The following is a 288,358-nucleotide window of genomic DNA, read 5'->3' as shown; positions in this document are numbered from 1 at the left end:
TTACTAATAAATGGATAAATGATCGTGAAGTGTCATGTTTCTTAGAACTTATTACCTGACCCCAAACTGGCCAACTATTAAAATATAACAGTGGCTAAATTGGAATTAATTGCAAAAAAGTATCTGAACACCAACCAAGAGAACAATTTCCCAAAATTCACCACATTGTGCCCCAAGGCACAACAGGAAATCAAAATTTGACATAAGGCCAGCTTTAAAGCTTTCATCATTTTAATCTCCAAAGATTATTATTGCAACTTTAAGTAGCTTATGAGATTTACCTTCATAGGTCAGACCAAAAAGTCAGCAGCGATTTGGAGAAAGACCCTACCATTATGTTCAGTGACATTTTATATCGGCAGGAAGTAGCCATTTATGCAATTATTTTGTGTAATCCTTACATTCCTATTGGTATAAGCTAAAGAAAAGAAAATATATAAATATATATAAAGTGATCATGTTCCTTAGTGTGAAACTGGATGAAATGCTGTCTCACTGTGATCCCTTCTTTCCTCTAAAATGTAATTATGTTGCTGAAGTACCTACAACTAAGGGAAAATGAGAAAATAATTTTCTTGCGATGAACCAGGAAGCTTGAGATAGAAACATGTTCTCATTGTTTTCCCATTTTATTTCTCTGGGACTCAATTTCTACTGGAAATAGTGGCTATCTATAAAACCAATACAAAGACACAGCTACATTCCTTTAAAGACACTAGGAACTAAAGTGATACGCCTAAGTTCAAAATTGCTGTCCCTATTTCATTAATAGTTGTAGTGACCATTAATTTTTGTCTCTTTTCCTATTTGACTTTGACCTGCCAATAAAAAATTTTAACTCTTGAATGGAAAAAAAAAAGAAAGAAAAAGCACATTGCTGTTATATTCTCTTAGATTTCATTTATTAGCCTAAAAATCCAAAAAGCTAAATTATAGAAAAATCCATAGGACTGGTTAATCTAAACAAAGATTAAAATTTTTAGGACCTATAAATGATATAATTTACACATAGTACTTATATCATGTCTATCTAAAATACTAAAAAGTTTATAGTCCTTAAGGTATCAATCCACTTCACACAGGCCTTGCAAAATTCTGAGAAAAGACGCCAGCTGATTCTCAACTCTGTGATTGAGCGTAAGTGATTAAGAACATAGAGGGTGTATTAGTCAAGGATTTCTGGAGATAGAAAATCAATATGAGATTAGATATAGATATAGATTTATTTTGAGGAATTGACTCACACAGTTGTAAAAGCTGGCAAGTCTGAAATTTGCAGAGCAGACCAGCAGGCTGGAGACCCTGGCAGAGTTGATATTTCAGCTCAAGACCACAAGCTATCTGCCAGCTGAAGTCCCTCTTACTCTGGAAAACTCAATCTTTTTCTTTTAAGGCCTTCAACTGATTAGATGAGGCCTACATACATTTTCAAATTCTACTGATTTAAATGTTCACCTCATCTTTAAAAGACATTCACAGAGCCATCCAGACTGGTGTTTGACCAAATATGTGGGTTGACCATTGCCTACCTAGGTTGACAAATAAAACTAACCATCACAGGGAGCCTGGAAGACCTGATGAAATAAGCAGAAAATACATAGATGGCATACAGGTGTCATAAACCAAAGTAGGTTCTTTAATTAGATGTACAGAGAGCAACAAACAACAACAATGAAAAATTAATGACTCAGCTTAGTTAACAACTTAAGTGGTATTAATTAGACCAGTAGATCTTAAAGTGTGGTTCCCAGACCAAAAGCATTACCATCATAGGACCTTGTCTTGGGCCTCATCCCAGACCTCCTGAATAAGAAACTTGAGGGTGTGCCCCAGCAATCTGGGTTTTGACAAGCCCACTGGGTAATATTATTGCTAAAGTCAGAAAGCCAATGAATTAGACCATTGCATCACTACAGAATTCACACATTTCTATTTGTCTATTGCTTAATGTACCCAAACAGTATTTTCTCACCAACAATCATTTATAGAGTATCTACTATGTGCTGCGCTCTGTGCTATTATTAGCTTTGGGGGAGTAATACAGTGGTGGTGAGCAGAGAGAGGTGAGGCTGTCGAGAAAGATCTGGGCCAGTTTATCCCAGGTTTTATTTGCCATGTTAAGGTTTGTTTGTTTGTTTATGCTGACAACTTACTTGTAAAAATAGAAGTTCAATTACCAAGAAATAATTCTAATAGCACAGTGAAGTAGGATAACTGGGAAGTGATAGAAATGCCAGTTGGAAGAGGCATTGGGGAGCAAATAAATTAGTGCAGACAGGAAAGAAGAGGAAATGGGAATGATGATTGTAGAAATAGTCTCAGTAAGAATAAGTGATCAAACAGATAAGAGGTGTGAAGAAGAGAATAAAGGATGATGGTAATGTTCATCTTAGAAGCGTGGTAACATGTCCGCACACACACACATACACACATATACAATGCAAGAGAAAGACTAAACAAAGTGAAAGATGATTTAGATATGAATGGGGAACTTGGAAATGAAAGGTAAATACCTAAGAATAAGTAAGAGCTTTGGGATTCTTGGGTATACAGGTTAAAGACTTGGGAGCAGATAAAATTGCACAGCGTAGAGAATATAAATTGTGATTTTTCAACCAACCTGAGTAGGGCGGAGAGGGGCAGAGGCCATGACTTTCATCCGAAGTGTATTTGTTAAAGCATATTCCATACACCCGGTGCACACTAACACAGGGAAATTTGACAATATCCCAGGTGAGGAGACATGCAGATTCAGAGCATCGCTGCACCGGATAATGCACAAATTAAAGGAGAGGATGGACTCCTGCAGTAAAACAGAGAACAAGGAGGATCAAGGTGGAATCCTATAGAAGACCAACAACTCCGGGAAAGGAAAGGGAAGAGGAGCTAATAAAGGAGGCTTAGAAGAAGCTGCAAAGAAAAGGGAGGAGGTGCAGCACTGAACAATGGTAAGAAAGCCAAGAGAGGAAGTGCTTAAACCAGCGGAAGCATGAAGGCAGCAGCGTCCTGATGAGGAATACCCATCGCTGTTGCACGTCCCAGCTGCCCACAATCCCAACAGTCTCAAGGAGCTAGAAGAGGAGAAATCATTTTCGAGCCATTTAACTCCCCTCATTCTCACTTTTCCTCCCTGCACAATGAGGAAAGCAGACTCAAAGACCCCTCACCACAAGCTCCAAAATTCCAGGGCAGAGGTTCTGGAGATTAGGGAGAAAGAGGTTTGCAATGGGGTTCAGATTGCATTTTGAAGACGAACTCATGCAACATCAGTTCAGTTGCTTTGGGAAACTTTAAGAAATACAAGTCCTATAGTTGCTATCAGGTACACAGTTTCTCTTGTACAGTTTCTATCAGCATCTCCTCTGTGGTTTCCTGTCTCATGAAGTGCATGACACATTGTTTTACAAACACCTTGCAGGAGTCATCCCACCTCCTTGCAGGTATCTCCTGGGGCCCTTGGCTGCTTTCTCACGGAGGGGCCCGTCTGCTGCTACCTTTATGGACTCTGGGACACCACAGCTGCCCCAGCCTCTCCTGGGGACCACCTGTCTCTGTGATGGCCCCCACTGTACCTTCTGTGAGTACATCTCCTTAGACTGTCTTGCCCATGAAGAAGCAAATGTTAAAAAAAAAAAATGTACATCACAAAACTATTTTAGTTAAAGCTGAAATCCAAATACTATCATGATTTGACAATTTAGGACACAGAATTCATTATTTTAAGAGTGATAATTCTTTTTTTTTTTTTTTTTTTTTTTTGCTGTACGCGGGCCTCTCACTGCTGTGGCCTCTCCCGTTGCGGAGCACAGGCTCCGGACACACAGGCTCCGCGGCCATGGCTTGCGGGCCCAGCCGCTCCGCGGCATGTGGGATCTTCCGGGATCGGGGCACGAACCCGTGTCCCCTGCATCGGCAGGCGGACTCTCAACCACTGCGCCACCAGGGAAGCCCAAGAGTGATAATTCTTAATAGTTTTCCACAGAGCTGTGATAAACATCCACGAATAAAGCAGTCATTCTGAGCTAACTCTCAGTTAAGAATGATTTCTTTTACATTTTCTAATTTTCTTATAGCTTATTTTACTAATGCACTAATAATTTCCACTTTTCATATAATTTACAAAAATTGTTTTCCTTGATAGAATAATACTGAAAACAAGTGAGCCTCTGGTAACCAAAAAAAAAAAAAAAAAAATCTTATAGGGACTTATGGAACGATTCAAACATTCAAGGTACCAACACATACTCTTACACCTAACAGGAGTCATTTATATTTCATCACAAAAAGGGAAATACTTTGCTGACACCTCCAGGAGTGGTAATGAGATTAAGAAAGAGGTTTGTGAAGAGAATAAGGAACACTACTAAAACCCAGAAATTTCTCATTTTAATCAATGATTTTTAAATAGTAAACTAAGAAAAGATGTTGCTTCCAACCATACCATGACTGAGGCATATATGGTTGGACAGTTTGAGAATGGAGTAGAACAAAAGGAATTTGGACTATTCTGAAAAAGTATTCCTGGTTAAATCCTACATCCAGCTGTAGGTAAGGGAAAACAATTGCTCTGGGAGACAGATGAGTTGGCTGCTTTTAAAACAGAAGGTGATGAGGACCAAAGGCAGGCAAATCATGGAGGGAACATAATAATACGCGAATAACATTACCAAAATCATGGGCAATAAATAAGTCCTTAACTAAAAAAAAATTTTTAATTAAAAAAAAAACTTTAGAATTCAATTTTCAATATAAACTCCTTTTTGACAGCTTCAACATTTTTATTTTAATTTAATAAGAATCTTATGAAAAGTAAAGAAAAAGGGAATAGTTTAATAGAGGCAAGGTATGTTGTTCTTCTTGGAGTTCTGTAATATCATTTTTATTAGGCCCATGGTATAGAGACCAGGGTGTGTGTGTGTGTGTGTGTGTGTGTGTGTGTGTGTGTGTGTATACAATCTATATTTAGATATATAGAAATATACAATCTATATATCCAGGTAAATAGATGATAGATACACATACAAATTAGGTGCCAAATTGTAACAAAACCAACATACCAAATTTTAAGTACTACTTATTGAATGTTGGACCAACTTTCTGACCTGATGCAGATGAGAAAACATTAAATGGAAGATTAGATCTGTACAAAACATTAAGTTTGTAATTATACAGTCCTAAAATTTCAATCATTCCATGATTTAAATGACTAATACAAATATTCCATGGCACTTACAATCAAGCTACTTAAAATAAATCATTGTTTTATTTATAGCTATTCTCAGTATCTAAACCAGTGCCAAACTGTGGGAAAGAAGGAAATTATTTTCAAACATATAGAAGCATCTACTGGCAAAAACTGATAGAAGCAATTCTTAACTATTTATTGAAACAAGAACTTCTATACGCCATATTTTACTAAGTCACTAAGAGGCTATAAATTTAAGTGGTTTGTAAATATTTTTTCTAAATTTTATTTTTTTATTATAAATTTTCTTTCCTTCCTTGAGAGCATCCCAAATTAGTAAGGTTCTATACTTAATCATACTACAAATAAATAATGTTATTCTGTGTTCGGTCTTGGCACAGGGTCTGTGGTGGCATAAATATCATTATATCTAATTATCTTAATTTATGATTACTCAAAAATTTGTATCAGGGACACACAAAACAGAATGAAATAAAATGTGATCAGTGCTGACTTCTTATGCATGAAATATTCTGTATTAAATTATTCTCACGGGGGGTGACCTACATAGCAATTAAGAAATCTTTGCGCTATTAAGGAAACAGTTCTCTTTCATCATTGTTCAAGAACTTGGGGTTCTACATTTTAGGGACCTTCCAAACAGAATTTTTTTAGTTTAGTGGGAATATAAGTATAATCATAGAATCCTAAAAGGATAAATATATTTACATAAAAGAGAAAAGAATATACTCAATAACGAGATTAATATTTAGAATTAAAGTACAATTAAAACTGTATTTTTGCAGGCAATGAAATTTTTCTTCTAATATTCCTTTACACTATCAGTAGCACAAAACCTCATAATTTTCTTGGTCTTTATATTATATTATAGTTTAATATTGTAATATTATTTTTATATTATAATTTGTAATGAGAAGATATTATTCCAAAATGTAAGGTGTTCAAAATATACACCAGTACTCTCTGGCTAAATAAAACTAGTTATTGCTTCTACTGTGAAACTCACATAATACAATTTATTTTCTAAATTTTCTGAACCAAGTCTCTCATAAGAAACAAACATCTAGGATTACCATTAAACATGGATATGTTTTGAAAGAGGCTAATCTTACTTGAGTCAAATTAAATAGGGTTAGACATGAAAGTCCGAATGAATAGTCTATTTCCTGTTCCGTCTCAGCAGAGTAGCTGCCTAGAGCGGCTGTGAGTCTGCAGCTGTCATCTTCCTCAGCGCTTGACTGATGAAGGAATCTTTTGTTCTACTGATAAGTGATACATTGTGCACCGCTCAGGTGCCCAGAACAAAAAGTGTAGAGCACACAATGAGCCTCTCTCCAGCCAGTTTTAAGACGCATAAAAGGAAAACTAGCTTTACCTGAGATGTGTTTCTTTCAATGAAACTCTCCTTGCCCATTCTAAAGAAAAATATCATTCTGTCTGTTTTTAAAAGCTTGCTCTATAGTTTGCTCCTCCCTCGCCCCCCTCCTTCATTCTGGGACAAAAGCAACAGGAACAGAAGGTCTTTCTTACTAAAATGCTGAAGTTGGGTAAATTGCTGGCTTTTTGAAGGGGACTGCTGGAGTGATTATCTAAGATAAATTGTCTCAATGTGTCTAAACAATTAGAATCATTTAAATAACCATTGATTCTGTTTAGTTATCAATGTAGAAAGACGATTTTTAAACCTTTTCTATATGTTCTTAAATTCACCTAAAATGTTTTATCTTTACTCAACATTTCTAAATGGAAAAAAAGTGTATAGTATAAATAAATGTCATTTCATAAACATGAATTAGAATATATAAATAAATTATAGTGAATAAATTAAAACTTACAAGAATACTTTTAAAATCAGTGTATGATATATAATGTTTAATGAAATCTTGTCTTATATTTAAAGAAAATATTAGTATTTTTCTAGAGATATTGTCAAACGGAAGCCAAGCAGGATACTGTGAGGTCTTCTCCAATGACAAGACCTCTCTGTGTCCCCCGTGTTAGTTTTTTTTTTTTTTTTTTGCGGTACGCAGGCCTCTCACTGTTGTGGCCTCTCCCGTTGCAGAGCACAGGCTCCAGACGCGCAGGCTCAGTGGCCATGGCTCACAGGCCTAGCCGCTCGGCGGCATGTGGGATCTTCCCGGACTGGGGCACGAACTCGTGTCCCCTGCATCAGCAGGCTGTCTCTCAACCACTGTGCCACCAGGGAAGCCCCATATATACATTTTATACACAGCATAAATGTGTATAAAATGTTTATACATTTCATATATAAGTGCCTGGTGGGCAGAATTTGTATTTATTAACCTATAAATCTCAAGAGCCTAGAATAAAGCCTGGCAAACAGTGTATCATAAATATTTGCTTAATTAATTAATTAATTGGCAAGGAGATGGTAGATACAAATCTTTAAGTTATGCAGAAGATTCTATAATTTCTACTTAGTTAAATCTTGAATATTAGCATTGATTCTTTTTATTATTTTATTCTAAATATTAACCAAAATAAGTTAAATATTTCTTTGTTTGCATTTGATTCCAAGTTCTACAATAAATTAGCATATCATGGGCTAGGTTATATTTTTGGCATCATTTTCTGGAATTCATCCTTCTAGAGACCTAGAAAATTAAAGGAATTAGAATTCTAAAATGTTCAACACTTCTATTAGAGCTTACAAAATTTAAATAATGAACATATTAGTGCATCAACACATGAGATGACTACTTCCCTTTATTCACTTTTTGTAGCATTAAAAATGTCAAAAATCAAAAGGTTCTAATCTTACTGCATGTTGCCTTAAGTTTGGGCAATAGAGAAAGAAGAGAAACAAAAGCAATAGTTCTTCATATGTTTACTATCACGTTTTACTAGGACCATCAAGGTCAAATGCTTGTCAATGTCTTAAATTTAGATAACAAGTTGGGATTTTCTTAGACAAGTTTATTTCTTTTGGTAAAATCTGAAGGCCACAGCTGTCCTCCTGGGTCATTTGGAAGCTCTTAAGTGAACCTGGATGCACCACCTCTTTCAAATCTTTATCTCAAGTCATATACTTGGTAAAAGAAAGTGTATTGTATGATAAAATCCTGCTGTAACAAGGGAAAATCCAAAATCTATATTGAAGATCACATGTGAAGTTCATCTTTTGAAATAAAAACACTCCTTTCTGAACATCACAGCAAGCTCCCAATAAATGTGGGACTCAATATTAACATCTTACTAATGGGTAGATAAGAAAGAAAATGCTATTGTGAGAACATGCATACGTATATACATATATAAATACAGAGAGAGAGAGAGAGAGAGAGAGAGAGTCTGATTAAGGAAAAGAGGAAAACAGTAGAGTTTTTTTTCAGTCAACTTTTACTACATCATTGTTTTCCCTTACACTCCTACAATTATATACACCATTAAAATTCCATAATTCAGTGCTAAAAAACTCACCCTACAAAACAAAGAAGCTGAAAGAAGCATTTTCAAACATCTGTGAGAACTTAACCACCAGCTTGAGCCAGATTCTATTCCTTCTGTTCTATTTATTTTTGAATCCATCATCTTGGGATCATAGAAACACTGTTTTGTGTTGCTTAGTTTTTCTATCCATATATGTAGGAAACTGAACCATCCTAACCTGTATTGCTCATGTGGGAAAGACACCTATACAAATATGAAGAACAGCATCCTACTTTTCCTAAGAAACAGCTGCAAAGTCTGTAGACTGACAAACTGGCAGGTCATAAGTAACCACTTAATGCCTCTGTATTTCAGTTTCCTAGTCTGTAAAATAAAGAAGATACCAAATCACTCATGGTTTTGAGGATTGCAACATGAGATGCAACATGAAAACACACTTTATAAATTCTGAGGTATTATACAAATATTTTATACTCATACTATAATGAGACTTTATTAGTAGATATGATAGAATCTATCAGTCAAGTTTTCTTGAAGTATTCATACAGAAATGTTTTGCACTTATTTCAATGAACTATCATTACTGAAAAATGCATTTTAGAAGTCTTTTTTTATGAGTCTGATTATGATCCTCATGAGAATATTAATTTTGCTAGATCATAACAACAAGATGGCTTTACCAAATCTCTGATGGGTTTACCATCAACATTAATTCTCAAAATTTGAGGCATTCCCAATAGGTATATTTAGGCTTAAATTTAAGAATAGTTTACTTTCAAAGGAAGTGTTTAGATGGTGACAGCACTTATTCAAACATTGAGTTCTGGCTAGTTTTATTTATAAACAAGTCATGTTTTTATAATGTATTAAATATTTCATAATTTCTCTCTCCCCACCAAGAAAACCAGAGGAAATATATTCAAATCAAAATATAAGTTTTGCTTAAGAATTCTCTTCTATGTAGAAGACTACTCAGTAAGAACTACTCAATAAGATATTATTATATCAATAATAAATGATAATTTTTTATTCATTCAATCAAGCAGTCATTCAATAAGCATTTCTTGAGCCCTTACTGGGAATACCAAGTCTTGGCACTAAAGATGCACAAAGTATAGTGGAAGAGACACAGTAATGTCAGTGAAAGACTTGGAGAGAAAAAGCTAATAGAGAGAAGTTTACTGTAGAAGAAGGTAACTTTATAATAAATACTATTTATTAGCAGTTACATGGAAATCCTATTGTGGAAGCTTTTGAAAGAGAAAGCTTTTGAAACCCTTTAAACAAGAGTCTAGTAAACCTACAAACATTAAAGTTTAATTTTAAGCTCTAAGCTTTCCACCACGTGCTTAACCCACAGATGCTGAAAAGATTTCAACACACTTAGCTCAATGCTTGTTAGCCAATAAATAACCACTGAGTGCTAGACACTGTCTTAAGAAGTGGCGATAGTTTTAGACAAAACAGACACCAACCTTTCCTGTGTACCTAATGGTATAGCTGGAAAGACAAATTAAACAAACTATTTCAAAATAATTAAATCATTTAAACTGTGCAAAGTACTGGAAGAGAATACAAGATGCTCTGGAGGCATATAATGTAGAGAAATTATCGGATTTCAATATTCATCTGTTTTTATTTGAGAAAATACAGACTGTTTTGTTTTTAGGAAAATCAAGTGACCAAAATATAAATACGCTGCAAAGCCATCATGAAACCTGCATTGTTATATCTTGGGTAAAATAGCCACATACAGGCTATTTATGAATAGTTGTTTTAGGAAGGTAAATTTTGTTTAGCCCCTTCAACTTGTCACTTTTTCTCTTATTCGAAGTCTGATGGGTAACTTTCGAAATTCTGAACAGTTTGGGACTCCATGGGCTTTAACTAGTCTGATGTATTTCTAAGTGACTAACAAGTTATCCTTTGCTCTCTGTAGGAGTTCATCAAGTAGGAGGCAGGGATTAATCACTGGATTTCTATCTGGGTTCCACACTGAAACCAACTTATAAATTTTATCAATTTGAAAGTGAACCAAGGAAAATGTAAACTTTTGCCTCAAGATCATACCATAATGCTCTAGACAACCATAAATGTTACTATAAAAGAAAAGGTATTAGTTACATTTTAGGGGAAAAAAATTGAAATACACTAAAGATAAAACAAAGAGAAATACGTTAAAGAGAAAACTAAGAGTTTTAAAATAAGATTCTTAAAATGCAACAATTTTTAAAAGTCTCCAAAGTAATCAGAATGGTTGGGAGTTTTTGGTAAACACCACTACTTGGCAACAGGAGTCTATATTAGAGACAGTCTGTATTATGGGCAATCAATACTGTTTATTTATGTTCCTATCAGTTTTTAACATAAATGCTCTTTTAAAGATTTGGCTAAGTGCCAGATCACAGCATACCTATAACTATGCCTGCTTCTTTTTGAAACAAAAGTTTGAGAAATAAAGCAATTTATTTTTTCTCCTTTCCTTTTCCTTTTTTTTAAAAAAAATATTTATTTATTTATCTGGTTGTGCTAGGTCTTAGTTGCAGCAGGCGGGCTCCTAAGTTGCAGTTCATGGTCTCCTTTTCTTAATTGTATAAATAATATATGATTAATTCTCACTGTTAAAAATCAAACACATGGAGTTCTAGTTCCTACAGGAATATGACAGGAGCTTAATGCTTCATCTTCCCATTTTCTCTGCCTAAATAACATACACGTGAACATACAAAAATGTATTCAGATATCTTTAAGCTACATTTTTACAGATGAGGAGACAGAGACAACCACAGATGCCAAATAGTATTAAGTGTGAGCTAAATGCAATGGTTACTGTTTTAAGCTACTATGTTTTGGGATGGTTCGTTACATAGCAAAAGCTAATCACTATAGTTTAAAAAATAAATAAGGCATGGGGGAATAATGTAGAGCATGGTGACTACAATTAATGACACTGTACTGCATATTTGAAAGTTGCCAAGAGATATTAAAAGTTCTCAATAAGAAAAAAAATGTGTAACTATATGTGGTGACAGATACTAACTAGATTTATCATGGTGATCAGTTTGTAATATATACCAATACTGAATCATTGTGTTGTATGCTTGAAACTGATATGATATATATCAATTATACCTTGATAAAAAAATTTATTCCGGATGGATTATAGATCTAAAAGTAAACAGTAAATCACTAAAGCTTCTAGAACAGCATAGTCCTATAGACATGTTTGTGATCATGAAAATAGTCTGTATTTGCTGTGTCCAACAAGGTAGCTACTAAGCTACCTGTGGCTACTGAGCACTTGAGATGTGACCAGTATAATGGATAGACTGAGTTTTTAATTTAATGTAATCTAAATTCAATTAATTCAAGTTTAAATTTAGCTATATGTAGCTAGTCACTACGTAGAACTATTGGACATATAATATTGGACAGTGAAATTCTAAAAGAAAACAGAATAATTCTTATCTTCAGGAACTCTGGATAAGCAAAATCTATAGGAAACAAAAAAAAGTAGCCATATTGGAAAACATTGCCTAACTAGCCCACATAAAAATTAAGAATTTTATTTGTCAAAAGGCTTTTTTTGTGTGTGCGTGTGGTACGCGGGCCTCTCACTGCTGTGGCCTCTCCTGTTGCGGAGCACAGGCTCCGGACGCGCAGGCTCAGCGGCCATGGCTCACGGGCCCAGCTGCTCCACAGCATGTAGGATCCTCCCGGACCGGGGCACGAACCCGTATCCCCTGCATCGGCAGGCGGACTCTCAACCACTGCGCCACCAGGGAAGCCCCAAAAGGCATTATTAAGAATGCAAAGAGACAAGCTATAGTGTAAGAAAATATAATTAAAACACATGTACCTGATAGAGGACTCATATCCAGAATATATAAAGAAATCATTAAATTAGAAAGAAAAAATCCAAGAAAAAAAATTAGCCAATAACTTGAACAGTCACTGCAGAAAAGAAGATTTCCATAAGTCCAATAAACATATATCTGTCCTCATTAGACAGAGGTAAATTAAAATAAAACCACATTGAGATACCATTAAACATGCACTAGAATGGCTAAAACTAAAGAGTTATCAAGAATATGGAGCAACTGGAAATCTACATTGCTGATGGAAGTGTAAAGTGGTACAATTACTTTGGAAGTACAATTACTTTTAGCAGTATCTTGTAAAGCTTAAAATAAGCATACCTAATAACCCAGCAATTCTATTCCTAGGTAAATAGAAATGTGTACATATGTACATCAAGAAATGTGTACAAGCATGTTCACAGCAGCAATATTTTTAATAGCCAAAACTAGAATAGCCCAAATATTCAACAGTAGAATGAATAGTCACAAAATAAAATACTTATGTGTGTATACATATACATATGGATGAATCCCAAAATGTTGAGCAAAAGAAGCCACACAAATTAGAGTACATATTTTATTATTCTATTTGTGTGAAGTTTAAAAAGACGTGAGATAAAACTTTAGACATAATGTTAATTTAGGCATGGAAAAATTGCTCAATATTAAAACTAATAAATTATCTTAATAGAACTTATTTTATTTATGGCCTACAAAGGAAATCCTATGATCATCTCCATGGATAGTGAAAAGATACTTAATTCAACTTCATTCTTAAACGTAAAAACATTTAACAAAAAGGGATTCAGTGGTCACTTCCTTAATATGTGTGCTGATGGTCTCTGTTTGGCCCCTCTAGATTCACTTTTCCTTCATGTCCTGGCAGGCTCACTCATACGGTCTGAGTCATTGAAGACCACAAGTTTCTATTTGGGGTAAGCCAATTAGAGGAGATTGCAAGGTTAAAATTATTCTTTTTTTTTTTTTTAACACAGTTGTATTTTTTTTCTTTTTTGTTGTTGTCAGGTTTTGTTGTTTGTTTTGTTTTTAATTTTTATTGGAGTATAATTGATTTACAATGTTGTGTTAGTTTCAGGTGTACAGCAAAGTGAATGTAAAGCCAGATACTATAAAACAGAGGAAAACATAGGCAGAACCCTCTCTGACATAAATCTCAGCAAGTTCTCTTTTGATCCACCTTCTAGAGTAATGAAAATAAAAACAAAAATAAATAAATGGGACCTAATTAAACTTAAAAGCTTTTGCACAGCAAAGGAAACCATAAACAAAATGAAAGACAACCCTCAGAATGGTAGAAAATATTTGCAAATGAAACAACCGACAAGGGATTAATCTCCAAAATATACAAACAGCTCAGGCAGCTCAATATCAAAAAAACAAACAACCCAGTCAAAAAATGGACAGAAGATCTAAATAGACATTTCTCCAAAGAAGACATACAGATGGCCAAGAAGCACTTGAAAAGATTCTCTACATCACTAATTATTAGAGAAATTCACATCAAAACTACAATGAGGTATCACCTCACACAGGACAGAATGGCCATCATGGAAAAATCTACAAACAATAAATGCTGGAGAGGGTGTGGAGAAAAGGGAACCTTCCTACACTGTTGGTGGGAATGTAAATTGGTACAGCCACTATGGAGAACAGTACAGGGGTTCCCTAAAAAACTAAAAATAGAGCTACCATATGATCCAGCAATCCCACTCCTGGGCATATATCCAGAAGAAACCATAATTTGAAAAGATACATCCACCCCGATGTTCACTGCAGCACTATTTACAATAGCCAGGACACAGAAGCAACCTAAATGTCCATCAACAGAGGAATGGATAGAGGAGATGTGGTACATATATACAATGGAATACTACTCAGCCATAAAAAGGAATGAAATAATGCCATTTGCAGCAACATGGATGGACATAGAGATTGTCTTACTGAGTGAAGTAAGTCAGACAGAGAAAGACAAATATCAAATGATATCACTTATATGTGGAATCTAAAAAAGAGTACAAATGAACTTACCTACAAACAGAAATAGAGTCACAGATGTAGGAAAAAAAAACGTATGGTTCCCAGGAGGTAAGGTGGGGGAGGGATAAATTGGGAGATTGGGATTGACATATACACACACTACTATATATAAAATAGATAACTAATAAGGCACAGGCATATTAGGTATAGCACAGGCAACTCTACTCAATACTTTGTAATGGCCTATATGGGAAAAAAAAAATCTAAAAAAGAGTGTATATAAAGTGATCCTTTTCTGAAGGCTACAGTTTCTATCAGGAGGCTCTTGCCTGCAGCTCTCTGTTCCCAGAGCCTCGGATCCCTAGTGCCCCTTCAGTCCTAAGAAGGGCAATGCGGCCTCACCATGGTTAGTCCCAACATCACCATCCCTTTTTGGCTTCCTTAGTCCTGCCACTTTTTTTGTTTGTTTGTTTTGCGGTACGCGGGCCTCTCACTGTTGTGGCCTCTCCCGTGGTGGAGCACAGGCTCCGGACGCGCAGGCTCAACGGCCATGGCTCACGGGCCCAGCTGCTCCGCGGCATGTGGGATCTTCCCGGACCGGGGCACGAACCTGTGTCCCCTGCATCGGCAGGCGGACTCTCAACCGCAGTGCCACCAGGGAAGCCCAGTCCTGGCACTTTTTAATAAAAGGTTTCTCTTCATTAAGCTCTTAGTAATTACTTAGATTGTAATTGTAATTGTTGGGATATTGTAGTAAAATGAGAAATATATTCTTTGTGTCCAGTTCCGGGCACTAGGGCTTCTAAAGCCCTAGGAATTTCTTGGGTGGAGGGATGAGAGGAGCATATTTTGTTATGCATAAGAAGCCCCTTTTAACTAAACCTTAAGCCAAGGAGGTGATTCTTGGAGGATGGGGGCTGGTTGCCAGAAGAACCAACCACGTGATTAGAGGACTGACCTTCGCCCCACCCCCAGGGTGGAGTGAGGGGTGGAGGATCAAGTTAACCACCAATGGCCAGTGATTTAATCAACTGTGCCTACGTAATGGGACTTCCATAAAAACCCTAAATAACGGGGTTTGGAGAGCTTCCAAGTTGGTGAATGCATTCATGTGCCAGGAGGGTGACGCACTCCGGATTCCGTAAGGACGGAAGCTCCCACATGTGACGCCCTTCCAGACCTCACCTCGTTATGTACCTCTTCATCCTCTTCATTTGACTGTTTATTTGTAGCCTTTATAATACTGTCAGGGAGGAGGAAACTTTCACCTACCCGCCTAGGTTCTTCTGTCTGGTCTAAGAACTAAGTTGACATGAGATAAAGTAACAGAAGATAAACAAAAATTTAATCACGTGGATACATGGGAGAGACCCAGGAAAACTGAGTAACTCACCAAAATAGCTGAAATCCTCACCTTAAATACCATCTTCTGTTACTGAATCAGGTTCATTCGCCCAACGCCGCAAGCCAAACGCTGAGATGAGAAATTTGCAGCGAAAGGATTTGGGAAAAAGGATTTATTCACAAGGCGGCCAAGCAAGAAGAAGGGAGAACAAATCTCAAATCCACTTTCCCTGAAGGTATGGGACTTGGGACAAAGCTGAGCCTATTGGGAGCGTGGGGAAAGCTAAGTGGAGCTAAGAAAAAGGTGAGGCAATCATCATTCTGTGCAGGCGCAACTAAACGACTGGCTTCTTCCTCAGACCTGAGGAGGGGGTGGTGGAAACCCCTAATTTGTAGTCAGTTTGGACAGAAGTGTGGGTAACCTGGGACTCATTACTTACAAGTGGCATCTGAAGTTGAGGGCAGTCTTGTGGGACTGAGCCCTTAACCTGGGGATCTGTGCTAATTCCAGGTACTTACTGTCAGAATTGAATTAAATTGTAGGATAGCCAGTTGGTGTCTGCAGAGAAATGCAGAATTGCTTAGTGTGGAAAACACAGTCTGGTGTCAGAAATGTTATGATTAGAGAAACAATTTTCCTTTAACTGTTTACTGCAAGGATTCCAGCTGATTCGACATGATTCTAGGTAAGCCCAGCCCAAACACCAGCATCTTTCCTAATTAAGAAATGTTCTGGATGAATAAGAAAAGTATAGCCACTATCAACACTACTATTTAACCTTGTATTAAAGGTGTTCAGCTATATATTTATATGAGAAAAATAGCTGATGCTTAGAAGTTGGAAAGGAAAAGATAAAACTATATTGCAGATAATTCTACACTTTTAGAATATGTACAAGAGTATTCATTGTGGGCTGTCTGTAGACAAAAAGGCCTAGAAATAATCCAAGTGCCCAGCAAATATTGGACTGGTTAAATAAACTAAGGAACACTGTGGAATATTATGCAGTTGTTTAAAAGAAGGAAAAATGTATATGTACTGAAATGACAAGATCTCCATGATATACTAATGCAAAATAAAAGCAAAGTCAAGAACAAAACATAGGTAATAAATGGGGAAAATAACATAAATTTGTTTTTGCTCAATTTGTCATTAAGCATTCTTATGAGAAAAACAATATACTAATTTATTGCCTATAGGTTGCAGAAATGGGGTGCATGAAAAAGAAAGTGGGAGCTGATCTTCTTAAGTGTATACTTTTAATAGTGTTTTGATGTTTGAAACAAAAAAATGTATTACCTGCTCAAAAATTAAATTACATTTTAAAAATTAAAATAAAGTCAACAATATAAGAAAATAATGATAATTTCCTCCTTACATCCAATTCTAATTCTCAGAAATAAAGATTATAGTCTGATAACTATTGTTCCTGACCTTTTTCTAAGCGCTCACATATTGTGTTAGTTAGCCACGGATGCAATAATAGTGCCTAATAACCAACCTCAAACATCAAGTGACTTAGAACATTTCTTTTTATTGGTGGAGGGATTACGAGGCAGCTAGGGCAACTCTGTTTCAGGCCTTAGATCAGTTTAGGTTCATTCTAAGGGTTTGTCCTCTGGGACTATCAGCGATCAAGACTTGACTTTTCTCATGGCAGACAGCAAACATGCAAGAGATCAGGCAAAACCCCACAAGCACATTTAAAGCTTCTGCTTACATCGTGACCCCTAACATTCCATTAATCAAGACAAATTATATGGCTATGCAAGACACTGGGCAGAGATATATAGGCACGATTAACTATAGGAATTTCGTATATGACATGTCAGCATTTCATATAAAAAAGATGTTGACATTCAATTCTACTACGGAGATGGAGGGAAGAGTTGTGAAAAACAAAGTGATCTACCCTACTGTACATACATACATATATACATACCAGAACATATAGTTCTGGTTTGTTTGAATTGTTTGTATTCAAAACCAGCCTTCTAGATATATTGCCTTGAAACTCATTTTCTTCAAAACTTAGCAATGTTTTGAAGAGTTTTCCATGACAATACATATAATCTTACCTCAATATTCTAACTGCTGCCTAAGTTCCAAATGTAGCTATAATTTACCTATTCCTTCCTCCATTGATAGACGTCTAGTCTGTTTCCAGTTTTCACCATTGCAAACACTGATGCAATGAATATCTCTACATCTAAGTCTTTATGTATCAATACATGTGAAATTTATCTCACATTTACCTCTAAAATGTACACAGCAGGAATAAGGAATAATCTGATATCCTCTTTTGGAAGCAGCCTGTAACCACTTACCGTGTTCACTTACAGGGCCTGGAATAGAGAAAGTATCCAATAAAGGAATGATTTAATGTTCATGAATAGCTTAAACTCATAGAATCATAGAAAACAACTTAAAGATTGTTTCTCTTTTGCATTATTTATCACCTTCCGCCTTATACACCAGCACCAGTTTTACCACTAGATTTTGAGCTGCTTTATCTTATTTATTTTATCAAACAAGCAAATTTTCTTACATTTTTAAAAAATTGTTTTTCTGGAAAATCTTACTCCCAATCCCCTGTACTCAACCCTATTTTTCCTTTTATCCTTCTTTCACAGCTCTTGGCACCTTCTCCCATACTACAGAATTTATGTGTCTTTTATGTTGTTTACTATCCATTTCTCCCAATTTAAATGTAAGCTCCACAGAGTAGGCATTTTTTACATTTACAGTATTTACATTTACAATATTTTTAAAATAACTTGGTATGTCTCATAGGGAATAGGTAGTTAACTTTATCAGTATTCACTAAAACTTCCATGTTTGAATTAGGAAAAAGTAAATGATAGCTTCTATTTTGTGGAGAAATTGGCAGTTTAACAACAGGTTCACTAAAAAAACAACAGTATATAAATACTATCCATGGCATCATTTAAAAAAGAAACCCTATGATTCTATAAACAATAAAAATGTCTTCACTGACCTCAGGACCACAGATTTTATGACAGAGTCCTTATTTTTCATCTTAAATAAATTTAAAAATCTTTTTGAGCACTTTTTGTGGACTCCATAATATCATCTTTTTAATAAAATGGGGAACAATAATGTCATCAAATCAAGATTTACATCTGAGAGCAAACTGTTGTTAAGAAATTCCACCAAGGCTGTTCTAATTCCTTTTTTTTATGTTAACATTTTTAAAATTTTGTTTCTACTAAATAAATGATTCAGGTAAAGCCCTCAATAATAATAAATTTAAAATCCCACGATGTTAACTATTGAAGAGAAATCCTTATTTAGTGTAATTACTTTTAAAACAATACAGACACTTTCTAATTTACAAATTGCATGTTTAAAAATTTCTCCGTTACACATCATAGTTGGTATCTGAAAATCTACAAGTGAAATACTTTTAAATATATGTCACTTAAAATATTCAATCACTTTCTGATCAGAGGGATCATTAACATTGATATAATTATGATTAAATAAGAAGTTATTTATATTAATCAAATATCAATATTTAATGTTACTAATGAATATTAACATTAAATATTAAATAATGTTTAACAATATTTAATAATGTTAACAATTAAATTAATAATTAAATTTAATTAATATGATTATGATTAAAGAATTCTTAATAGAACATTTTCAGTATAGCTTATTTAATATAACTGCTCCTAATTTCCATCTTGTCAAAGCAATTCTTTAGCAGTACTCAAGTTTTTATATATATATATATACATATATATATATAATCTAACAGAGTGATAAATTAGTAGTGCTTTTTAAACAGAGATAATTGAATGGAATACTAGTAACCTACATGTCACCCAATATTACTCAGAGTAAATTCTTCATTAAGACAAAATAAATATGTATATTTCTCTCAGAATTGATTCAACTGGAAAATCTAAATTCAGGGGCAAATTCCTATTTGTTTTCCATAAATCAGGCTATGATGCCAGGAGAAAACAATATACTGAAAAACCTCACCTCCACATCCAAAGGCTCTGCCCCAATTTCTGGGCACTGTGCCACGTTTCCACTCACTCAAGTAGATGAGTCAGGGCTCCTGGGGCCTTACTCTGGAAAGATCTGCACAGAGACAGAGACAGAAACTATTCCTCTTCCGGAAGACCTCCTGGTTAATGTCCTGGTTTAATGTAAAAGGCAAGGTTCCTTCAGCCTGCGAATGAGGGCTCGGAGAAGAGAGCATCCTCGTTCCCTGTCATCATTTACTCCACCTGGGGCTGCTTCCTGGTGGACTCACCCCCCACTCTGCGTACCATTAGGTGACCATCCTAATTCACAGGTCAGAGGCTGCTTCCTCCTCTCAGTAAGAACAGTATCTGTCTCCCACATAAAAAGTCATTCAACAAAGTAGAGTTTACCTTCTGCTTTTCATTACCTAGGAAATAGGCCCCAAAATGTGTAAAAGGGCTGTGCCTGTTGTTGACCTTTCTGCCATATTCACCTCAGAACTCCTTCTTTTTCTTAAAAACCATAATTTGCAGAAAAATGTAGGATCTCTTATATGGATAGCAAAGCAAGACTGGCAAACTGCGTAAGAATTACCTAAGGGGCAAGGAGAAGTAGCTAATAATTCAACAAAATTCATTCAATTTCTGATGATCGATTAGCAATTTTATAATAAAATACTGAAAATGTGATAACTTATATTCACATGAGATTATTTCTTGAGTATGTGTGTGTGAACATGCATTCATGCACAGTTCACCCAGTACCTGTAACATCCCAGGTGCAATGATAGGGGTTTCTTTCAGGTTCTTATTTAATCCTCAGACAAACTCTCTGAAGCAGATATTATTATCCTCTTTTTGCAGGTGAGAAAACTGAGGTAGGAAAGTTGATATAACTTTCCCAGTGTTAACAGAGTCAAGAGCTTGGGCCACTATTCTCAGCCTGGCCTGATTCCAAAGCTTGTACTCTTGCTACACAATGATTTTTCCTCCCATACGCCAATCTTAAGATCCTGCATATCTTTTAAAACTCAGTTCAGGGAATTCCCTGGCAGTCCACTGGTTAGGACTCTGCACTTCCACCGCACAGGGCACAGGTTCGATACCTGGTCGGGGAACTGAGATCCCACAAGCCTCACGGCATGGCCAGAAAGAAAAAAAAAAAAAACCACTCAGTTCAAATTCTTTTAAAACATCTCTCAGAATCCCTCTCAATCAGAAGTGAACTCTTCCGTGTATCCACATAGCACTTTGGTTTGCTTGGCCATTAACAATATGGATAGTCGCCTGTGTTGTGTTAGTGCGGGTCATGTATGTTTCCACCTAATCAGTGGAGTGAGTTGCTTGAGAGTAGGATCCAAGACCCACCCTTGCATCACCGATACAGTTTAACACAGTGAACGCAAAGGTTCACGTTGAATTTAGTTGAATCACCATTGCCAACAAATAGAAGCACCTGAGTAGCCTTTTCCTAAAACAGAGAGGCTGGCTGTCTTCATGATGGGCATTTAGGTCCATCCTGCAAATCTGTAGGAGGCTGGTAGATATAAAAGAAACCCTACAATCTCACACATTCCCGTCTGTGGCAGTAAATTATGAGAATGCCAGAAACATGGTACACACATTTATAAACTCTAGGGACACTCCAAATCTATAAGTCCATAAAATCTAAAACTCACTTAATGAAACACTCAAATTTAAAAATTGAAGAATTGCAGTCTCACATAATAATAAAAGGTGTTATTTTAGATTTTGTCAATTGATTCTAAAGAAAGACTTCAGTTTTCTGCTCTAGAAAGTTTATTGTATTTTCAAAACTTCATTAAATCTGAAAAACGATTCTCCAAAAGGTCAAAAGGCAGAATCCACCTAATTGCTTCATGTGAACCTGTCCAAAAGAGACAGAACATTGAAAACAAGGTACTCAATTTAGGAGAGACTTTTCAGAATCTAATTTAGGCAATTTGCCTCTTTAACTTTATACATATATGCTATATAATATTGAACCTAGGGTGTTACTGCCACAACAATGCCTATTCTTAAATCCAATTCACTGAAAGAGATCAGAGATGATTTTAAAGAAACATTATTTTGTTTACATGACCACTTCTGGTAGTAAAATCCATGACTTTAGAATCAAATGGCCCAGGTCCAAATTTCAGCTTTGCTTCCTACTAACTGGGTGATCTTGAGGAAAGTTCTTGACCTGGTTAGGACTTTGCCTTCCAGAGCAGGGGGTGTGGGTTCGATCCCTGGTTATGGAGCTAAGATCCCACATGTCTTGCGGCCAAAAAACCAAAACATAAAACAGAAGCCATACTGTAACAAATTCAATAAAGACTTTAAAAAAATGGTCTACATCAAAAAAATCTTTAAAAAATAAATAAATACAACGGTGGTGATAATGAAAACCTACCTTATATGGTTGTTGTGAGGATCCAGATGATCCATGTGAAGTACCTAGAAAAGTAGCTGGGACACAGCATTTTAATTATTATTTGCTCTTACTAACAGTAGTAATAGTCTTACAGTTCTTGCTTTTATTATTATTTATTATTTTTATTATATTATTATATTTATTATTATCATCATTATGCAAGGTACTTAGCATAATACCTTGCTCATAGTAAGTACACAATTAATTTTAGTTTCTGGTGTTATTGTTATTATTATTATTAGCCAGCAATAATTACATCCCTTCATAATCCCAATGTATTTTAAAATTCGTTAAGTTTTAAACAATATTCTTAAACTATAATTCAAATATTAAGTAGGTCAATATCGGCAGCATTTCAACAATTTACACATTTACTTTATCTTATTATTATTATTTTTATACACACACCACCTGATGAAGTGGTGGTGTCCAAGTTAGACCCATCTGAGTAGAGTCTCCAAGTTAAACCTACTTGAATTCAAATCCTGGTTCTCCCACCACTAGCTGTGTGGCCCTGGGCGAGTTGCTTTACTACTTCTTCATCTGCAAGAAGGACAGAATGGTGACTAACGTGGTCGGACTACTGTGCACAATAATGAGATACTGCGTGTAAAATACGTGACACAAGGCCTGCTCAGAGATATGATGGAAGAAGAATTCAAAGGAGGTACCCTGTACGAGGTGATCTGTACCAGTGAAGCAGATTATAATGGTTGTCTTTCCTGATATCCAAGAAAAAAAAACTGGTTATCAGGAAGCTCCAGATCAGCAATAAAACTGTTATCTGGTTATTTCTGCTTTTTTTCTTAGGAGGCTCTCTGTCCTTGGAAGTCTAATTGAAGCAAGTCAGAACTACGGATGTTTTAAAAATAAGGGCTCATTACTCTAAAACTTCAGAAATCATGAGGACATAGAACTGGACAGCTAAGGATTTTGATTAGGTATTCAGGAAAGAGTCCTCCAGAACACCTCCTGACCTAGTATTTTTTACTATGTGAAAACACTGAGATATTCCCTATTACATTATTGTGAGTCTTTGAAATAAAACATTAGAAAATTGTCCACGTTTTGAACTACAAATTAAACAGTATACATAATGGTATCACGAGAAGAGAATCTAAATAAAGCAGGACTATATAGAGTGCCACGTATTTTAAATTTTATTTTTAATTTTTTCTTTCAGTTGTTATAAACAAGCCCCAAACCATCATTCTAGATAGAAAGTTGAGGCGATTAAAAGGTTCATATTTGTCACTCTCCACAAAGGCCTCATCATCCCACAGATCACCTCAAAGGGATGCAGCCTGGCGCCAGAGTGAAGGATTGGCAGCAGAGAGGACTTGGACTTCAGCCCACACACCCCTGCTCAACATGCTCGGGAGACCGTGCAGCTTCACAGATGTAGTCAGATGGTACATGGCAGTCAGTACCAGGCCAAATCGCCAAAGGGGCCAGAGTGTCACGTTTATGCAGGTCTCTGGGCCACATGGCACAGGCCCTACTGACAAATCCCTGTAAAGCCTTGAAAGTGGTGATGCTAACATTTCCAGAGACTCTGCAAAGGGTATGACCAGGGCTGCCTTACCAGTAGACACCTGTGACGAGGGAAGTTTCATTTAGAAATATGTATTTTACCACCTATTGTACCTTATTACTTCCTTTGGCTCTTGAAGGTTTCTTTCCTTTAAGGATCTTTATCAAGAGACCTTTCCATAGGGCTGCCCTGGTGGCGCAGTGGTTGAGAGTCTGCCTGCCGATGCAGGGGACACGGGTTCGTGACCCGGTCTGGGAGGATCCCACATGCCGCGGAGCGGCTGGGCCCGTGAGCCATGGCCGCTGAGCCTGCACGTCCGGAGCCTGTGCTCTGCAACGGGAGAGGCCACAACAGTGAGAGGACTACGCGTACCGCAAAAAAAAAAAAAAAAAAAGAGACCTTTCCATTAAAACTCTCAGTGCCCCAGGCTGCATCCCAGGATCTCTAAAGATGAGACTCAGGGATCAGTATTTTTCTCAGCTTTCAAAATGCAGACAAGGTTGAGATGATCTAAGCCCATCACTGTAATCTCGCCTTTCTGTGATTGATTTAGGAATTAGCACGGGACCCAATCCTTACCAAGGCATGAGAAGAAGTCTCTTGGAGGGCTGCTAGGAAAGCTTTCTTCACCTCTTGTAAAAAAGTAAATAAAGGGACTTCCCCGGCAGTCCAGTAGTTAAGACTCTGCGCTTCCACTGCAGGGGGACGCTGGTCCGATCCATGGTTGGGGAACTAAGATCCCACAAGCCACACGGCATGGCCAAAAATAAATAAAATAAATAAATAAATAAATAAGAATACAAGAGGTATTGTATGGTGGCGCAGTGGTTGAGAGTCCGCCTGCCTGCCGACGCAGGGGACACGGGTTCGTGCCCCGGTCTGGGAGGATCCCACATGCCGCGGAGCGGCTGGGCCCGTGAGCCATGGCCGCTAAGCCTGCGCGTCCGGAGCCTGTGCTCCGCAACGGGAGAGGCCACAAGTGAGAGGCCCGCGTGCCGCAAAAAAAAAAAAAAGAATACAAGAAAGAGTCCTCCTTCCTCAGAGCAGTATTGATCTGAATCTGCTGCTACCATCTTAAGACTGTGACAAAAATAGCTTAAAGGTGAAGGTGACTTTGAAGATCTAAAAGAAGTAGAAATAACTAGAGTCTTAGTTCCAGATAGATGGATGGATAGATAGATAGATAGATAGATACTTGAGAGGTCTCCTTCCAAAAAAATGTTTGTAACCAAGTAGTGATTAGTAAAAGGGCACTGAAAAGTACAAATAGCATTTACAATAGAGTATTTCCTGAACAGAAACTGGAGAGTGGGGCAAGCTACATGGCAAGTTGGGAATCAAAGATACCAAAGGATTACTGAGGAGTAGCAAAGAGTGTCATTGACAAACTGCCTTCTCCACATTTTGAACGTGTTATAAAACAGATTAAAGTGCTGTTGACTTGCACTTGCAAAAGAGAGGTTGCTAAGAATTAAAGAGAAAGTCCTGCAGAATTATATGAATTAAACTAGAAATGGTAAACATTTTTTACAAAACCATTATTATACAAACCGAAAAACACTAAAAATTTAGGTTAAATACTGTTTCTAAAATAACATTTCCCTTTTAAGTATACCTGTAAAGATCCTACTGTTTATATTCTTTTACATTAAGGAACTGTCAAAAATCCTTGCTTATGTGTCCACTATATGACTCATAATAAGAAAAACCATTTGAAATGTGATTTTATATAGTAAAGCAATCTATTCCCATGGAGGAAGCTCTGTCTTTCAACGTCTTTTGGCCACCCAAGAACATTTCAGCATCTCTGACTCTGAGAAAAGATTAGTAATACATAAAGTATTTATCAAAGCAAATCTCAATTTTCTTTAAGTAATTTTCCCTTTCATGGATGTAAACTGACTCTGAAGATTGAAAAAAAAAAAGACCCTAACTTCTTATTTCAAAATGTATAGTCAACTCATTAAATTTCTACCTATCAAGTTAAGATCAAGAAAGTGAATGTTAGTAGGTTAGTTAACTATCAACAATGTTGATTGGGCTCCAGTTTACAGACCCTGGTTTTCAAACAGGTAGTATCACATAAGAATGTTAACTGTGAAGGTGAAAACAAATCCCTATTCTCGGCTTTCTGCTTTTATTCTTCTTTTATTTTTTTATTCTTTGTTGGCTTTCCTTTATTCTTATTCTTTCTTTACCCCAGGTTGACCCCTGTCTGTCTCTTGGTCTGATTTCTCGATTTAGTGTCTCCCATCTCCTCTTTCTACTCTCCTTTTCAAGTTGCTTGGGTTTTTGTCTAAGACGCTCCTCTTTGAAGCCATCCTCTGCCTCTCAACTCCGCCTTTGTCACCGGTACTCCCCCACTCACCTCCCATTCTATCACTGCGTTCTCTCCTTACCTCCTCACCTTGGCACTCTAGGCCTACCAACGGGGATCTGTTGGAGAAACGTGTATCACCTAAAGACAGTGTCTCACCTTAACCTCGTCTTGACTATCAAAAAATAATAATAATTCAAGTGTGAGTAGAGGCAACTAACCTTGGATTTTTAGTAACCTCATGAAACAACCTTCTGAAAACGCAAACCTAATCACAGTCTCTTGTCTGTTATAGAACCAAATGCTTTTATAATGTGTCAAGAGATTTATCACTAATGCATAAACCTTCATAGGAGTGGGACTCCACTTACCACATTAGACTATTTAAATTGAGATTTAAAAAAATCCCTGGGGGCTACGTTTAAAGAGAAGGGAAAACAAAAACATCTCAATAATACAGTATAATTAAAAGATGAAAAGTTGAAATAATTACAGACCAGAAGCAGAAATGAGTTGAAATGAATTACCTTGGACTCTAGCTAGATGGCGCTAGAGCACGTGCGTGGTACAGTACCGTTACTGAATGGAAAGTACTAGTCAAACAGATGTTTCATATTTTTTAGGATATGGGACTCTGTTAGAAATTAAAGCAAATACCATAATTAGAATTTTTAAGAATCTAACTCTTCTGAGAGTGATATTCTGCATCTTTGAAAGGAAGGAGACATCCATTAATATGTATTATATACGTTCTTTGGCCCTGAAGTAGGACCATCAATATTCACATTCAGGATTTTCATCATTTTGAATTTTTTTAAGCCTTGCTCATTAATTAATAGTAGCAACATGTTCCATGTATTTGTGAAATTCTTCAGTAGAGATAACAGCTTTAAAAATCCCAAGGATCTTTGGGATTTATAGCTTTCTGCCAGAAGCTTCTCTTTGATCACAACTGGGAGGCACCCCAGCTGATTTCTCCAGAAAGATTTCCCTCCTTCCAAATTATACAATTTCAAATGTGGCAAATGCAAGGGCATAGTTTACGTCCTTTCCATTGCACCCATTTAGCCCAGTACTAACTATGCTTCGGCTGACTTTTTGTAACATGTCATTATTCAGTTTTAATTATTGATTTAATTTTATCAGGTACTTTGAAGTTTAAAGATAGGCCACTTTCATCAGCAAGCCCACTGAAAACGAGATTCCCTTATGCGACTCGCACCTCAGCTCATCTATATGAATTTAAAAATGCGTCACAGGCAAACTACTAAACAAAAGAAATGAACAGATTTTAGTTGTTTGTTGTATTTAGCATTAATATTTAACATTTTTATTTTTAATATTCTTATTTTTTCAGGAAAAAAATTTATTTTACTTCAGTATTTTTATTTTTTCAGAAAAAGGTTTTTAAGTTCTCACTTATAGAATGTGACATAGATAATTATCACTGTCTCCAATTTCTACTTGCAGAAACCAGGGAAGGATAATAGAATTATCATTTGTATTCAGTTTTTGAACATCTCTAGCCTATAAGTAATCTATATAGTAACTATTATATGAATAAATACACATATCAATGCTCACAGAGCACATGACTACTTCAGATTTACCTAAGAAGAACAGTAAAATTAAAATGTGTATCATTTGTAGTACAGACTTTCCAACTTTGTTTTTTAGAATCCAGTGGAACCCCCAGAAGTGCTGTTTAATCTAAAATGTCATCTTTAAGTTGCTGTTTTATCTTAGTCTTGTTGACTTATTTTAAAAGCTTCATGGGACTTCCCTGGTGGTGCAGTGGTTAAGAATCAGCCTGCCAATGCAGGGGACACGGGTTCGAGCCCTGGTCTGGGAAGATCCCACATGCCGCGGAGCAACTAAGCCCATGTGCCACAACTATTGAGCCTGCACTCTAGAGCCCGTGAGCCATAACTAATGAGCCCACATGCCGCAACTACTGAAGCCTGCGTGCACCTAGAGCCCGTGCTCTGCAACAAGAGAAGCTACCGCAATAAGAAGCCTGCACACCGCAATAAAGAGTAGCCCCCGCTCGCCACAACTAGAGAAAGCCTGCGCACAGCAACGAAGACCCAACGCAGCCAAAAGTAAATAAATAAATAAATTTATATTTTAAATAGAAGCTTCAAGTAGATACCCCACAGTGAAAGGGAAAAGAGAGTAAAACAAAATTTTCTTCTGAACCTTTCTTATGGGAATTACTTACAAACAGATATTGAGACTATGTACACCCCAAGCACCTAAGATTCCTGTACTTTATGGAAGTACTGATGGTCCAGCTGCATCCCACTCTGGTCCTGAGCATCCCCTCTGCTTCAACCTTTTCCTCACTCATTCATTTAGCATTTAGTGCGCATTCACTCTGAGCTAGGCACGGTGCTAGCAAGGAGGATCCAAAATGAACCATGAGCAGTCCCTCAAGATGTCTAGAAACACATTTTAAAGTGGTTAGGCACTTTAGGTTAGATACCCAAACAGATAAATAGAGTACAATGAGATGAATGCCAGGCTGGAGATATACAAAGTGTCTGAATAAGGACAAAAAAGAGTTCAAGATCGGTTTCTTGAAGGAGGCAATGCCTGACACAAGCCTTAACCAAAGACTAGGTGTCAACCAGTCAAAAAATACGGCCCCAACGAAACCTCATTTACCCATATGAGTCCAGAGAAGAGAATGGCAAATACCATAGGAAAAGAGAAGCATGACAAGAAAATAGCTCTATAATAAATTCCTCTCATGGCTTACACTAAACCACTTTAACATTCTAGAAGAGCAATCCCAGGCCTTGAACACAATCTGCCTGACAGATGGATAATATCCTCTATTTGTTTTATAACTTAGGCAAGTAAATCTGTGAGACTTCTATTCCTTCTCTGGAGAATAAGGAAATCATTACCTAGAAGACTGTTGTAAGGATCAAATGAGTTATTGCATGTACAACGATCTGGCACACTGTAAACATCTTTTGTCTACAGGCATCACTACCTAAATAATGCTGGATGTGGAGTTCAGAGAAGGAAAAAGTATTGGATCTGAAGGCAGAAAATGGTTTGTGTCCAACTCTACCAACTACTATACTCTGTAACCCTGATGGAATGATTTTAAAAGTACAATACATTAAATGATTAAATGAAGAGATTCAGCACTGTAAAGATGTCATTTCCTCCCAATTGTTTAAGCTGCAATTCAATTCTAAAACAAAATACCAGTGATTATTTCTGTGAGGTGCAAGTTAGGGAAGGGAGTGTGCCAAAGTAGTTTACTTCCAAGTTCATTTGGATGACTAAATGCACGGCATTTGCCAGTAATTTCTTTGCAAAGGTGAACGTATTTGCCTTACCAGATAATAATGTCACGTAGCTACAATAATCAGATTGTGTGCATTGGTGGAAAAAGTCAACAGAATGTGCTTGAAGGGATAGGGGAGTTAAGCACAAAAATAGACTTTATTCAATGATTCATTTTATGATAAAGGTGGGAGCACAGATCAGGGGAAAGAAGGTTTGTTCAAAAACAGGGGCTGGGACAGTGGGGTATCTCGTGTATCCTCATCAGCACTAAAGGCCACCTTAGAGCTTAATTATATCCCCATGGACCCCTTCCCTATCTTAAGTCAGTTAAGTCAGTTAAGTGACTTTTCTGAGCTACATTTAAACCATTAATAAAATCAGGATAGTAAGACCTCCTATGCCTACCTAGACAGGGTTATTATGAATATCAAGTCGGATAGTATGTATTACAGTGCTTAAATAAATAAAAGGGGCTTTACATATGACACAGATTTTTAAAAGACTGATCTTAATATTTTTATTAGGTGAAACATCAACAGTGAATGTGGGGTGTGTGTGTGTGTGTGTGTGTGTGTGTGTGTGTGAGTGAGAGAGAGAGAGAGAGAGAGAGAGAGAAATGTTGCTAGAAAAGTGAATAAGTGTGATCCCTTTTGCTCTAGAATCAAGGTCAAAATAAATGTAGCTTTAAAATGGAATGATTTTAAAAGTACAATACATTATTGAGAAAAGCTATTTGCATACTCTCTAATAAAGCACTTAATAAAGTCATATCATTAAAATAAAATGGCTCTTAAAATCAGTAAAGGAAAGGATAAATAGCACTATAAAAATGACCAAAATATTAGCCAGAATTTGACTAAAACAGAATACCCAAATGGCTAATTAAACTGTGAAAATTTGGTCCAATTTGTTAGAAATCAAAATGCAAATTAATATAAGAAACTTTTGGACTTGAGGACACAGGGTGGGGGAAGGGTAAGCCGGGACGAAGTGAGAGAGTGGCATGGACATATATACACATACGCATAGCACAGGGAGATCAGCTCAGTGCTTTGTGACCACCTAGAGGGGTGGGATAGGGAGGGTGGGAGGGAGACAAAGAGGGAGGAGATACGGGGATATAGGTATATGCATAGCCGATGCACTTTGTTATGCAGCAGAAACTAACACACCATTGTAAAGCAATTATACTCCAATAAAGATGTTAAATAATAATAAAAAGGAGTGGTAAAAATATATATATATATAAATAAATAAATAAGAAAATTTCTCTCTCAAATTGTTAAGTAAGAAAAATAATTATAATCCCAGTGTTGGCCAACATATAACAAGGAGATGACTCTTTTATACGTATCTGGTGAGAATAAGCATGAGTCTTTAAAATATTTTTTATCCAAGTAATTCACTTTCAGATTAATATGCTAAATAAGTTATCATGGACAAGCAATATATCTCTGTAGAATTCTTTTCACAGAATTACTTACCATCATAAAAACTGATAATAATGGAGTAGTTTATTAATTACAATGAATGTATACAATCACATATTACCATTAAAAATCTGGTTTCGAAGCATTAGTATAATGGAAAAGTATGGGGAAATTCAGGAAGCAAAATTATGTTTACATTATCCCAAGTCTAATATATATACATATATATATTTATTTCTTGGAAAAAAGACTTGAAGAGGAAACAGTGAATTATTACCAATTGTATCAGTTATCTATTGCTGTGTAACAAATTACTCCCAAATTTAGCAGCTTAAAACAACATGCATTTATTATTTCACCATCTCTACAAGTCAGGAATCCAGGCACAGCTTAGCTGGGACCTCTGCTTCAGTGTCTCAAAAAGTTTTAATCATGTTATCAGCCCTGAAGGCTGGATTAGGGAAGAATCCACTTTCAAGCTCACTTATATGGTTGTTGTCAGCATTCATTTCCCCAAGAGGTGCTGGACTGAGGGTTCCTTGCTGGCTATTGGCAGAAGCCACCCTCAGTTCCTTGCTATGTTGGCCTCTCCAATATGGCAGCTTACTTCATCAAAGCCAACAATGGAGAGTGTCTGCTAGCAAGTCAGAGATCACAATCTTTTGTTACTTAATCACAAAAGTGACATCTCCTCAATGTTACTGTATTCTATTAGTTAGAAGCAAGTTACTCAAGGGGAGGGAATTCACAAAATTAGGACTGTCTAGAGCTGGGGATCATCGAAGGCCATGTCAGAAGCTGTCTACACATCAGTGGATACCTCATTTCCTTTCTTATATGTCTCCATTTTTATAGATCTTATTATAAACATATATTTAATATATAAGAAAAATTGTTTGAAAGTAAATGTAATAAAGTGGCTAATCTGTTAAAGAGAGCAATTAGGAAAAATATAAGAAAAGTAATAAAACTGTGTCCTATGATGTGATAATTTAAAATATACTTATTTATACAGCTAGTCTTCAAGGCAGTTTAAAAATATTAAAGAAGAAAGGAAGGAAGGAAAGGAGAGAGGGAACAGGGGAGAAAATAAATGATCTAATTGCCAAACACTCGGTGAACAACTGGTTTAAAAGAATAAAAATTGTGTCATTACAGTAAAATACCTCTTTACATGAGAAATATTTAGCTATATAGAGAGATGTGAAAAGGCACAAAATTTAAATACCAAGTAAAAAACAAAATACAACATATACCATCATGTTGTAAACTAACAGCTATGTCTATATCATTATAACTAAGCTTCACTTACACACAGTGATGTGGTAAAGGGGAATTTTGTGATTTTGTTAATAGTTTTGCTTGTATTCCCTATTGAAAAATTGGTGAAGAAAATCCCGTTTAAAAAATAAAATAGTCTAGTTATACTTGACCAAAGCAGGAAGATGCAAATTATTTTCTCACCTCAGATTTCCCCCAAATAAATTTAAAAACCAATATGACCACTGTATAGAAATTTTCTCTTTTTCCCACAACTGTTACAAGATGAATGAAATTATACAAATCTAAGATGCTTTCCACTTAGACTGAAACATGTCCTTATGCTGTACAAAATCTCTTATGGGGAGAAAACAGAGCTGTCTGTGAAAAGAAAAGACCTGTGTTCTAGGCCAGACAGTTTATCTGATTAAGGAAAGAGAAGAAGGTTTACAGTCAAAGATTAATTCTCCAGCACCACACAGTAAGCTCTCCGAACAAGATCTGTGTCACTCCAAGCTTCATTCCTAACAGTTGAGCAGAGTTTTTCAATTCCTGGTGTTATTATTGATTCTTGGTTGCAGTTGTTCAGCCCAATATTTTGCAAAATGCTACCAACAAAGAACAAGTCAAAATATCTACTGCCAGCACCAGAAAGAATCAACAATAACAATATGAGTTGCTCTCATAACTGGAAGCTGATTTTAGTAAATGAAATAAAACTATAGATCTAAAAATAAATGTATACACCAACCTTAGTAACTTTTCTCTTCAAATACATATGAAAAACTGAATTCATACAAACAAAAATTTAATGCTCATGAAATAAGCTGATAGGAGGTATAATTTGCTAAAGAAAACAATAACTCCAAGAGGTGATACAGAATTATAAATAGTCTTATACTGGATACAAAGTTGGTCATCTCCATAGTGGATGAACAGGTATCAGAGAATCATTCTAAAATAAAGCTTCAGTTTTCTCTCTTGGGGGTAAAGAGCCAATATAATAGAAGTCAGAAATAGAATGCTGCTATGTGTTTCTTACCTATGAACATTATCTCCCGCCTACGAACACTAAAGATATTTAAGAAGTTAGAGTTCAAAGACCATAAAGAAAACAACTCCTATATTAGGACAATGCCAAAGAGTTATTTTATCTTTATCTCAGGAATAATATGCAAAGACTTTTTCTAATGTATAATGTTTCTCCTAACTTGCCTTTGTTCTGCTAGGCTTGTTTTGGGGTGGGAATTTTCTCTCTCTCTCTCCCCCACTTGGTTCAGCCGTGTCCCTGTTTCTCAAATAATTTGGCATTTGGACTCTGAATTCAAATGTACCTAGATTTGATTTGTTTCTTATACTTACTACCTGTAGGACCATAGATCAAATACTTAACTTAAGGTTAAAACATAAGCAATGATAGTGCCTTTTGCGTAAGAGTATTGTGGCAGAAGGCAGGTAAGTCATTTAGCATAATGCCTGACATATATTAAGGTACTAAATATTATTGTATAATGTTAACTTTTATTGATTTTATTACTTACCTTGATGCAATAAATAAGTTCCCATTGGCATGATTTTAGAGATAGTTTACCCTTATATCAGATTGTCTGCAGTTTCCAATATCTTTGCTTTAGATAAGTCTAGTCAAATCACTTAAATAGGTTAATTATTAAGAATTATTCAATAAAATGTTAACCAGGAAGAAAAAAACCTCTAGTAGATAAAAAAAAAGAAAGAGAAAGAAATGAAACCATACCACTAAAAAAGATAAATCACAAAGAAGAAAGGAAGAAAGAAACAAAATGGCAATAGTTAGTCCTTACCATCAGTAATCACTTTAAATGTAAATAGATTAAATTCTCCACTCAAAGAACACAGAGTGGCTGAACAGATAAGAAATCAAGATCCAACAATATGCTGCCTACAAGAGACTCTTTTTAGTTTTAGGAACATGCACAGACTGAAAGTGAAGGGATAGAAAAACATATTCATGCAAGTGGCAACTGAAAGAGAGCAGGAGTGCCCATACTTTTATCAGATAAAATAGACTTTCAGTCAAAACAGGTCACTAGAGACAAAGGAGGTCACTATACAATGATAAAGGAGTCAACTCATTGAGAGGCTGCAACAATTATAAATATACATTCACACAAAATTGGAGCATCTAAATATTTAAAGCCAATATTAACAGAACTGAAGAGAGAAATAGACAATACAGTAATAGTAGGAGAATTCAATAACCCACTTTCAACAATGGATAGCTCATCCAGACAGAAAATCAATAAGGAAAAATGGATCAGAATAACACTATACACCAAATAGACCTAACAGACATAACCAGGACATTCTTCTCAAAAACATGAAACATTCTCTAGGATAGATCATATGTTGAGGCACAAAGCAAATGTTAACAAAATTTTAAAGACTGATATCATGAATATATATTCTGACCACAATGTTATGAAACTAAAAATCAGTTGTAAGAAGACTACTAGAAACTGCACAAATATGTGGAAATTAGACAACATTCTCCTGAGCAAACAGTAGGTCACAGAAGAATCAAAAAGAAAGTCCAAAATATTCTGATACAAACAAAAATATTAACACAACATACCAAAATTTATGAGATGCAGCAAACGCAGTCTTAAAAGATAAGTTTATAGAGATAAATGTGTACATTAAAAGAAAGATCTCGGAGAGGGAGCTTCAAGATGGCGGAAGAGTAAGACAGAGATTACCTTCCTCCCCACAGATACATCAGAAATACATCTACATGTGGAACAAGTCCTACAGAACACTTACTGAACGCTGGCAGAAGACCTCAGACTCCCAAAATGCAAGAAACTCCCCCACGTACCTGGGTAGGGCAAAAGAAAAAAGAAAAAAACAGAGACAAAAGGATAGGGACGGGACCTGCACCAGTGGGAGGGAGCCGTGAAGGAGGAAAGGTTTCCACACACTAGAAGCCCCTTCGCGGGCGGAGACTGCGGGGGGCGGAGGGGGGAAGCTTCAGAGCCGCGGAGGAGAGCACAGCCACAGGGGTGCGGAGGGCAAAGCGGAGAGATTACCGCACAGAGGATCGGTGCCAACCGGCACTCACCAGCCTGAGAGGCTTGTCTGCTTGGCCGCCGGGGCGGGCGGGGCTGGGAGCTGAGGCTCGGGTTTCGGTCGGAGCGCAGGGAGAGGACTGGGGTTGGCGGCGTGAACACAGCCTGAAGGGGTTAGTGTGCCACGGCTGGCCTGGAGGAAGTCCGGGGAAAAGTCTGGAGCTGCTGAAGAGGCAAGAGACTTTTTCTAGCCTCTTTGTTTCCTGGTGCGAGAGGAGAGGGGATTCAGAGCACCGCTTAAGGGAGCTCCAGAGACGGGCGCGAGCCACAGCTAAAAGCGCGGACCCCAGAGACGGGCGTGGGACGCTGGGGCTGCTGCTGCCACCACCAAGAAGCCTGTGTGCGAACACAGGTCACTATCCCCACTTACCCTCCCGGGAGCTTCTGCAGCCCGCCACTGCCAGGGTCCTGTGATCCAGGGACAACTTCCCGGGGAGAACGCACGGTGCTCCTCGGGCTGGTGCAACATCAAGCCGGCTTCTGCCGCCGCAGGCTCGCCCCGCCTCTGTACCCCTCCGCCCCGTGGCCTGAGGGAGACAGAGCCCCCGAATCAGCTGCTCCTTTAACCCCGTCTTGTCTGAGCGAAGAACAGACACCCTCAGGCGACCAACATGCAGAGGTGGGACCAAATACAAAACTGAACCCCGGGAGGTATGCAAACAAAGAAGAGAAAGGGAAATCTCTTCCAGCAATCTCAGGAGCATTGGATTAAATCTCCACAATCAACTTGATGTACCCAGCTTCACTCAATGACCAGAAAGCTACAGTGCTGGACACACTATGACAAACAACTAGCAAGACAGGAACACAGCCCCATCCATTAGCAGAGAGGCTGCCTAAAATCATAATAAAGCCACAGACACCCCAAAACACACCACCAGACGTGGACCTGCCCACCAGAAAGACAAGATCCAGCCTCATCCACCAGAACACGGGCACTAGTTCCCTCCACCAAGAAGCCTACACAACCCACTGAACCAATCTTAGCCACTGGGGAGAGACACCAAAAACAACGAGAACTGCGAACCTGCAGCCTGTGAAAAGGTTGTGAAAACTTACTGTGTTACCCCAAACACAGTAAGTTAAGCAAAATGAGAACACAGAAAAACACACAGCAGATGAAGGAGCAAGGTAAAAATCCACCAGACCTAATAAATGAAGATGAAATAGGCAGTCTACCTGAAAAAGAATTCAAAATAATGATAGTAAACATGATCTAAAATCTTGGAAATAGAATAGACAAAATACAAGAAACGTTTAACAAGGACCTAGAAGAATTAAAGAGCAAACAAACAGTGATGAACAACACAATAAATGAAATTTAAAATTCTCTAGAAGGGATCAATAGCAGAATAACTGAGACAGAAGAACGGATAAGTGACCTGGAAGATAAAATAGTGGAAATAACTAGTGCAGAGCAGAATAAAGAAAAAAGAATGAAAAGAACTGAGGACAGTCTCAGAGACCTCTGGGACATTAAATGCACCAACATTCGAATTATAGGGGTCCCAGAAGAAGAAGAGAAAAAGGAAGGGACTGAGAAAATATTTGAAGAGATTATAGTTGAAAACTTCCCTAATATGGGAAAGGAAATAGTTAATCAAGTCCAGGAAGCACAGAAAGTCCCATGCAGGATAAATCCAAGGAGAAACATGCCAAGACACATATTAATCAAACTATCAAAAATTAAATACAAAGAAAACATATTAAAAGCAGCAAGGGATAAAAAACAAATAACACACAAGGGAATCCCCATAAGGTTAACAGCTGCTCTTTCAGCAGAAACTCTGCAAGCCAGAAGGGAGTGGCAAGACATATTTAAAGTGATGAAGGAGAAAAACCTACAACCAAGATTACTCTACCCAGCAAGGATCTCATTCAGATTTGATGGAGAAATTAAAACATTTACAGACAAGCAAAAGCTGAGAGAGTTCAGCACCACCAAACCAGCTTTACAACAAATGCTAAAGGAGCTTATCTAGGCAAGAAACACAAGAGAAGTAAAAGACCTACAATAACAAACCCAAAACAATTAAGAAAATGGTAATAGGAACATACATATCGATAATTACCTTAAATGTAAATGCACTAAATGCTCCCACCAAAAGACACAGACTGGCTGAATGGATACAAAAACAAGACCCGTATATATTCTGTCTACAAGAGACCCACTTCAGACCTAGGGACACATACAGACTGAAAGTGAGGGGATGGAAAAAAAATATTCCATGCAAATGGAAATCAAAAGAAAGCTGGAGTAGCAATTCTCATATCAGACAAAATAGACTTTACAATAAAGACTATTACAAGAGACAAAGAAGGACACTACATAATGATCAAGGGATCGATCCAAGAAGAAGATATAACAACTGTAAATATTTATGCACCCAACATAGGAGCACCTCAATACATAAGGCAAATACTAACAGCCATAAAAGGGGAAATCGACAGTAACACAATCATAGTAGGGGACTTTAACACTCCACATTCACCAATGGACAGATCATCCAAAATGAAAATAAATAAAGAAACACAAGCTTTAAGTGATACATTAAACAAGATGGACTTAATTGATATTTATAGGACATTCCATCCCAAAACAACAGAATACCCTTTCTTTTCAAGTGCTCATGAAACATTCTCCAGGATAGATCATATCTTGGGTCACAAATCAAGCCTTGGTAAATTTAAGAAAATTGGGGCCTCCCTGGTGGCGCAAGTGGTTGAGAGTCCGCCTGCCGATGCAGGGGATACGGGTTCGTGCCCCGGTCTGGGAGGATCCCATATGCCGCGGAGCGGCTGGGCCCGTGAGCCATGGCCGCTGAGCCTGCGCGTCCGGAGCCTGTGCTCCGCAACGGGGGAGGCCACAGCAGTGAGAGGCCCGCATACCGCAAAAAAAAAAAAAAAAAAAAGAAAATTGAAATTGTATCAAGTATCTTTTTCGACCACAATGTTATGAGACTAGATATCAATTACAGGAAAAGATCTGTAAAAAATACAAACACATGGAGGCTAAACAATACACTACTTAATAACCAAGTGATCAATGAAGAAATTAAAGAGGAAATCAAAAAATACCTAGAAACAAATGACAATGAAGACACGACAACCAAAAACCTATGGAATGCAGCAAAAGCAGTTCTAAGAGGGAAGTTTATAGCAATACAATCCTACCTTAAGAAACAGGAAACATCTCAAATAAACAACGTAACCTTGCAACTAAAGCAATTAGAGAAAGAAGAACAAAAAAACCCCAAAGTTACCAGAAGGAAAGAAATCATAAAGATCCGATCAGAAATAAATCAATGAAAAAGAAATGAAGGAAACAATAGCTAAGATCAATAAAACTAAAAGCTGGGGGCTTCCCTGGTGGCGCAGTGGTTGAGAGTCCGCCTGCCGAGGCAAGGGACACGGGTTCGTGCCCCGGTCCGGGAAGATCCCACATGCCGCGGAGCGGCTAGGCCTGTGAGCCATGGCCACTGAGCCTGCGCGTCTGGAGCCTGTGCTCTGCAATGGGAGAGGCCACAACAGTGAGAGGCCCGCATACCGCAAAAAATAAATAAATAAATAAAAATTAAAAGAAAAGCTGGTTCTTTGAGAAGATAAACAAAATTGATAAACCATTAGCCAGACCCATAAGAAAAAAAGGGAGAAGACTCAAATCAATAGAATTAGAAATGAAAAAGGACAAGTAACAACTGACACTGCAGAAATACAATGGATCATGAGAGATTACTACAAGCAACTCTATGCCAATAAAATGGACAACCTGGAAGAAATGGACAAATTCTTAGAAATGCACAACCTGCTGAGACCGAACCAGGAAGAAATAGAAAATATGGACAGACCAATTACAAGCACTGAAATTGAAACTGTGATAAAAAATCTTCCAACAAACAAAAGCCCAGGACCAGATGGCTTCACAGGTGAATTCTATCAAACATTTAGAGAAGAGCTAACACCTATCCTTCTCAAACTCTTCCAAAATATAGCAGAGGGAGGAACACTCCCAAACTTATTCTATGAGGCCACCATCATCACCCTGATACCCAAACCAGACAAAGATGTCACAAAGAAAGAAAACTACAGGCCAATATCACTGATGAAAATAGATGCAAAAATCCTCAACAAAATACTAGCAAACAGAATCCAACAGCACATTAAAAGGATCATACACCATGATCAAGTGGGGTTTATTCCAGGAATGCAAGGATTCTTCAAAATACGCAAATCAATCAACGTGATACACCATATTAACAAATTGAAGGAGAAAAACCATATGATCATCTCAATAGATGCAGAGAAAGCTTTTGACACAATTCAACACCCATTTATGATAAAAAACATGCAGAAAGTAGGCATAGAGGGAACTTTCCTCAACATAATAAAGGCCTTATATGACAAACCCACAGCCAACATCATCCTCAATGGTGAAAAACTGAAACCATTTCCACTAAGATCAGGAACAAGACAAGGTTGCCCACTCTCACCACTATTATTTAACATAGTTTTGGAAGTTTTAGCCACAGCAATCAGAGAAGAAAAATAAATAAAAGGAATCCAAATTGGAAAAGAAGAAGTAAAGCTGTCACTGTTTGCAGATGACATGATACTATACATAGAGAATCCTAAAGATGCTACCAGAAAACTACTAGCGTTAATCAATGAATTTGGTAAAGTATCAGGATACAAAATTAATGCACGGAAATCTCTGGCATTCCTATACACTAATGATGAAAAATATGAAAGTGAAATTAAGAAAACCCTCCCATTTACCACTGCAACAAAAAGAATAAAATATCTAGGAAAAAACCTACCGAAGGAGACAAAAGACCTGTATGCAGAAAATTATAAGACACTGATGAAAGAAATTAAAGATGATACAAATAGATGGAGAGATGTACCATGTTCTTGGATTGGAAGAATCAACATTGTGAAAATGACTCTACTACCCAAAGCAATCTACAGATTTAATGCAATCCCTATCAAACTGCCACTGGCATTTTTAACAGAACTAGAACAAAAAATTTCACTATTTGTATGGAAACACAAAAGACCTCGAATAGCCAAAGCAATCTTGAGAATGAAAAATGGAGCTGGAGGAATCAGGCTCCCTGACCTCAGACTATACTACAAAGCTACAGTAATCAAGACTCTTCAATAAGTGGTGCTGGGAAAACTGGACAGGTACATGTAAAAGTATGAAATTGGAACACTCCCTAACACCATAGACAAAAATAAACTCAAAATGGATTAAAGACCTAAATGTAAGGCCAGACACTATAAAACTCTTAGAGGAAAGCATAGGCAGAACACTCTATGACATAAATCACAGCAAGATCCTTTTGGACCCACCTCCTAGAGAAATGGAAATAAAAACAAAGATAAACAAATGGGACCTAATGAAACTTAAAAGCTTTTGCACAGCAAAGGAAACTGTAAACAAGACCAAAAGACAACCCTCAGAATGGGAGAAAATATTTGCAAATGAAGCAACTGACAAAGGATTAATCTCCAAAATTTACAAGCAGCTCATGCAGCTCAATATTGAAAGAACAAACAACCCAATCCAAAAATGGGCAGAAGACCTAAATAGACATTTCTCCAAAGAAGATATACAGATTGCTAACAAACACATGAAAGAATGCTCAATCATTAGAGAAATGCAAATCAAAACTACAATGAGATATCATCTCACACTGGTCAGAATGGCCATCATCAAAAAATCTAGAAACAATAAATGCTGGAGAGGGTGTGGAGAAAAGGGAACACTCTTGCACTGTTGGTGGGAATGTAAATTGATACAGCCACTATGGAAAACAGTATGGAGGTTCCTTAAAAAACTAAAAATAGAACTAGCATAAGACCCAGCAATCCCACTACTGGGCATATGCACTGAGAAAACCAGAATTCAAAAAGAGTCATGTACCAAAATGTTCATTGTAGCTCTATTTACAATAGCCAGGACACCTAAGTGTCCATCAACAGATGAATGGATAAAGAAGATGTGGCACATATATATAATGGAATACTACTCAGCCATAAAAAGAAATGAAATTGAGTTATTTGTAGTGAGGTGAATGGACCTAGAGTCTGTCATACAGAGTGAAGTAAGTCAGAAAGAGAAAAAGAAATACCATATGCTAACACATACATATGGAATCTAAGGAAAAAAAAAATGGTCATGAACAACCTAGGGCTAAGACGGGAATAAAAGACACAGACCTACTAGAGAATGGACTTGAGGATATGGGGCGGGGGAAGGGTAAGCTGGGACAAAGTGAGAGCGTGGCATGGACATATATACACTACCAAACGTAAAATAGATAGCTAGTGGGAAGCAGCCACAAAGCACAGGGAGATCAGCTTGGTGCTTTGTGACCACCTAGAGGGGTGGGATAGGGAGGGTGGGAGGGAGGGAGACACAAGAGGGAAGAGATATGGGAACATATGTATATGTATAAGTGATTCACTTTGTTATAAAGCAGAAACTAACACACCATTGTAAAGCAATTATACTCCAATAAAGGTGTTAAAAAAAAGAAAGATCTCAAATAAATAACCTAACTTTACACCTGAAAGAACTAGAAAGAAAATGAAAAATCTAAGCCCTAACTTAGCATAAGAAAATAATAAGGATTAAAGTATAAATAACTAAAATAGAAACTAGAAGACAATAGTAAAGATCAATGGAACTAAGAGTTGGGTTTTTTAACAGATAAAAAAATATATGTCAACCTTTAGCTAGGCTAACCAAGAAAAAAAGAGAGCTCAAATAAATACAATTATAAATGAAAGAGGAGACATTATAACTGATAACACAGAGATACAAAGGATCACAAGAGATTATTATGAACAATTATATACCAACAAATTGGATAACCTAAAAGAAGTGGATGAATTTCTAGAAGCATACAACCCACAAATCCTTTACAAAATCTTATGAAAAAAACTTAAGAGGGAAGAACATTTCAAGCTCATTTTACGAGGCCAGCATTATCCTGATATTAAAGCATGATAAGGACACTACAAGAAAAGAAAACTGCAGGTTAATACGCCTGATGAATATAAATGCAAAAATTCTTCAAAAAATACTAGCGAACCAAATCCAGTGCAATATCTGGGACATATTTCTACCTGAAAAAAGTACCTGTTGTTTATTCTGATATTCAAATTTAACTGGGAATCCTATATTTTGTCTGGCAACCATAGCTGGGAACTGCCTGAGGAGCTATGTATAACGTATCTCAGATAATCAGCCCAAAGATGTTACAGAGAAGAATATTTAGCACATGGCTCCCATCTCCATCCGTTAAAGTTTGTAGGGGTGGATTGGGGAAGCAAACAGGAGCAGAAAGCAAAAGATAAGCAATGCTGCTGAAGCCAGGAGCCCTCAAGCTACAGGTGCACACTGCTGGTTGCTGTAGCAACAGCTGCAGCAAAAATGTGGGCCAATGTGTTAGCCTATAAAAGATCTCTAACACGCCCTACATTAAAATTGCAATGAGAAATTTTCACATTTGGGGGGAGAAATATGCCCTAAAAATTGGTGCCACCATTGTTACCTCTCTCCATTCTAGTGACAGATGGAAAAAAACTTATTTTCTTTTTTATTGAAACCAGCATGTAGGAAACAGAATCATGAAACGACAGTAATGCGGACACGGCATTTCATCATGCTTTTAACCTCAGAAAAAGGTAAGCCAGGCTGTTCAACAAGGGCACACCGGGAAAAGCCACATAATTTCTGACAGTTTTTCTGAACAACTAACAAGATCACCATAAGCCACTGTTGGGAGATGGATGTCACATCGTACTGGATTTCATTGTGAAGCATTGTGACAAGCAAACGAGATTCTATCTGGACCACAGTAGAGGTAAATAAGAGCAGCCTGGATACTCTGCCTCTCCCAGTGTAGATCAGGCCATTCAAGGAAAGAGCTTCTAACCACTAAACAGGAATTCCAAAGGGAAGATGCCCCCTGAGCAAACCCTGAAGAGCAACTCCCACAGGAGTGAGCAGAGGGGAGCTTCTGCCTGTAGGAGCTGAAAGGTTTCCAAGGATGAATCTTCTCCAAACCAATGGAGACTTTCTCAGCACTAATGAAAAGTTCCAACGCACTGTTTCTTGATGGCTGAGAACTCAGTTTGAGATCCTCTTCTTTTGACCTTTGCCAAGAGCTTGTGATTTTTCCTATTTCCACTCAATTTCAAATTGTTAAAAACTCTCAGGAGAAAATAGCACAAGATTTCATGTTTTAAATTTGTGAACCGTCTGTATCTACTGACCCTTAAAATAATCCAGTATAAATCTCAGTTGAATTATTTGAAGAATTTTTATGTTGCAGCATTTTCTTATTGTAAGTACTTATGATCACCTAACCTGGGGGCTATGGGGAGGGAAGGAAGAGTATATCCAGTATTCCTAGAGACTAGATACATTTGCAACATTTGGCATTATATGCCCTCTCTTTTTATAATGTATCACAATAATGAATGATTTTGTAAATGATGACAGCAGGATGAATTTCAAAATGTTCTTCTAACCCCCTATACATTGGTACTCAAAACAGGTTGGTAGAAAAATCATTCCCACAGAAGTGACGTTCTCCCCATGGTGAAATTATATACAACATTATCATCCTGGCTGCTCTCAGTCTTTTATTTCCAAGATTTTGTTCACCTTTGAGTTCGTTTGTTCCTCTTTTCTCCAGTCAAGAGGTTATTTAGTCCATCTTTGTGGCCTCTGTTGGGTGTGCTCTTCACCTGAGTGGGTCTGTTTACACAGGTAGGTGCCTGTAAAGCACCGGGAAGGGTCTCCTTTTTTGAACTCTGCTATCAAAGTCAATAGGCCCCTGAGTTTACTCTGTATAGTTTACCATCTACATTGTTAGAAAACTTCCATGTAGAACTAAGCCCATTATCATATCACTTATGTGAGGAAGTTAGAAAGGTACAGAGAGTATTGAGGATCCAGATAAGAGGGGAAAAGTTTTCCACATAAGGAAGGAATGACCTGTTTAATGAATACTGTGTGCTAAACTTCCTTCCTCCAGATTGTCTGAAACTGGAAACCAACAGTCAGCACTATGCTACCACTGTTTCCTCATCCTAGAGAAATCACATTGAGTAGGCACTGAAATAAATTAAGGATTAGTTCCAATTTGAGGGGGTTTTCTAATTATTCTAAATTTTAGGTGTTTGTTGGACCAGAGGTCAGGGAGAAAGGCATGCCAGATGTCAGATTTTTTTCTATTTTTGTCTGTTGGAGCCCCAAAGGGAGAGCAGGAAATAAGACCAGTCCCACTCATGATCTTTATTTATTGAAAAGTAAAGATTATACTTTTGTGGTCTGCTGCTACACACATTGCCTCCTATCACTCCTAATCACCTAAGATCAAAGAAACATCATGGAGCAACTCCTTTAATCTTATAGGTGAGGAAACAGGAACTTCCCTACAGTTATAGGTTACTGGTGAAGCTAGGTCTAGTACCTGAATCCTGAACCTAAAGTCGACCCCAAGCCCCTTTAATTTCCTTCCACCTCCAGCCAGGATTTCTTTCTGTTGCATCATAACCATGTCACGTGCCACCTATGCTCCACCACCAATGGCAGAAAGGCTGGAATTCAAAAGAAACCCCTTCTGCCCTTTCAAGATCTAAAGGACCATTCAAGTACTCTAAGAATTTTTAGGTTTTCAAAATAAAGACATCTTTTGATCTTCTGAATAAGTGTGTTTTTCACAAATCAAACCCTAACTGTGGATCGACTGAGTTCAATGCACACTATGCTTCTGGGCCTGTTCCCAAAGGTAAGTTTTTTTTTGTTTTTTGTTTTTGCGGTACACCGGCCTCTCACTGTTGTGGCCTCTCCCGTTGCAGAGCACAGGCTCCGGACGCGCAGGCTCAGCAGCCATGGCTCACGGGCCCAGCCGCTCTGCAGCATGTGGGATCTTCCCGGACCGGGGCACGAACCTGCGTCCCCTGCATCGGCAGGCGGACTCTCAACCACTGCGCCACCAGGGAAGCCCCCAGGTTAGTTATTTTTATGTTGCTCTTCACGGGTTTCTTACAATATATATTGTATTCACATTTTTAAAGTCACATATTCATTTTTACAAAAGTAATGTTAGTTTGTTTTTCAGTCACACAATTTGACTTTCACGTGCTCATTTTTCTATGTGGTAGAAAACAGACTTAGCCAGTTCTGGCTAAATTCAGTCATCTCTTGTTAAACATAGTTCAGAAATTTTCCTGTCCAGTCTTTCTCCCTGATATAGTATATATTTTTATGATCACTACTTAGGGGCTTGACCCCAAATTGGAGGAGATATTTGGTCATCAAGCAGCTGGGATCACCCTAACACTTTTCACTCTTCTATCCTGGCCTCCATTGAGATGCCACCATACCTCTGTGGTGTCAGTCATTCAGCCCATTCACTTCTGGCTGTCGTCTTCTGTTAACATCATTTTATATAATAAAGCCCCTTTCAACTCCACAACTCTCTCTCCATCATCTAACGCCCACACTTTTTGCAAAAGTACGGGAAAAAGCTCCATGCCACTCTGGGACCAAAGGAAACTTGCTGCCTATTCAGCCCCACTCTACCTAGACAAGCCTGTCTGTCATTTCTCCTCTACTGTCACTGTACCTCAACAGGGTAGGAAATAACTCTGGGACCTTATCACTTTCATGGTTTCTGCCTGGGAAACAAGACCCAGGTCTCCTCTACCCTAGAAGCCCCGTGCCCAGCTGGGTTCTATCACTTTCCCCACCAAGGTTTCAGCCCTGCAAAAACAGAGCACAGGGCCTCAATTCAGAGACAACAACCTTGTCCCTCTCTGAGTTTTCTCTGGTTTGCCTTCATCCTGCTCTGCCCAGAGTTTTACCTCCAGGCTATTATAATACTCTTTTAGTCTTATCACTGTTGCAAGGACCTTGCCCTTGGAAGCTCAAATCTTGTTCCTCTCTATATTTCTTCTGTGGTTTCCCTTCCCTGTAGTAGGTATAATAGAAGAAAAAGTCTAAGAAGTAAACAAACAAAAAAACACAGAGTAAACAAAGGTATTTCTGTGGCAAAGCAACAAATCGGCTATTTCTTTTCAACCTCATCCCACCTCATGAGAAACCAAAAGGAGTTGAGAAGGATTTTATCAGATCATTTTCCTATTATTTCAAGTTTTAACTATGTCCCAAATTCTTAAGTTATTTTTCCAGATAAGGAGATCCACAACTTGGTCTGGATAATATAAACCAATTATGATTGTTATGATTGTCAATATGTAAAAGTGTGGTGTGTGTGTGTGTGTGTGTGTGTGTGTGTGTGTGTGTGTGTGTGTGTGTGTCTGTATCTTACTGCTAATCCAAGTTAGTCATGACAATTTAATCAGTGGAAAATGGCTGTTACAAAGGAAATATAGGAAAATATATGATGATTAACAACTTGAATTATTTTTGTGTCCAATCTTGATGACCTCCTTGGAATTCAGCTCTGGAAACTCTTTCTTAGCATACCCACCTTCTCTCCTTTACCTGATCCACACTCCTCTCTCCAGATTTCATATCTAAGGTCAGGGTCTGATTCTGCCTCTTGACTGTGGGTTAGCTGGTTCTGAATGGGAAAATTCCCTTTCTACCTACCAGTTTGTCATTGCTCAGTGCCCAAGTCAAACTGGCTGGCATAGATTCATAAACAAAGACATGGGGAGAGAGAAGTAGGAGACAGGAAATGGACTGGATCAGAAGGATTCAAAATAAGGCTACATATGGTAATATATAATGTTGAATACACTGAGTGAGATCAAATTATGGATGGCTTTGAAAACCATGTTTTGTTGTTTTGAGACATGATAGAGCAGGCAATGGGACCCATGGTAGGTTTATAGAAGAGAAGTGAAATGATCAAAATGATGTTTTAGGATAATCTGTTGAAAGATGAAGTGGAAAGAAAATTGTCTGGAGCCCAAGACTTAACTTTCCAGCTGAGTTTACCTGCTGGTGCTATTTCGCATTTGTCAAAATACTGCTTTGTGACTTGAAGCCGTGCTGCAGCAAAATTTTTTTGCTAGAAACTTGAACAAAAATTTCTCAATTCACCCATTATGGAGAACAATTTATAACAGAAAGATAGAAAATAATGTTAACAATCCTTCTTCACAGGAAAGACAAATCTGACATAAAAATAATCCATTTTTTGCCAATGTTTATCCCTTATACATGGGATGGTTATCCTGCTAGAAAAATAAGAAATCATTTTTATTTCATCTTCACTCTGTCAATTTACAAACACATTTATAGCTTCACCCATCCTAGCACTATGCTTCCTGTTATAACAAGGAAGCTGTTTCTTCTTCTACTTAAGATCAATCCCTCCACCAGTGTCCTGGGAGAGCCTGTTGACCTGAGAAATACGCTGCAATGTTGAGAGTCCATTTGAAGTCATTGTCAAAAATACATTGGGGAACCAACAAGCCTGTTGTATGACATTCTCCCAGAGGGCTGTACTGTTCAGATATAGGTGCAGAAGACATGGGTACAAGGTTCATCTTTGGTTGGGTTTTGCCAGACAGTTGAAACAAAATGTTAGAGGCGGAGGGGAATTTAATGTATGGAATGTGGCAGAGAGAAAAAAGACAAGGGCTTACGGATTAAAGAGGAAATGCAAAGACTGATGGATTGGAAAAAAATAGACAGTCCATGGACTGAAGATGCAGATGAGGTCAAAGAATGATCAGAGGTAGTGAATAACTTCACTAGGGAGAGAAGAGATTGTGAGACAGAATAGCGTATTTACATTAATGAGCCTATAGGTCAAGTTCTTTATTCTCCTATTCATGGGAGCCAGTGGCTCAGGTACAAAGGAAGAGATGGTGACTGGAGATGAAGAGGGCCCTAAACCGAGAAGCCACACTCTTAGCTGTTCCTTCCATGTGTCTACTAAAGCCAGGCAGGATGACGGCAAAGACTGAGATGGAAAGAAAGCCTGTGATACAGGTACCAAAGTTTTAAATGAAGAAGGGAAAGCGAACTAGAAGCACTATTTAAATATCCCAAAGCCTGCCTTTGGACCTGCTCACGTCCAAGCAATAAATTAAACTAGGAGACTGTTTTAATCTTTAACAAATGCCAAGTCTTCACACGTCCATAAGCTCTATACTATTTAGTCTAGGTATTTCCATACTCCAAAAAAAAAAAAACCACAAAAAAATAAAAAGAACTACCAAGGTGGAAATACAGAAACTTCTGTTTTTAAGAAGAGCTGGATCTACTAAATGGCTCACACTCTAAATAAGACTGTCCTTTTATAATTCCTCTAGAACAATCATTCTGTATTAATGTCAGTCACTTTAATGTCCTCACATCCAAAAGTGCTAGATATATTGTTTTCCTTAGAAGGGACTTTCTGCCTAAAAACCTAACTATTGAAGAGGAAAAAAAGTCAAGGAATATCCAAAAATCCTTAGTAAAACAGTACTGATATAGGCCAGGGATGGAATGAATGCAAACCTTGACTTAGTATCAATACTAATCATTGAGTAGGAGAAGAGGAAAGAGAGGAAAACCGAAGTTTCATCAAATACGAATGGGGTTTGTGATTAATTAAATGAAACGATGCTGATCCTACTGCTAAGAATATTGGGTATGTCCTCTTTAAATCCAATTCTAATCTAATACATTCTCCCCAATATATTTAAGGTTATCATGGAGCCTGTAGGACTCATGTATCTTATGGCTGAACTAGAGAAAAACAGTATTTTTAATTTGGGATAACTTAAGTGGTCAGAAGCAGAGGAGAGATTCCTTTGGAAATAGCCATTCCTAAGTATTATTATCTGACCAAACAAAACCTGATAAATTTAGACCAAATAACACAAAATATAAATGAACAGAAGGACTACAATCCTGGTCCCTAAATAGCACAACTCTTGGCTTTTGCCATAACTGATAAAATGTGTGGTCCAAACCTAAACAGTATCATGTTTCCTATTCATCAGATATTGACAAGTATTCCCTGATCTTTCTTTAAACAAAGGTTCCTTAATATTTTCTAAGTGTATAATTTACTTTCTGAAATTGTAATGGCCTTCTAGCTTGGTATAAATTTTTTCAGGCTTCCCGAATTATAGAGACTTGAGAAAATGAGCAATAGTTACTTGAACAAACCTGACTGAATATTGCAAAATGGTTTCAGGCTTTGCTGGACCAAAAGTTCCTAGAATTACTATGGCTTGAAATAGGAGATCAAAATATCAAAGCAAATGAAAGACTTCCAGTACACTGCTGTTGAGAACATAAATGACTGACCAGTTTGCAAAACTGTTGAAAGTTTCTTTAAAAAGAAATCTCCCATGTAGTCCAGGCATTTCATTCCTAAATATTTACCCAAGGGAAATAAAAACATATATTCATACAAAAACTTCTACACAAGTGTTCATAGAAGTTCCATTTGCAATAGCCCAAACTAGAAACAATCCAAATGTCCATCAACAGGTAAATAGATTAAAAAATTATGATATATATCCTTACAATGGAATACTACTTAGCCATAAAAAGGAATGAGCTATTGAAACACTCTACCACATGGATGTCTCTCGAAATAATAAAGCTGAGTGAAAGAAGTCAGATTTAAAAAGAGCACATATTGTTTGCTTCTGTGTATATAAACGTCTAGGAAAGGCAAACTAATGTAGGGGCATAAAAGAGAAGGAAAAAAGTGAGAGGGAGGGATTACCAAGGGGTCCAGGAAACTGTTGGCAGTGATGGATATGTTCATTAACTTGAATGTGAGTGAGGATTGTATGGGCATTTTTATATCAAACATGTTACATTATACACTTTAAATATGTGTTTTTATATGCTGATTACACTTCACTAAAGTTGTTTAAAAATAGAGATTTTGCAAAAAGTAGGCATACTATTAAAAATATTGCTACTTCTTATTAAAAGAAGAGGGTTTTATTAGTGTAAAGAAGGTAATAAAAATAATACATATCATAGAAACTTCATTTGGCTATTAAGCCCCAGAGCTCTATCTTCTGTACAATGACTTAAGCATGCATTAGTTACACTGGGAGAAAAATTTTACTTTACATCCTAACACTTCTCAATATTAATGGTTTAAATAACCAAAGGTGTCAGTAATTAAGACACTTGATTTCAAGGTGCTTCTTTTTATCTAACACTCATTTTAAATAATTTGAGATAATGTAAAAAGTGTTAAATTAGAAAGAATTAAAAATTGGACTTACATTATTGAAACCAAAAAGGATCATGTGGGGCTCCTGGGCACGGAAGCCTTTCAAACAATTGCTAATCAGGGAAGGGAGGGGACACAGAGTCAAGGGAGGAGCAGCCAAGAAACAATAGTGCAGCCTTGGGACAGGGTCCTGGTTCTGCCTCAAGGGATACACATAGCAATATCTTTGAGCTCTTTACAGAATTAAAATCCCCAACAAGTGGAAGATATTAGCATTCTTCATTCTGGAGAAGACCACCTAAGGCCAGATTAAAGGAACTAGAGAAGCTCATCAAGAGACTACCTGAGACCAGAGTAATGGAGTACAAGCCCTGCACACACCCTAATCCTTATCAGCAACCTTGCCCTTGAACCATTGCTATAAAACTCAACACCAAATCCTCCCAGGTTGGGACACACAGCTTTAAGGGGTATGAGCCTGCTGTGTCCCCCTTTGCCTGGCAAAGCAATAAAGCTCTTCTTTTCTACTTCACCCAAAATTCTGTCTGATTCGATTCAGCACCAGGGTACAGAGGCCAAGCTTTCGGTATCACTATTAAGCTAAATATACCAAATTTGAACCTGAACCTCCTCTAATCTTATTAATCCATCTTTTCCCATCATCCCATCACCACCTAAACGTTCTCTCCCATCCTTCTGCTCCTGCCTGTTTCATACCCTTTTCATTTCTGTTCTTTCACCCAGCCTCCTTCATTTTCCTCTGTATTGTTCCTTCTTTTTTCATTTCTCTTTGTCTCTTTATATTTTAAACACTGTCGATTCCTTTATGTATTCCTTCTACTGAAAAAAAAATTAAATTCAATGTGAAGGTTCTTTTTCTTTCAGAAAGAGAAATATTAATGGTTTCATTCACTTTTCAAACTAAAAAAGAGCACACAACTCTAAACCCAGCAACCATAAAATATATATTTCAACAGGGATAGAAGAAAAAAGAAACAGACCAAAAGGCCTATGAGAAATTTTTTAAGAAAAGAAGGTGGGAAAGAAGGCAAGAAGAAGGAAGGAAGGCAAGGAAGAGACCATCGAGAAAAGTCGGTGGGTTTAGTTATTAATATCAGAGCCTAATATCTGAGATTCAGCTTGCAGCTCATCTGTGACACTTTATGAATTAATTTCCCTCTCTGATTTAGAACATCCCTTTTTAATGGTTGTGACAAGGTCCTCCAGAAGTTACTAGGTTGCCCTACCTTTGTTCTTTGAAAGATAATAGTCATCTCATTTCACAGCATGTCAAAGCAAGGCTGGTATCAGTGTCGATTTATTCTCCTGAGTCATTTTTGCAATTATCCAGATTGTGCTTTTTTTTGTTGTTTTGCTTGTTATTGAAGGGAGGGGCATTTATTTCATCCCAGTGTATGTATGTTTTTTTTGTTTTGTTTTGTTTTTTTGTGGTGCGTGGGCCTCTCACTGTTGTGGCCTCTCCCGTTGCAGAGCACAGGCTCCGGACGCGCAGGCTCAGCCGCCATGGCTCACGGGCCCAGCCACTCCGCGGCATGCGGGATCTTCCCGGACCGGGGCATGAACCCACATCCCCTGCATCAGCAGGTAGACTCTCAACCACTACGCCACCAGGGAAGCCCAAGTGTATGTATTTTTAAAAGCCTTTACTCAAACACAAAAACATGAATCACTCTATCGTTCTATGTATACTTTTTGATAAAATTCAGAAGCTCTTTTGCCAAATGGGAAAAAACACCTGGAATTAAAAGGAAACCACAAGCCTTGGGCCAGAAAACACTCTCAATCTCCATGTTGTACATAATGAAAATAAGCCAAGAGCTAATGTTGATCTCATAGGTAAAAATGCCTTCAGGCCCTGAAATCCAAGGTCTTAACTGTTACAACAGTCATGACAGTACACTAGGGAATGAGCAGGAAAGTGCAAATGGGATGAAGTGATAATGCAATTCATTTCCTCCTTAACTCATGGGGTTCCTGAACTTTGTGGAAATGTCCTTGACAATTCTGTCATTATCATAAACCAAGTGCTAAAAGGGAGCATGAGGCTCAAGGAAAATCCTGCATTGAATAAAATTTTCTTATTAGGAATTAATGCCCTAAAACCCAGAAATCTGAGAATTTCATTAGCAATTCACACTATCTATGCAATCAGACATAAAGTAGCTGCCAGTACCACTATCAGCAAGTGATACTTACAGATAGTTCTCAGGTGGGCATTAAACCCATGGATTATAGGATCATCAGATTTTACTGATATTAAGCACCTCTGCAGAGTTGAAATGATAGCTATTACTAGAACAGCTAAAAAGAGAAAGTTTATTATGTTTTGAAGGGCAGAGAATAGACTAGCAAAAGAACCAGGCATCTAAGAATGAACTTAAAATAATAATGTTGATACACACCAGCTCAGCAGTCTACCATGGTCTTAGAAACAGACACAAAATTATACCTACAGTGCTTTGAGTTATCCAGGAATAACTAAATCATTTATCTATGGGATATTGATCACAGAGGCATTATAGATTTTTGCATTTTCCATTTAATCACCATAATATGAACTAGGCATCTTTTAAAAGGTCTTTCATAAATGTTTTAAGTCAAATGTAATTGGTATTTCTGGCTTACCATAAAACTATGGATGTTATACTGCAAGTTATTAGAAAGCATTTATAAGAGAAATTAATGAGGGATCTTCTAGCTAATATTGAATTTTGCTAGTTCTGACCTTAAAAGCCAGAAGTAACCCTAAAGATGCCACCAAAATTGCAGTCCAGAAAATACAGTCTTACACTTCATCAAATGAAAATATTTTCAGCAGTATTAAGAAAATAGTCTCGATAAATTGCAATGCCATGAGAGCTTTACTTTCTAGTGGTCAATTTTTTTGTTGTTGTTGTTGTATTGGGTCTTCATTGCTGCCTGTGGGCTTTCTCTAGCTGCGGCGAGCAGGGGCTACTCTTCATTGTGGTGCACGGGCTTCTCATTGCGGTGGCTTCTCTTGTTGCAGAGCACAGGCTCTAGGCACGTGGGCTCCAGTAGTTGTGGCACACGGGCTCTACAGTGCAGGCTCAGTAGTTGTGGCTCACGGGCTTAGCTGCTCCGCGGGATGTGGTATCTTCCCATACCAACCTGGGTCCCCTGCATTGGCAGGCAGATTCTTAACCACTGCGCCACCAGGGAAGTCTTCCGCAATGGTCAGTTTTTATTGAACATTGAATATGTCAACACTGAAGTGTGATTTTTCCTTTGGATTTGTGAAGCCCAAATGAAGTAATGAAAGCCCCTGTATTAGTCAGCTCAGGCTGACATAGCGAAATAGCACAGACTGGGTGACTTACACAAAAGAAATGTGTTGCTTATGGTTCTAGAAGCTGAGAAATCCAAGATCAAGGAGTTGGTCAGTTAGGTTCCCAAGCAAAGGCTCTTCCTGGCTTGTAGATGGCTGTCTTCGTGCTGTGTTGCTGTGTGTGACATGAAGTGGGGTGCGGGGGAGAGAGAGAAGGCTCTCCTGTGTTTCTTCTTATAAGAGCACTAATCCTGTCATGAGGGCCCCATTTTCATGACCTCATGACCTCATCTAAACCTAATCACTTCCCAAAGGCCTCATCACATTGAGGGTTAGGGCTTCAACATATGAAATTTGGAGGAGCACAATTCAGTCCATAGCAGTCCCTATGACAGTCCTATAATTCCTGGCATTCTTATGACATTGATATTGTATTTGATAATATAAAACCCTCAAGAGTTTTTGAATTGTCTTCTCCCTTCCCTCCATTATGCCTCATAATTCTGGTCCTCACATTTTTATAACTACTCGTGTACACCTTTCACTAACTTCTTTTTCTCTTCTTACTCTTGGCTCAAGACTGTGTCATAATACCTCACATGAACAGCAGACAAGAAACTAAGAAAAGGTAAAGAATGGGAAATGCAAAGGATCACATCAATGGTGTGGACAGAATCCAGAAATACAAAAGGTAATCAAGGAGATGCAAAATCTGGAGGTCAGAATAAGAGCCATTATCCTCTTAGCTTGAGAGTTTAGTGAGAGTTGAAAAATAGGGAAAGGCAGGTTGTCAAAAACCAATGAGACAGAAATGAAGTTATGATAAGTGAATATATTTGAATAGATAAAGAATCTAGATTGAGTAGCAAAGGATTTTTCTGACCAGTCCTTAGTCCTGTGTTCTCCTTACCTTATAGGTTCTTCTTTGATGAGCGTATCTGCTACCACAGTTTCAATCATTGCCTCTAATCCTATGACCCTCAATTGACAGTTACAGTCCTAACCATTCAATTAAACCTAAATTCTCTCTCTCTACTTGGGTGTTCTGTGATCACATATTTGAACTAAATATGTTTGAATCTAAATTATTCATCTTTCACCCTAAGTCAACCTCTAATATGAATTCCCTATTTTCAGATCCATGGACTACAACTCTCATAACCAACTGAGAATGTCATCCCCCTACAGTCAATCTGTAATAAATTTTGCCAGTTTTTCTTACAAAATAATTCTCATACCTGACTTACCTTTTTTTATTTCCATGCCCATCACCCTCAGCAAGGCCTTAATTTCCTTACTTCATTGTGCAAGTGGGGATAGTGAGGCTTTCCTACAACAGAGAGACTATGGACTACAGAATAATAGAGATAAAGATTATACAAATTGTGGAGTACAGTGACTGCACCTTATAGATGAGGATTGACTAAAGACACATCTATTCTAGAAAGTCTTCATTTCAATTAAGAATCATTAGAGAGGAACTTGGGTTATCACTTTCTCAGATATGGTCTGGGTCATCTTGCAGGTCAATGTTTGACTAGGCAGCAAAGAACACATATCAATTCTTTTACTTAAAATAATACCAGAATGGTTAGCCAGCCAAGTGTGTATACTCTTCACCCAAATCAATCTGTAATGTAAATTTTTGCAATATATAATAAGTTGAAAATATATTGAAAATTTAATCTCTAAAATGTCTGTATTATTTTAAATTAAAAATCAAGAAATACAAATTATTTTTATGAAATGTTATTTTAGTAAGATGCTTTAATAAAAGAAAAATCATTTCTAGCATCTCATTTTAAGGAGGGTTGAAAGAAAGTTTATTACTATTAACTGGTATTTTTGATCTGAAAAGTACGAATTATAAGAACATAAGGTAGAGAAAAAACTAAGATCCTAGAAAGTTCTGGTTGTTGGCTTAAGAACATGGATTTGATTTTGTTAGTACGAGTGATAATTGAAGGTATTTGAACAGAGGAAAAGTCAAAAAAATTTTTTAAGGTATTTATTTTTTTAAGATTTTAAAAAGATTTTAAAAAGGTTTATGTGATCTAAAATAAATTAGAGCAGGAAAAATGTCTGTGGGCAGGGAACCCAGTTAGGAAGTTGTCCTCTTAATGCAGGGAAGCAGTGATTGAATGTGTGAACAAGGGTGGAAGTAGTGCGAATGGAAAGGGAGTTATGATATTGAACAAAGAAAAACAAAGTAACAGATTCCATCAGCAACCATGGGAGGCAGTGATTAAAAGATAAGTAGGAAGGAAGGGTGATGCTGAGATATAGGAAAATGGTAGTAACAGTGGGACAATTTGGAACTTCAAAAAGGAAACCAGTTTGTGGAGAAGGATGTTGATTACAAGTTTTTAGCAATACCACATCTAAAGTGAGAATGATATATGCAAACTGTACCACAGACAGTTGGAAAGGAGAGTGTGGGACTCAAAACAAGGATCAGGGCTTCCCTGGTGGCGCAGTGGTTGAGAGTCCGCCTGACGATGCAGGGGACACGGGTTTGAGCCCCGGTCCGGGAAGATCCCACATGCCGCGGAGCGGCTGGGCCCGTGAGCCATGGCCACTGAGCCTGCGCGTCCGGAGCCTGTGTTCCGCGACGGGAGGGGCCACAACAGTGAGGGGCCCGCGTACCGCAAAAAAAAAAAAAAAAAAAAAAAGAGCTGACTTACTTGTTCCTACAAATCTGTATAACTAAGAGCATGTGGTTAAAACAGCAGGCATTTGTGTCCTCTCCTTCTATCACGTAAAGAGCACAGCTATGTCATCTTGTCCTCATCATATGTCAAAAACTACCACAGTGCTTACGAATTTCACTTCCATTACTGCTGAGAGATGTTATGGGAATTGATGGACACAAAAGAGTAACTCCTTAAAGGGTAATACTGTATAATAAGTCCCCTACATATGAACCTTCAAGGTGCGAACTTTCAAAGATGCAAATGTGCCCAGAGAAAGGACAAAGAGAGACAAGAGGAAGAAGTAAGTGAAGAACTGAAGAGATTCATGATGCAGGAAATGACAAGGGAATTTTCTTTATTTGAGGAGGCACTGTTAGTTTTTGAGGCACAGGACCTGAACATATAACAGTACACGAAGGTTGCAGCAGCCGTTCAGAATGCAATCCAGTGCTACCGTGTCATCTGTGATGAGAAAAAAAGGGCTACTAACCAGACATCACTGGATCGTTCTTTCAAGAGGGTAGAAAGAGGGCTTCCCTGGTGGCGCAGTGGTTGAGAGTCCGCCTGCCGATGCAGGGGACATGGGTTCGTGCCCCGGTCTGGGAAGATCCCACATGCCGCGGAGCGGCTGGGCCCGTGAGCCATGGCCGCTGAGCCTGCGCGTCCGGAGCCTGTGCTCCACAACGGGAGAGGCCACAACAGTGAGAGGCCCGCGTACCACAAAAAAAAAAAAAAAAAAAAAAAAAAAAGAGGGTAGAAAGAATTGAATCGAGCAAGGAACCAGAACCTGTGCCATCAACATCAGGCATGAGTGAAATTGCAGCTTGCCCTCCATCTCCTATTGCTGACGATCCTTCAGCTCTACCATCTCCCACCTCCTCTCCCTCCTCCAGTCAAGTAACTCTTCTTGCCTGTTCACTCGATGCCAGCCCCTGTGTGCCAGCTGCTGTACTGTACTACTGTACTTTTCAAGGTACTGTACTGTAAGATTAAAAATGTTTTCTTTATTTTTTGTGTTTGTTTTTTATGTATTATTTGTGTGAAAAGTATTATAAACCTATTACAGTAGAGCACGATTTAGTCGATTGTGTTAGCTGGGTACCTGGGCTAACTTTGTTGGATTTACGAACAAATTGGACTTACGAACACACTCTCAGAACGGAACTCATTCGTATGTAGGGGACTTACTGTAATATATTTATTAATGTATATATATTACATATAAGTGTATGTGTAATATATGTATTGTGTATGCATATATCCCTTTTTTTAAATTTGATAACCTATTGTTCTTAAACTCAAAACTATGAAGTACCCACTTATGTATATGGGTAGAAATCACCAATTCTTATAAAAATGTGCAGTCTAGTTAAAAGTTGTGGGGGGTTTTTTTGTTTATTTATTTATTTTTGGCTGCATTGGGTCTTCATTGCTCTGCGTGGGCTTTCTCTGGTTGCATTGAGTGGGGGGCTACTCTTCATTGCAGTGCACAGGCATCTCATTGAGGTGGCTTCTCTTTGTTGTGGAGCATGGGCTCTAGGCACGCAGGCTTCAACAGTTGTGGCTCGCGGGCTCTAGAGCCCAGGCGCAGTAGTTGTGGCACATGAGCTTAGTTGCTCCATGGCATGTGAGATCTTCCCAGGCCAGGGTGCCAACCTGTGTCCCCTGCATTGGCAATCAGATTCTTAACCACTGTGCCACCAGGGAAGTCCCTAGTTAAAAGTATTTTTATATGGATAAGTAACATGACTATAGAGCAGAAAGTAAACACTGTATTACCAGATTGTTCCCAGGTTCTGGTCAAAATCACCCCCTGAGGCCTCTGCATTTAATGAGGTCCCCTATATTCTCCTAGTTAAAGGGATCATCATGTAGTTTATCACTCAAAGTGGTACATTATTGAGAAAGGGGCACTTTAGTAATGACTTCAGGGAAATAAGTATCAACTGGGACAGTCCTGGGCAAACCAACCTATGGCTGCTGTTATGGGCTGAATTATGTCCTGCACCCACCCCCCCACCCCCACCTCCAAATTCATGTGTTAAAGTTCTAACACAGTATCTCAGAATGTGACCTTATTTGAAGATACGGTCTTCACAGAGGCAATCAAGTTAAAATGAGGTCATTAGGGTGGGCCCTAATCCAATATGACTGGTGTCCTTATAAAAGGGCAAATTTGGAAACAGACACACATACAGGGAGAGCACCATGTAAACATGAAGAGAGCCATTGATAAGACAAGGAGGAAGAACTAGAACAGTCTCTTCCTCACAGCCCTCAGAAGGCTGCCAATACCTTGATTTCGGACTTCTAGCCTCCAGAACTGTGAGACAATAAATTTATGTTGTTTGAACCACCCAGTTTGTGGTACTTTCTTACAGCAGTCCTAGCAAACTAATACAGTCACTCTACTAGTAAATCTCTTTCTGGTGGTGTTAGTTCCATATGGATTTTGATTACTTGCAACCAAAAGACCTTTGACTTCAAGACTTCAGGAAATCATTGTGAACAAGGAAAGGAGACATTGTCTAAACGACTTAGGACAGCAATTCAAGACAGCAGGAGTGCATGAGAGCTCACCAAGGAAGCGTATGATGTTTCAACTCTACTCTTTCTTAAGAATCTGTTCAGGGTGGAGAGAGTCTTAGCAACAGCAAGAATGCCCTCAACGTCTAAGATCATGATTGTGGGAGACTGTTATTCAGCATGTAGTTATTCCATTATTTCCCCCACTCATGGGACTTGCTTAACCTCAGGGTGGATCAAGAGAACTTCTCACTCTTTCACTTAGGCCTTAGGTGTATGGCTTGCTTTGGCTACTGGGATCTTAGCAGAAGTGATGCAAAATGAGGTTAGAAATGTATAAGAGCCACTGAACTCGCCCTCTTGCACCTCAGCCATCACAAAAGATGAGTTTCCCTTGTGTGGTTCCTTTTCAGCCTGGACCATAGTATTATTACACCTGGCAGAGACCTGAGCCCAGTGGACAGACACCAAGGCCAACTGGACCCACAGCTTGCAGCAGAGCCAGCCAAGCCCAATCTAAATCAGCCAATCTGCAACTAACCCACATATGAGGATGTAATAATAAATAATTGTTGTCATAAGCCACCAAGTTTTGGGAGATTTTGTTACACAGCATTGTTGTGGCAATTGCTAAATAATATACAGGACTTCACTTTATTGCAGATACTATTAATTGTGCTATGTGGTAACTAGTGTGCTGATCTTGGTGCAGATATCATGGGAGACCATATTCCTACCTTCAAGGAGCTTCTAGTTTGGAAGAGAAGATAAAAGCAAATTTTAAAATTGGCAAATAATGCAAAGTAGTATTCATCTAAGTGCCAAGTAATTCATCATTAAAGGCTGTAAAGAGCATTAACAGCAACACAAAGATCTTGGTCCCAACTGGGCCACGGATTACATAATCTATGCATGCCTATGACAAATAACCAAGGGAATAAAATAGTAACAATAACACAAATGTCATACAGCGTAAATGAATAATTCCTTATTTCTCATGATCCTATCCTATTATTCATTCATAATTTAAAATTACTGTGCATTTTGACTTTTGCCTCTATCTAGCCTCATGCAGTTCTCTAAACTTAGTAGGTAAAACTTTTTTGTAACTCTACCAAGAAAAAAAGTTTCTTTTTTTAGACTTGACCTGATGTTGGATCTTCAAAGAGGGCACATAGGTAGCACTTGCAAAGCACACTTGCAAAACACACTCTGCAGGGAAAGGGGTGTAGGTAAATGTCTATAAACACATCTCTGTGCTCTTCTTTAAAATTATACTTGTAAAAGTTATTACACAGAAAATCCCACGGATGACTAATATTTAAATTGAATAAATATCCCACACACCGTGGGAATCCCAGAAGCAACAACAGAGGAAAACAGCCAATTGACCTTTTCCACACTTCTGAGAAAGGGAACGAAAGAAACTCATTAATCATTACCCACTGAACAGTGATGAATGATTATTTGTCTTTTTTGCTTAAACTAATGAGAAAACAAGAACTACTATTAAGTTGCTTTTTGTGTATAATGCCACAAATTATAGATTTGGCAAGAATGGGGGTGGGGAGATGCCCTGATTTACTGCATCACCATGATCAAAAACAGCTAAAATATTAGGTCTGAATAATTAATATGGATTTTTCCATAGGTTACTTATTCCTTTGGTTACATATCTTCATTTTGCTATATTTTTGATAAGGAAATAATTAAGTAGTATAATTATTATCATTCCTTTAGTTCTAAGGATATGAGTAGGAGCAGATCATAGGGGAGACAGAATATGAAACTAGGAATGGAAAATTTGAAAAATATGCAGACTTTAGAAGACTGGACAGGGATGTATTTGAGAAACTAGATAGATATCTATAAACCAATAGATCCCAGGTACCAGAAACAGTCTACACAGCAGATCAGAAATCACATTTGAAATCAGACACCACACTGAGTTGTTAGCAATGAAAGTAAAAACCACTTAAATCAGTGCCTCTCAAACTTGAATGTGCATATATATTGCCTGAGAATCTTATTAAAATGTAGATTCTGATTCAATAGTCCTGGGGTGGGATCTGAAATTCTGCATTTCTCACAAGTTTCCAGGTAATGCCAATGCTGCTAGTCCACATTCCACACTTTGAGGATCAGGAATTTAGTCTACCCAGAAATGGGGGTATCAGAACATTAGGAAGTCAGTCCAGAGGTTGTGAGATAAAAATTCCAGTCACAGTAAGCTAATGATGCCTTAGGCCTCAGCCAGGATGTTTTGTATCCCTGTTTCTTGCCAACATAGCAATCAATCCCAGGGCACAGAGAGCCCAAGGTCCATAGATGGAAGTAGGTGATCCAGGGGAAGTAAGTAAAACAGATTTTAGAGGTAAACACAATGGTAAGTGCCAATATTATCCAATACAAATGAGAAATCGAACAATTATACATCAACTCCCACATTCTGATTTTAATGGGGCCCCAGAAATTCAGTGTATTTTTGATATATGTAGTAGAAAAAGTTCTGGGTGAGTGGCACTGACTTATTTAACTCAGAATAATTGTCAGAGTTTTAATTCTGATCTAACATTCATCACCTTTGTAACACAAATCAAGTTCACTCGGTCTCAGATTCCTCACCTACAAAACGGGGGATAATAAGAATACTAACTTCACAGAAGTATTGTGATGACCAAATGAAAACACATAAAGGTCTTAGAAGAGTGCCTGGCACAGAGGAAACAAGAAATGTGTGCTATTAAAGCAAGACCTTGCCATGGTATTTCCCCAACCTCCTCTCTAGGAATGCAGAGTTACAGAGCTTTAGGGCTGAGGTGATGACGCTAATAAGCCAGGTAAGAACTTACCAGAAACTTCTGACCTGGCCCCAGCCTGGCTCTTTACACCCATGGACATAGGGATATAATATCAAAGCCTCAGTGTACTTGGCACTTTCTTTTTATATCTAAAGGCTATTTGGGGGGGGAAATATCTTATTCCTGCTTTCCCATCATTCTCTTTTCACCATTTCCAATCTCAATTACTTCTTTTTTCCTCTCCATTATTTACATATTTGCTGTAACCTTCTAGATGTTAGTGTCCTGTATTTGGAAAGATATGAGTTAAGATCGTTGACTATTTTATGAAAATATAACTTAAGGAGAAAAATTTAGGGATATGCATTCCGGTACAAATAATTTTTAGATTCCTCCTACCATCCCTTCATTTAACCAATTATGCATCCAATCTAAATTTTAATGATTCTTCACATATAATTTTTCTTGAATCTGCCTCTTTCTTTTTTGGGTGCCACCTTCCTTCTGTACTCCATGGCTCTCATGTCATAACTTGTAGATAAATACAGTTATAGTCTCTCACCTCTAATCATAACCCTATTTCAGGCTCTCAGTGGCCCATTGCTTTATCCACCTTCCTAAAATACTACTTTGTGTGAAATGTCAACTCTTCCTGAGAATTTTTTCTTCCACATCAAGCCTAGACTCTTTTGCCCACCATAACCTAACCTGTCCATTTGACCTATCTGTATCTTACCCATCTTTCAAAGAAATAAATTGTGCATCACCCCATTCACCTACCACGCTGTCCTTAGTTGTCATTACCCTGTGCTTTGTTTGCCATCTTTTCCATTTGACTCTAATGACCACAAAGCATTCCCAAAGATATGCATGAAGTGAATTCCATGAATTTGACTGGCAGTTGACTGGGGCACACACATTAAGAAAAGAAAAACAGAAAGGACCCAAAAATACATTTACCCTTGTCTTTTCCTCAAAATTATGATCTCAGCTGAAGATTTACACAGAAGTGACATATACCAAAGTGTGTCATAGTTTAGAACAAAGTCTCATATTGGAAATGAATCCTGTGACTGACATACTATCCATTGTTTGACCACAGGTCAACATATCTGAGCTGAACATGATCCTGACACCCTGCCTGAGATCCCATTACCAGGCTACACATGGGTACATAAAGCTGTCGGACTGTTATTTTAAAAGACGGGCAAGGAAGAACATGATGATAGGGGTCAACTGCTGCTTGGAATATAGCTTTATGGCATGATAGAGCTGTTTAATGGTCCATTGATTGTTCTTCAAGACACCTGAGGTGTTTAAAGCTTTAGCCACCCAGGGTGTATAAAAGACCAGTAGTTAAACTAGATAGCTTTAAGTACTTTCTTTCAAAGTCCTTTTTCAAATATCAAAACTGAATTTAATAATTATATTTTTAAAGTTCAGGTACAAAGAAAAATGATACAGATGGAAAAGGAATAGCAAAAATACTTCTCCACTCATCACTCGTATTAATAAAGAAACAACATATACAATTTATATTCTTCTACTCTTTTGAAATTAGTGGCATTGTTTCTAACAGTTTCCTTCTACTGAATTGCCATGATTAGGAAATATAAAGCTATTTGAAAAGAAGTCTCTCCCACTATTACTTTTTAAAAAATTAATAACCAAAGACTTACTCCTCAGAAGAGATGGATGGATGGATGGATGGATCGATCGACCGATCGATCGATCAATCGATCGATCGATAGATAGATATAGATAGATCTTAACAAGTTACGATTATTCATCTGCGACACTAAACACTCAAGTGGACTTGACACCATGGCTCTCTCTCACTAACAAAGACACTGATACATGCTGTTAGGTTCTATGCTTGTGTCTTCAATATAGGTCCCAATTTAAATAGAAAAGAAGGGATGAATAAAAGAAGGCCAATGGGAAGAAGGAATAAAGGGAGAGAAAATAACATTTATTGATTACTCCTATGCATCAGGCACAATGTGCTGCATGACTTTTCACATTACTTGACAATCTATTTCCAACTCAAGCTTAAAGGAGAGCATATGAATAACTCACAAATTTTAATTCCTATTTGGAGCATTCATGTTTCAAATTCAGCCCGATTTGGTCAATGTATTACTTTATTCTCCATTAGCATTCTACCGCATTTATGACAGATTAATCCACACTTGTTTTTAAACCAAGGTGATAAGCATTTTACGGAACTTTTCTGCTCATGCACACTTTTTTTCATGCCAACTTTTTATGTCTACTCCTCATAGGTAATACTTACAGATTATTTTTGACACCTATATAATATTAAATAAAAAGTAATTTAGAGGGGCTTCCCTGGTGACGCAGTGGTTAAGAGTCCGCCTGCCGATGCAGGGGACACGGGTTCATGCCCCGGTCCGGGAGGATCCCACATGCCGTGGAGTGGCTGGGCCCGTGAGCCATGGCCGCTGAGCCTGCACGTCCGGAGCCTGTGCTCTGCAACGGGAGAGGCCACAACAGTGAGAGGCCCGTGTACCGCAAAAAAAAAAAAGTAATTTAGAGAGTTTTCCTATTATAAAATCATAGATAATAAATGCTTCTAGTTTAAAACATAACTAAATCAGCCGGTGATATAGCCTTTCCTTACTTCTTAATAAAGTACCTCTGAAGAAATAGAATAAACAAAACTTCAGAACAATACTGAAAACAAGAAATGAAAGTCAAGGCACTACCAAAACTTAGAAGATTTACACTAACTTCATACTGATGAAACTGGACCAAAATGTCAAACACTGGCTCTGCACATTATACCATGAGAAAGAGTGAAATCTGTTAACTGGAAAAGAGCCAACAGTCTCCCACCACAACTACTTATGCTGCAGATCAAAAAATACCAAGTCTATATATCAACTAGGGAGCTAGGCAGCAGGGCACAGCAAGGGTCGGGGTGGGGTGGCACCCTGCATCCTCACAGCAATAGATCCACAGTTAAATCTCCAGGTGAACGAACCGTCAGGGAGAGGCCTGGTCACAGCACATACTTACAGGAGTAGGTTTTCATATACAATGTTCAGGGTGTCAGAAAGAGAAGATTCCTTCTCAGTCCAACAAAATTGAACAAAATAAAAACCTGCTAACACTGGGCATTGGGCTGGGAACAATTCATGCGAAAGTATCACAGAGCTGTAGGTCTCAGGAGGTCGTTTAGTAACATCCTTGCAAATAATGAGATACAGGGAAATTCACTCACCCTATCTTTTGGCAAAAACTTAAAAATAAATTGATGAAGAAACATCTAAATTGGACCTATGGAGAGAAATAGTCCCACAGGTAAGGAATAGTATAGTACATAGCGAAGACAATCCAATAAAACCAAACCAAAAAAACAAAAAACAAAAAACAAAAAACAGAAAACTATGGTTTTCCTTGGTAGGTTTTTAAAAAACATAATTTTTATGAAGGTGAATAAGAAAGCAATAGGAGAACTCCTGGACATATATTCAGACAAAACTATCATTCAAAAAGATACATGCACCCCTATGTTCACAGCAGCACTATTCACAATAGCCAAGACATGGAAACAATGTAAATACCCATCGACAAATAAATGGATAAAGAAGATGTGGTACATATATACAATAGAATACTACTCAGCCATAAAAAGAGTGAAATGATGCCATGTGTAGCAACATGGATGCAACTAGAGATTATCATACTAACTGAAGTAAGTCAAAAAGAGAAAGACAAATACCATACGGTATTATTTATAGTGGAATCTAAAATATGACACAAATGAACTTCTCTACAAAACAGAAACAGACCCACAGACATAGAGAACAGACTTATGGTTGCCAAGAGAGGTGGTGGGGGAAGAATTGGGAGTTTGGGATTAGCAGATGCAAACTATTTTTATATATAGAATGGATAAACAACAAAGTCCTACTGTATAGCACAGGAAACTATATTCAATATCCTGTGATAAACCATAATGGAAAAGAATATGAAAAAGAGTGTATATCTATGCATAACTGAATCACTTTGCTGTACAGCAGAAATTAAGACAACACTGTAAATCAACTTCATTCAATACTTCATTTAAATAGATTTGTTTTAAAAAAGAAAGCAACAGGAGAGAACAAATGAGATGAAAATAAATGATGATGAAATTTTAAAAGACAAAGGCAAAATAATGGAGGATTTTTAGAAAGTGAAAAACACAGCAGCAGAATTAAAATGTACAGAGGAGGTAGTGACGGACATAACTTGTTGACATGAACAACCAAACCTATGGAGGATAAGACAATCTTGAGGAAACTCTCTTAGAATGCAGAAAAAGTAAGAAACTGAAAATAATGAGAAAAATGGTAAGAGATGTGAAGAAAACAGACTGGCGATCCAACCTAAAATAAGACATGATCTAATTTTCAAAATGTATTCTTTGACATCTAATCTCTGCTCTTCTTTAGAATTACCTTACATACACCTTTTTAATGTCTCCATACTTATTCTCACAAGCATTTGTCCGAGACTCTTCTGCTGATTGATGAACAGTTAACAGTTCAGATGCACCAGTAAGATGTAAGAACACACGTGGAGAAACCAGACAAATGGGAGGGAAACAATAATCAGATTCACAACTGAGGAAGTTTTTCCTGCTTAAAAACCAAAAACACTAGTGTTTCCAGTTAGTGAAGGTTTACTGCCTTTAAGAAATGTAACCTACACGTAGGTGTATCCCAGCAAAATACTTGAATTATAAGAATAAAATTAAAGCTCCACAAGTATTCAGCCATATATTAAAAAAAAAAAATCAAGACAGCCACAAATTTCTATTCTGCTAATCTAATTATCTGGAAATGATGGAACAATGTCTACAGTCACTTCAGAAGAAAAAGATTGTTATCTAAGAATTTTAGAAATTTTAAAAATTACAACAGCATTAAAATGTAAAATAGGGAAAATCCTGACGAAAGATGCACAAGACCTGTATATTGAGTATTATAAAACATTTCTGAGACATGAGACATGTTTTTACAGTAAATAAATGGAGAAGTATACCATATTCATGGTCAAAAGACTCAGTGTTGTTAAGATGTCAATTCTCCTTGAACTGAATTCAAGATTCAACATAATCCCAATAAAATCCCAGCAGGTTTTTTTGGTAAAAATTATCAAAGCTATTCTACCATTCCTATGGAAATGCATAGGACCTATTACAGCCAAAAAAAAAAAAACTTTCAAAAAGAAGAACAAAATTAGAGACCTAACACTACCTGACCCCAAGCATTATTATTAAGCTATAACAATCAAGAGGGTGTGGTATTAGCATAAAGATAGACAAATAGATCAATGGAACAGAATAGAAAGTCCAGATAGACCCACACATATATGGACAATTAATTTTCAACAAAGTTGCAAATACAAATCAGTGGGAAAAGAATATTCTTTATAATAAATAATGTTGAAATGACTGCATAGCCATATAAAAAATGAATTTATAGAAAAACCAGCTCAAAATGGTTTACAGACCTAAATGTAAAGCCTGAAACTATAAAACTTTTCAAAGAAAACATAGAAAATCTTTGTGACCCTGGTTAGATAAAGGTTTCTTAACTGAATCAATTAAAAATATTAAAAATTGAACTTCTTCAATTAAAAGCCTTTGCTTTTCAAAAGACACTGTTAAATGAAAACACAACCACACTGAGAGAAAATATTTTCAAGTCATATATCTGATAAGGGACTTGTATCCAAAATACCAAAACAACCCTAAAAACTCAATAGTAAGAAAATAAACAGTACAATTTTTAAAAGGGCAAACGTTTTGGGAGCTTCCCTGGTGGAGCAGTGGTAAAGAATTGGCTTGCCAATGCAGGGGACACGGGTTTGAACCCTGGTCAGGGAAGATCTCACATGCCGCGGAGCAACTAAGCCCATGCACCACAACTACTGAGCCTGCACACCACAACAAATGAAGCCCGCGTACCTAGAGCCCGTGCTCTGCAAAAAGAGAAGCCACTGCAGAGAAGCTCATGCACCACAACAAAGAGAAGCCCCCGCTCGCTCGCTGCAACTAGAGAAAGCCCGCGTGCAGCAGCGAACACCCAACGCAGCCAAAATAAATGAATTAATTTATTTTTTTTAAAGGGAAAAGTTTTGAACAGATATTTCACCTGGATAACTGATAGGAAATTAATTTGAATATTTTCAACATCATTATCATTAGGGAAATGCAAATTAAGCTACAAGGAGATACCACTACACACCTAATAAAATGGCTAAAATTTAAAAGACTAAGCATACTAAGTATAGACAAGGATGTAGAACAACCGGAACTCCCACACCCTGCTGGTAGTAATATAAAATGACATAGAACTCTGAACAACTGGCTGGATCATATGAAGGTAAACTTACACTTACTGTGTGATCCAGTCGTTCCATTCTAGGAATTTACTCATGGGAAATAAAATTTAAGTCTATACAAAGATTTGTACAGGAGTATTCATAATAATTTTATTTGTAATAGCCAAATCCTGGAAACAACCCAAATGTCCATCAATGAATGAATAAACAAAGTGTGGTATATCTGACAATGGAATAGTACTTACTAATCGAAGGGAATAAACAATCGATACACAATACAACATGGATGAATATCAAAAGAATGATGCTAAATGATAGAAGCCAGACAAAAATGTGTAAATACCGTATGATTCTATTTATTCAAAATTCTAGAAAATGCAAACTAATCTATGTGACAGAAGCAGAATTGTGGTTTCCTGGAGACAGAGGTGGGATGGGGGATGAGGGAAAAAGGACAGATTACAAAGGGGCATGAAGAAACTTTTGGTTGTGATGGATATGTTCATTATCTTGATTGTGGTGATGCTTTCACAGGCATATACATATGTCAAGATTTATCAAAATGTACTCTTCTGTAATATGTAAATATTTGCAATGTAATTGCAGTTTATTTTGTTAAATGATATCTCACTAAAGCTGTTGTTTTAACTCTAATCAAATAGTATTTATTAAAAAGATAATTCTATATATTTAATAATATTTATATCACTATTATATTGCATAGTAAATAGAAATATAAGTAATTCACATAAGTGGCTTTAATTAATTTTATTTATACATAGTTCATATAAAATCTAAAATTTTTCCTTTCAGTTTACTAGTTCTCCAGCAACTTGCATTTAATATCCACCAACGGCTATAGGTTTTCATATATTAGCATTTATCCATCCTCACTATTACCATTACCGTCAATAACTCAAGCACATATACACATTATCACTCACTTACATTGAATCCTAGGACCTCATCAAGAGTTAGGATTCTTTGTTACAAACACTGTCCCTACCACCTTGTACTGGATGTTGGATACACAATCTAAACCGTACGGGAATCTCAAGCTTATGTCATTCATTTCTTAAGGAGGAGTGCTGGCTGGATCATGTCTAAGAAGACACTGGCCTTGGTTCTGGAAGTGGATCTTTATGTGTTAAAAAGAAAGAGCTTTTGTCTCCTTATTAAATGGTATCTTTGTGTCTTGCTCTCCTTGAGTTTAATTTTCATTTTTGGAGCACTTGTCTTTTATATATCCGGTGTATCATGACGGGCTTTGAGTGGGATATTTACAAAGTAGGAACCAGAAAAAGAATCAAGGGAAAGAAGAAATTGTCCTGAATAAGTTAAGCTTCTCTTGTTTGGGAAAAATTTGCCAAAGCTGTTTAAAAAAAAAAAAAAAACTGAAAAAGGGTCCCAGATATATTCCCTAATCAGAGGTCCCCTAGTCTGTGAGCCAGCTCAAGCTAAGATTATACCCATGGAACTGAGATGGAAATTGTGGCAAGTCATTTAAGACTTTATCCAGGGGTCACCTAGGCAACCCTGGAGTGGCTACCCTCATGGGGCTAAACTGGCTATAATAAAACTTATCTATAACCAGTGCTAAAATGAGAATGCATATGAGTAATGACTTGGTCCAATTTAAACATATTCAAAAGGTTGGTACAACAGAAAAAGAAATTGATTGGGAGGCTGGTGACCTGCTTAGGGTTTCTAGAAATGTTTCTGCAATTAGCTAACTGTGACCTGGGGCATATCCCTTAATGTCTTGGGATATTAATTTCTTCATAAATTTAAGATGTTGGACTCACTTTATAGAATCAATTCTAGAGCTATCATTCAAGATCCATTCCTATATACTTTCTTTTCTGTCATTCTGTTTTTCTATAACATATGAAAATACATGTGTCTAAAATTAAGGGAGGGCCTCCCTGGTGGCGCAGTGGTTGAGAGTCCGCCTGCCGATGCAGGGGATACGGGTTCGTGCCCTGATCTGGGAGGATCCCATATGCCGCGGAGCGGCTGGGCCCGTGAGCCATGGCCGCTGGGCCTGCGCGTCCGGAGCCTGTGCTCCGCAACGGGAGAGGCCACAACAGTGAGAGGCCCGCATACCACAAAAAGAAAAAAAAAATAAAATAAAATAAAATTAAGGGAAATATAGGACATAAAGAGAAAGAATATGATGGTATTTATATATGAGAGCCAGCTATTCAATGATCAAGTATTGATTAAGCACTTATAGTGCATAGTTGTATACTGTGTTTATAGAATAAGTGAAGTGCTAGTAATTGGTCAACATGTTTTTAATTTTTATTTACAGGCTCAAAGGTGAAATGAAAGGCATTTCCATTGATACCAGTTTTTATAATGTAAAACTTTTCAAAACATGAAATTTTAAATTATTATCATTCCAATCCATTCATAATCATAACATATTTCAGAATGCCTTGAGGAATCCAGAGCCCTGCCCTCTAAGAGTCTGCCTTCTAAAGAAAAAACAAGTACTTAATATCATCTACTCTGTTTGGGTCATACATGGTCATTGAACTGAGAAGAAAAACCCCAAAATACTTGTGGCTAAAGTTCCTGCCAAAATGTAGCTTTCTAAGGAGGCCCCCAACCACAAATCTACCATTAAGGATTAACCTCTACAGTCTAATAATAATAATGCTAAGTGTCCCTTCAAGTGGTAAAGATTAGTACTCCAGACAAGAGATTACAGTTGAATTTAAAGCTCAAAAAAAAAAAAAAAAGACTAAAATCTAAGATTAAGGGAGAATTCTCTTTGAGTTTTAATGACTGGGCAGAGGTTCAGAATTGGAACTCTCTTAAAGAGGCACTATTTCTTTTTGAAGTGAACATGCAGCAACATCTCTTAGTGAGCAGACCTTTTACTGGGTTAGGATTATTCTCTTGCCATAGGTATACACTGAAGAATAGAAAAGTGCATTACTTTGGTAAAAAGGAAAATTTCCAAGAGTAAATAAACATTATATAAAAATTATAACATTAAATAATATTATTCTAAAGGGTTTAATCTTTTCAGAAAGAATAGAAAAACATACACACAGTATATTTTTCAAACATCATTTTTTCACCATTTTTTCACCTAGAGATCTGGATCCAAATTCACTTTATCCAAGCAAATCTATTTATCTATTTAATTTCTATTATGGGGGGATATTTGATCATTTATTCATTCAGTAAATATTTAATGGATTACTTCTATGTGGCAGACAGCATAATGATTGTGGTTGATAGAGGAAAAGGGAAGATAATGGTATGCAAAGACATGTTCCTGGTGGTACAGGATTTCATAGACCACTGGGGAGGACAGATAACTAGAGTAGGGAAGATCCTCTCATTGTTCCAGACAGTTGCAGAGAAGGATTTACAGAGAGGTATCGTTTGACCTGAGCCTTGACGAAAGGATTACCAGGAATTAGTATAGGCAACAGGGGAAAGAGGATTCCAAGCAAAGACATCAGCATGTGCAAAAGCTCAGACAGTGGCATATCCATGGTACTTTCTGAGATAGGAAAGTTTTATGGTATGGTTTCAGCATTTTGAAAGTTGGCACAGGAAGGTGGAAATATAACCATAAAGTTATATATCTATATAGTTATATGGAGATATATACCATAAAGTTAGATGGGCAGGCAGACCTTAAAGGGCACTGAGCACAGTTTAAGAAGTTTAGATGTGTACTTATTGGCAAAGAGAGAATATTTGCAAAAGACATGAGATAAGGAACTGTTATCCAAAATATACAAAGAATTTTTTAAATGCAATGATTATAAAAAATTTTTAAAAACCACCTGACTAAAAAATGGGCAAAAGACTGTAACAGACACTTCACCAAAGAAGATATATGGATGTCAAGAAAACATGTGAAAATATGTTTAACAATATATATCATTAGGAAAAATTGAAATTAAGGCAATAATGAGATACTACTACATAACTATTAGAATGACCAAATCCAGAAAACTGACAACATCAAATGCTGACAAGAATGTGGAGCAACAGGAACTCTCATTCATTGCTGGTGGGAATGCAAAATGGTACAGCCACTTTGGAAAATAGTTTTGTGACTTCTTACAAAACTAAACATACTCTTACTATATGATCCAACAATCACGCTCCTTAGTATTTACCAAAAGTAATTGAAAACATATGTCCACACAAAAACCTGCACACCAATATTCATAACAGATTTATTCATAATAGCCAAAACTTGGAAGCAATCAAGATGTCCTTCAGTAGGAGAAAGGAAACTGTGGTCCATCCAGACAGTGGGATATTATTCAGCACTAAAAAGAAATAAGCTATCAAGCCATGAATGGATAGGGAGGAAACTTAAATGCATATCACTAAGTGAAAGAAATAGTCTGAAAAGGCTACAGACTGTATGATTCCAACTACCTGACATTCTGGAAAAGCCAAAACTATGGAGACAGTAAAAAATATCAGTGGTGCCAGGGTTGGAGGAAAAAGGGATGAATGAGTGAGACACAGAGGAATTTTAAGGCAGTGAAACTACTCTGCATAGTATAGTGGTGGATACATGTCATTACACATTTTTCCAAACCCACAGAATGTACACCACCAAAGGTGAACCCTAACATAAACTATGGACTTTAGGTGATAATAATATGTCAACATCGGTTCATCAATTGTAACAAATATAACACTCTGACGGGTGATGTTGATAGTGGGAGAGGCTATGCCTGGAAAAATGTGCAGGAGGTTATATGGGAAATTTCTGTGCCTTCTGCTCAATTTTGCTGTGAACTTAAAATTGCTCTAAAAAATAAAGTCAGTTAAAAATTATTTTTAAAACCCTCCAATTGCTTTCCATTGCCACTATAATAAAATTTAAACTTTTTACCACCAAAAACCTCACTAAATGTCCATCCCTGTGTGCCTAACAGCTTTGATTCTATTAGTAAAAATTAAACTACCTTCATAAAGTATCTTTCTAAACATGTATTAACACATCCAATAATTATGATTATCATCAATTGATGTCCACAGGTGAGGAAATAGAGGTAGAGGTTATGTAATATGAACCCTCAGGCAGCCCAATGGCAATGTTCAACTATTGCACAATTACACAACATTTCCAACCTGAAGGATTAGGTTTGACTTAATCAAATATGACCTTCCAATATATCATTTTTGTTTAGTACATGATAGAGATATTTAATATTTAAATGTGGTAGAAAGAATTAAAAGAACTAGAAAATAATTTTAATTAAATTGCACTAAATTCAGCAGAAGCTGAAAAAAAATATCAGCACCCTTAACAACATCATTGATGTTAAGTGAAATTTGCTACTTATGGAAGGTATAAGTCAACTGAGTATCAATTTAATTGGGAAGAGTCAGAAGATTGTGATGTGGTTACTGATGGTGATGGTTCACTTGTACGCCAGCCTCCCAGGAAAGGAACTGACCTGATGCAAGGCCCCAGGAAAACCAATTTAGTTCAGTGCTTGAAACAAGGTAGGGGGTGTACACTGCTTGGCTATTTGCCCTTGTGTCATGGCAGTTTCCATGACAAATCATGACTCAGACAAGGGTACCATATAGCTAGTAACAGCCACATAAAATGAAAAGATTAAGCTAATAGTTTCTAAAATGATTCAATAGTTTCAATAAATTGGATTCAAATGATTCAGAAATTACTGGAATGTTTTGATGAGTTGCACCTCAACTTATATCACTTGGTAAGTAGTGTTATATTTTAATTATTTAGAGTAAATAGTAATGCATTTTAAAGTTTTGATCTATATATTAATTTATATCATCATACTCACTGTTAAATATATTGAATGTCACTCCTAGATCTAAACCACAAAAATAAAATAAACATGAAATAAAGTAAAAGCAAGAACTCAAAAAGTTACGCTTGACCTCTATTTTTTCTAGTTGCCATTTAGGAAACAAAAATAATCAACAAAATTAACCAAATACTTAAGGTATCAATATAATCCACTTAATACTTTTCCCCATGAAAGTTGCCCATTAGGTGATAGGATGCAATAAACAAATTTTTAATAGGAGATATAGTACCATATGTAAGGCCAAGTATATATGTTCTAGAAACCCAAGAAGGATCCAAAATTAAAATTTATTAGCATATGGAACCTTTGGAAGTTGTACATGCTTATAAGTAAATGAACTACAGTATATAACAAATCTTTCTTGAATATCAAAATGTATACTGTGTATATATTAAGCAAAGATTAACTGTTAAAGTTCACGAAGAGGTCAGCGAAATGTTCCTCTTTACCCTTTTATTTTCAATCTCAGTATTGGTTTATTTGAACCAAGCTCTTTAACCCACATTAAACCATTGGGCTTATTAACAAATGACAGTATATTTGAATTGTATTAGTATGTTTAGATTTCATACAGCTTTCATGTCTTAATAGGAATTCATATTTTAAAACTATCATCTTCACAGGAGACATGCAAATAGAATGCAATTTGTGAATTTGTTGATTAATTGTAGGAGACTGTACTCTATCTTCAAAAGTAGGCTAGACATGGCTAGAAATCTCCTGGCAATTGGCCTCGATACAAGTTGAACGATTGGTTAGTTATTTTCCACAGCTCTCTACTACTATTACTACTACAACTACTACACACACACACAAATACACACACACAAAGTTAACAAAGTAAGGAAGTCCTTCCTGGTTCCTCTCAGAAAAGGATCCTCTTGGCTTAGTGGATTGAGGCTGAGATTAGATGACTCTAAAAGATCCCTTCAGCCAGGTGCTGAGTCTTTCGAGACTAATAAACCTCAAGGCAGTAGAAAATTCAAGAAGACAGAGTGTAATTAATGAACAACATATCATTTGGTTATTGCTTTTTTTTTTTTTTTTTTTTTTTCTTTTTGCGGTATGCGGGCCTCTCACTGTTGTGGCCTCTCCCGTTGCGGAGCACAGGCTCCGGATGCACAGGCCCAGCGGCCATGGCTCACGGGCCCAGCCGCTCCGTGGCATATGGGATCCTCCCAGATCGGGGCACGAACCCGTATCCCCTGAATCGGCAGGCGGACTCTCAACCACTGCGCCACCAGGGAGGCCCGGTTATTGCTTTTTAATTGTGTTATATTCTACTTGTAAAACTATTCAACACTGTTATAATTTATAGATTTATGTAAGAAAATGTTTTTGTTTACGTGTGCATTTTCTATGAAACTTTTTTAGTCCCTGAGAATCCTAAAGAATTATAATTTTAAAAACAGACATTTATTGCATTTATAGATCAATGGTACAGGATAGAATACCCAGAGATAAACTCATGCACATATGGTCACCTAATTTACAACAAAGGAGGCAAGAACATACAATGGAGAAAAGACAGCCTCTTCAATAAGTGGTGCTGGGAAAACTGGACAGCCACATGTAAAAGAATGAAATTAGAACACTCCCTAACACCATACACAAAAATAAACTCCAAATGGATTAAAGACCTAGATGTAAGACCAGACACTATAAAACTCTTAGAGGAAAACACAGGAAAAACACTCTTTGACATAAACCACAGCAAGATCTTTTTGGACCCACGTCCTAGAGTAATGGAAGTAAAAACAAAAATAAACAAATGGGACTTAATTAAACTTAAAAGCCTTTGCACAGCAAAGGAAACCATAAACAAGACAAAGAGACAACCCTCAGAATGGGAGAAAATATTTGCAAATGAAACAACAGACAAAGGATTAATCTCCAAAACATACAAACAGCTCATGGAGCTCAATATCAAAAAACAAACAATCCAATTAAAAAATGGGTGGAAGACCTAAATAGACATTTCACTAAGGAAGATGTACAGATGGCCAAGAAGCACCTGAAAAGATGCTCAACATCACTAATCATTAGAGAAATGCAAATCAAAACTACAATGAGGTATCACCTCACGCTGGTAAGAATGGCCATTATCAAAAAATCTAAAAACAATAAATGCTGGAGAGGGTGTGGTGAAAAGGGAACCCTCCTGCACTCTTGGTGTGAATGTACATTGATACAACCACTATGGAAAACACTGTGAAGGTTCCTTAAAAAACTAAAAATAGAACTACCATATGACCCAGCAATCCCACTACTGGGCATATACCCTGAGAAAACCATAATTCAGAAAGAGATATGCACCACAATGTTCACTGCAGTACTGTTTACAATAGCCAGGATGTGAAAACATCCTAAATGTCCATCAACAGATGAATGGATAAAGAAGATGTGGCTCATATATACAGTGGAATATTACTCAGCCATAAGAAGAAATGAAATTGAGTTATTTGTAGTGAGGTGGATGGACTTAGAGTCTGTCATACTGAGTGAAGTAAGTCAGAAAGAGGAAAACAAATATCATTAACGCATATATATGGAATCCAAAAAAAAAATGGTACTGATGAACCTAGTGGCAGGGCAGGAATAAAGAGGCAGACATAGAGAATGGACTTGAGGACATGGGGTGGGAGGGGGAAGCTGGGGCTAAGTGAGAGTAGCATCGACATATATACACTACCGACTGTAAAATAGCTAGCTAGTGGGAAGCAGCCGCATAGCACAGGGAGACCAGCTTAGTGCTTTGCGACCACCTAGAGGGGTGGGATAGGGAGGAGGGGAGGGAGGGAGATGCAAGAGAGAGGGGATATGGGGACATATGTATGCATATGGCTGATCCACTTTGTTGTGCAACAGAAACTAACACAGTATTGTGAACCAATTATACTCCAGTAAAGATTAAAAAAAAAAAAAGGAAACCATTAAATCTTTAAGGATAAGAAAAAAACAAAACAAAACACTTGCTAAGCACTGGGTCATAAGCTTTACATGCATTATTTCACTTAATGTGCACATCTTTATTTGGTAGATACTATTATCATGTTCATTTTACTGACTGTTAATCTAGGGTTTAAGGAGGTTAGGTGAGTTGGGAAAGATAACCCAGAGAGTTTGTTGAAGAGTTGGGGGTTTTAAAGTTAAACTGTTTGACAATAAAGCTTTTATTCTGCACTATGCAATGCTACCTCTGAACCATGAATTTAAAGTGCTTTAAGGTATATAAAAAATTTCAAGGCTTCCCTGGTGGTGCCGTGGTTGGGAGTCCACCTGCCGGTGCAGGGGACACGGGTTCATGCCCCGGTTCGGGAAGATCCCACATGCCGCGGAGCGGCTGGGCCCGTGAGCCATGGCCGCTGAGCCTGTGCGTCCGGAGCCTGTGCTCCGCAATGGGAGAGGCCACAACAGTGAGAGGCCCATGTACCGAAAAAAAAAAAAAAAATTTCACAGATTATTTTCATTTAATCCTCACTTAACCTCATTTAATCACTTCTCAGAGAGATGTGCGCATTTTACGTAGTATGGAGCCTAGACTCAAACCCAAGCCTACAGCTGCCTAATTTAATTGGGCCTAATTTAAAAGACATAACTTGTCAAATCTAAACATCGTTTCCTTAACTAATAGTTAAAATCACTTACATTTCTAAAAAACAGCCATGGAGGAAAGAGGGTTACCTCAGTAGTATGTAATACATACTCGGGTCTATCTAAAATATGAAAAGATTTTTCTTAATTTTCTAAGTATTTTTCTTAATTTAGCCTACCTATCTTCCTACTCTCAAGTAGTCTAGAGGTAAAATGGGGGCAAACATTTTTGTTTCTATTTAGCTAATAAAAATCATGACTCAGCAGTGATGATCATTTTTAAGGTAGAAGGTTTTTCTTTATAGAAAACTCAATGATGGGAAAAGTAAAAGTAAGAAAAGTATAACAAGTTTTCAAGCTTTCCTTTTCACTAGAGTTTTAAATAGTCTTAGAAGATCATTTATTGTCAGATTTCAGTTGCTGTTTTCTAAATTTTTAACAGAAAGGAGATGATAGTATTCAGGATGGTCCATTAGATCACTTCATGAATCTAATTGCTGAAATCATCTTTTCAAAGCCATTTGGGATGGTTTTCCCAAGCACTCAGCACTTCCCTGAGGATTTCTCTGTTGAGACCAATGGCGATGATTTAATTCATCAGCAGAATCTTACTACATATTAAGTATGCCAAGGCAACATTTATCTTCTGGGTATTCCTGTTACACTGACATTGAAAAATCAAAGACCTTTTTCTTTCACTTTATCATATATTTAATTGATTTTTCTTCAGAGTAAAGTTTCTTCAGATGCATATTTAACTTGCATAATGTGCTTGGCAAAAAAAAATAATGATAAAGATGCAATTTAAAAATTGTATATACTATAAAATTGTACTTTGCATAATCTACATTATATTTTAATGTGCACATGATTCTTGTAGAAGCTGTTTACATACAACCAGGTATGCTGTGCTTTGTGAAGGATGTAAGGAGTTTTCAAGCATACTTTTGACTCCATTTGATTTTTGTGTGTTCTAACTTGGGAAATCAGCCCCAGTAAGATGTGGTACCACTGCATTCAAAATGGAAACAAGCAAACTGTATTCACCATTTTCTTATTAAGAAGATCAAAAGCCAGTTTTAAAACATCAATATGTATTATGAAAAGCCTAGGTTTCTACATAAATATTCAAATGATTTGCAAGTGTATGCCCAATTTTTACTGGCCACTAGGTTAAGTTAGTATGGAAGAATCCAATGTCATGTACCCACACAATTACATGCAATTGTTACTCTCAATTCAGAAACTTATCAATTCTGAAGAGCTGACTATGCCTTCCTCTTTCATTCTCCGATTTTTTTGTCCCTAGAACGTGACTGAAGTGACTGAGAGTGTTTAACATCTTTGACCTTTAAGGGAATCCTAAAAGCATCCCACACCCTCCTGAACATCACATGGCACTGAAATAAGGTGGGACACCTCGCATCTAGAGCACATCTGATTTCCAGCCTGCCAGCCTCTTCCTCTTAAGTTTTAACAGTCTCAGAAATTGCAAAGAAAACAATATAAAAGCACCTCATAGATTAACAGACCATTACTAGTCCTCGACACTTCAGGAGATGAAACCTCCTTGATCCCAGACTATAAAAACGCCTTCTGAAAGGCTATCGAGCTCCTCTTTGATTCTTGGCCCAAGTCTTAATTTTCCCACAGTGCTGAAGCTCTGTATTTCATTAGAGATATCATCTTAAATTCCTGTGTGCCCCTACTTGTTTTAATGGGGTTTCTCTTCTACAGATTCATCTGTGCCTATTTTAAAGGTGAACTAATAAATATCAAGATATACTTTTTAAACCTATTGATAACAAAGACTGGGTTGGATTTTTTTGTTTTTTAGATAAAGCCCAATGGTTATGAGCCTGAATTTTTCTCATTCCAATCTGATATAATCACTTCATATTGAGTCCTCAGGTTAAAGACACATCTATTAGCGTTAGGTCCAGGCTTTGCTCCACAGCCATCTAAGATATTCTTGCACTTTATGTCTCAACTAAATTTATAGAATCTCAAGAGGTGATCATCAAAAGTCACAAGAATCTTTTCACTCCATTCAACATAAATAATATCATCAGCAGAATTGGAGTCTGTTGTTTGCCTATAAAGGCAAAATAGGAAAACCTGAATCTTAGTACAAGCCCAGCTCTTAGTGTGCCAAATGTTATTTATTCTGTATTCAAGCTGCTTTTTTTGTAAATGCTTTTCAATCTGACACACAAAAAAATGAAAACAAAACAAAACAAACAAAAAATAGCTTTCTTCCCAGGAATCATCTTGTCTACAGCTTGATCCACAAAAACATAGCCTACAGATTCACTGGTTCATTTTTAGTTGTTTAAAATGCTCATAGCTCCATTGTTTTTCCTGATAACATAAATAACACATGCTTATTGAAAAAAAATATTCACCATAAAAACAGAAAGTAAATGTCAACTAAAATTTTTTTCTACAGTAATGTTTTTAGTTAATTATTTAGTCAAAACTGAAATTATTTGCCATGGCGTTCATCACAATGGAAAAATGAGTAGCCAGTAAATTTCCTGTCTTTCTGGAATTTACAATGCAAAGTTATGCCCATGCCATAAGGTCAGCCACTTGTCACTGAGTAAACCATTAAAAAATCAATCTAATTGTCCTAAAATTATATTAGCATTATTTATGTTGTTAAGCTAATTAGATAAGAGTGACTATTTAGCAACAATAATAAATAATAATTTCAGTAGAATCATCTATCATAAGTATATAAAGAAATCAAAATACAGTTATTAAATGCTTAATACTATTAATAAGTCACAAGTCCTGGGAGAAAGGGCAGGGGCATAATTAAGGTGAAGACAACTCTTCTGACTTTTATTTAACTAACAAGGAATTTAAATGTTGCCTATTAAAATTTATTAACTAAACCTGAGGCCTTAGCTTTATTAAAAAGAAGGTAGCATTATTCTAATTACTCTTATTCTAAATTAAATAATTTTGTTACGTGGGTTCAGTTGAGATAAATGTGTATAAAGGCATTTAATCACACTCCCATTGGACCTAAATGAACATTGACTTCCACAAACCTACCAAATCTCTTCTTAATCTGAAGATTAAAATATTATTTTGCAGGGGTAGGTTAGTGGAAGGTGAGCATAAAACTAATTCAGATGAATCCCCCAAATTAGTCTTCCTGAAAAGCAGTGCCATAAAAATGGGGGGGTGGTACATGGATGGATAGAAATTGATCACAGCTTGAGAATCACTGGTGATACATGACCTCAGGAAAGTCAGAGGCTTGGTTTTCTAACCAAACAGAATAAGGATAATGACCTATTGTGTGAGAATATTGAACATTTAGTGAGAAAATACATAGACAGAGTACCTGGAACATTCCAGATTCTCAGCAATATTTTTGTTTACTTCCATTTCTAGAAAATAGGAACAATGCCCTCCCATATAAAATGAAAATAATCCAACTACTCCCATCACTAAAGGCTTTTATTAAGCATCTGTAAGAAAGTGTTACATAATGTGTAAAGCATATTAAAGCAGAATCATCTGTGCCTTAGGAACTCTATAATCCAAAGTTGGCAAAGCAGATCAACTTTAAAGAACATGGATACAATGCGGATATCCATTCTACAGGAGTTTTATGTGCTGTCCCAAAAAATAGTATCCTGGCCTTAAATAATGAGAACTTGCTTGGTCAATCATTCCCCCTTTGCTCAATAAACATGTTAGAGAAACAGATTCATTAAAAGAGAGATTAAGTGCTTATTTTAGATTATTAATTTTAAAATGATAATTGCTGAAATTAGTAGGTAATTGTGAAAGACACAACCTACTCTGAAGAGTTGTTTTTATATAAATGTATATATGTGTGTATATGTATAAATATATGCAGATTTATAAAGGTAAGTATACATATACACATATGTATTTATTTATATTCCTGGAATTTTGGAAAATATTTTGTGTGGCTTACAGAAATATGTATTATATACTGGAAAATAATAAAATAGATAACTATAATCAGAGAGAGAAGCTCTACAGATAAAAAGACCAAGAGAAATATTAAGCAAAGAAAGGCGGGCCTTAAGGTCCTTCAAGTCAGTTCCTAAATGTCAATTGCTAATTTGGCCCTGACTTTCCTGGTGGCCAACACACTGAGGAAACACAGTCAGACTCAGAATCCAAACTGATCATAAGACTGGATATCCTGGTGTCATCAGAGAAGCAACACTTTTCCTTACATCGAGATCCAATGGAATTTTCTCCTCTGAGGATTCTCACAACTGGGATATTAAAGGATAAAGTGGACAGTATCTACAACAGGAACCCTCAGTAAATAAGCCAGGTAATTTTTTAAAGAAAACTATATTCTGAGAATACTGCAATACAAGTCTAGTGAACTAAACTGAAATTTCCTTTGTACAAAATCCTCCGGAAAGAATGTTACTGGACAAATAATAAAATTAAAGTGCAGGAAAGGACAAGTGCTCCTATGTCTCATTTTTCTCATTTATAAAATGAGGAGGGACTTCCCTGGTGGTCCAGTGGTTAAGACTCTGCCTTCCAATGCAGGGGGCATGGGTTTGATCCCTGGTTGGGGAACTAAGGGATTGGGGAACTAAGATCCCACATGCCATGGGCTGCGGCCAAAAATTTAAAAATAAATAAAATAGGGCTTCCCTGGTGGTGCAGTGGTTGAGAGTCCGCCTGCCGATGCAGGGGACACGGGTTCCTGCCCCGGTCTGGGAAGATCCCACATGCCGCGGAGCGGCTGGGCCCGTGAGCCATGGCCGCTGAGCCTGCGTGTCCGGAGCCTGTGCTCCGCAACGGGAGAGGCCACAGCAGTGAGAGGCCCGCATACCAAAAAAATAAATATAAATAAATAAATAAATAAATAAAATAAGGAAAGTGGACTAAATTGTTTCTAAAATTTTTGACCCAGCAAAGCTTCAAAATAGCTAACCTGGATGCTTGCACACTAATATTTCTATTAAAAGAAGAATGGCAAAAATGTCACTAATAATGCTGAGAATTGGAAACATTTGGAGAGGAGGGAAACATTACATTTTGGGTTGATGGGAAATCTATTTCTCCGGGTGAACTATGTGAAAAGAAAAACAAGGCCAGTTGCCATAAACTGGAGGCCTGTGGACCTTGAGCTTTAATTCATTCTAGCAAGTATCATGTGTTAAAAAAATTTTTTAATTCATTGCCAATCTTTGAAAATTGGAAGTTTTCATATAAAGATGCAAATTTCTGGCTTCTCCTTTAACAGTCAGAAATATGCTTAGATGGAAACAGTCAGCTAACGCTGCATGTTCAAGGTCAGACACTCTCTAGCGTGACAAAGTCCCACACTCAGAACTTGCTATTGTGAAACTGTGTCCATTGCCGTTTATCATTCATTGTGCTTGTGCTATCTTTCCCATGTTACCGATTTAGAAGAACAAAACATAAGCTATCTCATACCTAAACCTCCTTTTCAAATGTGGGAAGGTGACTGTTGGATGAAAACATTATCAAGAAAAATTAGAGAGACTTGATTTCTTGGTAGAAGTAAAGAAGATGCCTACATATTTAAACATGCTCAGTTAATATGATCTGGAAATAGGGAGATGTTAGTCAACAGCTACAAACTTCCAGATATAGGATGAATGAGTTCTGGGGACCTAATGTACAGAATGGTGATTATAATTCAGTTAATAATACTGAATTATATACTTGAAGGTTGCTAAGAGAGTAGATCTTATTTGTTCTCACCACAAAAAAAATGGTAATTAAGTGATGTGATGGAGGTGTTAGCTAATGTTATGGTAGTAATCATTTTGCAAGAGAGAAGTGCATCAAATCAATACATTGTACACCTTAAACTCCACAAGGTTATATGTCAATTATATCTTAAAAATGCTGAAAAAAAAATAAATTGCAGAGGATGGAAGAGGAATTGGAGATTAAAGAGACAAGAGCTATAGCAATTAATCACAGTATTTTAAACTTATTTGGATCTTAAGTCAAATAAAGAAATTATAAATACAAAAATACATAATCTGGTACATCTAGCTTACTCTTTAACAGTGGCTACATAGTATCTGAAGGTATTTCTGTTTTATATATAACCTTATACAATAACTTATTTAATATAAAACAATATACTTTGGGTTAAAATGTTGCCTTTACTTCAAGTATCCTAGAGCAACTGAGAATAGAACAATGATCTTTCCAGAAGGAATACTGAAGAAGTCTAAGAAAGAAAAAGAAATTATCTCAAAAACTCAAAATTCAACTAACTTCCAAAAACTTAACAGCACATAATTTTAAGGTTTACCTGCATGTGAAAAACTATAATTTATTTCTAATCATGTAAAATATTACAGATTCAAGTGGAGCAACATGCATACATGCTTACACTCACTCACACATTAGGCTTAACTTAGCAATTACAGTGATAGAATTCACTAGAGGCTTAGCACTATTATTTTACTGATATACTTAAATTCATTAATGTGAATTTGCATATGAACTCTATAATAAAGACTAAAACCTGGCTAAATAACTATAATAAGCTGGATCCACAAAAGGCAATTTTTAGGATGAGAAAGAAATGCTTACAGGGTGACCTGGACTTAGAAGTCAAATTTCTTGACTGAATCTTGACTGAATTATTGTTTTTGTAATATTTATGTTAAGCCATTGGTCTATCATAATAGAGTTGGTAACCATACTGTAAAGGATACAAAAACAACATGGAGGGCTTCCCTGGTGGCGCAATGGTTGAGAGTCCGCCTGCCGATGCAGGGGACACGGGTTCGTGCCCTGGTCCGGGAAGATCCCACATGCCGCGGAGCGGCTGGGCCGCTGAGCCATGGCCGCTGAGCCTGCGCGTCCGGAGCCTGTGCTCCGCAGCAGGAGAGGCTACAACAGTGAGAGGCCCGCGTACCACACACACACACAAAAAAAAACATGGAAAATCTTTCAGGGTGTAAAGTAAGTACCAAATTACATGTGTTAATTCATTTGAGCTCCTCAGTACACCTGTGAATTAGGTTTGTTTTCTCTGTGTTCTTCTGATATACTAAAAAGGCAGGGTAAAAATACTTAGAAGAACGGTGAAAACAAAATAACCACAAAATTCACAAGAAAGTTCAACACACAGTAACATTTCCACAGAGAGAATAAAGGACAACAGTTTCTCATCCAACCAAATTCTGACCAAATTTGTTCACATAGTTCTCATCAAAGCCAACTGACTCCAGAGCAAGGGCTGTGCTCAGGTGGCCTAGGTACCTTCCTGCCTCTTTTGCTTTTCCAATATTATCTTTTTTTAGTAGTGAGACTCAAGATACAGTAAAACTTCAATAACTACACTAGAATTCTTCATTAACTGATCTTTTCTTTTTCATACAATTTTGGGAGACAGTGGAAAATCACAAGGAAAAGAATTTCATATTAGATTTAATTAAACAAATGCACACAACTTTTACAGTATAGACTGGGCACAGTATAAGTTTAACCTCAAATCCTGTGGATTCTTTACATTCAAATTTGTTCAGTAAAAACTGATCTACAGAGTAAGGCTAGCATGAAATACAGCCTAGCTCCTAGAATTGGAGAGGCATAAGTTCAAAACCTGGCTTTTCTGTTTGCTTGTTAAATTTTTAGGCTTCGGTGTATTTATGTGTGTAAAATGGGAATCATAATAACAGTATCTAGTCCATAGAGGTGTGACAAATAAATGAGATGATCCATGTCAAGCACACAGGAAACGTGCTTATGTAATATCAATTCAGTTTTCCTATTTAAACTCTTTTAAAGCAAGTGTGTGTGTGTGTGTGTGTGTGTGTGTTAGAAATTTTTTGGTAATACAGTAAACCCAAGGAAGATTTTGTTAATGAATGTACTGTAACCTAAAAATGCAATTAATTCTAACATCATATTATGCAATTCTTTCTTCATATATACATGTGTGTGTGTGTATATATATATATATATATATATATATTTTTTTTTTTACTGAGAAGCAGGGGCTGGAAAAAAGAAGCTATTTGGGAACCAGCTGGGGGGGGGTTTGAATTTCAGCTGTCACTTATTAGCTGGGTGACTGCAAGTTACTTAAACTTTTCCTAACCTCAGTTTTCTCACACTTTGAATAATACTTGGTATAAAAGATTAAAGAGGCTACTTGACATAAAATAGGCCCAAAATAAATAGTAGCTCTTATCATCATGAGAATGTATGTGGTTATTCAATCTTTGCATGAAAATTTTTATTAGAATATTCAATATTTAATTTGTATCATAAGCAAGTCTTAACATTAAAAACATGTAAAGGTTATTTTAAAATTCTTTAATAAAATGGCTTTACCTTCCTATCAATTTCTGTGACTTAAAAGATAATAATTAATTGGAGAGACAAATGCTTTTTAGTTTATCAAATTACTGACACTTCTTGAGCCACGCAGCCTCTTCTCTTGGGTGACAAAGACAAAAATGTTAATTTTTTTTTTTTAAAGTGAACACAAGATACTAAGATATTTAGGAAAATCAGTGTTGTCACATGTTGATACTATGGAGCCCTGACAACCTTTCTGATACTTTTCCATGTGATGCAAATGTAAGAATTATTTTTCCATTTGAGTCATGCTCAGATGTGAAGGGAATTCAAAGCATGACAGATGTACTTTTCCACCTGGATTGCAGAAAGACAATAACATATTTGGGTATAAAGAACATAAAAATCATTATTATGTTGTTTTGGCAATTTCAGAAAGAACCAATAAGCCTGCACTGAACTTTAGCAATGACAGATTTTTTTTAAATCAACAGCTGGTTACCATTATCAGAATGAATCATGGAGCAGAAGTGACAGCTGAATTGGAGCCGGGGCAACCAAGAGATACCAGAGATAATTTCTGTGTTTTAAAGGGAGATTTTCTTTAGTGCCTCTGACCTGGTGCTACATACGTCTTAATTTAAGTCGACAGATAGTGTGATAGAAAACAAAGTACAATTATCATTTAAACCTAAAGGATCCAAATAAATAGAAGTATCTTAAAGGTGGGGTATCCTCCAAAGAGGGCAAAACATTCACTTTGCCCAAGAACTCTCAGTTAAACGCTAGAAATATCTACTGCTCTACTTAGAACCATTTCATGTTTATTTTTTTTTAATAAGGAATAAACTGTATCTGTTTTTATGGTCAAGTTAAAACAAGACTCCTACCTGAAGGCTTGACAGGTAAAGCCACTCCAATCTTTGCAGCTTTAAAACAAGTAAAAAAAAAAATCTGTTTTATGCTTCTCAGACAACAAAGTTATGGGAGGTTTTTTTCCCTTCAGATTTAGTGTAAATGTCCCACCTGACACACACAAAAGCCCGACTATCAAACAGAATGATGATGCTGATGTTCAACACCTGTGCTTTCAGAGCCGCCAACAAAGGAAGACGGAGAGTTCTCCTACCTCCACACCTGCTGGGTGGGTGGATGCCTTTAACCTCTGCTGCTCTTGATGGGTCCCCGCAAGACAGAAGCGGTAAAGCACACTCTTCAAAGGGTGATGCTCAGAAAAGCGGGCAAACAAAAGTGCTCTATATGACAGGGTTTAATGCTTAATTATAGAATATATCTGGCAACATGCTTTGAAGGAAACTATATTAATAGAAAAAATATTCATAGTTGCTCTTAACAGAAATGGGGGGTGGGGGGAGCAGATTTCTAAAAACACCAAAAGAAAATAAATTATTATTTAAAGCAAAGTAAACTTATGACATTGCATAGTACATATGGTAGCCAATTTTTATTTTATTACTAGAAAATTTATCAAGTCTAAATATAGCATATATGAATTTCTGAAAAAAATTTTTTGAAAGACAAAGTTATCTCGCAAATACTAGACATGTAATTTGTAGACTTTAAACATTTGCAAGCTTAATCACATTAGTGCCATACATAGTCATATTATTTTTAAAATAGTAAACATTTGTTTTCATCTACTTTTTTTTTTTTTTTTTTTTTGCGGTATGCGGGCCTCTCACTGTTGTGGCCTCCCCCGTTGCGGAGCACAGGCTCCGGACGTGCAGGCTCCGGACGCGCAGGCTCAGCGGCCATGGCTCACGGGCCCAGCCGCTCCACGGCATATGGGATCCTCCCAGACCGGGGCACGAACCCGTATCCCCTGCATCGGCAGGCGGACTCTCAACCACTTGCGCCACCAGGGAGGCCCCTCATCTACTTTTTTGAAATCTTAAGTTGATAAATAGATGAGTCACTAAGAAATGAACAAATAAAGCATCTGTTTGGGAAAATGTTTAATTAAACCAACTGCTTATTTTAAAGTAATAGAAAAATAAGAATTTTTTAAATTGTGAAACTTGGGAAAGTTTACAGAAAATCCAAAAGATTTCATTTTGCAGCACCACTTAAAATAGCAGTATATGTGAAAGATAGTAAAGTACTGGAATGTTGTATATGTTAAAGTAATTGGGACGTAATTACATTTAAAAATATTTTCAAACACTGGGTTAAATGTCTATTTCATCAAATAGCAAGATGTCTCTTAATCATCTTAATTTATAAAAAAATTATTTTAAATTACTATATATATTGTTTTTACAAAATAAGATTTTTGATGAGCTTTAATCATTAATGGTCTGGATGTACAGAAATCATGTCTTTTCACAGATTAAAAAAATAGGGACACTCGAGCGCACCACCCTCATTTGTAACACTGCAGTTTGTTTCAGGCTTGAGGGGGGAAACTCAAAGGTTGTGTGTATTTCCAGTGTTAAATGTGGGCAGGAGCAGAATCCCTTTGGAGTTTCTGGAAGATGAAAGAACAAACAGCTTTCACGCCCTTTTCTCTTCAGAGATATGACAGACTTGCGAAGCTGCCACGTAGCCAAATACCAAGCTCCAGAATTCTTCCCAAAATTTATGAGTGGGTAATTTCTTTATTCAAATAGAGTGATTTAGCCATTTGTGTGATATCACCATTCAAGAGAGCAAGTTCACATACCAGACCACAGTATCATTAGAAGAACCCATATTTCAGTGGCCATCCTTCTAACTAACCCATGCTTGAACTTTGGCAGTAGTTAAAATTCAAATTGGACTGTCCGCTACCTATAAATGAAGCTAAAAAGTGCTGACCATGTGAGGAAAAGGTTGGAGCAAGCTAATAGGTTTTAGTGTCTGAAACTTTTGATAATCTGGCTTTAAGTGTCATGGGTCTTTCAAGGTGGATTCCATCTGTCCTATAAAGTTATGTATTGAAACATAATGCATCCCTTTGATCTCCTTTGTAAGAACCCTATGAAGTCAACAAAATGCCCCCATTGACTCAACAGCCAGATCCCCAACCTGTTGACGTGAAAGATTTTAACACTTGTAAGTGTTAGTAAACAGTAACTAAGCTCTGTGTTGAAAGCTTCTCAGTAAAAAGATTCAGCGATGGGCTGAATCTTGCCACAGGTACAGGCTGTCCCGCTGATATTTCGTACCAAAATAAAACAAAAGAGCACAGCTCAAGCCAGGATTAGGCCTGCTAGTGTCCATTTACATAAATTTCCAAAGTTATTCCCTAATAAAGCATTTATCTTGAAGAGCATAAAATACTTTATTTCCAAATCACTTATGTTAGTGGGCAAAAATTTTCCTACAACACAGATGCATATCGTGGAAAAGAGCACAAATAAGATATATATGTGTGTAAGATTTATTTATTTACTTGTATGTATGTATTTTTGTTTGTTTACAATGCTCTGTATTTGTGTGTATATGTATATAGTATACTCAACACAGGTGCATAAAGGCAAGAGTATGCTGTGAAAATCACGTTGACTTTTGCAGTCAGAAGGATCCAAGTCCAAATATTGGCTATTACTGTTGAGTGACCTTGAGCATTTTTCTTACCTTTAAAAATGCGAAAGTACTGATACCTACTTTGCTGATCTGGGGATTGAGATCTACTATATTAAGCACTTGATCAATTGTAGCAAACAGCAAATATTGTTTCTCTTTTCCTTCCGCATGTCACCGTCAGGCCCAGACTTTGGTCCAAGTTTTTAATCCAATTTTAGAATTTAATTAGTCTGCTTTTTCAACATTAACATATGTCCTCAAGTTCTTGAGTCACTGAACACAGGCTCAGGAGGCTCTTTTTGAACGGTAAGGAAATGCGTTCTGTCTGAAGTCTGCAATTCCCTGTTGACGTATCTCCTAACAAGGCAAAATCTTGTCCATCCTTCAACAGCCAGGTCAGGTGTCACTTCCTCTGTGAAGACTTCTACAATTCTGCTGGGCAACAATAATTAATTGTTCTTTTCTCCATTCTCCCAAATCTTGTCTCATTCTATTATTAGAGTACTTATTAAATTGCATTATAATTAGTTCTTGTCCTGTCTGCATCCTCTTAGAGAAATTGAGTTCCACGAGGTCAGGATCTGTGTCTTAGTCTTCCTGATGCCCCAGCATGGAGCACAGAGCCTTGCAGACAGCAAACACGTGACAGAAAGGGAGAGAGAAGCAGGAAAGGAAACCAGAAGGAATATTTGCCTGCTTTCCTTACACTGTGTCTTTGATCACATACTCAGCAATGAGTAAGGTTTAAAAATAAACAGTGGCCATTAACTGCAAGAACCAAACAGTTCTAAGTCCTTCCTAATCTTGAGAATATGATTCTATATTATTTCAGTATCTCACAATTTAACGGCCTCAAAGATCTGCTCATTTTCTAACATCATCTGGCCGAGCATATGACAGATGGCTCTGAGATCCATGCTGTATTTTTGTGTGTGAACCAACTAATGTGCTACCTAGTGGCATATGCATACACCTATTAGCAATGCTAGATGCTTCAAGCTTGCAAACAGAGCCCCAACTGAGGAAATGCATGTGCCATGTGAATTTATATAAACACATAAGTCTTTTATTCAATTCAAAATTAGTATTCATGTATAACTGCCCACTTATAGATTTATTCCCTTTTCTCATTTAGCCAGTCTTATTCAGTTTCCCTTTTGGGTATAACTTTTTCCTAAGTGTTTCCCTTTACATGTACACATGTGCGTGCACACACACACACACACGCACCTCTGCACTGGAGTTTAAAAGCCAGAAAGGGGAAGGTACTATGCCACCCTGCCATTGTCACTGGCTTCCCTGTTCCTCTCTGAGAACATACACGCAGACACACACAAACAGCGACACACATACACACACGCGTGCACACACCTATGCACATACATATGCCTGAGTGCCGCTTCCTCTCCATCATCTTCCACAGTGATTCCCACCAAAGTGATCTGCCTCAAGCTCAAATGTGTTCATTGCCCTTCCCCACCAAAACCTCTACCTCACCAAAGATAAATCTAAATATACACCAGTCATAACCAAACGAGCTTCCACTCACCAATTATGCCATGCTCACTTTGCAAATACTGTTTCTACATTCCAAAATGCCATTATCATGCTTCTCCTATGTAAAAAATATTTTCTTTCCTCTTGATTTCAGGTCAATTGTCAACTTGTCTGAAAAACTTTCCATGAAACCCTTTCTACCCTTGCCCACTGAGAGGCCGGGTGCCCATCCACTCTGCCCCAGGACACTCTGTGGAGACATCTACACCATGCCTCATAATACTGTACTATAATTTTTTACATATATATTTGTCTCACAAGGTTGTATGATACTTGAGAATAGGAACTGACTCTTGTTCATCGATTGTATACTCAGCACTTAAAACACTGAATGTCCTTAGTTCTTTTTTGAATGAGTAGATTACTATATAGATATTGTCCATAAAGGATTCATAATAACTTCATATGAACATACATGAAATTACAAAGATTAAATAAAACAGTAGAAGATATAATTGAAAACTTGGGGATCAGGACCGAGAAGTTTAACAGATTAGAGTGGGGTTAATCACATAGAAAAGGATGCTTGAAATCATGTCAGGTTATTTCCTTAAGTAAGGTCAAGTTGATTTGGAGCCTTTATATATCCCCCTTATTAATGAAGAATTCCTTGAAACTATTAGTTAAAACAAGAGCAGCCACGGCACACTTTCAATGGGATGCATTTTTATCATCAGAGCAATAGTCAAATTTCATAGCTCCAGGGCAGTAAGACAGCGGAAGAAGCACAGGCATAGAAGACAAATAATTGTCCCCAGTGGCTGTGGTCTCTGGGTGGCTGCTGGCAGTGCTAGAAAAAGACAGCCTCCTCTGACCCCCGGAAAACCTGGAGCAGCTTTCAAAGCAGTGGGTGTCCTGTAATGCACAGGAACAAAGGTTGGCACATAAACCAGTCATCCCCTAGTTCTGTCTAAGACATTTTCTAAATCTGGATCCATGCCATGAAGCCATTTCATTCAGCCTCAGAATTATAAGATTAAAGAATTCACTAGATTGTTATTTTGTCACACGTCCAATATAGCAAAAGGTTTGTTATTTTTGCCTCCCCAGAAACTGATCAGCTAGACTAGAAAGGAAGCAAGGCCTTGGTTCTCTCTATGGAAAGAGAAGGGAAGACAGATGGTCCAGGTAGCCAGGGCAAGAGCAAGGGACATGACCCTGGTTGACTGGTTATATTCCTCAGACTTTGCATCTTAGAGAGTGATTCTAAAAATGGAAAGTTAGTCATTGTTCACAACAGGGGAATTTCAGCAACGCACTAACAGTATTGCTACCTGAAGTATCCAAAGTGGATTATCCTCATAGCAGTGGGAGTCTAGATGGTTCATTCTATCTATTCTTTTTTCATGAGTTTCCTAAGATGTCATGTTTCTTAACTTTAAAATTTTTACTGAGTGCCAAGGTCTGTAGGATAGCCATTATCTCTAGTTATCTTCCATTCCTGCTAAAGAAACCTCAAATCTCTGCGCCCATGGTCATGGAAAGGTATGTGGCACACAAAGGAAGAATGTGAACACCATCTAGTCCAACCCCCCAGCTTTCGTAAGAAGGAAGTGAAGCCCGTGGAAGCTCAGTTACTTGTTGTCGGTCATTACATCCATTAAATAGCATAGATGGAACTTTAGTCTTCACCTACTGGCCAGTTCAGAACCTTGTTAGTTCTGCTGGTAATGACCAGATTAGTGATATTCTTATGGGAAGGATTCTCTCTATTGTTCTAAATTGTTGTAAGAAAAGAAGCATCCCATTAGTTCACTTCAAATGTGTTCAAGCTCTCATTACTTCACATCTGTATTATCTTCTGACATGGGCGTATAGACTGAGAGAGATCAGATTTGAACCCAAGCTGTGTTCATCACTAGAATTCAGACATGGCTAGTTACATGAAAACATCATCTGGCACAGATATACATATACATTGTCAATTTCACTCATCCAACAATTATTTACTGAATACCTACTATGTGCCACGTGCTGTGATAGGCAATGAAGATGCAATGATGAGCAAAAGAGACCTTGTTTCAGCCCTGTGGCGCTTACAGTCTAATGGAGACACACACACACACAAATAATCACATGCAAAAAATCCATACTATGCTAAATGCTGTGAAAGAAATGCACAGAGTTGGGGATTAGGTTTAGGAAGGAAGTTACATTTTCAGTCAAGCACTAAAGGGAAATAGACGTTTTTCTACAAGACTTGAGCATTTATAGAACTGTACTAAGGAAGAAGTCTTTTATCTGGCATAAAGTGTTCCCTACCCCTTGGTTACTAGTCAATGCCATTAGTCTACATTGTGAATATGCACTGCATAAAGCTAACTCTAGTTATTGGTGACCAATTATATACCGCTCTACTTCCTTGCTAAACATATGGGTTATTCATTCACTTTAGACTTTCCCTCTGACATCTAGCCTTTTAAATCACATTCCATAGATGAGGATTAAGCCAACCCTGAGGTCCACAAGGATGAGCAAATTCTTCACTGTTGCAGCTTTTCCTCTTTCATGCTCTGTTTGAGAAATGGTTCACATACTCAACCCTCTTTACTTATTTGTTGAAATGAGAGAAAGGTCCAGTGATCTTTCTGCCTAGCCCTTGCTTTCTAGTTTCTGGCAGGAGCTTGCACTCACTCATACCCTTAACCAGAGATGGCTCTCACTATCTGGAAGGTTAAACACTGAACAAATGAACAATCTGGGGAGAAATGAACAGAAGGGTTGAACAGGGAAGGGATACTTGACAACCTCTAGCGTTGGCTTCTACTTGTTTAGAGCTATCTTATGCTTTAAAACTATGCTGGTGATGAAACATAAACGGAAAATAGACTGTGAATTTCACATAATTTGAAAAAAACAGAAGTTTCTAAAAGCAAAAGTTCATGAAAGATAATAATCATTTATAACTTATCAGTTTCCACTTTGCCTTGCACATTAATTACATTAAGGAAACAATTTAGTACATGACTCATACTTTTCCAACCATAAAAGGCAACGTGTGAGCTTCCAAAAAGCTACCAGTAGATTGTTATTGCTTCTGAGAAGAGAAAATTTAAGTGGTCTGGAATTTTTTTATATAAAATGGTTTAAATAAATTAGTACTTCATTTAAAATACAAAGTCAGGATTAACAACAGTATGAGACTCAATTTCTACAAGCATAGTCAAGACTTGAATTATTTTCAGCAATATTCCTCCTACTCATTCGATACTGCAAGTTATTATAATTCTCAAGTTCAAACTCCAGGCATGAGACAGGAGAAGAGTGATAGAGCATGAGAATAGAATCGAGCTTCCAGCATTTAAGTAAACGAAATGAATTCTAGAGGAAGAAGGAACACAGAGCACAAATTTAGCCTCATGGTTCTGTAGCTGAAATAGTGATACAGAGACTCCTTAAGGGTTTGTCCTACTATGAAAGTTAACCAATCAAAATCTCAAAATATTTGGAATCATATACAGATTTTTTCTTAGTAAGTTCATTTGTAGATACTTGATAAAAAATATTTGGAAGAGAATGGATTTATTGAAATTCATTTAAGGACTCATTCTAGTATAAATTTTGCATAGAATTTTAGCCAGGATGTCAATTTTCTACTTTCTATCTGATGCCATTCAAACTGTCAAGCACTTGAGGTTAGAGATATTTCTGTTAAATTAATTTTTAACAATAAACAAGCCAAGAGACTGCATTAACATTGCAGATTATCATAATAAAAAATAATAACATGGCCTTGTGGTCTATAAAATAAAGGTGACTTTTTAAGACCTCGAGTCTTTTTTTTTTTTTTTTTTTTTTTTGCGGTATGCGGGCCTCTCACTGTTGTGGCCTCCCCCATTGCGGAGCACAGGCTCCGGACGCGCAGGCTCCGGACGCGCAGGCTCAGCGGCCATGGCTCACGGGCCCAGCCGCTCCGCGGCATATGGGATCCTCCCAGACCGGGGCATGAACCCGTATCCCCTGCATCGGCAGGCGGACTCTCAACCACTTGCGCCACCAGGGAGGCCCAAGACCTCGAGTCTTAAAAAGGGGAAAATTCAAGATGTATGTTCCATACATACACAGTTCAAGTAAAAAAAAAGTAAAAAATAAAAATAAAAAACTAAACAGAAGAAACTCTTAGCAATCATAAAGAGCAAGGTAGAAAGACATACAGATGGCTAACAGGCATATGAAAAGATGCTCAACATCACTAATTGTTAGAGAAATGCAAATCGAAGCAACAGTGAGATATCACCTCACATTTGTCAGAATGGCTATCATTTAAAGTCTACAAATAACAAGTGCTGGAGAGGATGTGGAGAAAAGGGAACCCTTCATAGTCTGTAGGAATGTAAATTGTTGCAGCCGCTATGCAAAACAGTGTGGAGGTTCCTCAAAGGCTAAAAATAGAACTGCCATACGATCCAGCAATCCCACTCTTGGGTATATATCTGGAAAAACGAAAACACTAATTTGAAAAGGTTCACGCATCCCAATGTTCATAGCAGCATAATTTACAATAGCCAAGACATGGAAGCAACCTAAATGTCCATCAACAGAGGACTGGATTAAGAAGCTGTGGTATATATATATGATGGGATATTACTCATTCATTAAAAAGAATGAAGTACTGCCACGTGCAGCAATGTGGATGAATATCATGCCTAGTGAAGTAAGTCAGACAGAGAAAGACAAATACTGTATTATATCACTTATATGTAGAATCTAAAAAATAATACAAACAAATGTATGCACAGAACAGAAACAGAGTCACAGATATAGAAAACAACTTGTGGTTACCAAAGGTGAGAGGGAAGGGAGGAGGGACAAATTAGGGGTATGGGATTAACAAATAGAAACTACTGTGTATAAAACAGATGAGCACAGGGAATTATAGCCATTATTTTGTAATAACCTATAATGGAGTATAATCTGCAAAACTACTGATCACTGTGCTGTACACCTGAAACTAACATATTATAAATCAACTATACTTCAAAACTAAATATTGACCAAAAGAGAACAGGGTAGATAACTTCCTGGGAGAGGAAAAATATATGAGATGAAGGCAGACTGTGGATTAGATTGCCAATATAATGTGGATAATTTTCTAGTCCTTGGGAAACACATGCACAGCATGCATAAAATGATAGACATTGGAGCCACTGCAATAAATTTTCTATGATATTTTAAGTTGTGAGGGGTCTTCATTTAGTTCTCTCAGAATGTTGCTCCATAATTAATCAAGATCATCAGATAGGCTTCTGTGTCTCAGTATTTCCCTTTGTTACAAGTTCCTTAAAGCTGAACCATGTCTATAGTCCTGTGAGATATTTCCTACAAAGTTGGCTTCTGAATCAAATCTATTGTGGTCCACTACCTCTAAAATTCCAGCCCCAGTAAGCTGTTTTTGAGTCCCAGGCATAGAGAAAAAAGTAGGAAAGTCCTTAGGAAAGACCTTCTCTTTCACTTTCCTAAGTCTCTTGCAAATTTTCCCTCTGGGCTCCATTTTATGGTAAAGAAATCTCCCATGTTCCAGGTCAGTACAAGGTCAAACCAGAGGTTTATTTTGTAAATAAAAGTGTGACCCATAAAATTGTTTCATTTTCCAGTGCAAATGTTATCTGAAGTAAAGATAATACCTTTGTAATTGATATAATCTTTTACTCTGCATCAGCTTTGTACATTGGGCACTTTCAGACTTCAAGAGAGCTGCTTGCATGCTTCTACTTGCATGCATACAAGGATATGGATCAAAATCTACTAGTTAATATTCCCCTCAAGTCTTTGCAACTCTAGGAAGGTAAGGGGGCGCTCCTGAAGAAAAAGGCACTGCAACAGCAGAATAAAAGGAAATTTATGTAATTTATGTTTACCTCATTAGATGGCAGCACAACACCCCAGACCAAAGTCTAATATTTTGGTGAGGAGTAGGATATAGCTTAGAAGTTGTAGAAGGGAATTAAATGTGCTGAAAATAAGTATTTACATGAACTTTCTCTAGCATATCTTTAATGCATCCATCTAAAGTCAAATATAATTTTTGAAAACAGACTTAACATCATACAAAATTACATTCACATTTGTTCATTCAAAAAAAATGTATTGATCACCAACTAAATGACAGGGACTGGTCTAGATATTTCAGTTACACGTGTGAACAGAACAAAGATCTATGTCTGCCTGGAGCTTACATCCCAAAGGACAAAGGGAGATATTTGATGGAAATGATACATTAGTAAGTTATCTAGTGTGTTAAAAAATAACGAATGCCTATACAAAACATAACGTAGAGTAGGGTAAGGAGGGAATCCATAGCGTTCGAGTAGCAGGAGAGAACGTAATGTTAAATAGGGAGTTCAGGGTAGGTCTCCTTGAGAAAATGACATTCAGGAAAGACCAGGGGCAGGGGAGGGAATTTGTCATGCTGACAATTGGAAGAAGACGGTTCCAAGCAGAGGAAACAGCTGACACAAAGGGCTAGGATGTTGCTGAGATAGAGCAAAAATGAGTAGATGAATAAGAAATTAAATCGAAGAAGTGAACATGTAGAGAGAGGGAGCAGATAACACAGGGCCTGTAAAAACCTTGGCTTTTACTGAGTAAAGTGGGGACGAGTTGCAAGGTTTTGAACAGAGAAGTGACCCAACCTGAATTAGAATTTCAAAGCATCGCTCTGGCTTAAGAATCCAGCAGCCAGGAGGTGGGGCAAGGGTAAAAGCAGGAAGACCAGTTAGGAGGCTACTGCATTGTCCATATGAAGATGACTGTAGCTCAGACCAGGACTATAGCAGTGGAGGGGGGGAGAAGCGGTCAGATTCTAGGTGTAGTTTGAATATAGACCCAACAGGATTCTGGAAGACTGGTGAGAAGATGTGAGAAAACAAGGGGAGTCAAAAATGAATCCAAGGTTTTTAACCTCAGCAGCTGGAAGAAAGGAGTTGCCATTAAATGAGATGACAAAGGCCGTGGGTAACATATATTTTAGAAGAAAAAAATGGTTCCGAACACGTTGACTTTAATATTAGACATCAAAAAGGAATGTCAGTACAGCATTTGGATATATTACTAGTTTGGAGTTCAGCAGAATATCCGAATTGGAGAGATACAATTGGGAGTCACCAGCACATACATGAGTTTTAAAGCCATAACACTGGCTGACATCCTCAAGCGTAGAAAGAGCATAGAGAAAGAAAGAGAGTCAAGGTCTGAGCGCTGGCATACACTAAAATTAAACAGGGGGGAGCTGCAAGCAAAGGAGGCCGAGGAGGAAGGAGAAGTAAGCGGACGAAACCCAAGAGGGTGTGGTACCTGGATGTCAATGCAAGAAAGAAAACGTGCTGCTAACCGGTGGGAGAAGTGGGATCAAAAGGAACTTTGTCGTTTTGGTTTTTATGATGAGGAAATCACAGCATACTCGTGTGCCAGCTGGGATGAGCCGGTAAAGAGAAAAAATGATGAGGCAGGAGAAAGAGTGGAAAATTGCTGGAGCAATGTCCTTGAGCAAATGAGAGGAAATGGTATCTAGTGCAGGAGTCAAGGGATGGGCCTCAGATAGTTATGTGAAAAGTTCAAAGGGCAGGAAAGCAAACTACATGGGTGAGGGTGCTAATAGGTGAAGAAGGCTTCTAAGAGAGAGCTTGGGAGTAAACATGCTAGGAAAGTATAGTGTGATTGCCTGGCATTAGGAGACCACTGTTACATGCTTCTAACAGTGAGGCTGTCACATGAATGGATGAAGAAGATGTGGTACATATATACAATGGAATACGACTCAGCCATAAAAAAGAAGGAAATTTTGCCACTTGCAACAACAAGGATGGACCTGGAGGGTATTATGCTTAGTGAAATGTCAGATAGAGATAAATACTAAACGTTATCACTTATATGTGGAATCCAAAAAATAAAACAGATGAATGAATAGAACAAAACAGAAACAGGGCTTCCCTGGTGGCGCAGTGGTTGAGAGTCCGCCTGCCGATGCAGGGGACACGGGTTCGTGCCCCGGTCCGGGAAGATCCCACATGCCACGGAGCGGCTGGGCCCATGAGCCATGGCCGCTGAGCCTGCACGTCTGGAGCCTGTGCTCCGCAGCAGGAGAGGCCACAACAGTGAGAGGCCCACGTACCGCAAAAAAAAAAAGAAAAACAGAAACAGACTCATAGATACAGAGGACAAACTAGTGGTTACCAGTGGGGAGAGGTAAGGGGGAAGGGCAAGCCAGGGGTAGGAAATAAGAGGTATAAACTACTATATATGAAATAAATAAGCTGCAAAGATATATTGTACAGCACAGGGAATATAGCCAGTATTTTATGATAACTGTAAATGGAATATAATCTATAAAAGTATTGAGTCGCTATGTTGTACACCTGAAACTAATATAATATTGTAAATCAACTATACTTCAATTTTAAAAAATAAAATAAATGAATGAAAGAGTGATCATGTGTCTTCCTCTAGCTTCATTCAGCTTCACAGGTGTAGGTGGAGAGGAGGCAGAGTTGGATTTAACCAAGCTTGTGATTTTGGCAAGTAAGTACAAGATCCACAAAGCCAGAGGGAGGCAAGGAAGTCATCATGATCACTGACCATGAAACTTAAGTCCAGGAGAAGGAGGAGCGAGGACACAAGGAATGTGGGGGATATTAAAAGGATGGTAGGATGAATGGATTGGAGGTACCAGTGCGGTTGAAAGACCACTGGGGACAGGAGACAGGACTGGAGAGAAAGGGAATTGTGCTCACCACACGGGATGCATGGAATTAAGATTATAGAGAAATCACAGCTATCAAGACAGGTTGCTGAGGGAATGAGTGACTGAGGCAGGGTTTGATAACTCTGTGTCAACACATCAGCATCATCTGGATGATGCCATAATTACACCTGTTCTTAGAAATGTCAGTCTAGAAATGATCTGGAAAGTAAATGGAGATTGAAGATAGGAAGACCAGTGAATTGTTACATGTAAGAGGTGGATGGTCCTGTTATGAGACAAAAGCCAACAGTGGTCTTGAGGGAAAACATCCATAGCCATGACTACTAGGATGCACTAATGTTTACAGTCAGGCAAAGCTTTCATGACAGTTAAGTACCTTGATACTGTGTGGAAAGAGTCCTTATGTTGAAAGAGGAAATATTGAAGAAGCAATTTGCTACATTTGTACCCTTTACCATTAGCAATCATTTTAAATAGCAGCCTCAGAGATAAATGACATTATAATGTTTGCAAACTTATATAACGATAATGCGGCATCTCCTATAGAGCAAAAGTGTCTTCCTACTAATCAAAGGCCTACTTGATTTTTTAATAAAATTTTCCCTCCTTGAGTTATATCTAAACCATATTTAGGCCTGTTATTTTACATGTATCTTCACTGGTGATCCATAGCCTTTCTGTTAAAACACAGACCTAAAAAGGAGAATTTTTGTTCCTTCATGCCTATTTTTCTTATATAACATTAGTCCCTTTTTAGAGATCTCAGAGGTTTTTACTTAAGTATTTCCCCTGGTTAATAGCACGAGGTCATTAATATTCAGTGCATAATTTCTTATGATTGATATATTTTAAAACTTCAAAAGTTTACTTTTTTGAAAGTAAATAACACCATGGATGTGAATTATTTGTTAAAGTTTTCAGCCATATTTTAGTATAAGATGGATCGTGCTATGAATTACTTGGAACACACATGAGAATGAGAACTTGCCTTTGATGCGAATGAAGCTGTTTGTACCCAGCTGATTCCTCCCCTCACCAACTTCATGTTTCTTCCAGGGAGTGAACCACTATTTTCAATTGCATTGCTGCAACAAGATATGTTAAGTATCCTATTAACGCTGAAGGATGGCTGGCTGAATATTTCAGTTACTTATGTGTTACTTGGTAATTTTAGGTTGCCTCACAGGATCTGGTATCCCAAAGAAGACTTGGATTTCCATGACCCTTTGGATCTACGACAGGCTGAGTCTCTGAATTTATGACTTTCTAGGGTTAGAACAATAGCGGTTCTTTAGAAGGTTAACACATCTCTCTTTTATTACCTTCCCCTGCCCTAGTTTCAATTTCTCATCTTTCAGTTTTGTTTTCTCTGTGTGCTCTCTCGGCCTCCCTGCAAGAAGTTACTCTGTGAGAAGTGCGTGTTTGAACACAATGAAGGTGGTCTACCCAAAAGTTGTTAGTGTGACTTAGAGCTCTGTTAGAATGTTGTGATGGAAGATGCTGGTCAATACAGTTCTGTGCTTCAATGGTTTCCTAATTGACCAGGCAATAATTCAACCTGTAATCACCCGATTTCATCGCTACTCAAAAACATTCCTTGAAAGCAGTGCTCAGGTGAATTTCTTTTTCCAGTGTGTATCTTAAATAGCAAAACAGCTTGTGGGGTCTGGCACTATGCACATAAAATGTTCTTGTTTTGAGTTTCAAGGTTTCTCAAGATGAATTCCTTTGTTTCCTGAGTTTTTGATGAAAAGTATATGAAGAAGTTGGAAACTTATGTATAAAATGACTCTTCAAAAACTTTTGTCATATGAAGAACAATGAAATTTTTATGTCAGCCCACATTAATTTTAGATTCAAGAACCAGAATGTATGAAGAATATCACTGATGTGTTTTGAGAATGGAATAGCATATTTTAGTGGTAATATCAATTTAGATATATGTCTAAAAATACAACTGAACATTTGCTGTCTATCAGCTCTTCGAAGATTTATTTTATTGCAGAAGCTTTGAATTTTTCTTTATTTTTGTTATTTAACATTTAAGCAATTATAATAATCCTATTCCTTAAGGAAAATATGGAAAACAGAGTAAAACAAAATGAAGGATAAGACGATAATATTGTCGTTTAGTTCTAACTCATCACTGCTGTTCATTTGGAAGTAGAGTAATATTTTTGGCTAAAATTTAGGATCTTTTAATAAGGGAGAAGAGGAGAATAAATATTAATAGACAACTTAGAGTCTCTTTCACAGTAGACAAAGAAGTAAAAAGACAATCATAATTCAGTATAATGACAATTAAAATAATTGCAATCACTATATTAAAGGCTTACCATGTACCAGACTCTGGGCTAGATAATTTACAGACATGAGATCATTTAATCCTCAAAACAATGCATGAGATGGTGTACTAGTTTCCAAGGGCCTCCATAACAAAGTACCCCAAACTAGGTGGCTTAGAACAACAGAAGTTAATTTTCTTACAGATCTGAAGGCTAGAAGTCCAAACACAAGGTGTCAGCAGGGCCCAACTCCCTCTGAAACCTGTAAGGGATTGTCCTTCCTTGCCTCTTGCAAGCCTCTGCTGGTGATCATCAATCCTTGGCATTCCTTCAATTCCTCACCAAAGAATATAAAGATGGCAGATAAACATATGAAAAGATGCTCCACATCATATGTCATTAGGGAATTGCAAACTAAAACAATGAGATACCACTACACACCTATTAGAATGGCCAAAACCCAGAACACTGACAACACTCAACACTGGTGAGTACATGGAGCACCAGGAACTCTCACTCACTGCTGGTGGGAATGCAAAGTGGCACAGCCACTGTGGAAGACAGTATGCTGGCTTCCTACAAAAGTAAACATACTCTGATCATATCATCCAACAATTGCACTTATTGGTATTTTCCCAAAGGAGATGAACACTTAAATTCACACAAAAACCTGAAATGATTATTTATAGCAGCTTTATTCATAATTACCAAAACTTGAAACAACTAAGATGTCCTTCAGTAGGTGAATGGATAAATAGACTGATACATTCAGACAATGGACTATTATTCAACACTAAAGAGAAATGAAAAGACATGGTGGAAACTTAAATGCATATTACTAAGTAAAAGAAGGCAATCTGAAAAGGCTCTGTACTGTATGATTTCAATTGTATGACATCCTGGAAAAGGAAAACTATGAAAACAGTGATTTTCAGAGGGTAAGGAGAAACAGGCAGATCACAGAGGATATTTTTAGGGCAGTGAAACTATTTTGGCTGATAGTACAATGTACAATGGTGGATACAGGTCACTGTACATTTGTCAGAATCCATAGAAGGCACAACACCAAGAGTAGACCCTGATGTGAACTATAGACTTTGGGTGCTAACAATGTTCTGTGCAGCTTCATCGAACATAACAACTGTACCGCTGTGGTGCAGGATGTCAATAGCAGGGGAGGGTGTACATATGTGGGGATGAGAACATATGGGAAATCTGTGTGTCTTCTGCTCAATTTTGCTGTGAACCTAAGACTGCTCTTTAAAAACTTAAGTTTTTTATTTAATAAAGAAGATGAGGGACTTGCCTGGTGATGCAGTGGTTAAGAATCCGCCTGCCAACGCAGGGGACACGGGTTTGATCCCTTATCTGGGAAGATTCCACATGCCACAGAGCAACCAAGCCCGTGCGCCACAACTACCGAAGCCCATGCACTCTAGGGCCCACGTGCCACAACTAGTGAGCCCTTGTGCTACAACTACTGAAGCCCGCACTCCTAGAGCCCATGCTTCACAACGAAGCCCGCACGCCTAGAGCCCATGCTTCACAACGAAGAGTAGCCCCTGCTCACTGCAACTAGAGAAAGCCCATGCGCAGCAATGAAAATCATGGATAATTGTTAATAGCACTTGTATAGCTCCTCCCAGTACATAAAATACATGTACATGCCTTATTTAACTTAATCTTCACAATAAATGAACCAAGCAAATTTATTCCCATTTGAACAAACTAAAGCATGGAATAGAATTTTTTAATTTTGAGAAAATTTATCACTACTCTTAGAAATGAATATTGTCAGTACCAAGACTGAAATTATTATTTGCAGATTTGTAGGGGTATATGGATTTGAGCATCATTAATTCTAGACTTTTTACTACTTAAGAGGTCATTATAATTAATCCTATTTTAGAGATGATTCTAAAGCATAAATCTCAAACATCTAAAAAGTGATAGATAGCACCTGTTAAAAACAAGACAACAAACTGAGACTTACTACTTAATTTAATTACAGTTTCAGAAATGGAATGGAATCTTAAACCAGTCACTCAGGAGTTCATATGCACATGAGGTAAAGGCTATTGCTAATGGAAATCTTGGAAGCCAAAGCCATAGAACTGGTGGGCACCGATCGAGCACTTAAAAGCTGTTAGAGCTCTTGCCACCTAACTCTAAGACTCCTGTGTTAGCATAAGTTGGTCATGGAACAGGTTAGACTGACACTAGATCACCATCAACCTCAAGAAAATTTCCATGCAATGAGGTGCACTGTAAAACACTACACAATCTCCAACAAAAAAGCACATCTCTCTTAGGTATTAATTTGGCTCTGAGAGACCCAAGGCTTAGCTAAAGAAATGGGATTCTTAAGGTCCAAAGAGTTGAGTGCATCACCTTCCAGCATGCCTGCTTACTTTATGTCTAATAACTGTGGTACTGGAAGCTACAGATACCTAAAAAAATGCCCAAATCTTACTAAGACAACCTAGAATTACAGCGACCATTATGGGGAATTTCCAAATAGACAAGATGTGCACTTAAGAAGTGCACGTAAAAGGGAGGGTTTGGGTTTCCCTGGTGGTGCAGTGATTAAGAATCTGCCTGCCGGGCTTCCCTGGTGGCGCAGTGGTTGAGAGTCTGCCTGCCGATGCAGGGGACACGGGTTCTTGCCCCGGTCCGGGAGGATCCCACATGCTGTGGAGCGGCTGGGCCCGTGGGCCATGGCCACTGGGCCTGTGCGTCCGGAGCCTGTGCTCCGCGACGGGAGAGGCCACAGCAGTGAGAGGCCCGCGGAACGCAAAAAAAAAAAAAGAATCTGCCTGCCAATGCAGCGGACATGGGTTCGAGTCCTGGTCCGGGAAGATCCCACATGCCCCGGAGCAACTAAGCCCGAGCACCACAACTACTGAGCCTGCGCTCTAGAGCCCGTGACCCACAACTACTGAAGCCCACGCACCTAGAGCCCATGCTCCGCAACGAGAAGCCACCGCAATGAGAGGCCCACGCACTGCAATGAAGAGTAGCCCCTGATCCCTGCAACTAGAGAAAAACCCACGCACAGCAACGAAGACCCAACACAGCCAAAAATAATAAAATAAAATTTAAAAATTTATTAAAAATAAATAAATAAAGGTATTTTTTTAAAAAGTGGGGGAGGGTTCCCAAATCAAACAGACAGAATGGGATACCTGTTCCACGTGGTGTGCAGAAGCTTCCAACAGGCTTCAAGATTCCAAAATAGCATCATTGGAAGATTCATGGCAAAAGGCTAGTGAAAAATTAGACGCAAAATGTACCTGAAACAAAAGACAATAAGACTGACGTGACTCCTCTACTGCTCCACTGTATCCTCTTTAGCCGAGTACTCACTCACATTCTCCTAATTCTCTATCTGAATTGCCTTTCTACTCTGAAGAGACAATTAAACAGCTAACTTTTAAAGGATGACCATCTGAGGCTGCAGGTGATCCTCTTCAGGTATTTTTCATACACTGGTCAAAGACTAAACTAAGGGCCATAGTTAAGAAATTTTCTAAACCCAAGGAGGATCATCAAAAGGTTCCTGAAGAATTTAGAGTCCTGTGATCCTGGACTGCCAGGTCTTTATCAGCTTGTGCACATGCTGGTAGGATCTGGTGAGACCCAAAAGTGGATGCAGAAGGTAGAATGGTGTAAGCCTACAATAGCATTTGAGATGCTAGTCTTCAACATGGCCTCCCCAGGGACCAGAAAAAAGCTCACAAAATAGCAACTGATATTTTAAAAGCCATCCCCAGAGTCTTCCCTGCCCACACTGATTGGTCTTATTATTCAAACCTGCAAACAAAAGAAATATGAATCTGTGGCAGACTTTAAAGTTGATCTGGAAGCTCTGTTCCTGTGGCATTCTAGCTTCCATGCAATAAATGATGTCACCCAACCTACTCTAGCTGCCCTATTTATAAATGGATTGTCTCCTGAGATTAGTGGGTTGATTAAGAGGCAGAAAATAGGATGGGAAACCACCAGTCTGACTGAGCTCATGACCATACCTGAGCATTTTTAAAGAACCTTGGAACAGGACCATAAACAAAAGTCCACCACGTTATTAGCCTAAGAGCTGAAACAGCTCCAAGGCCAGAAACGTAAAGCTATACCTGGGCCTCCTGCATTGCACCCTCCTAGGGTTCATCATCAAAATGCTGGCCCAGCGATCAGTGTCTTATTTGTAGTCAACTTGGACGCTGGAAAAAAGACCCCTCCACATCAACTTGAATAATCCCATATCCACCCCAAAGGGAGGCCCTCCATATGGGCCCCTCCCAGAGTTGATGGGACGCCAAGAGATTCTTTGGTAAACTGTTACCAGTTATTCCCTTAAACAGCCAAGGATGAACTAAAATTAAAATTAATGGAAAACCTTGCAAATTCTAGTAGATATCAGAGCTACACTCTCTACTTTAAACCCCACTCGCATAGGACAACATATCCCTCAGAGTAAAAATGAAGTTTCTGTAGTAGGGTATCTAATAAAATTCAGAGAGAGTTTCTACCTCAACCAGTGCAAATAACTCTGGGACCTAAACTGAAAAACATTCCTTTTTGCTTTGTGATACAGCTGCAGTCAATCTATTAGGTAGAGAGCTTCCTTCTAAATTATAAGGGCTAATATGTTTTGCCTTCAGTAGAGATTTCACCTTAGAATTTTCTAAGCAACCCGAACCTGATCTTTTATGTTTCTTACAATCTGTCCTTGATATAGAAGAGGAAGAATTCTGTCAAAAGATTCTTAATTTAATTGAGGTGCCCAAAACTCTGTGGGCTACCTTGAATGCTGACACTGGAAGAGTAAAGCATGCAGAACCTGTAAAAATTCTGAGAGACCTAACTATCGGAATAACATAACTCTTCCCAAGTTTCCTCAATATCCATTAAAGCCTGAGGCCATGGAAGGCCTCACACCAATATTAGAAGACCTATTGCCCCGGGGCTAATTATTGCCAGTACCAGCCCCTGCAACACAATGATCTTGCCAGTCCAGAAACCTAATGGGCAGGAATGAGGAATTGTGCAGGACTTAACTATTAAGAAGATACAGTAAGTCCCCTACATACGAATGAGTTCTGTTCAGAGAGCACATTTGTAAGTCCAATTTGTTCGTAAGTCCAACAAAGTTAGCCTATGTACCCAACTTCCACAATCGGCTATATAGTACTGTACTGTTATAGGTTTGTAATTCATTCACATCTGTGAAAGTCTGCAATGCGAAAGTTCGTGTGTAGGGGACTTACAGTGGTTATTCACCATCTCCTAGTTATTCAAAACCCAACACCCTTTTGTCACAAGTTCCATCAGACTCAAAATAGTTCACAGTTGTGGACCTTTGTTCAGTCGTCTTCAGCATCCCCATAGCCCCCAACAGCCAATATCTATTTGCCTTTACTTGGCACAGTCAACAATATCCCTGGACAGTCATGCCTCAAGGGTTCACCAAGGGCCCTTCTTATTTATCCCAAGTGCTCCACTAAGATGTAAGTACCCTCCAGTTCCCCAGGAAATTGACCCTTCTACAGTAGGTAGACGACTTCAGTTACCAAAGAGGCATCCATAAAGGATTCCATCTATTGGATTCCATCTATTCCATGTTGCAACAGTTAGCTGGAAAAGGACATAAAGTCTCTAAGAAAAAATTACAATTATTTTTAGACATGACCTAGAGTATAACCTGAATGCTGAAGGAACCTAGCTATCTCCAAAAATAATTAAACTAATCCAAGAATTCCCTAGGCCCACAACTAAGCAACAGCTTTGTGGATTCCTAGGCCCAGCTGGTTACTGTAGAGTTTGTGTTCCTAATTTTCTCCATTGGCTTCCCTACTCTATGAACTTATTAAAATTTCAGTCCCTGAACCCCTTCCTTGGGAAGATAAACATGAGCAGGTCTTTATAAGACTAAAAGAACCACCTGCCCTACAGCTGCCCAACTGTTCAAAGCCTTTCAAACCCTGATTTGTGCACAAAAGAGATAACCAAGCTCTGGGGAGGCTCACACAAGAACATGGCAATAGACAGAAGCCCACTGCCTATTACAGCATACAACTTGATTCAGTTGCTCTTCCATCCCACTGCCTTAAGGCTATGGCTGTAACTGCAAAGTTAGTAGAGGCCTCAGCAGATTGAACCCTAGGAAATGATATTTATTTACAAACTCCACAAGCTCGCTGTGCAAAGTCTTAACTCTGAATTGACTCAGCATTTCTCTGCAATCTGACTAATCTCCTCTGAAATCCATCTGCTTTCATCATCTAATCTGCATCTTAAAAGTTGCAACCTTGGGCTTCCCTGGTGGCACAGTGGTTGAGATTCCGCCTGCCGATGCAGGGGACACGGGTTCGTGTCCCGGTCCGGGAGGATCCCACATGCCGCGGGGTGGCTGGGCCTGTGAGCCACGGCCGCTGAGCCTGCACGTCCGGAGCCTGTTCTCCGCAACGGGAGAGGCCACAACAATGAGAGGCCCGCGTACCGCAAAAAAAAAAAAAAAAAGTTGCAACCTTCTTAATGATGCTACACTGTTATCCCTGCCTGACCAGGGTGAACCCCATGACTGCAAGGTAATAACGTCCCATTTTCTGACATTGCATCCTTATTAACGAGACACCCCTTTGACTAATCTTAATCTAATTTTGTTTATTAGTGCATCATACTGTCAAAATGAAAAAGGGAATTTCCAAGCTGGCTATGCTCTTACTACCCAATATCAAGTACTTGAGAGGGGAAACCTACCACAAGCTAAATCAGCCCAATGAGCAGAGCTCCGTGCCCTTACCAGAGCAAGCCAGTTATCAGAAGGACAAATTTTTAATATTTGTACTGACAGCTGGTATGCCCTTGGGGTCATCCACGATTTGGGGTTGTTTTGGAAACAAAGGGTCTTCTTTTGTCCACTGGAACCCCAATCAAAAATGGACAGCAAGTAAATGATCTTCTTGCTGCTATTCTCTTACCTTCTGAAATTGCTACCACCAAAATTGAGGCTCACACTTAAAACATTAAACCTGGCCTCAGGGAAACGCCCTGGCTGACTTTCATGCAAAGGCTGCAGCAACAGAATCTATAAAGGATGTGACATATGAAGATAAAGTCCAGTCTGCATCTGCAAAAAATGACCCCGTTGCCAGACTTTTGCCATCCTGATGTCCTTGGGACATGGCACCATTCTGTTCCTGAGAGAAATCACAATGGGCCAAAAAAGACTGTAAATTCAATGAACAGTAGGGGCGCAAACCCAAGATGGCTGCTTGATTCTTCCTGTCTCCCTGGCAAAACCCTTCTTTCAGTTTTTGCATTCCTTTACCCACCATGGTGCAGTTAAGATAACTCACATTATGAATAAATACCTGTAGAGACTCTACAACATTGTGAAAACAGTTTATCATTAATGTCTGACCTCTCAAGTCCATAATCCCGGGAAAATAGTTTTTGTTTCCAGAAACCTCAAGCCTCCTCTCTCTGGAACTTTTGAGCACCTGCAACGGGATTTTATTCAGCTGCCACCTTACATGGGTTATCAATATGTTCTTGTTATTGTATGTATGTTTTCTGGGTGGGTTGAAGCCTTCCCTTGCCGCAAGACTGATGCCTTCACAGTGGCAAAGAAACTGTTAGAAACATGTTTTCCACTTGGGGTATACCTTCCACAATCACCAGTGATTGGGGCACCCAAATCACCAGGCAAATCATACAAGCCTTAATAAAAGCCTCACAAACTTCTTGGCATTATCACTGTCCCGATCACCCTCACTCATTAGGCAAGGCTGAAAGAACTAATGGGGTCCTCACACGCACGATCTCTCAACTTGCTGAAATTACTGGACACCCTTGGCTTAAGGTTTTGCCTCTGGTCTTGCTGACTGTTCACAGTACCCACTTCAGGAAACATAAACCCACTCCACATGAGATAGTCACTGGTAGACCAATGTCTATCAGTATACAACTTTCTGTTGATCCCTTATTATCTCACACTAATATGACCAGCTACTGTTTAAGTCTTTAATGTCTTGCTAAAGCCTATCAATAGGTTAAAGAAGCTTTCCCAGATCCCAGTTCAAAGGATCCTATTGGTCACCTACTGACTGGGTATTCTGGAAACGTCACAAGAGGAAGACAGCCCTTGAATCTTGTTGCAAAAGATCTTATCAAGTGTTCCTGACCCCTGACACTGCTGCAAAACTAGAAGGCATTGTATCTTGGATACACGTCTCACAGCTAAAGAAAGCTCCACCTTGACATCTGGTTTGGCTCAAATTCTGGAGATCTCCAAATCAAACTGACAAGGAAGAGAAACAGCTGACACAGAGGTAGACTGCTTCCACCCAAGATGCTGAATCGACTTCATAACCTTTCTTCTTCTCTTTCTTTCCTTGAACTTGGCATTGAACTTGAAAGATAACACCATCATCCATATCTCCCAGGCCATTGCTAAGGGGGGTAACCTCTTAGACTGCTGGACTTGTCATCAAAAATTCTGAACAGTCTATGATATTAAAAATCCCAGGACAAATTTTTCTTCTATTCCCAATGTCACTATAAACTACAGTCAACCCCCCTTAGAAGTCAGAGTCCAACTTTTACAGCCAGAACATCCAGTGCCTTGTTTTTACCTTTCTCTCATTGTAACTGTACTTGCCAATTACACACAAATCCCTATGCAAATCACAATTCATTTGCACCCCACATTCTTATGATTATCTATATCAGATCTGCCCCCGAACACAAAAAGATCTCACCAGCAGCACCCATCTTTGCAAAGAATTTAGAACAACTTTTTATTTCAGGATAGGAGATTTACTTCACAAACACACTGAAAACCCAACTGATCCCTGGCTTGAGTGCGCAAATACAACAGTCCCTGTGAGTGAATTCATTAACAGTGCCTCTTTAGCAGGAATGGTTTGTGTCCTGACAGGAATTACCTTTGTATGAGGTGGGTATCATTCTCCTTGAGTTTATGAATGCCTGTATGGCTGGAGCACAACCAGGCAATGACTTCTGGGTTACCCAACTGTACCCCTAATTGTCCACAATCAAACTGAGACATCTCATAGACAACTTTTAAAAGAAATGTTTAAGATTCTTTACGTATAGTATCATGTCATCTGCAAACAGTGACAGCTTTACTTTTTCTTTTCCAATTTGGATTCTTTTTTTTTTTTTTTTGCGGTATGCAGGCCTCTCACTGTTGTGGCCTCTCCCGCTGCAGAGCACAGGCTCTGGATGCACAGGCTCAGCAGCCATGGCTCACGGGCCTAGCCGCTCTGCAGCATCTGGGATCTTCCCAGACCGGGGCATGAACTCGTGTCCCCTGCAGCGGCAGGCAGACTCTCAACCACTGCGCCACCAGGGAAGCCTAGATTCCTCTTATTTCTTTTTCTTCTCTGATTGCTGTGGCTAAAACTTCCAAAACTAAGTTGAATAATAGTGGTGAGAGTGGGCAACCTTCTCTTGTTCTTGGTCTTAGTGGAAATGGTTTCAGTTTTTCACCATTGAGGATGATGTTGGCTGTGGGTTTGTCATATATGGCCTTTATTATGTTGAGGTAAGTTCCCTCTATGCCTACTTTCTGCATGGTTTTTATCATAAATGGGTGTTGAATTGTGTCAAAAGCTTTCTCTGCATCTATTGAGATGATCACATGGTTTTTATCCTTCAATCTGTTAATATGGTATATCACATTGATTGATTTTCATATATTGAAAAATCCTTGCATTCCTGGGATAAACTGCACTTGATCATGGTGTATGATCCTTTTAATGTGCTGTTGGATTCTGGTTGCCAGTATTTTGTTGAGGATTTTTGCATCTATGTTCATCAGTGATATTGGCCTGTAGTTTTCTTTGTGACATCTTTGGGTTTGGTACCAGGGTGATGGTGGCCTCGTAGAATGTGTTTGGGAGGGTTCCTCCCTCTGCTATGTTTTGGAAGAGTTTGAGAAGGACAGGTGCTAGCTCTTCTTTAATGTTTGATAGAATTCGCCTGTGAAGCCATGTGGTCCTGGGCTTTTGTTGGAAGATTTTTCATCACAGTCTCAATTTCAGTGCTTGTGATTGGTCTGTTCATATTTTCTATTTCTTCCTGGTTCAGTCTCAGAAGGTTGTGCTTTTCTAAGAATGTGTCCATTTCTTCCAGGTTGTCCATTTTTTTGGCATATAGTTGCTTGTAGTAATCTCTCATGATCCTTTGTATTTCTGCAGTGTCAGTTGTTACTTCTTTTTTATTTCTAATTCTACTTATTTGAGTCTTCTCCCTTTTTTTCTTGATGAGTCTGGCTAATGGTTTATCAATTCTGTTTATCTTCTCAAAGAAACAGCTTTTAGTTTTATTAATCTTTGCTATTGTTTCCTTCATTTCTTTTTCATTTATTTCTAATCTGATCTTTATGATTTCCTTTCTTCTGCTAACTTTGGGGGGGGTTTTGTTCTTCTTTCTCTAATTGCTTTAGCTGTAAGGTTAGGTTGTTTGAGATTTTTTTTGTTTCTTGAGGTAGGATTCTATTGCTATAAACTTCCCTCTTAGAACTACTTTTGCTACGTCCCATAGGGTTTGGGTCGTGTTTTCATTGTCATTTGTTTCTAAGTATTTTTTGATTTCCTCTTTGATTTCTTCAATGATCTCTTGGTTATTAAGTAGTGTATTGTTTAGCCTCCATGCATTTGTATTTTTTACAGATTTTTTTTCCTGTAATTGATACCTAGTCTCATAGCATTGTGGTTGGAAAAGATACTTGATATGATTTCAATTTTCTTAAATTTACCAAGGCTTGATTTGTGACCCAAGATATGATCTATCCTGGAGAATGTTCCATAAGCACTTGAAAAGAAAGGGTATTCTGTTGTTTTGGGATGGAATGTCCTATAAATATCAATTAAGTCCATCTTGTTTAATGTATCATTTAAAGCTTGTGTTTATTTATTTATTTTCATTTTGGATGATCTGTCCATTGGTGAATGTGGGGTGTTAAAATCCCCCACTATGATTGTGCTACTGTCAATTTCCCCTTTTATGGCTGTTAGCATTTGCCTTATGTATTGAGGTGCTCCTATGCTGAGTGCATAAATATTTACAATTGTTATATCTTCTTCTTGGATCGATCCCTTGATCATTATGTAGTGTCCTTCTTTGTCTCTTCTAATAGTCTTTATTTTAAAGTCTATTTTGTCTGATATGAGAATTGCTACTCCAGCTTTCTTTTGATTTCCATTTGCATGGAATATCTTTTTCCATACCCTCACCTTCAGTCTGTATGTGTCCCTAGGTCTGAAGTGGGTCTCTTGTAGACAGCATATATATGGGTCTTGTTTTTGTATCCATTCAGCCAGTCTATGTCTTCTGGTTGGAGCATTTAATCCATTTATATTTAAGGTAATTATCAATATGTATGTTCCTATTACCATTTTCTTAACTGTTTTGGGTTTGTTATTGTAGATCTTTTCCTTCTCTTGTGCCTCCTGCCTAGAGAATTTCCTTTAGCATTTGTTGTAAAGCTGGTTTGGTGGTGCTGAATTCCCTTACCTTTTGCTTGTCTGTAAAAGTTTTAATTTCTCCATCGAACCTGAATGAGATCCTTGCTGGGTAATCTTGGTTGTAGGTTCTTCCTTTTCACCACTTTAAATATTTCTTGCCACTCCCTTCTGGCTTGCAGAGTTTCTGCTGAAAGATCAGCTGTTAACCTTATGGGGATTTCCTTGTACGGTATTTGTTGCTTTTCCCTTGCTGCTTTTAATTTTTTTTCTTTTTATTATTTTTTGATAGTTTGATTAATATGTGTCTTGGCATGTTTCTCCTTAGATTTATCCTGTATGGGACTCTCTACCCTTCCTGGATTTGATTAACTATTTCATTTCCCATATTAGGGAAGTTTTCAACTATAATCTCTTCAAATATTTTCTCAGTCCCTTTCTTTTTCTCTTCTTCTTCTGGGACCCCTATAATTCCAATGTTGGTGTGTTTAATGTTGTCCCAGAGGTCTCTGAGACTGTCCTCAGTTCTTTTCATTCTTTTTTCTTTATTCTGCTCTGCAATAATTATTGCCACTATTTTATCTTCCAGGTCACTTATCCATTCTTCTGCCTCAGTTATTCTGCTATTGATTCCTTCTAGAGAATTTTAAATTTCATTTATTGCGTTGTTCATCATTGTTTGTTTGCTCTTTAGTTCTGCTAGGCCCTTGTTAAACGTTTCTTGTATTTTCTCCATTCTATTTCCAAGATTTTGAATCATCTTTACATTACTCTGAATTCTTTTTCAGGTAGACTGCCTATTTCCTCTTCATTTGTTTGGTCTGGTGGGTTTTTATCTTGCTCCTTCATCTGCTGTGTGTTTCTCTGTCTTCTCATTTTGCTTAACTTACTGTGTTTGGGATCTCCTTTTCACAGGCTGCAGGTTCGTAGTTCCTGTTGTTTTTGGTGTCTGCCCCCAGTGGCTAAGATTGGTTCAGTGGGTTGTGCAGGCCTCCTGGTGGAGGGGACTAGTGCCTGTGTTCTGGAGGATGAGGCTGGATCTTCTCTTTCTGGTGGGCAGGACCACGTCTGGTGGTGTATTTTGGGGTATCTGTGACCTTATTATGATTTTAGGCAGCCTCTCTGCTATTGGGTGAGGTTGTGTTCCTGTCTTGCTAGTTGTTTGGCATAGGGTGTCCTGCACTGTAGGTTGTTTAGTTGAGCTGGGTCTTAGCATTGAGATGGAGATCTCTGGGAGAGCTTTCGCCGTTTAATACTACATGGAGCCGGGAGGTCTCTTGTGGACCAATGTCCTGAACTCGGCTCTCCCACCTCAGAGGCACAGGCCGGACACCCAGCCAGAACACCAAGACACTGTCAGCCACACGGCTCAGAAGAAAAGGGAGAAAAAAAGAAAGAAAGAAGGAAAAAAATAAAATAAAGTTATTAAAATAAAAAATAATTAGGGCTTCCCTGGTGGCACAGTGGTTGAGAGTCCACCTGCCGATACAGGGGACACGGGTTCGTGCCCCGGTCCGGGAAGATCCCACATGCCACGGAGCGGCTAGGCCCGTGAGCCATGGCTGATAAGCCTGCGTGTCCGGAGCCTGTGCTCCACAACGGGAGAGGCCACAACAGTGAGAGGCCTGCGTACCGCAAAAAAAAAAAAAATTATTAAAAAAGAAGAAAGAGAGCAACCAAACCAAAAAACAGATCCACCAATTTTTTTTTTTTTTAAGAAGATGTTGGGGGTAGGAGTTTTTATTAATTAATTTATTTATTTTTGCTGTGTTGCGTCTTTTCTGTGCGAGGGCTTTCTCTAGTTGTGCCAAGTATGGGCCACTCTTCATCGCAGTGCACGGGCCTCTCACTGTCGTGGCCTCTTTTGTTGCGGAGCACAGGCTCCAGACGCGCAGGCTCCGTAGTCGTGGCTCACGGGCCTAGTTGCTCCGTGGCATGTGGGATCCTCCCAGACCAGGGCTCAAACCCGTGTCCCCTGCATTAGCAGGCAGATTCTCAACCAATGCGCCACCAGGGAAGCCCCCAAATCCACCAATTTTAACAAGCATTAAAACTATACTAAAAAAACAAACAAAAAAACCGGACAGACAGAACCTTAGGACACATGATAAAAGCAAAGCTATACAAAGTCACACAAAGAAGCATACACATACACACTCACAAAAAGAGAAAAAGGAAAAAAAAATATATATATATATGTATATATCATTGCTCCCAAAGTCCACCTTCTCAATTTGGGATGATTTGTTGTCTATTCAGGTATTCCACAGATGCAGGGTACATGAAGTTGACTGTAGAGATTTAATCCGCTGCTCCTGAGGTTGCCGGGAGACATTTCCCTTTCTCTTTCGCACAGCTCCTGGGGTTCAGTTTTGGATTTGGACCTGCCTCTGCTTGTAGGTCGCCTGAGGGCGTCTGTTCTTCGCTCAGACAGGACGGGGTTAAAGGAGCAGCTGATGCGGGGGCTCTGGCTCACTCAGACCGGGGGGAGGGAGGGGCAGGGAGTGCGCGGCAAGCCTGCGGCAGCAGAGGCCGCCATGACGTTGCATCAGCCCGAGGCGCGCCGTGCCTTCTCCCGGGGAAGCTGTCCCTGGATCCCGGGACCCTGGCAGTGGCGGGCTGCACAGGCTCCCGTGAGGGGAGGTGTGGAGAGTGACCTGTGCTCGCTCACTGGCTTCTTGGTGGCGGCAGCAGCGGCCTTAACGTCTCATGCCCGGCTCTGGGGTCTGCGCTGATAGCCGCGGCGCGCGCCCGTCTCTGGAGCTCCTTTAAGCGGCGCTCCGAATCCCCTCTCCTCGCGCCACAGGAAACAAAGAGGCAAGAAAAAGTCTCTTACCTCTTCGGCAGCTCCAGACTTTTTCCCGGACTCCCTCCCGGCTAGCCGGCTAGCCGTGGCGCACTAACCCCTTCAGGCTGTGTTCACGCCGCCAACCCCAGTCCTCTCCCTGCGCTCCGACCGAAACCCGAAACCCGAGCTTCAGCTCCCAGCCCCGCCCACCCCGGGGGCCGAGCAGACAAGCCTCTCAGGCTGGTGAGTGCCGGTCAGCACCGATCCTCTGTGCGGTAATCTCTCAGCTTTGCCCTGCGCACCCCTGTGGCTGTGCTCTCTTCCGCGGCTCCGAAGCTTTCCCCCTCCGACCCCCGCAGTCTCCGCCCGCGAAGAGGCTTCTAGTGTGTGGAAACCTTTCCTCCTTCACGGCTCCCTCCCACCGGTGCGGGTCCCGTCCCTATCCTTTTGTCTCTGTTTTTTTCTTTTTTCTTTTGCCCTACCCAGGTACGTGGGGGAGTTTCTTGCCTTTTGGGAGGTCTGAAGTCTTCTGCCAGCGTTCAGTAGGTGTCCTGTAGGAGTTGTTCCACCTGTGGATGTATTTCTGATGTATTTGTGGGGAGGAAGGTTTTCTCCACGTCTCACCCCTCCGCCATCTTGAAGGTCTTCCTGTTCCTTAAGATTTTGATGCAGTACATCTAGTACAAGGCCCCAAATTTTTCATTTATGCCAAGCAATTTAGGTGATTCTCATGTAGTATCATACTTTTAAAATATTAGTCTAAAATGTGATATATAACTCAGAAAATATAATAAAAGAAGCAACAAGGGAATTAACATGCTACACTAGAAAATACTTAGAACAGAAGAAGGCAATAATGGAGGAATAGAGGAATGAAAAAAACCTAAGATATCTAGAAAATAGCAAAATGGCAGGCATGAATATTATCTTATCAGTAATTACAGTAAATGTAAATGAATAAAACACTCCAATCAAAAGGGATATATTGGCAGAATAATATTGGGAGACTTAAAAGTGGATTTTTAAAAATTATCCAACAACATGCTGTCTATTAGAGACACACCTTAGATTTCGACACAAATGGATTGAAATTAAAAGATGGAAAAAGGAATACCATTCAAATAGTAACTAAAAGAGAGCTGCAGTAGCTATACCAATATCAGACATAATAGATTTCAAGACAACAATTATTATTAGAGACCAAAAAAGGACATTTCATAATGACAAAATGATCAATTCATTAAGACGTAATAATTATAAACATATATGCGTGCACCTAATAACACAGCCCCAAAATACATGAAGCAAAAACCAACAAAATTGAAGGGAGAAAGAGACAATTCAACTATAATAGTACTTGGAGGCTTAAACCAACCCTCAGACCCCATAATCCCTCCCTCATGTAGACAACATAATATGGCTCAAGAAACTAGTTGTCTCAAGTCAGGTCTGAATCAGCTTCCTGAGCCTTTTGTGCCAAGGTTGTCCCCATGTTTAAGTCCACAGTGTACTCTTGGACATCATATGGTGGGTTCCATTACCTCACTCACATCATTAACATCTATATTTTTTAAAGGATAAATTTTGAAGATTGAAAATTTAAATGATAGGCATTTAGAAACAAATGCATTTTTTTTTAATGTAAGCAGCTTTTCACTCGCCACCCAACAGCTAGTCAATGATATCCACTGTCCCTTTGAATTTTCTGTTAACATTGTTCAATCAAATTCAGGAGCAGTTCTATACTGTGGCTTTTATGCAATTCACAGACTGATTGTGATTCACACACTGTATCTTCTCAGGCTGGTCACTGTTAGCTTTTAATGAGTTTTCCTGGTGTCCCAACCACTTTTATCTTTCTATTTCTATATGAAATGCTCAGTTATAAATTTATATCTGAAAATTTATCCACCACTTTAAGTTTTTTCTTTGAACTAAAAAAAAAGCTTCAGGCTAATATAAATTCCTTATACAAAGGAAATTTTGAGGACAGAGTTAGTTGTTACTGTAAATCCCTTTATTAATAGATAAGCATTACACATTATGCAGCATTTTTTATAATCTACTTTATATTTCTATTCCTTTGTCATGATTCTCTCTCACTGAATATGTTTCTTATTCTCTGAACTCAATTCCTCTGTTTCTTTTGCTAGCTGTTTTCTGTTGCTTCCCTCGATATTAGTACTTCCCTAAATTCCATCCTTGGCTCACTTTTCTCTTTATTTTACCTTTTATCGCTAGGAAATCTAACCCTCTCTTACAGTATTACAGATCTATTAGCCAATTATTCCCAAATCTCTATCCCTTTCCTAGAAAGTTCTTCTATGTTCCAGTCTTTATTTCCACATTCTTAGTACGTAGTCCCTTGGCATATCCCACAGGCATCAATTTCAAGATCTCCCCAAAATACTCAAATCCAATCTCCCTGATCACTTCCCAGCAAACCTTCCTGTACTATTCATTGCTTCAATTAATGCACCACTATTTACTCCTCAGCTGAATCATCCTTGATCTTCCCTCTTCCTATTTCCCGCATCTCATTTCCCCTTAAATACCATCAACTTTGCCTCCAAAATCCCTCAAACCATTTGTGATGGATTAAAAATGGACACAAATTATTTACCACTCCTCTCATCATCACTGGATTTGGCCATGTGATTTGATTTGGCCTATGGGACATTAGTAAATGTGACACAAAGAGAGGCTTCATGAGCATTTGTATCTTTTGGCTTGTCTTCTTGGAACTCTGTCCTGAGACCACCATGATGTTAAGAAGTCAGTCTTACCTCAAGAAGGAAGAGAGGAGCAACGTGGAGGACAGGAGCGATTCTTTTAACCAAGCAACAGCACCAACAGCCAGACGTATGTGTGAGTTCATCTTGAGCCATGCAGGATTTCCAGCCATAATCTGATTGCAAACACAGGAATGTGCCCCAGCAAGATAAGCAGTAGAAGGATCCAGCCAACTCATATATTGATAAGAAATAATACATTGTTCTTTGTTGTAGCCACTCAGTTTGAGGTGGCTTCTTAGGCAACAATAGTTAACAGAAACATCATCCCTTTCTCTCTGTGTTGATGGTCCTGCCTGAGGCTCATCAAGTCTCTTCTGGATTTTGGAAGTAGCAAGATAACCAATCTCCCTAACTCCTATATATTTCCTCTTCCAATTTATCCAAAACCATCATCTTTAGTATATTCACATATAATCATATCATTCTTATACTATACGTAGAAACTTTCAATAACCACATTGCTATGAATAACAGCTAAACTCTTTAGTATATCTTTAATGCCCTTTATATTTTCTACCCAACTTATGCTTCCAAACTTACTTCTCACCACATCCACCTTCCTGTACTCCTATAGGATTTTGCACATTTTTATTACAGCTTTTACCATCTTTCTACGTAATAGTTATGTATTTAAGCATTTGTTCCACCATCCGTAGCAACTATAGGTGACCACAGTACCTCAAACACAATAGACGTTAAATTATCACTTATTGAATGAATACTTTACCATGATCATAAAACTTGGTTTTACTTTCTTTTATTTGAATTTCAGTTGAAAACAATGCAGCTTTATGTCCATTTTACTGATGAGGAAACAGATTCATAAAAGTTAGGAGCCCTGCTCAGGTCACAGAGTACTAGAGCCTTTAATAAAAGTGTTGTTATCTGATTCCTTGCAGAGTATGCTTTGCCCTAATTAACTACTCTGTATCTTCAAAAACACTATGTATTTGCATATTTTGAAAATGAAAATTTAAATACTCTACCAAAATCAGGCTGTCAGTGCTTTATAATTCCATATAATATTCTTTGATTCCATGTTATAAATGTACAGTGAATTCCTTTCCTTTGGTTGAATGTAAAGTTGTATGGTAAGAAAATCTTTAATTAATGTTTTTCATTATGGTCAGCCTTTAAATAACCCAACCTCTTTTTCCAGTATCTTCAGAGAAAGCTTATCATTCCAGTAGGGTCAGCTTAGTAAAATCAACATGTTTAATCTTCATGTGTAATAGTTGGCTGAAAGCCAATGGAATCAAAAAGGCAGGTGTGAGCAAGGAAGAAAACAGGCAAGTGTAGACGAGCACAAGGGTAAAACACCCCTTTAATAGATGCAGGAGAAAATGTACTGTATTCTGTAGGGAATGAACAATTCTGATGGGTTGAATAAGTCACTGATTGCTTCTCCCACTTACCTGATTGTGACCTTGGATATTTTACTTCATTTCTGAGTCTTGATTAACTTGTCTGAAAAATAAAAGTAATGATGCCTGACAAGTTTGTTGGGGGTTTAGCTGAAATATTATACATACAGCACATTGAACAATGTCTGGCATATAGCAAGCTAGCAATAAATTGTAATAATTATAATTGCTGTTACGTTAGACAGTAAATTTTTTTAGGTTAAATAGAATAATTGCTCATGATCAATACTAGAGTGTTGAAATACTCCCAAATCAAAGCTATTTTGTTACCTGTGATATTTTATTTACAATGTTAGTGTTATCCTAAGTAAAGACTAGGAGGAAGATATTGGCCAGAATGTATAGAATAGGCAATCACATGGCAAGGTGAATGAGACACTATGATTAATTTGGACAATATCAGTTCACACTCTTAAGGGATGTGACCACTCAGATATCACTGGAAAAACTGGGATTCTATTAGCACTGGGGAAATAGCTGTTGGGTAGTCACCCAGTGGTGTCTACCACAGTTGTCTTCACATCTTTTCTCTGCTTCCTCATCTTTCACTCTTCAATCCACTCCAGTCTGATACTTGTCCCTCTTGTCCTTGAAGTCACCTCCTGAAGGTCATGGACTCACATGCCCTCAAATTTAATCAATATTTTTTAGCTCTGGTCTTATTTGACTGCTCAGTAACACATAACACAGTCAGTTGTTTCCTCCTTCTACAAATGCTTTTTTCTTGGTCTATGTGATACAAAACTCTGCTGATTTTCTTACCCAGCATCTCCCTCCCTCTCCTTAGGTAACTCTTCCTCTTCCACTTCACTTAATATGACTCAGAACTTTTTTTTTCTCCCTACCAACTATATGCCAGTAACTCCCAAATCATAATCTCTAGCCTACACTTAGAGACATATATATATATACACACACACATATATATATATATATATTTTTTTTTTTTTTTTTTTTTTTTTTGCGGTACATGGGCCTATCACTGCTGTGACCTCTCCCATTGAGGAGCACAGGCTCCGGACGCACAGGCTCAGCGGCCATGGCTCACGGGCCCAGCTGCTCTGCGGCACATGGGATCTTCCCGGACCGGGGCATGACCCCATGTCCCCTGCATCGGCAGGCGGACTCTCAACCACTACGCCACCAGGGAAGCCCGAGACCTATATATTTAATTGCTTACTTGACCCAGTCAATTGATCGTCTCCATAGCATCACAAAATTGACATTCCAGACTTGAGTTTTTTATTTTCTCCCAAAATTGTTATCCTCCAGGCTTACGTGATTTCAATAAATGACACTATCACCTCCCCACACCCATTTGCTTAAGCCCCAAATCTGGGCACATCTTGCCATATCTCTTTCTTACCTCCATGTTCAATATATGACTGAGCCTCAGTGATTCTACTACCCTCAAAACACCCTGAATCCATCCATTACTCTCCATTTGCACTGCCAATACCCCAGTCTAAGCTATTCCAACTCGCACCAGGACTAATGCAATTGTCTCCTAAAAATGTCAGTCTTCTTCCATTCTTACCCCAATCCAAAACCAATGCAATACCCGTATTGCAACCAATGGGGTCTTTTAAAGATATAGATGAAATGGTGTCACTCTCCTACTTAAAATCCTCTTATGACACTCCCCCCCCCCACCCTACTGCACTAAAATAAGATTCAAACAAGTCAGCATGGCCCACAGTCATGCCATCCTCTTAGTCTCATCTCATGCTAACTTGTCGTCACTGCACTCTGGCCATCTTGGCCTTCTTTCTTGAACATCTCACACTCGCAGCCACAAGGCCTTTTTCATGGATGGTCTGGATTGCTATCCACACATCCTTCCTCCCACACACAGACTCTTTGTCTGCCTAACTATTTGTCCTTCAGAAAGGCTTTTTATGATTGTCTCAGCTAAAGAAAATGCCCCGTGGTCTTTCTTAGAGCACCTTGTTCTTTTCCTCTATAGTGGTTGTTACAATCTATAATTTTTAAATGTAGTTTAATTTTACAAACAAATTAAAAATGTGTCATTATCAAAATTTGTTTCATGCTTTTGCTGTCTGGTTAAAATTAGGTGTACTTTAGTCTGTTAATTTCCCTACATATATTTATTCTTTAGATTCTTGGAACCCATCTCCCTTTGTAGCTACTACTACAAGAACACACACACACACACACACACACGCAAGTATGCAGAAGTTTCTTTATAGCTTTGGGAGAAACGCATGAAATTCTAAAATTTGTGCACATAACTATGGGATCCTAATGCCATTTTAACCCAAGAGAATTTAGTCCTTGCTAAAAGTTATTTCATTCTTACAAAGCATTAGATCAAAAAAGGAAATACAAATTCATTAACATCCAGCTTCAAGTTCACTATCAATAATGAATGAAAAATCTCTAATCCAATGAAATCTAGTTTATTCCAATAAGTATATACTAGTAAAATACTGTATGTTTTTATTGACCTCTGACTTGTTCTTGATTTTAACTGATTAGACTGCATCAATTGAGCTATGTCAATTGTTTTAAGGGAAATAATACCAGTAACATTTTGTCTTTAAAATCTCAAATAGGAAATCCCCATTAGTGTAATAAATAACGTATTTGGCAGGAAATTGGCAAGCTGTCTTAATCAGAAAACTTCCTGGCTGACAATCACACAAAACTGAGACCATAAAGCATATCTTAAATGTTTCAGCACTTGGATTTTCCTAAATACTTCTTTTAAGTTCCTTCTGAACAACTTGCACAAAGATCAAAACATACTAATTTCATCATTGCTGGCCAAAATCACAAGAGAAACTTATAAAAGTATATGGATACACTTACCAACTTATGAACAACAAAATGTTTCATGACTTTATTGAAAAGAGTCAATAAGATAAAAGATTTTCCTCATTTATAACATGGAAAGGTTGAACTAGATGAAAGCTAAGATATCTTCAAGCTCTAAAAATTCTACTGTTTTTTCTCTTAGATTAAATAAATAGAACATAAAGTACTCTATACTACACATAGTACATATTTTCCTCTTCTTACAAGGAAAGGCATCTATGTTTCACCATTTCTATAGTTTTACTTTATATTTATTAATGTGTATCGAGCAGGTTAATATACCAGAAGATGTGGACTCAGTCTTACGTCTCTAAGAAGTGAAAATACAAAAGAGTAACATCATCACTCCTTAGCTTGAACAAACAGCTAATTTGGAGGACTTCCTGCCACCCCTCCACTCTCGCCTTTTATATCCCCCATCTCTGCTCCAATCCTCTTAAACACACAATAACACACACCCCATCAGGAGGCCCATTATGGATATAACCATTCTAGTCTGCTGAGGGCAACAGAGAGCATCCTCAGGAACTACAGAGTAGAAACAACCCTGTTTAGAATCCATTTCAGGTGTCCTCACTGATGGCTCAGATAGAGATGCTGCACTATGAAGGCATTTCATTCTGATCCTTGTTCATAGCCCTTCAAAATACTGTTAAAAAGTAAGAGTCAAAATAAAAGCAAATCAAAGATGCCCCTGAGCAAGTAACCAGGAATGCCTATGGTTAGGTCCAAGCTGTACCCTGCCACTTGAGCCAACAGACCCTCTTGCATTAGAGGTATCAGTGGTGGGGAAAAACACCATGTGCACTGTAGGGGAAGTCCCAGTGGGAAAATCATAACACTGCCCCCTGGGGTACTGGAGCAAGGTCACACAGTCTGCAGAAGAGAATATGTTTTTTGAAATGCAACTCTTGGCATGGTACAAACTGAAAGCCGGACTATGGGACACCATATGAATTCATGAGCCAAACCTTCCCTGACCCATCAACTCAGATAGCCCAGACTCCTGTCATACACCATGGTTGCACCGGCACCTCTTCCTCAGCATAGTCCCATGGCCCACAAGAGGGATCTCTGAGGACTAGCTGATGGAGGATGAAAATGCCCACGCTTGGTTTACAGATGGGTCAGCTCAGTGTGTGGACGCAAGCCACTACAGTCTAATTCAGGCAGAGACCGGGACAGTGCATCTGGCCATCTGCTTCAAGTGATAAAAGAAGTGGCCTGAGATTAGGACATATAAGGGCTCATGGGTAGTCTGGCTAGCTGATCAAAATCATAGAAGAAAACAGATTGGAAGATCAGAGACAAAGAGGTCTGGCAGAAAGGAATATAGTGTATGGGAAATGGGAGTGGGGGAGGGAGGGAGATATGGGGATATAGGTATATGTATAGCTGATTCACTTTGTTATACAGCAGAAACGAACACACTATTGTAAAGCAATTATACTCCAATAAAGATGGTAAAAAAGAAAAAAAAGAAAAATGGGAGTGAATATAAAGCGTGAAAATCTCTGTATTAAAAGTTAACATCAATCCAAGAGTTCCGACTATGGAAGTGGCATTAAACCACCAAGTAGGTAGAATGACTTAGCCAGTTGATGACAGCAAGCTGTCACTGGCCGGTCCAATGGTGGAACAATGGACATATTAAAAAGCGGCGCTGGTGAAAGAGGTAGAGGTTAGACATCAACCCAGCAGCATAGGCTCCCACGTTCCATAATGAATCGAGCTACTGCTGCCTCTAAATGTCCAACCTGTCAGCAACGGAGACCAAGGTTGAGTCCATATCATGGCACCATTCCTTCAGGAGACAATCTGCCCATTTGATGGCAATTTGTCTACACTGAGTCCCTTCTACCTTTAAAAGACCTGTGATTGATTCAGATAGGAAGAGACCTTTTTTGGCATGGATTGCCTTTCCTGCACACAGAGTCTCAGCCAGCATCACTACCCAAGGGTTTGTTCAACCTGCCCAGGATCCCACACACAGCAGAGCAGGTATTAGAGTAGGCCCATGACAAGGAGGTACCCCAGTCATACCACCTCCATGAAAACGTGGATTTGAGCAACGGGTAGACTGTGATGGACATGGAGATTCATCATCTACATGCCTCTGCAAGGAAGGATTTATAGTCCCAGCTGCCTAGGTGTTGTCAGCCCTTTCAGAAATTGGCTCAGCTGCAGAGTCCCACTACCTATGGGGACCCACATCTAGCAGCTGATCTATGAGTGAGAAGTTCCAGCCAACTCACCCCAGTGAGCTAGGGTCATTTTAGCTCAATCAAAATGGCTAAGTCTGACATGACGTCTGCATCACAGCTCAACTTTTCCTGCCCAATCTTATTTCCTTGCCTTTCTTTCCACATTTGTTTATCCCAAGGGCAATGCCTAATAAATATTCTATTCTCTAAACTCTAGCTCAGAGTCTAACAGAACCCACCTGGATTACATTTTCTGAACAAATCTCAGGGCACAGAGTGAGCCGTGGGAGGCCCCAGGGCATATTAATATCTCAGGACATTTTTATGAATCTATACAATGCACTTTCATAAGCGTATATTTTAAAATTACTCCTGGGTTTATACTTGCAGCCTTATGATAATTGAAGTAGCATGCAAATAAATTCTCAAATACCTTTAGCCAATATGTACAGAAAATGTACATCGTATCTATTTTAGGAAACCCTCCTACACTGTTGATGGGAATATAAATTGGTACAGCCACTATGCAGAACAGTATGGAGGTTGCTTAAAAAGCTAAAAATATAGCTACCATATGATCCAGCAATCACACTCCTGGGCATGTATCTGAAGAAAACCATAATTCAAAAAGATACATGCACCCCAACGTTCACTGCAGCACTATTTACACTAGCCAAGACATGGAAGCAACCTAAATGCCCATCAACAGAGGACTGGATTAAGAAGATGTGGTATATATATACAATGGGATATTACTCAGCCATAAAAAAAGGACGAAATAGTGCCATTTGCAGCTGCATGGATGGGACCTAGAGATTGTCATACTGAGTGAAGTAAGTCAGACAGAGATAGACAAATATCATATGATATCGCTTATATATGGAATCTAAAAAAAAATGGTACAAATGAACCTATTTACAAAACAGAAATAGAGTCACAGATATAGAAAACAAGCTAACGGTTACCAAGGGGGAGAGGGAGGGATAAACTGGGAGATTGGGATTGACATATACACACACTACTATATACAAAATAGATAACTCATAAGAACCTTTGTATAGCACAGGGAACTCTACTCAATACTCTGTAATGACCTATATGGGAAAATAATCTATAAAAAGGTAGATATATGTTTTTGTATAACTGATTCACTTTGCTGTTCAGCAGAAACGAACACAAGATTGTAAATCAACTATACTCCAATAAAAATTAATTTTAAAAAAGAAAAAATAGGGCTTCCCTGGTGGCGCAGTGGTTGAGAGTCCGCCTGCCGATGCAGATGCAGGGGACACGGGTTCGTGCCCCGGTCCGGGAAGATCCCACACGCCGCGGAGCGGCTGGGCCTGTGAGCCATGGCCGCTGAGCCTGCGCGTCCGGAGCCTGTGCTCCGCAACGGGAGAGGCCACAACAGTGAGAAGCCCGCGTACCGCAAAAAATAAAAATAAAAATAAAAATAAAATAAAATTCTAGGAGAGGGCCAGGAAGCTAGGCACTATCCCCTCACCATCCCGGGCCCTCTGACGCCTTCCTCCACTTCCACCTCCTCTCACCGCCCCGCCCCCGCAGTTAAGGTGGGGCGGGGAACAACCCAGAATTTCTTTAACTCTCTCCAGCCCTCCCCCGACCCGGCCTGAACGTAAGCAGAACCAGGCCGGCCCACTGGCCTCAGGGGCCTGGTACCGCCGCGAGGTGTGTGAAGACGCCGGGGTCCAGCCCCGCCCAGGGCAAAGCGGCGGGGAAGGGCCTGGTCCCCCTCCCCCCTCCCCCGCTCACTTGTGAGGACTGGGGCCCCCATCCCACGCCGCCACCAATGCGATGGTCCAGTAGCAGATGACCAGTTCGCAGAAGGCCCTGCTGCTCGAGCTGAAATCCCTGCAGTAGGAAGCGGTGGAGGATGCCGCATCACACTGGCGGATGAATCCGCCCTCTACAACGGGGAGGTTGCCCTCTTCAGACCCCCTAACACCCTCTACGAAGGCGGCTACTTCAAGGTTCATATTAAATTCCCTATTGATTACACGGATTCACCACCTACCTTGAGATTCTCGACCCAAATGTGGCTCCCCAACATTTCAGAGCATGGAGACGTATGCAGTTCCGTTCTTCCTCCGCCTGTAGACGACCGACGGAGTGGAGAACCGCCCTCTGAAAGGCGGAACGCTACTCAAAATTCCAGGACTATCCTGTTAAGTGTAATCTCGTTGCTTAATGAGCCCAACACCTCCTCCCCAGCCGAGGTGGATACCTCTGTTATGTTCAGGGAAGGGAGGGACAGTACAGGAAAAGACAAATAATATGCCGAAATCATTAGGAAACAGGTTTCAGCCACTAAAGCCAAAGCAGAAAAGGATGGAGCGAAGGTCCCCACGACCCTGGCGGAATACTGCATCAAAACTAAAGTGCTGGGCTTCCCTGGTGGCGCAGTGGTTGAGAGTCCGCCTGCCGATGCAGGGGACACGGGTTCGTGCCCCGGTCCGGGAAGATCCCACATGCCGTGGAGCAGCTGGGCCCGTGAGCCATGGCCGCTGAGCCTGCGCGTCCGGAGCCTGTGCTCTGCAATGGGAGGGGCCACAACAGTGAGAGGCCCGCGTACAGCAAAAAAAAAAAAAAAAAAAAAAACTAAAGTGCTGGGACTTCCTTGGTGGTGCGGTGGCTAGGGCTCAGCGCTCCCAAGGCAGGGGACTTGGGTTTGATCCCTGGTCAGGGAACTAGATCCCGCATGTGTGCCCCAGCTAAAGATCCCACAAGGGGCGTTGAAGATCCGGCATGCATGTAACGAAGACCCGGAAAAGCCAAATAAATATTAAAAATTAAAAAAAAAAAACCCACTAAAGTACTGCAGCCTCAGTTCGCCTCTACAAAGTGTTCACGGTGAAACACATTTGGTCTGTTTTCAGATTCTCGAAGAATTAAATAGTCTTTCATCAAAAAAAAAAGATAAATAAAATTCTAAAAATTTCACAGGCAAAAATAATCTCAAAATGGATCATAGATCTAAATGTAAGAGTTACAACTATAAAAATTTCAAGAAGAACACACAGGAGAAATCTTTAGCAACTTTGGGTTTGGCAAAAAAATTCTAGATACAAAACAAACAGCATGAACGAAAACAATTTCATAAATTGGACTTTATCAAAATTTAAAACTTTGCTCTTCAAAAGACCCTGTTAATGAAAGAAAAGATAAACCACAGACTGAGAGAAAATATTTGCAAAATATATATTCAAAAAGGACTTATACCCAGAATATATATAGAACTCTTACAACTCAATAATAATATGATAAATAACCCAATAAATATGGGCAAAAATCTTAACTAATGCTTTACTGAAGAAGATATACAGATGACAAATAACCTCATGAAAATATGTTCCACATCATTAGTCACTATGGAATTTAATTAATTAAATAAAATGCATTTAGATGTAAATTATATGCAAATTAGAACTACATGAGATATCACTAGAATTTCTAAAACTAGAAAGACTATTCATACCAAGTGTTGACGAGCATGTAGAACAACTGGAACTCTTATATGATGCTCTTTTATTTTTTTTAATTTTTATTATTTTAAATTTTACTTATTTGTTTATTTTGGCTGCATGGTGTCTTCGTTGCTGCACGCAGGCTTTCTCTAGTTGCAGCGAGCAGGGGCTACTCTTCGTTGTGGTACATGGGCTTCTCATTGCAGTGGCTTCTCTTGTTACCGGGCACGGGCTCTAGGCACAGGGGCTTCAGTAGTTGTGGTTTGCAGGCTCTGTAGCTTTGGCTCGTAGGCTCTAGAGCGCAGGCTCAGTAGTTGCAGTGCATGGGCTTAGTTGCTCCACGGCATGTGGGATCTTCCCACCCATGTCCCCTGCATTGGCAGGCGGATTCTTAACCACTGCACCACCAGAAAAGTCCTTATGATGCTCTTTTAAAAGTAATATGGTACAACCACTTTGGGACACTGGTTGGCTCTGTATTATAAATACAACTCAGCAATTCCACCCTAGATATTTATCCCAGAGAATGAAAAATATATATTCATAGCAGTTTTATTCACAATAGCCATGGAAACAACCAGATGTCCATCAACTGTTGAATAGATAAACAAATTGTGTTATAGCCTTGCAATGAACTACTACTCAGCAATAAAGAGGAAGATACCTCTGATACATGCAATATGGGTAAAGCTCAAAAACGTCAAGTTCATACTGAATGTTTCCATCGATGTTAAATTCTAGAAAATAAAAGCTAATCTATAGAGACAGTAAGCAGATCAGTGGTTTCCTTGAGTTGTGGGTGAAGGAAGTAATGACCACAAATGGGCAAGGAGAAACACTCTGGCCTGATGGAAATATTCCATATTGTGAGTGTAGTGGGAGTTACACAGGTGTATATATCAATATTTGTCAAAAGCCATAAAATGCTACACTTAAAATCTTTGAATTATTCTATGTAAATTATACCACAATAAAAATTTTTAAAGAATATTTTTAAAACCTGTTTAAAGTATGACCAAAAGAAATGAAAGTAGGGATTTGAATAAATATTTGTACACCGATGTTCATAGCAGTTTTGCAAAATAGACAAAGGGTGGAAACAACCCATGTGTCCATGAACAGAAAAATGTGTAAACTAAATATGGTATACATGTACAATTAAATATTATTCAGCCTTAAAAATCTGACACGTGCTACAACATAGACGAGCCTTGAAAACATTATACTGAGTGAAATAAGCCAGTTACAAAAGGACAAATAATGTGTGATTCCAATTATATGAGGTTCTTAAAGCAGTTGAATTCACAGAAGCAGAAAGTAGAATCGTAGTTGCCAAAGGGTGAGAGGAGAGGAGAATGAGAAGTTAGTGTCCAATGGATCAGAGTTGCAGGTGGGGAAGAAGAAAACATTCTGGAGATGAATGGTGGGGATGGTTACACAACAACGTGAATGTACCTAATACCATAGAACCGTACATTTTTAATTGTTTCAAAAAGGTAAATTTATGTATATTTTACCACAATTTAGAAAAAGGAGAGGTAATGAATATAATATGTGAGAGGAAGAAGTGGACACCCCTTTGAAATTAATGCTTTGATTCTGTGGGTAGGGAAAGCTTGGAAACCAAGATGAGCAACCCCATCATAGAAGACTGATAAGCAAGGGATCAAGGAGACTAGAAAGAAAGAACTTCAAATAGGGACCATCCTGACCAACAGGATAGGTGAATCTAACAATTCAGATGATTATCTTTATGCCGAAATGCAAAGAAATGATCATCTTGAGTCTCTCCCAAAGGGTTATGTTTCTAACTCCCAAAAGCTTTCTATGGAAGCATGAATTTCATGGGAAATAGCTGGAGAATAGGCTAATGGAAAGATATGAATTTCGATTGGGCCCACTGTCTGCACAACAATTTCCCTATGGGCTAAGACAAAGGGTCATTAGATTTGGAATCACATCCTCCATTCACAAGAGAAACACTGACAACTTACTAAGATTCAGAGGAGATCAATAGGACAGAAGAATCAGCTAAACTTGCAGGCACAGCAGCTATGGCAACAACCTTGGCAAACCCTCCACAGAGATAGCAACAAGCCACTTCAAAATCACTGGGAGCTGAGCCAAGAGAGGGAACACTGAGACAAGGGCTTCGTAAATCCTAAGGATAAACTCCCTGCGCATGGAAAACAAAGGACAACTTCCAAAACATTTCCTTTGCTTTCTTCTGATCTTTCTTAATTTAAGAACCCTGCACTAAAGTCTGGAGATCAGACCCAGTCTCTCAAAGGGAAGGACAATCTGCTCCAAAGTCCTTAACATCGGGTCCAGTAAAACATTAGATTGGCCTGGAGAGACTCTAAACCCCGAGACTTGTTTTGAACAAAGGATAATTTTCAAGAATCTCAGGAACTTTTAGATACAGGATCAAAGATAACATTAATTCTGGGAAAATTGAACATAAGGAGAGAAATTTTTTTGACTATTGAAAGATATGGAGGAGAAGTAGCTGAGGTTCCTGGGTTAGGATAGTGGCTGGACACAGAGGACCAAAGAAGTTTTCCTGGGGTGGTATTTCCTTTCCCTGAGTGTGTAATTGCAAGGGATTTATTGCAATTCTAGGGATGGAAAGAGCCTTCAAATGTCAGAGTAGAACCCCCAACAACTGGACCTGCCAAAAGGGAAGCTCTAGAACCACACTGCTGCAAATGTGGAATAGTACCATGGTGCAATAGGACTATAATAAATTTCATAGCAGGGATGTTGAAGAAACTGGGACTAACCTCACAAACCACTTACCCCTTGAACCCTGGTTTGACTGGTCCAAAATAGAGATGGACATTGAATCAACCTTTTGGTAATCTGTGGTCACTGATGTAGCAAATGCATCCTTTTAGATGCTAATTATGACCTGTTAATTTTGGTCATCAATATAGTGTGCCTTTTTCTGGCCAGAGTGGCCCTACTATAGGATAAATTCTTTAGCACTGCATTATAATCTAATAAGGTAACATTTAAACAGGTGTCCTTGATCTGATTCAGATAGAAGATGTATTCATTTTAGAGCTGGCACATTGGGGTAGCAGTTGGAAATAATTGTACTTGAGGCTCTGCCTTCCCTTATTATTTTGACAACTAAAAATGATAGAACAATTTAACAGAAAAACTAAATTCAAGGGCCCTTCACCAAACAATAACTTTTATGGGAGTGTTGTTATTTCAAACATATAAATTATGCACTGAATGGAACAAAATGTTTGTCCTTGAAACTCACATCACTAAACAGGATGCAAAGAAAGTAAGTGCCGGGTACAGATACCGACACAATGGGGTATTCTGCTGCAGTACCATCATTAGATCACGTGGCCTCCTGACAGGCAGGTTTCTTAAAGATTACACAGGCAACTTTCTAACCTCTCAGCCCATATAACCCAGAATGATTCCCCAGTGCACTCTCCAGTGATCCCTTGACGTGGAATCATTGGCATGTCCCTAAGGAAATGAAAATGTTGTCATGTCTGCCAAATGGTATACTCATTTTTGAGTACAAATCAGTTGCCAGCCACTTATTGGTCCATCGTTAAAACAGAGCAACCCAAAGACAGAACATCAAGTCCTTTTGCCACCACCACAAATTTGATTATATTTGATACACAAGTACTCTCAAGGGATGACAGGCAGATGAGAGCTCTGTTGTTAAATGGAAGCAGTAAAATCAGGATAGAGGACTGCCCTCCACAGAAGCATGCTGCATTACTAGGAGCCAGCCCTCGGCAAGAGCACCCTGACTGATGCCCAAGGTCCACTGCTTCTTCTAAGAAACACTGTGCTTGACCACTGCACTCTTCACTCTGATACCTCCAAGACGATTATTTTCAAATACCACAAGATGTGGTAGCCATCCACATCTCAGTGTGATTGGAGGTAGAGTCTTCTTCACCTTAACAATTTATCTTCTCAATAATTTCTCCCTTCACAATAATTGCCCCCTTCACAGTCCCACCCTCCACACAACTCAAGCCCCATGGCAAAGGGTGAGGTAACAGTCTGGTCAATAAATATGTTCGAACCACACACACGACTGGCCACTCCACCACCATGAAGAGATCTGGAGCAATAAAAGTGACAGGTCCCAAATGCTTCTTCATTAAAAAACTAGAGAGAAAATAGAAGTAGAGCTGACTTATTTACTGAATTGGGGTAAAGAGTATATGGTTCATTGGGGAAAAAACATGGGTTGGTCAAAAATATATAAGTAAACACTTGTATCTGAAGTTATATTTTCTTATATTTTAACCATGGCGGGGGGAACTTGTAGATGAAATGAGGACAGATATTCGTTTCTGGTTGCCAGAAATGCTAAAATAAATATTCAAACTCCCTTTGACCCAATGGGTGGCAAGATACATGTGAACCACCTAGAAGCCAAATCATACAGGAAGCTTTAGTGGCTGAGGAACCAGGAAACACTGAATATTTTTTCAAACAGGGCCAGGGGAACTTTAATTTGAAATCCAGAAATCTTTTAAAACTAAAAGACCTTTGATTAGTTTTTTCTTTTCTAGTCTAGTTCTCTAATCCTTCTTTTCTGTTGATGGACATAGTATCCTATGCGAGACTAGGGTACAACTTCACTGTACCAGCTTGTCCCAATCAACTGCACTTTTGGGGCCTGAATGTGGGGTTGCTTAGTCTGATGAGAAGCAAGGCTATTTTCAGCATTTATGGAACCATTTAACCAATGTCATGGGCCATTTGACACATTGCAGCCTCCCATGCCAGAGTGGTCTCTATAGAGAGAAGAACCTTGGTCTCAAAGTATTAATTATATCCAGTTATACATGGCAATGGCTGGAGCCTGTGGAGAACACTCAACCAGGAAAGAGATCAATCTGTTCTATTTTAGCAAGTAGAAAAGCTAATTGTTGCTAATGAAAGTTTATTTATATACATTCTCTTATCATTGCAGAAACTGTAGGGAAGTTTTGCAAATGGTAGTTAACATTCCAAGCAAGAAAGAATGGAAAATGTCAGTTAATAAATGATTTCTAATAGAACATTTAAAATAGAGAAGAAAGAAGATGACTAATGGGTGAGATTTTCCCCAAGCATCCTGAGGATAAAATAAATTATTTTCAAAATATTGATTTGATAATAAACCAAATTATTCTTATCCTTCCATGTATGAATTAATTAATATGTTCACACACTACTTCCATTTAGGAGTATCAAGTGAAATCTATTCAGATATGGAATAGATCATTTCTTCAAGTAGTATAAATTCAGTAGATATAAATTGTTTTTCTGACATAGGAAGACATGCCAATATATAAACAGAATTAGAATGCAAGATATAGTGACTTTCTAGTTTTCTGAAAGTTTGTAAAGCCACTGCTTCAATCATATTTCATATCTCAAATTTCTACAGGTAGCTATCACCATAAAAAAGTTAAACTTTTTGAATTATGGTTTTCTCAGGGTATATGCCCAGTAGTGGGATTTCTGGGTCATATGGTAGTTCTATTTTAGTCTTTTAATGAATCTCCATATGTTCTCTGTAGTGGCTGTATCAATTCACATTCCCACCAACAGTGCAAGAGGGTTCCCTTTTCTCCACACCCTCTCCAGCATTTATTGTTTGTAGATATTTTTATGATGGCCATTCTGACCTGTGTCAGGGGATGATAACTCATTGTACTTTTGATCTGTATTTCTCTAATGACTAGTGATATTGAGCATGTTTTCATGTGCCTCTTGGCCATATGTATGTCTTCTTTGGAGAAATGTCTACTTAGATCTTCTGCCCATTTTTTTGATTGGGCTGTTTGTTTTTTGATATTGAGCTACATGAGCTGTTTATATATTTTGGGGATTAATCCCTTGTCAGTTGCTTCATTTGCAAATATTTTCTCCCATTTTGAGGGTTGTCTTTTCATCTAATTTATGGTTCTCTTTGCATGGAAGTAACCTAAATGTCCATCAACAGATGAATGGATAAGGAAGATGCGGTACATATATAAAATGGAATATTACTCAGCCATAAAAAGAAATGAAATTGGGTCATTTGTAGAGACGTGAATGGACCTAGAGTCTGTCATACAGAGTGAAGTAAGTCAGAAAGAAAAAAACAAATACGTATATTAACGCATATACGTGCAATCTAGAAAAATGGTACAGATGAACCTATTTGCAGGGCAGGAATAGAGATGCAGACATAGGGAATGGACATGTGGACACGGGGTGGGGAATGGGGTGTGGGATGAACTGGGAGATTGAGATTGACATATATACACTACCATGTGTAAAATAGATAGCTAGTGGGAACCTGCAGTATAGCACAGGGAGCTCAGCTTGGTGCTCTGTGGTGACCTAGATGGGTGGGATGGGGGCGGAGGAGGGAGGTCCAGGAGGGAGGGCATATATGTACACATATAGCTGATGCACTTCATTGTACAGCAGAAACTAACACAACATTGTAAAGCAACTATACCCCAATTTTTTTAAAAAAGTTAAATTTATATTCTTATTATATCTAAAAAAAAAGAAGAAATTTTGATTGAGTAACAATATTCGTTGTGGGCCATCTTTTATCAGTGTATTATCTGTTTAAATTTATATGACTTCCTCCACAGTTATAAATTTAGACACCAGCAACATTTTGCAAAAGATTTGAAATACTTGCATAATGCTGGCTTTGGGACACATGCTTTAAATATAGGTGTCAAACACTGAACCAAAACTAGGTTTTCACTTTTATTGACAAATAAAAATAAATGGGAATTATTTTATTCTGAAGATTATTAAAGTATTACTGCTAAACCATTTTTAGTATTTTTTTTACATTTATAAAAGGAATAGGTTTTGTTTTTTAACATCTTTATTGGAGTATAATTGCTTCACAATGGTGTGTTAGTTTCTGCTTTACAACAAAGTGAATCAGTTATACATATACATATGTCCCCATATCTCTTCTCTCTTGCATCTCCCTCCCACCCTCTCTATCCCACCCCCTAGGTGGTCACAAAGCACTGAGTTGATCTCCCTGTGCTATGCGGCTGCTTCCCACTAGCTATCTATTCTATATTTAAACCAATAGGTTTTGAGCTAAACCATTTATCTGCTTCTTACCCTGTATACATGCAAGTACACACACTACCCCTCTAGCCACGCACACATTCCCATGTAGCTTTATTAAAGGTATCTGTTGAACTCCCTACCCTCACCCTCCACATTGCCATTAATTCATTCAAGTAATGAGAGGATAAATTGACAGGAATAACTCGAGAACATTAAAGAAACAGTTAGTCTTTCATTCAAAGTGTGGTGCATGGTCTGGCCATCTCAAGCATCACCTGGGACATTGTTAGAAATGCAAAAATTCAGCTCTTCACCTCCTAACTGAGACCTAGTTTAACAGATCTGTCCTTTAACAAGATCCCCAGGTGATTCTGCATGTACATTAAAGTGTGAGAAACACCACTCTAGACTAGTGGTTCTTAAAGTATGGTCTCCAGACCAACTGCATCAATATTACCTGGGAACCTGTTAAAAATGTAAATTTTTAGGCCTCACCCCAGACCCACACATCAGAAACTGTGGGGCTGGAGCCCAGCAATGTGTTTCACCAAGACTTCCAGGTTCTAACTGGTGACAGCTGCTTCCATGATTGTAACCACATTCCCAACGATGACTGCTACATGTGCGGGTGGTGACATTGACAACTGCTGGGTAGGAGCAAATAAAACCTCAGAAATGTCTTTAAGAACCTACAGGATTTGTATCTGTGTGGCTCTGTAAACTTATATGTGCCACTCTCCCAACTGGTCACTCAGCTCCAGCCACAAAGCTCTTTCTCACCTTAGGGACTCCAGACTCACTGTTTCCTCTTCCTTTAAGGCTCTTATTCTCCTCTTAGCCTTATCCTTTAAGAAATGTCAGCTCTTTAGGGAAGCCTCTGACTCCCCCTATCTAAATTTATTCTCTCTTTTTTTCTGTGTCTGAACCTTGATTTTCTCGTAGAACACGTCACAATTCACAGTTATGGTGTTCGTTAGTTTCCCTTACTAGACATTAAGCTCCATGAAGCAGGACCCACCTCTGGCTTGATCACCATATTTTCCTTGGTGCCTAACAGTATCTTCTGTAGAGTAGGCTTAATGACTGTTTATTGAAATAATAACAAAATAGCAGCTATAACGGAAAAGATAGCACACTCAGATAGGTAGATGAAGCCTTTCTATTATTAATGGTGGTACCACAAAGACGCATTCTTTCTGTGATCATAGTGGGTGAAAAGAAATGGGCTTTGCCAGACTAAGTCAAGAAAATTAGTAAGTATAAATGGCTTATAATATCCAATAATTTTCACCATTAGAAGTTCTCTAAATATCAAGTTTTCTCTAGGAACTCAGAATTTTGTCACTTTAAAAATATGTTTTATAAGTAGAATAACTCCACCTGAAAAAGAATGAAACCAAAACATGAAAATTAAAATGTTTAATTCCCTTTTTGAATGTGTATTGAATTCAATACAAATTGATACAGCATTTTTCTAAGCCAAAGAAACCAATGTTACATTTAGAAGGCAATTGACTGCAAAAAAATATAATCTATGCTATACTTTATTTTTAAAAAGAAATTCAAGATCTTATCCTATGTTTAATGTGTAGCAATAATGATGTCTTCTTTACAGCCCAAGACATCACAACAAAGTAATGGCACGATAAAGAAATGTTTGTTGTTTTTTTTCTCTTGTATTATCTTCATATACTAGTAAAAAATAAACTCTTTAATAAATAAATATATATAATAAATATTTGCAAACTGAAAATGTATAAATAGGTCCATCCTTTTTAAAAAAAATGTTCCGTCTTGGTGTGGCATGTTTCATAGTCCATGTTTCACCCAAATTTTTTACATAAAATGCCGTAACCTGCAAAATCCTACAAGGTTCTCAAAATTTATGTAGCAATGATCTTGGCCAACTATGTCAATACATCTCTTCAACATGAAGTATCTATTTTTAATGTAACTTTTAAAGTAAACATACTCCAGAGAGGCGAGGCACCAGCAGCAAACTAGATGGGGTTCCCATTACCCACAGTTTAACAGATTTTCAGCTTCAATCTACAAGTGAGGACAGAGACAGTGTACCCGAGGGAACTTAATCCACTTGTAAAGAGAGATCTTGATCTACTTCAAGTCAAGATATTTTTTGTTTGTTTGTTCTCAATATTCTTTCCAAATTCAGTCTCCCAGTGGAAAATAGACTCCATAACATTCTGAATGTCTTCCTGTGTTATTATTTTATGATGCAAACTGTAATAAGAAAGAATAGTTGTAGCTTGGTTCTTCAGTAAAGACACTATCACCCTTCAACTGTACATTAGTAGGTCCTTGTACAGTTCAGGAACTCTTTCTGGATCCACTGGTCTAGGCAGGAAATGTGTAAATTTCTGATGTCTTTTGGATCTGGCACCATCTCTTGGAGTTCCATCTTTGTTAAGTGCCACAAAATACCTACGGCCAGTGTCTCCATGTTTATATATGTTGGATGAATAGGTATTATACCAGTTCTCTTCAAATTGCTCCCTAAAGATGCATTCAGAAGTCAGTTTTTCCTAAAAGAGAGAAGATAACTGCCATTGAAAAAGATATCTTTAAGAGAATTTCCTTAGAAAAGTCTCAACTCTCTATTTCTTTGCCTATAACTATATCCTTGTCAAAGAAGGAGAAAGGGTAAATTGTTTTTGCTTTGTTCTGTTTTAGTTCTCATGTTATCTGTAATTCTTTCTCCCAGGTGACTCCATCCAGCAGTTTAGTTTACAGAACTCTAAGCTAAATGTCAATTCTCAATTTTATTTCCAAACAATAAATATTCTAAACTTGCCCATGCTCCATTTGACCTCCCTTCCATCACCATCACTGCCAAAGAGGCCTGTAGTTTATCTTGTTCCATCATTAGATGCCAAAGTTCTACACAGCAAATCTCCACTACCATCTTGAAATGTTTCGAGACCTTGTTAACATTCAAATTCCTAACTCCCAAGATCATCACTCCAAGTCATATATCTTCCCTTTATGAATTTATTGTTTGACGATATAATCCCAACAATTAACTTATATTTGGATATTACTATTAGGTAAATGTAGTAAAAGCCCAGTGATTTCTTGTCTTTTCAAGATGGACTGTATATTATCCCAAGGGGTAGACAACAGTTGCTTTTTCAGTCTGACACATATGTGAAGAAGGAAGATTATGTGCATGTTTTTCTCTTTCAATTGTAATACTACTCTTAGAAGATTACACAATGCATTATTTCTCTTTCTTCTGAGCTGACAGAAAGCCCAGAAAGGGCAAGTGTTGCCCTTAAAAGGACAGATATCAAGTGGAGTACCACTTACTGAAATATGATAACTGATTTTCCTCAGTGTATATTGAGATTCTAACTGTATATTGTGGTCTCAATTGAGATTTTAAGAAAAAAGAAGGTACCAGATAGTGTCATCTGCTAAATCATAAAAGTAAATTCTCTTTGGAGATAGCTACAGAGGCTTCAACTTTAAGGAGGGATTTCACATGAGAGAATGGGTGGGAGTGGCCCACATTTACACTTTAACAATTTTCTTACAATTATATAGCAACTGCGAACAAATAAAAAATGATACAGTGAAAGAGAAAGATCTACATAGTACTGCAGGTTGAGTTTTATATTATCCTGTTGCTCTAATTCTTGTGTTGTTTTTGCTGCTTTGTCATTTTAAAAAAAAAGGAAAGAAAAGAAAAGAAAAAAGAAAATTAAAAAAAACTTACACTGATGAAGTATTAACTTGAAAAGTTTACTATAAGTTCCATATTTAAAACATTTATAGTAGACCTACAGATGTATGCACTTATCCCCAGTGATAAGTTAAAAACTGCCCAATGCAACTCTGAGTAAGAGCATGGCTACTGTAATTATCAAGTCTGCAGATATGGTCCAACTAGTGTGGTTGCCATTTTCTGTTATTGTTTAAGGTATCCTAAGGTTTCATTCATTCATTTCCTATATTGCAAAGGTCAGCAAGTCAGTGATGTATACTTATCTATGAAGGTAATAATAGGTAGAGAAAATTTATATTAAATGAATGTAAAGATGAAAAGAATCTAACATGGCAAGAAGAAAATGCTCTCATTTTTCTGTCTCTGGTCCCAGGATAACGGGCAGAAAAAAACTAGTGAGCTAAAAGCAATAAAGGTTTAGGGTTTAAGAAATGAAAGTGAGGGGACTTCTCTGGTGGTGCAGCGGTTAAGAATCCGCCTGCTAATGCAGAGGACATTAGTTCGATCCCTGGTCCAGGATGATCCCACATGCCGTGGAGCAACTAAGCCCATGTGCCACAGCTACTGAGCCTGTGCTCTAGAGCCGGCGAGCCATAACTATTGAGCCCACGAGCCCACGCACCGCAAGGAAGAGTAGCCCCTGCTTACAGCAACTAGAGAAAGCCCACACGCAGCAACAAAGACCCAACGCAGCCCCCCCAAAAAAAAAAAGAAATGAAAGTGAGTTGCTATACTACTGTCTAGACATATGGAAATTTATGAGGATCTAGATTTTTAATTTCTACTTAAGTATGTTATTTATGTATTTCTTCTGATATGCATAATCGGTAGCTATTTTACTTATAAAATGGATAGTCATTATTTAATGAATTACAATAATTTTTTTTAAAAATACGTACTGATCCATAGAGTTCTCCTTTGTCATTCATTCCAAGGTAAAGACCACTGTCCACACCTCTAATACTGACCAGTCCCACTGCCACACTGATGAATTCCAGGATACCTGAATTTATAAACAAAATAATGATTTGCATTTATTAAAGAACATACGACTAATGAAAATCTTCCAAAGAGCAGTAGATCAAATTGCTAAATATAATGATGTATGTGGAAGTCCTTTGTAAATTGAAAAGGGATGTACAGTTGTCATTATGATGAGCCTCCTATTTTACAGATGAATAAAACTAAAAAACCAAAAATTGTTCATCATGATAAAATGTTAAGGTGTAAAACCTTAAACCAGACTGACCTGGGTGTGAATCCAGTTCAGTAACTTACTGATTAGTCTATGTAAGTCATTTGTCTTCTTTGAGCTTCAATCTCCTCATACGCAAAATGGGTGAAATGCTTCCTTACAGGAGAGTGGTAAAGACTAACACATTTAGGCATCCAATAAATGGAAGCTATTGTTACCATAAAATTAGTACATAATAGAGGTGTTCATAATTCTCCTCCTTGATTCTATTAACTATAACCATGTTCTATTAATTGTTTTGCTTTGTTTTTGCTTACTATGAATCAAGTAAATTTTTTTCTAGCAGCAGCCAGTATACCTTATATGGGTGTATTAGTATTTTGTAGTTTATAAAGGGCTTCTACTTTTATCAGTACTTTCTATCTGGTCCTCAAAAACAACCTCCTAAGATAAGCATAGAAGATATTATTATCCCATTTTACATATAAAGAAACTGAGGCTTGCTTAAAGACGTGATATTTGTAATTAATAGGACAGATACTTGAACTCACATCTTCTGAGCCCTAATCCAATGTCTGTACTTCAAAACAGTGCTTCTTGAGGACAAGACAGTAGTTTCAAAATTTACAGATTATATAATATGCTATTTCCTGTCCCACGATCCTTAAAAATAAATTTTATGGTTCAAAGAAGTAAAAGGACTGTGTAATTCATGAAATGTAATAGCCAAATACCAAGAATTTAGCATGCAAGTAGATTTTGCTTTCAATAACTTTCCAGAATTATTTTCATTTATCTATAGGTAAATGAGTACCGAAAACTCTCCACTCAATGCTCTTAATACACCATAGTTAAACAAAAACAACAACAACAAAAAACCTTAATGCTTCCCTCTGCATCACTCTTTTCCTCTGCACACACTAACCTTTGGACTAATGTCTTTATCTTGTTCTTCTCTTTAGACTCTTTGGTGAAAAAGTATATAGACATACTTTCTATGCTTGGAACTGCCTTCCTCAATAGCTTTCTACCTTCACCCCTTCACTCCCTCTTAAGCTCTACAAACAGTATAAATGTGTACCATTTAGCCTGACTCTTGATCTTAAGTCATTTCTTGATTCATTATACAAGTTCTTGTTTGGACACGTGACGTTCCCAAGGCCGAAGGAAAGTACAGAATCTGGCTATTTGCATATATGGAGGTCTCTGTTCTACCCAGATCCTAATTCACTCTTTGGCAGAAACATGGATGCTTAAGCTCTAAACAGAGATTCTGAAGAGCTCAAATGAGCTCTTGCAAACTATTAGGAGATCATGTAGAGCAGTAGAGCTAACAAGGATCTTACAGCAACAATATCGTACTGTTAAATTGCCTGTTAAGTGGCTTGAAAGAGTCACTGTCCCTGTATGAGAGCCTAAGGCAGAGAGGAGGTAAGGTATAGTAGGAAGACACAGACCTCATAGGATGGCCATTAGAATGCCTGATACAGAGGTGGGAAGTAAAGGAAAATTAAATGTACTGCCAAGCTCATTAGTGAGTGATTCCTGTTAGAAACAAAAATATAGGCCCAAAACATGATTGGTAGAAGAAGATACATTAATGGAATTTCATCCAGATATACTTACAAATGTATAATTACTTGAAGTTGTAATGAATGTTACATTCAAACTGAGAAGTGGTCTGCAGTTCACTTGTAACTTAATTCTCTTTAAGTATCTGATTTACGTTAAGATGCTCTTGTCTTTCAAAGAACAGGAACTGATTAACTGATTAGACTGTATAATAGAACTAGTTTTCAAGTACAATACAAGATTCATTTCCATATAAATCAATTATAAAACAGATCTTATAAAGTATCCATTTTTCTTGCAGAACTAAATTGTAAGCCACTTACACTTTAATTCTCATCTTAAAATAATGCCGTTATGTTGTCAAAAAATATGTAATTGTAGAAAGACAAGAAATTACATATATTCTTAGAATAATTATATTCAGTAGCTTCAACTTCATTAAACGACATCCAAAGCCTCATATACATATAACAAGGTCGAAATAATTTTGCAATGGCTCATAGGGGCTGATGGGGAAAAGGTTATGTGCTTTTCATGTTCCTCTTAAAGATTTTAGCCACACTTTTAAATTCTGATCCTTTTTTCTCCACAGGAAATAGTATACCACACAGTAATTTGTAATCATTTGATTCTTAAATGAGATTTGACAAATCTTTCTTATTTATAATATGAGGTGGCAACTAACCTAATTCTTTAACAAAGAGTAGACATGAAAAGCTTTCCTTAAGAGGTAATCACAGATTTTAGATAGATTTTCTAATGCCTAGTGTCCCATAAAAAGACTTGGAGGTACTTTGTCTTTTTGGTATCATTTTCAAAGCCAGCCTTTTTTAAAATCATAATAAACAGGTGAGTCAACCCACAATGCAACCACATCAGACAAATCTATGGAGAATAGGGGAGAATAAAAGAAAGGTCTTTAAAGGAATATGTTTGATCTCAGGCTAAACTTTTTTTTTTTAAGTAATGATTACAGGTTTATGTATTAGGTAAAATCTTCCTACTGTACTACTGTGCAGGAAAACTCTATTATAAATACAGAGCTAACTCAGATAGGAAATTTTTTAAACCTTACTGGGACCTTTTTGTTTATATTCTATTGATGTGGTTTTGAAATTTTAAAACACAGTATTCTGAATTTTTAATTTAATCATAGCCAAATTAGTATAAATTATCAAAAATGTTACTTACTTTAACATCTCAAATAGCACATCTTAAGCATTTTCAAAATTCTTACTTTGATGACACAGAAACGAATTTTTAGAGAGAAAAATAATTTCATAGTTAATAATTGAAGCACTAAAAAGGGAAGGCAAATATAGAGAGAAGCTTATAATATTACACATGTTGTGTATATACTTTCTTCTCACCTGCACTCTCGTTATAAATTATGATGTTTTAGCTATCACAGGCCACTAGGATGCACTCTAATGCATCCTAGAGGTTGTTACTCCTTTAAGCTACCATGCTAATCTGGGTTATCTTTCCTTTGTGTAACAGTAAATATTTTGTTCTGATAGGTACCCTTGCACCATAGAGTGGCTTAAACCAGCACAAACATCAGTCCAAGTCATATTTTTCCAATTACTAAATAAGCATACAAAATTTTAGCCAAAAAAAATATTCTACTAAGATGGTCATTCTGATATGCAACATTTATTAAGAAATGAAATAAAATACCAGTTTAATGAATGTTATCAAGTTTATAAATATTTACTAATCTCTTCCCATAGAGTCAGTCTTATAAAGAGACACAAAGTGGAAGAAGCAACTCTTGACATTGGAGAGATTATGGCTGAATTATAAGGGTCTTAAAGGTAGAATTTCCAAGCTTATACTATGTATCCCGGTGGGGAGGTGGGGAGATGTCTGAATATTACCTAAGCTTAACTTCTACCTGCTCTACTTATAGGCATTATCACATTTGCGTCCATTTCTAAATCTTTCTGGTAGCTGGAGGGTTTTTCTGTAATGCAGTAATTCTTATAGGCAAGGGAACTGAGCCACCTGGTGTCACAAAGTTCTTTAGACTCAGAATCTCAGCCTCCTCAATTTAGAAACTACTTTCTGAAAGTGACCCCAAGGTGGGCCACTAGGTCATGACACTCTGGACTCATAGTCAACGGGAATTTGGAAGAGATCAGTGGAAGCTGCAAACATGTGGGTTTTAAAAAGTTAATTTTCTAAGCCTTTAAGTGCTACCAAATGACCACCACATGCTCATTTCTACATCTAGAGTTACAAATGCCCCTCAAACTGAGATTTACACTTCCCCAAAGTTTTAATGAGGACTACAAGTCAAAAAAAAGAAAGTCAAATAAGAACATGGGTGAGGATAAGAGAGGGCCCTTCAGAGAAGAGATTCTCAAAGAATTCCAGTGCTTAGGAAAGAAGAGGAAAACTGACACTATGTTAGGCCCTTTCACATTGCTGCTGACAGGTAAATGGTATCTTTCAAATGAAATACACTGCTTCTCTCTAATGAAGTCCCAAGTTTGATGATCAAAATCCTTTGAGAGTGCTAGCCAGTTAACTCTAATATGATGAAAACTTCCACAGTGGAGGAAAGATTCTGGGCTGTTAAAACAGGAGAGCATCTTGAGAGAATCACCTGATTTAACCTCATCATTGTACAGACAAGAAAACTAAGGCTCAGACCGGTGAGGGCACGTGCTAGTCACACAGCTAGTTAGGGGGTAATTAACAATCGAGACCTTATGGTTTCCCAAGCTAGTGTCTAAACAATCTGCCTTAACAATCATTGGGGTTTTTTTGTTTTTGTTTTTGTTTCTTTCTTTTAACCCCTTCTGCTCCCAGGCACTGTTGGAGGTATTCTGAAATACATCCCTTTGTGTTCCCACCCGTATCTTCTTTCACTTCCCCATTTCCTCTTACCTAAGGTCAATAACAAGATCTTTGCTTTCAGATTTCACAATTTCTAAAGAGGATCTTGGCTGAAGGATTGGGCATGCTCAGTAGCCGGATAAGCTTTTTTTTTTTTTTCCCCTCACCAAACTTTAAGAGCACTGAGAACTGCAGGCAGGTGAGCCTGACAGTAGCGATGGTGCGCCCACGGAAAGTTAATCTGTTACCTTTTCAGGTGAACATTTATGGTTCTCTAGGTAGACACGTAAAAGCTCGCCTCCTATGTTAGAGCTGTCCTTTGAGCAGTAGCCATGGAAGGCTCATCAACTGCACAGCTGCAGGGCAGGTTTAAAGAAGCGGAAGGCTTCCGGTTGTTCACTTTTGTTAAGGGGAAATAGGAGAGGAAGTAGGAGAAAATAATAGGGAGTTTGAAAACAAAAACAAAAAAACTGCCTGCGAGGTAAGGAGTGCGGGAAAGATGTGGCTCCGAGTCCAGGGCTCGGTGTCCCAGGCAGCAGCAAGGGCAGGGCAACCAGGTGCGGGCGGAGCACCCCCCTTTCTCCTCCTGCCCTCAGCGTCTGGAGCAGCAGGCCTGCCGGCAACCGCGGCGGCCCGCCGGCGGGGAAAGTCCTCCGGTGCCTGCGCTGGCCGCCCAGCAGCCCCGGCCAGCACCTCGCACTGGAAGGGTTCCGGGGGCTCCCGGCCCCGCGCAGCCCCGACTCCGTCCGCGGACGGAGAGGGAGACGCAAGAGGGGGAATAGAGGAGCGCGGGAGGCGGGGTGCCGGTACGTACCGAAGAGGCTGTGGTCCTGCCTGGTGCCCTGCACGCTGCCGTCGGGCAGGATCTGCAGGTGGAAGCCGGTGCGGCAGTAGAGCTGCCGGCGGCGCAGGATGCCGTGCAGGTGCGCCAGCTCCGCAGCCCCGGGCCCGCCGCGGGCGCCCAGCTCCGCCGCGCCCCGGCGCTCGCCCAGCAGAGGCGGCCGCTCCCCGGCAGGAGGCAGCAGGAAGTGCGAGCCCACCTGCTGGCTCAAGCCCTCCAGGCCGCCCAGGAAGCCCCCGACCTCGGCTAAGGGAGCCATGGGGCGGCCAGAGGGAGAGGCGGCGGATCCGGAAAACAAAAGACCCCCAATAAAAAAAAAAAATGGAGCAGGGATGGGGAGGTGAATGGAGAAAAATTACAGCCAAACAAGCGCAAAAAAGCTAAGGCCCGGTTAGTCCCGTGAGGTCGCTGGATGAACTTTGCGCTGAGAGCAGGGAGGCTTTCACTGTCTTGGAGCGATCTTCTCTCCTGGGGTAGGTGGGAACCGGTTGCTGGCTTTGCAGAAACATCTATAGCCGCCGCTGCCAATACTGGGGCTGGGCCTGGGGCTCCAACTCCGCAAACGGATCAGAGTCCTGTGTACATACACACAGTATATATGCGGGTCCTCTTGACATATGCTAATCAAGTCCTTTCATGCTCGCTGGGGAGGTTCTGTTTGAAATCTTAAACCGGCCTCCTCTCACGTTTTTGCTCTTCGGAAGTGACCAGAAGGGGCCCTTGACGGCTCTCTATCCATGCAGTCGCAAAAATCATTCCCGCACTTGGCCAAAGCTGGCCAGCAACTTCGGGGAGGCGCAGTCAAGGCCGCTCTTTGGGGCTGTCTTTGGAACAACCGTGATGCTGTTCTGCTGCGGCCGTGCGATTGCCTTTGATGTGAGTTCCTTTGCAGTGATAGATCGCTGCTAAAAGGAGCCCAGCTTGGCAGGTATATTGAAGAAGGGAAGGGGGAGAAAGGGAGGGAACTGGGAGCGGGGGCGGGGAGGAGGGGATGGGTAGGAGGAGGAAAAGGAGAGAAGAGGGGAATTGGACTCCTTGGGAGCTGCTGGGAGCCTACAGTGGACAGGTGCAAAGAAAGGTAAGAGAGGGAGAAGGAAAAAGGGCGTTACCTGAGGCTTAGACCTGCCCAGACACACATGAAAGGAAAATCAAAGCTTTGACAGTTTAACTCACTAATTTTAAAACACTAATAAAATGTACAAGCATTACTCTTTTCTTTTATCATTTAGATGGGGACACCGCCTCCCCCTTCCCAGGTTCTCTTTAATGTTTATCTTTACTCAGCACAAGATACAACCAAGATTGCCTCATATCTATATGGAAATTTAAAGTTGTGTGCTAAGTTTGTGAACTTTTAATCAACTTTTTTTTACATCTTTATTGGAATATAATTCTTTTATAATGGTATGTTAGTTTCTGCTTTATAACAAAGTGAATCAGTTATACATATACTTATGTTCCCATATCTCTTCCCTCTTGCATCTCCCTCCCTCCCACCCTCCCTATCCCACCCCTCTAGGTGGTCACAAAGCACTGAGCTGATCTCCATGTGCTATGCGGCTACTTCCCACTAGCTAGCTATTTTACGTTTGGTAGTGTATATATGTCCATGCCTAATCAACTTAATATAGTAACGTAATATAATTATGAATCTAGGGATTAAGAGTAAATCCAAGTAGGCTGAAAAGAGATGGGTTACATTCTTATATTTGCCACGAATAGAAAATGAATATCTGTAATAGTGTCATAAATGATGAGTGGGCTCTGGGACCATTATCCAGTCTAAGAGCACTTCCCTGTTCTTAGTTGCGTTTTCTTTAAGCCTAGATTTTGGGGATTGTTCATATTTGAATTATAAAACCAACTAAATGGAGAACAGTGTTGATTCTTGATGTGTTTTTGAGACACAAAAAGTCGCTAGTAAAACGTGGGACTGCCCGTGCATATTTGTGAAATCAAATGTCATTGAGGTGAAGGAGCTGCATACACAACCATTTAAAACTTAAAACCTTGGTTTTGTACCACTAGTTAAATTTTTCAGTGGCAGAAGAGTTGAGAATCATTTGGCAGATTTTTGTGCTTCCCCTGGGCAAAAAGTTTTAGGGAATCACTAAAGATTACTTTTTCAGTCCTGTTTCATGGTCTGTTTAGCAAAGGCCTAAACTTGGGAGTGCAGATGGATGGGACTGCTTTATTTTATTTGCTCTGAAGGGATTTTTGCTAATTAATTGGCAGGTGCTTTAAAGTAGGTAAAGTTACACCTTTTCATCACTACGGTCCTAAGTACTGACCCTTGTGCAACCAAGTTATAAAAGAGTCCTTAAAGCAAGTGATTTACTGTTGATAGATATGAAATAAAACAAAAACACTGGCTAAAAATAATAAACAGATAAATCACTTTAGAAATGTACTCAGCTAAGTCTGTTTTAAAGGTTGTACCAGGTAAGTGTCATATTATTTCACCTTTCAAATAACAGCAATCTGTCTTGTGGTAGGACCCCCAAATCCACCATAATCAAGATTTCAAAGCACATCTGTGTAAACATTATCACATCAGTGAAAACATCAACCAATGAGCTTTTACTTTGAACCAAATCTTCTTAATTGCAGTGTTAAATCAAAGAAAGTTAGATCAAAGTTGTGTGAATCTCATAGCGGGAAAACCAAAGTAGCCAGTACATACACTGATTACTTTTACAGAAGATGCTTAAAGGTTTAAAACTAAGATCAAGTACCTTTTAATGAGCTTTGTTTCAAGGTCTAACTTCTGTACAATATATAATGCTGTTAATTATTCCGCAATGGTTATATAGCATCGTCACTTGCTCCTAGAGGCACTAGTTCAGTCTATAAAATATTTCCCCACAGGAACAGTTTAAGTCCTGCTGTGTGATTCATATCTCTCAGTCTAAGTCTCTTGAGTTACATATATATGTGTATATATATGTGTGTGTGTGTTTATACATATATATACAAAATAGTAAAATACAGAGAAATTTTACCTAAAGTCACCAAAGCCCCAAAATTTTAATAATAAAACTACTATCTCTGTACAACTTTAACATTTTCAAGTCCATTGCCTTACTTGATCACCACAATAATGCTATGAAATAGGCACAATCCACTTTATAAAGAAAAAAAAAATGTCCTGGATTCTAGTTCAACGTTTAGTCCGGAGTCTTACATCCCAGGGAAATTTTCTCAAACTCTCTAAATGCCTCTGTTTCCTCTTTTGTAAATTAAGTACAATATAACTCTTGCCTAGTTCTCTATGCCAAGGGTTGCTATGAGACTTCAATGTAAAAATATCTAGGAAAGTGGTTTTAAAACTTTAAAGCTTTCTATACATGTAAAATGCTAGAAACCTTCAGTTGGTGGGAAAAATTTTACTTTATAATTTAGCAAGTATAATTTGTTTGAAATACAAAATAAATCTTTTTTCCTCAAAACAAACCTTTACTATGTAAGTTTTGAATGGTGCTTAATGCCATTTTATAAAGGGCCAGAATAGAAACAAAAAGATAAGGATTTCTTTTGTTTGCACTAGTCATGTGACAGGAAAAGATAACACTAAAGATTTTTTTTGCACATGCTGTGATGATATCATGGGAAGTTAAATAATTTTGAAGAGTGTTTTACAAGAGTGCATTATTCAGCTTTTAAGTATACATTGCAATCTAATCAACTTTACCTATACTTCCTAGAGACCACACTTGCCTTGCTGTTATACAAATATGTGGTACAATTTCTACTTCCACAAAATGTAGCTACAGTTTTCCAGGCTACATAATTCCTATATAGATTTTCAGCAAGCATAGTGTTATGAATCTTTGTTTTTGCACATGAAAAAGGAGTTAATGCCTTTGGTTACTTCTACATGTGTAAAATGTGAGAAAAAGAAAAAAAACTGATTTAAAAGTCATGACTTATACATTCAATAAAATAAAAGTACATTTGCCCAACATTATCTATTATTTGTAATTACAAATTATTGGCAGCAACATAAATTTCCACACATGGGAAACCGAATGAATAAATTATGTATACTCACACAATGGAGCATTACATAGCTGGAAAAAAAGAATGAGTTAGATCTCTATAAATTAGCATGGAGTATTTCCAGAAAATACTATTAGTTGAAAAGAGCAAAGTTTTAGCATGCTTTATACATAGGATGCTATCTTTTCTGTAAGAAAGAAAGAAAATAAGAAACTTTTATATATGCTTTTTTCCCCAAAAATAAACACGGAATGGATAAATCAGAAACACATGAAATTGGTTATGCTGTTAATTGTTTACCTGAGTTGGACGTGAATGGAGTAGAACAGATGGGAAATGACATGTCTTTGAGAACTTTTTATAGAGTTTGGACTTTTAGAGAAATGTTAATGTTCTAGATATTTTTAAGTCAAATAAATAAGAATGGGGGGAGGGGGGTGGAATAAAACCAGGAACAAATGAACCTAACTAAATTCAAGTGAATAACATAACCACACAGAAGGGAATGATAATATTTTTTTTAAAAACTAAATAACTTTCAAATACAGTTCTTTTACTGTATAATCAAGATCTAAAGAAAAAAATATACATAGATACTGAATTTAAGTTACAAAGATTATTTTTCTCAGTGTGTGGGGTTAGAGTAGTGTATTATAAGTTTGATGAAGAGGCTATTTACATAGTCTCAAATATCCCCTCACAAATTGTTTCTTGATCACAAAAAGAAAATAATAACTTCATAGTGGATTAATCTAGTAAATACTATCTTAACCACATAATGAAAGTAAACAACAATAATGGGACAAACCAACACCATATACCTCTTGACACTCTAGGAAGGATATGATGTCACTTATTTGATGTCACTGTCAAAAATGCATCCTGAATCTGGTCATGAAGAGACACCAGCTAAACCCCAAATAAGAGTCGGTCTACAAAACAACTGGCCTATATGCCTCTAAAATGTCAAAATCAGGAAAGACAAAGAAAGGTTGAGGAACTGTTCCAGATTAAAGGAAACTAAAGAGACATGAAACCTAAATGTGATGATGATCCTGATATGGAGCCTGAACCAGAAAAACAAACAAACAAACAGAGACTTTATTGAAACAATGGGGAAATTTTAATATGGATTGTGAATTAATTAATAGTATTGTATCTATGTTAAGTTTCCTAATTTTGACAATTTTACTGTGAATATATAAAGAAAAGTATTAGGAAATACAAAATAAAACTTTATGGATAAAGAGACATGATGTCTGCAAAATTATTCTCAAATGGTTCAGGAAAAATGTATATATGACTATATACAGAAAAAGGAGGAATAGATGATAAAACAGGGGAGTGAAATGTTAACTGAAGAAAGTGAGTATAGGCTATGTGGAGTTCTTTGTAGTATTCTTGTAAGTTTTCTTTAAGAATGAAATTACATCAAAATTTAAGTTTTTAGGGTAAATTTTAAAAGTTCACAACTTAAATATTAGAAGCACTTCAGTTATAGGAGAGAATATCTAAATTCAACAGCTATTATGTAAAGTAATTGAGGTAAATCAGAATTCCTGAATTTGAACTATTTGCATAGAAGGGCCTCAGTCTGCACAAAATCTCAAACCTTGACCAGAACAGGTTGGATATTTTCTGTGGATAGTATAAAACACACGTGAAAAAAGGAACATTAATTGACCATGAAGTCACATAATTTGGGGGACCAAATTCAGGCAGAATGAAAAGTTAACACAAATGGAACATCTTTGTTATTTTCTCCTTAGTTCCAGGAACGTCAGCTACTGTAATCCAGCCCCACTTCTCACCTTACCCACAGAGAGCAACAGGAGTAATAAACAACATAGTTTAATTTTTTTTTTTTTTTTTTTTTTTTTTTTTTTGCGGTACGCGGGCCTCTCACTGCTGTGGCCTCTCCCGTTGCTGAGCACAGGCTCCGGACGCGCAGGCTCAGCGGCCATGGCTCACGGGCCCAGCCGCTCCGCGGCATGTGGGATCTTCCCGGACCGGGGCACGAACTCGTGTCCCCTGCATCGGCAGGCGGACTCTCAACCACTGCGCCACCAGGGAAGCCCCATAGTTTAATTTTTGCCTCGTACTTTTTTTCTTTCCTATCCACCTCACTAGATACAGGCAAGATATTTCCACTCGATAGTTATGAGACCCTGGGAAAATTACATTACCTCCCTGGAACTCAGTTTTTTCCTCTATAAAATTAGGTTAAAGAATGTTGTATGTGGGCTTCCCTGGTGGCGCAGTGGTTGAGAGTCCGCCTGCCGATGCAGGGGACACGGGTTCGTGTCCCGGTCCGGGAAGATCCCACATGCCGCGGAGCGGCTGGGCCCGTGAGCCATGGCCGCTGAGCCTGCGCATCCGGAGCCTGTGCTCTGCAGCGGGAGAGGCCACAACAGTGAGAGGCCCGTGTAGCGCAACAACAACAACAAAAAAGAATGTTGTATGTAACTTGCAGGACTATTGATGTTATAGGAATTATATGGATAAATGCATATGAAAATCCGTTAGTTCTACAACATCTAAGTGATTATTTGAATGACGATAATCAGTATCTATTTACCCTGTGTTTGGGGCAACTTAAAATTCCATGCTCTGCTCTAAGTTGCAAGAAAAGAAAGATGGCTTATGGGATTTACACATCATTGACTCTAATAGTGGCCTTATTTGGAGCACAGAAAAATGCTTCCTGCAATGAAAGTTTTAACTAACAGTACTTTGAGATGGGTCTGAAAGAAATATACTTCTAAAACAAGTTCTTTTGGAAGTAGCCACAGCATCTGGCTGACTATACATCATTTATTTGTCTTTCATAAGGTCTTCTACCATCATCTGAATGTATCATAAAATTATAATGTGAGAATACTTTATATTTTTCATCACTTGGAAGAAATTTGCCAAGTTACCTCAACCAAACATCTTCATTTTACAAATGAGGAAGATGGCTCTCAGAGAAATGTCACCTAGTTGATAGAAAAATCATAATTTTAATTAAAATATTTCACATCCATTTCCAATGCTGTTCTCACCAAATAATGCTGCCAATACCCAAATAGTAATAAAAGCTGATTCTCTAGAGAAACTGAAGTATATACCTTTTAAAAAACTGTGGTTCAAACTGATGTCATTGCTCACACACAGTATTTTATTTGGTTACTCCCAGAATCAGCAACTGAATAGTGGATTTGCAAAAAGTTACGGTTGGTATTTTTTCATTGCTTTATTGCCTCCTTACTATGAATGTATCCACAGATGCCACTAAACCTCTTTGTTTTTCATTTCTCCATTTTCAAAGTAAAGAAAGAGTATTTAAGTTAAACGTGCTTCATCCTACTGAAACATAATGCCACAGAAACACTAAAAGCATATTTTATTACAATAACTAAAAATTAAATCATCAATATTAAAATAAATTGCATTTTTGGAGGGCATAGAATTGCCATCTGATTTTTTTAATGACACTCTTCCAAATATAAAAAAATCTATTTATAAAATTTAGGGAGTCAATAGATTTAAACACTTAATGAATTTGTTCATTGTCTATCCTTAGAATTAGTTAGAAATAAAAGACACCATTACAAGAATGGTGATACAAGTGTTTAATCTTTCACAACATCAAATATAAGGATGAATTATATTTCCTTTAAAAGTTAGACAATGAAAAAGTAATTTATTAAATTACCTTGAAATTTTGTGTCTTTTAAGCACCGTAATGTGTTAAGAGTAACTAAAGCCTTCTTTACCCATTTTTCTCCCATAATTAGAGGCCTGAGATAACTAGGCCTGTTGATGCAAACCGGAGCTTGGCCCCAGGCAACACCTGCTCAGGAGGCCTTTCGCCAAGTGGTGCTGAAGGGAGAGGGATGCGTCTTCACCCCCGGACCAGAGGAAAGACCGGTAAGGCACTGCTCACACTTTGGCACACAGTTTAGGAAGACATACCTATCTCTCCACAACAGTCACCCTGGAGTGAGAAAACAGTATACGGAGCAGACTAACGCATTTGTATGGCGAGGTGTGACTGGAACTGGTACCAGCTGTGTGAGTGACATGTTGCGGTCGCCTGCAGCTTGCCCTGAAGGCAGGTTAGACAGATAAGACAGACACCAGCCACGTGATTGGATGTTAAGAACACCGTTCATAATAGTACCGTTATTGAAACACATCAAGTTTACAAATAGCCTGGCTTGAATGTTATCCTGAGGGGAAATACGATCATTAGTGCTGTCCTCATACTAGAACATTATGCTCCATGCCGGCAGGGATCTTTGTCTGTTTTGTTCATGAGTGTATGACAAGTGCCTACAACAGTGCCTGGCATACTTTTTTTTTTTTTTTTTTTTTTGCGGTACACGGGCCTCTCACTGTTGTGGCCTCTCCCGTTGCGGAGCACAGGCTCCGGACACGCAGGCTCAGCGGCCATGGCTCACGGGCCCAGCCGCTCCGCGGCATGTGGGATCCTCCCGGACCGGGGCACGAACCCGTGTCCCCTGCATCGGCAGGTGGACTCTCAACCACTGTGCCACCAGGGAAGCCCTGGCATACTTTTTATACTTGATAAATATCTGTTGGTTGATTGATAGACATGGTAGAACTTTTTCAGAAACCTGAAGTACTTGCTTTGATGTTTCAATTCATCTTTTTGTTTCCCCTAAGAATGGTTCTAAGTCATAGAATGTTTATTCAAATATGTAAAATTTAATTTCACCTGTTTGTTTGTGTTTTTTGGCCTCTCTGTGCAGCATGCAGGATCTTATTTCCCCCACCAGGGATCGAACCAGTGCCCCCTGCAGTGGAAGCAGAGTCCTAACCACTGGACCGCCAGGGAATTCCCTAATTTAACTATTAGTAAACACATGCACACTAGTACAAATATCTTTCATCTTGAAAAATCACCCCTGGGCATAAAAGCCAAGCTCTGAGAGAAAGGGCAGTTGGCCACAGGGGTACAGGGGCTGTGGGTCTCTCATGGGGTCAGCCACTAGGGGACAATGTAGGCACATTTGCTGCCAGACACTCGATAAGGCCAAAAGGGACCTTGATAGAGAGGAAGGAATTGTGCCAGATTTCACTTCTCCAACTTCTAGTCATGCTGTTGGTAAATTCCTCATGTGAGTCTCACCTCCAAAAATGAAAACAGAAAAACAGCACCATTATGAGGAGGTCCTTGGCAAAGAAAAGAAATCCAGGGAAAGTTGTGAAAATGTGAGTAATCTTTTTTTTTAGATGATTCTTTTTTTTTTTTTTAGTTTCTACTTTATAACAAAGTGAAGCAGTCATACATATACATCCGTTCCCATATCCCTTCCCTCTTGCGTCTCCCTCCCTCCCACCCTCCCTATCCCACCCCTCCAGGCAGTCACAAAGCACCGAGCTGATCTCCCTGTGCTATGCGGCTGCTTCCCACTATCTATCTACCTTACGTTTGGTACTGTATATATGTCCATGCCTCTCTCTCGCTTTGTCACAGCTTACCCTTCCCCCTCCCCATATCCACAAGTCCATTCTCAAGTAGATCTGTGTCTTTATTCCTGTTTTACCCCTAGGTTCTTCATGACATTTTTTTTTCTTAAATTCCATATATATGTGTTAGCATACGGTATTTGTCTTTCTCTTTCTGACTTACTTCACTCTGTATGACAGAAAATGTGAGTGATCTTGATGGGGAATAAAATGCAGCTCAGTAGATACTGTGGGGCTGTCAGGACACCACGAAAGTACTGACGCTGAATATATTTGACTGAAGCTCTTCCTGCAAACAAGGCTATAAGTTTCTAGCTGGCAATGAAATTGTGACATGAGTTCAAGGACAAGGAGCTGAGTCAAGTGAATGAAACAGAAAGGAACTGGATTCGGAGTAGTTTGCTGTCACACAAAGCCAATAAAAAGAACAGTTCTTCTCTGAGAATTGCATCACCCATAAAACTGCATGTACCAGTGCTTCCCTGGTGGCGCAGTGGTTGAGGGTCCGCCTGGCGATGCAGGGGACACGGGTTCGTGCCCCGGTCCGGGAAGATCCCTCATGCCGCAGAGCAGCTGGGCCCGTGAGCCATGGCTGCTGAGCCTGCGCTTGTGCTCCGCAACGGGAGAGGCCACAACAGTGAGTAGGCCCGCGTACAGCAAAAAAAAAAACTGCATGTTCCAGAATATACAACCAAAAAGACACAATTGCAACAGTAAATAAACTTTATGTAGATTTTTTAAAATAAGAGGTGAAAGGTTCAGACAGCAGTCTTTTATGATTGACTTCAGTAAACACAGACCCACTATGAGTTCCTCAAAGTTATCAATATAATAAATTGTAAGTATCTCTAATGAGCTGTTACAATTGAAATGTATTTTTCAGGGCAATCATTTTAAACTAGTAGTTTCTTGACTTGGGTTTCTGAATTTTGAACAATTTAATTCATATCTTTAGTATCCCAAAGAATTTCTATTCATGTTAAATTTGCATGAATTCTAGGTAATTTTAGAAAAACAAATATTTGCCTTTCATTCAAAAAATGCATCAGTTCTTACTATATAACAAGTACCGTCTGTGTTTGTTAAATGGCAAAACACCATCTCCATCTTTCTGCCACTTACTGTCTAATTGGCTGATACAAACAAGTAGAGGAGAACGTGATAATGGTGGTGCTAAGATGGGGAAGTTCAAGGTATTTTGTAGAAAGCAGGTAGCAGGGTAGATTAAACCATCCTTGGAACAGAAGAAACATTTAGGAAAATTTGTATCTAAGCAGAGTCCTGTTAGGGAGGGGAAGCAGACAGAATTCAGACTAGGACATTCCTCCTGGTAAGTTTCCTCCCCTAAAATACAGGTCTTGGATTAGATTATCTCCATGGCTCCATTCAACCTGACATTTTTATGATTCTCTATTCAAATATCAAGGCAAAATTTAATTGGAAAATAGAATTCAGTAACTTTGCTTTATAGACTGATTTTCACAAACCTATTTCTTCAAATTACTTAAATTCTTCATCCCTTAAAGCTAGAGATTTAAAGAAGATAAGGACAGTTCTAATTATGAGGCTCAAATACTGATATTTTAGCAAAACAAATATGTAGATAAAGATATTTTATGTACATGAGGTTCCAACTTCTGAAGTTCTCAAACACAGCACAGTATTTCTCTAGATGTATCTGCAAGCTCCCATTGTTGTATAAATGCTACATAATTTATAATTTTTGACTAACATAATCCATTTATAGTATACATAAACTGTCTTTCAAAGTATCTTATTTTTTACTAATATCACATTTAAAATTCAACTAAATTTCAGTACAAAGCTGCAGAGTGGTATTACCAACTTTAAGACCTCTCTCTGGTTTCACATCTCTAACTGCCTGGTGGCCTCTTCCAGTTGGATGTTATAGCAGTCATACATAATTATCAGAGAAAGATTAGAAGGAAATTTAATTTTAATCTACAGAATGGAAATTTTTTAAAAAGGAATATTTATCCCATGTCCTGAAATCCATTTCTCATTTGTTTCCACTTTTAAGAGACTTAAGATGATGAATTACTCTGTTAGTTCAACTTTTAGCTCTTCCTCCTTTATTTGATTCATTATCAGTCTGAGAAAGCACATAGTTTGGATAATGACCTTGAGTTTCATATATGGGTTTCATCACTGTTTGATGTTCCTCTTTATTTAAAATTCATTTTAGGGATGAACTCTTCACAGGCACATAGGTGTTTAATAAGTAAGTCAGTGTAATTATTATATTTAACCATAGCCAAGAGTACAATGATTAATTCTGGATATCATAGAACACAAGCCTCCATTACATAGATTTTGATCAAAGCATATGCCCCGAAACAAATGCTACACGCAATAAAATTCTAATCAAACATGGTTTCCTTGTATAACACTGGAAGGATGAAGGAACAGACCTCCTTATTCTTGAATAATTTGTTCAAGGAGCCCCCGGCACCTGCATGACAATGTTAGAGAAACTCGTTTAGTGGTATTCTATAAAGTCTTGTCATCAAGTGAAAGGTTCACTTTACTTCCCTTGATGTGGTGGTCTGAGGTTTACAGGTTCCTGAACATAAGATTTGACATGATCCTGAAAAAATGGCAAACATTTTCAAAGCACAAGAGTTTTGATATGCTTCAGTTGCCAAGAAACTTATGAACACCCCTATTTTCAGACTTTTTGCTTTTAGATCAGTCTCTAGTGTTTGAGGCAAACTGATTTATTCTAACATAAAAAGATATTGCATAGTAACCAAAACCACTTGATTATTACTTTGGCTTAAAATGAACATCTTCCTGTGAACAAAACCCCTGAATTTTAAATGTAATAAATTCAAGTATTGTTTAGATGTATTATATTGCTATGTTTTAAATAACATTTTAATCAAACCTAAAAATTAATATTAGCATAAAGCAAGACCTAATCACCTGGCAATATCAAATGAAGTTGGTCCCTATTGGGTGTCAGTTTTTAATGCAACACTTTTTAACTAGGTAGCTGCAGGCTCAGCTCTAGAATAGTCTCCACCTGGTCCTGGTTAGTCAGTTGCACCCATCTAGACCTGAGATGATTCCTTAATTCCAAGTCTTTGGAAAAACAAATATAATTAATTGGAAAGAATAAAAATAAAGGGAGAAGGGTAGGGGGGAAGGGATAGTTAGGGAGTTTGGGATTCACATGTACACACTGCTGTATTTAAAATGGATAATCAAGGGCTTCCCTGGTGGCGCAGTGGTTGAGAGTCCGCCTGGCGATGCAGGGGACACGGGTTCGTGCCCCGGGCTGGGAAGATCCCACATGCCGCGGAGCGGCTGGGCCCGTGAGCCATGGCCGCTGAGCCTGCGCGTCCGGAGCCTGTGCTCCGCAACGGGAAAGGCCACAACAGTGAGAGGCCCGCGTAATGCAAAAAAAAAAAAAAAAAAGGATAATCAACAAAGACCAACTGTATAGCACAGGGAAACTCTGCTCAATAATATATAACAACCTAAATGGGAAAAGAATTTGAAAAAGAATAGATACATGTATATGTATAACTGAATCACTTTGCTGTACACCTGAAACTATCACAACATTTTTAATCAACTACACTCCAATATAAAATAGAAAGTTAGAAAAAAAAGAATAAAAAATTTCCATAGTATCATCTGTATGCAGGTTGACTGAAAATAATTAACGACCCCAAGAAGAGAGGGAAGGTTGTTAACCCTCTTCTTGACTAAAGGATGGGTAAATTCATTTTGCCATTTGTGGCTAAAGGCAGGTCCTGATCTTTTTTGGCTAGTTTTATGTCCTTCTTATTCTGTTTCCTTCTGGAATCAAACAGTGGTCTTCAAGAGCTCCCAAACTCTCTAATGAATATGGTAATCTTTAAGTAGTCGTGTGGTGCAGCCTGCTTGCTCAAGCTCAGTAGAGCTGATTGTTAAATTTTCAGGCATTTAGTGAGCCAAGTTGTAAGAGACATTTTAAAAATTAAGTTACATAAATTTACAATTAGATAAATTATATTAAAATCAAAGGTAATAAGTACTAAAAACTTATCACTCCCCCAATTTTTTTACTATTCCTGTTACCTCTTTTGTATGTGTATCATGCAAATTTTATATAATGATGTGCTACTGTGAATCTTTTCACAACTCTGCAGTCAGTAATGTCATGTTGGTAGCTTGACATCAGCTGTGGTGGGAGTATATACACCATGGAAATCTGTAAACACTACAAATAAGGACTCCCCTGTCTCCTACCCCAGAACCAGCTGTTAAACATTTACCAGCACACCACTGGTGCCTGCCCACCGAGCCTTCTAAGAGAAGCTATTCTTCGTATTTCCCAGAAACTGTTCCTCCATATGACTCCACCCCTTTCATCCCAGGCACAGCTGATTGGCCTTAGAGTAAGAAACTAACAAAGATAGAACACATCTGTAGGGTAGACCAAGCCAACACTCTATCTTTAGGTTCTGACCTAAGACTCATAGAGACTGGTGGGATTAGCAGCCAAGTCATGTTCACACCAGTATGTTAGAATGAATGTCCTTGAACTCTTACTATGTGGGTCTCTAGATCTAACCTGGTTACCATAGTTTCTTAGATCTCATAGTACCACTGTTCCTGGATTTGATATGGCTTTTATCCATAAAATAATTCTTTTATTTGAGCTAATGCAATTCTATTCTACTCCTTGCATATTAATGCGTTTCAAGAAAAACTTTTAAATTCTTAGTGTCTGATTGCAATATAGAAACTACGTAGATACAGGGCAGAATATCGAGGCTGAAGCCCAGATTGTGTGACCCAGACGAAATTTTTAAATTCTTTTCCTCATCAGAAAAAATTAAAGATGTGTACATTTTCGTGATTTTTAAGCCCTAAGATTCTACAGAGATGCTTCAGGCCTGGCTGTGGGTGTTTAAAGAGTGGCTTTAAGTGGACAGGATCTGGATCCCCTCCTGTTTTCAACTAGAGACACTCTGCTGTTGTTTACTGGGAATTCTGGACCTTGTCTGAAAATTTTGCTCAGCGCAGTGTTCTGGGTAACACACGCCAATCAGTTGGAGTTGGCAAGAAATGAGACTGGTTTGCCATCCCACTAAATTTCTGCACATATGTACATGGACTTACCTTATGCTATGCTTGATTTCTCTAATGGTTCCCTCTTGGTGCTGAGCTTTCCATCTGTTCTGAAGGCTGCCCTTCTGTTTGATTACCTGCCCTTAAAGCAATTTCCCATCCAACACCTGACAGTCTGGGGTTAGAGCCAGAGACAAGGGTATATACTGGTTGCACTAGGTCTTACCACCAGATACCTACTGGGTCTGTCCATATGGACATTTCACAGGAGAAAGTGCTACAAGTCAAAGAAGATGAAACACTAGGTTGCTGCTTAAAATACCAAGTTCCTTTTGGTCTTTCCTTACTAAATAAGGAAAATAGCTAATGAGCAGCTTCTTAAGGATTTTCAGGTACTAGAAGACTTTTTAAGATGCTCCCTCATTAAATCTCTTTAGGCTATATCAACATTATCTACCTTTTCTGTTAGTTTCCAACTCTTCAATTAATTTTTGCTCTTAACTCTTTACAAGCTCTATACATTCCTTTTAAGTCACATAGTTCAGAACTGAGCAAGTTATAACACTACAGTAAATAACACATCATATAAGAACATTAGGAAGAAAATCTATTTTTTATTTTATATAAACTTTTTTTTTTTTTTTTTTTTTTTTTTTTTTATTTTATTTTATATAAACTTTTAATTGAAGTATGACATGCATTAAAAAATATACAAATTGTAAATGGATAGCTCCAGGAATTTCCAGAGTGAATACACTTGTTTAACCAGCACCCATATCAAGAAACAGAACATGAACAGAACTCTAGAACCCTCTTTTCCCACTTCTAGTCACTACCCTCTACCCAAAGAAACCACTATTATGATTTTTGACATCACATGTATGTATATATATATATATATATATATATATATAGTTTTTGAACATTATAAATAGAATAATACAATTCTTTTGTGTCTGCCTTCTTTGATCCACATGATTGCATGTAGTTGCATTTCAGTAATTTTCATTGCTATATAGCATTCAATTGTGTGAATATAACACAATTTTAAAAAATCCAGGGCACTATTGATGAACTTATGAATAGTTTCTGGCCAGTTAAAAATATTTCTCTATATGTCTTTTGGTGTACATAAGTATTCATTTCTGTTGAGTATTTCACCTAGGATTGAAATTGATGGGTCATAGGGCATGCATATGCTAAACTCTAGTAGTGACTGCAAACAGTTTTATAAAGATGACATTGTTTTGTCACCCAAATATCATGCTTGCATAATAGATGATCAATATATTATTACTCTGAGGCTATTCTTCCCAGAAGACAGCTTCTGATAGGCATGGAAACTTTAATCACTATCAGGCATGGAAACAGAATATGACAATTGAGAAAGGGCTCACATGTTTCAGGCAGGTGGCTTTGCTGTTCCTTGTTTCCCAAATACATAGGAAAAGAGGTCCTGGCTACCAAATGGAGGGTAAGGGCAATAACAAGAATTGAACAGTGAGACACTGTCAGCAAAGACCCTGGAAATTATATAAAATCGGAAATTATAGAAATCAGATTGGACAGATATAATGGTCAGAGCAAGATTATCACTGGTCTTGAAGTTAGATAGTTAAATGTGTATGGCAGCTTGGTGGTGTCACCAGTGAGATATGTAAGAATGAACTGGCAGCTTGGTGGTGTCACCAGTGAGATATGTAAGAATGAATGGAAGGTATCAAGGTCAAATCACTGAACTTTGGCAATGGAGCATGCTGGAATTTGTCAGAGCACAAAAAGAACCAGATGGAAGTGTATTGTTTTAAGGCTCTAAATGTAGCAGGATTATGCCTCTTATTACTATGTAAGAGGATGGCTTCAAATCACAAAATCACAAAATTTGTTTCTGAATCAGCCCTTGTCCGTGACCGCAACTTTTTCTTGCCAACATCTTGCTTGCTCATTTTGCCCGTCCATTTGCATTAATTGCCTTTTAGGATGTGTTGCTTATTTTATCAACTTCTTTAGCATCAGATGAGTTACTTTATTTCCTTGTCTCCTGATTCACATTCCCATCTTGTCTCTCCCCCTCCCCCTCATTACAATAATAAATTCCTTTCTTCATTTAATAAGCATTTGTTGAAGTCCTACTATGTGCCAGCATTTGAGCCAAATAGATGATCTGGCTTCATGAAGCTTAGAAGAATTTGCTTTGACTAAGGGAAGAGGGCAGAGTGCAAACCATTGTCAACTTGTCGTTCGGAGTGGGAGCTAGTCAAAATAGAAAACGATCTGTTTTCTCAGCTCCTACGATAAATTGGTTTCCATGGCTCTGGATGCTGGGGAATAAAGTTCCAGACTCCTAGTGGCTGGCACTCTGAAGACAAAAGTCCAAGAAAAGGCTGCAACCCCCCAGAACACACCTTTCCCATCATTTTTTCTTTAGATTTTGCCAATTGTCCCCCAAGGAAAACAGCACTGAAGATGGGGACAACTTTCCCAAGAGAGAAGTGGCTTGCTTCAGCCTTACTCTTTGGCTGGTAGCCTCCCTCTGTTAGAATTGAGTAGACCTGTGGGTGGGGAGGCTCATGTGCCCTGATGTAGGGCCTCAGAGATAATTTCTCCTTTTCCAACTAGTCAAGATTCTGGTGCTCAGAGTGAGTACAACTAGATAAGCAGGACTTTTTTTAATAGAAGATTTGTTAAACAGGAAATTTGTGCCTAGGCATGACACATATTACACTTAAATTTCACATTTTCAAAATTTAAAAGTCACTCATTTATTTGCTATTTTAAAAGTATTAAAAGGTTAAAATAATTAGGTCATGGGGTGGAATTTTAATTGGAAAGAATAAAGCAATTGTAGGGCAATTATGTGTTTTGAGAAGGGAAATGACATGAAAAATGCTATGAAGGAAGTATCTATATTCGCTTTACTAATATGCTTGGAGCATTTTGGTTAATTAGGATCATGGGTTCAGAGGGTGATCATCTATTCAATTCCATTATTTTGTAGGAAACTGTGGCCTCCAAAGCATTATAGGTTATGCAGTTAAGATGTAGCAAAATCAAGAGTCCAGATTTGCCTTCTACTTGATCACTCCACTGATGCTTTCCTGAAAAACTGTCTGGCTTAATTCCTGCTGTTGTAAATATTTTTAAATGCTTTAGAGCACTTCTTTTTACTTAGACCATAGTGAACATAAGTCAAATTTTTTTGAAGGTGCAGGCTCTCCCTGTATATTAGGGACATTTTTTGGATATTATTAATAGTAGAATTGAAATAAAAGATGAAAGAAATTAGGCTAAATCTATATCGATCTAACATTATTACCTGTAATTTCAAAAAATTTTCCAAATTCCTAATATCACGTTTTTAAAAAATAATAATTTTTCCCTCTGAAAATTAAACTCAAAATATACAGGTAATAAAGGAATAGAGTTATTTTCATGTAGCTATAGTTACAGAGCATCAGAAGTGAGAAGAAAATAATAACCATTCTTAAGGAAATTTAGCTTTTAGAAGAGAGGTACTGAGGAAAGTTAGAATAACTTCTGCATGTTGAGAGACCTTTTATCCAAAGCTTTCTGAGTACTTGGCGAACCTAAACCCAGCACCTCTCATGGCAGAACTTGGTTTCTAGCCAAAGAAATGGCTTGCAGGAGCTACATTAAATTTTTTTTTAAACTGGAGAGAAATTATATAGATAGATATGTGAAATCATCTTAGATGGATAATTTCTGTCATTTTCTTTAATTGTAATACCTTATTGTATTACCTCCCTAATTCTTTTTAAGCTACTCAGCTTTTAATATGCAGCTAATAAAAATTCATCAGTCTGTCCAAGAATTCTGCTATTAGGCCATGTCAGAAATTTATGAGAAAATCCGGAAATTGTATTCAGCTCGAAGTAAACAGTGCCAGAAGAAGAACTGTGTTGTAGATCCAGAGAATAAATGCTTCTGTGGGAATTTTCCAGAATTCAGAGAAGACAGAAATTGAAGGAATCTTGGTGATGAAACAAGGAGCCACCACTGAGTCTTCCTTGAGGCACTGGTTATATGAAACCAACAGGCTGAAAGTAAAAGAAATACAGAGGTGGCATCCTAAAATAGACACATTTTGTTCATGTTATAGAGGCTTTTTCTGTTCATCACTTTTAGTGGCTTTAAGAAAGGAAAATTCCATTAGCCTATATTAAAACAAGATGTAACTGAGGTGTATCTGATAGATTACTTATAGGCAAGGGGTTAGTGAGGAGTGGCAATAGCAGGACCTGGGCCAGAAAATCTCATTTTGTTTGCCTCTGAAAGCCCTCAGTTTTCATAAGACTTGCCAGGATCTAATCCCCTTGTGACCGCAGCCCATTTGAGACTAATAAATTTAGTTGTGCACATCCCTAGACCCAGAATATTTTAAGGGCTCCTGGAAACATTCCAGAATATAAAGACCAAAGCTAGGTAACTAAGTTACCAAAACTGGGTTCAGGGGCAGGAAACTGATAAGAATATCATAAACACTTTCTCATAAAGTGTAGCAAACAAACAAGTATAGGAATAACAAAAATAAAAAATGGCACAATACACGTACCGATTATTTATATCAACAACTTCCCCCAAAAGTAAGACAGTTCTGTTTTATTGAATTAAGTCACGCCGCTGGTATGGTAAAGTTTTTTAAACATATTAACGGTAACTAAAAAACAGCATTAGCCTTCCCCCATCAAAAGACCAGAAGCTGTCATGTAGTCAAAAAAAATCCTTTTACTTAATTTGCTATATTTATGACTCGAGCCAAATTTTTATATCTCATTTTTGTTGTACACCTGAAGATACCGTTCCAAATTATTCCCGACCTCGTATCAGAAGATCAGGATACCGTTAGGGGATGTGACTTTCTTAGAGGGGCATTACCGATGATTCGAGACCCACCCAGCAAAGCAGAGGCGAAGGGTCACGTTAGCGGAGGGGCGCCCGACACCCCCGCCCCCGAGGGCTCGGCTCAGCTCCGACGACCTGGCTGTCGCCTGCGGTGTTGTGTTCTCGCGCAGTCAGGTGTCGCCCGGGGGAGGCGCAGTTATTTATGACCGCGGAGTTGGGCTGGGAACGCGGGGCCGAGGGGCAGCTGGTTGCGCCCCCTCCTCCCCAGGCTCTCCCCAGCCAGAGACCCCCGGTTCCGCAGCTGAAGGCCGCCCGGAGGGGACCCCAGGCCGCGCAATCGTAGGGGTCGCTCTCGGACAGCAGCGAACCTCAGCGCACCAACTTCTCGCGAGGTTTCGGGCCCCGCTCCACCGCTTCGTCCGCCCCCTCCTATCTCCTGTGCGGGCAGCTCCCGCTATGGCTGCGCTGCGGAGGCTTCTGCGGCCGCCGCCTCGGCTCCCGCCTCCGCCCTCGCCTTCGCCCTCGCCTTCTCATCCCTTCCCTGGGCCGTGCGGGCGGCCTGCGGGCATAGCCCCGGGCCCTCCCGGCCGGCCCTTCTGCCGGGAGGAGGAGGAGGGGGCTGTGGCTGAGGCGGCTTGGAGGCGGCGGCGGCGCTGGGGGGAGCTGAGCATCGCGGCCGCGGCCGGCGGGGGTCTGGTCGGCCTGGTGTGCTACCAGCTGTATGGGGACCCCAGGGCCGACTCCGAGCGGGCGCCCGCCCCCTGGCTCCCCTCCAAGAGCGCGGCCGCAGAGCCGGAGGAACCGCCCCGCGGCCGGGGGCTGCTTCCCATCCCGGTCGCCGCTGCCAAGGAGACGGTATGTGCGTGAGCACCTGCGCGCGCCCGGCCGGCCCGCAGGTGACTCTCGGGGTTAGGACCGCCAGGTGTTACACCTGAGCGCTGGGGGGGACGGTGTGACAGCCGTGCAGGGCGCGCGTGAGACCGGACGTTGGGGGTTGTCGCAGTGTGATTCTGCGGCTACAGATCGGGACGTCCTGTGAGCGAGACAGAAATCTAATAGGCCAGGCAGCCCCGGGTCTGTTCACCCAGGTGTTGGGAAGACGTACATGATGCATCACGTCTTGATGCATCACATCAGGATCTTAAAGGTTGCTGCAGTCATCACCTATCTACCAAAACCCAAACTCACGACAAAACAAAACCAAAAAGCGACGCAGAAGAAGTCAAAGGCATGACAGGCAGAAAGTGGAGGGCCGCATATGTGAGAGAAAGGACTCCCAGGCAGGGCCATGCGATAACAAATGATGGAGGAAGTCCAGTGCAGTAGGAGGGCACCGAAGGAGGGTCTGAGGTCCCAGAAGCCTCGACATTATTGTATGGAAGTTTATTAGTCCCAAGAAAGGAAGTGCCAAAACTGTGTAGCCTCCCTATCATAGGTCAGAAAGAATGAATGAAGATGTCACCAGATTGGAAAAGAAAAAAAATTATTCAAAAAATATATTTCTCTAATTTTTCCCCCAACTAAAGCCAGATATTAAGTAGGGACAGTGAGACGATGGAAAGTAGGGAACTGAATGAAGCTAACTCCTGCAGAAGAACTTCAGATGACAATGTTCAAGTCTCATTATGTAGTTGATAATATAAGGTAAAGGTGAGTGTAAGGCAAGAGTGAGTGAAGGGGCCTGAAGTTTTTGTCTTATCAGTATATTTAATAGTCATGTATGACTAGGAAATCATCTAGGGAAATTTTTCTTGCAAGACAAGAAGAGTGTGAGGGGCTTAGATGACAGTACTTTGGAAAAGAGGCAGCTATTCTGTTTCTAACTTTAATGAGATTTATATACCCTTTATTCTTTGACCAAATACGCAATGGTGATCTGATGTAAGTGCATCAGTTCTTTTGGAGATTGTTGTTGTATTTAGGGCAGGGAATCTAGTTTATCGACCTTGTAGCAGCAAATCACACATACATAGCATAAAGTATTTTTATACAATGAATACTTAAAATACTAGCAAATACCCTCAACCTTCATCCCCCCCCCCCACACACACATTAAGCTTGTGTCCTGATTGACCAAGTCAGAACTTTTCATCAACCATAGTTATCTGGGAAAAGATTAGGATGGTAGTGAACGTTCACATGGTATTTTCTTTCCTTCTTTTTTAAAATTCATTTTACTTTTGAAGTTGAGAGACAGTATCATGCAGTTTTTGAAAGACCACGCTCAGAAAGCCAGGACTCTGGCTCCACCAGTTCCTAGATGTATCATTACTGAATCTCTCAATGCCTGTTTCCTCATCTGTAAATGAGGTTAATAGTGTCTTCCTCATAGAGTTATGAGAGTTAAATGAGTTAATATATTTAAAGGAGTTTGAATGGCACCCCTAGCAGGTAGTGAGCATTCAGTAAATTGGTTTTACTTTTATTTTATTCATTTGTTTACCTATTTATTGTCTATTTATTTAATTACATTATTATTGCATGGTGTTTATAAGAATTGCTGTACATTGTTTTAAAAGTCAAATAATACTGAAATCATCTCTTACCCTTGCCAAGTCTCCAGTAGTATATCCTGATCATTATTCCTTTTTGTATTTTACCTTTCCCCCCACTGAAAACTTTTATAATCTTTTTATCCCTGGTGTTTGAAAACTTCACAATAAGGAGCTTTGGTGTGGGCAGTTTTTCATTTATTGTGCCTTATACTCGAGGGTCCTTTCAATATGGAAATTCACGTCTGAAAGTTCTCTATACTTTTCTTGTATTATTTCTTGGACAGTTTCTTCTCTATTTTCTTTTTTTGGAATCTCTATTAGTCTGAAGTTACACCTCCTGAGAGATCCTAATTTAATTCAAATTTTAATCTTTCTTAAATTCTAACTTTTTAATCTTTTTGTTTGTTTTTATCAGAGATATCCTTGACTTTATCTTCCACCCTTCCTATTAAGTATTTTATTTCAGCTATTCTAATTTTTTAATTCAAAGAACTATTTTTGTGTTCTCTGATGTTCATGTGTTCATTGTATTTTGTTTTATGGCTGCTAAATTTCTCTTTTTATTATAAGGGTGTTAATTATAGGGTTTTTAAAAATTGTCTTCTACCCCATGTATTGTGTGGTTTCTTCCAGGTTTTTTTTTTTTTTTAATTCCTGTTTGATTTTCTAAGCTCTCACTTTCATTTTGGAGGTTTTCCTCACTTATCTGTGGTCGTTATCTATCTGTATTTGAGAGCCACTCAGAAGCTCTTCGTACACGGGCATGATTTTTCATTTGCTAACCTGGGCTTTCATTAGAGTGGCATCCAAATGTCAGTATTGTATAAGTCTTTTTCTCTGGTGTCATTGCACTTCTTCAAAGAATAGGTGAGATGGGAGGAACAGTAATCTTCTGGGTTCAGGCACAAGTGCACATATGTGTGAGAGCATGTACGCTGGGGGAGTGTCCAGTGATGGACTTACATATTGTTCTCTAATCCTCTCTTTTCATCCCCACCACTTACTCTCCCTCCACAGTAACTTGTGTTCCCTGGGTCTTATCTTTTTTGAGGTCTGTACTGAAAATCAGCTAACTTCCACTTGGTCTCCTCCTCCACAGTACCCAGGTAGTGTGTCTGCTCCCCTAGGTCAATTATCACTCCTCCAGCTCTTCAATTTTATAAAAATTTGATGAATTCTCTTGAGTGTTTTAGTCTCCTCTCCTTTTTTCTTCTTTAGTTCTCGTATGTTTACACCTTTTGAAAGATTCATTTACCGGGATTTTAAGGTGGTTAGGGGAGGAAGGGGTTCAAAGAAACTCATGAGGTCAATCTGCCATTTGTCAGACATAGTTTAAACCTGTGTTGCCTCCTCATTTATTATGCTTATTTGATTTCCCTGAAGTGGTAGAAGTGATTCCTTTTGATGTTTCAGACTATAGCTAAGAACCTTTGATTTATAAAGCCTCTTTTAAGCTGCATTTTATACTGAACATAAACCTAGCATATAAATTAACCTGTACGTGTTGTGAGAATAGTATAACTGGTGGGAATGAACAGCAGGAACCTACAGACATGCAGTTCTGTTACCACAGCCTCGAAGATTTTTGTTTTAAAGACATTGCCTCTGAACTTCCTGCAGAAGGCCTTCCCTGACTCTATAGGTTTGTTAAAATACCCCTGCTTATCCTGTAGCCCCAGATGATGACTTTGTGCAATTATTTGTTAATTGTCTTCTCTTCTTAGTCTTTTAGGGAGTGGCATTGTGTTTGTCTTGATCACCTTTATGTCTTCATTGCCTGCTATGGAGCCTAGCCCTGGTAGGCACACAATAAATACTTGTCAGATGAATAAGCCCGTGCTACATATTTACATGGGATATACACATTGAAAAGATACAACCACATTCTGTGAGAGTTAACAGTTTCATATTTTGTTCAGCTAAAGTAGTTATTTATAGCATTAGAAATGGGAAGACATCAGTCAAGGTCAAAATTCCATGCTTCGGGAGACCATATCACGTGACATTGTATTTATTTTAATTGTGCAAGTTTGGCTTGCCAAAATATTTTCAGTAAACGTGGCCTTGAACTTTATTAATGTGATAGAGAGATGTTGACAAGATTCTGTTAAGAACCCTACAGTTTTAACCTTAAAGCATTATTTTTATTAGAGAAAAAATTTGGGTTCTAGAACTGCCTTTCTGGTTCAGGTTCAAAAATTTAAAAATCTACTGGATTCATTAACATACTTTAATCCAGTATTTTACCTGTTGTATGTAACGCATGATCTGTTTTATGGTTTGATCATCTTAAGAAGCTTTAATCAGTTTAGTCTTACTCTCAAGTGGAAAAGAGAGCAATACTTTTTATCTCTTTTGTATATTTCTATAATAATTGCTAATAATTATGCATTGTTTCTTTCACTGTATACCTTTTCTAACCTCTTTTTAAGGCAGCACGTTTTGAGACTTGAGGTAATGCTCATTCTTTCCCAGAATATTGAAGAATTTGCCAGATGTGTAAATGTAGAAGAGTCTTATGAGGGGAGTCACACAGTTGTGAAATTGGAGACAGGTTAATTCTGTGTAGAATAACCTTGTTGTATAGGAAGCTAAATTAGGTGATCCCCTCTTTTGGTTTCCTGGTAGAATCTGGTAGATTTATTTGTCACAGTGTAGCCAGGTAAGATGTTGTTGCCTCTTAGGTGAGAATGTTAGAGAGTATGGTTCTCCATATTCTTTAATTAAAAAAATACATGTCAAGCAGTTTGCTTGTTTGTTTGTTTTTGCCATGCCATGCGGCTTGTGGGATCTTAGTTCCCCGACCAGGGATTGAACCCAGGCCCTCGGCAGTGAGAGCACGGAGTCCTAACCACTGAACCACCAGGGAATTCCCACATCAAGCAGTTTTTAACAATAATATTTCTTTAGACAAGAGATAGTTATGGCTTTACTAGGAAAATGGCAGTGAAGCACTTGGAAGTTGCTGGATTGGAGAGAGCTTCTGGAGGTAGGATCAACGGGATTGGTAGTTGATTGGATTTTAGGGATGAGAGAGGTGGAAGAGTCTAGGATGATATTCAGGTTTTTGTCTTGGGTGACTTGGGTGGGTTGTGCAATAATTCTCTGAGACCAGGTCTTCAGGAAACAAACAAACAAACAAACAGGTTGGGGTAGTGGACATGGATGATGAGTTTTTAACTTGCACAGTGGATCAAGGTATCTTTGGACAGCTGAAGGGAAGCTTCCAGCTGGATACATAGGTCAGAAGCTCAGGAGAGAAATCTGTATTATACATACAGATTTGGGAATCATCAAGTGTTAAAAGTTATAAGAATGGATGATATTGTTCAGAATATGTAGAACAAGAGAAAAGCACTTAAGGAGAGAGCCGTGGTGAGCTTCAGCGTTTTAAAAGACTGACAGAGAAATGGAACTCTGCAAAAAGCTGAGATCCAGACAGAATAAAGAAAGCCAGGAGAGTTGTGGAAGCCAACAAAAGACTGCACTTCAAATAAGAGGTATTCAGTTAGAGTGAACGCTACGAGAGGAGGTCAGCTAAGACGAGAAATGGGAAGTGTTCAACGGTTTTAGCAACAGGGAGGTCATGGGTGATCTTGGTGAGATCTTGAAGGTGAAAATCACATTATAGTTGGCTAAGTTGAGAGTAAAGGTAAAGAAAAGCTGAGGTGGACAAGGTGAAGCAAGTGTTGACAACCCTTTCAAGAATTTGGCCATGAAGAGAAAAAGAGGGCAGTAGCTCAAAGGACTACTATTGTAGAATTGATTTTCTTCTTAATGAAAGACCCTTGAATATAATCTAATTGCTGGTGGAAAGAAGAGGAACACTAAACCCAAAGGAAATAGAGGATAATTGATTTGCCAAGGACCAAGGTGGAGATGGGAGCTGAAAGTTAAAGCACAGGGAAGAGTTTAATCTTGGATAATAGGAGATGCCATTTCCGGTGTGACAGGAGGAAGGGCTGGGAGGAAGCAGAGAGCATACATGTTTAGTGGGAAGCAGTCGAAGGAGTTCATGCCTGATGGCTTTTATTTTCTCTGTGAAACAGAAGATGATGTCATCTTCTGGGAGCAAGATAGTAGAAATTTGTGGAGTCACCATGACAGAGATTTGGGCGAGAGTGGAGGATTGACATAGACACTAAAAAAAACTAGAAAACCATGAAACCTTTTAACTTGCTCGTGTTTAGTATTTGCAAGTTTAAATGTGAGTCTTTAAGTGATAAAATGAGATTTTAACTTGCTCATGAAATGTAGAAGTTTTTCGATGAATATTTTTTTTTTTTTTTTCTTTTTGCGGTATGTGGGCCTCTCACTGTTGTGGCCTCTCCCGTTGCGGAGCACAGGCTCCGGATGCGCAGGCCCAGCGGCCATGGCTCACGGGCCCAGCCGCTCCGCGGCATATGGGATCCTCCCAGACCAGGGCACGAACCCGTATCCCCTGCATCGGCAGGCGGACTCCCAACCACTTGCGCCACCAGGGAGGCCCTCGATGAATATTTTTACCTGGTCACAACTTTTGCTGTTCTAATTCTTGTTTATGTTATCTCTTTTTTTGAGATGTATAACTGTTAGTAATATGATTTAAGTAGTACTATTTTATCCATGATGTAATATTTAACTTACATAGGAAATGCACCTAACTTATAGTACACTCCAAGTTTTATTCTTTCTGTTTAAACTTGATGGGCAAGTTTAAACTGGACAGTACTAATTCTCACTAGTACTAATTCTGATTTCCTGTAAGTATGTGCCAAACACTGAGAATTTGAGTAACTTTATTCTGTGTAGTGTAAACACACCCATGTTGGAGAAAAATGTGTTTTAAAAAATTGAACAAGTTTTATTTATGGCATTATGTAGCATTAAAGAAAACACCTAGGGCTTCCCTGGTGGCGCAGTGGTTGAGAGCCCTCCTGCCGATGCAGGGGACACGGGTTCGTGCCCCGGTCCGGGAAGATCCCACATGCCGTGGAGCGCCCGGGCCCGTGAGCCATGGCCGCTGAGCCTGTGCGTCCAGAGCCTGTGCTCCGCAACGGAAGAGGCCACAGCGGTGAGAGACCTGCGTACCGCAAAAAAAAAAAAAAAAGAGAGAACACCTAGTCATTTGTATACTAAGTAGGATTTTCTAGACATATTGTTTTCTTCACCTTCCTCTTTAAGTAACCCTTTACTCCTTTATCCTTTGATGTATTACTAGATTATATAAGCTAAGCAAAATATGGAACTTTAGTGCCGTATCATTTAATTGACTGGCATAGTGTTTGCTCATTACAGAATTATTTTTCCAAATTGGAAAAGTAGACTCCATCTGGTTTTTTTTTTTTCCCATTCACTAGTTTGCCTTTTAACGATTTTAATACTCCATCTCTGGAATTTAGAATACAGAAAGTGTATATAAAGGAATTTCAAATAATTCCATTTTTTTTCCTGCTTTCTGATAAGGATGATATCTATTCAGTTGACACTCTAAGTATCGACTAGGTGAGAGACTTGGATTTTCCATTTCCCTGGAAGGAATATAATGGATTGTTCAAATTGCTTGCAGCAATTCAGAGTGAACACTTCCTTACCAGCCTCACATTGGGTCAGAAAGGCTGTTATAGGTTAGGTCCAATTTAAGCTAGCTCCAACCTGTTGAAATTGGTTCTATTCAGATAGGATCATCTAAACTTCTTCCAACCACTTTAACTTTATTCTTACAGATCTAAGGTGGAATGTGGTTTGTAATTCTCCATATACATACAAGCACATTCACTCTTGTCCCCAGGAGATTAAGAAAGGTTTTGAGACATTACTGTCATCATGCTCAATGATGGAGTCCTAAGGACAGTAATAGAAAGCTTTTGGACTAGGGTTTATGGTGATAGGAGATCAGTGTGACTCAGACTTTACCTCCTTTCTGCATTCGATCTTTGTTGTCATGTGGCTTCCTCCAGACTGCTTGCTATCCAAATAAATGTGTCACATCAGGATTTTATGTCCTCCTAGTAAATAATACAGTCTTTGTAACCCTTTGGTCTAGTACTGTGCAGCTGTGCTATCACATATGCCTGTCATGCTCTCCTCTGATCTGCTAGCCCCGGTGATTACCTGATCACCGTAAAAGGTCAGGTAGGAGTGTTGATTCAAGTCTTTTATAACACAGACTTAATCAAAGTCAAGCCATCCTATTTGGGGAGCAATGTTAAAAGTCTGTATTTCATACTTTGATCTAATATTCTAAATTTTGTTACTCAAAAGTACAAAAGTGCTACTGTGAACTAAATATTTAGTTATCAAAAATATTACACCTATACATCACCAAATAATTAAATCTAAAACTTATCCTGAATCATTATAGTAGTTATTTAAAATTTTTTATACAACTGTAGGCAAGGAGGCAAACTTCTCAAGGTTCCTGCCATTTGCTGGCAAATTCTAGGAGAATAGCACTTGGTGTCTTTGGTCTTCTACCGACACCCCTCATCTAACAGAATTTGGAACACGGCTAAAGCCATAGATCAGGCTGAACATTGATCTTCAGTAGAATAGTGAAAACTGGGAGGATACGGAAAAGTGAACCAGAGTGGGATTATCAAAGTGTCAGATTTATAAGGGCAGAAGTTAGGTTGTAGGCGTGCATTGTTTGATTAAAGGCTGATAGAGAAGTTCTAGAAACATGTCTTCTCCATATTTTGGTGATATGTTTTATTCAGGACTTTACTCCGATTCTCTTAGAATCAGAGAAAGTGGCATTCTTAAATGTACTATATAATTCCAGTGTCTGCCGCTGTGCTTTCTTAATTGTAGGCGAGTACAGTGGCTCCCTGGGAAGTTTAATTCCTTTGGAAAAACAAGGTACTGGGGAACAGATGGGTCAGTTACCTAACTTAGAAAAATTGGTGGAGACGGTGTGGTGTAACTACTGATTCACTCACAGCACCACATCCTAGTCCAAAGCAATCTGATCTTCACATAGTGTTTAGCTTCTGCGTGGGAAAATACAGATCTTCCTCCCTTGCCTTTCCCTCATGTCCTCCCTCTAGAGTGATCTCTGCCCATTGCTGCTTATGATTGCCCTCTACAGCATCTTTAAACTCAGGGATGAAAGTGATTATGGAAATAGCACAGGCTGAAATAAGTAAAAGCAAAGTGCAATGAGGAGCAGTTGGCTTGGGGTCAGGAGAAATAAGTCAAAATGATGACTTTGCCTTTACTCACCTGTGCCCTATATAGCTGAGTCAGCAACCTTTAAGCTGGCTTTTCAGGAAGTCTCAAAAAACACTTTTATTTACATTTACTGGCCCAAACTTAGTCAAGCGGCCCTATCTAACTGCAACAAAGCTTGAAGAATGTGACCTTATTCTGTGTGCTGTTGGGCCTAGCTAAACATCAGAGTTCTCTTTCTAAGGAAAAACTAGAGAATGAGCAATAGGTATCTGTCGGTCTTTGTTAGTTGTGAAGTATATTGTGTTGGGAGAATGGCTTTTAAGTGAAATGAAAATGCTCGTAAATAAATTATGGGATGCTCATTTAATAAAATAAATGGTTTAGACTTCTGGTTTTATCCATACAGCATGCTGCATAATCTGTCCTAAAAATATTTGAAACATCTTTTTACATGCCATACCATGCTTTTAAGAAATTAAAGGAAATTGCCCGCTGCAGGAATAAAGAGGAAACTAATAACTAGAACAGTGTGACCTGTGGCTTAAGTGGGAAGCAATGAGTCATTATTCATGGAATTCTAGGGATGTGGATTTTAATGCCTATGTGGGGACAAGACCTTGGGAAGTTGGAACTGAGGCACCAGCTCCCTAAAGCCAGAGCCCTTATCAACAGAATGGACTAGAAGAAAACCATCCCTGGTCCGTCAGTACAAGTTGATGACAGGGAGGCCTGACGATGTCTGCATGGGCTCTAAGTGGAAAAAAGGACTCTCCTGGGCTTCCCTGGTGGCGCAGTGGTTGAGAGTCGGCCTGCCGATGCAGGGGACACGGGTTCGTGCCCCGGTCCGGGAGGATCCCACATGCCGCGGAGCGGCTGGGCCCGTGAGCCATGGCCGCTGAGCCTGCGCGTCCGGAGCCTGTGCTCTGCAACGGGAGAGGCCACAACAGTGAGAGGCCTGCATACCGCAAAAAAAAAAAAAGACTCTCCTGAGAATGTATAAAAATGGTCCCACACTCCCTCAAATGGGTTTAGAGTTAGAACTTCTATTACCCATGCAGAGAAAAAGCTGTTGCAGCTGGCAGAAAGAAACGCAAAACTTCTTTGGAGGGAAATGCCCTGAACACTGGCCACATGTAATTCCTACAGAGAAGGTCTCCAAGAGGATAAGGTCATAATCCAAAGTACAAAGTATATTAAGTTCTATGAAAGAGAGTCAGCAAACTGAGTGATTAGACTCCTGACAATTTAATAATAGGATAATTTGGTTGAGTCTATAAATTAAGTATTTTCAAAATGATTAAAGACATAATGAAAAATCAGTATGAAAAAGAGTAGGTAGATTATAATAAAGAATCAAATAGAACTTCTAGAAATGTAAAGTATAGTCTTTGAGGTTGGATAGATTAGGCAGCATATAAAATGTAACTGAAAGAGGCAGTTAGTAATCTGGAAGATATGGAACTACACAGAATGTAACACAATTTTAAAGAAATGGCAAATACTAAGGAGTGTCTAAGAGACGTGCATAATCGACTGAAAGGGTCTAAAATTCATCAATTAGGGGTTACAGACTAGGAGAAAAGAGAGAATGAGAGGCAGTATTCTAAGAGAATATACCTGAGCAGTTCTCAGAAAGGAACAAAAACATTAATCCTAAGGTTCAGGAAGCATAAACAGTCCTGAGCAGGATAAATAAAAATAAATCTATATTTAGTCACATTATAGTGAAACTGTAAAATCAAAGATAAAGGGAAAACAGGGCCAGTTTACTACAAAGGAATGGCAGTTGGACTCTTGAAGACTAATCTGTGACAACGGATGGAAGCTAGAAGATAGTAGACAATGTCTTCAAAGAGCTAAGAGAAAATAATTGCCAACTTAGATTTTTTTACCTAGGTACATTATTGTTTAGGAATGAGGATAAAATCATTTCTTAAAACTGAGAGAGTTTACCAGTCTCTGATCATCATTGAAGGACCTATTAAAGAGTGAATATTAGGAAGAAATGAACATGAAAAAAAGGTGAAATTCAAGAAGTAATGGTGAATAAAGAAATTGGTAAAAATGGGGTAAGTCTTAAACATTGACTACCTATTATGACGATAATTATTATCATTTTGAAAGGAGTTAAACCAAGGTGGATCTCAAATAGTGGACAACAGTGATCTGCAAGAAAATAGGGCTTGATTGGAGTTTAAGTGTTCTATGTGGGAAACAAAAATAAAATTAGATGCCTACCCCATGCCATAATAATCCAGGTGGAATAGAGTCCTAAATGTGATAAGTAAAACTTTATGATATTTAGAAGAATATATGTGAAAATAAAATTTTGATCCTAGGAGGAGGAGGATTTTCAAAACAAGGCAAAAAGCACAATGGAAAATACTGCTACCTTTCACTTCATTAAAACAAAAATATCTACTAAAATACAAAGAAGTCTTGGAATGGAAGAAGATACTTAGAATACATAGCACTCACAAGGAATAAGCATCCAGAATATATAGTGACGATCTACAAATTAGTAAGAAAAACAACAACACAATAGAAAAATGGACAAAGGGTTTGAACAGGCAGTTCAAGAAAAAGATATTCAAAAGACCAGTAAACACATGAAAAGATGCTCAGCATCACTAACAATAGGGAAATATAACTACAGTGAAACATTGTTTCTTAATTAGATTGATAAGATTAAAAATAGTGACAATAACTGTGGACATTGATGTGGAGCAATAAAAATTCTCATGCTCTGCTAGTAGGGGTACAGATCTTTGGAAAATAGATTGCCATTATGTTTTAAGTTGAAGATTCACATGCCTGTAACTCAGAAATTCTATCTAGGTGTAAACCCTTGACAAACTGAAAGGTGTACAAGGAGACATAGATAACAGTTCTTTTACATGTTCCTGATACTCCATTTCCCATCCCACAACAGCTATTCAGAAACGATGCGTCTATCTCGACCTGCAGCACGTCCCACTTTTGCCCAGGCTCAGGCAAGTGCCTTCCATTCTTTACAGAGGAAATGATCTATCAGAAGTAAATTTGCTCAATTTATTACTTCCTCACAACTAAATTTGCTTTCATCTCACCCTCACTTCTAGTTCCATAGGAAAAATGAATCCTGCTGTGAGACTAGAGAAAAGAGTTTGGAGATCATAAATGGGTATTGGATCTGTGATTTTTTTTCTCTAGCAGTACCCAGTAGTCCCAGAGATGGAGCAGTTCTGGGTGATGATGTAGGGTGTTTATAGAATTTTGTCCTTGAATTTTGAAATTGGGAAGTCAGAGAGCTTTGAGGCTAAGTTAACTAGATGGGCCATTTGCTTGAATGTCTAAGTTCTCTCTGACGTGATTTGGGGTGACGAGGAAAACCATGAGTTATGTTTCAAAGTCCTCTTTAATAAGTGAGTAGGAATGCCTACAAGTTGCCACTGGCAAGGTAGTATGTGATATAACCAGAGCATATCTGCCTCCATCAGTATCAGTGATTCAGAATTTAAATATTTGCCAAATATTAGTGTCAAAGTGAAGTTGGTGGCAGAGAAAAGCACAGAGTCTTCATCATTACCAGTGACAAAAATAGTGACTGATAAAAGACAAGAGATCAGATTCATTCAGTTCCACAAGTATGTTGAACTCTTGGGATTATGTTTAGGACCAAGTTCTACAGATGAAGGAAGATTATTTAAAAAGGAAACATTCTACCCTTGGCCAGGAAAAATCCTTGAATAACTTCTCCTTAATTTTTTGGATATATCACAGTCCTGGAGCATTATTTTTTCCCTGCAATGTACTCTTCTCCAGAAAGAAATATCAGATGAAGTTATCTAATTACATACTTTCATTTCCTGCTTACTTCTTGTCAAGGCATTCACATTGTCTCCAAGACTCACGATCAACTTAATATACAGAATCATATTCAAATATGATGTTATTAGAGTAGACTAGTTTGTATTGACAAATGAACCTTCACATTTCAGTGGATCAACCCGATAAAATCTTATATTTATGTAATAATTCTGGGTGGGTGATTGGTTGTTCGGAAGACTCCTCCATGTGGTTCTCTTTCATGTAGACATTTAGACTTCCTGCATGCCTAGGAAGATTAATTACTGCATTAATATAATATATTTCTCTGCCACCAACTACTTCAATCAGCATACCCTTAGCTTTTCAATTTTCATTATAAGAACTGATAATTCCCAAGTTTAAACAAGAATTTTAATCAAAAGTATGTATATCACACATAACAACATTATATGCATAGATTTTATACTGTCCTTGTGTAGTCCTCAGTAATCCGTCTGCAAAAATAAATCTTAACTGCCTTGATGAACCTGAAGGTGAATCTGCTTCCTACCTCAAGCCTTACAGTTCCCTTTTGGTAGGGGAAATTCACTGGCCTTAATCTCAACAGTCACTGCCTCTTTGGACCTGATCTAGAGCCATTTTCCAGGTGTGTACTTTGTAATCTGCTGGACATTTATGAGCCTGCTATGGTTCCTGCAAATAAACACTGCACAGTTCTGTATTTAGGGCCAGTGAAGAAGTTACTCTATTTCCTCGACATGAGCATTTTTCTCTTCTTTCTTGGGTAACTTTCTGGATGGGACTATTTCAGACTTTCTCTTAGATGATGAAACTGAATCTCCAAACAGTACTTTCCAAGTATAAAAACTTTACAGCTGGGGCTTCCCTGGTGGCGCAGTGGTTAAGAATCTGCCTGCCAATGCAGGGGACACAGGTTTGAGCCCTGGTCCGGGAAGATCCCACATGTCATGGAGCAACTAAGCCCGTGCACTGCAACTACTGAGCCTGAGCTCTAGAGCCCACTAGCCAGGACTACTGAGCCCACGTGCCTAGAGCCCGTGCTCCGCAACAAGAGAAGCCATCGCCATCACAATGAGAAGTCTGCACACCACAACAAAGAGTAGCCCCTGCTCGCTGCAACTAGAGAAAAAGCTCACATGCAGCAATGAAGAACCAACTCAGCCAGAAATAAAATAAGTTAAAAATAAATTTTTAAAAAAGAACCTTGGGCTTCCCTGGTGGCGCAGTGGTTGGGAGTCCGCCTGCCGATGCAGGGGACACGGGTTCGTGCCCCGGTCCTGGAGGATCCCACATGCCGCGGAGCGGCTGGGCCCGTGAGCCATGGCCGCCGAGCCTGCGCGTCCGGAGCCTGTGCTCCGCAACGGGAGAGGCCACAACAGTGAGAGGCCCGTGTACCGCAAAAAAAAAAAAAAAAAAAAAAAAAAAAAAAAAAAGAACCTTTACAGCTAATTTAAAGACTACATATTAATTATGCCTTTAAAAATATTTCTCAAATGAGATATGGTGTGTACAGGGGTTGAGTTTTAGGACTCTGCCACTGTCTGTTTCTATAATGATCACTAAGTCATTTCTCCTTGCAGGGACATCATTCTTCTATGAAATGTCATAAGTAGGGATGACTGATTTGAATCTGTAAGGTCTATTTCAGCTATATAGTTTTTTAATCTCAAAATCACTTTACTCTTTCTAATACTTTATTGAGTTATTATTAGTAGTTGCTTTAATTTTGTTCACATCCCTTAATCCTCTCCAAACTTAGTTTTTAAATCTATTTTATAAATTAAGACATTAGTTTTATAAACTTTGTCCCAGATAATGCCTTTTCGGCTTTCATTTCTGTTAAGTTCAAGTGACATGTAAGTTGTTCCAGAAAATTTAATGCCAGTGTGATGGGAATAAAGTGCCAAAACTCAGTAATATTCCGTGATTTTAAAAACTTGTTTATCCTTTTCAATATTAATTTCTACAAGTGAAAAATTGATTCATTACTTTAAACATTTTATACCTTTTGTTAGTGCTTCTATTGTACTCTCTTTTTAGAGTTATTTTTGCCAAAATTAAAAGATACAGAGAATCATATATACTACTCAGAATTAATCATGGTTACCATTTGGAAATATTTGTTTCTAGTCTTTTTCAGAGATTTAAAACTTACTAAGTATGCTGTCTTTTTTAATAGCAGTATTGAAGAACATTGGCTTTCCATAGAGTTTCTCTTCATTTTTTCAAACTTAGCAATCTTAGCAATAGAAACAGTTGTTAGCAGAGTTATGGTTAAGAGTGTGGTCTGCAGAGTCAGAATACCTAGATTGGAATCTCCGCTCTTTCACTGAGGAACCTTGCCAAAGCTAAATAATTTTACATGCTTCATTTTCCTCAGTTGTAAAGCAGGGATAGTAATAGTACCTACATTATAGGATTATTAAGAGGGCTTAAAATGGCCAGGCACGTAGGAAGTTCTTGTAGGTGTTAGCTATTTTTTTTTTTTTAATTTGTGGCTAAATAGGGACTTTGTGTATGCATAGCAGCAGAGTTACACTTGTCAGATTATTGCCTCAGCTCCAGATCTACCTTTCCTTGCCCTGCTTGTGATGCTGCTGCTGGAAATTGCAAACACTTCTTCTTTGCCAGGAGATTGTGACAGGGACGCTGCAGGCAGAGGAGGCTTCTGTCACTGGCTCTGGCGTGCCTCTCTTCTGCTTGTTCCCGAGGCAGCACTGGGACGCCCCATGACACTCATCTTCAGGCTCTCCTGTATCAGTCAGGGGCCAGTCAGAAACAGAAGAAGTTAAGGTTTAATATAAAGAATTATTAACTATTTACAGGGGATTAGCTACTAAGAAGGAATCAGAATTAAAAGGAATACCCTAGGGCTGAGAGAGAGTATCCAAGGAAGGAACACAGTTGGAAGGCAGCGGCCTCCCTAGGTTGGGATTCAGGCCTCGTTGGAAGAGGTGTGTTCACCACTAGAGCTCTTCCAAGTTGCTGGGCTGAGGCTGGCGGATAGAGAACCAGAAGCTGGGACTGGCAACCTGGAAGCCTCCTGCTGGGGTGCAGTTGGACCAATGCTGGCAGACAGGGAACCATGGACCGGAGCTGGCCTGCAGGAGACACTGCCCCCAGCCCGCCCCCAAGCTGGGATGCAGCAGGCCAAGGCTAGTTGGCGGGTGGGGAATCTCAAGTTGGGACTAGCAAGCAGTAAACCCCCCCCCACTGGGGCATAAGTAGGTCAAGGAGACTGACACTGATCTTATTTAATGTTTTTTGTTTGGTTGTTTATAAATGATCCAAAAGAGAGGGGACATAGTTAAATCTCCAAATATTCAAGTTCTTCCAGAGAGTAAATTGCCAACTTGACGGGGATGACCTACAAGGACATTTTTAAGGCCTATATAAGTGAGTAGAGAAAAAGGGCAGATGGGTTGCTCTGTGGCTGGTGTTCTGGAATGAATGTTTTGTGTCTCCCCAAAACTCATATGCTGGAGCCCTAACCCCCAGAGTGGCTGTATTAGGAAATTGGGCCTCCAAGGAAGTAATTAAGGTTAAATGAGGTCATAAGAGTGGGATCCTGATCTGATAGGATTAGTGTCCTTACAAGAAGAGACGCCAGACAGCTTGCCCTCTCTTTCTTTCTGTGCCCACACACTGAGGAAAGGCCATGTGGGGACATAGAAAGAACATGGCAATCTACAAGCCAGAAAGACAGCTCGCACCATGACCGTGCTGGCACCTTGATCTTGAACGTATAGTTTCCAGAACAGTGACAAAATAAATTCTGTCACTTAAGCCATCCAGTCTATGATACTTTGTTTTAGCAGCAGGTAAGTTCACGGTGATTCATTTAGGGAAAAACAGTCCAAACTATTTTTTTTTTTTTTTTTTTTTATTTTACAAATTTAATCAGTTATACATATACATATGTTCCCATATCCCCTCCCTTTTGCGTCTCCCTCCCACCCTCCCTATCCCACCCCTCCAGGCGGTCACAAAGAACCGAGCTGATCTCCCTGTGCTATGCGGCTGCTTCCCACTAGCTATCTACCTTACGTTTGGTAGTGTATATATGTCCATGCCGCTCTTTCACTTTGTCACAGCTTACCCTTCCCCCTCCCCATATCCTCAAGTCCATGCTCTAGTAGGTCTGTGTCTTTATTCCTGTCTTACCCCTATGTTCTTCATGACATTTTTTTCTTAAATTCCATATATATGTGTCAGCATACAGTATTTGTCTTTCTCTTTCTGACTTACTTCACTCTGTATGACAGACTCTAGGTCCATCCACCTCATTACAAATAGCTCAATTTCGTTTCTTTTTATGGCTGAGTAATATTCCATTGTATATATGTGCCACATCTTCTTTATCCGTTCATCCGATGATGGACACTTAGGTTGTTTCCATCTCCGGGCTATTGTAAATAGGGCTGCTATGAACATTTTGGTACATGTCTCTTTTTGAATTATGGTTTTCTCAGGGTATATGCCCAGTAGTGGGATTGCTGGGTCATATGGTAGTTCTATTTGTAGTTTTTTAAGGAACCTCCATACCGTTCTCCATAGTGGCTGTACCAATTCACATTCCCACCAGCAGTGCAAGAGTGTTCCCTTTTTTCCACACCCTCTCCAGCATTTATTGTTTCCAGATTTTTTGATGATGGCCATTCTGACTGGTGTGAGATGATATCTCATTGTAGTTTTGATTTGCATTTCTCTAATGAGTAAAGATGTTGAGCATCCTTTCATGTGTTTGTTGGCAGTCTGTATATCTTCTGTGGAGAAATGTCTATTTAGGTCTTCTGCCCATTTTTGGATTGGGTTGTTTGTTTTTTTGCTATTGAACTGCATGAGCTGCTTATAAATTTTGGAGATTAATCCTTTGTCAGTTGCTTCATTTGCAAATATTTTTTCCCATTCTGAGGGTTGTCTTTTCGTCTTGTTTATGGTTTCCTTTGCTGTGCAAAAGCTTTTAAGTTTCATTAGGTCCCATGTGTTTATTTTTGTCTTTATTTCCATTTCTCTAGGAGGTGGGTCAAAAAGGATCTTGCTGTGATTTATGTCATAGAGTGTTCTGCCTATGTTTTCCTCTAGGAGTTTGATAGTGTCTGGCCTTACATTTAGGTCTTTAATCCATTTTGAGCTAATTTTTGTGTATGGTGTTAGGGAGTGATCTAATCTCATACTTTTACATGTCCCTGTCCAGTTTTCCCAGCACCACTTATTGAAGAGACTGTCCTTTCTCCACTGTACATTCCTGCCTCCTTTATCAAAGATAAGGTGACCATATGTCCGTGGGTTTATCTCTGGGCTTTCTATCCTGTTCCATTGATCTATCTTTCTGTTTTTGTGCCAGTACCATACTGTCTTGATTACTGTAGCTTTGTAGTATAGTCTGAAGTCAGGGAGCCTGATTCCTCCAGCTCCGTTTTTCGTTCTCAAGATTGCTTTGGCTATTCGGGGTCTTTTGTGTTTCCATACAAATTGTGAAATTTTTTGTTCTAATTCTGTGAAAAATGCCATTGGTAGTTTGATAGGAATTGCATTGAATCTGTAGATTGCCTTGGGTAGTAGAGTCATTTTCACAATGTTGATTCTTCCAATCCAAGAACATGGTACATCTCTCCATCTATTTGTATCATCTTTAATTTCTTTCATCAGTGTCTTATAATTTTCTGCATACAGGTCTTTTGTCTCCTTAGGTAGGTTTATTCCTAGATATTTTATTCTTTTTGTTGCAATGGTAAATGGGAGTATTTCCTTGATTTCACTTTCAGATTTTTCATCATTAGTATATAGGAATGCCAGAGATTTCTGTGCATTAATTTTGTATCCTGCAACTTTACCAAATTCATTGATTAGCTCTAGTAGTTTTCTGGTAGCATCTTTAGGATTCTCTATGTATAGTATCATGTCATCTGCAAACAGTGACAGCTTTACTTCTTCTTTTCCCATTTGGATTCCTTTTATTTCCTTTTCTTCTCTGATTGCTGTGGCTAAAACTTCCAAAACTATGTTGAATAAGAGTGGTGAGAGTGGGCAACCTTGTCTTGTTCCTGATCTTAGTGGAAATGGTTTCAGTTTTTCACCATTGAGGACGATGCTGGCTGTGGGTTTGTCATATATGGCCTTTATTATGTTGAGGAAAGTTCCCTCTATGCCTACTTTCTGCAGGGTTTTTATCATAAATGGGTGTTGAATTTTGTCAAAAGCTTTCTCTGCATCTATTGAGATGATCATATGGTTTTTCTCCTTCAGTTTGTTAATATGGTGTATCACATTGATTGATTTGCGTATATTGAAGAATCCTTGCATTCCTGGAATAAACCCCACTTGATCATGGTGTATGATCCTTTTAATGTGCTGTTGGATTCTGGTTGCTAGTATTTTGTTGAGGATTTTTGCATCTATGTTCATCAGTGATATTGGCCTGTAGTTTTCTTTCTTTGTGACATCCTTGTCTGGTTTTGGTATCAAGGTGATGGTGGCCTCGTAGAATGAGTTTGGGAGTGTTCCTCCCTCTGCTATATTTTGGAAGAGTTTGAGAAGGATAGGTGTTAGCTCTTCTCTAAATGCTTGATAGAATTCGCCTGTGAAGCCATCTGGTCCTGGGCTTTTGTTTGTTGGAAGATTTTTAATCACAGTTTCAATTTCAGTGCTTGTGATTGGTCTGTTCATATTTTCTATTTCTTCCTGATTCAGTCTTGGCAGGTTGTGCATTTCTAAGAATTTGTCCATTTCTTCCAGGTTGTCCATTTTATTGGCATAGAGTTGCTTATAGTAATCTCTCATGATCTTTTGTATTTCTGCAGTGTCAGTTGTTACTTCTCCTTTTTCATTTCTAATTCTATTGATTTGAGTCTTCTCCCTTTTTTTCTTGATGAGTCTGGCTAATGGTTTATCAATTTTGTTTATCTTCTCAAAGAACCAGCTTTTAGTTTTATTGATCTTTGCTATCGTTTCCTTCATTTCTTTTTCATTTATTTCTGATCTGATTTTTATGATTTCTTTCCTTCTGCTAACTTTGGGATGTTTTTGTTCTTCTTTCTCTAATTGCTTTAGGTGCAAGGTTAGGTTGTTTATTCGAGATGTTTCCTGTTTCTTAAGGTGGGATTGTATTGCCATAAACTTCCCTCTTAGAACTGCTTTTGCTGGATCCCATAGGTTTTGGGTCGTCGTGTCTCCATTGTCATTTGTTTCTAGGTATTTTTTAATTTCCTCTTTGATTTCTTCAGTGATCACTTCGTTATTAAGTAGTGTATTGTTTAGCCTCCATGTGTTTGTATGTTTTACAGCTCTTTTCCTGTAATTGATATCTAGTCTCATAGCATTGTGGTCGGAAAAGATACTTGATACAATTTCAATTTTCTTAAATTTACCAAGGCTTGATTTGTGACCCAAGATATGATCTATCCTGGAGAATGTTCCATGAGCACTTGAGAAAAATGTGTATTCTGTTGTTTTTGGATGGAATGTCCTATAAATATCAATTAAGTCCATCTTGTTTAATGTATCATTTAAAGCTTGTGTTTCCTTATTTATTTTCATTTTGGATGACCTGTCCATTGGTGAAAGTGGGGTGTTAAAGTCCCCTACTATGATTGTGTTACTGTCGATTTCTCCTTTTATGGCTGTTAATATTTCCCTTATGTATTGAGGTGCTCCTATGTTGGGTGCATAAATATTTACAATTGTTATATCTTCTTCTTGGATTGATCCCTTGATCATTATGTAGTGTCCTTCTTTGTCTCTTCTAGTAGTCTTTATTTTAAAGTCTATTTTGTCTGATATGAGAATTGCTACTCCAGCTTTCTTTTGGTTTCCATTTGCATGGAATATCTTTTTCCATCCCCTTACTTTCAGTCTGTATGTGTCTCTAGGTCTGAAGTGGGTCTCTTGTAGACAGCATATATATGGGTCTTGTTTTTGTATCCATTCAGCCAGTCTGTGTCTTTTGGTGGGAGCATTTAGTCCATTTACATTTAAGGTAATTATTGATATGTATGTTCCTATTCCCATTTTCTCAATTGTTTTGGTTTCGTTATTGTAGTTCTTTTCCTTCTGTTGTGTTTCTTGCCTAGAGAAGTTCCTTTAGCATTTGTTGTAAAGCTGGTTTGGTGGTGCTGAACTCTCTCAGCTTTTGCTTGTCTGTAAACGTTTTAATTTCTCCATCAAATCTGAATGAGATCCTTGCTGGGTAGAGTAATCTTGGTTGCAGGTTCTTCTCCTTCATCACTTTAAGTATGTCCTGCCACTCCCTTCTGGCTTGTAGAGTTTCTGCTGAGAGATCAGCTGTTATCCTGATGGGGATTCCCTTGTGTGTTATTTGTTGTTTTTGCCTTGCTGCTTTTAATATGATTTCTTTGTGTTTAATTTTTGACAGTTTGATTAATATGTGTCTTGGTGTATTTCTCCTTGGATTTATTCTGTATGGGACTCTCTGTGCCTCCTGGACTTGATTAACTATTTCCTTTCCCATATTAGGGAAGTTTTCAACTATAATCTCTTCAAATATTTTCTCAGTCCCTTTCTTTTTCTCTTCTTCTTCTGGAACCCCTATAATTCGAATGTTGGTGCGTTTAATGTTGTCCCAGAGGTCTCTGAGACTGTCCTCTGTTCTTTTCATTCTTTTTTCTTTATTTTGCTGTGCAGCAGTTATTTCCACTATTTTATCTTCCACCTCACTTATCCGTTCTTCTGCCTCAGTTATTCTGCTATTGATCCCATCTAGAGTATTTTTTATTTCATTTATTGTGTTTTTAATCGATGCTTGATTCGTCTTTAGTTCTTCTAGGTCCTTGTTTACTGTTTCTTGCATTTTGTCTATTCTATTTCCAAGATTTTGGATCATCTTTACCATCATTATTCTGAATTCTTTTTCAGATAGACTGCCTATTACCTCTTCATTTGTTAGGTCTGGTGGGTTTTTATCTTGCTCCTTCTCCTGCTGTGTGTTTTTCTGTCTTCTCATTTTGCTTATGTTACTGTGTTTGGGGTCTCCTTTTTGCAGGCTGCAGGTTCGTAGTTCCCGTTGTTTTTGGTGTCTGTCCCCAGTGGCTAAGGTTGGTTTAGTGGGTTGTGTAGGCTTCTTGGTGGAGGGGACTACTGCCTGTGTTCTGGTGGATGAGGCTGGATCTTGTCTTTCTGGTGGGCAGGTCCACGTCTGGTGGTGTGTTTTGGGGTGTTTGCGGACTTTTTATGATTTGAGGCAGTCTCTCTGCTAATGGGTGGCGTTGTGTTCCTGTCTTGCTAGTTGTTTGGCAAAGGGTGTCCAGCACTGTAGCTTGCTGGTCGTTGAGTGAAGCTGGGTGCTGGTGTTGAGATGGAGATCTCTGGAAGATTTTCGCCGTTTGATATTATGTGGAGCTGGGAGGTCTCTTGTGGACCAGTGTCCTGAAGTTCGCTCTCCCACCTCAGAGACACAGCACTGACTCCTGGCTACTCAATTTGGGATGATTTGTTGTCTATTCATGTATTCCACAGATGCAGGGTACATGAAGTTGATTGTGGAGCTTTAATCCGCTGCTTCTGAGGCTGCTGGGAGAGGTTTCCCTTTCTCTTCTTTGTTCTCACAGCTCCTGGGTCTCAGCTTTGGATTTGGCCCCGCCTCTGCGTGTAGGTCGCCGGAGGGCGTCTGTTCTTCGCTCAGACAGGACAGGGTTAAAGGAGCAGCCTCTTCGGGGACTCTGGCTCACTCAGGCCGGGCGGGAGGGAGGGGCACGGAGTGCGGGGCGAGCCTGCAGCGGCAGAGGTCGGCGTGACGTTGCACCAGCCCGAGGCGAGCCGTGCGTTCTCCCAGGGAAGCCGCCCCTGGATCCCGGGACCCCGGCAGTGGCAGGCTGCACAGGCTCCCGGAAGGGCGGTGTGGACAGTGACCTGCGCTCGCACACAGGCTTCTTGGCGGCGGCAGCAGCAGCCCCAGCGTCCCACGCCCGTCTCTGGGCTCCGCGCTTTCAGCCGCGACTCGCGCCCGTCTCTGGAGCTCCTTTACTCGGCGCTCTTAATCCCCTCTCCTCGCGCACCAGGAAACCAAGAGGGAAGAAAAAGTCTCCTGCCTCTTCGGCAGCTCCAGAGTTTTCCCGGACTCCCTCCCGGCTAGCTGTGGCACATTAGCCCCCTTCAGGCTGAGTTCTCGCCGCCAGCCCCAGTCCTCTCCCTGCGCTCTGACCGAAGCCCGAGCCTCAGCTCCAGCGCCGCCCGCCCCGGCGGGGGAGCAGACAAGCCTCTCGGGCTGGTGAGTGCCGCTCGGCACCGCTCCTCTGTGCAGGAATCTCTCTGCTTTGCCCTACCCAGGTATGTGGGGAGTTTCTTGCCTTTTGGGAGGTCCGGGGTCTTCTGCCAGCGTTCAGTAGGTGTTCTGTAGGAGTTGTTCCACGTGTAGCTGTATTTCTGGTGTATCTGTGGGGAGGAAGGTGATCTCCGCGTCTTACTCTTCCGCCATCTTACCCGGAAGTCCTTAGTCCAAACTATTAATGGTATGTTGTGTTTGTTTCTTTCAGTTGTAATCTAGAAAAACTATTTTGGAGTGATTATGTAACCAGGCCTAGGAGACAGTGGCTCAGTGCATAGCTAGAGGTTTTGTCATTACGGGTCAGCCATCACTCTCACGAAATAAATAGAATACTACCTATTGTATAATCTAGGTGTTTGGAGCTGAGCCAGGAAGATTGAGAGAAAGGGAGTAGTGTGTGAGGCAGATGAGAGCCACAAGGAAAGGCCAGGCAACTGGAATAATTTTGTCACCATGGACATATTTAGAGAACTCCCAACTTATAGTGACACAGAGGTACTGAGCTGCCACATTCTGTGTGTGGAGCTGAGGTGCCAACGACTATTTCTGGACCCTGCTGATTAATAGAGAGGATACTCTTCATAAACTGATTCTATTGACCAGGGGAGAAGGAAGTGTGCTCATTTAGTTTTCATTTAATGTTTACAGTTCATGGAGTTAGTATTTATTTGTCCATTTTACAGTGAAAATGCTAAAGTTCAGAAATCTCTTTTTCCCAAGTTTCCCTAATTAGGAAGTGTTGAAGCTGGCATTTGAACCTAGGCCTGAAGGATTGTAAAATCCACACACTTTCATTTCAGTGTACCAAGTTGTGTAACGTGGAAGAACACTGGGTTGGGTGTCCTAACACCTGAGTTCTGGTCCCAGACTCATTTGCTGTCTGTGTGGTCTTGACAAAGTCCTCTCTAGCCTCTAGACTAAGCTAACTCTTTTGTAAAATTGAGTTAATGTATGTTCTGTTTGCTTTTTAAAAAAATAATACACCATTCCACAACTTTTTCTGTCTATGCATATATGTGTATATATGTGTATATATATATATATGTGTGTATGTATCGATATGTACACATATATATGTGTATGTTTCTTTGAAGAATGAACTTTTTAATGGCCACAGACTACTCCACTGATGTGCCATAATTTATTTAACCATTGTCCTGCTGATGGGAATTTTGATTGTTTCTGTTTTTTTCACTGTTAGAAGAAGCAGTGCTGCAGTGAATATCCAGGGTTCTTTGTAGATGCAAATGTTAAATTGCTGGGTCCATAGCTATTATATTTTAATAGGCACTGTCAAATTGTTCTTCAAAATGGTTACACTAAGATATACTTTTACCAGCAATAAGAAATGGACTTCCAATGTTCCCCTTCACTTAATATTGTTAAGTGTAATTGTTTTCCCAATTTGAGTGTGAAAAATGATTTATCATGATTATTATAATTTCCATTTTTATGGTTACTAGTGAGGTAGAGAATTTTTTGTTTGTTTATAGTTTCCTAGGAGTTGCCCATTAATATCCTTTGCCAACTTTTATTTTTTTATTGACTGATTTCTAGGATATGTCAAAATATTAAATCCTGTTCCTACTTTATAGGTCACAAATGTTTTTCTCACCTCAGTCCTTTTTAAAATATATTTTACAGGCCTGTAAATTTAAACACATATATCATTTCCTTTTTAACACAAATGTGACCGTTCTGTACATATTGTTCTTGCCTTTTAAACTGATATTTATCTGAGATATTAATATATTTATTATAGGTCTCTTTATTCTGGTCTTATATTTGGATGCTCTTCGAAACTATGGATATGCCATAATTTATGTTTAATGTTGCCTCTTTCATTTTCAGTTCTTTTTTAAAATCAGACTTGATAGAGGTTTGTCTATGTTATTGTCTTTTCAAATACCACTTTTTTGTGTTTACTGTTTTATTGGGGGGGGTTGTTATTTATTTCTGCTTTTATCTTTATTGTCTGTTCCCTTCTGTTTCCGTCAAATTTATCTTATCCACTTTTTTCGCTTCTTGAGTTGAATACATAGTTCATTTATTTTAAATTCTTAATTGTTCTTTAGTAAATACATGTAAGGATATGAATTTTCCTGTGTCAGTAATGGCTTTGACCAAATTATACAGGTGGCTATTTGTAAGTTCCTAAGTGTCATTTATTTTCAAAAGGCTTGTAATCCCAGTTTTTATTTCTTTTTTAATCCAATAATTGTTTACTTAATGGTGTATCTTAAATTTTCCAAAGTGGCCTTTTTTCTGTCAGTCTTTTGCTATTAAATTTTAGCATTTTTCCATATGCAGCAGGGAATAAGCCTTGAATGAGTTTGTTTCTTAAAATGGAACATATCCAACTTTTAAAAAGACAATAGACAGTAATACTATAATGCATAGCTATGTATGTACTACCAGCTTAAAAAATAAACTATCAACATATATACCTTCCCCCATCATAATCCTCTCTTCCTCAAAGAGGTAACCACTGTTCCAAGTTTGATTTTTATCATTCCCATGTAAGTTTTCATAATTTTATTACAAATGGATGTATCTCTGAATAATATACACTTATTTTGAAATTAAAAAAACTTTACATAAACAGTACCTATCTTTTTATAATTTGTATTTTTAAGATAATGTTTTAAGAAATTTATGCATTTTGGTGCTCGCTTCAGCAGCACATATACTAAAATTGGAACGATACAGAGAAGATTAGCATGGTCCCTACACAAGGATGACATGCAAATTCGTGAAGCATTCCATATTTTTTTAAATTAAAAAAAAAAAGGAAATGTATCCATTCTGACACATGACTTCTAGTTAATTTATGTTCACTCCTGAATAATACTCTACTATATGAATATTTCATTATACCTGTATTATAACTTTAACATTTTAATCTTATTTATGTTTTAGTGATGACAAATAAATGGTCAGTTTTTATATTCTCTGTTTATTAAAATCAAGGTTAATAAGCACCTTTTTTGTTTTGTTACTCAGATACTTTTTCTTACTTAGTTTTTCCACTTGACCTATCCATTTCTAGTAGAGAAGTGTTGATATCTCAGCCATGATTGTGAGTTAAATTGCATTCTTTTAACAGTTTTTTCATTCTGTTATTTTAAGCTATTTTGTTTGTGTGTGTAATATCTTCTTGGTGAATTTTTCTTTGTCCCATTTATGCTTTTGGTTCTTAATTCCATGTATTTTCAAACATTCTGGGTAATGTTTGACTCTTATAAGGAACATTCATAGCTTTTTAAAAAACACAATATGAGACTTACTCATTTTTAATGAAGGAGTCTAACCCAATCATATTTATTGTAATTATGGACTTGTATGCATTCATTTTTGCTATATTATGTGTGTGAGTTATCTCTTTCCCTTTATCACCTGACATTAGATTGGTCCTTTTTTTCCTTATCATTTCTCTTCCTCTAGTGGTTTGAAAGTTATACATCCTATTTCTGATCTTCAAGTGGTTACACGTAACTTTAACAAAATATATATTTTTTAATATATACATCTGAAACTTGAGGACATAAATCAGTATCAGAAAATTTACCATTCCAAAAAAGATGCATCCTTGAACATGTTTTACTGTATCGCCTTCCCCACCCCACAGTTTCTGAGGTCAGCTACACTGTTAGTACCAGATAATTATTGATTTTTTTAGTATTATGCTTTAATTTTTAAGGGAATCATTAACAGTTACAATAAGTTTTACATCCACATTCACTCATTAATTTACTTAGCAAATATTTGAGAGCTTACTACAAGCCAGAAACTCTTGTAGGCACTGGGGAAACAGAAGTGTACCACTTAAACAAAAATTCCTGCCTTCATGGAATTTATATTATTGCAGAAGGCTGGAGATAGAAATTTTGGATTTGTCAGTATATTTATAGTATGTAAAGGCTAGATGAGATGATAAAGGGAGTAATTATAGATTCAAAAAGAGAGGACGTCCAAGGACTGGCCCTAGGACTGGCCCTAGGGCAGTACCAACAGAAGTACCAGGAAGGAACTGCCAGGGGAATAGGAGGAAAATGAGGACTGGGTGGACTTGGACATTACGAAAAATTATTTCAAGGAAAAGAGAGTTATCAACTGGGTCAGACTTTGTAAGATGAAAACTGATAATTGACCTCTGGATTTAGCAACACGGAGGTCATCAGTGACCTTGACAAGCAGCGTTAGTGGAGTGGCGGAGGGGAGACCTGCTGAAGCAGAGGAAACCAGAGACAGGAAATGCTGGCAGCTTTCCAGTAGCCCTGCTGTGAAGAGCTGGAGAAAAGTGGTGGGGAGGGTGATGGTGGCTCAGTGGAGAAGTGGGAGCGGAAGCTTTCCAGGACTAGAGAAATGTGCATGCGCTGAAGGGAAGGACTCAGCGGAAGAGGGGAAAGCAGTGAGGTAGGAAGGGCAAGGGAGGTTACTGCAGGAGCAGAGCCCTTGAATAGGCAGAAGACGTGAGATATACACATTAAACCACTGTGAGTACTGCCTCCTTAGAGATACTTCCACTTACCATCCTATCAAATAATGAGATGATATATGTGAAAGTACTTTGTAAACTTGTAAAGAACCCTATAATGTAAGCCAACATAACAATACAAGTGGAGACAAGTGGTCAGTTACTTTTTTTATTTTCCAATTTGATTGCAGCCAAGGGAGTGCTTATAGACTGGTCTTCAGCTTCAGTGTATATTTCCACATAGACACATTTACTAAGCAGCAAAACATTTCACCTAGAGGACTTTGGGATTTTCCCACACTGAGAATTTGACGTTTAACCTTTTGACCACCCAAAAAGCAAAGAAAATGTTACCCCTTTTATCTTCTTAGAAGCTTTTAAATAAGCCTGAAGCCATATGAGAAAGCCAAGTGTAATACTTCCATGAACATCTTTTTAGCTAGAATAAAAACAGATGTGAATAGAATTTCATGCACATCTCATATGACTCTTGCCCAGAAAATATAAAGATCTAAATTCAAATGTCATTTGCTCTTTAATGTTTTATAAAAATGTTGGTACAGTTGCCAGTATCAGGTAGGGCCTAATACCAAATATTCAACCTCCTACATGAAATTAAATACATGTTTTAATCATTCTTTACTTTAAAAAATTAGTATTGATTTAATAAAAAAATTTTTTTAATAAACTACTAAGGATCAAACTACTAATTATCAAAATAATTTTGCTTAATACAAATGGTTTTATTTTTCCTTCTTCCATTCTTTATTCTCCTGTCTCTGTTTCTCAGCTGCTCAAAGGTAATGCATTATATGGTGTTTAGATAATTGATAAAATTGTTTCAAGTTACCTCTTTAGGGTATTATCAGCTTGTAGGCATCAGTTTCTCTAATTGTCAAGTAGTGAATCCTTTATCTGGCATTTAATCTTGCCTCCCTGGGAAAACCAGACCTTACCACAAAGTAAATTTTCGAATTGCTAACCTGAAGTAACATGAGACCGTGCCTTGGCAGTGAACCTTTGCTTTCTGTTATTCATGGGAAGGATAATGATATAGACTGTTGCCTGAAGGCCCTAGTTTCACTACCTTAAGAAATAACATCTAAGTACTACTTGCAAAGGTCTGAGTTTGGAAATTCCGGAGAAAATAATTGCATTGAGACAATATTTTTTACTTTGGGGCAGAAGATGTGGTAATTAAAAAATGTAAGTTTTATCATTTCTACCATTTCTTAAGCTGCTTATCTTATGGCAGCATGACTTAGAGGATCCACAATTACCTGAAAATGATCATTACTTATTTTTATGACTAAATTATGAATGTTATTTTACAGGTGTGTTTGAAAATTTTATTTCCATGTATATACACATGTATATGTTCCATTTTTGTAAGTAACAAAACAGAGATTAAAGATCTAGAATGTAGAATGTTTTGCAATTTCTCAGTAAAACAGAAGATTGCATTTTCTAGAACTAGAAAGAAGATTCCCTAAACATTTTTAGCAAACTTGAAAAGAATGTTAAGCAATTCCCATAAAATAATTTCCTAAAAAGTGTAAAATGCAATTTCCTAGAAGCTGTAAAATGAAGTCAATTTTGAAAAAAATTTTTTTTATTTTTTATACAATTTTTAATGGTTACACTCCATTTACAGTTATTGCAAAATACTGGCTCTATTCCCCGTGCTGTATAATACATCCTCATAGCCTGTCTTACACCCAATAGTTTGTACCTCCCACTCCCCGACCTCTATGTTGCCCCTCCCCTCCCTCTCCCTACTGGTAACCACTAGTTTGTTGTCTACATCTGTGAGACTGCTTCTTTTTTGTTATATTCACCAGTTTGTTGTATTTTTTGGATTCCACATGTAAGTGATATCTTACAGTATTTATCTTTGTCTGACTTATCTCACTTAGTATAATGCCCTCCAAGTCCATCCATGTTGCTGCAAATGGCAAAACTTCATACTTTTTTATGGTTGACTAGTATTCCATTGTGTGTGTGTGTGTGTGTGTGTATATATACCACATCTTCGGTATCCATTCCTCTGTCGATGGACACTTAGGTTGCTTCTGTATCTTGGCAATTGTAAATAATGCTGCTATGAGCATTGGGGTGCATGTATCCTTTCAAATTAGTATTTTTGGTTTTGGGGTTTTTTGGGGTTTTTTTTTTTTTTTTTGCGGTATGCGGGCCTCTCACTGTTGTGGCCTCCCCCGTTGCGGAGCACAGGCTCCGGACGCGCAGGCTCCGGACGCGCAGGCTCAGCGGCCATGGCTCACGGGCCCAGCCGCTCCGCGGCATATGGGATCCTCCCAGACCGGGGCACGAACCCGTATCCCCTGCATCGGCAGGCGGACTCTCAACCACTTGCGCCACCAGGGAGGCCCTGGGGGTTTTTTTTGTATATACCCGAGAGTGGAATTGCTGGGTCATATGGTAATTCTATTTTTTGTTTTTTTAAGAAACTTTCATACTCTTTTCCACCGTGGCTGCACCAATTTACATTCCTACCAACAGTGTATGAGGATTCCCTTTTTTCTACATTCTTGCCAACATTTATTATATGTTTTCTTTTTGATGATAGCCATTGTGACAGGTGTGAGGTGATATCTCATTGTGGTTTTGATTTGCATTTCCCTGATGCTTAGCAATGTTGAGCATTTTTTCATGTGCCTGTGACCATCTGCATTTCCTCTTTGGAAAACTGTCTATTCAATTCTTCTGCCCATTTTTTATTTGGGTTGTTTGATCTTTTGATGTTGAGTTGTATGAGCTATTTATATATGTTGGATATTGATCCCTTTGGTCATATCATTTGCAAATATTTTCTCCCATTCAGTAGGTGGTCTTTTCATTTTGTCAGTGGTTTCCTTTGCTGTGCAAAAGCCTTTAAGTTTAATTAGGTCCCATTTGTTTATTTTTGCTTTTACTTCCTTTACTTTAGGAGAGGGACCCAAAAAAATATTGCTGCAATTTATGTCAGAGTGTTCTGCCTATGTTTTCCTCTAGGAGTTTTATAGTATCCACTCTTACATTTAGGTCTTTAATCCATTTTGAGTTTATTTTTGTATATGGTGTTAGAGAATATTTTAATTTGATTCTTTTATGGTAGCTGTCCAGTTTCCCCAGTACCAATTATTAAAGAGACTGTCTTTTCCCCATTGTATATTCTTGCCTCCTTTGTTGCAGATTAACTGACCATAAGTGTGTGGGTTTATTTCTGGGCTCTCCATCCTGTTCCATTGATCTGTGTGTCTGTTTTTGTGCCAGTACCATACTGTTAATACTGTAGCTTTATAGTATAGTCTGATGTCAGGAAGCATGAATTCTCCAGCTCTGTTCTTTTTTCTCAAGGTTGTTTTGGCTGTTCAGGTTCTTTTGTGTTTCCATACAAATTTTAATATTATTTGTTCTAATTCTTTGAAAAATGCCATTGGTATTTTGATAGGGATTGCATTGAATGTGTAGATTGCCTTGGGTAGTATAGTCATTTTAACAATATTGATTCTTCCAGTCCAAGAACATGGTATATCTTTCCATCTGTTTGTGTTGTCTTCAGTTTCTTTCATCAGAGTCTTATAGTTTTCAGAGTAGAGGTCTTTTGCCTCCTTAGGTATGTTTATTGCTAGGTGTTTTATTCTTTTTGATGTGATGGTAAATGGGATTGTTTCCTTAATTTCTGTTTCTGATAACTTCATTATTAGTGTATAGAAATGCAACAGATTTCTGTATATTAATTTTGTATCCTGCAACTTTTCCAAATTCATTGATGAGCTCTGGTAGTTTTCTGCTGGTGTCTTTAGGATTTTCTATGTATAGTATCATGTCATCTGCAAACAGTGACAGTTTTACTTCTTCCTTTCTAATCTGGATTCCTTTTATTTCTTTTTCTTCATTGATTGCTGTGGCTAGGACTTCCAAAACCATGTTGAATAAAAGTTGCAAGAGTGGGCATCCTTGTGTTGTTCCTGATCTTAGAGGAAATGCTTTCAGCTTTTCAACCATTGAGTATAATGTTAGCTGTGGGTTTGTCATATATAGGCCTTATTATGTTGAGGTATGTTCCCTCTATGCCCACTTTCTGGAGATTTTTTTTTTTTTTTTTTTTTTTTTTTTTTGCGATACGCGGGCCTCTCACTGTTGTGGCCTCTCCCATTGCGGAGCACAGGCTCTGGACATGCAGGCTCAGCGGCCATGGCTCACGGGCCTAGCCGCTCCGTGGCACGTGGGATCCTCCCGGACCAGGGCACGAACCCGTGTCCCCTGCGTCAGCAGGCGGACTTTCAACCACTGTGCCACCAGGGAAGCCCTATACTGTCCATTTTTGATGTTGTTATTCCTGTAGTCAGAAGCTAGAATTTGTGAATTTTACTGTCCTTTTTGGAAAGATATCATAGAAGCAAAAATTATTCTTTATTGTAGGAGAAAATTGGTAATGTATAACTGAAAGAAGGCAACAGAAGTAATATATACCTAGTATCAGTAATTACTTTAAAAGGTTGAGTACGTGGAACCCTGTTTTAAAATCTAAATATGAAAAAAAAGAAAAAATTGAATTACCCAGTTTTTATATGTTGCAGTCACTTGGCAGGAGTGTCTGAGAATTGAGTGCTCCAAGTTTCAAGACTTAAGCCAGAAGTTATTAATACTTTTGCCTGAATCTGCACTTAAGAAGAGATTCATTTTACTGGAATTTTTACTCTATTAAAATAAAAAACAGTCAAAATTAAAAATAAATTCCATAAGGCTTCTTATTACAATAGATAACTTAAACAATTACCAACATTAGTTATGAAGATGGTATGTTTGAACAACTTTGAAAAGATGGATACACCTAAGTTATAATGTGGTTCCTTTCTCACTAAAGCTTTAGGTTCTCTTTTATTATCTCAGTCTAGATTCCCAGCTTGGAATCAGAAGCCTCTCTTCTGGTTGTCCTTCACTGCCACCTGACCCACACTCAGTATCCCTTTGGCTATTTATTATCCGGTTCCCAATTATCTTTTCATCCATAAGCATTCATTCATTCACGTAATAAACATTTACCAAGCCTCTTAGCTATGCCAGGCACTACGTTAATCATATGTAGACAGGTAATTGCAACACAGTATGAATGGGGAGGAAAGAGTACAAGCAATACAATAGTAGGATATATAAAGGAAATAGCTAGGATTTATCCAAGGTACAGGGTTAACTCTCAGGGAAGGTGTATTGTCAAAGTCTAAGACACGTTAATACAAGGGATGTGATTAAGTAGGATTGATTTGGAGCAGCATCTTATATAGTAGAGAGGGTGTGGCAGCACAAGTTTTCTTGCAGGTCGCTTTCCTAAGAGTCTGACTAGAAGAACCACATTGACCATTTGATATGGAGCAAAGATTCATCTCCTTGGCAATAGCTGCAAAGGTATCAGGGCTCACCTCCAGAGAAACTGAAAAGCTGAGCAGGAAACGTAAGTTGATCTAAAATATTCCTGGAGCTGGCCATTGCTCAGAGACCAGTACAGTTCCCGGAACTCATTCCAGGCATAGCGTGAAGTTTGACTCATTCTTGTTTTTATCAACAGGTTATGACTAGACTTTGGTTAGGATTAGCTTAGTTGGTTTCATGAAGTTCTAGCAGTAGGCAACCACTGAATTTGTTGATAACTAGTGGATCTCTATAGCAGAGAGAGTCTAGAATGAGGCATCAGGGAGACCTAGTAAGTAGCAGCTTAATACCAAGCACTGGAGTGGGGAGCTTAGCACGCACTGTAGTTCCAGGGGAGCTACTAAAGGATCGGGAGAAGGTCTCAGGCACAGGTAGGAAATCAAGTACTGGAACCGGGAAATAAAGGATGGATTCTGATGATAGGAATCAAATCAGGAGCTCAGTTCCTGGTCCCAGAACAAGACAGACGCCACCACCCAAATCTCTGGCCTTAAAATCTTTGAACACCTCCAACTTGAGACAGGATTGGTTCCAGAGACTGATGTGAAGCAACCACAAATAGTCCTTAAGTATCTTCAACCTCAGATGGTGAGAGGAAGAGGGAGTCAAGGACACTATTTCAGTAGAGTTCTCACAATAAAGACTCTGGTTCTTACAAAAAACAGGGAAAACTTGAATTCAAGGTACAAATAATATTAATTGAATTCAATCTCTCTTTTTTTAAACAATGTCTTTTTTGGTTTTTTTTTTTGGCTGCGTTGGGTCTTCGTTGCTGTGCATGGGCTTTCTCTAGTTGCAGTGAGCGGGGGCTGCTCTTCATTGCAGTGCACGGGCTTCTCATTGCGGTGGCTTCTCTTGTTGTGGAGCACGGGCTCTAGGCACATGGGCTTCAGTACTTGTGGCATGTGGGCTTCAGTACTTGTGGCTCGCGGGCTCTACAGCGCAGGCTCAGTAGTTGTGGCCCACGGGCTTAGTTGCTCTGCGGCATGTGGGATCTTCCCAGACCAGGGCTCGAACCCGTGTCCCCTGCATTGGCAGGTGGATTCTTAACTACTACGCCACCAGGGAAGTCCCGAATTCAATCTCTTAAGAAGTTTTAATTAGAGCAAAATTTTTAAATTGATAATTAATAAACTCCATCGTTTGATGTTCTACTTATTGCCTGACAAAAATTACGTTTCAGTCTTCCGGCATTTAAGAGGTTTCTCAATGGGTCTGCTGATAATAACAAAAACTAAACAAAAAACAAAGAAAGAAGGCAAGAGTACATGCAGAAAAAGGATTTCACCTTATAAAGTAGGCCATTTTAAAGAGACATCTTGGGCTTCCCTGGTGGCGCAGTGGTTGGGAGTCCGCCTGCCGATGCAGGGGACACGGGTTCGTGCCCCTATCCCGGAAGATCCCACATGCCGCGGAGCGGCTGGGCCCGCGAGCCATGGCCGCGGAGCCTGTGTGTCCGGAGCCTGTGCTCCGCAACGGGAGAGGCCACAGCAGTGAGAGGCCCGCGTACAGCAAAAAAAAAAAAGAGACATCTTCAGGAAAAAAATGGAACGGTGGAAACTGTGTTGTGTTTACTTTGGAGAGATTACTTCTTAGAAGCTAAACTAGCTGGTCTTCAGCTCCATCTGTACTTCTACTGCTCTCCAGCTTCTTAGAGGCTATTTCTTCTAGCTGTTATAAGCCTACAGGTTTTCTCTTTACTATTTCTTAACGATTTAAAGGCTGTCACTTCCTCAGCTTCCCAAATATTTGTTTTTTAATTTGACTGTCAACCTATAGATATTAAGAATTTTTCTTAAATGAACATGACTTGTATAACACCTGTCAGTCTCTTTCCCATGGTTCACAAATGGTCTGGTTATACTTTACCACTTTTGAAAGGCTTATTTTTTAGGTACATAATATTGGATTTATAATAAAGATTTACATTTTAGCAATTAATGTCTTAACAACTAAATGGATATAATTCAGGTTTTTGCTTTCTGGTTAATTTTCCTACTCGCCTTAGGTACATTATACTTATTGATGACTTTTAACTGTATTGGCAATTTATGATGTAAAAAGTATAATTTACTGAAACAGTACATATCATAAAAGATGTTTAGGTTAATTTTAGGTTTTAGAAGTTAACTTTTAAAAGATATATTGGAGATTTTATTTATTTATTTATTTACTTACTTATTTATGCATGCATGCATGCATGCATGCATGCATGCCTTACTGCACAGCATGCGGGATCTTAGTTCCCTGACCAGGGATTGAACCCGGGCCCCCAGGCCCCCTGCAGTGGAAGGGCGGAGTCCTAAGGGAATTCCCAAGATATACTGGATTTAGATAAGCAAAAAAGGTATTAAAGTAGATCGGCCAGTGAATACAGGTGTAATTAACCTGCTCCTTGTAATATAAGGATTATACCCATAGATTGAGGCCAGTATGCTCGAGGGAAATGGTTGTATTTGTTTTTTGAAAGGCTCAGAACATTAACATGATACAAGATCGTTGTCATTGCCAAGAGGATTAGAAAACCAGTTTGAGTATCATTTTCTACATTTATTGGTTCTTGTTTCTGAGTGTTCATAGTAGTGATGTTAAAATAACTTCAGAAGGTTTAGATTTTTTAAACTTTGGAAAGTTCAAAAGCAAAGCTGAATCTTTTAAAGGTCTGAGTTCCTTCTGACCTTTGGTGGTCTACTGGCCTAAAGCTGTCCGTTTTCTCAGAGATTCTAGTAGGTCAGGTCAGGTGTCCTCAGCTGACCTTCATGGACTGCTGCTCCTTGTCAACGTCCGAAACACTGTAAAGTTTAACTTGGTTAGAACTCTACCACAGTAAAAAAAAAAAAAAAAAAAAAAAAAAAACAAAAACAATTCTTCATCTGTGCCATTAGAGCATTCATTAAGAAAATAGTCTGTTCATAAACTGCAGAGAAAGAGGCATGTAGACACCTGAAAGGTTTGAAAGTAGTTAGACATAATAAAATAGTTTTAGAAAAGTTATCTTCCAATTGACTAATTATTTTATAATTAATTCATTTGTATGTAGTAGGCACACACAGAGTGTCTGCTGAATTCACATTAGCTCAGTAGTTGATATTAAATATTCATCTTGGAAACCAAAAATAGTTAAAAGATAATGTAAATAGTATAGAGTTTTGTCCAATTCCTTTTGAGTTTTTGTTTGGGGATTTCTGTTTATGCTTCTACTTGCCCAACACATTTTAATTTTTGGTAGGGGACCACATTTATGTTTTTATTCTGGTAGAAAGGTGAAAAAACAAGAGGACCAAATGATCTCTAAAGACCATTCTAATTCTAAACTCATTTATTTTCAGTGACGAAAGGAGACTAGGTAAACACCCATTCCTGATTTAAGGTGGAAGATAATTATCAAAACCAATAGTAAACATTGCATTTAATGGCAGTTCATTAAAAGCATTCTCTGCAAACTATGGAACAAGACAAGAATGCTTAATATTCCTGATATTATTCAACATCATTTTTAGAAACTTAAACATTTAGTAATTAAGACAATGAAGATGAGGTTTAAATATTAAAAAGTAAAAGTTACAACTGTTACTATTTTGAAAGAACTTATGATTATATACCTAGAAAATCCAAGAAAAAAGTTATTAAGATTAATGAAGGAATTTAGTAAGGTTAGTTGGATACAAAGCAAACTAGTCAGTAGCTTTCCAATTCATCAGAAATAACCAATTGAAAATGTAATAGCAATAAAAGGTTCCATTCACAATTACAGAGAAACTATGAAATGTATGAGTAAATCTACCAAAAATTTTTAAAAACTGTAAAACTTTACTGAAAGATGTAGTTGAAGACCTGAATAAATAGACATCCGTGTTCCTAGTTGGGAAAAATCAAGTCATCCTAAATTACACCAAAATTCAATGTCCTCCCAAACAAAATATCAGTGGGGTTTTTTTTGTTGTTTTTTTGGGGGGGAGCCACGCTGCATGGCATGTGGAATCTTAGTTCCCTGACCATGCCCCCCTGCATTGGAATTGTGGAGTCTTAACCACTGGACTGCAGGGAAGTCCCTCAGTGGGTTTTTAAAACAGAATTTGAGATCTTAATTTCACAGTTCACTTAGAAGAAAAAATTGCATATCAATCAGTACAAATATTTTTAAAAGATTGACAGTAAGATGGAGTCTTGCTTTACATGATGTCAGAAACATAATCAAAAGCTATAGCAATTAAAGCAGTATGGCATTTGAGTATGAACAGGCAAATCAGTCAGTGTAAGAGAACAGAAAGTGTAAAAACCAACCCAGGGACTTCCATGGTGGCACAGTGGTTGGGAGTCCACCTACTAATGCAGGGAACACAGGTTCGATTCCTGGTCCAGGAGGATCCCACATGCTGCGGAGCAACTAAGCCTGTGTGCTCACCTCAACTAGAGAAAGCCTGAGCGCAGCAACGAAGACCCAATGCAGACAAAAATTAAAATTAATTAATTAAAAAAAAAAACAACCCAAGTGTTGATTTCCTGTTCTGCTCGCTATCCCATCCCATCGTTCAGCCAGATGAGCTCAGCCCTCTCAGCTGATGATAACTAGACTGTTCTACGATCAGGCCGGTTTACTGTGATCTCATGAGAAAATTGTTTTTTACTTTCTGCAAGTCCATGGTTCATTTGAGCAGTGCCCGGTTGTATTATTACACTATGTGATTTATTACACTAAATTGATCAGAGGCAGTGGAGGAAGCAACACAACTGCAGTAGCAGGAAGCCCATTTAAGCACCAAGGCTTTGGTTATCACCTTTATATGTAAATCATATTCTTCCCTTTTAGGATATATATATTTTTTGTCTGGGGCACAAACCATTCCCAAACTCCTCCCCACACCTTCTTTTAAGGTGATAAATAGACCAGTAGGCACCTAGTGCCATTATCAAAAATGATGGGTACTTTTGCTAAGGCAACAAGAGGTAGAACTCATACATGCAGTGGAGTTTTAATGACAACCTTGAACTCAGATTTCTTCTGATACCGTTCCTTGGGTGTTTAAAGAATACAAATTGTTCCACAGTTCTGCCTTTTTTTTTTCTTTCTTTCTCTTAATATAGGATGGATTAGAGGCAAAAACCATGGTCCATTACTGTAAATTTTTAGGGAAGTAGTGAGTGCTTAAACAAAGGTGGTAACAGTGGGTGGATGTGAGAAATTAGAGGGAGAACAACAGGCTTCATTAATTGATTGTTAGTAGACATTAAGGAGAAAGAGGAGTTGTCGGCATCAGCTCACAGGTGGATCAGATTCCCAGCTGCAGCGGTCAGGCAGCTTTGGCGTGCTGGGACTGGGCTTAAGGAAGGAAAGTTTGATGAGAAAACACAGGCACCTCATGAGCACCAGGTAAGGGCGGAAGTCACAGATCAAGTCCATATTAGGTCATAGGAAATAGGCAAAAATCGTGGTTCCGGATGTTAGATTGAAGCATGACTTCAGATTGTGGTGCAGAAACAGTGAGTGCTCCCCACTCAGTGGTCCTCCAGGAAATTCAGTGGAGATGAGTCATGGTTGATTGGGGCCACCTAGGTCCAAGGAAATGGCTTAGCAAGAAGAAAGCAGGAGAGTAAACTGTGGTCACAGACAGTATTGGTTTCCCTGCCCAAAGAGGAAGAAGAAACTGCTGGGATATATATGCAGAAGGGGACCTAAGACGGTAGATTGATCCCTGAGGAATATTCAGGGAGGAGTATTCAGGGAGATTATCGCTTATTATTGACACTGAGTGATTGAGTGTCTCCTTACCCATGGTAGAGCCAAAATAACTTCCCAGTACAAATGGATTACCTGAGTATTGCTATTAATATACTGCTGAGCTAGCTTATGTCTGGTACCAGGTTGCTTTATCTTTCTAAAGCACCATTTTCTTTGTGTCATTGTTCCACTTAAGAATCTCCTAAAGCCATTTGCTTTCTGTCAGATTAAATCCTGGTGCTTTAGTCTTGCCTTCAGAAATTGTTATCAATTAACCTACCCTTTTACATGAATGCAAATGTTCTGTTCCAGGAAGACTTCAAATATGCCATGTAAACCTAGAATGCTCATATCTCTTCCTGACATTAAAATTCATATTTTCTTCTTCCTGAAGCTTCATATTAACCTGAATCTATTGTGCTTTTCTTCTATTTACTCTAACTTGACTTATTCTCTTTTCCATGTTTGTACCTTTTGTCTCTCCAAATAGTATTTTGTCCCTCCATATAGACTGTATATTCCTTAAAGGCTGAGATTGTAGATTCTCCCTATTTATACATGCCACTAAAAAATGGCATTAAATTTTTTCTTTTTAATTTTTTATTTGACTACTTCTGTAATGTTTTGAAAAGTCTTAGTCTTCAGAACAGTGGAAAAAGATTACTCATTTGCCTGGCTTTTCATTTAGTAAGGTGTAACTTAGAAATACAAAATGTAGTTTCCTTACTGAAAGTTCTTATGGTTTGTTTGATACAACTTCTCAAAATATTAGATGTTTAAATAATTTTGACAGTTTTTATGTAATTTGCATAGTGACTTAGTAGACATAGAAGAGACAATATAGAGATTAAGCTTGTCATCCTAAATAAGAATTTTTTTCTGATATAAAATAATTTTTTATGAAACGGGTGAAAATATAATTTTTATATTGTTGCTAGTCATGTAGATTGCTATAAACTCCCTGGAGGCAGTTTGATAATATGTATGAAATGATTTTGTTTGACCAATCAAGTTTACTCCTAGGAGTTTACCCCAAGGAACTATTTGTAGATATATTTAAATATTTTCAAGGCTGGTTGTTATAACATTGTTTTATAATAGTAAAGTACTATGGGGCTTCCCTGGTGGCGCAGTGGTTGAGAGTCCGCCTGCTGATGCAGGGGACATGGGTTCGTGCCCCGGTCTGGGAAGATCCCACATGCCGCAGAGTGGCTGGGCCCGTGAGCCATGGCCGCTGAGCCTGCGTGTCCGGAGCCTGTGCTCCACAACGGGAGAGGCCATAACAGTGAGAGGCCCGCGTACCGCAAAAAAAAAAAAAAAAAAAATAGCAAAGTACTATGAATTACCTAAATAGTCAACCAGTTAGAATTCATTAATTGTGTTAGGCTACAAACATTTACTATTAAATATTATATAGTTAATAAAAATGGTCTACTAGACTATTTAGTGACATGGAAAAATGACACATGATATATTAACACATTATTGACTGGAGGATTTTGTAGCCATAATATGTCTCTGGTCAAAAATGCGTTAATAAGTAAAAAGGATCAGATTACTGAACAGCATGGTATAACCCCCATTTTTTGCCAAAAAAGTAAACAAAAACGGTTATGTCTATAAAAATTTAAATTCTATCTTCTAAATTATATATAGTAACTATGCATCGCTTTTGGAATCAGGAAAAAACCATTTTATTAAAAAATTTGTTATAGTTCAGAGAGAAAATAAATAATAGTGAGAAATTATTTATCTACAAGGAAAGATCTTTAAGTAAGGCAAAAGGAGATCCCCTTCCCCCCATATACACACACTCTTGATTCTGCTCCTCTTAACCTTAGGTAGAATTCAGAGTGAACATTGGTGGTAACTCTACTGTAGTGATCTAGACTTAGCAACTTCAGTTCAAATCTAAGCTCTACCACTAAGTGGTTTCCTTAGTGGTCACCATGAACAGCCTATCACGCTTTCCCTTTCTTCTTTTAGAAAATTAATAGACTACAATGAAAAGAGTTCAGATTAAATAAATAAGCCTATATAGAGAGTACATAGTAGGCATTCAGCAAGTGTTGGTGTTCCTTCTGAAGAAACGACTAGGCCAGAAATTTAATGTTCTCTGAGACTGAAACTGAAGAAATAAATCACAGGTCCTTCAAAGTGCCAGTGTAAAGTCTTCAGAACCTTAATGATATTCATTGTAGGATCTTTTGAACATTAGTTCATTTTATTCATGTGGGTAATTATTTATAATATGATTAAGTCCTCCAGAAGACAGTATTTTCACACTTTTTCATTTATTCTGTTAATTCACTATCAACATAATTGAAAACATTTATCTTCTAAAAGGAGGTGTTACTTCACACAGTCCAGACTTACTTGCTTTCTTTACTTTAGGTTGCTGCTGGCAGAACAGACATTGAAGACCTAGACCTCTATGCAACGTCTCGGGAAAGGCGATTTCGTTTGTTTGCTTCTGTAGAATGTGAAGGACAGTTATTCATGACTCCATATGATTTCATTTTGGCTGTTACAACAGACGAGCCCAAATGTAAGTATATTCCTTCAGTTATCTCAATAATTTCATAAGATATTTCTCTTGTCTGTAGTTTGTAAAAATGTGGAGCAGTATAAGTTTTCAACAACTAAGCAAGCAATGTGGTGTTTCAAAAGATACTATGCTCTACAATGTTACCAGACTAATATTTCTTATCAACTCCTACTGGTATCTTTTCTGTTTTCAGAAATTTCTATTGTTTCCTCTTTCTCAGTACATCCAACTAAACACTACCTTACTCTTTATAATAGGTTCTTACTCTGCCAAGTCGGTTCTTATAGCCAGTCTAAACAGAATAACTCAGAGGGCTGGCTCCATTTCGACCTGGACAAAAATTCTTCCCATATCTCTTCTGAATATGTCATGGCTCCTGCAGTGTAAATATAAGTTAATTGTTTTTCACCTTTCCATGTGTTAGAGCAGTGGTTCTCAAATTTTGGGGCATTATGTACCTTCTTGCAAAGTTACTTTAATGGCTGACTTAATAGAAGCCATCTGGAGTCTCATATCTGCTTTTGTGTTCAATTTGTTGCAATGTATTGTTTTTCAGGAAGTATCTGAACAAAATCTGCCTCACAAATATAGAAGTAGGAAAAGGGAAGAGTATTTCAGTAGTCTTTTAGATAATTGTAGATATTCTTCTTTGGTACTGTATCAATACTTGGCTAATGGTAGTTTCTTAAAGTTTAGTTGCAATGTGAACTTTGAAACTTTTTTGTTATCTGTTTTATTAAAATACATTGGCCTACATTGCACTTTGAATGGATCTTTTTCCCTTATATAATCTTGCAACATCAACTGGAAAATGTTGGTTTATTAAATTACGCAGATCTTCCAAATGTTGGCATATCTCATTATACAATATTTTTAAAAAATCACATTCACTAATATTGTCATAATCTCATCAGAAAAGTTTTTACTTATTGGAAAGCTGTCAAATTCGTGGTGTATACAAGTTTTCCAATATTCTGATTTTTACTTGAAATCTCAAATGTTTTCATTAACAACAAATACTGTAAGTTTTCTTTAAGCAAGAAGCAACGTCGTTCATTTGTACAAAAATGTCTGCCAAATACCCAGGTCTAAATAACCATAATTTGTCTGTCAGTTATTCTTTCAAGTAAAAATTGGGTTCCATGAAAAAAAGGAACTAGTTCAGTTCACAACTCAAATAAATAATCACAGAGTACTTTTTCTCCAGACAACCATAGTACTTTGGAAGGCAGCAGAAGTGCTTTTATGCACCCTTCCATTTCATCTCACAGAATATTAAATGACATGTAGTCAAGGACAACTATCAAATGCCAGGCACTGCACTAGGCACTGGAGATACAGTGTGCGGGGAACGAAAGGTAAATGTTCTCCACCCTCATGGTGCTTGCAGTCTGGTGGAGGAAGCCAACACTGATCAACAAAATTTACATATAAACAACAAATTATAACTCAGTGCCATGAAAGAAAGTTTCTTGATTCTATGAGAGTGTATTTTTGAGAAGTGACCTAGTCAGGTAGCTCAGAGAAATCTTCCTTGGGGAAATAAATATCACCATGAAATATGAAATCATAAGAGCTAGCTAGGTAAATGGGAAATCAGGAGTGGAGAATTTCAGCAGAAGAAACAGCGTGTGCTGAGGTGCCATGACAAGAAGGAGTGTGATACATTTGAGGAGTGGAAAAAAGATCTGGGTGGCTGTAAGTGCAAAGAGCAAGGAGGAATATGGTATGTGGAATATGGGTAGGGCCAAATCATTCAGAGTCTGTAAGCTGATATTAAACATTTTTGTTTTTATCCTAAAAGTAATGGAAAACTGTGGTAGTGGTTTAAGCTGCAGGAGAATTTGGTGTATTAAAAAACCAAATCCAACTAAGTAAATTTTAAAGATCTTATTGGCTTTATTCAATGATTCATGAATTGAGCAGCATCCAATCTAGCAGATAGAAAGGAGCTCTGAGGAGCTGTACAAAATGAAAGGCGTTTTATAGGCAGAAGGAAGCAGGAACAAGTAAGTTATATTAGGCAAAAAAAAAGCAGGTTGGTTATTGTGAGGTCACTTGCCTTCAGGAGATGGTAGGGGTCTGTCAGACAGATGACCTAACTGCTGCTGATGATCAGGTGATTCCTGATGACTGGTTTAAGATTCCATGTGGGAGAGAACTGACACTGTAATTAAGTCTCAGTTAGGTGACATGGGGCTTAGCATAGGCAACTCCATTTTGGGCCTGTTGTCTTGTTTTCAGCAGATGCCTGCCATGATTATATTGTGTTTTGAAAGATCTCAAGGTGGAGACAGATTACAGAGGTCCAGAGTGGCCATGAGCAGATCAGAGAGGAGGCTCTTGTCCAAGCATCAGAAGCTTCTAACAGTGGTGGCAGTGGTAATGATGGGGTAGTGAGTATTAAGGATTTCTGGTTGGCTTAACTGGATGGATGGCAGTAGGGACTGGCGTTAAAGGGAAAAATCACAACTTGAGTTTTGGACATGATGTAGTTAAATGCCTCAGATTTGTAAAAGAGGAGATATCAAGGAGGCAGTAGGATTTAGCTCATGATCATTGATTTCAACTCACTGAAAATCAATGTACCAAATAATTAGTTGTTTGATAATCTGCTTGACACTGTCAAATGAATGCCTTAAGTTAGGTTAGAACAATTATAGCCATCTCTTCTTCAGAGATAGAGTTATGGCAAAACCAAACTTAAAATAAATCCTCAAGGTCTAATGGATAGCATGGTGACTGTAGTTGATAATATTGTACAGCATTGTATAATTAAAACTTGCTAAGAGAACAGATCTTAAGCATTCTCAACAACAAAAAAGGTAACTGTGAGGTGAAAGAAAAATGTATAAAAGTTCAAAAAATTCAGTCTTTGGTAATTTGACAAATTGACTACTTCACACATTAGCTTTTAATGAATTAATTTTTGATGCTTTGGATTATTTCCATTGGAGATCCGGGGGAGGACTGGGAAGAGGTATGTGTTTGGGATTCATCTGTACATGATTGGTAATTAATGCAATGTGTATGGATGAGATTGCCTAGGGAGGTGGCATAGTATGAGAATAAAGGTGACAGTAGCGATTCAAAAGGCTAGAGTTTAAGTAGGGCTCTTTTTTTGGAGAATTTGAAGTCTGTGGTAAGAATTGTATCTCTCTATGCTTTTTTGGTTCCCGTTCCCTCCCCCCTCTCCCTCCCCCTTCCTTCAAGACATATTCATTGAGTACTTACCCTGTGCCAGATAACCATATTCTGCCTTGGAATTGGTTGTTTCTGTATTTTTTGTCCTCCTATAATATTGTACGTTTCCTGAGTGTAGGGACTTTGTACATAGAAAAGATCCTTATACATAAATAGGTATATACGTGTTCCATACATTTTGTTTAATTGTTTTTGTACAGTGTGGATTTTGATATTTAGTATAGATTTGATAAAACTATTAATATATCTTTTACAATATCAAATGGTACTTTTGCATCAAATTCTGTAACTGTTGTCAAACATATTTGAGAAGTTATCCTTTAAGTAATGCTTACTGATTTAAAATTTCATAGTTTGAAATTTTTTAATTCATTATTTTCTTTATTTTTATCTTCATAATGTATTCAGTGGAAGCCTACTGTTGGATTTTTGCTTTTTGGAAATAATTTTAGCTGTGATTCGTTTGACAGATATTCCAAAACTATCACTTGCAGGGAAAAAACTGGTTTCCAGTATAAACACAGGATATTTAACAACCACAAATTAATATCAGTTAATTTCTAACCAACACTTTTAAGACATAATTAAGAATGGCAACTAAAGATCAAGATATTTGTAAAAACTTTTTTAAAACTGTAGGGTTTTAAAAAGAAATATTTACCTCAAAAAAGAAAATATGCTTCATAGACTGAATATTAAATCATATACATATCAAAATAGCATATTGAAATTTGACTTGTGTTTAGACCTTGGCATTCATTTATGAGCTTTGAGAACCTGAGTAAGTTATTTAATCTTTTGTTTCTTCATTTATAAAAGTAAAAATAGCAGCCTTATGAAGTTTTTTAAGGATATTGAATGATATCAGTTATGTTTAGTGTAATACCTGACATGGAATAAGCGCTTAATAAACATTGCTAGCTGTCATTGTCATCATAATCATTATCACTTGAATTCATAACCATTATTTTTTAAAATCTTTAATATAATTTTATGGCAACATCAACAGGAAAATGGTATGCTATGTAAACATTTGCTTAATAATTATAGTTCAAATAAATGTCAATTGAGATATATATCTGATTATTGATTGTAACTTTGTGTTTGAAATCAAGAAAATTTCTTGTTTTACCCACTTAAACAGAACCTAAGAGGTAAACTATTCATCTAGAACTAAAATAAGTAATTATTTTCATATAGCTTCAAGTATTATTTAATTTTAATTTAATTTTAAGTTAAAAAATTTCAGACATACATAAAAATATTAAAAATATAATGAAAACATCAACCTATAGCTTAAGAAATAAAATATATCCAAAAGAATGAAGTCCCTCTTCACCTTATATTTATATATGCAGTAACTTCATGTGAAATAAGGAATTTAGAAAATCAGAAAATCCTTTGAAGAAAAATCTTAATGGCTCTTTAGTTTATTAAAAAAAAAAGCCAATAATACTGAACATGGTGACATATCCAGCAGAATGAATATGTCTTTTGTGAATAATTTACCCTGGAAATCTCATAAACCCTACAAAACTCAAGAGTGTCTAACTTCCTCTTTTGATAAATAGCTTCTGAACATTGCATAAGAGCATGTGCATGTACTTTTGTACCATTTATTTTTCGTCTTTTCTTACTGCTATATTTCAAAAGCAACAGAATACTAAATATTATTTACATTGTTGTATTCATTGTGTAAAGGAGGATGTCTATGAAATGAATGTGTAAAGTATTGTAATTAAGGTTAAATGCTGAATTCTACCGTATAGACCTGTGATTTTAATCTTGATTACGTGTTTGCATATAAACTGTCTTGGGTAAAGAAAGGATGTTGTTGCTACATAGAGAAGAAAACTCTCTTCATAAAAATCAGTTTGCCAAATTTTAGAACATAGTTTTTCCCTTTTGATCTTAAAATGACTTATTACATCGCTTAAAAAAGAGAAAGTTAAGTAAAACATGCCTATCTTATAATCTTGAGTTTGATATATTGTTTACGTTAGCTATGGTTAACTATATAGAAATGGCCACATTGCCATGTAGAAAAATTATTGGTTGTCATTATTGTAATGTAGCTGAAATAGTTGATATTTACTAGTTCCTAATGCAGCTATATTATAGGACTTAATCACATACAAACCTGGAGATAATTCTTGGACAGGCATTAGATATTCACAGTGCTCAAATCTGAGCAAGGAAACAGCAATGTTGACTATGTATTTATTTTAATATTATGAGATTTATAGTGTTTGAGATCTTCAGGGATGTGAGGAGAAATCAGAAAAAGAAAGTGATCTCAGGTATTTTATTCAACTATGATATTCTTAGGGGAGAAGAATGGAAAACAGTCCAAGAGTCTCTCTATCACATTACCTGTTCTCTCCTTGATCTTTTTTTCTCTTTGCCCCATCCTTACCCTTCACTCTAGAGAGACCTGACCTTTGAAGTAAATCAGAGATACTAATACAGCAGAGATCATGGGTGACACCTTAAAATTATAATTTCTCTGTTAATATTTTATATTCTAACATCAGTGTTTAATGAATATCATTGTTTGTGTTTTAAGCCCATAGGATGTTTAACATGGAGTAAGTTAACTTACTTTATAAATCCAGAAATCCCCAAAGTAAGATAATGATTATGGAAAATGTGTTTTCTATTCCACTGATATTATTTAAGTAGTCTATAGTACATGAAACAAATACATAATGCATGACATACATAGGTCTAAATCTTGAGATTAAAAAAACTTTGCCTTTTAGATATAAAAGTCAGTGTTATGAGTTATGATTGTAGATGGTTACTGAATTTTGATATACATTACATGAAGTATTATCTAATTTTTTATGTTTATTATAGTTGCTAAAACATGGAAGTCACTTTCCAAGCAGGTAGGTTAAAGCTCTTGGTATATGTATGCATGCACACTATTTTATTTTATTTATTTATTTTTAAAATATTTATTTATTTATTTTGCTGCACCGGGTCTTAGTTGTGGCATGTGGGGTCAAGTTCCCTGACCAGGGATCAAACCTGGGGCCCCTGCATTGGGAGCATGGAGCCTTAGCCACTGGACCACCAGGGAAGTCCCGCACACTATTTTATATATATATATATTTATGTGATGTATACATATATAAATGTGATATGTACATATATATAAGCTATATAAAGCTGAACTCAAAGGAGGTTATTGGCAAATTTTGCTAAATTAAATATTAAAAATTGTGGCGCACCAAAAGACAGTGTCAACAATGTTAAAAGATGTATGACAGATGGGAGAACATGCTTGCAACATATTGGGTTGGCTAAAAAGTTCGTTCAGGTTTTCTTAAGATATGAAAAACCAGAACGAACTTTTTGGCCAACCCATTATTAACAGAAAAGGCTAAGTGTCTTGTAGTCATATAGAACTCCTGTAAATCAATATAAAAAAGATAATAAGAAAATAATGGGTGGTCATAGCCAGAAGGGCCAATAAATATATGTAAAGGAGCTCAACCTCACTAGTAATCAGGGATATGCAAATTAAACCAATGATCTGATGCTAGTTCACACCCATCAGATTGTCAGGTTCTAGAAATCTAACAATACCAGTAATTAGCAAGGACAAGAAGGAGGAGGAATCAGGTGAGAATGTAAATTGGTATAGTCTCTTTTGAGAGAAATTTGGCACTATCTAATGCATATCAAAAATTCTACTTCTAGATATATTTACAAGAGAAACACTCGTATGCTTATACCAGGAGTCCTAAAAAAATTAGAAACAATATAAATGTCAATCAGTAGAGGAATTAATAAAGGAATGAAATAGGCATATGAAGGACAATACAGTAATATAGAGCTAAGATGAATAAGTACACAAGAGATATGTGTATCAACATGAATAGACCTAAAAAACATGAGTTTGAGTAAAACAGCAAATTGCAAAATAATATAAACTGGTCTTTCTTAACATGCAAAGACCTTTTTGAGGGTCCATGAAGTCAAGACTATTTTTATAATAATACTGAGAAGATACTTGTTCTGTTACTCTCATTCTCTCACAAATATACAGTGGAGTTTTCCAGAGGCTGCATGATGAGTGATGACATCATCACTCCAAGAACTAATAGAATATGTGCTTGTGTGTTCTTGTGTTCTAAAAATGTATCATTTCGATTTCCACATGCATTACATATTGATAGATATAACCTACATAAGCAATATCTCTTTCGGGTAAACAATTTTTAAGAGTATAAAGAGTTACATTTCAGAACTGCTGATATAGACAACTACTGTGTAGCCACTAAAATGAAAATGAAGAATATTTTGGCAGGAAAATATGCTCATGACATATTAATGCAAAGAGTAATTTACAAAACAGTATGCAGAAAATGATTTAATATTTGCAACAAGAATGACAAAAATACTGTATAAATATGCCTAGATAGAGAATTAGATTAAAAGGAGATTAAATAAAATTTTTAATTGTGGTTCGCCCCTGGATTACAATCCGGTTTTATTTTCTGCACTTACTAATTTTCCTATAACGTATATATTACGTATATAATTATAAAAATTGTCCTCAGAAAAATTGTATAAAGCCTTTAAAAGGCATCTATAATTCTAGGTAAATGAATTCAATCCAGCAAATATTTATTCAGTCCCTACTTGCAATACTGCAATACAGTTCTGACACTCATCACCCAGAGTTAGCATCAGACCACAGATTTAAGGACCCATTTCCCAAAAAGGTGGCCCTCATTTCAGATGCCAGCTGCAACTCAAGGGGTCCCGGACCACCCACACTGCTGACCAACTGGCTACAAATTCAGAGAGTTCCCACAACTCCCCTCAAGTTTGATAATTTGTTAGACTGACTCATAGAACTCAGGAACGTTCCACACATAGAATTATAGTTTATCATTATAAGGGAACAAATCAAGGCCAGCCAAATGGAGAGACACGTACAGTAAGGTATAGGAGGGTTCCAAACACAGCTTCTGTGCCCTCTCCCTGAGGGATCAGGGTATGTCACCCTCCTGGCACACCCATGTGTTCACCAACCTGAAAACTCCACTGAGTTTGGTGTCCAGAGTTTTTATTGGGGGTTTCATTGCATAGGTGTGATTGATCGAATCATTGGCCACACGGTTGAATTCAATCTCCAGTCCCTTTCCTCTCCCCTCCCCAGAGGTCGAGCTAGCTCAAAGCCTCAGCCCTTGAATCAGGGGGTTGTTTTGGAAGGTCAGCCCCCCATCCTGAGTCATCTCCTCAGCATAAACTTTGGTGTAATGCAAGGATATAGTCTTCCTCCCAGGAACCAGGGACAAAGGCCAATCAAATTCTTTATCATACAACACTACTACCTATAAGAGACTAAAGTAGGCACTGGGAGAGTGGAGTGAGATTCCCGCCTGAATGGAAATACAGTTTTTAATAAAACTTAAAAGTCCCTAGCCTCCACTGCAGTGAACTCTACTCAATACTCTGTTATAACCTATATGGGAAAAGAATCTGAAAAAGAATGGATATATGTATATGTATAACTGACTCACTTTGCTGTACACCTGCAACTAACATAATATTGTAAATCAACTATATGTCAATATAAAATAAAAATTAAATTATGGAAAAAAAGTCCCTGAAGTTGACACAAAACAAGATTAGTGTGTCAACTGGATGATCTAGACCAGACAAGGAACTAAATTATTACAAAAATAAACTGCTTAGAGTCAGTAAGGATCTATCTGGACAGTCATTTACTAGTTGTGTAATCCCGGGTGAGTTACTTACCTTCTTTAAGACACAGCAAAATATGCATAATGAGGATTATTTTTTTAGAATTAAATGAGATATGTATTAGCCCATTGCCAAGCATGTAGGGGACACTCAGTAAAAGGTAGCTATGATTTTTTGGTCTTAAATTTTAGCGGAGTTTAAGTAGAAGAAATGAGTTGAACACATGGGAACAGTTAAAATAGAGACAGTATAAAAGTATATAAAATGTACTCAAAATATTAATATTTTTTAATCTCCTGCTCTAACAAAAATGTTTATGAGTTTACTGTTGTTTAAACATTAAATATCCTAGCTTCTCATTATTAGTCATATGTGAATTGCTACCCTAGTCAGACACTACTGAGCACCAGGTGGCACCTATTACCTGCAGTGCAGAAATAACACTATGAAGGAAATGAGAGCAAGGATTCACAGATAGGCTTCAGGGTGTCTATAAATCCCCTAAAAATACCTCTCCTGCCTTTGGCATCCCAGAGATTCCTTATTTGCCTGCTAACCCAGCTCTGTAATGAAAAAGATGGTTTATAAATGTCACAGAACTTTTTTAGGTACAACTGCATCAGGAAGGATTTGTCTAAAGTGCTTCTCAAACTTGAATGTGCATAAAAATCACCTGGAGATCTTGTTAAAAACTGATTCTGGTTCAGGAGGCCGGGGATGGGATCTGAGATTCTGCATTTCTCACAAGCTCCCCGGTGATGACACCCGGGCCATTGGGGAACCAGATTTTGAGCAGCAAGAGTCAGATCTGGAAAAGAAGTCATTTCCATTGTTTTTTCAGTATGTTACTTAGCAGACTAATTTTTTAATTTCAAATTATTTCAAGTTATCTCATCAAATCCTTTAATAATTTTTTCACAGTTAACCTAATTATAATTTTCACTTATTTTTAACACAGTGTGTGTAATAAATACAAAATCGTTCTAGTATCTGAGCAATGAATCAAATGTTTAAATTTTCCAAAATAGTCTCCCCTCAGCTTGATTAAAAAAAAAAAAAAAAAGCTGGCTAACCAGCAATTGAAGTGTGTATTCTTTACTGAATATTTAAGTTAAAATTAGAAAAAAAAATTGCAGCAGTGGACACAATAACTCAACACCCTGTCATCCCACTTCATCTGATGTCATCATTCTTTGAGTCACTATTAAAATACTCTTCATTCTTTCCCAGCATAATCTGTTGCCCAGTTACTTCATCTACCACAAAATCGCCTAAATCCAAGAGGGCTACAGAAAACAGTATGTGAAGCCCAGTGATCATATGTGACCTGTATTAGGAAGTCCACCTTTTCCTGTGGCTTCCACGGAACCATCCTTTTCTAACTGGCTCCAGAACTTAAATTCACTGTTTTATCTTAATTAGATTATCATATATATATGTATTTCTCCAGTTATTAAGTTTATTGCAAATTTTTGGTAGCTCTAATTGAATTTAATGTAGCATCTTTATCACTTATTTTTACATTTGGACTGTGGGCAAATATTGGGTTTTATGGTTGAATGAACCACAAATAAAATAGTATAAATACAGTCGTGTCTCACGTCTTCTAAGCAGAGAATTTTTTTGCGTAGGCATTTAAATATTTTGGTCTGTTTTATAAGTAAGTGGTTTACCAGTTAATCAGCATTATGATACCTTATGTCATAGGAATTAAATCAAATGCTATCAGAAACACCACCAGTTTGGAAAGGATCATCAAAGCTATTTCGAAATCTTAAAGAAAGAGGTAAGTTAACTATAGTATTTACGTACTTTACTATTGATACTATATTGTTTATACTCTTTATACATATTTTCCTCATGCTTAAATAACTTTATAATTACATATGTGTCTATGTGCATGGAAAAAAACGGAAAAGAAAAACACCAAAATATTAATAATGATTGTTTCTTGGCAGTGGGATTAAGGGTGGTTTTTTTGTTACTTTTTGTATACACTATTCATATCTTCCATACTTTTCACAACAAAGTGAACTTTTATAGTTAAAAAAAAAACCCTTTTTAACCATATTGAGAAGTATATGTTATATTTACCCACAGAAAGCATTTTTCAAAAATACTGATTTCCAAATGTCTATTTTTCTTCTTTCCTTTTACTTCCAGGGAATTGCAGATTTTCTTAAATTTAATCAATATGAAAAGCGTATTGGATATATCTTTTGGTTGCACGATTTGAACATGTTTCTTTTAAAAACAACACTCACTGCAAAATCCACCTATTTCAACTTACCATATTACCCATATCTATATATACGTTAACTCGTTAATTCATACGTATCCTTGCAATCAAGTTATATAGCTTTTATTGCAATTTTCTTTTACATTGTACTTTTTATAAATGTTTATAGCAGAAACTAATTAATAAACTCTCTTTAATCTTAAAAAGGAATGTTTCTTAGAAATATATTTTTTCATATTCAAATACGAGTATACAAAATAACAATATAAAGCAATTATCTAAACTTACCTTTTTTCATCAATTTCAACCAATATTGGTTTGAAAATAATATATTTACTTTAATGTGAAGATAAATACTTTAAAAGATTAGCTATAATCCATATATTTTTGCCTAAGTAGAATTAGAAATTCAGATTGCTTCCACCTGGTTCTCATGGACTCTGGAAGGGGGAGACACCTTGTCTTTAACTGTAGGCTTTTCATAACTAGGGTTTTTAAATCTTTGTGAAATCTGGGCCATGGTGTCTTTAAAGTTCTTAGAAATGTTTTTCTGGAAGTTGTCTTAAAGATTGCCATTCAAATCTTAGGGTGGAATGATAGGATCAGGAAAATTCGAAAATTCAAAGCTCGGAATAATGAGGGAAATTGGTGAATGTAAAAAATATTTCTTTAATACCTCTCATGGGAAAATGCAATTGGATCAAATATAATCCAAGAAAGATAAATGCATGGAAGAAGGAAATTCTTTATAGTTAGGAGGAGGGTTAAATTTGGAAGCCATAGGTTTAGGCAGGTCCTAATCCTACATAAATTGTATGCATATTTGCATATTTTTTTCGGGGGGAGATGATCTATTCAGTGCTACCCAGTAGAACTATCTGCAGTGATGGGGATGTCCATATGGTAGCCACAAGCCAAATGTGGCTATTAATTACCTGAAATGGGGCCACTGTATCTGAGGAACTGAATTTTTAATTTCATCTACTTTTAATTATTTTAAATTTAAATAGCCCCGTGTGGCCAATGGCTACACTGTAGAACACTGCAGATCTATGTCATAGTGATGGGATTATCAAGGTAATCCGTGTACCCAAGAAGTTTTAGAACCATAGGGTTAGGTAAAGTAGAGAGTTACAGAGAATCTTGCTTTTTTATAAAGAGATTAGGTGGAAGAGGAACTGTAAAGCGAAGTTTTTAGAACTATTGAAAACTAATTTACAAATGAATTTTGTCTGCTTAAAATATAACCCAGCAAGAAAATGTTAGGCAGTTTTACAAAAATGTAGTTGGTATACAGCATTTATGAAAACATGAATTACATAGACTTAGTTATAATAGCTAACTGTAATGTATCATGATATAGGAACTAAACAGTGTAATGCTTTTAAGGAACTTCCCTTAGAATTTTTTAAAATTGAATTTTCAAGAGAAACCTAGTTGTCATCTTTCTTAGCCTCTTTTTCTAAGGATCGAAACAATACTATATGCTTAGCATTTATTATTATTTTATTTTTGACCCTGGGTGGCCTTAAAATAAATTGAAAGGTTAATCTAATGGTTTTCCATTTTTGTAATTAAAAACATTATGAATCTACAGTTCATGTTTAGTAATATTTTCCCTTCTCCCTGACCTTTTTTTTTTTTTTACATCTTTACTGGAGTATAATTGTTTTACAATGGTGTGTTAGTTTCTGCTTTATAACAAAGTGAATCAGCTATACATATACATATATCCCCATATCCCCGCCCTCTTGTGTCTCCCTCCCTCCCAGCCTCCCTACCCCACCCTTCTAGGTGGTCACAGAGCACCAAGCTGATCTCCCTGTGCTATGTGGCTGCTTCCCACTAGCTATCTATTTTACATTTGGTCGTGTATATATGTCCATGACCATTTTTATTAAATTATATCATGAGTTTCTCACTTTGTTTTTCTTCCCTGTGGATTATACCACCTCAAAAACCACTTAGTACTTCAGACAAGTGCCTACCGTGATAATCATCATCAGGACTCTCACTGTTTTGTAATCCTTCAGTGAGGGGAATCTTGAGTTGATTATCAAGTAAAAGATGTAGAGCAGATATTAAACTTCTTTATACTAACCAGCACCTCTTGTGCATTCCACCAAGTCAGAACAACAGTCAGTGAGACGGGGTTATGGAGATACAGAGCCCATTTCCAGATCTTTTTTTTTTTTTTTTTTTTGAGGGATCCCTATGGAATCTAGGTATTGTATCTTTATATACGTTGACCATTCCAGAATCTTTCTCCCATAACATTCATGGCAATCAACCAGAACTATGTCTATAGGTCACAATATTCTAGTATAAACAAAAGACGGGAATGCTTTCAGGGCCTCCTAGCTCGGTCCCTTCACATCTTCTGACAAACTGCCTGACAGTGACTCCTCTTCCTTTGTTCTGTAACAAAGGGGGTAGCCTCAAAGAACATCAGGTAAAGTGGAGTTTTAAAGTTCATGATCTGATTATCTTAAGGATTTTTATACCCTTTTACCAAACGTGAGGACTGTCTGGTATCTGGATAAGTGTTATTGTCTTATTTCTGATTTTCATTTTCTCAGGATACACTTGGAAAAACAATTAAGCCATTAATTCTAGTTTTGGGTGTTATAATCCAAAAGCAAGAATTCGAGTAACAGAATGTATGTTTTTATGTAGTCCAAACAAACTCCTTTTAAAGTTTATGAGATTACAGAGAACTCAGGATGCAATATACAGAAAGTGTAAGCTTTCTGTAAACATGGAAACTTCTTAGATTACATTTAATAGAAGCATGAAGCTTATCAAGAATAATGAGTGATAACTTGAAAGCAGAAAAGTAATAACTATAGAGTTGTGTTTTTTGAATGCAATAAGAAGTCAAATCTCTAAGCAAGAATAAATGTTTTATTCAAGGGTTACTAAGAAATTATTAAGCACTTTACAGTGTTAACCATTTCCAACGTTTTTATTTTATGTTAGATTCATACCTTGAAAGCTAGCGACACATTTAAAATTTATAGCTATATGTAAACATTATTGATAATTTTGCTTTTATGCCAGTATATCTGGAAGCATTAATGTGATTTTTGTATGGGTTTCTACAGAGGCATATGAAACAATGTAAAATTTATTTATTGTTTCTTTCACCCTGATTTTGTAGTAATAGTTTAGTCTCGTTTAAAACAATATTTAGCATCTTCTTTAAAACTCTAAGTTCTTTATAAATATTACTGCTATTACAAGAATAATATTTTACTTGATAAATGTGAAGAGAAAGTAATATTTTATATATAGCATAACTAATACTATTTTTCTTCTAGGTGTGATTTCTTACACAGAATATCTTTTTCTTTTATGTATTTTAACAAGTAAGTATACTCATTAAATCTGTTTCTGGGTACAGTTTTCTTTCTCAAGCATAATCTTGGGAAATAAATCTTTTTTTTTTTTTCTTTCTTTTTTTTTTTTTTTTTTTTTTTTTGCGGTATGCGGGCCTCTCACTGTTGTGGCCTCCCCCGTTGCGGAGCACAGGCTCCGGACGCGCAGGCTCCGGACGCGCAGGCTCAGCGGCCATGGCTCACGGGCCCAGCCGCTCCGCGGCATGTGGGATCCTCCCAGACCGGGGCACGAACCCGTATCCCCTGCATCGGCAGGCGGACTCTCAACCACTTGCGCCACCAGGGAGGCCCGTTTTTTTTTTAATTAATTAATTTATTTTTTGCTGCATTGGGTCTTCATTGCTGCACGTGGGCTTTCTCTAGTTGTGGCGAGCAGGGGCTACTCTTTGTTGCAGTGTGCAGGCTTATTGCGGTGGCTTCTCTCGTTGTGGAGCACGGGCTCTAGGCACATGGTCTTCAGTAGTTGTGGCTCACGAGCTCTAGAGCGCAGGCTCAGTAGTTGTGGTGCACGGTCTTAGTTGCTCCGTGGCATGTGGGATCATCGCGGACCAGGGCTCGAACCTGTGACCCCTGCAATGGCAGGCAGATTCTTAACCACTGCACCACCAGGGAAGTCCCAATAAATCCTTCTTATATTCTCTTACTATTGAAAATCAGTTTAGGTCTATCCATGCTGTTTTGCAAAATTCATGTCTAAATGCCAGTGGAAAATGCTAAGTATAGCACTATCAAGTGTCAAAACCATAAATATTATTATGGCTTACGGTGTAGTAATAAAATGCTCATAAATTATACATTTAATATCCTATATCAATCCCTGTGGTTGGATCTACATGGGAGCCTAAAGGTCAGGATGTGTAGTGATTTGTAAATTTCCTGCTACACTCATTCATTCAAATCACATTTTCTGCAAGACTAGTGTGAAAGAATGGGTCCTTTAACTAGTAAGTCTATAAGAAGACCCATCATACATCCTACAACAGCTTTATTATTATCTTCCTCTCATATACAGCAATTCTTATGAAGTATATGAAGGGTTTACTAAGGTGTTCAGTTAAATTTCGTTGCATTTAATGGAGGAACTGATATGCTATAGTTCACAGTGCTCCAGCCACCTGACCTTTTTATTCCCTGAATTGTCACCTCAGGAATTCGTACTTTCTGCTCCCTCTACCATCAGTGCTTTTACTAAAGATCCTCAGGATAGTAAAAATCATTCAGGTTTCCTTTGAAATATGAAGACTTAGAGAAGCCTTACTTGACCATCCTCCCTAAAATAGCTCCCTCTTCCATCTCTCCCCTTTTACCCCTTTACATTGTTTTATTTTCTTCATAGTACTTAAACTATTCGAAAGTGTTTGTTTACTGGTTTACATGTTTTTGTCTCTCCCCACAGTTGAATGCAAGGTCCAAGATGGCAAAGATTTTATCTTTTCACATGGTAGCCTCTCAGAAAGTAATTGGCAAATGAATGAAAAAAGGAGTGAATAAAAGAATGTGGCTAGTGGAATTTCCAATTGTGGGGATTTATGGAGATGTGTGGAAACAAGAACATCAATAAAATTGTGTCATTAGAAACCAATCTTAAAATTACTATACTTCTGTAATTAGAAAATTCACAGCCACTGTGTTATTTCTGAATTTAGTAATGGATGCTGTTATGTTGGAGTTCTGTTGCAGGAAATTTGGGGGGGGGGTGTGTGTGCTCGCACACATATGTATTTCAAAAATTGTGTATTTTTTTTCTTGCTTTTTTCCTCCTGGCTCAAAGTCAATTAAAATGTTGGTGCTGAAGAAAAGCAAGTATTGTGCAGTTAGTTATAGGACAGCCTGAGGTTGTCCCAGAGTGGAAAGCCATTCTGATGATTCCAGTCCAGTCAGTGATGAATGCCACTGTGGAAATTAGAGGAGTGGGTGCCAAGGAGTGTCTCAGAGACTTGTTTTAAAGTTATCTTGTTAGCAGAACAACTTTAGATGCAAAATTAGAAGTTATAAGTACCTGGACCAGCAGAGTGATGGGTCCGAGTAAAACAAAACTGGTGAGGAAAGCCACTTGTTGAGCTGGAACAGGGTTGGTTTAAGCATGTTGGAAAAAAATACAGATAGTGGTTTTTGCTTACTACAGAAAGGGTAGGATCTTTGGACGCTGTGAATCTTCATTTGGAGTTCAGGACCCATCTTAGAAACTACTAAGAGTTTGAATTGAAAAGTTATGGGTGTCGTTTAGATTAGAACCAAGAAAAATGTGAAAAGAGGGCTGGCAGGAAGTGGGCTAGATAATCTATGTTACCTGTCCATAGTTTTCTCCCCTTTACTTTTTATTACTTTAACTTAATATTCCCTTCCAAGTAATGCTGGTGAGGACTTCTTTCTATGTGTCTTCAGATATTTTTAAAGCTTAAATCTTGGTTATCAGAGGTGGTGTAACTTTTTATTTCTTTCTCAAGCGAATGATAATGAAAATAAGTCTAGATTCCTAAAATACATGCAAAAAAGTGAACTTCCATAAAAGACTGGCTTTCATTTCCATTATTTTCAGAGACAGCTATTACCGGTTAAGAAAGTAGGGCTGTGTGCTTTGCTTTTGCCGGGTTCACGGTTTCACAACAGGTGGTGGCAAGTGTATCTGTGAGAGGTCCTTTTTAAACTTTTTGCCAGTCATCTTAAAAGAGGTCAAATGTTTTGAAAAAGGCATGTACACTGAGCTCCTCTTTGAAGGATACGTTCAAGTTTTCTTCTGTCCAAGTTTTCTTCTTTATGCTTTAGAAGTGAAAAGAGAAGAAGGATTGAATCTCATTATAGGGGTCACACAATTAAGGCAGTTCGTAATGTGTGAAAGTCTGATTTTCTCAGAAAAGGAGTTGTTCCTTGTATTTTGGGGAGAATTAATTATTCAAGCTCTCTTTATTTTATATTTCTGTATTTGAAGCCTCTAGAAGTTCAAACCCAAATATGTAATCTCTCATGCTTGACATTTTTTCACAGGTTATTTCCATTATAATTTTCCCAAGATTTTAGACTGATCCATTGTGTCATATTCTTATTTTTCCTTCTGCTCTAAGTAGCTGACATATTAAAAATACTTCAAATGTGATGAGCTGATATACTGACAGACTTTGGATAAGAAAGAGATATTTATCTTTGGAAGGAAGGTAGTCAAATTTTACTGTCAGTGCTATGCAACAGGTATCACACAAGTAGACTTAAAGTGTATTATCAATTGTGTTACTAAGTGTGCTAATTTATGAAGCAGAAATACATATACTTACATGTAGCTTTTATTATATTTAACTAAATAATAACATGTTGCTTTTAATTTCTTGGTTAAAGAAAGTATTTCTGTATAGAATGTGAATAATTGTTTACAACTAATGTGGATTTTTTTACTTTAAAAACATTTTTTCATTTCACAAATACTTTTCCTGTTCTTTTCTGGCAGAGCCACATGCAGGTTTTAGAATAGCTTTCAACATGTTTGACACCGATGGCAATGAGATGGTGGATAAAAAGGAGTTTTTGGTGGTATGTATATTACAAGCTACATTTTATCAATAATTAAATATTGCTTACTTATATTTTTATGTTTTGCATTATTTAGAATACTGTTGTAGAAAAAAGTGAAAATTTTATGCTTTCACTTTAATTTAATAAAGTATATACTCATGTACTTTATTTTGAATGATATTTTTTTTGGCTGTATTGGGTCTTTGTTACTTCACGCAGCATATTTCGTTGTGGCGCAGGGGCTTCTCTCTAGTTGTGGCGTGTGGGTTTTCTCTTCGCTAATTGTGTCACGGGCTCCAGAGCATGTGGGCTCTGTAGTTTGTGGCGCGCGGGCTCTCTAGTTGAGGCCTCCGAGCTCAGTAGTTGTGGTGCGTGGGCTTAGTTGCCCTGCGGCATGTGGGATCTTAGTTCCTCCACCAGGGATCGAACCCACATCGCCTGCCTTGCAAGGCTGATTCTTTACCACTGGACCACCAGGGAAGTCCCTATTTTGAATGATTTTTACACTATAAAAAGATAAATTATATTCAGTGTATAAAGATGCTTATAGTTGTTTACACATCTTCTGGAAGTTTGAAATGTGTCAAATGTTTTCCACTGGGTGGGTGACAAGCAATCCTGAGGTGTTATGCATGCTCAGTCTCTATCATATCAGCCACCCAATCACAGACAGCTCTTTGCCACAGGAACTTCCCTTCCTTCTCATTAAAGGATTTATGATTTTTCTTTTTCCTTTTCTCTTCCACTCATTGCTGCCTTGTATTCCAGTCTTAGCCCAATTTCCTACTCCCTTCTCCTGTCTTTGACCAGGGGCTGATCTCCAGTGGAGGGTAAGAGTGTTCTTGGTATTTGTCCTTCAGCCTTTCTCAGCCGACTGGTCCCGTGTTGGTGCTGGTCTGGCAGCATCATCAGCTGCTCTCTCATCTTACCACCCCCTCCTTCCAGAATTTTTCCATTGCTTTTTACCCCTGTGTCCTTTATCTGCTTCTGTGACCAAATGCCTGTTCTGTTTTTCTCCAAAACAGAGATTAACATTAGTTTACTCCTTCCAGTAACAACCTCTACCCTTAGCATTTGTGTTTAACTCAATATTTACCTCTACTCTCCTGGTGAAAAGAGAAGGGAAAAATAACATAAATAGCCATTTAATTTTCTATTTTTCCTCTGTAATGAGCCAATAAAAATCCCTTGGAAAACCTCTTAAATAGCTTAGTATTTTCTTCAGAGGCTGGCACATAGAAGAGAAACTATGCAGTCATTCTTTTCCATGGTAGGAAAGAGAAGAGAGAGAAATCCTCATCAAAAGCTAATTAGCCATTAAAAAGGAAGCAAGCTAACTAATTATTGCGATCTATCAAAAGGCTTAATCTAATACCCATGTGGCCCTTGCCTGAGTACAGTGCCTGAGCAAGTCACTGGAGCTGGAACCACAAAGGGTCCCTAACTGCAGGGCTTTTCAGGATACTGGGGAGGCGAGAGGTTTCAGTTTCATTGCAGTAGATCGGGAGATGCACGTAACACCCTAAAACGGACAGGCTTAGTTTACGATAGTTCTGTCATGATCGTGTACAACTGTATTTTAGGACTTTCACGATGGGCCTAGTAATCTAAATAATTTTCAACAAACTTTCTATGACAGCAGTGCCAGGTTCCACCCCACTGTCTTAAAGATTAACTTTTGGAACTCAGTTCATTGGAAGTTGCCTGTCTTTCGGAATCTTGTCTGTTTGTGGAGATGGGAGGTAAAAACATTCATGCAGAGTTTCTATTTATTTCCACTGTACACTCTTACAAAAGTCGCCCTTGCTTTAAAGTGGTGGTCTACTCTGCAGTGGCTGTGTGCTAATTGTTTTTTGTTTGTTGTTTGTTTGTAAACAGCAAAGAGTTTGGAAGTAGAGGTGGAGTTGGGCAGAGTTCTATATAGAGGTCTAAAATCTGCAGTCCTCCTGCCTGTTTATGAAGTGATTATTAATACCTTGCAAAAAATAAAAAACTCTTTTCACTAAGAAAAAGTGTGGAAATAAATTTATGTGTTAATAAAATCATTTACATTTTGTACTGTATATTTTAATTGTTATTTCATATCTTGGGAGGTAACACATTTTGACTTTCAACCATAGCCATACAAAATGAAGTAAAGAGTTGAGACAGCTGTTCAAATTACACAGACAAGAGCAGTGAATAACCTTGTCAGAAAACTGACATAGAGATAGGATTAGGCTTCCATTTGTAAAATAGGATTTTAAAGAGGAAATAATGCCTTGTATAATGGTAGCTAACATTTATTGAGAAGTTACTGTGTGACAGGCAATGTGCTAAGTAATTACTTATAATATTTACTCTGTACAACATTAGTTTTATAAGACCTATCGATTATACCTCAGTAAAGCTGGAAAAAAATGCTGCCCTAGGAGATTCTGTAAGAGATTATCTTCATGTTCCTGATATGGAAAACAAGCCTTAAATAATTAGACTAACTTGCTCAAGGGCTTATACATGGAGAGCCCATGTTCCTACCACAATGCTCAGTTACCTGAAAGAGACCTTAGAGGTCGTCTAGCCCATCTGCATTTCATATATGAGCAAATTGGATCCCAGCGAGAGTTGAATGACCTGTCTCCCATTATAAAATTAGTGTATGACAGAAGATGGGCTCAAGCCCAGACCCCTGAGTTCTGGTTCAATGTCCTTTATCCCTCAGTAGGCTTCATCTCTTTTTATGTATATGCCACAGGCTCCACATCTTTGTCTTAGAGATGAAGTAAAACTATTTAATAGATCCCTTGGTACTGGGTTGCCTTTTTCTCAGGAAAAACATTGATATCAGAAAATATATTTATACTAGTTTTAATGATCTTGGTATATGAAGCTAACTATTTTCTTTCTTTTTAGAATATACCTAGCAGAGGATGTTAGGTAGGTACCCAGAAACTCTTGTTGGATATTTGATTTTTGATTGTTTTTTTTTCAGCTTCAAGAAATATTCAGGAAAAAAAATGAAAAGAGAGAAACTAAAGGAGATGAAGAAAAGCGTGCAATGCTGGTAAGAATAATTTATAGTAGTTTCAGGGGGGGTTTCTAGGCAAGAATTATTTTATTCATGTTGAGAAACAATAATTAAAGCCTGTAACTTTGGACCTGTCCCTTTCTTGAAAACTTTCTAAAGTTCTTATGTAGAAAAATTGCTTCAGTATTTATATGCTTTGATATCAATATTTATATCAAGTATTGATATTAAACATCTGTATCCATAATCACATTCATTAAATCATTTTCATCTGTATTGTTGTTATCCATGAGATTTGAAGGGTATCTCATATAATAGATTAATACAGATCATTATGCATGTAAAAATTTAAAGGTGAATTGCAAAGATTTAATTATACCTGTGAGTAAATTTAGTGGTGCTATAACAATATGAATGTTGAAGCAAAAACAAGGAAATAATATGTGTTTTTGCATTCATAGAAATATATATTATAGATTCTTCTTCTGGTAAGAGTAATATTTTCATCTTATTCTGAAGGTATAGTTAAGCAACATTTCCCTCCATTTTCCTACTAGTTTTCTTTTTTGCTTGTCCCAAGTATTTCAGCCTGACAACAACCCAGGTTCACATAATAAAAATAACACGCAGATACTGAGACCTTAGTATCAGACACTATACTAGGTGCTTTGCATGTGTTTTCTCATTTACTCTACCCAGCAGTTCCCTTAATATCTGTAATTATAGATGAGAAAACTGACAGTTGGAAAGGTTAAGTATCTTGTCCAAAATTCCATAGCTATTAAATGGCAAAACCAAGATTTGAACCCATGGCTGGCCAGCTCCAAAACCTGCCTTTTTACCCACCGTAGCGTATTTCTTCCTCTGGTACTTAGATAGCAGAAACATGGTGAATTTTGTTGGCATGTAAATGATAATTGCTTAATTTGCAAATTCATGGCCCTGTGAAATAGTTTAATTGGTCTATCTGGAATTCAAATAATTAAGTTCAAAGAACTGCAACATTTTTTATTATTCTCATTGTTATAAGGATATGTATTAGGTTTTTTTAAAACATGGGTTATCTGTAGCAGATGGGTGTCACATTCAGTCCCAGTAGATTTATGAAGTATGTATTTATACTAATAAAAGCAGATGATCAGGATTATGAATACATATTATTTCTTAGGATATTTGACTATGATACATTTATCAGTATTTGTTGAATCACCCCCAGTAGACTTAATTATGGAAGACACTTATATCAATAGAAGACACTGTCTATAGAGAATATACTAAAAGAGTAAACAGTTATTTTAATTTTGATGGATTACCCCCAATTGACTGGATAGGCAAGTTGTTAATAAAATATCATTAAGGAGGTTGAATTATGTTAATGAATCTTTTGGTAAACGTCAGTGATAAAGTAGATAGTACTTCAATGGATACAAATTTAACTGTTTATTTATACTAATTCCAGAAAGGACTTAATGGATCTTCCAGTAAAGTTACAATCCTATTCTAATCATTAACATTTACTAAAATACCTAAGTCGAGTAACAAAGGGAGAGAGGAAAGGGAATAATAATAGCAGACAACCCACATTGGGAAAAGCTACAGTGTCAGCACAAAAGCGTCATTGCAGCCCAGGTAAAGTAAATTTAATGCTGATGATTTAATGCAAATAATAGTGATATAGTAAAACTTCATTAAGTTGGATTACTTAGGGAAAGTCTATCTGAATTATGAAATCTAACTTATATCAGCATACCCTAAATTGTATTAGTTTACATGAATATACGTAGATCAGTGAAGCATTCTGTAGCAAATATATGGGGAAGGTGACTTCATTTAAAGAACAGATAAAAATAACATAAGTAGTATGTAACTTATTTATGTGTAAAGGAATGCTTGCTAAAGGCACTGATCTACATGGGTACCTCAGAGGTGTTTATCTTACATAACTTACAATTAGTGGCTCCTGAAATCTCATTTACAGAATTTATCTCTCAGAACTATTTCTTAAAACAATTCAGAAATAATCTTTAGTACAACCTCTGAACTAAACGACACTCTAGGACAATATAGCTCTCTCCAAATATTTGTTACTGTGTTTAACAATAACAATCATTAGTGGTAACTTATTGTTAATAGTTGTCACATTTTAAATAATGCATAACTGAACTGATGAGATTTTTGAGTTTTGAAGCAATTGAAATGTAGCTTATAGTGAAAATACATAGATTACATTAGGGAGACAGTGTGGCACAGGCTCAGGAGCCTGGTTTTCAGGGTTTGACTGTTAGCTCTGCCGTTCATTACCTGGGGGACCTTGAACCAGGTCCTTAAATTTCTCTGTGCCACAGTTTCTTCATTTGTACGAGAATAGGAGTAATAAGCACATGTGATTGTTATGGGGGTTAAATGAGCTAAAACGTGTAGCCACTTAACAGCGTATGAAATATAATAAATACTCAAAAAGATTATCTAATTGTGAAACACGAAATTCTCTTTTAATAAGTAGAATGATACAGCTACTTTAAACTGAATATTAAATACCCAAATCAAAACTTGAGCAAGACTAAATTGTAAAATATTTACAAACCAAAATTAACTATGCTTCAGAAAGAAAGAGGGAAATGAGCATAAAATTTCTTGGGACACTTATCACGTGCTAAGCTCTGTACTGCATCCATTATAAACGTTACTCTCATTTAGTCCTCATTATACTTCTCTGAGGTAAGTATCATACCTTTTTACAGATGAGAAAACCATCTTAGAGAGGTTTGTTAACTTGCCTGAGGTCATGGCACTAAACAGGAGGAGAACAAGATGCCACTGTAGGTCTCATACCATTCCCACCACCATGCTGCTGCATCTAGATTTCCCCCTTATTCCACATGGAATCACTGAAGCATGTCTCAATAAAACTGCATACTTTGGAGGAACATGTTTTACTCAAAGCAGTAGTTCTATCAAAAAGTTAAAATGAAAGTGGTTGAAATGAGCACAAGTTCATTTAATGTTTAATTATATGAGATTTAAAAAACTTTGCTACTCATCTTTAACATTTATCCCACTTGTACTGTGTTTATGCTCTATATAGAATGTAGCATAATGATTTGCCCTTCCTAATTGATTATTTTGTCATCTTTTTCTTTTTTTCTTTTGCTGTACTTGGGTTCATTCTGAAATGTGACACTTCATTTGGCCCTTTGTGCTCTATGTCAGCGTCTTCAACTTTATGGATACCATTCTCCTACTAATAGTGTATGTACAATACTTTAAATGTTCTTTATGTAAATAGTCCTCACCTGTTTTACTTGACAATGCTATTTTTCTGTATAAAGCCAGATCTATTATTGAGCATGTTTAGGAATTTATCGAATGTAATAATGTGCAACCAGGCCAAAAATTTTTATTTCCTTCCTAGATTTATGAGAAGACTAAAACTAACAGAGCAATTATATATCTTTAGCTTTAGATTAAAATAAGGGAAAGGTGAGTGAAACAACCAAAAACTCTGGTAGAATAATTGAAATTTTATATTTTTCAGTGGTATTTGAAGAGTTAAATACAATTTATGGAGCAGATTCTCAGGCTATGCTCTTGCAGGACACAGGTATTTTAAGAACTGGATCTGTCCATCTGATATACAGTCTTTTCTTAATTCTAATACAGAAGATATTAATGGATAAACTTTTCTTAGTTTTCCGTATTTCTCCCAAATTTTTTTCTAAAACCTTTGATGCCTGCCTTCTGCCTATGGTCTATACAAAAGTCTGGTATAAGACGACACTTGATATGTTTGATATATCACTCTATCACATGTTACTTCTCAAAAAGAATTATCTTCAGACTCATCTTTTCCTGAAAAAGTTGGGAGTTGCTGCAAGTGATCTTCCAACTGTACTCTTCTTACACTACGCTTTCCTTCTTTCCTTTCTCCTGGAAAGTCAGAGCTTGTTGGTTAGCCCAGCTACTACACAACTAAGAGTAGGCCATAGCCCCTTTTGAATGTAAACATGCACAGTCCATTTGATTTCCCCAAGGATCCTTAAGTCACTTAGAAGGATCCCTCAAATTATACAAATTCCACCTGAGAGAAGCTCTTGAATTCAGGGTGACTGACTCAGAATTGTCCTGCTGAAAGTGTTCCAGTTATAGTGTAAACTCTAGGTGTGTTGCCTCCTGTATTGTATATTTAATAAAAATTCCAAACTATAAAAACTAATCTGTTCTAGATTTAAGTATACACCGAAGGCTGATTCAGCATAAGGTAAACCTAAGATATCTTGTCTAAGTCACAAGAAATGGACCTAGAATGGGTTGGAAAACAAGCCAAGTCCATGGGAACCTTATGACTGACTAATTGTTTTGATCCCTTACGAGATACTTTAAATTTTTTCTGCAAAATTCACTACTGTTTTCCATGAAATAAAGTCTACCATTTTCTTAAAAATTTTTAAAGTTTCTTCTGTTAATTATTTCAAAAATATAAAGCATGTGTAAGATGAAAATCTCATAGATTCTAATGCCATATGCCCTGTGAAACTTAATAAATGTTAATAATAATTGTGACTTTTTAATTTATTTTTCTAATCTAATATGTCATTGCATGAACCATTTTTCCAACTGTGGCAATTTATATTTTTCTTTTAAACTCATAAATTTCATACAGGTGACAAATGGTTTTTAAAAAAATACATTTCAGAGTAATATTGTTAAAAGGAAATAGGTACTAATATAGCTCTAGTTTAAGCTACATATGCAAATTGTAGTCACTTAGACATTAAGAGAATAATACTGAGAACCAGATTTAAATTACATATTTCGTTTATATTATGCTTGCTTATGTAATAGGAAGGTAATTTATGTTTTGTTGTGATAATATATATATATATTTTTTATTTTACTGAAGGCATCTTTGTTTTTCATCTAAGAATATAAAATACATATTTTAAAGTGATATAACTCGATGTCATTTTTTTATCCCCAGTCTTAAATGTATTACATGATGTTTCAACTCCCTTAGTTTAGTTGGCTATATAAACTGACTTTTTTTCGTATAATAGGAAAATTTTTGCTCAGAAAGGAATGATTATTTTCAAAAAAATGCAAGCAAACAAGGAAGATTTATTTAAAATTAAAAAAAAATTCAGACAGCCTGAACATTTATATGAAATATCGTTGATGTATGTTTTCACAAATATATTAGTAGAACGTTATGAATTAACTGGCAATTTTCTGCTAGTTTCCAGATTGTAGATCAACTGGAACGATAAAGGATCTAATCTGAGTGTAGTTCGTGGAGCTGAATATAACCTAAGATTCTATCTTTAGGAAGAAGTTCCTTCAGGAAAGGCAGGGCCTCTGGATTTTACTATAGAGACAGAGATTCTGTGGCCTCTGTAGTAACCTGTTCCAAAAGTTAATCATCCTTACCGTAGGTTCTGCCTGTATTCTGTCAAATTATTCCTTGCTACAGTGTAAGATTGAACATACTTTTTTGTATCCTGGAAGATAGTTACCTTACAGCCTTTTCTCTTCCAAACAACCCTGATTCTTTTCATATTTCTCATATAGTCAGCTCTTGATTATCTTACTACAGTAATGAAATATAAAACATTCAAAAGAATAAATAATGCAAAAGTCAAGTATATTTGACTTTGACATACCTTATATTTTACAAATTTTTTAAAGATTATCTTTATTAACCAAATTTCTTTATAATCAAAAAATGTGGCAATTTTTATATAATTTTTTGACATGGGTTGAACTTGTTTTATGGACTAAAACAATGTCAATGTTCATAAATGATCTGTGTTTGAAAAGAATGTGTATTCTTCGATTTCGGGTACAGGGTTGTAATATATATATAACCAAACATATTAATTATGTGTTTTAAATCTCTATCATTACTAATGTTTTTTTCTGCCGTTCTGTCAAATAGTGTGTTAAATTACACATTACAATGATAGACTTGTTAATTTCTACTTATAATTCTGGTTGTTTTTATTTTATATATTTCAGAGCCTTCTTATTGCCTGTATAAGAATATAGATTACTTAAATCATCTTAGCAAGTTAAATCTTTGATTATATACTATCCCTAGATCTCTAGAAATGTGTTTGTGTTAAAAATCTATTTTATTGTCAAAATAAATATACGTTTATTTTTATTAACATGTTATTTTCCATTTTGTATTTTTTATTGTCTGTTTTTACGTCTAGTGATAATGAAGCTTTCCCTGATTTGTTTTGTTTTGTTTTTGTTTTTGTTTTTGTCTGCGTTGGGTCTTCGTTGCTGTGCCCGGGCTTTCTCGAGTTGCAGCGAGTGGGGACCGCTCCTCGTTGCAGTGCATGGGCTTCCCATTGCGGTGGCTTCTCCTGTTGCAGAGCACAGGCCCTTGGTGCGCAGCCTTCAGTAGTTGTGGCACGTGGGCTCAGCAGCTGTGGCTCACGGGCTCCAGAGCGCAGGCTCAGTAGTTGTGGCACACGGGCTTAGTTGCTCCGCAGCATGTGGGATCCTCCCGGACCAGGGCTCGAACCTGTGTCCCCTGCACTGGCAGGTGGACTCCCAACCACTGCGCCATCAGGGAAGCCCCTTGCTGATTTTTTAAATATGTATTTTAGTTCAGAAATATACTGCTGATAGAACGTAAATATAAAACAAAACAAAAAACAATAAAAGTTTACTATATAATATAGATCAAGAAATAAAACATTGCCTTTGCCGTACCCCAAGAAGCCCCTTCATATGTCTCCAGTCATAATCCCTTCTTCTCCTTCAAAAGATAACCACAATCAAGACTTTTTATGTCAATTACTTCTTTGCTTTGCTTTGAGGTTTTATGACCTACTTATGTATCCTAAACAATATAGTTTAGTTTTGCTCGTTTTTGATCTTCATATAAATGGGATCATATTAAATGAGTTTTTCTATGTGTTGCTTCTTTGACTCAACATCATGATTGGCAGCTTCATCTGCGTTATTGTATCTGGTCCTAGTTCATTCACTTTTATTGCTATAAGCAGCAATGCTCAAATGTTTTGGCCTCAGGACCCCTTTACATTGTTGAAGATTATTGAGAATCCAAAAGAGCTTTTGTTTATGTTGTTATATTCATCTATTTTTGCCATATAAAAACTAAAACTGAGAAACTTATAAATATTAATACATTTGAAAATAATTTTTAAAACTCTCATTACCATAAACATTTTTTATGAAAAATAATGTCAAAAATATTGTGAGGAAAGTGGTATTTTACATTCTTTGCAAATCTCTTTCATGTCTGACTTCGTAGAAGACCGCTGGTTTCTCACAGATGCTTCTGTCTTCAATCTGTTGCAGTATATTGTTTTGGCAACAAATACTATCAATTGTTTCCCTTGAAGCAACAGGCTCACTTGGTTCATCTTCCAAAAAGATGCCTGCCACATACCAAAGTCTAAATAACCATAGTTTGTGTATCCGTTGTTCTTTCAAGTAAAAATGATGGTTCATGAAAAAAGTGGCTAGTCTACCTTGCAGCACAAACCACCGCAGAGATGTTTTTTCTCAAGGCAACCACAGTACTTCATTAGACAGAAGTGCTTTATGCATGATTCCCTTCACACCGAATGTTAAAAAGATATGTGCTCAAAGATTAAATTAAAACAATTAGGAGTTTTATTCTTCAGCAAGTACATTCTTAAGTGAAACTTTTTTTTTAAATATGAGTATATGACTGGAGAATGTGACAACTTCTGAAGAATGTAATGACTTTGGTCTTTGGTGTTGTCATTGTACTAAGGCTTCAGCAATTTTACCCACCATTGCTTTGGTACCAGTCAACACAGTACAAAAGGCAAATAATGTCTTTAAGATGCTTTAAGATACATCTATATTATATTTTGTCCAGTATTTTTCAGTTATTCTCAATGAGAAGATTGGCAGTGTTTTTTCTAGTCTGTCATTACTAGAAGCCTGGTTTATCATTTACAACCTCTCATTTTCCTTATAGTTTGGATGTGTCTTTTTTAAAAGTATATTTTGTGTATTTTATCGGATCCTTTTTATCTGGATTGATAATAGATGCTTTTTAATTGGAAAATTCAGTCAATTTACATTACTGTGATTACTAACTTATTTGGATTTATTTTAGCCATTCTATATACTGTTTTTTTTTCTCTTTTCTTACTTTCTTTTACCTGGGTTACCTGGTAAAAGAGGTAACCCTGGCATTACCTGGGTTTATTTTGAGTTTAGAAGACGTTCACTGTATTTCTTTTCTTTGTGTAGTTATTTTTGAAATTTTAATAAGAATACTTAAAATAATAAAGTCTTAGATTAGGCCATATCTTTATTCTTTTTCTCAAAAATAGAGTTTAAAAGTTCTTTAATACCGTTCTTTCCTCTCCTGGCATGGGTACTTAAAATTGAACAATGTTTGCCCTTGTCTTTTTTTAATCCCACAAGTTAGACTTCTAAAATATGTAGCATTCATGTTTGTTTTGAATTACTTACATATTTGCTATTCTTTACTCAGTATTTCCCTCTTTAATCTCACCCCTTCCTAAATCTCATAATCTTATACTCACAAAGTATATCCTCAAGTGATGATCTTCTAATAAATTTTTTTAAAAACCCTCTCTCTGGAAATCTCTTTTTTTCCCTTTATTTTTTTCCAGTTTATTGAGATATAATTGACATATAACATGGTATCAGCTTATGGTGTACAACATAATTTGATATATGTACTTACCACAAAATACCACAATAAGTTGAGTTGATACCCATCCCCTCACATAGTTACAATTTTTTTTTCTTGTGATGAAAACTTTAAGACCTATTTTCTTAGCAACTCCTAGCATACAGCACAGTATTATTAACTGTAGTCACCATGCTTTACATTACATCTCCAAGACTTACCTATCTTATAACTGGTAGTTCACACCTTTTTACCGCCTTCACCCCTTTCCCTACCGCCACCATTCCCACCTGCCTCTGGCAACTACCAGCCTCTTCTGTTTCTGTGGATTCATTTGTTTGTTTTAATTGAGATAGAATTGGCATATAACATTATATTAGTTTTAGGTGTATAATACAATGACTCGATATATGTATACATGCTGTTATTTTGAAAGAATTTTACTATATATATTATTATGGGTTGACACTTATTCTCAGCAAATTGTGGTATCATCCCAGTCTTCCGGCTTCTATTGCTGAAAATGAAAAGTGAACTCTGGGTCTAATTATTATTCTTTTGTAGGCAATCTGTTTTCTTTCTGGGTGCTTTTAAGATTCTGTTTGCCTTTGGTATTCTACAGTTTTATTACAGTCTATCTCTCTTTTTGCTTTTATCTATCATGAAATTTATTGGGCTTCTTAAATATGAGGATTGTTTGCTTTCATCATTTCTTGAATACCCACTGCCAATATGTCTCTGAATATTGCCTCTTTCCCATTTTCTCTAATATTACTTTCTAGAGCTTTGATAGATATTCATGTTGTAATGTCTCTTAACTCCTCTTTAATTTGCCATATTTTTAATCTTTTCACACTGCATTCTGTATAGTTTATTAATATTATCTTCAAGTTCACTGATTTTCTCTCTAGCTATATATAATATATTAAATTTCAGAAGTTCATTTTTCATTTCTGGAAGTTTTATTTGGTTCTTTTTTCTAATCAGCCTAATAATTTTTGGTAGTCCCTTTTTCCTAAAAAGTACTGTCAAATACAACTTCATATATGAAACTTATTAAACTTATTTTGTATTCCATATCTAATAATTTCAATATCTGGAGGCTGCAGCTCTGGTTCTATTGTTTGTTGTTTCTGCTGGTTCCTACTTATGGTGGCTTACGTTCTTTTGCATTTAGTAATTTCCTATTATGAGCATGTATTTGTTGGAATGCATCTGTGTGGATTCTGTAAGGGCTGGGTTAAGGGTGTGTTTTTCCTGGGAAGACTTGTGTATGTGTGTTTGTTTCTGTGATACATTGCAGGTACCTGCAGTCCCATGTAACTTTAAATTACAATTTTCGGGTTATGGTTTCTCAGTCCACACTTGTCATAGTGGGACAGATTATAAAGATGTAGTTTTCTTTTGTTTATATTTTTCTGTGTTTTTAAATATCACTAACAGCAAAGACAGTTTACCGCCTGATTCTATGGGCTACTATTTTGGGATTTTTTTCCTAGTTTGCCTAACCTCTGAGTGTAACCTTTCTCAGACCCTTACTTTATATAGGGTACTTACCTGTCTGGACATGGACCACTTCAGGGAGCCTCTGTTCTGCTTACCACAGTGATAGAGCCCCATCTCTAAATCGGTCTTTTTTCCCCTAACTTCCTTTTTCTTCCTTCCTTCTATCTTCCCTTTCTCCCTTATTTTACTTCCTTCCTTCTTTCCTTCTGTCTTTGTTTGAGCTGCTATAACAAAAATACCTTAAAATGGGTGGCTTATAACGAATAATCATTTTTCATAGTTCTGAGAGCTGGGAAGTCCAAGATCACCAAACCAGCAGATTCACTGTGGCAGCTGATGAGGGCCTGCTTCCTGGTTCATAGGTGGCACCTTCCCACTGTGTCCTCACATGGTGGAAGGGGGCAAGGGAGCTCTCTCAGACTCCTTTTCTAAGAGCACTAATCCCATCCCTGAAGGCTCTGCCCTCATGACCTAATCACCTCCCAAAGGCCCCACCTCCTAATACCATCACCTCGGGGGTTAGTATTCCAGTACATGAACTTTTCACACTATGGCTCCCTCCTTCCTCCCTCTCTTGCTCTTTTCCTTCCTCCCTCCCTCCCTCCCTTTTCTATGCTCAGAACATACATTTTTTCCTATAGAGGTCCGTGTCAATATAGTTTGTCAAACCAGTTTTATCCCTTCGTATGTTGTAAGTATGAATAATGTCATAAGAGTCTGTGTGGGCGGGGTAGGGGTGAGGGTGACCAGGGGTTGGAAGTAGGGGAGAGGCCTGGCTTCACCAAGCGAGTCATTCCTCTTACCCTCCTAAAAATAGTGTAGTGAGCCTTATTTTCTAGTTAGATTGGTTTAACAGTCCTTTTCTTAACTATATACTGCCTTTTTACGTTACAGTTTAAAAATATATCCACATTCAAAGTATTTAGATAACTTTGCAGAGTATTTAATCTAGTTACCATTTATTGAGGTTCTGCTATATCTGTGTAAAAGAAAATGAACTGTGTTAGTGCTACACTCAGTTAATTTTACTTGGTTATAGCTTATTTAGTTACTAAAGGGGTGACGAGTAGATTCTCTGCCACATTGCTACATTTACACTTATGGTAATAAATACATCTATGTTATGTAAGTGATTCCTGCTTAATACTACTTTATTATTAACATTTTATTAAGAGTTCATTAAAATATGGGCAGTAGGCAGTGTTTTCTAGTTCATAATAATGAATTAAAACACAGATCTTTGAAATAATTCCCAGATGCTTATCATTTTATTAGTGGCACTGGACTTTTGAAAACTAACACACACACACAAATAAGAATTCTCTCATCATCAGCCACTCACTCCTAAATTCATCGTGCAGCATTTTCTTCTCACAATAACCCAAAGAAGACCAAGCCTGAGAATCTGTGAAATCTTCCCTGGTAAATCCTGAGAGAAACCACATTTAATTATTTTTGTTTATAGAGACCCAAGTTAAGCTTGTAGTTCTACATTTCATGTAAAGATTAGACGACACTTCTTAATTCTGATAGCGCCTGCTTTAGCCTGGCCTGTACCGAGGTAGAAGCTAGTGCTCTATCCTTGGAATAGATCAGAAAGTTCCTGATCTATTTACAATAGACACCAAATCCCTGATCAGCTTTGAGTGGTTTGCCTTAAACTTGCATATTTATTTTGACAAGTTTTCGAATAATTTAAATTTAGTCTCTCTAAAGTATGGATATGGTCATTTTGATTCTTTGATGCACTAACATAATATATGCTAACGAACAATGATTCATTTTTAAATTAAGCTTAATTTTTATAGGTTGCTATAAAATTACCAAAATCTTCTCCAAATGAATTTACTTCACACAAGGTGTGAATAAAATTTTTATTTCACACTTTCTTAGAAGTTATGTATGTTTCATTAGAAGGGCATGGGGCAGGGGTGAAGAATGTGATTCTTATTGACAAAGCCACATTGTACTTAGAAATAGTGGTTATATACCATTACACCTTTGAAAATGCCCTGGGTTTACCAGTGACGTAATATGATACTTCTGTGTGCAGCAGAAAACAAAAAAGGTAAGCTAATGTGTTTTCTTTTCAAGGTTGGCTAGAAGAGATTTAAACTGTATAAATTATCATTGTTTCTGCCTATTCTTTAGATTTTTCAGTTGTGCTTCTTAAAACTTCTACAGGTACTTAAAACAGATGCTGAGGAACTTGTCTCCAGAAGCTATTGGGATACTCTGAGACGTAATACAAGCCAAGCACTCTTTTCAGACCTCGCAGAGGTATAATTAAACCTCAACCAGGTCCTTGTACTGTTTGCCATTTTGTTAATCTAGTCCTCATTTCGTTTTCGAGTCACAGCGATGAAACCAAAAATATATTTTATATTTTCTCTTTTTCTCCAGTAAAGCAATAATTCCTATGTATAAATCGGTATATTTGAATATGTCAACTGTGCTGGCAGGGGCGGCAAGGTCACCTGTAATAGTCCATGGTAAATCCACTCGCTTCTTGTAGAAAACATGACTTTCCAACTTAATTAAAAGGAAATACTGTTCTTTTTCACTTAAAGGTCACTTTCAGGAAATTTGAAAATACTATTTTATAGTTTCACTGAATCTTTTAACCTTATAATTTGCAATGTTACATGAAATGCTGAAACTTCTAACTTGTTAAAAGATAGCTAATGCTTTAGAGTTATGGTAGATTTTAAATCAAATTTCCTAACATTAATAGCGAGTGGCTTACCAAGGGTGGGCGTGGGGGAGGTGTGCTAACAGCAGTCAGTCAGGGAAGGGAGGACATTTTACCTTGACGTTGGTTAGGATTGCCAGTGTGTGGAAAATTAAAAGTAGACTGACCATTATATCATTCATTATTGTTTTCGAATTCTATAGAGACACATACCTTTTTGCTGCACTCAGGTGGACTGTTCCCAGCACCCCACTCTCATTATGGCACTGTTAATAGGGATTTGTCATTTTAAAAGATGGGCTGTGTCTTGTAGATTAAATACTTTTCTATGTTTCCTATTAAGAATTTTTAAGAACTTTATTAGAGATGGCTGTCTGGCTTACCACAAAGGACTTTTCAGTAAATACCAAGAGATGTATTTTTTCATTATCTTTTTCTCTTGAAAGTTGGCTTCTCGTTTCTTTTTCTAAAGTTTGACTTTTAAAAGTTATACTTAAAAATATCTAGAGAAGTAAACTGGAATGAATTCTGTTACCCACATATACAGTGTTATTCAGTGGACACCTCCAGAGCAGGGCAAACACTTGTAAATGTTAATTTTGTCACTTGTGCACAACTTTAAAGTCCTAAAACAAATAAACAAAGCATTCTGCCCTATATATAGTCTGTCTGTGATATATAAATATGATGTAATTATGACCAGCAATTATTAATCTTTAAAAATTACCTTTTAAATTTTAGCTATTTTTAGGCATAAAGTGCTAGTAGATAGTCCATTTACACATATTTTAGAAGTGCTTAATTCTGTGATCATTTATGTAGGCATATAGTAGTCAGTGCCTAAAAGTAAGCGCAATGGGGGCCACTAGTCCTTGAAGTCCCTGCAAGCCTGCTGTGCCCGGCTTCAAATTAGCAGTCGTGTCCGGCTGTCTCTTCCCACCATAGGCTGTCCACCTCTCAGCCTCCACCTGATCTTCAGTCCCATTGAACTCTGCTAGAAGTTCTCACAGGCACAACCTGCTTATTATATGTGAAATTTAATTTAAATCTTGGTAATATCAGAAGACCAGTCAGCTCTTACATATACTCAAAGATCTTATATAAGATTTGCGTAAGTTCTTCTGAAGATGTTTATTGCTCCGTCTGATGTGTGCTGGAGCTGGCTTTTACAGCTTCCCCGAGCTAGTTCTGCACATCTCTTCCCAAGTCAGCATTCCATGCCATTCCGTTGGTACCTTCAGACTGACCATGATAGGCGTGTTACTACCGTAGACATTGGCAAACCCTACAAATCAGGCTTTTTTATTTTCCCAGAGAGCCAGTTCACTAGCACACCATTACCTGTAATCAATCCACACTATAATCATAAGCTGCTAAATCAATTAATGAATTGACTCAAACATCGTGAAAATAAATTTGATGGAGAGAAGTATGAAGAAAAAGAAGAAAAGAAAACAAAACTTATATTGTGTTTCCAAGTAAAATAATTATTGGGGGATCATCTCTGTTACTGCCCTCCCACATTGGAGAAGATAATTAAGAATTAGCTGTAGTTAAATTACAACTCATTATAATTCCTTATAGGTTACTACTGATGCCAGTGAAACGTTGAATTGTTTATACTGTCAGTACTTCAGGATTCGAATTAGTTCAGAAAGAAAGCTTAGAAATCTATTTGTATTTCTTTGTTTCTCTTATATTTAAAATGTAAATATTGAAATAAAGCAGTTCTCTTTACATAATGTAGGTAAATTTGACATTAGCCTCTCATATTCTTATTCCAGAGCTATTTCTAACCATAAATTTTTTTTCAGTGGTAGTAAAACCATGTTATAATGAACATTTGAATACCACAGCTGATACCACTTTCTAACCAAAATAATAGATAATAAATTCATAGTACAATATGTCTATCATGCAGCTATTGAATACAGTCTGTGAGTACCAGAATTACAAAAACTGTTTTGAGCTTTACAGATGCAATTTAAATTTTTTTCTTATCTGCTTTAAACTTTACTAACCCTTAATAAGTTTCAGTAGGTTATTTAAAACCGTCCTAACACATCAAGAGTTTGACGATTTCCTCCAGCCCATGAGTAGAGCTTGATAAGATTATTATCATATAGTAATCAATAAAAATATATTGAAAGAATTTCTTAAAACTCTTTAATAGCTTGATATATTTTTATTTTATGCACGTTTTTTAAATTGTTTATTCCATTTTTGATGAAATCATTTAAAATAATTTTTAATCAAAACAAAGTTAGACAATGGCCTCTCATGGGGTTCTTCTGTGGCTTTTTCTCGCTTTGTTAATGAAAACACCTGAATTCATTTTATTTTAACAATGAGCACAAGAATCAAAGGGATAAAGTCTCTATTTTTGTCTCAACTCTCCTGTGATTTAAGTTATATAACACTGTTAGGATACCCAGGACACTGGTATAGTTTTCAATGACTCCCCGCAGTACTCTGTTTCACTGAATGGGGGGAACAGGTTTTCACCATTTCCATTTTCTAATTTTTCTCTCTAATGTCAAACTGTTGATTATGCCTCTGTGGGTCTGGATTATCTGGGTAAGAGCAACCTAAGTCTAATAAGATTTCGATGATGAAAGACTGTAAATGAAGATTTGCTCTGCTCAATGGGCATGAGAAAAACTGGCCGAATGAGGTCATTATTTAAAACCTGAATAAAACAAAGCCACCTCATTTCAGTGTATTATGTCTCGAGGTAAGGAACATGACAACACTGGAGGAAAACACTCCATAGTTATGTTATCAGGGTTCTCTAACTTTGGTGTTCCTGTATCCTCTCATTTTAAGGCATTTTTTAAAGATCTATATAACATATATGTATAGTTTCAATAACACAAAAGAAGTAAGAGTATACCATGTAAAAATATTTTTTGCATTAAGCTCCAACATTATTTTCTGTCTTGTCCCTTTTCAACTCCTTGGAATATACTGATTTGTCAGAAATAGATAATAATAGCTAACACTTATTGAACATTTACAACATGCCAGTCATAGTGCTGACTAACATGAGTTATCTAATCCTCACAACAGCCCTTTAGGGTAAGTGCTGTGGTTGTTCCTGAGGATAACTGTATCCTCAGTGAGATTAACTTCCCCAAGGTCACCTAACTAATGAGGAAAAAAGTCACAATTCAAACCAGAAATCTCACTCTTGTGTTCATCATCCTATTTGCTCACCTCGCTACTGCTCATTTGTGAAGTAGCAACTTGTTCTCAAACCTTATCCCTGCTCCTCTTCTTAGTCCCTTTGCCCCTCTTCCACATTCCATCGCTGTAGCTTCCAGATGGACACCCCAGTTCTTCATGCTGACCTCTGATTGGCTCGAGCCTCCACTATCATGGTCCATTTAGGCATGCCTTCTCAAATATTTCCTCCCCCTACTAAATTAAGCTGTTCCTTGGATAATAAACTGATTAGGTTTGATTATACACGATCACAAAAGAATGTCTATAATTAACAAGCTACCTTCTCCCCCCACAAAGGTCTTAATGCTTTTGTCCAAAGCATCTTATGACTACCAATAAGAACATGTATATATTTTCATTTACATTCATATTCTAACCTTATCCTGAAAATGGTTATTGTAGATAGGGTTTTTCCCATTTTACAGATAAGGGAGCTGACGATCAAAGAAGTCAGTGAACTCAGGTCTTCTGATTTTAAATCCTGTCCTCCTTCCATTGCATCAGTCTACCTTCTCAATTTAAAGCTACTGGTGAAAGTATAATAGTAGTGCCTTTTGAGCACTACTCAAAAATTACACTAATTTGTCACATAGGGGGCCTTGAAAGACTGGCACCACTAATATTCCTCAACACTCATAATAAGCTTGTTCAAGAAGGTATATTTAAAAGACAGTACGTGACACCTGGCTTCCTGGCTGTGTCGTTTTTCCCCAAGTGATCAGATCAAACCACTATCAGGTCAAAGGTGTTGGTTATATTACAGGGAACTTCTCGGTTATTCCAGCTCCTGAGAATACTTGGAACTTGTCAGCAAACTCAAATAAGAAGTAGTACAGATCGTCCAAATCAATTATTAGGAGGTTACATTCTAGAGATTATTTAGAAAAATCCAAACTAAATTACAAATATAGACTACATAGGTGATTACTAAAGAATCTCAACAATTTTAGATAATTTAAAGTAGAAGATACCCTACATGATTTAAAGAGTCTTTAACAGAGACATGAGTAATCCATGTAGCAGAAAGATCACTTCAGAAAAATAGTTTCATGGATTAAAATAGGGCATGTTGGAGGGGAAAAAGCCTATCAGAAGATGTAGTCTTCTATAACTCCATTCTAGTCGTTACAAGAGAAGAATAATATTTGCTCTAGGGAGAAGGGAAATAAAGACCCAACAAATGTTATGGAGGATAAAAATGGCTATCTTCATGAAAGATTGGGAAGGGGGCTATCAGGAATCAAAAGATTACCAGATTTAGTGTTTGGAACATGGGTAAGATGAGACTATATCAGGGAACATGGAAGACGACTGATGCTTTGAAGAGAAGTATATATTTTCTATTTCTTATGTTTTCTATGGAGTGGTATCATGATTCTGGTCAAGAAGTAATAGTTTCAAATATGTACCTTTAGATGGACATTTGCAGCTATTTTTTAAATATAGAAAATGACACTTATTATTTAACCTCTTACTTTTTCTTACATTTCCCAGGATAATACATGGGGAGAGGTTATAATCACTTGAATTTTATTATTTTTGTAACTGAGTTTATAAGATAGGTATGAGTTAATGGCCAAGTGAAGAAGGAAGGAAAGAGAAAGAAGGAAGGAAAGGGAATGGGATGGGAAGGAGGGAAGCAAAAGGAAACCTATAAAGCTACATTAAAGAGGGAAGATTTTCTCAGGCCATTAAATTTTATAAGGACTATAATTAAGCTATTTTAAGAATACATTTGTTGGAACTTGTTTATCAAGTTGAATGGGGAAGGGAAAATCCTCTGGAATTAATTTCTTATCCATTCAAAGAATAATGTAAGACTTTTCTTTGGAAAAAATTATAGATGATATAAATTCCAAGGTAATATTACTGTAGTTTCTATTTCAAAATACAGTATCTTCTATTTCAAGTATCATGGATAAGAATACAATAGGGAAGAATCATGGTTCAAGGAAACTATCTTGTGAAGCCTGAAGCCATTCTTTTGTCAGCCCTATATGTTCAATAATCTGAGGAATTTACCTCTTTTGGACATCCTAAATGCATGAATTTTTCAGGTTGATTGGGAAAATCCAAAGTAAATAAAAATAAAATATTTGATGATCACTAAAGGATTTTAACTATTTTAGATCATTTAAACTATAGATACCCTATATGCACAATTTGAGGTTGAAGACTTCTTAATATAATCATAACTTTAAGTTTTTTGAAGATAAACATCAATTTCATATGTATTTCTATTTTCAAATTTTGAACTTCTTTTTGACTATAATGGCATGTATTAATACATCCTTCTGCTTTTCATTCTAATGTTAATGTATTTGTGTTATTTGGGGGATATTGGATATCTCTATTCTGTTTTATTGCAGCTAACCTTTAAATTGTGATTTTTTTTAAAGCGTGCTGATGACATTACAAACTTAGTAACAGATACTACCCTTCTTGTACACTTTTTTGGAAAGAAAGGAAAAGCTGAGCTCAACTTTGAAGATTTTTATAGGTGAGCTTAATTTTTATATTTGTATTGAAAAATGTTAACATGCTAAAGTCAGGAAGGTCTTTAGGAATCATTTAGTGCAGTGACACTCACCTCTTTGCTGCTTTCATCTTAACTAAAGATACTCTGTAACAAATATCGACTCCCGTCAGTGCTTGTGTTCCGGTAGTTCTACTGATAAATGTAACAGGAAGTCACTGAATGATGAAAAATATCCAGCTATCTGGATTGATTATTTCCTATATATTCAGAAGAAGGAATATTACCAATTCCTCAGTCTCAGTAAGCTGCAGTAATAATAATAATAGGCATGTATATAGTGTTTGCTGCAGTAAACACAAGGCAGGGCACATTAACTCCTTTAAGTCTCATCACTACCCTGCAAGATATTCTTGTTATGCCCATTTTACAGATGAAGAAGCCAAAGTCCTGAGAGGCTAAGTACCATCTGTTACCATCACTCTTCATTTATCTTTTTGTTTATGTATTTTTGTCATAGATTCATGGATAACCTCCAAACAGAAGTTCTAGAAATAGAATTCCTTTCCTACTCTAATGGGATGAATACTATCAGTGAAGAAGATTTTGCTCATATTCTTTTACGGTACACAAATGTGGAAAATACATCAGTATTTTTGGAAAATGTGCGTTATAGTATACCTGAAGAAAAGGTATCTAACCCCCATTTTTATTTTGTTACGTATATTATTATCTTGTAATTGTATAGGTCTGTAAAATATATTGTGCTTCTGTTAGTTCTTTTGCTCCTCTGTGGATTAATAGATTCTTTGGATATATTCCATCCTTCTTTCCTCTGTGTCTTAAGCACTCTGGCTAAACTTTAAAATGGATTAATTTAAAATTCTGGGTTGGGACTTCCCTGGTGGCACAGTGGTTAAGAATCCGCCTGCCAATGCAGGGGACACGGGTTCAAGCCCTGGTCTGGGAGGATTCCACATGCTGCGTAGCAACTGAGCCCATGTGCCACAACTACTGAGCCTGTGCTCTAGAGCCCATGAGCCACAACTACTGAAGCCTGCGTGCCTAGAGCCCGTGCTCCACAACAAGAGAAACCACCGCGGTGAGAAGACCCCGCGCACCACAACGAAGAGTAGCCCCCACTCTCCACAATTAGAGAAAGCCCATGCACAGCAACAAAGACCCAACACAGCCAAAAATAAATAAATAATAAATTTTTTTAAAAATAAAAAAATAAAATTCTGGGTAGATATCCATATTTTTCTTAGACATGCTGAAAACCTTTAAGGTTACTAGCAGTTGTTTTATTCACATTATGGATATCACTTTTCAAGAGAATTCTGAGCTGTAAGCTTTGACTACTATGTAAACATCACCTCATATAAAACAGTTTATAGTGACATCATTTCAGTCACACTTTATTCATTTCTATAATACCCTTAATAAAAGGTCATTAGAAGACGGCTATTGACAAGTGAGTGATCTTATCGGTAGTTGAAGTGAGGTTTTTCAAAGAGTTTGGATGGCATGAATGGTTAAGAACCTGGGACAACTGATTGTCTATTTGTTTAGTAGCAAATGTTTTGTCAGCAATTCTGAGCAGTTGCATTATCTAGTGGTATTTGAGTGCATCACTGCAACCAAATAGAACTGGTGTTACAAGTACCCCTTCAAGCGTGGGATGTTTTGGATATATTGCCTTCTATTTGTGTTTGTAGAAGGATCAAGTTAATCTATCCAAGAAAAACTTGCAAACAGTTTGACTTCGTTTAAAGTGGATACACTGACGGTGCTAACAATTCTGCAGGTCCCCTACGGAATGAGAAGAAAAGGACTTGATGCATTTGACTTAGTTTATGTAATTACTTAGGGGTCTTTTATCTGTTTTACATGTTGAAGTAAATTTTTTCCAATTCATAGACACTTCCCTAAAAATAAATATCAGAAATTGTACTATTTTGTCAAGCTACGAGTGTATTATTTAGGGCCTTGAAGAATATGCTTTTTTTTCTTTTATCCACTGGAAACTTATAAAAATCTGAAATTCAAAAAAATCAATTCCAGGGTGAAGTGTTTAGGGAACTCTTTGTACTGTTTTTGCACCGATTTTTTACATTTAAAATTATTTCAAAATAAAAAGTTTGGGGGAGGGGAATTCCCTGCCAGGCCAGTGGTTAGGACTATGTGCTTTCACTGCCACGGCCCCCAGTTCGATCCCTGGTCAGGGAACTAAGGTCATGCAAGCCGTGTGGCACAGCCAAAAAATAAAAAATTTTCTTTTAAGTTAAATTCAGCTTCTGAAAACTTCTAATTGATAGAGGTATCTTAAATGTAACAAATCATTACAGTAAGAAAAGGAAAATATGGCAAGTGAACCAGCATTGATTCTCACTGATTTTTTTTTTTTTGCATTATCTCATCAATCATTAGAACAACCTTCCAGATACTGATAAATTTCTTTTAGAAAAGAGGAAGCTAAGGCTCTCAGGTACTTAAGGTAGTTGCCCAAGGATTCAAACCCAAGACTCTTAAGCAAGTGATATTCCTAACACACCCTACTTCGGTATTTACCATCTTTTCACCTGCCACCCTCTTCTCTCAAAAGAATAACAAGTAGTAGTACTTGAATAGCACTTTACATTTCTAAAATACTTTCATTTCCATTCATTTATCTAACAGATATTAAACATCTGCTGTTTACTAGGCCTTATTGTAGCCACCATGGATAAAGTGACAAGATAAGCAAAATCCTTCTCTCATGGAAACACATCTTAGTGGAGAGATACAATAAACAAGTAAAGGAAAAATAGTAAATGATATCTTTTCAGATAATGATAAATATTATGAAGAGGACTAGAAAAGAAGATAGACAATCAGGTAGCTTTTGAGGAAAGGCTGTGAGGAATGACCTGTGCCAAGATCTGGATGAAGAACATTCCAGGCGGAGGAAACAGCAAATACTAAGGGCCTGGGGACAGAAAAAGCTTCCTTTATCTGAGAAATTGCCAAAAGGGTAAAGTCAGTGAAGGGGAAATAGTAGGAGATGGAGGAGAGATAGATAGGGGTCAGGTCTCAGAGCACCGTGTAGGCCAAAATAAGGAGTTTAGATTTTATTCTAATAGTGATTCTAAGAGTGATGGTAAGCTACTGTAGTATTTAAACTTTAAAGCAGTGGTAAGTAAACTACCTACTTCCTATTTTTGTAAATAAAGTTTTATTGGAACATAGCCACGCTCATTCTTTTAATGGATTGTCTCTGGCTCCTTTTGTGCTATAACAGTAGAGTTGAGTAGTTACAACACGCACCATATAACCTGCAAAAATAAAAATATTTATTCTCTGACCCTTTATAGAAAAAGTTTGCCAATCTTGTTTTAGAACATAGGTGTCTTGTTTGTTCATTCAACAAGTATTTATTCAGTGAGTATTTGCTGTCTACTGTGACACTCAAATCTGATCTAACTCATGAGCCAGATATGACCTGATTCACGTCTCAAAAGGTCATCGTGGCTGGTGTGTACAGAATAGACTTCAGTTGGCCCAGGTTTGAAAGAAGAAAGCAAGTTAGGATGTTGTTCTAATAGGAGTATAGGTAAGAGATGAGCATGGTTTGGACCAGGGTGAAACTAGGGAAGAGTGGTCAGATATTGGATCATTTGAAAAGTAGAGCTGATAGAACATGTTGCTGGATTAGACTGCAATATGATGGAACAAGAATCATGAAGAACTCCTAGGTTTTGGCCTGAACCACATGGTGAAACAGTGCTGCCGTTTACTGAGCTAAGCAGGACTACAAGCTTGGGATTAGGAAAGAATTAATGGTTTTATTTTGGACAAGTTAAATTTGAGATTCCTATGAGGTATCCACTTGAAGAAATTCTGCAGGCAGTTGGATATATGACCCTAGCATTCACGGGTGCAATCAGGACTACTTTTGGTGTATAGACTTCCAAATTGTGTCTCCAGTTTAAACTTCTCCCCTGAATTTCAGTCTTTTACTTCATACTGCCTACTCAGCATCTCCAATAGTATCCAATAGGCATCTCAGGCTTAATAGTTGCAAAACTAAACTCCTGAGCATCCCCCCAAAATCTTGCTCCATGTGCCATCTTCCCTGCTTGAATTAATGGAAACTCCATTCTTCCTAGTCGTTCTAGCCAAAATTTTTGGACTTCTTCTCATTCTACGTACAATCCATCACAGATCCTCCTGTCACTGCTTCTGTCAGAATTTGATCACTCCTTGCCACCTGCAGTGCTACCACCCAGGTCAGTTGCCTCCTAAGTCACCTCTCTGCCTCCAGCTTTGCCTCCCTGCCATCCGCTCCCCATTCATCATTTAAGGAAGTGCTTTATACCATGATTCGGATCTTATCATAGTAACTCCCCATTTTTCTCCTTACAGTGGCCTCCAAGGCCTACACAGGCTGCTCCCTCATTACCTCGGACCTCACTTCCTGCCGTTCTCCCTCGCTCTGCTCCAGCCACACTGGCTACTTTACTGTTTCTCAAATACCAGGCAGTCTGCTGTCTCAGGGGTTTTGTGTGTGTTCTTTTCTCTGCCCGGAATGCTCTTCTCTTAGATATGCTGTGTATGTCGCTCACTATGTTATTTCTCAGTGAGGCCTACCCTTCCAACCTAATATATAAAGACTCACCTATTATATAAATAATATGTAACTTACTATGTAAGTAATAATCTAGTAGATAAATTATAACCCTTTCCCTTGGCATTCCCTATTCCTTCTTCCCTTAATCTGTTTTTATTTCCATAGCATTATCGTCTTCTAACATACCATATAATTTACTTTTTATTTTTCATTGTTTATCTGGATAAATAATCGTATTGATATTTACTTATTATTTGTTGTCTGTCTCCCCTAACTAGAACATAAACTCCAGGAAGGCTGGTGTCTTTATCTTTTTTATTCACTCATATATCCGCAGCACCTAGAACCCCTGTCAAATGAATTGATAGATAATATTTAAAGATGTGGAACTTAAAGCTTTTCTGTTTTTGTGACTTTTATCTACATATATATTCACTCATATGAAATGGTAGATATATACAAAGCTATTTATTATAGCATTGTAGCAAAAGATTGGAAACTACCTGCCTCTTTCAGTAACATACTAGTTAAATACCAGAAACTACCTCTTGCAGTAAGTTGCTGGTTAAATAAATTATGATGTAACTATAGAATGGGAAAACGTGCAGATGGAAAAAGACTAAGAAAGTTCTTTATGTACTAATATAGAATGATCTCCAAGATGCAGTAAATGAAAAAGAACACAACTTAGAACATTGTATATAGTATACTACCATTTGTTTAAAAAGATAGCCTATGCTAATTCTAGAAGGACCCACAGAACTAAAAACATTGGTTCCTCCAAGGAAAGGAACTACATAGCTAGGTGACAAGGGTGGGAGAAAGGGAGATTTTGTGTTGTATATTCTTTTGTGCCTTTTGAATTTTGAACAGGTGAATATATTGCCATATAAGATAAATGACTTAAAAAATGTTAAATACCATGGGACCAGGTGAACTTATCTAGGAGAGAATGTAGATAGAGACTGTAGAAGGGAAGGGAAGAGGGCTTCTCATCATAACCACGTAATGTAAATATTAACAAGAAAGTAATAAAATTATCGTTATTAAGCTTTGAGGACACTGATGTTCAGAAAGATTTAAGAGACTTACCTTATTAGGTCATTCAGCCAGTAAATTTCAGAGTTTGAATTTTCTGCTCTTTTCACAATGGTACACTTCCCTCAATCTTTCAAAGTTGTTTATATATTTCTAAAAGTTATTATGTATTTGCTATTTAGATCAGTTACTGATCTAAATAGCACAATTAATTTATGATATGAGTATGAATTTTGTGTTGAGAATAAACATAGTTTATATTCCTGAGGTCCTCTTAAGCTCATGTTTTCTAAATGGTTGTTTTAATTTGGATGATAATTTGTCTTGATGATTTTTTTTGGCTTTTTCAAGTTTATCTTTTCCTCATTCTAGTCTTTTGATTTTTTCAAATTTTATCGAGGTAAAAATCATGTAACATAAAATTAACCATTTTAAGCTGAACAATTCAGTGTCATTTAGTATATACACATGTTGTACAACCACTATCTCTGTCTATTTCCAAAACATTTTCATTACGCCAGAAGTAAACCCTGTACCTATTAAGTGTTTCCCCCCAGCCTCTGGTAACCATCAGTCTGCTTTTTCTCTCAGTGGATTTAACCATTCTGGCTATTTCATATAAAAAGAATCAGGCAATATGTGACTTTTTATGTTTGCCTTCTTTCATAATGTTTTTGAGGTTCATCCACATTGTAGCATCTGTCAGTACTTCATTCCTTGTTATGGCTGAATAATGTTCCATTGTAAGTATATACCACTATTTGTTTATCCAGTCATCTGCCCATAGCCATGTGAGCTTTTCCCACCCTTTGGGTATTGTGAATAATGCTGCTATGAATATGTGTGTACATGTATTTTTTTGTTTGAATACCAGTTTTCAGTTCTTTTGGGTATATACCTAGAGTGGAATTGCTATATATATAAATTATAGCCATCCTAGTGAGTATGAAGTGTTATCTATGTAATCACCTTTACCTTTACCTTAACCAGAATTCTTTATTTCTTTATATAGCTTTGAGTTGCTATCTAGTTCCTTGTCTTTTCAGCCTGAGGGGCTCCCTTTAGCATTTCTTGTAGGACAGGTCTGCTAGTAATGAATTCCCTTAGCTTTTGTTTATCTGAGAATGTCTTAATTTCTTCATTTTTGAAGGATACTTTTGCCACATACAGAATTCTTGGTTGACAGGTTTTTTCTTTCAGCACTTGAAGTATCCCACTTACTTCTTGCCTCTGTGAGTTCTGATGAGAAATCAGCTGCTAATCTTATTGGGGATCCCTTCTATGTGAAGAGCTGTTTCTCCTCTGCTGCTTTCAAGTATCTTTGGCTTTGGCTTTTGACACTTTGAATATGTGTCTTGGTGTGGGCGTTTTTGAGTTTGTTGTACTTGGACTTCATTGAGCTTTTCAGATGTGTAGACTCCTGTCTTTCCTCAAATTTGGTGTTTTCAACCATTATTTCTTTAAATATTCTTTCAACTCCTTTCTCTCTTTTCCTTCTGGAAGTCCCATAATGTATATATGAACTTGATAGTGTCCCCAGGTCCCTTAGGCTCTGTTCACTTTTCTTCATTCTTGTTTCTTTCTGTGCCTCAGACTGAATAATTTCAATTGTCCTCTCTTTAATTTTGTAGATTCTTTCCTCTGTCTGCCCAAATCTATTGTTGAACTTCTCTAGTCAGCTTTCATTCAGCTATTGTACTTTTAAGCTCCAGAATTTTTATTTGGTTCCTTTTACACTTTCTGTCTCTTTATTGATATTCTCATTTTGTTCATACATGGTTTTCCTGATTCCCTTTAGTTCTTTGTCCATGGTTTCCTTTAGCTCTTTAAGCATATTTACAACAATTAATTTAAAATCATTTTTTCTTTGGTCCAATGTCTTGGCTTCTTTAGGGATGGCTTCTGTTGTTTCTTTTTTTTTTTTTCTTCCTGTGAATGGGCCATATTTTCCTGATTCTTTGTATGCACTGTAATTTTTTGCTAAAAACTAGTCATTTTGAATATTATATGGTAACTCTGGAAATCACATTCTCCCCTACAGTTGTCCATTTGCAAAGTAGCTTGGATAAGTCACTAAACAAACAGAAAAGACTGTATTCCTTGTCGTGTGCAGTCACTTAAGACTCTGTTCCTTTACCTTAGGGGTTAGCCAGAGAACTGACAGAGATTTCCTTAAATGCCTGAAGCCAAGAAGAAAAAAATATAGTACTGTCCCAGTCTTTGCAGTTAAGCTGTGAGCTGGAGCACTCCTTCAACACTAAGCCAGGCTACCTAAGCCCCTTTATTTACCTTCACCTCCTGCTTTCACAGAGCTCACATATCTGCCAGAGGTGGTAACCTAGGGTCCTCTCAGGTCTGTTAAAGCATGTGTCAGTTCCTGGGCATATCCAATTTCCCAAGTATATGCAACAGCCCTGTGAGCCCCTATTCTCCCAGTAACCATTCTCTTCAGCCTTCTCCTTCCCAGGCTTTTGGATTCTGTCTGCCAGTCTCCTCTGTCGTCCCTTGCTCCAGGCTGGCATAGAGTGTGTATGTCTTTAAATGTTTTAATAGATGTCACTGTCACCAGTAAAGCCATTCTAGTGCAAGGGGAAAAGGGTGAAACAAAAGTCAGCCTCTGTGCTGGTCCTTCAGGGAATCACCAGACAGGTCAAATCACATATCATGACAATTTGAGAACAAGGCACCCTTACTGAAAATCAGTTGACCACAGATATTTGGGGTTATTTCTGGACTCTCAGTATATATGTAGTTTTGATACTTTAAAGGCTTCAGATATTATCATCACTTTATTTTTGTTAAAAATGTAAGCTACTTCTTTTTACTCCACTTCTAACGATTAGGACACACTCCATTCAAGTCCCAGTGGTTCATTACAGAAGTGATTCTGGGAATAAGAATGGGGAGGGAGAAGAAATGGCCATACCCCTGTCTCTCTGCCACTTCCCCAGACTGTCTATCCCTCACTTCTGTTAAGAATGGATTGCTTTAAATAATTGCCATCAAAATGAATGCCCTGTTTTTCAATTTACAATTCTGTATTTACAAACACAAAGAGTTTAATCTGTACAAAACAATTACTGTATGGTTTTGAATTTGCCCTGTCTTTCCAAACATGAGATCCCCATTTTGAAAAATCTAAAGGTTCAGATGGAGAACACTGTATTCTGTCATTCTTTGATTTGCTTTTAATTTTAAGCTCCCTAAAAGTATTGACATTTTTGTTTACACTTTGTTTTAAAATATCCCATCCTCTTGTTTTTCACTTTTACCAGCATTAACCTGTCACCCTGACACAGAGATTGTTGCTGGGACAGCTGATCCAGCACAAACTGATACAGAACCAGAGCAGTGGCCAGTTTCCCTGGCAACAAGCTCTTCACATCAAGACAAACCCCTGCTGGCTCAGTCTCCCTAATTGAGTCAAACAGTCCTGTCAGGAAAACATGGCAGGGGGGATCAGATCACAAAGCAGAATCCAGAGTTGGAATGGCCATAAATGAATGTAAGGAAAGAGAAAAAGAAAAAGTGAAGAGAAATGACAGTGATGATTCTCCTTGAAAGTAAAGAGGGGTTATAATTGAAGTAGAACTAATGTGTATTGAAATTTGGTATTATTATTTCAATAACAAATTGATAATATTATTTTGATAATAAATCACTTAATCAGTAGTTGGCTTAAATGAAAATACTCTCTGGTTCTTTGCCCAGCTTTCCAGTGCCACCTTGTTAGCTTCCCTTCCCCTGCTACCCCCAGTAGTAAGGTCAGAATTTGTGAAGCCTAAGCTCTCAGCCCTCTGCTTGTTCTCTGTTTACTTTGTCTCTCAATTTTGTTCATCTTGCTGAGGAGAACACGTCAAGTAATGCAGCCCTTTGTATCCAAATTCGTATTATCAGAGATACATTGTGCTTATTTCAAGTAACTTTCCTGTTTAATTGAAGTTATAGCAGTGGCAATAAACATTGTGCTTATTTCAAGTAACTTTCCTGTTTAATTGAAGTTATAGCAGTGGCAATAATTTCAAATTACATAAATGAAATTCCAGAGTCCTTTCCAGGATCCTACCCCAAGCCCTGTGTTGGGCCTCCCAGAGCTCGGCTACAGTCATTGTACTTCCTCCTGTTGTTCTGGCAGCCTTACCGTGGCAGGAACAAGTAAAAATACATGACTGTTGGCTTATTAGACATATTTATTTTGCATTGTCATTATAAAGACATGAATGACCTAATGCTGAAATATATTTAAGGAGAAATACATGTACAGGAGAAACTGTTTTTAGAGGGGGGTTTTTTTCTTCTTTTTTCTTAATGATCATACTTACTTTTAAAGTTTAAAAAATTCAGGCCTGAAGTAAGAATTTTCAAGATGGAAACTTTTAGATTTATGTTTATTGTAGCATTTTTCTTTAGCTTCGTGCTGATATGACAGTGTTTTAAAAATATTTTCACCTGTCATTGCTAATAATAGCAACATTACCCAGTGGAAAAAATTTGAGTGAATTTTACATTTCATTTGGAGAAAGGAGGTTTCAGAAGGTACCCTGGAAATATATACTTACAAGATATATTGCTGATGCTCAATCTACTTATTTCTAGTAAGTATAGATATTTATTTAAATCAATTTGACAATGCTAAATATATTTACCTATATTTTCCCAATATAGGGCATTACATTTGATGAATTCAGGTCATTTTTCCAGTTTTTGAACAACCTAGAAGACTTTGCAATAGCCTTGAATATGTATAATTTTGCAAGTCGCTCTATAGGGCAAGGTAAGTAACAAACTTTCAAAAACTAAAAGCAAACCATATTCCTACATTGTTTCTAGTGACTTTGACAACAAATTAACTAGATATATCATATTAGTCATCAATTTGCCTGAAAGTTTGGTGTATACTTCAACAGGAAATTTGTTTTCCCTAAGCTAAGTTTAGGAAAACATGCTACATTTTTGTATTAAATTTATGATTGCCCTTCACTGCATATTATGGGAAAAGCTAATGACGTTTGTAAAGGTTTAAAGAGGAAGAAACCTCATGGCTGCTTGGTAACCTTGAGGGATATGTGTCTCCCTATAGAAGAGCTAGCTGGCCGTGCCGCAGACATCACCACAGGGTGATATTCATATTATTTGTTTGTATTACTGATTTTACCCACACTCTCTGCTGGCTCAGAAACCTGAATTTTGTCAACAGAGCCACCTCTTAGCTATGGACTTACATTAGCCAAGTTTTAAGAATGATATATGAAAATGACAGTCGATTTTGCTTGATTTACCAAAAAATACAACTGCCATAGAATTCTGAATGCTGTTGTCCTCAGGACCAGCTCATTCTTTCCCTGTAGGTAGACTAACAAGTCAAGTCCTTTTCCCAGGACTCTGTGGCTATGCCCACCTTCTCTTCCCTCGTGGCCATATTGTTTTTAAATATTCTTGCCATATGAGGACTTTCTGGTTATCTCTTTATGGTGATTTTACCTGTGTCTGCCATAATCTAATAAGTGCTAATCCCCCAGTTCAATCTCAGAGGACAGTCTTGTTATTTTATTACCAAATTCTAGGGAGAAGGCAAACTGGAGCCTCTAAGTGCTAATAATTCTCTTTCCCCAAAACACAGATAGTGAATCCCTCGCATAGCTTCATTCACTTACTCGTTGAGGAAAAGAAACCTAAAAACTGAAAATTTTTCATATTTCACCCTTTGACTGGTCTAGATATTCAAATAAGGCATCTTCTTAACACATTTTAGTGTTTTAAAACCAAAACCTTTGGGAGTCCTGCCTTAGCAGGCCAATGTCTTAGCAGGCCAATGTTTTACTGCCATGGTAAACCTACTAATCAACCTTAAAAAGAAAAAAAGTCAGTATCTGCTTAGCTGGTTCAGAATGGAAAGTTGCTCTTTTACTTTGTGGAACTGAATGAAACGAAATGAAAAAAATCACTCTTGCAGGTGCTAGGAATAGATCTGTCTCTCTCTCTCTTTTTTTTTTCTGTTGCCACTTCTAGTACCCTAATTCAGGTTATCACCTCTTAAAAAGAGCTATTGCTGTAGCCACCGCAGTGGTATTCCTGCCATTATCCACTCTCCTCTCTGATGTTTCCTGGACAACTCACAGAATAATCTTCCTAAAACAGATTAACCCTGACACACCTGCTATGGAAAACTCTTCAGTTCCCCAATTACCTGTTGAAGATCGTACAGGTTCCTCACCTCAAAGTCCCCGTGCAGAGCTTCCCCAGCTCCTGGGTGTCCAGGCTGCTCATTTTCTGAACATGCCTTGTGCTCCTGTGCCCCGCCCCACCTTTGTTCTTTCATGTCATCATCTGCCATTTCCTCTCATCTCTACAAGGTGAAATCCTTTATCCTTCAGGGCTGAACTTAGATACAAAGCAGCAGCCTTCCCTAATCGCTGTCTTCTCTCTCCTTTCCCTACTCCACGCTACCCCACAGGTAACCACTCATTTCCAAATTCTCACAGCACTTTGTTGCTGCTTTTTGTGTGGTCCTGTGTAATGATTATTTGGGCAGGTGTGTCATCTCCCATCTGAACTGTAAGTTCCTTGAGAACTTATTCGCCTTAATAACCTCTAAAGTATCTGTGGTTGATAGTAGGCCCTTTTAATTAAAACCGCAAAAAATTTTATGTTCCCTAAAGGATGGCATGATTAATGAGAAGTGATATGTTACATAAGACCATGACCCATGTTTAGAAAAAAAATCTTCTTTTATAACCTTGCTAGTAATTAACACATATTATAAAAATAATGTTAATGGTTGACTCCTTTTCTGTGTCATTTATCTAGATGAATTTAAACGTGCCGTCTATGTAGCCACTGGCCTCAGATTTTCACCACATTTAGTGAACACAGTCTTTAAGATTTTTGATGTTGACAAAGATGATCAATTAAGCTATAAAGAATTCATTGGAATTATGAAAGACAGACTCCATAGAGGATTCCGGGTAAACCTATAAATTTCAAGCCTATTGCTATCCTTTTTAAAAACTGAAAGAAAAAAATCCATCTAAGTTTCAGAAATAATTTATATAAGTTTTTAAGGATATAAACAGGAAATGTTATATTTGAAAAGAAAAAACATAAGGCCCTACTTATTTTCAAAAACAATTTGAAGGGATAAAAGGTGATGCTTTTTAAAATATAAAATCAGTGTGAATTTTAATAACTTATTTTCATATTCAATTAGTTTAATGTCTTCATCCCAGTTTGTGGGGGGGGAATGTTGCCAAATATTTTGATTCAGTCTGCACACTGGCTGTTTAAGACTTGCTAGTATACAAAGAAATATCACTATTTCTCATTTTATATGATGCAGATTTCCACTAGGCAACGTGAGGTTCTTAAGTCACTGCATATTCAGTACTTTTTATATGGAAAATGAGGTAAAAAATGTTTTTTTGTCTGTTGAACTGTTCTTTCTTTTTAACATCTTATACTGCAAAATAATTACAAGAAATTCAGTGATTTTTCTCAGAAATATGTTCTAAAAAATGAAATGTAGCATAAATCAATAAATGTTTACACATTTAATGTATTTGGATGTGCCACAAATGGAAAAAGAAAAAAAAATTATGATTAACAGCAAGAATATTCAATCTTCCCTCTTTGGTAACAGTACCCCTGAGCATTATACATTTAAAAAGAAAAATATATATATATATATGTACAAAAAAATCAAGATTCATCTGAGACAATGTTTTTAAAGATTTTTAATGGATTCTTAAAATCCCAACTTCTTGGTAAAGATACCATGTACTTAACTGCCACCTAGTGGTTAGTTATTAACATTTGCGGTGATGGCACAAATGCCTAAAAGGGCATGCGTTGAAAATCATTTTTTTCCTCAAATATTTTAGAATAGCAAGATCAAACTAAAATATTGGGTTGGCCTAAAAGTTCGTTCATGTTTTTCTTGTAAGATGTTACGAAAAATACAAACAAACTTTTTGGCCACCCCAATATAAAACTATGCTATAAACCCCTGACACTGTATTTCTCTCTTAGATTTTATGTATTTTTATTTTTGCCTTATTTATTGAATATCTATGACCCCATAACATTTTATTTACATTTGCACACTTTTAATCCTCTGTTCCACAGGGTTATAAAACAGTTCAGAAGTATCCCACTTTCAAATCCTGTCTGAAGAAGGAACTTCATAGCAGATAAGTATGTTAGCACCTCGGTTTGTCTAAATTTGTTCAGTAACAGTAAAAGAAGGGTCATAATTTATTTTTCTCTTACAACATTTAGGTAATAGCTGAAAGAAATAGAATTATAATTTATTTTTAATGTTTAGGTCACTAATTCAAGTTAAGAATTAGTCTTTTAATGATTTCATTTTAGACCATATAATTCAGTTTAAGAATAGTTATTATAACAAAGCATTAGTTTGCCACTATTAAGTTGTGATCTAAAAATGAACTGGAATAAATACTCATCTGACTGAAATTCTCATGAATGTTGTGATTGAAAAATTTTCTGGTTAACCTGTAGTTTTGTATCTGAGCAGATACAATATAATGAATCCAGATTGCATTTTTATAATCTAGGATCACTAGCATCTAAGGGATATTTGTAACTATTTTTTAGGATCATGATTCCAAACATCTGCTACAATAATAGCAACTAAATTTTTTTAGAGTTATTTTGGGTGCCTGGCACTATACTAGGTGTTCTTCTACACGTAGTATCTCATTTAATCCTTACAGATAGATATCCCATTTAACAGCAGAGAAAATAGAGACTTGGTGAGTCATTTACCCAAGATAACTTGCTAGTAAGTTGCAAACCAGGATTTGAGCAATTTGAGCCTCATTCTGTGTGATGACAAAACCATCTTAGTTATTATTTACTGCACCATCACCATGGAATGAAATAGTTGAGGAAGATACGGGAGATTTGTTCAGTTTGTATCAACCCAAAGAAGTATCTCAGACTTGTTGGTGACCTCCAAAATGAGAGATTTGTTTTTCCTTTTTTCTTCTTTTGTTTTGCTTCTTTCTTTTAAAAGTCAACTATAGCTATAAAATTTTGGTTGGTTGTGGGTTCTGATTAGGTCTCTGCAGTGAAGCTTTCATTCATTTACATGCTTACAAATACCTATTTTTTTGATATTTTTCTCAAGATTAAAACATTTATATTTGTCTATAGTGGTATTACCAAAGTGGTACATATGCATAGGATGTCAATGTATATTAGTTAAAAGACCAAAAGCTGTTTAGAAATAAGTATGAGAAATATCATAATAGATATGGTTAAATAGGTTCCTTAGGACTTACAGATCTTAATATGCCACTATTGATTTGTCTCTCTAAAAGAAAACAGCAGTATTTGGTATTTTGCAAAGTAGCTTTGAAGCCTAATATTTTATGGAACCCATTTAGGGAATTGCTGGTCTAAAATGTTTAGTGGTAAGTAGGCTTATTTACTTATCTAAGGTGGTAACTGTTGTGATTGAGCTAACAGAAAAAGTCAGGTCTTCCTAATCTCTATTTTGAGGAACTTTATATTGCCTTTATTATAAGACGTTAAACTAAACATTTAAAAAAATAGTAGGGGCCTCCCTGGTGGCGCAAGTGGTTGAGAGTCCGCCTGCCGATGCAGGGGATACGGGTTCGTGCCCCGGTCTGGGAGGATCCCATATGCCGCGGAGCGGCTGGGCCCGTGAGCCATGGCCGCTGAGCCTGCGCGTCCGGAGCCTGCGCGTCCGGAGCCTGTGCTCCGCAACGGGGGAGGCCACAACAGTGAGAGGCCCGCATACCGAAAAAAAAATAAATAAATAAAATAAAATAAAAAATAAAATAAAATAAAATAAAAAAATAGTAGGACTATACCATTTATATGTTCATATAGATAGTGTTTCCAACCAGCCTGTAATAGTGTCACATTGACATTATTGATTCTGTGTAGTAGTATATAGAACCATAGATAAAAATGACTACTTAGATTCTAGAACTTTGTAAAACTGAGGATTAGACAAGTTACTAAACAAAACACAGAACTTTTAAATTAAAGGAAACAGTTAATGATTAAGTCTTTGATTCTTATACTTTCTGTTGCGTGTTTTTATCATGTGCCTTACTGTTTCCTGTCATTATTATAATGATTAATGCTGTTACCTCCGAATTTCATCCTAAAAAATGTTACATTTATGTATTACATATATTTTTTTAATTAGGTACTTCTAAAGCAAAGTTTAAAGGATTATTATCTACTTGAAAGTGCAAGAAGCAAAAACTTCAGAGGGAGGAAGCAGGTCTGAGATCAGAACTTGTGTAAATGAAGGAAAAGGTGAAATGCTAATTATAATTTTTTCTTTAACTGAATTTTTGAATATAAGATGCATCTTCTTACTAATTACTAATGTTATGTGTTATCATGCATCTTCTTACTAATTACTAATGTTACGTGTTATCATGTTGAGCTTTTGCCTTGATTTACTGAACTCTCTGCACTTTTTCATTCCCTTCGGATTCTTCCAGTGACTATGTAAGAATATATTTTAATTTTTAAAAAGTTTTATTAGAAATTTGTCTCATTTCAAAATAATGTATGACTCCTGGAATCTAGATCACTTAAAAATGAACAGCAACATATTTTTGGTTTTAGACTGAACTTATTATCAAAAAATGAATATTCCTTGAGATTTATCTTAGGGCCCTTAGAATTGTTAATAGATCTCCAGGCTTTTAATTACATTGAAACAATTTTGAAACACAAATAGAAATTAAGCTACTATACAATATGATGGTTTACACTGTACTTTTAACTTTTAAAATTGTTTAATTAACATATATTGTTTGAATCATATAAAGATTTTTTTTAAGTTTTTGTTAATTTACCAAAGTCAACAGAATGTCTGATATTATTTTATGTGCACAGTAATTTATAATGTAGATTTTTTTTCTCAAAAAAAGTCATACATTAATGGTAGAAACAATGGTAGTTTTTGTAGCAGTAGTCACTGTTATTGTCATTATTGTTTTAAACATGGTGCAGCTCCTGATAGCAGATGGTACATGTTAATAACAGTAGTAAAAATAATATCTTGAGGCTCTGTAACTTATCACATATTGTTATTATGTGTCTGTAATGTCAAAATGAGTATTATAAAAGATTAATATAAAATGGTTTAGCAGACTGAAGTATATATTAGGTAGAAGTTAATATTTGTTTCTTGCGAAAGGACCACATGTAAAATAATGCCAAACAGCCAGTAATCATGAATACTTTAAATATAATTCATTATTTCAAAATGTCTTAAAAGAGAAAAGATAAACTTTCTATTGAAAAACAGCAAAATTAGATTTTCTCCTCGAGAAAATAACTTGATAGGATTTAATGGAAATCTGTTCAATTAAAAAATGTAGTTTATAAAAGGTTACTATGCAAAAATAGAACAATGAATTTAAATTATACTGTATGTGGAAGATAGGTTCATTTATCTTCTAAGATGTACTAAATATAAATTGCACACACTCCAACTGTTATCTTGCTTTTACATATGAAAATAGGAAATACTGACTTTGTTTTGGTTAAGTTATTAAATGTGAAATTGATAGTTCTGTATCAGCCTATTTATAAAAGTAATGTTATTTCCAAGAATATGTTGTTAGCATTGACAATGCATTTTTAAACTTTTTACATTCTTTATCTGATATTATTTATTACATTGATATAGAAATATGTGATTCATCAGTTTTAGGATTTCGTATAGTATAATTTCACCTGCTTTGCAGGTTGATTCAGTTGATTAACTAAATGAAAATATCTACCTTCTCATTTAACGTGCCCCAGCTCTATTTTACCTTACACTGAATGTTCTCAATATTATTTGCTATCTAAAATAATGGAAAAAATGTAACTTACTTTTATCTTTGATTATAAACTAAATTATCTTGCATATATGGAAAAATTGCTATTTAGAACAGTCCTATAAATAGATATTAAAAACTGAATTAGCTCATTAAGATTCTTTATAATTCTGCCATTCTCCCAAGGAATACTACATATGTAACCTTTATTCTTTATTGCTTATCAAAGTGAATGGATGCTCATCTGCTTATAAGACTGCAGCATAATATTAAAATGCAAATAAATAAAATATTCTGATCAATTAAAATGAAAAGAGTAGTAAATTATGGTGATTCTCCACATATTATCACTCTTGAACTTTATCATCTATAAAATGGGAGGTAAAAATATCTCAGTGGACTGTTGTTTACATCAATTTAAAAATTTTTAAGTGCTTTGAAAATAGTAATGTACTAAATACATGTATGCTATTCTCAGTATTTCCTTCTACAAACTACTCCTTGGAAAGATGAAGCTATACATGAAATTTTAGTATCATACTCTTTACAGAAAACTTTATGATGAAAGGTTTATGGTAATTCTCAGAATCATTTCTTATTATGAATTTCATTTAAGTTCCAGTTTATTGTTCTTATTATAAAATATAACTGTAAAGTGACCTGTCTTACATTCTTATGTTATCATAAAATAAATATACTTGCTCTTGAATCAAGAAATTTAGTACTTTGCTTTTCTGTATATCTGTGGACTAACGTCTTTCTGAAAAATGTCACGTTTAAACTTTGAAAATCTTTGTTGATTACCAAACCTCCATTGATTTTATGCCCTCTGCTATAGCAATACATGCCAAGAAATTAATCTCATCAACACTTCTGTAAGTAAATACATCATAGAGCCATAAAGCCTCTCAAAGTGTATAATAGGAATTCATACATTATATTGATAAAATATTATCATTGGTACTGGAAAACTTTCAGAAAGTTTACATGTGAATGGAATATCAATTTTCCTTTACAGACTAACTGTTTAAATGGTTTAAAATAATTAAACCAACACTACAGCAGCCCGTTTCACTAATGTTGGTATTTTGTAGGTATCATCTTACTAAGAAAACTCCTAGAAATTTACCAATTTTCAAAATACATTTCAGTAGTCCCCCTTTATCCATGGCTTCACTTTCCGTGGTTTCAGTTACTCGTGGTCAACCTGGGTCCAAAAATATTAAATGGAAAATTCCAGAAATAAAAAATCCATAAGTTTTAAATTGCTCACCATTCTGAGTAACATGATGAAATCCCACTGTGCCCTTCCTGGGTTGTGAATCATCCCTTTGCCCAGTGTATCCCATCCGGTAGTCACTTAGTAGCCGCCTTGGTTATCAGATGGACTGTCATGGTATCACAGTGTTTACATTCAAGTGACCCTTATTTTACTTAATAATGGACCCAAAGTGCAATAGTAGTGATGCTGGTAATTTGGATGTATTAAAGAGAAGCTGTAAAGTGCTTCCTTTAAGTGAGAAGATAAAAGTTTTCAACTTAATAAGGAAAAGAAAACAGTATGCTGAGGTTGCTAATACCTACGGTAAGAACGAATCTTCTATTTCTGAAATTGTGAAGAAAGAAAAAAATTCATGCTAGTTATACTGTCACACCTCAAACTGCAAAAGTTGCAGCCACAGAGTGTAGTAAATGCTCCATTAAGATGGAAAAGGCATTTGATTTATACAAGAAGATATTTTGAGAGAGAGACCACATTCACATAACTATTATTACAGTATGTTGTTACAAGTGTTCTATTTTATTATTAGTTACTGTACCTAATTTGTAAATTAACCTGTATCATAGGTATGTATATATAGGAAGAAAAATTTTTTTCTCTGAATTTACCTTTTTATTGTCTCCTGTTCTTGTTTTGTATATTCAGCAGCTTTTAATTCTGTCTCTGATTATTTAATTTCAGTTTCTTTGAAGTTTTCTTCTCCCTTCATTGCCTCATCCCATTTTTCTGTTTGTGTTTTAGGTGTCTCATATTAGAGGTTTTTCTCAAATATCTGGTCATCTTTTGTTATATGTTCATATTTTAAAACAAACTAGAAGCTCTGTGTGCATGGAGTGAGCTTTTGGCCAATGGCTTCCACTCATTGCCCTTCTGGCTGGGCAATTTCATATGAGGGGCTTTGACTATCAGTATTGCTAGGTCTTTTTCTCTTTGGTCAGATTTCTCCTGCCTGGTAGTCCACAGCCTAGCTGCTGTTTTGTTCAGAGGCCCTTTGAAGATGGAGCCATGGGTATATTTAATAAAGGGGGCCATAAGTTCATATATTTAATGAGCTGTTATTGAGCTGTTTGAGTATTTTTACCATGTCTTTGTTTACTTTTTCAAGAAAAGCACATTTTTAAAACTTAGGACCTCAGTCTGGGAAAAGTGGGAGTAAATCATGAAGGTCATGTGCTGGATGGATTATTCACCAAATCCAGAGTTAGCTTACTTCTTCTTGAGGCAGACAGAGATAGTTTTAAGAAAAATAAATGTATAATGGTGATTGTGAACTTATGGAACTACCACATGTTTAAGCTTGGGTGGTAGAGATGAGGAAGAGATTAATTGATAAAGGAACATCAGTGAATATCAGTTATTGGATTTTAAAGTTAAAGATAGCAGACATACTCTCCTACAAGACATATTTTGGTGACATTTACCAAAGAGACCAAGAACTGGACTTAATTATTAGCCTAATTAAGTATGGCATTTTCTATTGCGTATTTTCAAGGATGAAGCAAGTAGCTTGAAGGTAAGCAGATTTGTCTTCTAGCAGATTTTAAACTGTGATAAAATGAGAGTTTAGGACAGAAAGAAAGACAACTAATAAAGATATTTGTAATCTATGGTATATAATGCTTTATTCCTTGTAAGCTCTAGGTGCTATAAGAGTTAAAAGTTCAAGCTGAAAAATCTACAAAGACCACTCTGAAAATCTATACTTTTTTATTTCATTGCTCTTTGGTGCTCAGAGGTTCTCAAGAAGGTGAGTATCTTATGTACCATTTGTGCTGTAACATTTAATTACAGTGAGTGTACAGAAGATTAGCTGTCTCAAAGATTCTTTTGAAATCAGATTGCACATCAAAACTGCATTGTGCCCTGCTAAGTAAGCAAATTTAAGAAAGAGGAGAAGGTGATGTCAAGACTTACTGCAAAATGAACAAATAAAGGAATAGGATTTGCTTGGTGTTCAGCCTATTAAAGCATGGCCAAATGTCAGCCTTCATTTGTCAACTTAAATATATTTTTCTAAAATTTACAAAGATTCAGTCTATGGAAAGTATCCTTTAGCTAGTATTTGAACTTGAGAAATAAATTAAGCAACACAAAAATGATGAATAGATTATACTAATAACTCAATTTCTCATAGTGATTAATTACCACATGAATTGTACATTAGTAATTCAGATACAGATACCTGTTGTCCTTTTTCGTTATTTTTCTGATTATAATGTTAATACATGTGTTTTTGCTCCCTGATACTTGAGGTTTTAGAAACTTAGAGGTTAACTTCTCCTCCACAATAGCTAGACACCCCCCGCCCCTGCACAATCACACATACACTGAAGCATTTCAGGTTTCCAGGGATTTCTCCCTTCAAAAAAAAAAGTAAAAATGAAATTTTTTAAATCCAAGAGCCGAGCCCCAAATAACCAGGTAGACTAAGGTAGCTTGGAGCCTGAATTGGACTTGCTGGAAATAATCAGGAACATAGGTGAGGACCTCAGGCCAGAGCAACAAAGTTCACAGGAGCTTGAAACTAGAATGACAGGGAGCCTGCAGGCTTTGTGCAGGGATAGGATTTCCCTGAGGTCAGAATTCTGTACTGACCATATCTGAGTATATTCAGCCTTGAAACAGCAACGAGGTGGAGAACCTGAATCTGAGACCCCTTCCTCTAAGCTAAAATCCTGAAGGAGGTCCTGAAGCGTCCTGAGACACATATGTACAAAAAGAGAGATGCCTGATTGCAATCAAGCTTGACTTCTTAAACAAAGACTACCAAATCCAGATAAGGCCTGCCACTATGAGTGAGAATCAACTAATAAATTTAGACCCCAAAGAATGCAGTTGTTGGAACCGAAGACAGAATGCATAAGAGCTATGTATGAAACAAACTATGAAATTACGAGGTTTTTTTAAACAATAGGAGTTACACAGATACACTTATGAGGCAGAATTTCTAAGAAAATTTAATTGCTGAAATCAAAACCTCAATCAAGAGTTTTGAGTCCAGTCGTGACTAACTGGTATTGTTCCATCATAAACTACAACATTGCACAACAGACACTTCAAGGCTTTTGTCCTTGAGAGAAAGGACACTCATGTGGTGACCTCTACATTCACTCTGGCTTGCTGCCTGGAAGCACTTTCAGCAGAGGGAAGTGAAGCCCAAACAGAAAACAGAAGATGGAAGAAATGAGATGAGAAAACAGCCACTTAAGGTCACACGGGGCTGGGAGACATCGGAGTTCAAATCAGCCAGAGCGTAAAGGCCTCACTGAACAACCCAAGAATTAAAGACATGCCTTAGGAATAAGACTACTCTGGAGTAAGGGTGACTCTAGACCCTAATAAAACCTAAAATTAATCCTCAGTTGGAACAAGCGGATCTACCAGTGTAGTGACTACCTGCCAAAACAAAATTCAGTACTCTTTAAAGGAAAACAACAAAAATCCTATTTCTGAAACATAATATCCAGAACAACCACTATAAAGCAGACATGTTTTATATATGCTAAGCAAGAAAATGTGACCCTTAACCAGGGGAAAAAGCAACCCATGGAAACAAATGTTTGACTTAGTAGATACCAACTTTAAAAGCTCTTATAAATATGTTGAGAAGTTTAAAGGAAAAGATGGACATAATGAGAGAAGAAATGGAAATTATATACAGAAAAATTAAAACTATAAAAAATAACCAAATGGAAATTCCAGGATTGGAAAATATAATATTTAAAATAAAAATCCATTGTGTTGGGCTTCCCTGGTGGCGCAGTGGTTGAGAGTCTGCCTGCTGATGCAGGGGACACGGGTTCGAGCCCTGGTCTGGGAGGATCCCGCATGCCGCGGAGCGACTGGGCCCGTGAGCCACAACTACTGAGCCTGCGCGCCTGGACCTGTGCTCCGCAACAGGAGAGGCCGCGACAGTGAGAGGCCCGCGCACGGCGATGAGGAGTGGCCCCCGCTTGCCACAACTAGAGAAAGCCCTCGCACAGAAACGAAGACCCGGCACAGCCAAAAATAAATAAATTAATTAATAAACTCCTACCCCCAACACCTAAAAAAAAAAAAAATTTTTTAAAAAATTTAAAAAAAAATTCATTGTGTGGACTTAATAGAAGATTGGAGACAGTAAGAAAGGATCAGTAAACTTGAAGGCAGAGAAATACAGACTATCCAAACTGATGCACAAAGAGGGAAAGTTACTGAGGGGGGGAAAGACAAAACAAAAAACAGTGCATCAGTGACCACACAAAGCAGTCAACCATAAGTGTAATTACAGATCCTAAAGGAGAAGGAGAAGGGTGGGGTGGGGAGCACAAAAATATTCAAAGAGATAATGGCCAAAATTTTTCCAAATTTGAAGAAATATATAAACTATAGTTTCAGTAAGTTCAGCAAACCCTAATAAAGAAACCTACACCTGGTCATATCCTAGCCAAATTGCTGAAAAGCCAAAAAAATTTTTTTTAATCTTGAAAGGATCCAGAGACAAAAGATACATTACACACAGGGTTAGTGATAAGAATAACTGCTGGCTTCTCATCAGTAACAATGGAGAGCAAAAGATAGTGGTGTAACATCTTTAAAGTATGGAAAGAAAACAAGGAAATACAACCTAGAATACGATATTCAGCAAAATATCCCTTTAAAAATAACAGCGAAATAAAGACAACTTTAGATAAATATCAGACAGCCTGAAACCAGCAGACCCATACTATGAGAAAAGATAAAAGAAATTCTTCAGGCTCTTGGGAAATGAAACCAGCCAGAAATTTTGATCTATTCAAAATAATGAAGTTTGCCATAAATGGTAAATTTCTAGCAAATATAAAATTTTTTATCTTAAACATATAAAAAAGTAATCAACTGGTTAAAGCAAAAAGAGCAATGTAGTGTGGAGTTTATCATTAAAATGTTCAATAATATCATAAAGGACAGAAAGGGGTAAATGGAAGTATCCTGTTCTAAGAGTCTTACAGTATAGTGCAATGACATAATGTTCATTCAATCAATGCATATTTTAACCCATGGAAACATAGATGAATTAAAATGCAGTAATAAAAAGACACTGACTAACCCAAAGTAAGGCAGGAAAGGGGGAAACAAAACTAGGATGATAAATTTAAAAATAGCAAAATAATTGTATAAATTCAACCAATTAATAATTACATTAAATGTAAGTTCATTAAATATTCCAATTAATAGCTCAATTATTTTATGAAGATCATTTGCTACCTAGATACTTTAGATATAAAGACATGGATAGGCTACATGTAAAGTGATAGATAAAAGAATACAATGCAAACACTAACAATAAGAAACTGCAGTGGTTATATTAATATCAGACAGAACACAAGTCAAGGCAACAAGAATTACCAGTTGTATTAGTTGGAATCCAGTCAGAAGACAAAGTAACACATGATTTAAACAGGGAAGTGTAATATAAAGAATTATTAGAATAATGGAGAATTGACTAGTATATAATATATACATATATAAATTTTTATGTATTTGAATATGATCTTATTTGCCCTTTCCTCCATTGCTTTTAAGCTTAGAAATGTTAAGCTCCCAATTTTTTTTTTTTTTTTTTTTTTTTTTTTTTTTTTTGGTGGTACGTGGGCCTCTCATTGTTGTGGCCTCTCCCGTTGCGGAGCACAGACTCCAGACGTGCAGGCCCAGCAGCCATGGCTCACGGGCCCAGCCGCTCCGCGGCATGTGGGATCTTCCCAGACCGGGGCACGAACCCATGTCCCCTGCATCGGCAGGCGGACTCTCAACCACTGCGCCACCAGGGAAGCCCTAAGCTCCCAATTTGATAAATATTCTGTCATATATTTTTATGGCTTATATTTTCTTTGTATTTAACTAAAAAAAAAATCCATTTGGCATTAATTTTGTTACATGGTTTTAAAAAAGTGAGGCCCTAACTCTAGATTTCCCTGCCAATTTATCCAGCACTATTTACAGAATAATTCTTCCTTTTTGCCATCTAATATAATGCAAATTATTTTAAAGTATTTTTACATACCTGAATCTGTGTTAAGGGTCTGGCTATCCTTGTAACCACATTGTTTTAATTATTTACAGTGTTTTCATAGTTCCTAAAACTAGTCTATCTCCCCCACTCAACAGCCACACACAGATTTCTCTTCTCTTCAAAAAATTTCTTAACTATTCTTACTTGTTTATCCTTTCAGATTAACTTTAGAACATATATAAACATATATAGATATGTTTAGAATCATATCTCCTCCAAATAGTGTTTTTATTGGGATCACTTTGAAATGATAAATTTGGAAAGAACTGACACCTGTATTAGGGTTCTCCACAGAAACAGAACCAATAGGATGTAGATATACAGAGAAACAGATTTATTATTATAAGGAATTGGCTCACAAGATTATGGAGCCTGACAAGTCCCAAGATCTGCAGGGTGAGTCAGCAAGCTGGAAATCCAAGAGAGCCAATGGTATAGTTCCAACCTTCATCTGAAGTCCCAAGAACCAAGAGAGCCGTTGGTTTAGTTCCAGTCTGAAGGCTGGCAGGCTCAAGAGCCAGTGTTTCGGTTCAAAGGTAGGCAGCAGGAATTCTTACTTGGGGGAGAGTTAGCCCTTTTGTTTTATTCAGGTCTTCAACTGATTGGATGAGGCCCACCACCTTAGAGAGCTAATCTGTTTTATTCAGTCTATTGATTTCAATGTTAATCTCATCCAAAAACACCCTCACAGAAACACCCAGAATAATGTTTGACCAAATATCTGGGTACTCCATGACCCAGGCAAGATGACACACACACAAAAAAATTAACCATTACAACATCTTTATAATATTTTCATCCCATCCAGGAACAGTTATTCCAATTATTCTCAAGATCTATGGCTTTCACTCTCTAGGTCATACTTCTCATAAGGTCCTTTCTAGATCCTACATACTTACTATTGCTTTTAAGAGTAGGATTTTTTCCCATTAGATTCTCTATCTGATTACTGTTGGTATATAGAAAAGCAGTTTGATTTATGCAGCAACTAAACTGAACCCCTAGTAGTTCTGACATTATTTTCTGTTGAGTCTCTTGAAAGTTTTCTGTTGGCCAGTCATACTATATGCAGATGACGGTAACTGTCTTTGCCATTCCTATATTATTGTTCTTATTTCTATTTCCTGTATTTTTGTGTTGATTATAGCTTTCAGAACAGTGTAAAATACTAATAGCGATAGGAATCTTTTGATTTCCTGTTTCAATAGGATTATATCTAATGTTTCAAATTAAGCATAATATTTTCCTGTTGAGTTGAGACAAATACTTTATCTTGTTAAGAAAGTATCCTTTATTTCCTGAATTTGAAAGAGTCTGGAAAAAGGAACAAGTGTTGAATCATCTCAAATGCCTTTTCAGCTTTGACTGACGTGATTATACATTTTTCCAATTTGATCTCCACATGCAATATATCTGCTTTACAGGCTTCCTAGTATTAAATTATCCCATGTTATTGTAATAAACTCTGATCATAGTAGACCATTCTTTTTATTTCCTGGTCTTAGACAAGTTGCCTTCCCTGTATCAGGTTCCTTATCTCTAAATTGGGGCTAAAAACTGTATCTGCCCCATGTTACAGGGATGAGATGAGATGAGATAATTCACATAAAGTAAATTTGTATAATTTGCAGTTACCATCTTGAAATTCTTAATAATGTTATCTTTGAATTTTTGTTTTGTAACTGAAGTCAGTGGGCCGATGGAGCTTGTGCAGGGGCTTGGAGCCTCTGCTCACACCCAGGCCTCCTTCCCACTCCCAGGGATGGGTTCTTGGCTACCCTCTGCTTTGTCCAGCTTCACCCTCCCCACCCCTGCCCAGTAACTGCCTCCATACTCCAGCCCCTTGGCAGGGGTCTAGGTGCAGGAATGGGGAAGGGCACCCACACCGTCAGAGTCTTGGGGCAGAGTATGGTGGAGACCATCCTGCTCTGGACTGGCAGTGCAGCCACGGTGCATCAGCTGGCAGCCAGCCAAAGGCCACAGGTTGGTGGAGATGAGCCTTTCTCCCATTCCTAATCCGAGTACTTAGAGCTTTCTAACTCCGAGGTTTTGATACCCTGGGGGTTGCTTATTCACTGTGGGTTGGGGTATCACGCCTTTAGGAAGAAGAAATGTCTGCCTGAACTTCCCCAGGGTGCTCCCCCAGCTGAAGCACAGTGCATCAGTCCAGCAGCTGGTGTGAGCAAGTGTATGTGCATCCTGAGTCACAGGATGGGGACCCAGGACACCTGTGAGGGTCCACACTCACCTTGGAAGCATCCCCGTACCAGAAGGAGCATGCCCTTGGCTTGCTTCATGCTGGATGGACCTTCTCTTCCTCCTCCTCCTCCCAGCCTTCCTGAGTCTGACTCAAGATGCTTCAGAAGCATTCTCAGAAGCTGTGCCATTAAATACGAATTATGTAATTTTGGTGATTTCACATAGAAGGTAAATGCTCTGATATTTGCACTTTAAACAGACATTGTACAATATAAAGATGAATGGTAAAAGTCATGCTAATAACAAAATTTTTAAGTTTTAGTTACTTAAAATGACATTAATTAGCAAATTAAAAACATCATGACATGTTGAGAGAGAGAGACTATGGAAGAAAGAAAAAGTTTTCTATTGTAATACCTTAGCACTTTTTCCTGCTTTGTTGAACAAAAAGCCCTGCCTTTTCATTTTGCACGAGGCTCCAAAAATTATGTAGCTGGTCCCTCCCTGGAATGTGAACATTTGGGCCAGTGTGCAGGGGTGTCTGTGGGTTTGGTGAGATATGGGATGGTAAGACACACAGGAAGAAAAGAGTAACATTTTATGCTACTTGAAAGTGGATATTGATTTTCTTGAAACTATAATGGAGAAAATGGTTTTTGTGTTAGAAAAAACAGAAGAGGAAAGAATGCTAAGATGGTAAGTGTGCTGCTTATGATACGGGAGGTATATGGCAACAGCATAGCATTAAGGCCTAGGAGAACTTGGTGTCTAGAGAGCAGTTTACGATGAACTGTCTGAACTGACCCCCTGAGTATCAACAATATGACTTAGGGACTCTACTTAACAAAATTCCAAGTAGGTTCACTTATTTTAAAAATGTACAAAGTTAAGCTATAACTCCAGCAGAATGTAAATTTATAAAGAATAAATCACAGCAAGATAGTATAACATGTTTAAATTTCACATGAGGCAGAAGGTATTTTGATAAAAACAGGGGTTTAAAGGACACACAGAACATACCCTAACTGTGGGTTTGCGCTGTGGGCTATGGGCAAATGACTGTAATAGATAACCTAACCAAAAGATAACCTAACCTTGGGGCAAATTAAAGGAAGGAAATGAATGACAGCTGGGGAAAAAAAAGTAAGAACTAGCGAATAACAAAGTCACCTGCTGCTGCTTTAATGTACCCAATGCTGGAAAGAATACTGGTCACCTTAATAATAAGTAGACAAATTATCATCTTCAAACACAGAAGAAAAGGGTAAGGAACAATTCTTTAAAAGACATAGCAATGGTTCTCACAACAGGTACTTCAGTAATTACTGTTGTCACACAGTGTCTTGCTAGAGAGGCATTTTCATTCAAGATGAATATGTGGTTGATTAGCACTTTTCAAAAAGCAATTAATTGTCTGAGGTTCTCTGTACTTGATATCTTGGTATCATTTTCTCATTAAGGTGATTCATGAAATTTTTCAATGAGGTTCCTATGGTATTTTTAAAAAACGATTTGGTTTCACCCTTTCAAAAAAATGAATGAGTCAGTGTATCATTCAGACAGATGTGGACTTGCATAATTATAAAGTTAAATGGTCTTTGCATAGAATTGAGAAGATGAGCAAACACTAAAAGCAGAATTCAAGACGACATAACTATATCAAAAAGGATATCTTGGAAAATATGCATAAACAGGTGAAATGCATTTAGCCCATCCGTTCAGCACAGCATGGTTAAGCAAGGGCTCTTGAGTCAGCCTTCCCGAGTTCAGATCCTGGCTCTGTCACTCCCTACCTTTGTAGTTAAGCCAGGTTCTTACTACACTTTCCACACCTCAGTTTCTTCGTGTGTAAAATGAGGTAACAGAGCAGCTGAGTCTTAGGGTGGTTGTGAGAATTAAAGGGGAAACTGCCTGTAGAGTACTGACTTTAGCAAACACACAAGCAATATTATTATTCCTAAAATAATACTCCTATTCATTTAGAATTTGCTTATTTGTAATCATGTTCATAAACTTGACCTTGAAGATTAACACAAAGGTAAAAATCCATGGACTATTGAAAAATATAAAGTGGTACTTATTATTAAAGTGGACTAAAAATAGTGAAAAGAAAATATCTTTTTAAAATCTCTTTTGGTAAATATGGCTAAGCACTTTAACCCTATCCTGTACATGGTTCCTACTTTAGTTGTTGTTACCATCTTCATCTCTTAAATTCTCTTGGTTTCTGGGCACCTACTTAACTTTAATGAATATTTTATGCTGTGCATGTGAAATATATAGTCCATGTACCTAGGACTACTTCTGTCTACTAGTTTTTCTTGTTTCTAAAAACAGAAAAGAGGAATGCCTACAGCTAAAACAAAAACTTCTCTCCCTCTGTCAGCTCCTTCTGCTGATATTTCAGCACTCCAAATTATATATTCACATAATTTGGATTTTCCGACTCTTAGTTTTCAAAAAAACAACAATGAGAAGTCATAACTAAAATACATTGCTTTTTATAGCAGAAAATAGCTTCCATTGCTCAAAGCTAATTTGGAATAAAATCCGGTCAACCCGAAAAACATATATATATATATATATATATATATATACATACATATATACACACACATGTATATGTATGTATATATATGTATACATGTATATGTATATATGTATGTGTGTATTTAAATTTGGCTGCAGATCCCTTGTCACACATATTCCCACACAAACTTCTTTTTAATTTTTTTAATGTAATATTTTCCTTTAAGAAGTGGGAATAAAGCTTTATTCTTGTTGAAAAGCCTTGCTCAATCCTATGCTTAGCATAGTACCTGGGATCTGGTCAATACAAGTCTGTTGAAAGAATAAGTGGGTGAATCTATGAATGAATGAATAAATAAACAAAGTAAGGCATATCAAGCCTGAAAAGTAAATATAGTCTTTGCCTGACTATTACTTTACTCCTTAACGTATTTCCTAAACTGTGTCTCTGCCTTCCAATATTAAAATTAATAAATACAATCACTCACATACTTGAGAGTTTCCTAGTAAAACACACATCCCAACAACTAAAGTGCTTCAGCCTCAATAAAATGAATTTTCCTTCTGTGATAGTAAATGCTGACAGTAGTTAACATATATTCCTCATGTATATTATGCATATAAAATGCTTAGTACAGTATATACATATGCTCTATACATATAGCTTCTCTTTATATGCTGGACACGAGGCTAAGCATTTCTTATACATAGTCTCATTAATATCCTCAACAATCCTATGAGGTAGTAGATACTAATATATTTCCCAGTTTATAGCTGAGGCTTAAAGAAGTTAAGTAATTCCCTTAACATCAAATAGCCATTAAGTATCAAACCAGGAGTCAGACCCACGTTTGCCTAATTCCTGAGTCAATCTCTTAACTGCTGTGATGAATTCATTACCGTGATACAAGAACACTGGGAAGTGGACAGAGGTGAATTCTAATTCCTAGAAGAGGTATTAGTGACAGGCTATGGTTTGGTGAGAGATGAAGGCTTCTGAGCAGATTGGAGAGAGGTTGTGGTCAACTAGGCATGAGGGATAGATGGAATATTAGACAGAAAACTGGGCGGAGGGAAGGCTGAGGTACTGGCCTCTATCTAGGGTCATATAATTTATCATCCAAACCAGGACACTTTTGAAAGTGAAAGAGGGCTCCTGCATAATTACACCAGGATAGCACCACAAGCTGGACTATCCTGGTAAACTAGGACAACAGTCACCTTCCCCATGTCCCTCTCTTATTAACTTTTTCTCTTTTATTCCTTCTTTCTTCTTTCCTCTCTTCTTTCCCCTCTCCTTTCTCTTCCTCTTTGTTCTCCCCATGTCTCTCACCAACTCGTTCCATGCAGCTTAACTGGCAATAATTTGCCATGATTATCAGGAATTGGTATGCTCACTAAATCCCTCATATTTGAACTTATTTAGACAAATGCTACAAAGCAACATTTTCTTTCCTACTATATTAGTTGTGGCTGCATAACAAATTACCCCAAAATGAAGTGGTCTAAGAAAACATTTATTATCTCACACAATTTCTGAGAGTCAGGAATTCAGGAGCAGCTTAGCTGGGTGATCCTGGCTCAGGGTCCCTCATGATGACCAATCAAGCTGACAGCTAGGACTGCAGTCATCTGAAGACATGGCCAGAACTGAGGGATCAACTTCCAAGCAAGCTTACTCACATGGCTCTTGGTTGGAGGACTCTGTTCCTTGCCACCTGGGCCAACCCACAGGGGTGCTCATGACACGACAGCTCACTTCCCCCAGAACAAATGATCCAAGATAGAGGAGAGAGGCACAATGCATTTTACGACCTAGTTTCTAAAGTTTCCCTCTCTCAGTTCTGCTATATTCTATTTATTAAAAATTAGTCATTAAATCCAACCACACTCACAAGAAGAGGAATTGGACTCTGCCTCTTGAAGGGAGGAATATCAAAGAATTTGAGGAGACATTTAAAACCACCACAGTCCATCCTCTGGCCACAAATTATTTACATTTTCCCACCTGCAAAATATACTCACCACTCCCAAGGTCCACAAGATCTAATGCATTAGCTCGAACTCCAGAATCTAAATCAGTTCCTGGTATGGATGAAGCTCCTTGGGTATAGTCCTTAAGTACAGGTCCCTGAGTACAGTTCCTTTCAACCTGAAAATGTGTGAACGAACAAGACAAGTTACCTGCTCCCCCTGCCACACACACACACACACACACACACACACACACACACACACACACACACAAAACCAATATACAATATATTGTACAATGGTGGAACAGAGATAGCATAGCCATTATAGGCATTCTTCTTTAAAAGGCAGGAAACTGGAAGAATGAAGGAGTCAATGGTTGATAGCATTTCTGGAAGTATGTTAAAGTGCTAGAAGTTCTTGACAAAGATTTACTATTACTCCTGCCTGGGAATAATTCTCCATGGCTCTTAGATCTATTCTCTGGGCTCTTGGTTCTGCCAACTTAGTCATCCTTCCTTTTCCATAAAAGGTAGCACGTGTTTGCAGCTGTGCGATTTCCTTAGTGGTTTCCCACTTGTAGAAGTCTGGAATCCCAAAGGCCTCTTTTTTTTTATGTACTGTCTCTGTCCCTGGTAGTCCGAGCTGGTTCTATTTCTATGAAGATAATTCTCTTTAAAACTTGGTGGCTCTCCTATGTATCTTATTGGGATTCTCTCCATTAGACAAATGCCACACTAACAGATGTCTTTGAGATCAGACCTTCTCTATGTTGGATATGTGCTGAGACACAGAAGACTTGCCCAGAGCTAGACTATTCACCTCCAAGAAGACTCACTCTCATGGCTGTTGACTGGAGGCTTGTGTCCCTTGCTACAGGGCCCTTCCATAGGGTTGCTCGTGACATAGCAGAGCAAGTGATCTGAAAGAGAGAGGAGAAAGTCACAGTGTTTTTTACCTAGTTTTTTTTTTTTTTAATTTATTTTTGGCTGCGCTGGATCTTCGTTGCTGTGCACAGGTTTTCTCTAGTTGCAGCAAGCAGGGGCTACTCTTCGTTGCGGTGCGTGGGCTTCTCATTGCAGTGGCTTCTCATTGCAGATCATGGGCTCTAGGCTCACGGGCTTCAGTAGTTGTGGCACGTGGGCTCAGTAGTTGTGGCTCGCTGGCTCTAGAGCCCAGGCTCAGTAGTTGTGGCACACGGGCTTAGTTGCTCTGCGGCATGTGGGATCTTCCTGGACCAGGGCTCGAACCCATGTCCCCTGCCTTTGCAGGTGAATTCTTAACCACTGCACCACCAAGGGAGTTCCTTTACCTAGTTTTTGAAGTCACCCACCATCAATCCTGCTTTATTCTATTCATTAGACATAAGTCACTAAGTCCAGTCCACACTCAAGGGGAGGAGAATTAACCTCCACTTCTTGAAATGAGAAGTATCAAAGAATTTGTAGACGTTTTTAAAAAATCAGTACAGCTGCATAACTTTTTCAAACTTTAACTGTTTAATTTTATCTCTGGGACTGTATCCAAAGAAAACAATAAAATATAAGGGAATGCTATGTGAGCCAAGCTATTTACATTATGTTATACCAATGAAACATTAAAAAACACAACTAAATATCCAGCAATAGAGGAATGGTTTGATGAATTACAGTACTTCTACAGAATAGAATATTGTACAACTATTTAAAATTATTCTGAAACCTGTATAGTAACATGAAAAACGTTTGTGATGAAGTCTTTATAAGAGAGGACAGAAAATTGTACATTGAAAAAATATACACAAAAAAGAGACCAGATAGAAACATACCAAAATAACAACGATGGTGAAATCATGGGAGGTTTATTTTTCTCTGTTTTCAAGTTTTCTGTTATGTAGCTGTTTCCAAAATTTTTCTTATGAATTCTTCTGTAATGTATAATTCTGTTATGATTTTTTTTTTTTTTCTTTTTGCGGTATGTGGGCCTCTCACTGTTGTGGCCTCTCCCGTTGCGGAGCACAGGCTCCGGATGCGCAGGCCCAGCGGCCATGGCTCACGGGCCCAGCCGCTCCGCGGCATATGGGATCCTCCCAGACCGGGGCACGAACCCGTATCCCCTGCATCGGCAGGCGGACTCTTAACCACTGCGCCACCAGGGAGGCCCATGATTTTTTTACTTTAAGAGATAATTAAAGATAATACTGACTTTATAAATAAGGATTCAGTAAGCATGTATGTATTTTTTTTCCTATGTAGCAAAAAATAGACTGTGCTCAGATTTATAGATAGACTTGAGGGGTTATATTACTGACAGAAGAGGTAGGGAAGAGGTGACACACTCAAAAGTGGTAATTAATTGAGAAGAATTTAATTAAAGGAGACAGAGTATGGTTGAACACCCTAGGGAGTTAGGCACTCACCCTGCTTTGGCTTGAAGAGGCAAAGGGAAAGAGTATCTGTAGCTCACAGAAGCTGTGATCTTCAGTGATCAGGCTCAGGGAGATGAAACAAACAACCCTATGTTATTCTCTGACTCTCTAGATCATGTGCCCACTTCCCACTGATTGAACCAACCACAATCCAGAGTGGAAAGAGTCTTCCAATAAAAGGTGAGCCTCCCATAACACAAAGAAGGGTAGAAAATGGATCTGGAAAAGCAAATGGAAATATCTAGCACATGGGGATTATTTAAAATAGCTGCGTGGTGCTCTGATGAGAAGATTCCAAAGCTCTTACATACAATTTATACCTTTATACCAAAACTGTATATCAACAATGTTTGAGGAATATACATTTTGGCATCAAACTGTTTACATAAAGATGTCCAGATATCACACTAGTTAAGGACATTTACACTTTTAGACACAAACACACTGCCTGCATTTTAGATCATGGCAATTCAAACTGATTCTTGCATCTGTTCATACATATCTTATACCAGGTTTTATATTAGTATAGGCAGATGTACACAAACCAGAAGGACATTTTCAATGATACACCAGTGACCCTCCTGATAAAGTTATTCTCATTCAAGGAAGAGATGTAGAAGTGGACATTTCCTTTAGCTGGACCATGAATTTCACCAAGGCAAGCCCCTTATTGGGTTGGGTTTAATTTGGTTGGGTTTTTGCTCACCATGCAACCATCACCTATCATAAATGTTAACAGGAAGTCAACAAAATTTGTTCAATGGATGAATGAATGGATTTATTAAAGACTTTATCTTTTAAAGCCCCTAGTGATATTTAAGGAGGCTCAATAGATCCATGATTTTTAAATTTTATAAACATATTGGAAACTTTAGCTGTTTTCTAATGATTATAGTTATAACTGACCTTTCTATAGAAAAAAATTAATTAGTACTTTTAGCCAAACTAGATAGTTTATTCCAGTGTTGGAGGCAGTATAAGTCATTGCAGTGCTCTCTATTTAACAAATAATGGAACACTGATGTTTTTAACATTAAAGTCACTGGAATTTGCATTCAAGTATGTATATTCATATTCCTGCTGGTTAAAGAGTAGTTATAAATTTCTATAGGTAACTATCTTTACCACTGTAGAAGTTTCATTATCACATCGTGTATAAAGTCCAATTTACCTCTTACATCCATTCAAAATATTTTAAACCTGCATAATTTCTGCATTATTATTAAATTAACATACTTTCCAACATTCACAAGGTAACTATTCCAAGCTGTCAAATCTTTTCCACTTCTTGGGAATTAAAACTGTTATCGTTACTATTTTATGGAGTTCAAGGAAAAGCTTAAAAGAATGAAAATTTATTACCCAAACCCATTATTTGCTTTAAAGCATAAAATCCAAAACCTCCATCATTTGGATTTTGAACCTTCAACCACTATATAGAGTTTTTGAAAAACAAAAAAACCATGTTGTCTCATATTCCAGATGTAAATAAAGGTTACTGATATTCCACTGCCAATCTAGCATTTCATAGCATGAGCCATTATCAAAAAGACTGAAATATAAGCAAATGGAGAAAGGTTTTAGCAACCAGTGAAACAGTCCAAAGAAATTCAGAATTCACAGTGTCCAAGTATCACTTGAAAATAATTGTAGACTCAAAGACTCTGAAGTATAAGACATAACTTACACTGAATACATTCTAGCTGATGGAAGAATCCCTGATAATCAAAAATTTTTTTCTACTACAAATCTGAAGCCAACATACTTTTTTGTTAAATGTCATCATTAAATATTTATTCTCCATTTTCCCTGCTCTTTTTAAAGGCCTGAGAAAACCCTGGTAAGATTCTTTTTTCCCTTCTACAGTAACAAACTGCAATGTGAGCTTGATCTCTAAGTTATATTTAAAGTCTTTGACAACACTTGGAAATACTTATTAATATTAAACATTGTATATATTTTTTCTCTTTTTTTTTTTTTTGCAGGACAAAAGAGTGTCTTGAACCAGAGCCAGTGTGAGTTTCTACAAACCACTGGGCAGGACATATTAAGTCCACCTCCTCCCACATCTGCCATACAGAAAATCCAGCATGACTAATCTAGCCTACAGTTTGACAGAGACAGAGCTGAATATAACCGATTATTCTTCGGGTCCCCCAGTTATTATCTGCTCAACCAACAGAACAGAAAGTGTCCTGATGGCCACTGGATGAAGACAGACGATCCTGTGCTCAAAGGCTGGAGTTATCCCAGAATAAGGCTGTATCAAGCACTATCGGATGAAAAGCTAAACCCAAGATTTAGCTTTATGGATAGGAATTTGAGTGAAGTATTGTAATATGTTTCTCCCTGCATATCCCTTGAAAGTAATTATTTGTATATAAACCTCAGGTTGAAGCATCTATAGTGTGACCTCTTGTCCCTTTAGTATGGCTCCTGACTCTTTAGATTCTTGTCTTCAAAGGAAGAAAGCTCCTAATACTATTAACCTAAAAGTGTATTTAACTTCCTATTACCTCTCTTTTTTTTTGGTTTCTGTAAAACAGTAGAGATCTAATTAAAGGCAATTTTTTTGTTTCTTGCAATTATAAATATAGAGCTTGCCTCATGAACATTCAGACAAGATTAGTTAGCTCTATCCAACGGAACCTTCTGTGATGATGGAAATGTTCTAGATTTTCACTGTCCAGTACAGTAGCCACCAGCCACATGTGGCTCTGAGCACTTGAAATGGGCTGCTGCAATTAAGGAAATGGAATTATTTTATTTTACTTTAATTAATTTTAATTTAAATTTGAAAAGCCACACGTGGCTAGTGGTACTTACGGGACAGTGCAGGTCTGGAGAGTGCAATTTGAAGGCACCAAGTTGGCTCCCCTGTCCCCAAATTCCTGTATCCCTATTTCCCATAATGCCTCGGTCTCCATGACCCTTTAAGAAATGGGATGCTGAATGAAATTAAAATTCTGTTCCTGTCAAAGTTCTTGGTTGCAAACACAAGTCAATGCCAGTGGACTTACACAAAAAATGTCTTTGCGAGTATGTATACACCCCACAGAATCAAGCGGAAGCCTGGAGAATCAAGCCTGAGCTGACACAGAGGACGTTGATGCCTGGCCAAGGGCCTGCCACTGAGGACAGTCTCCTAGGATGCCATTGCTGGACGCTTGCCACCGCACTGCAGGATTCTGCTGCCCTTGGCCATTGAACTCTCCACTCCACAGTGGCCACGTCTCATCATCTCTAATTGAACTTTTGCCATTGTGTCACCACTTAAAGATCATGCCAGTCCATGGAGAGGAAATATCTGCTCAACTTTTGGGTTCATAGATTCTGCTTTCTCCCCATGTAGGGGCAAGGGGGGGGGGGGTCGGTGTAGGCAAAAGCACTCATTTAAATGAAAAGTTCCAATTTTATTTCTAAAGAGATTAACCTTCGTGCAAACTGTAAAGAAGTGGAAGCAGAAACAGAGCAATTGCATTCTTTTCGATTTTCTGAATATGGTTTTTATTAGTCATTAGCCACTAAATTATAGCATAAAATTGTATAAATATAACATAATTATAATTAGTTATAAGTATATATAATTAGTCATGAAGTTATAATTCATCATTTATAATTGGCTTGGTGAAACTAGTGGCTGATTCTATCGAAATCTCTACAGAAAGATGTCAGGAGAGCTGCACCGCTTGCTGTGCGCCTGCCCTCTAGTGGCAAGATGCTATTAACACTATCATAGAGATCCCACAGGGCTGGAAAGGCAAGGTTTGCCAGAGTTTTTCCCACTTTACTGTTTTCCTAACGTTTTAACCCAATCCACCAGATACTCCTTAGGACTTCGAAATTCTCTTCCATTATATTCCATTCCATTCCACACCAGGTTGACTGCAAACTATAAATCTCTGAGAACCAAAGTGTATCTTAGCAGCACTTTGAACCACATTCCCTAAACCAACTTCACTAAGACTGCTTTTATGTTACTTGTGTCCAGAAACGATGTGTGGATTGGGCATACCATTAAGGTCCCACAGAGAATATCTTGGCCACTATTACGAAAATGCAAAACACTGGAGTCCTTGATGTCATGGATTTCTGACTTCTAAAGGGATTTTTGTTTTTTCCCCAAGAGAGTGATAAGCTTAGTTTAAGAAAACAATGAAAGAGGATCTATCGGTATTTTTTTCAGGCCGCTCTAAGGTGGTGTGGCTGAAAAGATGAGATAAGGTTGCGATAGGCAGCATGAATGGAAGTCCATGCTCCCCAGGGACAGGCTGGGTCCAGGGGCTCCCTGGGCTTGGTTCAGGCTATTCTTGATTCATACGGTGAAAGGCAATAAGTAAACATTTTTAATCTGGATCTGGAAGTAGGGGGAAGATTTGGAGTATTAACCGGGATGGCAAGACAGATTTGAGGTTTGGGGACTGAAGAAGCTGGGGACTATTTCAAAGTAGATCTTGACTGGAGAAGAGAAAGATCGTTTCCTCTGTGGGGGTCAGGGTATGATGACAGGGGTTTTGAAAAGTGAATGACTTCCATAAAACTGCTGAGTGGGTGGAGCATGGAGGCAGAGGTCTGGTAAGGGCGGAGCTACGGTTCTTAGGGACTGGGTGGGCCAGGTCAGGGGGACTCGCTCTTCTTCTCAGCCGCTCCCCTGCCCTGATGCTTGCCTGGCCATCCTCTTCTTTTTTGCCTTTGTGTTACCCTCTCCCTCCTTTGCAGTGGCCGACTCATTTTTTTCATAAATAGCTGTAGCAGTTTTATCAAAATTATTACATGGAATTCATAATATGACTTACTGGGTATCTAAAATTGGTGAGTTGAACCTTCTGTACTCCTCTTTTAAGTATCCAGTGAAGTTCCTCTCTTAAGAGTAAGTCTCTAGTGAAGTTTCTTCTTTTTTTGCTGTACGCGGGCCTCTCACTGCTGTGGCCTCTCCCGTTGCGGAGCACAGGCTCCGGACACACAGGCCCCGCGGCCATGGCTCGCGGGCCCAGCCGCTCCGCGGCATGTGGGATCCTCCGGCATCGGGGCACGAACCCGTGTCCCCTGCATCGGCAGGCGGACTCTCAACCACTGCGCCACCAGGGAGGCCCGTGAAGTTTCTTCTTAACGGTTGATGACCTTCAAATTGTTTTCTTGTTGATGCACAGCTCTAAATAAAGCCCCCCCCCAAAAAAAAAGGCTCTCTAGTCCTAAAAATTAAAGTTACCTTTCCACTCTCATCAGAGCCTAATATCTAGAGACTGGCTACTCTCCAAAGAGCTTACATTTGTGCATGCATGCTCATGCCTGTCTAATTAGAGCCTAGGCACAGCTATCATCCTGTGGCTTTAGAGACAATTATTCCTGAGCTAGACTTTTTTTTTTTTAGGTAAGAGTGATACCCTTGGAGAACTCAGTAATAGTAGCACTCTTAAAATGACCCAAAATAGGTCGCGATTATTCCACAAATATTTATTATAAATATGAACAATAACATGTTAGATACGTAATAAACATGTAGCCTCGGGGCTTCCCTGGTGGCGCAGTGGTTAAGAATCCGCCTGCCAATGCAGGGGACATGGGTTCAAGCCCTGTTCCGGGAAGATCCCACATGCCGCGGAGCAACTAAGCCCATGCGACACAACTACTGAGCTACTGAGCCTGCGCTCTAGAGCCCGCAAGCCACAACTACTGAGCCCCCATGCCACAACTACTGAAGTCCGTGCGCCTAGAGCCCGTGCTCCGCAACAAGAGAAGCCACCGCAATGAGAAGCCTGAGCACCGCAACAGAGTAGCCCCCACTCACCGCAACCAGAGAAAAGCCTGCGTGCAGCAACAAAGACTCAACGCAGCCAAAAATTAAATGTTTTAAAAAAGCATCTTAAAAAAAAATGTAGTCTCCTTCAAAGATGTTACACCTGCATATTCTTCCAAAAGGGTAAAAGATGTGAAAACTGTCGAATGTTCTCCATTTCTGATCTCAAGACCCTGTAAGACTGTTTGCAGAGAAGCAGCACAGGGCGCTATAGCATCCAATACCTAAAGAGGCACACTTTGTGCTTTCTTCCACTGTTTCCAGTATGGGAAAATTGATCCCTTACTTTTCATTCCTTAGAATTCTTCAGTGACCTTCAACACTGATTTTCTCACTTTTGTGGAGGTATCTCAGTCCTGGTACGAACTTTTGTTTCTTGTTTTTAGTCTTCGGACTGGGAGCATAAATTTGATATCCATGGGAAAGTTGTGGATTCCAAGGAAGTTATATTCTTATATTAACCTACCCTATAGGATATCCATAAAGGGTATAAGGCGTTATAGCAATATACAGTGATTCACTGGGGTAGAAATGATCTCAGAAAGATAATTGCAAAGACATAAGAGCTTAAATTTCTTTATGCAAATCAGTACTTCTTTTTATCTGTTCATTCTATAGATGAATATGAAGTCATTTCATCCAATATGGTTGCTGTGTTGTGTACACACATATATCCATTAATGTTAAAATCGTGCACATTATATATAATGATTATGCACATAATTCAGAGACACTCCATTTACTGGGGTGCTTCCGTGCGGAGTCAGGTGCGTTCATAATCAAAGGAAAGAAGAAAGAAAACAATCTCAGAAGCATTCGTTTCTTTTCCGTTTCACCAACCATAAAGCCGGGCCTTCAGTCTCACTACCTTCAGGATTCTTTCGGGGTTTTTAGCAACCACTTTAGAACCAGCTGTATGCTAAGTTGAGAATTGCCACCACAAAAGAAAACACTGTAGTGAAGAACCGGCTGGGAAAAAAGCGTACACCGAGAGAAGCCCCGGCCTTTCGGGAGGCGGCGGTGGCGAAGGTTGCTCCTACAATCCCTAAGTAGCTTAAAAGAGTTCAAATTCTCAGAGCACGTGATTTGTGTTTCTAACTCCGGTGGTCTCTGGATTCACAACCCAAGGTGCTTCCTCCTCACGCACAGTCCACGGCGGACGTCGGCCCCGCAGCCCCTCTTGGTGGTGCATTCCCGCGTCCCCCCAAAACGCCGCGTGCAAAGGAGGCGCCCCGGCCGCTCGCGCCAGCCTCCGGGTCTGGAGCACCGGCCCCGCCCTCGCTGCCCCCCACCTGTTTACCGGGACCCGCAAGTTGAGGCTTCCCTTCCTAGCAGGAGGCAGGGACGTTGGCCCCGGCGCCTAAGGACGTCGTCGAGGCGCATCCCCAGGGGTGGCGGCTCGCCCCCTCCGCGCGGTGCCGGCGAGG

At 37.7% G+C, this 288,358-nt stretch overlaps 2 protein-coding genes, 1 non-coding gene and 1 pseudogene across 5 annotated transcripts; 3 read left to right on the top strand and 1 right to left on the bottom strand.

Annotated features, from left to right (window-relative positions):
- Window positions 1-127,276: 127,276 nt before the first annotated feature.
- Window positions 127,277-136,658, top strand: LOC132481176 (ubiquitin-conjugating enzyme E2 R2-like; annotated as a pseudogene).
- A 1,662-nt stretch (window positions 136,659-138,320) lies between these two features.
- FGF20 (fibroblast growth factor 20) lies at window positions 138,321-146,479 on the bottom strand. The gene is made up of 3 exons (XM_060086089.1): window positions 146,194-146,479; window positions 140,668-140,771; window positions 138,321-138,566 (listed from the first exon to the last, which is right to left on the bottom strand). The coding sequence occupies exons 1-3, from the start codon at window positions 146,477-146,479 to the stop codon at window positions 138,321-138,323; spliced, it is 636 nt and encodes a 211-aa protein (XP_059942072.1).
- Window positions 146,480-166,086: 19,607 nt separating this feature from the next.
- Window positions 166,087-263,194, top strand: MICU3 (mitochondrial calcium uptake family member 3). 3 transcript variants are annotated; one of them, XM_060085917.1, is made up of 15 exons: window positions 166,087-166,500; window positions 207,429-207,582; window positions 213,646-213,677; window positions 218,218-218,296; window positions 222,070-222,117; window positions 225,587-225,669; window positions 228,623-228,694; window positions 231,869-231,907; window positions 241,020-241,115; window positions 247,152-247,252; window positions 247,749-247,920; window positions 257,541-257,649; window positions 259,683-259,840; window positions 260,997-261,065; window positions 263,077-263,194. In XM_060085917.1, exons 1-14 carry the CDS (start codon window positions 166,102-166,104, stop codon window positions 261,063-261,065), a joined length of 1,611 nt encoding a protein of 536 aa, XP_059941900.1. In that variant the 5' UTR covers window positions 166,087-166,101; the 3' UTR covers window positions 263,077-263,194. The 3 variants fall into 3 exon arrangements, with proteins under 3 accessions (XP_059941900.1, XP_059941898.1, XP_059941899.1); XM_060085915.1 differs by lacking the exon at window positions 263,077-263,194 and adding an exon at window positions 260,212-260,278 and having other exon boundaries at window positions 166,099-166,500; window positions 260,997-261,057; XM_060085916.1 differs by having other exon boundaries at window positions 166,460-166,541.
- On the top strand, window positions 192,071-192,177 carry LOC132481407 (U6 spliceosomal RNA). Its single transcript, XR_009530828.1, has one exon. It is a non-coding gene; the product is annotated as a U6 spliceosomal RNA (small nuclear RNA).
- Window positions 263,195-288,358: the final 25,164 nt, after the last annotated feature.

This window comes from Mesoplodon densirostris, chromosome 20 (genome assembly GCF_025265405.1).
Source record: "Mesoplodon densirostris isolate mMesDen1 chromosome 20, mMesDen1 primary haplotype, whole genome shotgun sequence".
NCBI lineage: Eukaryota > Metazoa > Chordata > Mammalia > Artiodactyla > Ziphiidae > Mesoplodon > Mesoplodon densirostris.
Note: the sequence above shows the minus strand (reverse complement) of the source record. Positions and strands in the feature narration are given on the sequence as shown.

What these genes read in the sequence shown, in the direction of transcription:
- FGF20 (XM_060086089.1), bottom strand. Translation starts at nt 146,479, where the DNA reads ATGGCTCCCTTAGCCGAGGTCGGGGGCTTCCTGGGCGGCCTGGAGGGC. An exon ending in GCAGGACCACAGCCTCTTCG is followed by an intron (nt 140,772 to 146,193) that starts GTACGTACCGGC and finishes TTATAAATTCAG; the next exon opens with GTATCCTGGAATTCATCAGT. An exon ending in AAGGAGAACTCTATGGATCA is followed by an intron (nt 138,567 to 140,667) that starts GTACGTATTTTT and finishes TCTCTCTTTTAG; the next exon opens with GAAAAACTGACTTCTGAATG.
- MICU3 (XM_060085917.1), top strand. Translation starts at nt 166,102, where the DNA reads ATGGCTGCGCTGCGGAGGCTTCTGCGGCCGCCGCCTCGGCTCCCGCCT. An exon ending in ATAAAAAGGAGTTTTTGGTG is followed by an intron (nt 225,670 to 228,622) that starts GTATGTATATTA and finishes TTTTTTTTTCAG; the next exon opens with CTTCAAGAAATATTCAGGAA. An exon ending in AAGTCGCTCTATAGGGCAAG is followed by an intron (nt 257,650 to 259,682) that starts GTAAGTAACAAA and finishes TCATTTATCTAG; the next exon opens with ATGAATTTAAACGTGCCGTC.